This window comes from Lemur catta, chromosome 4, assembly GCF_020740605.2.
Source record: "Lemur catta isolate mLemCat1 chromosome 4, mLemCat1.pri, whole genome shotgun sequence".
Taxonomy (NCBI): Eukaryota; Metazoa; Chordata; class Mammalia; order Primates; family Lemuridae; genus Lemur; species Lemur catta.
In genome coordinates this window covers 23626482-23853479 of record NC_059131.1, presented here as the reverse complement: position 1 = coordinate 23853479, position 226998 = coordinate 23626482, and the positions used below count along the sequence as shown (strand labels likewise).

The 226998-nt window shown below is 35.0% G+C and overlaps 1 protein-coding gene across 4 annotated transcripts; it reads right to left on the bottom strand.

Annotated features, from left to right (window-relative positions):
• Window positions 1–4701: 4701 nt before the first annotated feature.
• Window positions 4702–212206, bottom strand: BIRC6 (baculoviral IAP repeat containing 6). 4 transcript variants are annotated; one of them, XM_045549348.1, is made up of 74 exons: window positions 211858–212206; window positions 197824–198005; window positions 195855–195992; window positions 189260–189453; window positions 185706–185817; window positions 182768–182850; window positions 179950–180172; window positions 179711–179871; window positions 175768–175826; window positions 169219–170613; window positions 157954–158103; window positions 154900–155125; window positions 153839–153999; window positions 152360–152491; window positions 151751–151882; window positions 148964–149142; window positions 147824–147957; window positions 147065–147226; window positions 146836–146967; window positions 145400–145497; window positions 142935–143082; window positions 141948–142081; window positions 136930–137064; window positions 134535–134722; window positions 133465–133779; window positions 133125–133224; window positions 130531–130745; window positions 130163–130371; window positions 129495–129841; window positions 128682–128901; window positions 128016–128149; window positions 127198–127335; window positions 125722–125849; window positions 121792–121923; window positions 119855–120070; window positions 119085–119268; window positions 117624–117779; window positions 116062–116195; window positions 115243–115396; window positions 113099–113215; window positions 111249–111403; window positions 110637–110763; window positions 108282–108392; window positions 107141–107274; window positions 105192–105319; window positions 97421–97983; window positions 96279–96454; window positions 95295–95391; window positions 94950–95144; window positions 94185–94385; window positions 91367–91646; window positions 89923–90179; window positions 89558–89666; window positions 86890–87111; window positions 84984–85764; window positions 83468–83611; window positions 82892–83021; window positions 77844–77975; window positions 76402–76569; window positions 74938–75111; window positions 72952–73148; window positions 66029–66329; window positions 63098–63315; window positions 59575–59739; window positions 58195–58363; window positions 46068–46278; window positions 29493–29638; window positions 28772–28882; window positions 23071–23288; window positions 21524–21685; window positions 17776–17853; window positions 10009–10197; window positions 7232–7366; window positions 4702–5857 (listed from the first exon to the last, which is right to left on the bottom strand). In XM_045549348.1, exons 1-74 carry the CDS (start codon window positions 212183–212185, stop codon window positions 5678–5680), a joined length of 14649 nt encoding a protein of 4882 aa, XP_045405304.1. In that variant the 5' UTR covers window positions 212186–212206; the 3' UTR covers window positions 4702–5677. The 4 variants fall into 4 exon arrangements, 3 of the variants coding, with proteins under 3 accessions (XP_045405304.1, XP_045405306.1, XP_045405305.1); XM_045549350.1 differs by lacking the exon at window positions 94185–94385; XM_045549349.1 differs by lacking the exon at window positions 152360–152491.
• Window positions 212207–226998: the final 14792 nt, after the last annotated feature.

The following is a 226998-nucleotide window of genomic DNA, read 5'->3' as shown; positions in this document are numbered from 1 at the left end:
ACAATGCTAAGACCCGGGACAATCCTTGACAGCCTCTCCTGCAGGTATGGGCTGAATGAAGACCAGGGTGGAGGACTGAAATGTAAAAAGTTCCTGCAAACTTGGGGAAAGACTGACTGTCCTGTAGCCATCGTAACAAGCAGCCACCAGAAATAGCTTTAGACCTGGTCAATCAACAATTTGCCAAAGTGAACACATTTTTGCAAGTCAACCAGTCACTGCCAGCCCCTTGCCTCTGAAAGTCAGTCAGGAACAGACTCACGCAGGTAAACATGGGTCTCAATGCCAGCCAGTGAACAGCAGCCTCATCACACAGGTAACCACATTTTACAAATGTCAAATGCTTATGCCTCTAAGTCTACCAATTCTTGAACTTCATGCTATCCCCAAACCTTATATAAGAGTAGCACCCACTGATAGAAGAGACTGACTGACGAACGTAATTTTCCCTTACTACAGTAAGCAATAAATTTCAGATTGTTTTTTCCTTTCACTGCAACCTCAAACTCTTGGGCTCAAAGGATCCTCCTGTCTCAGCCTCCTGAGTAGCTGAGACTACAGGCATGTGCCACTGTACCCGGCTAATCTTTCTATTTTTTGTAGAGAAGGGGTCTTGCTATGTTGCTTAGCCTGGTCTGAAACTCCTGGCCACAGGTGATCCTCCTGCCTTGGCCTCCCAAAGTGCTAGGATTACAGGTGAGAGTCATCACGCCTGGCCAAGAAATACATTCTTAGTGGTGGCTTGCTCCACCCAAGAAAGTTATGAAGTAGTTTCCTCTGAATGTGCCAGAGGATGCCTCTTCTGTCCAGGACATGGATCGGTTCAGAGGGCCCAAGTCAGCCTGGTAGCTTGAAGCATAAGGACACTAGAAGCTAAGAGAAAGGCCAGCTGCTAGAAACTGGGCAGATTTTGAAGAGGAAAGAGTAGGCAGGTCAGAGCTTCCTTTCAACGCGGCTTGCACCTTCTGTCCACGTGTGGCATCTGCCTTCCCAACACCATGCTGGGCTCTGGGGGTGGGAGCCAGGAAGTGGTTCAAGCCTGTTCCAGTTCAGCTCCAGTCAGGCTTACACCAATACCAAAATCAAACCCAGTTAGAAAATATGCATGATTCCTTTGTCTTTGCGTAGGGAAGCTCTTGAAAAAAATAAAAAAGCTATTAAAATCACAAAGGAAAACATCAATAGATGATTTCATAATTTAAAACTCCTATGAGAAAAACTAAAACTTAAAGGCCATCTGGACACATACATAAAAGTATGACAAAAATTAATATTCTGCTACACAAGTAGCTTATCCATATCAAAAGACTCTAAGACAATACACAAAATAGAGAAAAGGTATAAACTAATAATTGACAGAAGTAGAAATTCAGATGGGTAATAAACAATGTTGAAGAAATGTAGATCAAAATAATAAAAATTTCAGATTAAAAAATTATAATCCCAACGCTGGCCAGGGCATGGCAACAGCATGTGATATTGGAAGTGTGAGTACAACCTCTGTGGAAAGCAATAGTCATTATATATCAAAACCTTTGACCTAGGAATTCTGCTTCTAGGATTTATCATAAGGAAATACTCAAAGATATAGATCATGTTCATCACAGCATTATTTATAATCAGAAACACAGAAACAACCTAAACGTCCAGCAGTAAGGGACTGGTTAAGTACATCCATATTATGTAGCCATTAATTTTCTTTAATGATAAAAATGTGCATGATAGTTTTAAAAGCTGATAAAATCTTCTACATACCAATTATATAGTAAATAGATTTAAAGGAAAGATACCAGCAAATTGTATTTTGTTTTTCAGTATTTTCCAATTTTCTGTAGTGAGCTATAAACTATCCCAATTTTAAAAATTCAGTATTATTGAAACCAGATGAGCCCGAGGCCCTGCCATGCTCTGACCATCTTCCTGGAGACGGAAGCAGCAGTCCAGTAGCTTGGGGTGGCTCCTCCTTCCAGTCCTCTCTCGCCCTGGCTGCCTGCTCCCAACTCCGCGTCTATCCAGCTCCCCCAAGGTCTGCAATGGGTCTGTTCCCATGTCGGGGTTGATCCAGTGGGCATGTTTTCCATCTTGGAATCTTCTGGTCTAACCAGTCTCATTGCCACCCCCAAGATTTGTACTCTGTGATTAAAAAAATTGATAGTATTCCAGCATCACCTATATCTATATAAGTACTTACCACAGTATTAACATTTAATTTTGGAAAAGTATATAGTACGGTGAAACAATGCAACTGTAGACATTGATCTGTAATACTAAATAGCATTAAGGAATAAACCACCAGCGACTAATACCTGGCTGGGGCCCAAACCACACTTAGTTGTTAGCACAGTGCTACTCAATTCACAGCGCACAGACTGCTGCCAGTCTGCAATGAGCTACGTACAGAAAGGTGACATTGCTGCAACATTTTTACTGCACTTTACAAAGTATCAGTCTCTAATGGAAGGGGGTGGCTAACCAAAAACTTTGGCCCTTCACCACAAACAGTGTGAGACACACTAACTAGGGTATCTCACCTCGGACCATCTTATCCCACACAGACCAACTTACAGGACATCATAAGACAAAAAATGTTTACAGTACTTTCTATATTTGTCTGACTTTGGAGATTCTGGTCTTAATGCTGGGAGAGTATTTAAGCAGTTTTTAAACTTTTCTTTTTTTTTTTTTTTTTTGAGACAGAGTCTCGCTCTGTTGCCCAGGCTAGAGTGAGTGCCATGGCGTCAGCCTAGCTCACAGCAACCTCAAACTCCTGGGCTTAAGCGATGCTCCTGCCTCAGCCTCCCGAGTAGCTGGGACTACAGGCATGCGCCACCATGCCCGGCTAATTTTTTTCTATATATATTTTTAGTTGGCCAGATAATTAGTTTCTATTTTTAGTACAGACGGGGTCTCGCTCTTGCTCAGGCTGGTCTCGAACTCCTGACCTCGAGCGATCCTCCCGCCTCGGCCTCCCAGAGTGCTAGGATTACAGGCGTGAGTCACCGCGCCAGGCCTAAACTTTTCTTTAAGATAACAACTTTATAGTTAATAGTTTCATGAACAGACCAATTTGCTTTACTGGTTCGCACATTTCCTTGAGTCCTCTGCACGTGCTCTTGGACCCAGGCCATCCTCCGTCTGTTGGGCTTTGTTCCATCCATCTGCAAGGCCTCCACACTCACTCACCCTTCTCCCCTGGCTTCTCAGCCTGTAACATGCTGAAGTTATTCTCACACCAAAATATGTATTTCCTCAGTTCTGTCAACTGTCCCTCTCCACCCTTTGATTGCCCTAGCTTATGACCTACCGCCTGCATTCTAGAGTGGGCTTTTAACTCATCTCCTTGCCTCCCAACAGCTTGCAGAACGATCTCCCTCAAATAGTCTGACCAGGTTGCTTCCCTAATTATAGCTACTTGAGAGCTCTCCATCGCCTACAGGATGTCAAAGCTTAACAGGGCAAGCAAAGGCCCAGGATAACCCAACCCCTCCTATCTTTCCAACCCCACAACTGCCATCCCATTCCACTTGGCCTATTAAGATCCAGTAACTTGAGCTCCCCTTTTGCTCTCGTGTCTGGAATAACTTTTTTCTGCCTGGCTAACTTCTTTATCCTTATCCTTCAAGACTCGGGATATCTCCATATAGGAAGCCTTTCCGGACCATATCACTTCAGTGCCCATCAGCATTTTGCCCCTCCTCTGTGCTCCCAATAGTACCCTATAAATAACTCTACCACAGAACTTACCAGAGTGCGCTGACATGTTTTCGTGTCTGTCATTCACTCCTGAAGCACCGGAACCGGTACCTAGTACAAAGTGAGTGTTCAAATGTCTGTTGACATAAGGTCTGGATCTCAGATAGAACTGGTTTAATGTAATTGGTTCCAAATTTAGATGTTTAAATCTTGGTTTTTAAAAAAACATAAACTGGACCCTATATTACTGGTATATTACTGGTATTGTTAAGCTTTCTGAGGCCTAATCTAATGGGGGCAGGGGGGCAGGGGTGCAGGGAGGGGGAGTGGAGAAAATGACCCAATGATATTTTAATGATTTTTAAAAACCCAAAACTGGGGGCAGATGATATACTCGATAGCAGCTTTTATGATCTAGTCCTGATGGGAACCTGACAGTAAACCAACGAACAAACTACAACAAAAAATGGCCTGAAGGATTGGTGACTGTCCTTTTATTTCTCACTGCTGATACTTTTATACTTAGAGTTGAGCTAGCATGCCTGTGGGTGCCATATTAATTGAGGAGTTTTTTCCTTCTTATAAATTGACTCTGTCACTATTTTGTCATTCTCATTGTAGCTCACTACTCACTAGACCTGATGCTATGTGTTTTAGAACCTTTGATTTCCTATTCACATACTACTGTTTGTTCTTCCTTTATCTGTGCTTGAAGGAGCTCTGTACATTGTACATGAAAGAGTTTCCCCTGAATCCCCTTTTTCTTTAGGGAGCAACTCACTGTTTAGAGTACAGTTTCTCCTGGTCAGCACTAGATTTCAGGGTTCCCACACACCACTTTATTTTATATAAATACTGGCAAGGATCACCTTAGCCTTTTCTTTGCGGTAATTAGTCTTGGGGAAAACATCCTTTGTTCTCCCATGCTTAGGTCTTGAAAGTGTCCAGTTCTTTGTAAAGATAGCATTTCACGCCATGGCAAAGTGTTTTAGAAACAAGACATACTAATTCACCTAAGTCTTTATTTATTTGGCTCTAGGAAGAATTTGCATGAAAATGAGACTGTATGGCAAGTACAGAATGTACTGTAACAGCACCAGAGAGGTACATCCTCTCTCCTCTACAGAGCCTCAATGTTTAATACATACATGTGACTTTAGTAATAAAACCAGGTAATCCAGAAAAAAAGGAGCCCTTTAGGGAAAAAAAAAAATCAGTTTAGAGTGACTTTTCAAATTGACCATTCCTTTTCATATACTTAAATTCAAATAACAGATACATTCAGAGGCCCAAATGTTGGCATAGAATAAAATCATGTTCATTTATTTTTTTCTGTGTCTTAGAATTAGAAGGCATAAAATTAAATATGTTGAATGTAATAAATTCATCCATACAAGTGCAAGTCTCCAGCTATAATGCATTTTATGGCAGATTTATTATTTTAAAAATGTACCAGTAAATCAAAAAAGAGGGAGGATGTCCATTTAACTTTTATTGAAGTGTATGTAGGAGGTCTTCAGAAATCAAATATGAGCATGAAGATATGGCCAAACATAAAATCTATCAAATTCAGTGAAAAGTTGCTGACTTTAAATAGTAGTTGTAAGAATGACCAATATATATTCTTTGTTAACAACCCCTCACTCTACAGTAAAAAAAAAAAATAAACATTCAGTAAACATTCTTTCCTAAGGTAGTTTCCCTTATATATCAGTGATTTATCCATTTCTTTGTATACACAAATTTGTTGAACATACCAATCAGTGGTTCTCACAATTGAAAAATAAAAGCACAAAAAAGTTTACACTCTTGTACAGGTAAATAAAAGATCACCTTGAATTAAACTGGATCTCCTTAAGGGCATAGTATAGTTTCAGTTTCATTATCTATTACATAATTAGTTTCTTACATACAAATATTGACATATTTGGCTTGTGCTTCGAAGCCTTTGTGTCTATGAAGTCCACATCCACGTCAACGCAGCTCATAATTGGAAGTCACTGGGGAGTTCTTTGCTGCTGCTGGGTTTGACCTGATCGTGCATTAGAGTCTCCTCAGCACCTGCTGTGGCCCTGCACACCTCTGAGGCATCCTCAGCGTCAGGGTCCAAGCCTTCGGGGCAAGGAAGTTTCAGCAGCTCTTCACGGAGCTGAGCAGTGTGACGCTATGGAGGAGAAAATAACTGGTATGATGAACTGTAAACCATGGGATTCTAGCACAACATCATTTGAGGGAGGTGTTGGGCTTTATCAACATCTGAAGCATTAAGCCTAAAAATATTTACTGAGCACCTCCTTGTGCAAGCCACTGTTGGACAGTTAATATAGGGGGCAGTAAGCAAAACTTGCAAGAACCTCTAACCTCAAAGTAATTGATGTTGCTGTAAAGCCCTGAGTAATACACCCACAGACCCTACCCATCCCCCAATCCGTTCCAGAAACAGTATTACTGATCACTTAAAGACATCATTAATTTGATATATATACTCTTTTAAATGAAAGACAATAACCCTTGTCATATATACTGTCTCTGACTAAATGTTTTTGAGAGAAAGACAAGTCCCTAAGTCAAAATAAATCCACAGCTATTTTAGTGAATGAAAACAAGTAATTATCAGGCCTTATTGTAAAATGTTTGCAAAGTGTTTCACACTAATTTTCTCACTTAATGTTCAGAATAAACCTTAAAAATAATTTTACTATTAGAATTAAAAAATTTTTAAAACAAATAAAAAAGATCTAGAGAGATTAAAGAAGTTTTACTCCATACTACAACTGACAGAAGCATGTACTAATGTTAATAGAGAGTGGCTGGTTGTCTGTGAATGTAAAGTTTTGGTTTATAATTTTCTGGTGGGAAATGACCTTATATATCATTTCAAGGACTTTCATTGTATCGATAACTGACTCTGAAAATTAACTAACCAATATTTACAGAACAATTTTTACTTACGAGGCACTGTGTTAAATACTGACAATATAAAGGCAATGAGTAGAGTAAGGAAGATAAACCTCTGAGCTCATGGAGCCTAAATTCTGGCTGGAGGAATAAGACATATAAACAGGATAAACAGGATAAAACAGATACACCCTTGCAGCCACCTGTAAGGTTTCAGAGTATATTTACATGCTGGTAACTCAAAATTCCTCTAGCCCTGATTTTCCTTCCACTGTGGTCAACAGGTGAAAACACTGCCCAGCAAAGAAAAGTTTTGAGGGCCCAGTGAAGTGGTAGATACTATTGTGGAATCAAGCTGAACAACTGCATGCTTTTCTAGACTATGGTAGAAAAGCAAAGGTATAGTTGAAATGATATAAATTTGGATTCATCCAGAGATTGAGATTTTCAGGTCAGGGTGACATAGAAAAATGTCTACAGACTTTTGGGTAATAATTTAGTCCCCAGAACTTAAAAATAAATTTTATGTTTCTTTGATTCCCTCTCTCCCTTTACCTTCTGGTGAACTGGTTCTGTCAATGAATACCTAATTCTTCTTTTAAAGCTATCAACAGGGCTAATGTTAGCAAGGCTTACTCACCTTGAGAGCTGCTGCATGGTGAGACATAGTCCTGCCTACCCGTTTATCACTGCTGTACTGCTGGATATCTGCAATCCACTCCTCACACTGGGCCATGATCTCAACTCTTTTCAAGTAAAAATGTTTATGTATAACCTTGAGAAAAAACAAGCAGTGGAATAAGCAGTGTTTATGGTCAGAATTTAAAACATACAGAATGTAGCATTACAAAGAGATGAAATTTAAATGACACTGCAATGTTTCTCTGTCCATAAAACTCAATTTAGTGAACTCAACATCATTAGCAGGGAAGAATCAGGCTCATGATTATCAGACGTGTGTTGAAATACCCAGTTCCATAGCAGAAAAGAATGTCCAATCTCTCTGAGACACTCAAACAATTAATCCTATTCAGGGAGCATAAGACATATATAATGCAATATATTCAGAAGGTGAATATAAATAAACATGTAACCAAGAGAAAAGAATTCAAAAAGTATTAACAACAGAAACATTTCTGTCTTTAAAAAAGAACTCAAAGAAAACCTAGATAAGTATATTCTAAATGTCAAAGGCATTCACACAGATATTAGAATGGAGCCCTAAAAAAGGACTCATTCTTGCTCTTTTAATTTTATCTTCTGGTTAATTTATGGGTAGCATTTTATTTTATAAAGTTAAATTTTCTTGTAATAACTGTGGCTTATATTTGGGACGTTTCAAAATTCTATCTTTGAAAAACTGAGTAAATTTCTTGCTGTGTAATAGTAAGACTCTATTTCTGATAAATTTATATTAGAAAATAGACATTAATTTGTAAATATTATTTTGTATTCTGGTTGAGCTACTGCATTGCTCAATGAGCTTATCTGACCTAAAGAAAAGAAGGTAACACCTACACAAAGAAAAAATCATTAGGAAGACCTGGGAATGAATGTAAAACACCATTAAGATCCTATTACATTTAACAGTGTGTTTGATGCCAGTGAGGAGTAAGTACGACACAGCTTCACATGAAGAAGCCAGATAACCACAGGAACCAGATGGGAGGTAAGCACACAAGGAAAAGATACTTTAGAAAAACAACAACAAACAAACAAAAAACCCAGGGAGTTTAAGAAGGAGTGAGTCACTTCTGATTAGGAAAATCAGGAAAGCATTCATGGACAAGTGCCCTCTTTAATGTAAGCTAGGTTTTAAAGGATGAGAAGAATTATTGTTTCAAATTATATTTATTTGCTTTTTTGTAAAAGGCATTCCCCCACTCTTGAGTCCCATGTATTTATCACTTTAGAAAAAAATTTTATGCTTAAACCAGCCAATTATAATTGAGTATTTTTAATGCATTTTTAGACTGAAGTTTAACATATACAGAAAGATACAGAAATCATATGTGTACAATCGAATGTATTTTCCCACAGTGAACACACCAATGTAACCTCCACTCAGATAATAAACAGAACATCACCATATATGCCAGAAGTCCCTCGTGTTTCCTTTCATCACTAACCTCACCCAAAGGCATATACGATCCTGACTTCTTTAAGCATAAGTTAGTTTTGGTCATTTTTCAACATTATATAAATGGAATCATTTACAGGGAGGGAACGAAGGAAAAATTAAGAGTTCAGTTTTTCAGTGTTAAGTTTGAGGTGACTGTTATTCATCCAAGTGGAACTGTCAAATAGTTTAAATATCTAAAGACAATATTTGAGTATTAAGGGTACTAAATAATTAATGTATGATTCCAACAGGAGAAATAGAGGTTTTTCAAGGGCAGGAACTAAGTTTTATTCACCTTTGAGTTTGCACACCTTAGCACAGTGCCTAAAAACAGTTGATATTCAATACGGTTGCAAAATGAATTACTTAATATAAGTAAGCCAGGCTTAAATACAGATAGAATGTTATGCTTCAGAGCACAAAAAAAATGCTTATATTTCCTGTATTAGGAAAAGCGACTTCCCACACAGCATTTCAAGGTAAAAGTCAAGCCTCTGCAAAAATAAAATATCCAAATTTATCATCCAAAGGACCCTGGCAGATAAATACACTTAGTAATAACAAAATCAAGATATGAAATGTTCTTTTTACATTCCTTCAGTGCACATTCATCAATGCTATCTGATGAAGAAGGGGACTTCAGTTACAGTACTACATAGTATTCATGCATAATATCTGCTTAAAGATCAATTTTCTGTCAAATAATATGCTAATATTTCCTCTGAAATATTTCAGGACAGTTAAAACGAGATGCCATGCGTAAGTAATTTGATATGACAGGTGCAAAGTACCTGGAGAGACAACTAAGCACAGGAGAAGAGCCACAATTCAGGATATGGTTTAAAAAAGCACATGAGAGTAATAAGGACAGTCTTAGAAACTCAGTATCATCCCACTTTTTCATAAAGAAAAGAACTGTATTTTCCTTAGCATTCACATATATACATTAGTATAGGGGCAAAAATATCTATTTGCAAGACCAACTTAGAAAGTATCTTGACCTTTAACAAAAAATATTTCTATGAGGAATATTTTAGTAACATATTTAGATAGTTTGCTAGTAGAATGCTAACTAATGAAAATAAGGAATAAAAATATTCCAAAATATAGTCTGATATCTTTTAGGATATAGGTAATTTTAAACCTGATCTGTACTGTATTATTACTAAGTTTTTAGGATTAACTCTAAAAACTAAAGTTTAGTATATCAGATACTCTAAAGGCAAGTATAATGCTAACAAACAATATTCTATAATGTTTTTAATAAAGTATTTCACTAATTTGATTGAACATACCTCTTTAAAACATGGTGAAGGGTTTCTGATTTGTTCTAGCATTGCCCACTTAACCGTTGCTTGTCGAATGTTTCCATCATATTCTCGAGAACTCTGTGTGCCACTGGGAGTGCCTCTAGACCGTTCATATCCTGGTTCATTAAAATAAGGCTCAGCTACTAATATAAGGGACTGGACAGACACCAACACCTGAGGAACAAAAAAAATAAAGAATAATTGTAATGGGACATTTTTACTACCAGTAAACTGATATCCTGCTTATCCACAAGGAGGCTCTTTTAGTATGTGTTTCCATGTGTTTCTGTCACCATAAAATGGATGTTCATGATTATGACATTGAAATATTTTATTAAAGCAAAATTAAAATAGGTACAATAAAGTCTTATATAATGTTTACATATCCATTTTATATTCCTGAATGCTTGAATAAAAATAGACATGAAGATCCCATTTCCTGAAAATGCTAAAAAAATTTTGTTTATAAACAACTGATACCAATTTAAACACTGTGCTTAAATTGTCCTCTTACTCTTAAAGAACAGACAAGTAGCCATTCACTATTAACAATACTCACTTAAGGCATGAGGCAGTTTTAAATTTTTATTCCAAGAAAACGTAACTGCCACAGCATCACAAAAACCTTATTATTGAAAGTTCTCATTAGGCTGGGCACAGTGGCTCACGCCTGTAATCCTAGCACTCTGGGAGGCCGAGGCAGACAAATCGTTTGAGCTCAGGAGTTCGAGACCAGCCTGAGCAAGAGCGAGACCCTGTCTCTACTAAAAAAAAAAAAATAGAAGAAATGATCTGGACAACTAAAAATATACAGACAAAATTAGCCGGGCATGGTGGCGCATGCCTGTAGTCCCAGCTACTCGGGAGGCTGAGGCAGTAGGACTGCTTGAGCCCAGGAGTTTGAGGTTGCTGTGAGCTAGGCTGACGCCACGGCACTCTAGCCTGGACAACAGAGTAAGACCCTTCCTCAAAAAAAAAAAAAAAAGAAAGTTCTCATTGGCAAGATGATCTTACAGTTCTAAGACCACTTCTAACCTCCCACTCATGTACTAGAAGGCTTATTTCTCCTGATATAACTAACACATATTGAGAGAGCTCATGTCTACCTAATGTTAATATTCCTAGTTAATATACCTATACAACATCATTAAAGGCAGGAAAACATCAGATGCCATTGACCTACTTCATAAAGGCAAGAGGATTAAATGTTTTGAGATTAGCCTGGGCAACACAGCAAGACCCAGTCTCTAAAAAAAATTGAAAAACATAAAAAATAAGATTAAATCATATCATGGATAGGTATTTTAGAAATCAAGGCATATAATCCCTTAGAAAACTTTAAAAATGAGTACTAGAAACTGAAATATTTGCCTTATATGGTTAAACACGACCTGGAGTGACGATGTCAATGAGGTCAAGGTCAACTATAGAAAAAAGTATAATCTGTATAATTCTGAGACAGATTAAAAGAAACTAGATATATCATTGAAAAAAAGGGGTTTTCCTCTGGCAGTATACTATCTCCTAATTCAAATTTGATACATATAAAATAATCTTCCAGGGCATAGTTATTAGTTTCTGTCCTCTCCCTTTTAAATACTTTTCCTCTTTTATTAATATGAGTAGTGTATAATCTGCATTTTCCTACAAAAGCAGAGAAAATATTAAATCAAATATTCACCACAAATTTATAAAAAAATGACCCAGTTATTTATTTATTTAGTTTCATCTCCTCTGAAACAAAATACAGTTTTATAAATCTCAGTCAGTTATAGATTCAAATAATAAATTTTTTTTTTTTTGAGACAGGGAATTGCTCTGTCACCCAAGCCAGAGTGCAGTGGCATGATTATAGCTCACTGCAACCTCCTAAGCTCAAGTGATTCTCCTGCTTTAGCCTGCCCAGCTAGCCACCAAGCTCAGCTACTTTTTCTATTTTTGGTAGACACAAAGGTGTGAACCATTATGCCAGGCCAATTCAAATAATAATTTAAAAATTACTTTAGATTCATACACCAATTTGGTTAAAAAAAAATCCACTAAAGGAAGCATAAAGAATGGATACTTTGTGTACCAGAAAAAAGAAATAAATTTGGATATAACTTACTGTTTGCTAAGAGAAAAAAGAAATACACTGGATTATAAAGTTTCTTTGTCCTTGATAGCAAGGACAAAGAAAGATTACCAGAGACCCATTTTTACTAGAATTAAATTAAAAGACTACTTTTATGGCATGAATTCTCTTATTCCTGGATGACACAGTGGTCATTATCATTCATTCATTCACTCATTCATTCAGAGACAGGGTCTCAATTTCTTGCCGGGTCTAGAGTGTGGTGGTGTCATCATCGCTCACTGCAACCTTGAACTCCTGGACTCAAGTGATACTACTACTTCAGCCTCCCAAGTAGCTGGGACCACAAGCACACACCATTACACCCGGCTAACACTTAATTTTGTAAAATTTACCTTTCTGAAAGTATATAAATGACACTTTGTACTGCTACACTGAACTCAGCTGTTTTAAGAGTTATAATATTCAGCTAGGTGTGATGGCTCATGCTTGTGATCCCAGAACTTTGGGAGGCCAAGGTGGGAGGATCACTTGAGGCCAAGAGTTTAAGACCAGCCTGGGCAACACAGTGAGACTCTGTCTCTACAAAAAATTAAAACTTAATTAGCCAGGCACGCTGGAGTGTGCCTATAGTCTTAGCTACTTGGGAGGGTGACACGGGAAGATCACTTGAGCCCAGGAGTTCAAGTTTACAGTGAGCTATGATTGGGCCACTGCACTCCAGCCTGGATGACAGAGCAAGGCCTTGTCTCAAAAAAAAAAGTTTTAATACTCATTGTACACAATTTCTGGACACTTGGATTGTCTGAACTGGATAGAGTCATTTTATTTTGCAGCAAACTGTATTGTAGCACATAAAACACTGGGCATAAAATAAACAGTAAAACAGTAAATCCTTGGGATGAAGGATTTCCTTTTTTTAAAAGAATTTGATTTTCAGTATTCTCAAAAAAAAAAAATTATCCAGCCCTGACAAACAGTGTATAATATCTGAAGTCAGAGAAATCGCAAGAGAAAAAGTAATCTGTCCCTTAGAATCTATTTTTTCAGCATCTATAAAATGGGATAACACCTGCTTGTGTTACAGGATGACTGTGAGAATAAGCCTTTTAAAAAAAAAGTTAGTAGTGTTCATAAGTGTTTAATACACAGCAGTTATTCTTGTTATTTCAGAGACAGGGCAGGTCTTGCTCTATTGCCCAGGTTGAAGTGCAGTCCTGCCATCATAGCTCATAGCAGCCTGGAACTCCTGGGCTCAAGCAATCCTCCCACCTCAGACATAGTAGACATCTGAAGTGCCTATTAATTTCTTGTGAATAGTTTGTTCCAACTACACATTAATACAGATACTTGTCTATGTATGCAAGAAAAGTTAAACATATTTAGTGGTCCCTATAATCAACCATCCATAAATGGCCATAAATGTAAACATGTGCTACCAGTTTTCTTAAAATGAAATGAAATCAGCTTGTGATTACAGTGCTACTCAGTAGCATAGTTTTCCACTGAAGTAGGTCACTACCACTTTGAAATGGTGAAAAGCATTTTACCAGTTAAACTTCTCTTCCTTACTCCAAAGATGTTATTATTCCATATAAAATAGTTTCTTATTGCAAATTAACATTTTGGATTGTATACTCTGTACTTTCTTATGTTTGAAATGTTTATAATAAAATGTTTTATTTTATTTTTTTTTTTGAGACAGAGTCTTGCTCTGTTGCCCGGGCTAGAGTGAGTGCCGTGGCGTCAGCCCAGCTCACAGCAACCTCAAACTCCTGGGCTCAAGCAATCCTCCTGCCTCAGCCTCCCAAGTAGCTGGGACTACAGGCATGCGCCACCATGCCCGGCTAATTTTTTCTATATATATAGTTTTAGTTGGCCAGATAATTTCTTTCTATTTTTAGTAGAGACGGGTCTCACTCTTGCTCAGGCTGGTCTCGAACTCTGACCTCGAGCGATCCACCCGCCTCGGCCTCCCAGAGTGCTAGGACTACAGGCGTGAGCCACCACGCCCAGCCTAAAATGTTTTTTAATGGCCAGGCATGGTGGCTCACACCTACAATCCCAGCACTTTGGGAAGCTTAGGTAGGAGGACTGCTTTAGGCCAGGAGTTGGAGATCAGCCTGAGCAACACAGAGAAGACTTTGTCTCTACAAAAAAACAGAAATTAGCTGGACATGGTAGTCTGCGCCTGTAGGCCCAGCTTGGGAGGCTGAAGCAGGAAGATGATTTCAGCCGAAGAGTCTGAAGTTGCAGTGAGTTATGATGCCACTGCACTCTAACCTGGGCAACAGAACAAGACACTGTCTCAAAAATAAATAAATAAATGTTACATAAACAATACTAAACTTGGTGTTATTGATAAAATATAATCATTCGTGATCAGAATTCTAATGAATAATATGATTTTTGAGTTTAAATTATGCAAACAGTCAAGACTATTATTAGCTTGGTGCTAGTATGAGAACTATGGTATAAGATTAAAAAATATTATTTTTATACAAATAAATACTTTTAGGAATCTCACTGAAAAAAGCTAAGCAATTATTATAATAATGCTGGTAACTGTCTAAAATTTTTTGAAGATCTTTTAAATTGTACATAACCTTAAAAAAAATTTGGAAGAGTCTCAATGTGGCAAAAGAATCTTTCCCCTTTGTATATATATCATAAATAAAAGTATCGAGTACAATGTTGGGTACCAAAGTCTAATTATAAAGAAATTAAATAAGTTATTCTGAGGCTTTTGAGTCTGGCTGTAGAGAAAAAGTTTCAAATAAAATAAAACAAAACAATGTGTTCTTGCTTACTGGCATTTCTTTCTGGTATAATGTTAATAAAATACAACAGGAAAACTACAGACCAATTTATCTTATGGGTATGGATGTAAAAATCCTCAAAATACTAGGAAACTCAATCTAGTACCAAATACAAAGAATTAATATGCCATGACAAAACAGAATGTACCCTAGGAATGCAAGGTTGGTTTAACATCTGAAAATCAATTATTATACAGTCATGCATCACTTAACAATGGGGATATGTTCTGAGAAATACATTGAGAGGCACTTTCATCATTATGCAAACATCATACAGTGTACATACACAAATCTAGACTTAGGATATACGGTCTAGCCTATTGCTCCTAGGCTACAAACCTGTATACCCTGTTACTGGGCTGAATACTGTAGACAACTGTAACACAACTGTAAGTGTGTCTAAACATAGAAAAGGTACAGTAAAAATATGGTATTATAGTCTTACGGGACCACTGTCATATATGCAGTCTATCATTGACCAAAGCAACTTGATGTAGTATATGACTATAATATATCATGTTAACAGAATTTTTTTTTAAAAGTCACCTGATCATTCCAAGCATTGGACAAAAAGTAAACAAACTTTTATGATAAAAAAACACTCAACAAACTAGGGGTAGAAGGGAACTTCCTCAACACGCGGAAGGGAATGACAAAAAACCCACACCTAACATCATACTCAATGGGGAAAGACTGAAAAGTTTTCCCCCTAAGATCTGGAAGATGACAAAGATATCCACTCTTGCCACTGAAAACATATACGCTCCCCTGCCCAAGTCAATTTCATCACAGATTTGGAAATATAGATTCAGGAAACTATTTGAAATACAGCAAAAGTCATATAAATAATAAGTAGTATTATAAAACAAAAAAAATTTAGAAGTGAAATACTTAGTCAATAGTTGGGAAATAGTTGAATTATACCATATATACAAAAGATTATATAGCAATTAGAAATTATAAGAATGTAATTTAGAAAAATGGATATGCTCTAATGTTAAGTAAACAGAGAAGCATATAAATAATTTACCTACTATGTTGATTATGACTATGTGAACTATGCATATAACAAAAAACTCTAAAGGGAATATACAGAAAACATCATTTTTAAATGCACGGGTTGTTAAGTTTCCAAACTTTAAACCCTTGAGGATAAGTTTATTTTTTGATATATAGTGTATTGAATACACAGGCAATATGAAAGCTGAAAAGCAAATCAAATCTTATAAGCTTGAAAATTAATTGTAAATTTATTTAAAAACTATATAAATTCAGCATAAAATTCAAAAATTGAATTCAATTCTCAGGTAAGTAATTAACTTCATTAAAAGCAGAACAGGCTGGGCGCGGTGGCTCACGCCTGTAATCCTAGCCCTCCGGGAGGCCGAGGCAGGTGGATCGCTCGAGGTCAGGAGTTCGAGACCAGCCTGAGCGAGACCCCGTCTCTACTAAAAATAGAAATAAATTATCTGGACAACTAAAAAATATATATAGAAAAAAATTAGCTGGGCATGGTGGCGCATGCCTGTAGTCCCAGCTACTCGGGAGGCTGAGGCAGTAGGATCGCTTGAGCCCAGGAGTTTGAGGTTGCTGTGAGCTAGGCTGACGCCACGGCACTCACTCTAGCCTGGGTAACAGAGTGAGACTCGGTGTCAAAAAAAAAAAAAAAGCAGAACATTTCTGAATTTCCTTTCATAGTTAAATTCATCATACACTTAGTTTATATTGACAGGAGTAACACACATGCAGAAAAATATTTTAAAGTTTTTGGACTGGAACTGACTTATTCATTTTTAAAGTGAAGAATAGCTTAGAGGAATATTCTAGTAACTTCCTAAGTTACTTTGCATAAATCATGTAACCTCTTTTTTTCTTGGTCTCCATGTTAGCAAAAAGGAAAATATTGTATTGTAAGACTACTTATTTAATTTGTGAAGACAACAGAAGGTCTTTTCAGACAGTCAAAAAAGGTAACATCTTAAAGTATTATTTTTCACATCTTATTTCACCTAATGCAAAATAAGAATGTAGGAAAAGAATCTTTTCAGGGTAGGTCAACTTTAGTAGGCTTAACTGGGGATAATTTATGATGTTTTTTCTTAAAAACTAAACTGTAAATGTGTATACACATTACATGTAAGAAAAATATTATGTAGCAACAATGATTGTTTCTGCTTCCTAAATAAATAAGCAGTAAGTTAATTCATATTATCAATATGTGTACCTGTCCATCAGTTTGCTGGGATTCTGAATTATTAAGATAAGATAAAGTACCAGCAAAAAATGTTTGATGAGATATTATGTAACATATATGTTCAAGTGATTTGTGGAAATAACTTATAAAATTCAAGATAATGAAATCTGTATATCAAACGCTGTGCAAAATAAGAACTACAAATCCCAAGTTTTATGTATTTCAGGACAGTACTTTTGAGCCTCAGATGGGTTAAATTATTAAATATTATAGAAGAACCATATCATATCTAAAGAAATATGACAGAGTAATTAACTTCTATTCACATAAGTTTAAGCTCTATAGTTTGAACTGAGAGATAGGAGAGACCTATCTGTCTTACCTGGCTGCATCATAGTGTATTTTAAGAGCGACTCAGTAATTTTTTTGAGGGAATTTTGACAAAACTCAATTTTTGTCTTATACCCTAACTTGAGATTTTAAACTCTAGGTAACATTAGACGCCACTATACTGATGTCTCACTTATAAGCTATTTAATATGTATTTCCAACCAATCTACCTTTTTCTGTGTTTACTATATTTATTCTTGGTCACTAAATAATCTTTTTAAAAAATCCATAGTTCTTTATTCTCTAAGCGAAACTGTCAGAGAATTTTTGTTTACTTGCAAAAAGCTTGAGGTCTGGGGATTCCACTTCTCTTCTGGTCTTCCGTGCCATGTATTTAAGATGCTTAAACAAACCTGAAAAAGAAAGGGAAAAAGTGTAAACAGAATTGCAAGAAGAGTGCTAAAAAGCAAATTGTCACAACTGGAAGTAAAAATGAAATGCTATCATGTCCAAGTATCTCAGTTTTATGTCCCAAGACAAAACCCTAAGGATCACTTTGCTAACAAATTGGCATCTTCACCTGTGATCCAAATCTGTGTGACATTATAATTTCTTCATATGAACCAGCACCTATTACATGTCACATAAATCATATTTTTAACGAAAAATAACTCTTAAAATACATACATATATATTTTTAATTTATACATAATTGTACATATTCATGGGATAGTGTGATATTTCAATACATATGTACAATGTGTAATGATCAAATCAGGGTAATCACTGTATCCATCACCTCAAACCTTTATCATTTCTTTGTGCTGGTAACATTCAAAGTCCTCTCTTCTAGCTATTTAAAAAAAATACAATAAATTGTTATTTACTATAGTCATAGTACTGTGTTATAGAACACTAGAAGCTATTCTATCTAACTGTAGTTTTTTTATTCATTAACCAACCTCTCTCTATCCTTTCCTCCTCCCTTCTCTTCCCAGACTCCAGTAACCACTATTCTATTCTCCGCCTCTATGGGATCAACTTTTTAAGCTTCCACATATGAATGAGAGCATGTTGTATTTATCTTTCTGTGCCTGATTTATTTAATGTAACATAATGTCTTCTCCAGTTCCATCCATGCTGACACAAATGACAAGATTTCATGTTTTATTAAATGGCTGAATAGTATTCAGTTGTGTATGTTGACCACATTTTCTTTATCCATTTACCTGCTGATGTGCACTTAGGTTGATTCCGTATCTTGGCTACTGTGAACAGTGCTGCAATAAACGTAGGAGTACAGATATCCCTTTGACATACTGATTTTCTTTCCTTTGGATATATATCCAATAGTGGGACTGCTGGATCACATGGTGGTTCTATTTTTAGAAAAATAACTCTTGGCCGGGTGTGGTGGCTCACGCCTGTAATCCTAGCACTCTGGGAGGCCAAGGCGGGTGGATCGCTCGAGATCAGGAGTTCGAGACCAGCCTGAGCAAGAGTGAGACCCCGTCTCTACTAAAAATAGAAAGAAATTATCTGGCCAACTAAAATATATATAGAAAAAAAAAAAATTAGCTGGGCATGGTGGCGCATGCCTGTAGTCCCAGCTACTCGGGAGGCTGAAGCAGTAGGATTGCTTAAGCCCAGGAGTGTGACATTGCTGTGAGCTAGGCTGACACCACGGCACTCACTCTAGCCAGGGCAACAAAGCGACACTCTGTCTCAAATAACTAACTAACTAACTAACTAACTAACTAACTAAATAAATAAATAAATAACTCTTTTCCAAAAAAGCAAAATTTTTAGTGAGGAAAAGTGGTACTATTTTAGATTTTGTAAATCTCTTCCTAAATTTTGACAATGGAACATGGCTTAACAGAAGAGAGCTTGGTTTCATATCTGCCTCTTTATTCAACTTCTTGTAAAATATTGTTTTTGTTGAAGTATATGGAATCTGGCTTCACACAAACATGAAGTTGGAAATGGGAGGACAGCACAGACCCCCCTCAAAGGGTCTTGAGGATTCCCAGGGTTTCTTGAAATATGCTTTAAGACATATTAGATACTCGTTCACTTAGACAATGGGAAAAAGAGAACTGAGGACATTTTGTCTGTGTTTATAAACTACTCTTGTGATAAAAATAAAACTGAAGGTTGGGAGTGGCAGCTCATGCCTGTAATCCTAGCACTTTGAGAGGCCACAGCAGGAAGATCACTTGAGGCCTAGAGTTGAGACAAGCCTGAATAAGTGTGTGACCCCCGTCTCTACAAAAAAATAGAAAAATTAGCTGGGTGTGGTGACGCGTGCCTGTAGTCTCAGCTACTCAGAAGGCTGAGGCAGTAGGATCACTTGAGCCCAGGAGTTTGAAGTTGCTGTGAGCTAGGCTGATGCCACGGCACTCACTCTAGCTTGAGCAACAGAGCAAGACCCTGTCTCAAAAAACAAAAACAAAAAACTCATTAGGTACCCCCATAATAAGCTGAAATAAAAAAAAAAAGGAAAAGAAAAAAAAACTCATTAGATTTTCTGAATTTTTAATGGTAAATTTACAATTTCTTATAATGGGCAATAGATTTGGAAAATAAGCAGGTTCTCAGAAAAGCACAGAGGTCCTTCTCTTTTACTCTTTCAATGCTCTGTGAAAGCAGTAATGCAAAATACATGAATTCACTTAGGTTGTTTCACTAATAATTCAGAAAGATTTGTACCTGTGTAGCCTCGTATATTATTCAAAGTACTGTCAGACATATCCCATTTGATTTTTAGAACATTCCTGTGACTAGCAATGGCAAGTATGTATTCTTACCCCTACCTAGATATGTTAAATGTTACCAATGTGTAAACTTTAAGTTTATAATGATGTGTATCATGGGACACATAAGGAGTTATGATGGTAAAAGACGATATAATTTAGGACACTGGACTCCCAAGCCCTTACGTTCTTCCCTATACCATGAAGCCTTAAGGAATTAATTTCTTAAATAAATTTTAATATTTTATACTTAAACTATATTCAGGTTCCAGTGTCTCTTTTGTAAACACTGCTGTTTCATCTTCTCTAATTGGTTATATAAAACCTGTTCTTTGCTCTTCCATAGAAAGTAAGGTCTACCTCTGATTAAATCTTCTACACAAACACAGAAAACTAATTCCAGCTAATGATGAAGACAAAATAACTTGCAGCCATAGATATGAAGCAGGCTGTACATTTTGAAACAAATAAGGCAAAACCAATGGAAAACTTGGGGATATCTTTGATAAAACAATTAATTTCAAGTACTTCCTATTCTCACATATCAAAGAACTGGCTGCTTATGAAGTCTATACATTTCTTCTCACCTTCTAGTAGTTTTTAAACATTAAATACTCAGCATAGAATTTACCACTGAAATTCCATCAAACTGCCCAAAATTACTTCGAAAAGTGATGATTGTTCTTTTTAAATCCAATTTTTAAAAATTTACTGTCATATGGGATGATTTTTATTATACCTCTGTCAGCATTTTTTTATAGCAATGCATCTTCCTCTTTTTAATATAAGAAAATGTAAAAACAATTTAATATAAATTACACTTTAAAAATAAGTTCACGAGAGTGTGTATCATGGAACATAAAGGAACTTAAGATAGCAAAAAAAAAAGTTATGATATGCTAAAAAGGAAGTCAGAGTACATGGTATCATGCTTTTGCCATTCATCTTCTTTCAGGCACTTGTGAAAAGATGACCGGAACCAGAGATGTGGTAAGTAAAGAAAGTTAAGGGGCAAAGACACACACTGGCCCTGATATACCCTGAGCAGGGATAGCTCTCAGGAGTTGGCCATGGATATGCTCAGTAAGTGAGTCCCTCAGTAACCTAAGACCGTAAGTACCTCTTAACACTGTAGTGTCACTGCCCTTTTCAGCTCCTTTTCTTTACCCCTCAAGCTAATCTGTGCACATAAGGGAATAGTAGCAAGAAACTCATGTTCTCTTAATATTAATAAGAAGATGACTAAAACAGTATTTTTGTTCAATTTACAAAAATCCTTTGTATACAATACATTGGCATTAGAAACAAAATACTGCCATTACTTTACCTTGCCATCATTATAAAGGTTTGGATTGAATCGTACGCTATGACCACCCGTTGTCTCTAGATTCACAAGAGGGGGTGAACTGGGATAATCTTGAGGAAAATATACATCAAACTCAAAGCAGCCATTTGCATAAGGGGTGTCTGCTGGACCAGTTATCAGAACCTAGAACGCATACACAAACACACAAAAATCAATGTTACTATTCCTAAACCCTAATATTTACAAAAATATAATCCAACATCAAATAAGAACAACCTTCTGACAGTTGCATTATATACAACTCTACAAGATTGCATTAAAAACAAAATTAAAAGTTAAAAATAATATTGCGGTGGGAGGATTCACTTGAGATCAGGAGTTCGAAACCAGGCTGAGCAAGAGTGAGATTCTGTCTCCACAAAAAAATAGAAAAATTAGCCGAGTGCAGTGGTGCATGCCGGGAAACAAAGTTCTCGTGTAACATCTTATGACAAAAAAGATTTTGAGAAAACAGTAGGTATTTCCTTAGGGGTTACTGGTAGTCCAAGAAACAGCATGGAACCTTACAGTGAGTGCTAGAATTATTTAATGAATTTTGTTTGAGTACATCAAAAGATATTTATTATGCAACACATGAACAACAAAACCCTTCATCCTGAGGAGCTGTGGGTGGAGGCAAAAGGGCACTAGAGTCTCAACTTGTTACAGCTGTGATTTATGCCTTGGTGCTCTACGGGGGATCTTTCAGGTATACCACAATGCTTAACAGAGACAAACTCAAGTTTTTACTTGTATGGTTTGTACTTTCTTAGGCGACGATCCTATAAAGGGTTACATTGCTTATAAAAAGCAACAGGTACGTGTGGCCAAATAAGCAAGGTCCATGAGATTTCTTCAGAAAAATTATCCCCAAAAGCAAAACAAGCAAGCAAATAAAAACCTTCCCACAAGTCAATGGGTCAAAAGTTTGCTGTGTATCTAAAGACGACAGAATATTTAACCCATCAATTAAATCATAAAAATAAAGAAAATTTTTTTTCAGGTGTCAAATCTTTGGGATTTAATTGATGGAGCAGTCTCCTGGAATTTAAGGCCAGTGTTAAAACAAAATGTACAGATTATGTATCATTGCATTACTTAATTTATAGACCTTATAGATTTATAAATACATAAATTTCCTAGAGAAGAAAAAAAAGATTTATTTCTGGAGAGTAAAATTTTAAAACATATGTACAAACTACCTTGGATGACAAGGTAGAAACCCTTTAACTTTTTTCCTACTGATCAGCATTAAATCTTTTGATACGATGCTCTGAAATAGTGACTGGCCGCATACAGCCTTTGCTCCAAGATGGCTCCTTTTGTATTTTCTTCTAAATTTTTATTTTGACAGTAGTCTGATCCAACACTCTGAACTAACATGAGAAAAGGACTTCTTTCACTGAAGTCCATGGTCACCAAAATTTTTGTTGAATTTATTAAAATGAATATTATTTCTAGTATTTTGTATAAATATTTGAGTAATTAGATTTGCCAGGGAGATATAGAAAAAAAGTTCTTGTTTCTACCTTCATGATGTCAAGTCGCTCCTCATCACAGCGTACAAACACGCTAGAGGATGACGACAGAGGCAGTGAGGTTGACAGGGTCACAGCTTCCTGGGCAAGGCGGCGGGCTCTGGCAGCACTGTTTGCATCATTTGCGTTTTTCACCTGAGATATGTAGTGGTAATTTACTTTAAAACCCAATTTCCCATCTTCATCTTCAGAAACCATTTCAAATGTATCTAAAACAAGAAGGGGGGGAAAAAACCCACTGAACAAAAAAAGGAACCACAATGGGAGACAGCTGTTGTAATCACAAAAACCACAAATAATCACTAGTCCTTCTTCCACCCAAAATGGAGAGGACTACAATGTGAAAGAACAGCAAACTATAAATGTTTATGCAATACCTACATATGTGTGCTAACACTGTTAGATGGATGGTCTATGAATTGGAAGCAAAATCAAGAAATAATTTTTAATCTACAATGTGGATATACTAGGTAGATTATATCAAGTAGCTAAACAACAGTACAAAGTGGTAGGTGAATAATCTATTATTAAAAGAGTAGTACATATTTTGAGCTTGTTAAAAAAAAGTTTTAAAAAGTATTATACTTTGCCAAAATAATTCAGAATATAAAATTATGAAAAGTATTCTCACTATATTTCAATTTTTAAAAGTAGAATAAGTCTTTATGTACTTGTGTTGATTTGGAATTAGAGAACAGAAATGACAAGATGGAATTTATTTTTACATTACTTCAGAAATTTATGGTAAAAGAATAAAAGATTACAAGGGTAATGTTTAACTGACTCAGGAGAAAAAAACTGTCTTCTAAGTACTTTGACATATATAATTAATGGTTTAATTCTAAATCAGAATAAACCATTTATTTAGGCAGATTTGGGAGGACACAGTTATTCTTTACTTCGTAAGTTATATAGACAATAGAAAGAAAAAAGTGAATTCAAACTATCACTAATTCAGATTAATCCCATCCTTCACAAATGTATAAAATAAAGCTATTTACATAAACTGTAACACTAAATTAAAACCACCAGTTAGGGCAAATACTGTCATTACAGGCAATGAAAACTTTTGATCTTATGCTCCATACAATTCTAAATACATGGAAAAATATTCATCTATGTTATAATTAGCATTAATTCAGTAAATTTTACCAAAAGCATACTAAGTGCAAAGTCCTGAGCTAGGCTCTTTGGGTCAAATGACACAGATGAAACTATATCTGCCTTCAAGGAGTTTATAATCTAGAAAAAGGGAAAGACCTACAAAGGTCTGTGCACTGCCATGTTTAAATAGAAGTACAATAATCTTTAACAAATCTTTCAGAGAGAAAAAATAATTTGGTTCATTTTGTGTAGAAACTATCATCAATTATATATATGTAGAGCCTAATTTAATAAGCAATGTTGAAAGCTTATTTTATCACCTGGTACATGTAACTGTTACTCATCAAATGCACTATGTCTCAGCAAGAATACTGACTAATTCCTATCAGTAGACTTGTAAACTGGGGTTATTTCATTTGTCAAACACTACTATCTTTCACATACTACAGGGATAAATTTCCTCTGAATTTTATAAACAGCAAGCTGGACCCAGTGACTCACACCCAGCACTTTGGGAAGCTGAGGTGGGAGGAGCACTTGAGGATAGGAGTTCAAGACCAGTCTGGAAAACATAGTGAGATCTTGTCTCTACAAAAAATTAAAAAATTAGTCAGGCATGGTGGCATACCACCTGTGGTCCCAGCTACTTGGGAGGGTGAGCCAAGACAACTGCTTGAGCCCAGGAGTTTCAGGTTGCAGTGAGCTACTATAATGCCACTGTACTCTTACCCCAGCAACAGAGACTGTCTTAAAAATAAAGAAAAGAAAGAATTTTATAAACAGCAATCTACCAAACACAAAAACAGGCCCATTACCATACCCAGAGGAAAATTTTTATATCATATGTCCACAGAAAATAGGGTCTATTGATACCAAATTTTTATTAAGTGATTCAATCAAAGATACTGACTAATTGCTAAAAACATACATCCTGTCTGAGTCAGTAATTCCTATTCTATTAATTTGTCCTAAGGAATTAACCTGATGTACACATTTATATGCAATAATGGCCACTGAAATGTTACACATGTTACTGAACAACTGGAAACAACCTAAAGGGCTAGTTACTGGTTAAGCAAATGACAGTATATCATACTATGGAATATTAGGCAGTTATTAAGTATCAAGCTGCAGAAGAATCATGGTACTGAAAAATGTAAGGTAGAAAATGCAGTTTATTATTTAAAAAAAAATCAACAAAAATTTTATATTTTTTTCTGAATTATTCTGAAAGTCAACGTGTAGCAAAACTTGATTATGTTTAAAGTCAAGTTCAACTTAGAGAGTTTATGATTTTCTGTAGTATGAGAGAACCCTCTTAGCTGGCTAACATTAATGAAGGGCCCTGGACATATGATTCTGAATTTCTTAGAGGTAATGATTTTAAATCAGAATTTTTCATGCACAGGGATGCATAAACACACTCACACTGGCGAAATGAAAGTTACTAGATTGAAACAACGAACTAAAAATTTGTAGAGATGGAATGTGGCTAAACAACTTTCAACTACAAAGAACATTGCAGTACATTTTGAAAGACATTAACAGATTTTTCTGATGTCCCAGTAAGTGGAACAAAACCTAAAGTTCAATAAAATATTTACTTCCAACATGAACACATATACACAAACACATTTCACGAAAATTCTTTTTTTTTTTTTTTTTTTGAGACAGAGTCTCGCTCTGTTGCCCGGCCAGAGTGAGTGCCGTGGCGTCAGCCTAGCTCACAGCAACCTCAAACTCCTGGGCTTAAGCGATCCTACTGCCTCAGCCTCCCCAGTAGCTGGGACTACAGGCATGCGCCACCATGCCTGGCTAATTTTTTCTATATATATTTTTAGTTGGCCAGATAATTTCTTTCTATTTTTAGTAGAGACGGGGTCTCGCTCTTGCTGAGGCTGGTCTCGAACTCCTGACCTCAAGCGATCCACCCACCTCGGCCTTCCAAAGTGCTAGGATTACAGGCGTGAGCCACCCCGCCCGGCCACTCTCTTTTATTTTTTTTTAGAGGCAGGGTCTCACTCTATTTTGTCCAGGCTGGAGTGCAGTGGCATGATCATAGCTCACTATCACCTTGAACTTTTGGTCTCAAGTGATCCTCTCGTCTCAGCCTCCTGAGTGGCTAGGACTTCAGGCATGTGCCACCACGCTTGGCTAATTAAAAAAATATTTTTTTTATATACATGGGCTTGAACTCCTGGCCTTAAACAATCCTTCCACCTCGGCTTCCCAGAGTGCTGGGATTACAGGTGTGAGCCACTGTGCCTGACCTCTCTTTTAAAAAGGTAGAAATTAATTCTTCTCTCTTTGAGCATGGGCCAGACTTAGTGATGGTCTATGCTTTCCAAGACTAGGTCATAAAAGGCACTGTTGCTTCCTATTTACTCTCTTGGGAGAGCCAGCTTTGATGTGTGCAGACACTGAAGAAGCCCTACAGAGAGGCCTACATGGGAAGTAGCGGAGGCTTCCTATCAGTGGCCACAAGAGTGAGCAGCCCCAGCCAAGCCTTCATGTGACCAGAGTTCCAGCCGACATTGTGACTGCAACTGTATAAGAGACCCTAAGCCAAACAGTGAGCTAAACCATTCCTAAATGCCTAACCCATGGAAACAGTGAGCTGATAAAGGTTAGCTGTTTTAAGCATCTAAGTTTTGGGGACAATATATATGATAATAAATAATACAGAACTATTTGATAAAATATGGAAAACTGGAGTCCAAACAAGCCATAAACAACCTTGGTAATGCTTAATCAAATTCACATAAACCAAATAGAGTACTTGGCTTTAATACTTAAACAAAAAAGCTTTCAAAAAAATGATTCTTCAGAAATACAGTTTAAAAAACAAATTAACAGACTTAGAGTGAAAGGAACAGCCTAGATTGCCAAACTGAATCAGGTAAAAAGGTGGAATATCATTAGAACCTATGCTAACCAAACCTCAAACAAATGTGTAAATCACTTTCATATATATTATCTCTTGTGATCTTTATGGCAAACCTAAGAGGTAAACAGAACAAAAGCTAAATTATATCTACTGCAGTTTCAAAGACAGTATGACAAAACTCTATGTTTGCTAAATCGCACTTTAGGCCGGGGGCAGTGCCTCACACCTGTAATCCCAGCACTTTGGAAGGCCAAGATTGGAAGATCACTTGAGGCCTGCCGTTGGAGACCTGGCTGGGCAACATAGTGAGACCCCATCTCCACAAAAAAATTACAAATTAGTTGGGCGTGGTGGTGCGTGTCTGTAGTCCTAGCTACTCAGGAGGCTGAGGTGGGAAGATGGCCTGAGCCCAGGAGTTTGAGGTTGCAGTGAGCTATGATTTTGACACTGCACTCCACCCTGGGCAACAGAGTGAGACCTTGTCTCAAAAAAAAAAAAAAAAAGAAAAGAAAAGAAAAGAAAAGAAAAGAAAAGAAAAGAAAAGAAAAGAAAAGAAAAGAAAAGAAAAGAAAAGAAAAGAAAAGAAAAGAAAAGAAAAGAAAAGAAAAGAAAAGAAAAGAAAAGAAAAGAAAAGAAAAGAAAAGAAAAGAAAAGAAAAGAAAAGAAAAGAAAAGAAAAGAAAAGAAAAGAAAAGAAAAGAAAAGGAAAGAGAGAGAGAGAGAGAGAGAGAAAGAGAGAGAGAGAGAAAGAGAGAGAGAGAGAGAAAGAGAGAGAGAGAGAGAGAGAGAGAGAGAGAGAGAGAGAGAGAAGAGAGAGAGAGAAAGAGAGAGAGAAAGAGAGAGAGAAAGAAGAGAGAGAGAAAGAGAGAGAAGAGAGAGAGAGAGAGAAAGAGAGAAAGAGAGAGAGAAAGAGAGAAAGAGAGAAGAGAGAGAGAGAAAGAGAGAAAGAGAGAAAGAGAGAAAGAGAGAAAGAGAGAAAGAGAGAAAGAAAGAAAGAAAGAAAGAAAGAAAGAAAGAAAGAAAGAAAGAAAGAAAGAAAGAAAGAAAGAAAGAAAGAAAGAAAGAAAGAAAGAAAGAAAGAAAATTCGCACTTCAGTAGTCTTTTAATATAGTCAAGGTCCTTTGGGCTGGTTCTCAGGGATAGAAAAGAGGCAAAGACAGACAATAAAAGTTAGTAACAGTCATTGAAATTGGGAATTTAAGTGGTTATCTATAGATCAGCACCTTATAAGTAGTATTGCTATGATCCTTTCATTAGTTTTTATTTCTCTAGAGTTCTGGAACGGGAAAGGCTAGAATTGAGCTATGTGTACCTGTATTTTCTAAAGGTGAATCTCACAGAATTCTGAAGTGGTAAGAGTAACAGACTTAGCTCAAAGTTCCAGGTCTTGGCTTCCTTTAGACCAGGGTATACAGAAATGGAGAGGTAAATAAAGAAAAATACTTTCTGCCTATTTTGTAGACATTTAGCTTACTTTATATTTTTTCTATGTTCCCACTGTCCTTCTACTGAAGCCTCAATTTCCAAATATAATTGTAGATATAAATTCAAGAGATAAAGATGATAAAAAATTTTTCACACATACACATAAGTATAATTCATGTTACAAGCAATTCTTAAAATCTTTAATTTCCTAGAACACATTTCAATAGCACTGCTAAAAAATGGAAGTGAAATCTTAAACGAAAAATTTCATCTTACCAAACTGTAATTTCTTCATAACAGCCACATATTTTTCTTCAAGTGATTTTAATACTGACAAAGGTTTGGGTTTCATGGCCACCTTCTTTGAGTATTCGCCTAGTTTTTTTTCTGTTATTTAATATTTCAAGATAAATAACATAAGTATACATTTTAGAAGATTAAAATTAAAAGCAATTCACTTATAGAGTTCAAATTTTAAATTCCAAAAAACTGCCAAACTTCACAATTATCAATAGACTATTCTGAGAATAGATTTCTATTTCATAAACATAATAGGGCAAAAAAACCCATCAACTTTAAAATTAGAAGTGAAACAATAGATAATGCAGAATCACTCTCTTCTGTTGCTAATATATGAAAATATTAATTTAAACTAAATTCCCACACATTCTTAATGTACTATTTTTTTCTCTAACACAAAGGCTTTTTAATTTCATGACTTTCAGTGGGAAGAAAAGAGAAATTTATGATACATGCTCTCAGCCTACTAAATTTAGTCTTAGCAATCATACATGGTAAAGATAAACATTTTAAAATTAGATACTATTCATAACTGAAACCTGAAAAAGAACAAAACCTGAAGACAACAAAATTTTTAGGTAAACAAACTCACTTGAAAACCATTAACATAAAGCAAGAAGAGAAAAGCAGTTTTCAGTAGGTAAAAGAAAAATCTTTCCATCAAAAGAAAGGTAGCATAAGAGAAATAATCTTGTACCTTGATTTGCTTGCCGTAAACTGGTGGTGGCTGCATAAACTATCTCTGCAGTCTTTTGGATGTCTGGTACCAAAAGAGTAAGTCCTTCTGGTTCTTGATCAGATGAATCTGGTTTTACTCCTGCTTTAACATTTTCCCTTTTAGATCTGAATTTTTTTAAATATAGAAAGAAATGTAAGGAAAATTAAGACTTTAGGACTGAGAAATAAATATAAAAATGAGAGTGTGCATTTCATTTGTCATATACATGACAGGAGTAGTTTAAGTTGCTTTTGAAGCCATAAGCTAATAAAACAAAGTTATGGGTAGGTTTTCCCTCTAATGTAAAAATAGACAAGAGGTTGACAACATTATACAAGTGTTATACTACAAAAGACCCAGATATTTGATTATATCCTTAGATCCACACTTTTAAAAACACACTTAATTATAAATACCTAGAAAGAGAAATTACTTCTATACCTAAAAGTGACAGATGTCTATACTCTCTTTGAAAACTTGGGAATCAAAGAACCTCATGTACTTTTAAATTTTAATACTATTTGTATTTCCCTCAGAGCTAATAAATTTCCAAGAAGAAAATAAATATAATATTTCAGAATAAAATGTAGGTTCACTGCTGAGTATCTTAATACAGTGTGTACAATACACACTGAAACTTTCAATTAATTAAACACTAAGTTTTAGGGCATAATCATTTTAAAGATATTCTGTTATTTCTTATCAGGATCTAAAATGTACCCAACCTCTTATCAAATTGTTATCATAAAAGGATGTATTACAGCAAGGATTCAGTGTATAGGACAACAGGACATCAAAATGTTTCTATAGATTTTTGAGATAAATGTAGTAGTAGTTTAATACAAGACTCAATGAAAAATCACAACTAAACATTATTTCCTTTTCTTCTATTTCAACTCTCAGCAAGTTATTCACATAATAAACATCTTTACATTATTGCTTAGATTTTTTTAAAAATCTGGATCTTAATTCCTTAAATAGATAATTTCAAAGAAACTGAAATCGCATGTAAATAAAAGTGCTTAAAATATCTATGCTAAGGTATGATCTACACTACACATCACTTATTTTTTTAGTTGTATACCTACCAACAAAAGGTGGCCATTATATTAAAACAATATTTCACGAAGTGGGCATGGAACCTTAGAGAACTATAAAAAGAATAACAGAAGGCAGAAGAATCCTTAACAAATAATATCATGTTATCTATATACAAGTGAACCTCTCCTTAGCACAAAAACAAAAATCTCCTCAGAAGCAATTCAATGCTTAAGCAGTAAACTAAGAAGCCACTTAGGTGGGTAGCAAGGGTACATGAAAACAGTATTGTGAATGTGTTTTGAATAGTGGTTCCTATAGTGTGTAAAAAAAACTAATATCCACAGACATTTTTAAGTATAATAAGATATAAACTAACTCATCTGGCAAGATGACTTAACTGAAGAGGCATAACATGTCACTGGATTATTGCCTTTTCTCCTATGTTCTCTCATCTTCCCTGAGCTATAAGAAGTCACAGAGAACAGGCGGCCGCTTTGCCTTGCCACTCAGGGAAACACTTGGCAGATGTTATACTATACTCCATTTCAGTCATCAACTTCTGCGTACGTGTATTTGAACACATGTGTTTGCATGTACACGTGAACAGAGTAAAGTGTAATGTTTTAAGATAGAAATACCAGATACTTTTATTGCTAGAGTCAACTAAGATACTGTGTCTTATAGCTATGAAATAAAAGTGAGACTATAGTTTAATAATGAGTCTGGCCATTTCTTAGTAAAGATACGATTCTGCTAGAGGAGTTCAAACAGATTGTCAACTTAGGCATTTGTCAATAGCTATTAACAATCTATGTCAAACACTGAGCATCAAGAAAAGTGCATTAAGCTGCTTGATAGTACTCACTTTGAATTTACAAGCATACTCCCTGTCCAATTGTAAAAGATTCTCTATTACCAGGGCTTGAAAAAAATTCTTAAGCAATAGGGCCACTGAATTATAGTAAAAAAACAACAGTAAGTTGTTTGAGAAAATAGATATGGTTATAGCTATAATAAAATATAGATGGTTTTGTAAGTCTATCATCAATCAGTTAATCCACTGTACTCTGAATAAAGATTTCACTTGAAGAAACATATCTTGTAGAAAAGGAAGATATGAAAGTGAAGCTCATTTTTCCAGAAAGGGTATTTTCTCCTTGAAGAAATAAGAACCTCTAGCATGGAGAGTGAACTGCATTCATCCAGTTTAGGGCTTCATTGTATACACCAACCCAATGTATCGGTTACCCTTGGAAAACTACTGATTCTAAATTTCAAGCCCTATTCATGAATACTAATTTCCTAATTCCAGTTTTTAGAAGAAGATTAGTAGGAGACTATTAAAATAGTTCAAACAGTTAGGATGGTAAATTTTATGTTTTTTTGACCACAACTAAGAAAATGTAAAAGGAAAAAAAATAGTGCAAGAATCCACAGAAGTTTTAAAAAATTATTTTTTACACCAAATGCGTGAAAGGAATGATTATATATATCTCATATTGAAGACAATGGTTGAATCATAAAGCAGATATGTTACCTTTACAGTAGGTTCTAATGAGAAATTTTTACTTGGACAGTCTCTTTGACAAAAACAGGGATAATCTCTAAAAGGTGAGAGTACTTCAAATATATGAAGAATACATACTACCTACCTATCAATGATTGCAACTAGTAATTTTCTGCCATTAAACTACAGCCAGTAGTCTCTTTTCTATAAAAGTTGCAGGTTACTGTCAACCCATATGTAGGCCCAGCTCATGAAAAAAGGCCATACCTTAGCTCACATCCTGAAGTCTGTGTGAAAAGCTATTTGAGTTCAAGGCACCTAGCTGGAAGTAGGTCTCTGAGACTGACAATGGATCCAACATGGTAAAAGCAATCAGCGACGGCCGCTACCATGGTATCCGCTGCTTTGTGCATACGTTGAATCTGGTTGTGATCACTGCCCTGAAGAAATACGAGGAAGCAACTGAAGTTTCTACTATTGCACAGAATTATCTGCAAACATTTCCACTATGCTGTGAATTCCAACTAAATAGCTAATAAATTAAGCGAATTTTGGCTCTGTGACATACGCTCTGAAGTAGGATGTGAGCAAAATGGGCAAATCTTTCTTCCGAAAATAGAACAAAACAAAAAGACAAACAAACCCACACCTCAACATTCAGTTATATTGAACTGCCTCTACTAATACTGGTCCCCAAATTAAGTTGGATCTTAAAAAGACTAAACGCACCACATGAGAATTATGTTCTTTTATAATCCAAAAACTGAAAACAGCTTAATAGAGCTATTTTCTCAATAGGACATTATGAAAGATCTCTTTAATCCCTTGCACTCCTAATTCTACAGCCAAAAGTACCACACGGTTGGAATAAACGTTTAAAAAGCAGAGTCACTTTGAAGAAGTTATCTGGAGACTACATGCTGAAGTATCCACATTCAGGACTATTAAGAATAAAGACCTTAGAAGAAGATTCTAAAACTATAAAAGAATGAAACTTTTACATTTACCTATAAAACAATTATTACATCGTGATCCTCAGTTCTAAAGCTCTTTGCCAGGGAATTGTAGTTTAAAACAAATTAAGATTAAAGGTAAACTGAAAGTTTTTTTTTTTAAAAACTATTACTGTGGAGAAATGTTTCCTTCTAATGTCTCCAGAAAGCACAAAAATAATTCTTGGAATGAACCAGTAAATGGGGCAAAGATCTCCATGTGATGAATGTTTTTCATGATTAATTTAAAGCTTAGTTTTTAACTTCATGACTCCCTTTTGTTTTTATTTATACTCTTTCTAAATGAAAGTACTGGCTTAATTTTTAATGATTTAAATGAAAGTTGAAAAAGCTAGGTAAGCATCAATGAGTAGTATGACAGAAGGAAATACTTAAAACGGAGGTATAAGAAGCCTTTAAAAACAAAACCTTTACTTCTGTATTAGATAAAAATAAAACAAATTTTAGGCCAGATTAAACATCATCAGACATAAGCAAGGTACTGCCTGCTACTGTGGAATGGAGCTACCACAAATAATATGCTTCACCAGTTTACCAATTACAACTGAACTGAGCCAAAGAGCAGATATTAAAATAAATGTTGGCATTTCTGTCTCTATGATCACGGAAAAGATTGATGAACAACTGAAATAGAAACTTTTAAAGAAACTTATGAGTACAACAAATGCTACCTGGCTAAGAAACCAAGACTTTTTCATTTCACATATACGAGACGCAGAGGTAAAAGAGGAGAAACTAGGAAATGTTCTCCCAACAGAAACCAAAGTAGTAGGTCTGGAGCTGCAAATTCTTTTCTAACTGACTGAAACTCTAGAAGATCCAGCTTAAGAGGAGTCAAAATAAGACAGTCTGATAAAAAATATATATATACATTATAAGAAGTAGGTCAACCAATCTTTCATCACTTAGGAGATAAAAAGGAAGTCAGGGTATTTCTACAAGAGAATTCAGTTACTTAAAAATATGATGAACAACTTTCCACCAGGAAGAAACTTTGAGATGGCAACAAAGGATACTTGCTTCAATGCTGTTCAAAGAGAAGTTCAATATTCAGAACAGCTTACACTGAACATAGAATCATTTGTATTATGTCCCCAAGCAATTCAGACTATTGTTATCAGCAAGTCTCTCAAATTTCTAATGAAAGCATCAAATACCAAAATATACTAAAATATGATGATTTGCCTATTAGAATACAGCAGGAAAAGTCTCCACAGATGATCAGATATAAAATAATTGACTTTATTTCTGCTTCAAGGAAGCTATAAAGTGTCACATTTATTCGTAAGTATAACCGAACTGCTATAGCTAAATTTTGACTTCAGGCTAGGCACAGTGGCTTATGCCTATAACTCCCGCACTTTGGAAGGTAAAGGCAGAACGATCACTTGAGGCCAGAGTTTGAGACCAGCCTAGGCAACATAGTGAGACTTTGTTTCTACAAAAAAAATTTAAAAAGAAAAAATCAGCCAGGCAACGTAGCACATGGCTATAGTCCTAGATAATTGGGAGGCTGGGGCTGGACAAAAGTTACTTCACCCAGGAGTTCAAGGTTACAGTGAACTATGATTAGCCACTGGACTACAGCCTGTGAGACAGAGCAGGGCCCTGTCTATAAAAATTGTTTTAAAAAATAAGGCTGGGTACAGAGGCCCATGCCTATAATCCTAGCACTCTGGAAGGCTGAGGCAGGAGGATCTCTTGAGCTCAGGAGTTGAAAACTAGCCCAAGCTCTGAGCCCTAGCCCTGAGCAAGAGCGAGACCCCATCTCTACTAAATATAGAAAACACTAGCCAGGTGTGGTGTTGGATGCCTGTAGTCCCAGCTACTCAAATGGCTGAGGCAGGAGGATTGCCTGAGCCCAGAAGTTTGAGGTTGCTGTGAGCTAGGCTGACACCATGGCATTCTAGCCCAGGTGCCACAAAAAATAAAAAATAATAAAAATAAAATAAATAAACTTTGACTTCATTTTGAGATAATGCAGGCTGAAATGACCAGCAGGAGATGAATTCCACCAGGAACAGCATGTAAAAGATGAAGGGGTCACATCTTTACAGGATGACTATTTTGTGGGCAACAGAATGAGTTTTTACACTAGAAGAAAATATTTAATTTCAAGTGAAAGCAATATATATGTACAAGTTAAAAGTATTATGTTATCCATGCCACAAATGCCTTTATTATCGGAGGTAACTGAGAACTGCTTTCAAGTTCTATCTTAATAGTCTAAAATAAATGCTGAACAATTACCGGTCATAAACAAGGGGAGTGATTTGCTCACTCTTTGAATATCAAGTACTGCTGTAAAAACCCTTTAATAATTTCTGCCTGACAGAGGAGTTAAAGATATTAGAAATATGGTATACTAAGTTAGCAATAAAATTCAGGAAATGGAAAATCACTGTTTCTTGGGGGTGGGGGGGGAAGGTGAGACTCTTTTAGCAACATAGAGAAAGCAATTTTACCACCAACACACCACCCTAAACCATGCCAGTGGATATAAAATCAGCTTGAAAAGACAGCAGAGGAAAAAATACATGCATCAATAACTAAGTTTTTAAAAAATGGTTATTATAATTCAATTAAATTAGCCAATAATTGAGCAGAAATTCCATCAAATTGGTAAAGCTCACATAATCCTCATAAAGTTGCTGCCTGCTCACGTACTAGATAGACAACAAAGCACAATGAAGCTAGTTTACTTTGGTAACTTAGGCATAACTAGAATGCTACACAAACCTAGTGAAATATGCTGCCTTTTAATATCCTATCCTAAGATATGACAAATTATTCCAGGGAATGAAAAGATGAGTAAAAGTAAAATATCATAAAAATGCTATAAAATCCACATTATTGTATGTACTTTTAAAATTATCAAAAGCAGATTTGTTTTTTCTAATAAAAATATTTTATTCCATTGTCACCATTTAAAAAGAATTTTTATATATCCTAAATACTAAAGCCAGCTCAGAAACAAGTCTACCTTCCCATTTTGAATTAATCATAGATGTACAAACCTAATTATTCTTTGGAAGTTTAATTTGGTAGATAAATATATTTGATTGAGACATTAGGAAATATGAATTTTTACCACAGTTTACCACTAAGCATCAGAGAACCTAGAACAATTCACAATCTCTATGGACTTTGTTTTCCTCATTTATAAAAATAGAGGATCTGAACTACCTGAATCCCAAAAAGAGTCCTTTATAGCTCTAAAAATTTATAGATAATAAGGACAAGTTACTAATTGTAATGTGCTCAGAAAGATTTGTTATAAACTAAATCTTACTTAGTAACAGACTTCAAATTCAGCGTGAAGACTGCTTTAGATTTTGTCTAAGAAAAGAAAATAAAGTAGTAGAGATTGTCCTGAAACATTAAGCTCATACAATGCAATTTGATAAATAAAATGATCAATTTATACAAGTATGTTATGTTACTCAGGTAGAAATACTAAGTCAATTTATAATTTTTTAAGAGTAATTTTTTATTTTTATTTTTTAGAGACAGGGTCTTACTCTGTTGCCTGGGCTACAGTACAGTGGCATCATCACTGCAATCTCAAATTCCTGGGCTCAAGTGATCCTACTACCTCAGCCTCCAACAATGCCTGGCTAATTTTTCTATTTTTAGTAGAGATGGGGTCTCACTCTTGCTCAAGCTGGTCTCGAACTCCTGGCATCAGGCAATCCTTCTGCCTCAGCCTCCCAGACTGCTAGAATTACAAGAGTGTTTTTTTAATTATGTAAGTAATAAAATACTTTGTATTGTGGCATTTGATCAAAGTGTTTTTCAGGAACCAGTTAAGGCCTAAGTTTAGCCATTATACAACTGTGAAATCTAAGTGATTAATGAACTATTTGGGTAGGAGGCAGTAGTGGCGAATGAAAATAGAAATGTCTAGACTATGGGTCAGTCTTTCTTCATAAATACTGTTTTCCATAATGAACATGATAGGCATCAGGAGACTTAAATGACAAATCACAGCTTTATTACCTATTAGTAAGTTTTTAATGTTAAACTCTAAGCAACCGTTTCATTCTCTGTCAAATAGAGGTAACAAATCCTTTCTTGCCTACTACCTAGAACAAGAAAAACAAATAACACACAAATAAGCAATTCTAACACTGTAAATCTTACACAAAAGTTAAGGGTACATTATTACCTCTTTATATATTTTACATAACTATAGGCAACTATATATTTATTATAACTTACCCACAATTTAAGGTAGATTGGCTTATTCTCAAGAAACAAGAAGGGAAATCAATAAAAGCACAGAGGCTGGAACAGAAATATTATACTAATCAAAATTAAATTGGCAGAACAAAAAGAATGCAGGAAATACTTTTGTTTTCTAAGTCACCAATCTCAACATTATGAAAATTCATTTTCACCAGATTTTGAACCCTCATAATTGGCATGAAATCAGATGTAGTGGCACTGAATTTGTGCACCAATAAACACCTTATCACAGTGTGTCTTTGGCATGTGCGTAACAGTACTCACACCTGACATACATCCTTTGCCTGTCACTTCTGATCTCTCTTTTTCTCTTTTGTCCTTGAGGGAACTATTTCATCCCTCTGTTTATAGGTCTAAGCATCAAAAGTACTACATACAAAAATCAGTAAGTCATTAAACTAAAGAAGTACGCCAAAAACTAAGACTCTGGGGATAAAATAAATGAGAAACTGGTACATTTTTTCTGCATTAGGCAAGAAAGAAAAGGGTTTCAATCACAAAGTGATTGAATACGGCCACCCTCAGGGCATTGAAAAAAATGAAACATTTATAGTAATAAAAGTTTTCAACCACTACTAGCCAAGGGAATGAATTCACCTAGAGTGTAAGTCCTTGGTGGATGAATACTAAAAGTTTTTGTTCTGCTTAAGCACCTAATATAGTAGCAGGCAGGCAGAGGAAATAAGAAGAGCTTTTTATTAATTTGGAAGCCGCTTTGATCTTTCTATCGAAGTGACTACTGAGGTGATTCTTAATCTCTCTGAAATAAAGTAAATAAAGAATTACTTAATATTATTCAGGCAAATAAAATTAAGCAGAATGAATATTTACGGTTTAATCTACCATTTCTCCATTTTTGTTCAAACTACTATTTTAAAATTTCCATTGAACAAGAAAAAAAAATCACAAAATTTCCTGATGACAGCATCCTGAAATGCTCCACTTTTTATTGTTTAGGTTTTAAGTGACAGATGTCGGTAGAAAAATGGCCTAAGTACAAAATTACATTGCATTTAACCTTACAGGTGCAATTAAGGTACAGTTTCAAAATGCTATGAAGCTAATATATGAAACATGCCATATATATTCTTAAAAACTTTAAATTTCTGAAGGAAATCCTGATGGGGGATGGATACACTTGAAGCTCTGACTGAGGAGGGGCAAAGGCAATATACATAACCTAAACACTTGTACCCCTGTAATATGCTGAAATAAAAAAAAAATTTAAAGAGAGCCATAAATAAAAAGTTTAAAAAAAAACAAAAAGAAAAAAAAAGAAAATCCTGAGAATTATTGATCTTTAACTTAGTTGAAAAAGGCAAAGTGTTGAAAGTAAAATTCTCTATTTTGAAGTAATGCACTTGTCTAACTTTGTGTCTCCAGAAAGAGTATTATCGCTGAATCGTTTGAATTCAAATGCTTACTAATAACCAGCCAACAGCAGTATTAATCAGTTTGTCTATGTTAACTTTTACACTTAACACTATGTAGTTATTACAAATTGTGAATCGTTTTTTTTAAAAAGAGACAGGGTCTCGCTCTGTTGCCCAAGCTAGAGTATAGTGGTATGATCATAGCTCACAGCAACCTCTAACTCCTGGGCTCAAGCAATCTTCCCACCTCCGCCTCCTCAGTAGCTTGGACTACAGATGTATGCCACCATGCCCAGCTAATTTTTTTCATATACATATAATTCCTGTATATAATTCATATATATATGTGTGTGTCTGTGTGTATATATATACATATATATGTGTGTGTGTGTATATATATATATGTGTGTGTGTGTGTGTGTATATATATATATATATATATATATATATATATAGAGAGAGAGAGAGAGAGAGAGAGAGAGAGAGAGAGAGAGGGGCAAGGTCTCACTATGTTGCCCCAAAGTCCTGCCCTCTAATAATCCTCTCTTCTTGGCCTGCTAAAGTGCTGGGATTATAGGTGTGAGCCACCTCACCAGGCCTACAAATTGAGAATCATGAAAGGAGGTGTTAGGACAGGTAGAAGATTGTAGAAACACAGATTCATGAATCAAAGAATATTAAATTATTATCTTTGAAAAGCTCTTAATACAATTTGTACAGTAAATATTCAACAACCGCCTAAGGAATTGTCAACTTTCAAAAGACAGACTAAATCACAATGATCTCTCCCAGCTGCCACCTTGCAGTATCAACAGGTTAAATTACCAGGTAAGTCAGGAAACATGAAATATATAAACTAAAAGTATACGAATTCTTCAAGTAGTGCTCCGGTTTACATGAAATATTAATACCATCAGAGTACTATAATTATTAGTCACCAAACCGTAAGGGATAATCATTTTATTAAGGTATGAGGGAAATTTGAAATATGCCTTAAAGTCCATTATTTTAAAAGTGAAAATTCAAAGGATATTTTTCAGATACATGTGTGTACATTTATAGATATACATAATTATGTATCTCACATATTACTGTCTTTAACAGTAACTGTAAATTCTGTAATTAGAGAACTACAGGGCATAAAAAGAATTCCCATGGTGTTGTGCCAACTCAAATTCAGTCATTCTTACTAAAGTGTTTGGATGTATAGGGAAGTTCAGTAAAATGGCTGCAATATTAATTCTATCTAGTATACTCCCCAGCAGATCACTTAAAAGGAAGCATGATGTAGAAGACAACCCAATAATACATCTCCTCATGCAAGATATTCCTTCATCTAAGAATTACTTGGGTTACCTTTTATTGAGATACAAGTGCCCCCTTGAAAGGTTGGAGGGTCATTTCCTTCTTTATGTACATGATAATAAAATAATTATGTACATTATTATAATAAGAGATTTATCTTAAAGGAAAAGGGCAAAATCCTAGAGCAGCAGCACAGACCTGGATTAGAAGGTATGTCAGCTAGACAGAGGGCCAAATGAGGACAATGGGCATCATTGTGAGCAGGAAAGCAAAAAATAAAGACGAAGAAAAGCATGTTAAGTTAAAAATCAAGCTACTTTGTATAACTCTAAAGGTGATGATGAGAAACACACCACCACTCTAAACTGTAGCCATATTTAAAAACAAAATCAAGGCTAGTTTGGCTCTCTGCTAACTTCAGTTTCTCCCAATCAAGCACAGAAAAAAATGGAAGAAAGGACTAAGATAGCAAAGGTAATGAACATCTTTCCCTTTCTTCTTTTTCCATTTTGTTAGTTTATATCTGCAAATGCCTTTACTTTTAGGGATTTGAGGATATATCTTACAATATATAGTGTTTCCTAAAGTGAAGTAAAATGTTAAGTGGTAGTTAGATATGGTATTAAATAACTGGATCACACAGTGAGAAAGCTCTATGAAAGGAAAGGTCTCAGTAAGCCTTTGTTAATTCTTTAGCATTTGCTAAATCTTCCTTTTTAAAATAGAGAGCATGTCTTGTATCAGAGACTATTTCTATTTTAGTTTTTTGCTTTTTTTTTTTTTACATTATCAGAAAAGTCAAAACTATAGTGATGGAAAATGTATTAGTGATTGTCAGGTAGCATAGGGGAGATTTTTTTTAGAGTGATAAAACTGTGATATGTCCTGTTGTCACTGTGATTACATGAATATAAACATGTATTAAAATTCATAGAAGTTTACACCAAAAGGAAAAAGGTCAGATTTACTCTATAATAATTAAATTATAAAAAAAAGGTAAATAATTGCATCATACTGTGCTTATCAGCCTCCTTTTCAAAATTCAATGATATATCCAAGAACTCTCCTTTATTCTTTTCCATTGCTACATAATTTTAAATATACAAACATACTATGGGTTAAACAATCCCCTACAGATGGACATGCATTTTATTTTTACAATTTTTTATTTTACAAACAAAATGGGAATGATTACTCCTGATTATGCTTCTTTGTGTACATGGGCTATATATTCCTAGGATAAATAAGTAAACACAATAAATAGTTAATACAATTTTATAATTTCTTCTATTATGGCAAATGATACTGGCTTTTCTGATACAGTGGTAATTTGTAGTTTCCTCTTTAAATAAAAGCTTGAGAAATCCTAGTTTAAAAAAAAGTTAGTTGATCTAAAGAAAAACTCTAAACAACAGCCCAGGTGGTATAAGATTTAGCAGTTCTTCCTCACAAATGTAGAGGGGATCTACCAAGAAAAATTTCCTTCAGTTTTCAATCATGAAAAGTATTTGACTTATTCGGTCAGATTACAAAAATTGCTTTATCATATGAGCTTTCTTTTAGATTACAATAGATAAGTGATAAGGATGCTTGTGATTAAGCAGCCAAGATTGGTCAACAGAGACAGGCCAATCCTTTCGCAAGACAATGCTTGACCACATGTTGCTCTCAAACTATAGAAGCTGGACTTGGAAACCCTGTCATTCACCGTATTCACCAGACCCCGCACCAACTGACTACCACTTCTTCCAGGCTTTGGACCACTTCTTACAAAGAAAAATACTGAATTCTCAACAAGCCGTGGAAAACGCCTTTTGCAATTTCCTCACTACTCATTCTCCAGGCCTGTTTGCTGCTGGCATAAACAAGCTACTGTTAAGATGCCAAAACTGTGCCCACAGTTTGATGAATTGTATGTACTGCTTCTTGTTTGAGATATAATAAACGACAGTTTTGATTCAAAATCGGACATTTCATGTTTAATGACCTAATGTTTCTCCCATTTATATGTCAGCCCCTTAGAAAGAGGATCCAATTTTCCTGTTATGCACCCATTAACATTCAATAAACATCTGTTAATGAATGAATCAGTGATGCTCTTATGACCAGGCCAGATCTCACCTATCTCAATATGATCACGAATTTCTTACTCACAAATAAGATAAATGTTAAGGTAAAGGATCTGCTTTCCAATTTCTTAATGATATCTTTCTATCTCCTCTTATAAAAGGCTTCAGGCTTGGGGACACACTAAACTGCAGAATCTCCTGCAGACTTTGAATCATCACATCAAAAAGCAAGATCAACTTTGAGATAGAATAATCTCAATTAGGTTATTCCCGCTAGTAATAGTAAATTTCCTCTCTGTATTTGGCCAAAAACATTTTCTTTTATTTCTCTCATCCCCCTAAAGGAAGATAAAAATTCTAAATATAACATACAAAAACAAATAATTCCAATGCAAATCATATGTAACCACAATCATTACCTAGAAATCTGCAGAGTGTACATACAGTCAATAGGTGATTTCTTTATATAAGATAACCAAAAAGTTAAATACAATAAAATTTCATTTGAAGAAAATGCCTTTTGTATATGCTTGGTTAAAAAAAATGACAAAAGAGAAATAAGTTAACAAAGAAAAAAGGCAATAAGTTATATATAAATAATCAGCTAACTATTACTTGCTCTGTCTTACTTAAAAAAAAACCAAAATGTTTACCAAATACATGCACATTATTCATCCTTAGATTTGTTACAGAGCAAAAACAAAAATAATTGTGAAAATTTTCCTAGTGTGTGGTACACATTATTTTAAAAGTCATAAATCCAAATCCTCATAATGCTCTAAAATATATCCTAAAAGTGCTACGTAAACAACATATTTTCCTTGATGACTGTCTTAGAATATTCTAGGATATTTGTGAAATACAGTTGAGGATGAGGCAGACTAGGGTGAGGAGAGAAGGAAGCTTTGATTTTTGTTTGAGACAGTGTTAAAATTGAACTAAGGCTAATTTCTGTGGGTATAAGCTCTCTAAGAAGCTGTACGATTTTGTTCACTTTATTAGAGTTCTATTATAATGAAAAGAAATACATCCTAAGTCTTGACAGGCTGGAAAAGAAAAGATTTTACTTTCCCTGTGAAGCTGAAAATTAAATTTCAATGTGCCAAACCTTGAAAGGAAAGTAGGGATGTAATAACATGTCCTCACTGGTTTCCTTTTCTAACAGTGGATGCAGAGTATAACAGATATCACAAGAGGTCTCAACTAAGAAACATATTCAAGTTGTAATGAAAAACACCGACCCCTTCCTGTTCCTCTTCTTCCTCAGCCCACTCAACATGAAGATGACAAGTATGAACACAGTAGGGTTTCTTTATCAGTAAAATGAAGTTACTAAAAATAGTTACAGGGTCACTTGTAAAGATAAAACCACCTAAATGAAATGAGCTTTGTGAACAGTCATTATGATCTTGACAAGCGTGTTTTGTTGGTACATAATTTGTAAGTCTGAAGTACTGTTTTTAATTGATGTAAGAAGGAAAGAATTTGAAGAGTAATTTTTTCTAGGTAATCAAACAGAAAAATAAAGAGCTCCAATTGATTGAAAGTTAGTTATCCTCTATCTGAAATTAAATTTTCATAGTGAAATTAATATATTTTGTGTAAAAATCAAGATTTCTTTTTCAAAAAATTATACAGTGAATAAGAAATATAGTTTAAGAAAAGCAAATGCATCAAAGAGGTACTACAGTGCCCAAATTCCATTCAATGCAAAAAGCAATTATCAGCTATACTTAACTCAGAATTCAATACTCTATAACTCTATTTTTATAGGATCCAATACAGGGTGTCCCACAGTTACCATACACAGGGAAAACGGGAAATTGTAGGTAAATGTACCTTTATTTACAAAATATTCATTACACAACTTTATAATATTTTTCCTTTGTATGGAGACTTTGGGACACCCTGTAGAAATTATAGCAAAAGGATATATACAGTTTAAAGAAACATTTTCTTATTTTACATTTTTTTCTTCTGAGACAGAGTCTCGTTCTGTTGCCCGGGCTAGAGTGCTGTGACGTCAGCCTAGCTCAAAGCAACCTCAAACTCCTGGGCTCAAGCCATCCTCCTGCCTCAGCCTCCCTAGTAGCTGGGACTAAAGGCACATGCCACCACGCCCAGCTAATTTTTTCTATTTTTAGTAGAGACAGGGTCTCACTCTTGCTCAGGCTAGTCTCCAACTCCTGAGCTCAAGGGATCCTCCTGCCTCGGCCTCCCAGAGTGCCAGAATTACAAGCGTGAGCCACTGCACCCAGCCTGATTTTAATTTATAACACTAAAAATATGGAGTGTTTTTAATCAAGGATGTAATTATAACATTCCAAATCATTACAGAATTTTTCCTCTAAAAAAGAAAATAAATACTCCTGAGTAAAAAAATCATTCAAGGTTTTATAAATTTTCAGTGTTTAGTTATAACCTAACAGTCATCTTAAAACACAGAAATACAATATAAGGCACAGAAATGCAGGGCAAGATTCCCCCTAAAAAGACACACGGGCAATTTCAAAGCTTGGTATATATTATAGTAATTGATTTTTCAAAAACTACATGTTTAGTGTAAGGGAGTAGATGGCCAGAGCAGGGAATATAGGACATTCTGTTAGATGTTTCTCAAGGAGATGCTCGCTCAGTTAGACAATGAGATGTTCAGTTCAATTATGATACTGCACTATTCTTACATAATTACACTGGCTTCCTAGGTTATCAGTCTTAAAGATTTTGAGGGGCCACAAGGGATGAGACCAAATACAAATTATTTCGTTCTCTGCAACAGAAAAAATGTCATACTATCAAAGAAAATATACCGTTACATTTTCCTTCCCTAGTAACAGAGTAGTATGAACCTACAGCTTTTTTTTTATCTCTACCAACTGGATTTTTTAAAAATCTCTTCCCTAATCTATGATTCTCACTGCTTGGCAGTGATCTATTAGTTTTTAAAATAATAATGACAATATATTAAGCCAACAAAGTCAAGATTATCTGATAAATTGATTTTTCCCTCTAGTAAAGATTGACAAAAACTAATCTTTCAGTAACCAATTCTCTGCCATCCTTTGACCTATACTGTTTCTTAAGTTATAGGTTCTTAAAAAATAAGTGAGAACAAGCAAAGCAAATATAGCACAAAGATGGTAAAAAACATTGACTCAAAAGGCTATTGACAAAGGAATAAACCTCCACTGGCCTTAAAAATCAGAATTAGATCATCTTTAAGGAAAGTGGCAACCACTGAAGAGATTCTGCTAAGAGAAAGGAAAGGTTTTCTAGGCTATTTTTTAAAAGTTTTTGATAACAGCGCTCATCTTCTGAATCTACTAAGTTATTAAAAAACTAAAAATAATTTTAAAGCATTCAACTTTATTACAATTCCAACAAATCAATTACTGAATCCTTTGACTTCTAAGAAAGGCTATAGCATGAATCATATATTAAAATGAAACAGGAGTAATCCATAAACCCAGCAATTCCGCTTCTAACATTCTACCCTCCAGAGATTTCTATAAGCCCCAAAAGATGTATAGATAAGGTTATGAGAAACTGAAAATTACCTAAAATCTACTAATAAGTGGCTAAAATATAGCATCTATACATAACAAGGAATTACAAATATTAAGAACAATGTCAGTGATATGTCTTTATCAATACTGAAAGATGCCTCTGACATCAGTATTGAGTGAAACTAGCATTCATTTATCTAATAGATACAAGGTGACAGCATTTAAGAAAAACTTAATACCTAAAGCTATAAGATCACATAGGGAGTTGTCTGATAAGTCATTGCGAATCAATGTTTCTAAGCATAGGATTTGGGTAGATACTTTTCCTTTGTATGTTTATATATTGCTTGTGTGGTGTGTGTGTGTGTGTGTGTGTGTGTGTGAGAGTGTGTACGTGTGTGTTTAAATGGCATGCATGATTAAAAACAAAAACCACAGAGCTATTTAAAAAACAATTTGGGCAACTCAACAGAAATGAACGTAGTATCGTACCTTAAACGGTTGGTGTAGGTATCAACACAGGTCTTCATTTTGGCTAATAATGTACCAACAGAAGTTTGGCACTCTGATTGTTCTTCTTCCTCTTCACCATTCTCTGTAGAAAGAGGCAACAACAGGGGCACCATGGATGTACAAGAAGCAATGGCCCGGAGCAATTCCAGCAGAGCCCGATAGAGTGGCACATGTCTTGCCATGTCCAGAACTATAAGGAGGAGGGGAAAAAGCACAAAATGAGAATACACGCAACATAAAAGTAAGTCCACAGCAATGTAGCTTTTACCTGGATCCTAAGATTACAGTTGACCCTTAACCTGGGTTTTAACTGCATGGGTCCACTTATAAGCAGATTTTCTTCCACCTCTGCTACCTCTGAGACAGCAAGACTGACCCCCTCCTGTTCCTCTTCCTCCTCAGCCTACTCAACATGAAGATGACAAGGATGAAGACCTTTATGATGATCCACTTCCACTCAAAGAACAGTAAATATATTTTGTCTTTCTTATGATTTTCTTAATAACATTTTCTTTTCTCTAGCTTACTTTATTGTAAGAATATAGTATAAAATACGTATAATATATAAAATATGTGTTAATTGACTGTTTATGTTATTGGTAAGGCTCACATGTAAGTGTGTGGGCATAGAGAAAATAAAGCAGTTGTTCTAAATTAAACGAAACATGGAATTTCCTTTTATTTTATTGGTATCTATGTTATTCTGCTGAGTTGGCAGTGGAAGGGATCAACTGGGAATCTTACATTATAGAAACAGCAGAAGACACTCTTTTCATATGAGGATGGAGACAAAGTCATGGAAATAGGGTAATAAGCACTAGTCAAGGAGACTAGGAATAGTCCACATAGTGTGAGAAATAAAATAGTGTGTTTGTTTCACAAAGAACTGTGCCACTTCTTAAAATATTTCAAAATATCAAGTTTCTGCATTTTAAGCTAAAAATACCAAGTTTTTGTATGTCTGCATTTTTTTTTTAGAATTACACAAAGTGTGCTCATCTTTAAGTCAAATTCTACAAGATATGAATGCACCTAGCAAAACTATGCTATGTCTGAAACCTGGAACACAGTTATTTATGTTTAATTATAGATCATTAGTGTTGTTGTTTTTAAAAGATTCTGAATAACCCCAAAGAGAGAAATCTGTAAAACTAAGGAATAGCTAATTTATGCTCTGCCTTAGATATGCACTTTTAATTAACGTGTATAGTGCTCAGTGGACAGCAGTAGAAAACGTAATAAATCCTTAATGAAAGCCTGCCTGTTACAGTACAAAACAACATACCAACCATTTCAGTCTTGAATTCTTTAATCCTATTTTTGCCATGAAGAGCTTCATCACAAAACACTTTAGTTGTTATTACAAGATTAAATGTGCCTGCCTGTCAGAGTAGAGGCACAACATGCTATTACGCAACGCTACGTCTGCAAGTGGAGCTTGCAAGCTCCTTGACCCAGCAAGTGCCAAGTGCATACTTAATCAGCGTTACAATTTACTACTACACAAGTAAAGTCACTATCCTTCCAACCCTCAGATGTGCCTTGTTGCTGAATTACTGAAGGCTTGAAGAATACCCTGTAATTATCAGCAGCAGCTACAGATGCAGATATGTGACATTACTATATTATGCCAATAAACAAAATTTTCTCATTTTTAAAGCAGTAACTAGTACTAGATAAAATTCTCATTTTCTGCATTTGGAACTACCACATTTTAAAGGGGAAAAGATTCTTCAAATGGCGGGAAAGAAACAGTGTAAAATTTCATCAGATAGGAAATTCATGAGAAATAACCATAAACATTAGCATTTTTGTGAGACGTAATTCAGCAATATATAAAAGGCTGAAAGTATTCTAAGACAAAAATAGAACCTATTTGTAGTGTGACTCATTACTCACAGAGGCTATCAACTTATAACCAAATGGTTATAGTGAAATTTACCATGGATTACCCAGCCCTTCAGGAGCTACTGAAAACATCTGCTATCTTCAACATGAAGCTTGCCCGGGTTTTGTTATCTTTTTTTTCTGAATGTGAACAGAAGCTCTCCATGAAGAGAAAAGTTTCATTCATCAATATTATGGACTAAAGCAGCATATCTGATAACACTTTATTCCTGATAACGATGTGAGGTAACAAATATTTCCTTTTTAATCATTTTAAAACCAATAATCAGTAACTCCATTATTTTAAACTAAAGTACACAGTAGTATTTAATCTGAGGAAATAAATATTTTATCAAGAAGAGATAAACAACTATTATTTTAATGTTTTTTCAAAATATTGGCAAAACAATTAATTTCAATGTTGGAATATTCTAAAACTAATGATGCAATTATCACAAATCATCAAAGGAAAAGAATTTGTTAAATCCTCATCCTGCCCAACCCCCTCAAAAAAGGCTGCTTTAAAAAGAAGTCTATGCTACAAACTCATCAAACTGTATACATTAAATATGTGCAGTTTTTTTGGTATACCAATCATACCTCAATACAGCTGTTAAAAAAAAAAGGAAATCCTATGTTTATGTGTAAATGATAATCAAACATAAAAAGCAGTTCACATTAAACATGTATGCCTAGCTAGATGCATATGGAAAAAAATTTAAATATATTTATTTGTAGCTACTAAATATAGAATATAATATATAAATGGCAGAGTCCAACATGTACTGTTTCATTATATTTTCTATTATTTTGTCTAACTGTTAAAATGGCAATAGTTTTTTTTTTCTTTTTTTGGTTTTTTGAGACAGAGTCTAGCTCTGTTGCCCAGGATACAGTGCCGTGGCGTCAGCCCAGCTCATGGCAACCTCAAACTCCTGGGCTCAAGCAATCCTTCTGCCTCAAATTCCCGAGTACCAGGGAGTACAGGCATGTGCCACCATGCCCAGCTAATTTTTTCTATATAGATTTTTAGTCGTCCAGCTAATTTCTTTCTATTTTTAGTAGAGACAGCCTCTCGCTCTTGCTCAGGCTGGTCTCGAACTCCTGACCTCGAGCAATCCTCCCTCCTCAGCCTCCCAGAGTGCTAGGATTACAGGCGTGAGCCACCGCACCCAGCCTAGATTTTAAATTCTATTAAAATTCACTCATTTCTATCATCTTCCAGCATGTTAACAGACTAAAGCAGAACTGTACACTGAAAAATTAAGCAAGAAACGCAGAAAGTGTAATAAACGTAATTATTAGCTCTCTATATAGTTCAAAGCTTCTTCTCCTAGGGATTTGTTTCATAATCACTTTCTTTTTTCTCTAGATGAAGACATTTTTCTGGGAAAATGGGTACATCATTATAGACAAGAAGAGAAAGAAGAATCTATCTTGAACACGTTAGGTGTAATTGGAACAGTACCTCAACCTCTTGGTGACTGTTTTCTTGTATATCTACACCACACTCTGAAGGTCGCTTTCAGGGGATGGCATATGAGGCAAATCCCGCTCTAGTGAGAATGATTTCTAAGACTACCCTTTAAAGGCACATTTGCAGAAGATTATGACACACATTCCCGGGTGACTATAAAATGCTTCCAGCTTAACAAATCAAATTATAACAAGGAAAGTAGGCTAAATTTAACTTTTCATAGGAAAAAAAACAAGGAGAACAAAGCAATGAATATAGACAATAAAGATTTACTGCCCCCTAAACATATAAGATCTGGTAAAATATATAAGACACAAAAGCAACAATGCCACAGACATTTTTCTAAGAGTACACATTAAATATACATTAATTACAATCAAACTGCATTTAGATTTAAGTTTTCCTTAGCCCCTAATAATCTACTTAAATATAGACAAGGGAAATTTAGTTAGTGGAAGAAAGAAGACTAAGAAAATCTTTAGGAAAATAAATTTTTACAGCATTAATAAACACTGAATATTTTCAAAATTGTCCTTCTTTCTAATTATATTTAATATCTCAGAAGAAATACAGGCTTTATCATGATTTTTTGATAGTTAAGCAATTATAAGACTACATAGGAAAGTTAACTTTCTTGTTTCAAGTGTTGACTATTTCTCTGATAAACTTCAGTAATATAAAATAAGAGGAGAGGCTCATCTAAGTACAAAGACCTCAACTCAATCTAATAAAATAATACTATTTGTTTAGGGCATATTAATTTCAAGGATTCATAAACTAATGTGAAAATTCAATAAATTCATTATTCAAATATTTAATTTTCAATTCAAGAATCTATCCATTCTTACTCTGCACCATAACTTGAAATATACATACTAATCACCCTATTGAAATGAAGTATTCAGAGATCCTTGTATCATGCTTCTGTAAATTATAACCCTTTAAAATAACTGAATACTAAAACTAAATTCAAATTTATTTGCAATCAGTGTCCCTACAAGTAACATCGTTAATGTGTGTATCACTAATAAGATAATCATGTAACAAATGTATTTGCCCAGTCAACTTATTCAAAGGGTAATTCAATTTTTAGTACTGATAAAGGTAATTATAGCTATAATTCTCCCTACTCCAAAATTCTAACTTTCTCCTCTGGCAGATCAACAATTATAGAAATTCTACTTGAACAAAATACACTTTTTAGAAAAAAAGCCTGAAATAAACACTGAGTATAGTAAAGTAATAGAGACAGAATTTTTCCAACTAGAATAATCTTAAGTACTCACTTAAATGCAACTCAATAAACAAACCAAAATGTTCTCTGATACTACACATCTAAAAAACAAAACACTGGAAATTAAGATCCTTGTAAATGAGCCTACTGGAAGGATATTTTAAGTGAGCTAAAGTCATCAATAATATTTGTTCATTACATAGCTGTTTTACTGCAGAACTACGTTAATAATTTCATAATATGTAGATGCTGTAGGGGAAACATCAATGAGTAGTTTTATACAAACACTTTGATACTGACCATTTTTGTATTTAATGATTTATACACAATTTCTCATTTCCCTTTTGATTTTTCCATTACTGAATTTATTGAATTTATATACCTCTCAAACCATTAGCCAAAAGTCTGCTTCAGGGATTCATGTCAACCCTAGATATGGCCCAGGAGAATTATATACAAGGAAACCCACATCAAAGAGTCAAAGAGTTCTGGCAGAAGTTCAAAGTATGAATATTTTTTATACAAGTCAGAGCCAACTTGCTCTATCCAGCTGGAAGGGTATTCTACTGAACAAAAAAAAGAAAGGAAAGAAAAGAAAAAAGAGGCAACCTTTTATAGTTTCTCAGGTAAACCTAATTGTTTTTGTCACTGTCCTTTTTATAGGGTCTTTTTCTTTAAAAAAGTATTCTATGATTGACCATAAAAACATCTAGTTTGCATAATATTTACTTACATAATAGAAAAACAACTGCCATAAATAAATTTGGAAACACAACTAACTCTTAAGAGGGTACAAGTTGTTACGGTCAATCTGGTAGGTAGGAAGAATCTGATTAAGAAAGTTTATACTGCAACTGGACTACAATGTGAGGTGACAATTAAAGCATTAGGCACACTGCCAACTAATAGTAAAGAAAGGATTACTCTACTTTGGGTAATCAAGGACCGTATCACTGACATGTCTGAGATGGTAAGTAATAATTTATCCTTACAAATCTGTACAAATCAAAGCAACTGAAAACCTATCTAAATTTTAATTTCAGCAATTTCTCCTACCCTTATAAAATTTACCAGTCATAATTATTTAACAGATAGAGTGATCTATACTAAAGATAAGTCCACGTAGGATGCTCTTGACAAATATGAAAATTCTAAATAAAAAGAACTAACATTTGTTGCTGAGCACTTACATTCTAGACACTCTGAATGGCCATTAACATGCTCAAAATTTTGGCACTCTGCACTCTCTTACTAAGAATGAAATAGCATATAGGCCCTGACAGCATCTTGTTAGCAAACCATATACAGAAACAAATACATTAAATATAAGCAAGTGTTTCAAATTTTATTTGAAATGCCCAGCTAATACTAAAAAAAAAAACAACAAAAAACCTAGAGCCATATCATAACACAGTTTGGGACAAAAGTAAAGTGGTATGTTACTCTACTTAATAGAAGAATCTTTTATAATTTCCACCCATTTCTGACAGACTTTTTATTTTAAAAAGTACAAAGAAATGGTATGTCATAATTCTACAGTTTCAAATGAACTATTACTATGAAAACTATAAATAAGGATAAGCAGTTAAGTACTGTGTGCTACGACAGCTCAATAATTTTTAATTATTTGTTTCTGAGGCAACGTGTACCAACAAAATAAGAAAAATAACTATTTTAATAAATAACAAAATTACATATTTTCTATTGGTATCAAACCTTATCTTCTCATGTAATAGCACTAATATAATTTCTGAACCCTCAAACAATAGGTCCTCCTTAATTTGGTGCTCTGAAACCTAGCAAGATGACCAGGCTTCCAACTGCACACTTACTCTGAAGCACATTAAGTAATAACTTTTGGATTTAACAAATGTGGTCATAAGACATTTGTCATAACAACATTGATTTTACTCCCAAATAGTCAACTCACAAAATTAAACTTAAATACTGACTTTTTAAGGAATGTATCTGAAGGTAACATGTAATAATAATAGCTTCGAACACACAAAATACAGCGTGAAGAAAATAAGATTGTATATCAAAGCTTGCACTAATGGGTTTTTGTGCACTATGGCTGGTTATGGAACTGCCAAATCAATATTAGGAAAATGAAAAAAATTTAATCCTAGAAAATAAATTATCATTTAGTGAAGACAAGCCACCAAATTAGTAGATACTTTATAATTTTCCCAATAAAAAAGTCCCGTGCTTGCTTTCTCATTTTTACCTTCCTCTAACATATGGATAAATGTGAATTTATTTATTTTTCCTTTTCACACTGACAGAATCCACTTATATCTTGATTTTCAATTTGAAAATAAGTTTAATAAGTACCATGACTAATAATTACCATGTTACTGCTAAACAATTAAACTCGGGAAACTAAATAAATTTCTCTAGATTTCATTTTTTCATTTGTTCTGTCCTAATCTGTAAATTGCCAGGGATTAACTAGGATAACTCTAATTTCCCTTTCTACTGTGAAAGTGTATTCATCTCCTCACTATGAAACCACCACTAAAAAGGTAAAAATTTGTAACAGTTTATGGATTTTTATTATACCCCATTAAGTTAATGGTAAGTAATTTACTGTGGGATGAGACCTAGTGTGCTGTTTTCTGAAAAAAGAAATATGCCATCTTTCAAAATGGGAGTGAGATGAGGTGAGGGGCTCTAAAGTAACATTCTGCCTCTTAACTTTAATATTCAAATATTATTACTAAATATTTCCAAGAATGAGACAGGAGCACCTTCTAGTGGCCAGTGAGGTAACTGCAGGCTTACTAAACAGTATAATGATCCTTGGCCTACAAATCCAGCTTCTGAAATACTATGGATATGACAAGTGGAAGTCAAAATGTTGAGAGAGGAATTAAAATGAATACATACTTTATATGAAGATTGCCCTATCTACCTAAGAAATCCCTCATGAAAATAACTACTTTCTCTCTTTATGGGATTTTTATCACTTTTTAAGAATGATACTGGAGATAAAATATTCTAATAGAAATTTATAATTCACTCATTTATTTCAGCTACCTACCTTGAAGCTGTGGCTTCAAATTTATGATCTGATTGTTTTTCTCTACACTATTTTTTATACCAACATTTTTTCCTTTTTTGAGACAGGATCATGCTCTGTCACCCCAGCCTGAGTGCACCAACATCATCATAGCTCACTGCAACTTTAAACTCCTGGGCTCAAGCAATCCTCCTGCCTCAGCCTCCCAAGCAGCTGGGACTAGGATGTGTGCACCACCATACCTGGCTAATTTTTCTATTTTTTTGCAGAGATGGGAGTCTCGCTCTTGCTTAGTCTGGTCTTGAACTCCTGACCTCAAGCAATCCTCCTGCCTTGGCCTCCCAAAGTGCTAGGATTACAGGCATGAACCACTGCACCAGGCCCAACTTAATTACTGACTTACCTTACTCAATGAAGTCCCTTGAAGAAAAGTCCAAAAAAATTATATTTTAAAAATTACTAGTTTGTTACATGTATTTGGACAACAGAGTCACATTACTGATTTCACATTTTTTTTTTTTGGTTTTTGTTTTGATTTCACATTTATCCAAAGTGCAAAACCCATCAAGAGTACTAACAGATTGTTTTAATTAGTTTTTTAAAAAAACTATTATTAAAAAGCATCAAACTTACTAATGTATTAATATTTTAAGTAACTGGGACCATGCTGCTAATCTTTGATAATCTGATTAATTTACCTTAAGTACAAAGATTCATATTGCTGCTCTGATGCCAAACACTTTTAAAAAGCCTCCTTTGATTTACATATAACAGGCTTCTAAATTTTCCTTTGCACCCATTTTCAGGCCTACAAAAAGAAGCTAACGTAGGAAAAGGTTATAGTATCTAAGCTACTAGTAAGTCATTAAAATTTCTGCTAGAAACAGTGAATTCACAAATGATGAAATATCAGGAATTTGTCCTAACAATATCAAATCTGTATAAAGCTCTAGATATACAAATGTTCTTAAAAGCATTTAATTATTTGAAGTTTTACAAATAAAAGCAATAATCTAAAAATAAACTGGTTAAATAATGGCATAGCCATTATTATATAAGTAAAAAGGTTGTTAGAGAATTATGTAGTGACTAAATATACTCAATGATTAAATCACTAAATGTAATCAATGCCTATCTCTGGAAAATAGGACCCGTGTTTCAGGTACAGAACCTTTCCCCTAAGGAACTTGTATGTTCCCTCTATTATGGTAATATTTTTGCAACTGAAAATATTCTCTTTTTACCTCTGATGCAAGAATGTTCAGAGCTAAATGTGAAGACTAATTTTATGTGAAATTATTATTGATCCCTAAAGCCAGTATAGAATTATCATTTAAAATGTTTAGGCCAATTTTTAAACTTCTGTCAAAATAAAATTGATTTCACCAAGCTACATAGTCAGCTCTCTAATATGAGAACTTGAAGGTTTTATTCAAATAAGGAGTAGACTCTTGTGTTCCTACCATTCCTTTAACAGTCATTAAGAAGAAAAGTTTAAAGATTACAAAGCTGGCCACACACAGTGGCTCCTGTCTGTAACCCCAGCACTTTGGGAGGCCAAGGCGAGAGGATTACTTGAGCCCAGGAGTTCGAGACCAGCCTGGCAATAGCAAGATCCTGGCTCCAAAAAAAATAAAAATAAAAAAATTTGCCAGGCATAGTGGTGCCTGCCTGTAGTCCTGACTACTGAGGAAGCTGAGGCAGGAGGATTACTTGAGCCTAGGAGTTGAAGGCTGCACTGAGCTACAATAATGCCACTGCACTCTACCCCAGGCAACAGAGCAAGATCTTGTCTCAAAAAAACACTTCAAAGCTTCAAGCATCTAACCTATACTTGGATGGAGCTATGGAGCTAGAAAAGAAGGGCAAAAGGAGGGTGGGGTGATGGTAGGAAAGCACATTTGAAAGTTAAAGGTTAATGGTAGACCAATCTTTGAACTGAAAGAAAGGCACAAAATATAAATAGTTTCTATATTTTCTTATCTTCCTTACCAATCATTTAAAAATATGTAATGGAAAGGGAATGTGTATTATTTTACCATGGATCTCAAAAGAGTCTAATACACTAGGTTTGTGTTTTTGTATAACACCTGTTAGAAATGTGGGCAAACCATCCTTTGAATATAATGCCTCAAGTAAAATTACTGGCTCTGTTCTCACACTTAAAAACCAACTTGTAGAATATTCTAAAAAAATAGATGGTTTGTATTCTGTTAAAACATCATTATGAAAGACAAAGAAGGACTGGAATTGTTCCAGATTACAGGAGAATAAATAGACTTGACAACTAAATAAAGTCAAAAAGATTCTGGAATGGATCCTGTAATCTACCCCAACCCCCAAATTGCCAAAAATAGTATTAGATAAATGACAAATTTGGAAAATGGAGTTTTAATTCTCCAAAATAGTAATTTTACCAAGTTTAAAGAAGACTCTGGCTAGATAATTTGGATTTTAAAATGCCACTTAAAAAACAAGGTACCAGATTAAAGCACATCTAAAGTTTGGGCAAAGAAATTCCTTTTTTCCAGCAAAATAGTGAGTCAAAAAGGAAAGATCAAACTCTGATCTGTCACATTAAATTTCTAAAATAGTTCTAAAGAGACTACAAAGCCTGAGAAAAAGACATGCATCTGAGTACAATCATATTTACCCATCTAGGTTTTACTGTATTTAACTGCTTTGCAACAGTTTTGAGATCCTCAGTCTAACAGTCCAAGGGACTGTCCTCCTCTCCAAAAAGCTGTTTGCAAATAGAGAGTTACAATATTCCATGATGAAAGATAGCATAGTTCCGAAAAGGGGGGGAGGCATTTACTTAATTTACAGATTGCAGCCATGTGGTCAGGCATTGGTTCCCAGTCTTCTCAAGTATGAGGTCCTTTTTATAGCTTTGTAAAAAATCTTGGGAAACCTCATATGCTAATAGCTGTACTTCTAATATCCACTGGTTGATTAAATATAACTAACAAAAGCTGTGGGATACACTAAGTTGTACTTCTTGTATTTATTGGTTGACTGAATATATAACCACTAAAAATAAATAAACCAGTTGCAAGAAATAATATCTAAGTCTCTGCAATTCCATCAGGTTACCAAAAATCACAGCTTATTTATTAACATATACACCTTCCCAGAAAGTGCATTTGCATGAATGGGGATTATTTTAAATATTACATAAATAATAATACTGGATTCCCCTTTTAACCCTGAACCATAAAGATAAAAGTTCAGTGTTATACAATGGTGAATTTCAGAACAAAAGAGAAATTTAAAATTTGGGGGTAGGTCGTAGGTGGAAGTATTTTAATGATGAGGAAATGAGAAAAAGAGAAACCTATCTCACCCTATTCTATTGTTCTATATAATCTAAATTTCACACAGTCTTAAATATTTTACTTAATCAAAAAGTACATTTTGCATTTGACATATGCTTTTTTTAAAAGACCAATCTGATGTATACCTAACAGGTCAATCCAAATAAAAAAAAAATCAACTTAAAAATTAATCACCCCAATACTTTGATGAAGGAGTTTGAGAAAGACTGGGAGATGGTGTGTCTCTGAAGCACAGTAATATCCATAATAGTGGGGAATATGGGCAATAATTGCTTTTCAAATATGAAGACGTTTTCCAACCATCCAACTGTGCAACTTAGCTGCTACTAACCACCAGCCTACTTCAAGATTCATTCTGACTAATTTCTTTACCTATTCTTAACAAATTAATGAAATGCATAACTAATTATTTTCATGAGTAAGAATATAAATAAAGGCAGAGATAAGGATAAGAGTAACAGCCAGATGAAATAATAAAAAATAAACCTAAAGTTCCTGGCAAAAAGAAGTAGATGATAACTGCTTGTTTTTCTTGGCAATACTTATATATTTCAGAGTCTCTAAAGAAAACATGTAACTTTCTATTGGGAAAAGAACATATTTTCTGGGTGATAACTTTACAACCAATGAAATAATAAACTAGTTTCAATCAATAAGTTGCATATTGGCAAAGTAAGTATCCACAGTACTTTCATCATGCAATTTTTAAATATTAATCCTTTTATTATCAAGTACATTTGGACCTGAATGATTTATTACCTGCCTTTCCTCAAAAATTATAATTGTCTGCAATTTTATAGTGTTTGACAAAAACATTAAAAACATATAGAAGTCCAACCATATACAGATCAGAATATTGTCATCACGATGCTGTTAGCTTTTGTCCTATAATTTTCATTTATAGGATATTAAAAATATACATATACATTTTCACAGAATACAAAAGAATGATGAAAACTTTTATTCTGTGTTCTAAAACAAATGATGATATTGAATCAAGGGCACCAAAATAACTAAATATTTTCAGAATAATTTTAAAGAAATCCATGGAGTAGTTTAGTTAAACCTTATTATTTAAACTAATAATGATAAAGTAAGTCAACAAAAATATTCATCCACAAAGATACTTCAAAGGACTAATTATTTACCTGAATCATTTCGTAGGTAAGATGACATAGCTGGGATGAGGCAGGACTGACTAAGGAGCTCTAAAAGTACTGAAGGAAGGGCATTACTGTTCTGTCCTCTACTCTCATGAGATGACTGCGCATCTCCATTTACCACACCACTCATAGGATTTATGTAACTGGCAAGAACCTAAAAATAAAAATAGTTGAAGTTAAATTAGATTCTAGTTTCACATACTTTAAGAGCCTATATTTTATGTTAGACATTCAATCTGAATATTAAGAGTATATATTTACTATTAAATATTTAATCAATGTCTCACACTATGTTTTGAAAATAAGACTTTGCTTAAATTTTCAAAAGACAAGGATCAGTTTTGCCCAAGAGTGTTGCTTACAAAGGATGGTGCACTGTGTATGACTAGACATACAAAAACAATCCATCTAAGGACATGAACTTAAAAACTCAGTAGCAACTCTAATATTATTTACAATAATATTTTATTGTATAAATTTGATTCATAGCTTGAGGGTAATAGAACCTTAGAACTTTTTTTTCTCTGTTTTTGAGACAGGGTCACCCAGGCTGGAACATAGTGCAGCAATCACAGCTCACTGCAACCTCAAACTCCTGGTTTCAAGCAATCCTTCTGTCTCAGTCTCCCAAATAGCTGGGAATACAGGCACATGCCAACACCCCTGGTCATTTTTTAATTTTTTTGTAGACATGAGGTCTTGCTATGTTGTTCAGACTGGTTTCGAACTCCTGACCTCAAGTGGTGACCCCCCAGCCTCAGCCTCCCAAAGTGCTGAGATTACAGGCATGAGCCACCACGTCCAGCCAAGATTAGAACTTCATACCAGAATGAGCATTATCATGCTAGAATTACAGAAGATAACGCTCAAGGACTTGTCCAACTTCAATTGGTTGATGCAGGAACTAAAGGTAAACTTTCTGTTAAGCATCTCTCCTCACTTCTGTGGTATACAGAGTTTTTATATTAGTGCCATTTGTCTCATTCTAGAAACTTCACAAAACAACCTGAGAAACAAAAATGTTTATAAATAGATAATCATTTTTTAAATAAAAGAGTCCAGATACAATATGTTGAGATGACTGGAAGAAGGTATATATGGTATATCTTCCAGTGATTGGACAATTTCATCCTTGCCATTTCCTCTCAGTGAAGAAGCTAATCGAGAGGGAAGAAATACAGAGTTACAAGCAGCGAAGAGCAATCTTTGTCCAGTGGTATCTTACAATGTATTGAGAACAGGGAGCACAAGTGGGCATAAGAGTAGCTGAGGATGAGTTGGATCAGTCATTAATATTTAAAAATCACTATTTATACAAAACATAATTTACTATTACCACTGACAATATCAACTTTACAAATATACCTGCAGAAGACAGGTAACATGTTCCTCTTCCAGCCTTTGTTTAGTTAAGGCTTGTTCCACATCCCACCCAGAAGCTGTAGAGCCTGTTCCAAAGCCAGTCCCTTTGGCCCAATATAGCTGTTGTTCTTCTGTTGATGTAGGGTTATGAGAGCTTGATACTTGTGGCTTATAAAAACAAAAGATAAAAATTTATTACTATTTAGTTTTATTTACCTTCAAAAACATTTATATCACTAGGAATATAAAATGGTTCAGCTACTATGAAAAACAATTTGCTGGTTCCTCAAAAAATTGAGCATAGATTTACAATGTGATCCAGTAATATTTTGGGTATATATATATACATATATATACCCAAAAGAAATAAAAACTGGTACTAAAACAAATACACAGGCATGTTCATAGTAGCTCTATTCAAAACGGCTGAAAGGTGGAAATAGCCCATATGCTTACCACCAATGGATTCATGGATAAACAAATACAATGGAATATTATTCAGCGGTAAGAAGAAATGAAGTACTGATACATGCTACCAGGATAAACCTTGAAAACATTATGCTAAATAAAAGATGACAAACACAAAACGTATTATATTGTACAATTCTATTCATATGAAATATCCAGAATAGAGATAGAATGCAGATTGGTAGTTGCCAGGGGCTGAAGGAAGGGGTAAATGGAGAGCAACTGCTTATATTTAAGAATAATTAATTAATTAAAAATATTTATCAGGAAAAGAAGGGGTAAACCACCTTAAAGCCTAAAGAGTCAACGATTCAAAATTAAATAGAGAAAACAGTGAAAGGAACAGGGATATAAGCCAGATCCTTCTAGGAGGAATCTAGTAAAAGGATATCTCAGGAGAATTCCATCAAAGTGTCATATACTTTTTTCAATCATAATAAAACAGATTCTATTTCTAGAAGGAGTAATACTCAATTTCTTTCTTATTCAGAATGTGAGGTGTACAAATATCTCTTGGGAATAGAAGAAATATTAAAAATGAAAATGGTGTGGAAACAGAAAAAATAACTGTGAGCCACTGGTTTAGTAATATAACCTTAACTCCTGTAAAGGTCAAGTCTTAATTATTACTTATGTGGAGGACTGTAAAATTCTAGAACAAGAATCTTTCTTTCAAGAATTTTCATTAAATTTAACATAATATGTACATACTCTCAAAATATTTGTAATTAAATGTCAGTTTTAAAGGTAACTCATAAGCAACACCAATGCTTTTTGTTTCTTTTAAGGGAAATATTTTCTAAGGAAAAATATTATGTAGAAATAGTACTTTTATAAATTGACATATATAGTATTATATATCTATTACTGGTGAAATTCCAACTTTCACATTTTAGAAGATAAGCTGTTAAATCATCAAAATTTCATTACCATATAAACATTTACTACTAGCATAATCAGTTATTAATTTTAAAAAACTATTTATTTCAAAAACATGTCTTAACGTGAAGTATAATACACATACAAAAAGAGCACAAAACAAATATGTAATGTTTAATGAATCAACGCAAGTGTCCATTTAACAATGCAAATATCTACTTAACCACTCAGGTCAAGAATTAGAACACTGCACCGGAGAAATTTCCCTTATTCTATACTCTATTCGTCACACTCTTATTACTCTGCAAAGCTAAGTATAATCCTGATTTTTATAATCATTACTTCCTTAATTTTCTTTATAATTTTATCACCTAAGCATGAAACCCCAGTCACTATAGTTTAGCTTTATCTAATTTTTCAACATTACCTCAATGGAATCATTCTGTATGTATTCCTTTATGTCTGGCATTTTAGCTGTGCTTGTGAGACTCATCAATGCTGTCATGTGCAGTTGGCTATAGTTGTTCACTTTCATTACTTTACAGTAATATACCATTACATAGAACATTTTATTTATCCATTCTACTGCTTTTCTCCATTATTTCTTTTATCCATTCTATTGTTTTTACATTATTACAAATTTTGATAGGCCCAACATTTGGTACTGCTGCTTTTTGAAATTTTAGACATTCTGACGGTATGTACTCCTACTGTGTTAAAGTTTGGTTGGTACTTTTCTGACAACTAATGGAGAATACCTTTTCACATTTTATTGTATATTTAGATTGCTTTTTGTAAAGTGCCCATTCAAGCTTTTCACCCATTTTTTTTACTGTGTTGTCGGCCTTTGCCTTTTTGAAGCTGTTTATATGGTCTGGATATAAGTTCTTTACCTGATCTATCTATCTATCAATCTATCTATTAATATCTCACAAATAGTCTCCCGTTCTGTGGCTTGCCTTTTTTATTTTTTTTTGAGATGGAGTCGCGCTCTGTCACCTGGGCTACAGTGCCGCGGCTTCAGCCTAGCTCATAGCAACCCCCAACACCTGGGCTCAAGCGATTCTCCTGCCTCAGCCTCCTGAATAGCTGCAGCTACAGGTGAATGCCACCATGCCCGGCTAATTTTTCTATTTTTAGTAGAGACAGGGTCTTGCTCTTGCTCAGGCTGGTCCGGAACTCCTGACCTCAAGAGATCCTCCCGTCTTGGTCTCCCTGAGTGCTAGGATTACAGGTTTGAGCCACCACACCTGGCCTTGTGGCTTGCCTTTTCACTCTAATAGTATTTTTGATGAAAAGAAGTTCTTAATTTTAATGTAACTGCTTTTTTTCCCAATTTTTTCCTTATGGGTCGATGCTTTATTTATTTTTGGTATCCTGTTCAAGATATCTTCATCTACTTACAAAAAAAAATTTTACAAATGGGTATTGTATATATTTTTATACATTGTATACATTTCGGTCTATCATTCACTTAGAAGTAATTTTGCATGTAGAGCACAGTAAGTTTAAAGATTCATTTCTGTTCCACACAGATACCAAATTGACCTATCACTATTTATTGATAAGACCATACTTAATTCATAACATTGCATTGTCACGTCATATATCAAGTAATCAGATATATGTGGGTTTGATTCTCTATTGTTTGTTAGACTTCTATCTATCCTTCGACTACTAGCACTGTAGCTAAACAATAAATAAATTTAAAACCATCAAGGTTTAAATATTTTGGAAACATCAGGTTAAAAAACAGCTTATTAAAATAAAGTTATTTTTATAAACACAATCAAATCATATAGAAATAATGAGAAGTATTTTCCGTTTTTATTTTCCCTGTGTTACTGTACTGGCTAGGATCTCCCATTCCAAAGTATTATTCTGTCAAGTGCAATAAAGGAAAGGAAGAAGGATACAGCATAAAGTCAGCATGTCTTGGTAAATGGGAAAGTTTATAATACTCTTAAATCTTTTCTGCTTTTCAAGTAGATGACTTAATCTGTGGTTTTATGCCTAGAGAAACAATTAATTTATCGTTTCTCTTTCAAATATCCTTTTAGGTATAAAAAAGGGAACATATCAGTCCCTGAAATACTAATTACTTCAGAAAAAAACTTTATTCTGCACTCTATGAATTAAATTTAGTTTTCATAACCAAAAGAATTATAATTGAACCTACCTCTGTTTGATTGAGGTTAGTGTTTGGAACTCGTGGGGCATGGTGGCTCAGAGCAGAGAGACAGACAAGAATGAGGTGTAGGGCTCCAATTTCCAATGCCATCCGCCTTAGAAGCACACCATCGTCAGTTGTCAAAGGTGTACTGCTAAACAAGCTACGAAGGACATGGAAAGGAAGGGTTGGAAGCACGTTGGCTGATGGAGATTGCAGAATATGACCTAGAGTGAAAAGAGAAGAGGACTCAAAATTTAAAAAAATATTTAAAAACACAATAAGGAGCTACACACAGGGTTACAAATTAATAACAGTGTAACATAAAATTATATCACTAAATTTATCATAAAACAACCCAAACATCACAAATACAACAGTAATATCTTAAAATCTAATCACATATAATGCCAGGAAAATGCTCTGTAAGACACAGTATACAGAACTCCAAAACAAGGTTGAAATATAAACATAATAGCTATAAGGTTATATCAGTTCTCTCTATAAATGTTATTACAAACTAGTATTTAAAATAAAACCTAAACACTAAGAAAGAAGCATTAAAAGTTTATTAACTTTTAAGAAAGTAACTGCTTGCCCTGGGAGTAGTTTTAACCAACAACAGATACTGAATGAAACTATTTTTCCACCATACAGTTTTCGACTATGTTCTAGCCAGAAATGAGTATTAAATGCAAAGGGAACAACACTACACGAATGGTGGATGAGACAACTATTACAGCAAGAGATAGCATAATTATACTTTTTAATAAATATTCATTGTATACTCACTAACAACAATTTGAAATGGCATAAAGGCAATTCTTTTTCCTTTTCTGCTTAGGGTTAGACCTATTATCTCTCTGGTAACAGACTGTTAAAATACAACGATTCTCAATACCACTACATGTTTGTATCAAAATATTACATGTACCCCATAAATATGAACTATTATGTAAATTTTTAAAATGCAATGGTTCTTACTGCTCAATCTACTTAAATTTAAAAAATCCGATCAAGTAATTATAAACTGCTGATCTACTAAAACAAATACAATTAGCCCTTGAACAACAGGTTTCAACTGTGTGGCTCCTCTTGTACACAGATTTTTTTCCCAAACAAATGTCATGGAAAACACAGTACTTGGGGGATACAAAACCCACATACATGGAGGGCCGACTGTCCATATACACAAGTTCCTCGGGGTCAACTGTGGGACTTTAATATGCATGGATTGTGGCATATGCGGGTGGATCTAAAACCAATCCCCCATGTATACTAAGGGACAACCGTAAATACAATTTATACATGAACCAAACAACCGACACTATTTAGTAAGGAGAACCTGGAAGTTAATAAAAATTATTGCAAAAGCATATAAAAAACGTCAACATTTATGAAGGATTCTATCATTATGAAAATACAAAAGAAAAAATATGTGCTTCGAGCATTTGATAGCTTTAGACTTTCAAGATCCACAAATAAATTTATACAGTTTTATTAGATTAAATATACTTTGTGGTACAGGGTTTAACAGTTTATTCTTTCTAAATGGCATGTGAAAGAAATCAATTCTAATCAAAACTATGGGATTTTAAAATAACATAAGAAAATGGTAATTTTCTTATTCATATTCATGGCATGGTCATTGAGTGAACAAGAAGAAGCCAAATGAAAATCTGATTGCTAGGCTACTCCAATTATAATTTTTCCTTCTTTCTTTCCTTCTATTAAATAACAATAATTAAATGGAAATAATCACCATACTTTCTATTATTCTTTGATATTATTACATACATATCATTACTTTCTAATTCTGTTTTCTTTAATCTAAAGATTCACTTTCGGCCGGGCGCGGTGGCTCAAGCCTGTAATCCTAGCACTTGGGAGGCCGAGGCGGGCGGATTGTGTGAGCTCAGGAGTTCGAGACCAGCCTGAGCAAGAACGAGACCCCGTCTCTACTAAAAAATAGAAAGAAACTATATGGACAGCTAAAAATATATATATAGAAAAAAAATTAGCCGGGCATGGTGGCACATGCCTGTAGTCCCAGCAACTCGGGAGGCTGAGGCAGTAGGATCGCTTAAGCCCAGGAGTTTGAGGTTGCTGTGAGCTAGGCTGACGCCACGGCACTCACTCTAGCCCGGGCAACAGAGTGACACTCTGTCTCAAAAAAAAAAAAAAAAAAAAAAAAAAATAAAGATTCACTTTCTTAAAAAACTATTCTCATCACATCACTACTTTGCTTAACACATTTTAAAAAAATCTTCATTATTTTCAAAATAAAATCTAACATTTTTAATAAACCTTTCTTTCCATGATCTGTTACTAATTTCAGCTTTTAAAATGAGCTCTTAATGCTTCTTTTTATGCAAATTTTCACCAGCTAACTTATCCCTTCTCATATATTCTGAACCTCCAAACACTGCTCACATCATTCCTTCTTTATGAAATAACTCATCCCAACCTAAGTCTAATCTATCTTACAAGGCCATACTAAAAAACTACTATGCCACTGATTTCACATCGCTGGGTAATAAAGAAATAATCTCACACTTGTGAGCCTCTGTAACACTGCACTGAAGTGTGTGCAAGGCTTTTTATAATTTGCTAAGTCAATATGTTAGTATACATTCCTCATTATTATTGGAGCACATTAATTGAGGGCAGATCTAAATACTTGCTTCAAGTTTAAATCCCTTCATTGATACCCAGTAGTTTTGTACGCACTCAGTAAATACTTTCGGAATGAATACAGAAATAAAAATGAAGATTCTTTAGGTTCTATTATGTGTAGTACTGGAAATGAGCTACCAACAAATCATCTAATAGCTTAACTATGAAAGAAATAAATGATGAATAATAGGCAATGATCTGGACTTTACACAGCCTACTTACATTGTGTGTTAAAAAACTTAATTAATAACACTAAACACTTACTTCCTTCTCCATCATCTGTCACTCCCAATACCAATCGAAGAAGGCACTGGGCATGTTTTCTCTCTTTCAGTAGTACTTCAGCATATCCCGGAAGACGAAGAAATAGTCCAAAAGCAGCCAAAGAATGGGCAGGTATGGGAGACATGGTCTGTACCGCTGACTTGATAGGTGGAGGTTCAGCTGCAATTGTTTCTGGTGCTTCATAAACTAATTCCCCTGACTGTTCAATTGTCACCCATTCAAACTGATCACTATCCTTTGGCTTCTCCTGGGTGGTAGATGTTACAACTGGAGCACTCACCTAAAAAAAAAAAAAAAACAAAAAAAAACAACAAGTGTCTGCTTGGCTATCTGCACGTTCCACTATCAGGTTCAAATTAAAAGACTTGACTTCACTGATCTCTTTGAAACATAGAAAAATAAGGATTAACAAAAATGCTTGCTTTAAAAAACAAGCTTCCAAACATCAGGAAGCACGTGATGTCATGAGTATGGCAGTGCCTGCCATCTATCTTTATGTTAAAGTTATTATTTTTCCCTTTGTAATTAATTATCTGTAGATAGATTCTTTGAGATTATTTAAATAGTTTCTCACCAAACTTTGACTCATTAGTATTGTATTTTTACTTGTTTTTTATTTTATTTATTTTGAGACAGGTTCTTGCTCTATTGCATAAGCTGGAGTGCAGTGGTGCAATCATAGCTCACTGTAAGCTCCAACTCCTAGGCTCAAGTGATCCTCTTGCCTCAGCCTCTCCAGTATCTGGGACTACACGTGCATGCCACCACACCCAGCTAATTTTTTAATTTTTTTGTAGAGACAAAATTTCACTATGCTACCCAGGCTGGTCTCAAACTCCCGGCCTCACAAGCAATTCTCCCACCTCTGTCTCCCAAAGTGCTGGGATTACAGGCATGAGCCACCATGCCCGTTCAATACTGCAGTTTTATAATTCTTACCTGAAATAATAATTGCTATGGGAGTTACCAAAAGGTGATTTCATAACTCTATCATTCCTTCTATATTTTTACTTGATACAGAACCATAAGGAAAAACATTTCCTTCTTCCCCATCTATTTATATATCCATTTATTAATTTTTTCTGTATGGCTTCTAATTTTATTCTATAAGTTATATTCTGTTATTATTATTTATTTTCATGTCCAAATGGAACTAGATTTGGTCACTGGAATCCCCTTAATGTAGTATCCTGCATCCTTTTAACATGTCTCCATCATTCTGAGCCTTTCTTTGCTTTCTAGAACAGCAAGACATTCTAGGCTTATTTTGTACATTCCCAGCTCCAACCCTAGAATTTCTCCAAGGAGCCCTCATTTCTTTTAGTGAAAAATTGTATTTCAAAATAAAGATATGGGAGATGGGGATGCACATGTCACTAGGGGAAGACTGCTTCCAGGCACTACCAGCAAACTAATATAGGAAATGCATGTATATACCTATGTATATATGTATGAGTACACATATAGACATAATTTCCCTGTATTTTCAAAAATGTCAAGCCATGAAAGACAAAGATAGCAGAATTGTTACAAATTAAAGGAGACTGCAGACAAAAGAAAACAAAAGTGCAGTAAGTGATCCTGAATTGGATCCTGAACCACCACCACCACCACCACCCTCAAAACCATGTAAAAGAAAATTGTTTTTTTTTCTTTTGGCCCTAAAGAACATTAGTGGGACAACTGGCAAAATTTGAATAAGATGTACACCTCACAGTACTGTGTCAACATGCAATTCTGATTTGGGTAACTGTACTGTGGTTATTTAAGAGAAGGTCTTTGCACTTAGGAATAAAGGTCCATCAGTCTAAAATTTAATAATTCAACAAAAAACTCCAATTCTAAACATGGATGCCATAGGAATTTTTTGTTTTGTTTAGAAATCTTCTATTTTTCTTGTTTGGCCATAAATAATACATATCACTAATTTAAAGTTCCCCACTCAAATATATAACTAAATGAATAGTAAGCTAATCACAGAGTTAGCTCACCATTCATTTAAAAATCACCCCACAGAGTCAAACAGCATACATTTGAGTCATCCATTTAAGGATCATTCCCAGGTAAGAATATATATTAATATGCATATGTGTAAAAGACATACTTAAACAGATCTATATCTACACTAGATGCATCTGTATACTGAATAAAACAGTTGCAATTTTGATGCTAGCCAGATTTTGATTACAGAGGTTTAGGCAAGAGTCAGAGGATCTGAAATAGCCTAACTGTAAGAGCACGGGAATTCAAGGCACTGTTCACTTTCAATCCATTCCCATAACATTTTTGGGTTCATTTTTAAAGTGGTTTTACATTCATTATTTTATGCTGCACAAAAAGACAGTTTAGCACTAAAGTACCTATATGATAATGAATGGTACTTTGTTACAGAGAAGAAACCTTATCTTCTTGTCATCATTCAATTTTCTTAAAGATTATTTCTTAAATGATATCACAAAACAAATACATTAAAAGCAAAAAGTAAAAACAAAAATCTCTTGATTTATAATATGCAAACTCTTTAATAAGAAATGTGAAAGACCACTGACCTCGGGAAAATCAGAAAATAACAAATTAAAACCACTATTATATATCAATTCCCACTTAACTATCACACTGGCAAAAATTTCTAAGTCTTTTTTTTTTTTTGAGACACAGTCTCACTTTGTTGCCCAGGCTAGAGTGAGTGCCGTGGCGTCAGCCTAGCTCACAGCAACCTCAAACTCCTGGGCTTAAGCGATCCTACTGCCTCAGCCTCCCGAGTAGCTGGGACTACAGGCATGCACCACCATGCCCGGCTAATTTTTTCTATATGTATATTTTAGTTGGCCAGATAATTTGTTTCTATTTTTAGTAGAGACGGGGTCTCACTCAGGCTGGTCTCAAACTCCTGACCTCCAGCGATCCACCCGCCTCGGCCTCCCAGAGGGCTGGGATTACAGGCGTGAGCCACCGCGCCGGGCCTGTAAGTCTTATACTATGATATACATACAATTCTTCAAAAGAACTTTTTTCACTGTAGCCAATAATTTGAAACAATGAAAATTCTAGTGAACATTAAAACTGATACATATACTATGATATAGTTATACAATATAGTATATTAGAGCGGTAAAAATGAGAGTATTACAGGTTCAGGCATCCATAAGATTAATTTCAGGACAGAGGTTCAGCAAAAGAAGCAAAATATAAAGAATATAAACTAGTATCTACATAAATGTCAAAAGTATGATTATTCAAATTGTACTGTTTTAGGATGTGTGTATTAAGATGGATTTAATATTTTAAACCATACATTTACACGTACATTATATACATTTATTGATTTTATTTCACAATAAAAAGTCAAAATTGCAAAGGTATAGAAAACCACTTTTTTTCAATTAACAACAAAGATTTAAATTTCTGATATGTTCAGATAAAACAGCTCCATTTCCCAAAGAAAGGATTCTATTAAGAATGTGCTCACTTTGAATAATGTTTAAAACACAAATAAGAGAAGTAAATTATTTTAAAGTCAATGAACAGGATGTGATTTTATCAGAGGTTCTTAGGAATTATCATATTGCAACCATTTGATGTCTTCTCTTTAATTCTATGTGACAACAAACTTCCTGCTATTACTTATGACCGAAGACATGATATTTTTTCAAACTGTCAAATGTTCTGGTTTAATAAAAAATGAGCTTTAGTTTGAACAGCAAAAACATGGGATTAATGTGATTTCAAAAATCATAGCCTTGGCAGTTAAAAATTAAAAGACTAAAAAAATCATAGCTATGGTATTTAAAATGAAAACAGACTAATAAAAGTTGACGTTTGATTACAATTTTGTACGAATGTGTAGATACAATCATACATGTCCACTTCTTGTGTAGGTTTTTGATAAGTTGTGTTTTTCAAAGAATTTATCCATTACATGTAAGTTGTCAAATTTGCTGGCAGAAAGTTGGTTATAATAGTCCCTTATTATTTTATTCTCTAGAAACTATTATAATGTGCTTGCTATCATCTGTGATATTGCCAATTTGTGTGGATTTCCTTTTTTCTTTAAGTTTTGACAGATTATCAGTTTTATCAAAAGTTTGAAAGAATAAAATGTTTGGCCTTCTTGTTTCTTTTCTTATTTTACATTTAAGTGATTCTGGCTCTTACTTTTAATTGGTCCTTGCTGCTTCTTTTGGGTTCGTTTACTCTTCAGTTTTTTTAAATGGAAGTACACATCATTGATCTTAAATATCTTCTTTTAATTGTAAGCATTTAAAGCTATAAAATTTCTCTCTACACACTGCTATAGCTATATCCCATGTCATGTTTGCATATCATTTTAAAATATATTGTAATATATATGGTGATACCTTCTTTCATCCAAGTATTACTCAGATCTGCACTGCTTTCTTATTGCTACTGATTCCTAATTTAATTCTGATGTGGTCAAGGAACAGATTTGGTTTGACTTCAATGCTTTAAAATTAACTGAGGCTTGTCTTTCTTGGTGAAGTTCTGCATACATTTGAATAGACGTTCATTCTGTAGTTGGTAAACACTGTGTTCTATAAAGGTTGATTTGATCTGTATAAAAGTTGTGGCTTTTTACCCCCAAATTTTCTATATCCTTACTTATTTTATTTTCAATTACTGAGAGATAAATGTTATAATCTATAACTGATTGTACATCTGCCTAATTCTCTCCTTCAATTCTATCAATTTCTGCTTCATGTACTTTTGGGCTATGTTATTAGATGCACAAATATTTAGGATTGTTACGACTTCTAAATTAATCCTTTCACAGTGATTTAATAACCCTCTTTATTTCTTATATGGCTTTTCTATAATTTGACTCTGCCAATTATTAAAATAGGCACACTAGCTTTCTAAGGCTTTCAAGTCCATCTCTTGTAAACAGCGTATAGTAGAGCTTTGCTTTTTTCTTTAGTCTGATATATTTTTGCTTTTTGAGTGTTTAGTGTACTTATATTTAATATAATTATACATATTGCTGGATTTAAGTAGAGTCTTCATAGATACCGCACAATTATTTTAAAGTACTTGTCTGAAAATTCTAACACATTAGCTTCACTGACTGATTTTACTGAAGACTATGGGTCACATTTTCTTATTTCTCTGCTTGGTTTGTGATTTTTTTTATTATGTACTCCACATTGTTGATGAGATGTGTCAACTCTTGATTCTAAAATCTTCCCTGGAGTGTGTCTTGTTTTGTTTTAGCATACAGTTAAATTACTTGTGGATCACTCAGAACTTACAGAGGCTTTTGTAATTTATGAGGAGAGTCTATTTTGGTTGTGCTCTTATTTCTAAGGTAAATCCTTCATTAGGGAGATGTAGTCTTTACTCTTAATGTTTGGCCCATTTGGGATTCCAATGGAAAAGCTAAGATTTTTACTTCTAACTTGGCAGGACTAACTCTTCAAATTCCATCTTCTCCATAAGAGACAGTGGGCTAAATCACTGCACAACTCCATCAGGATTCCAGCTCATGCCTGCCCTTATCACTCTTATGTGAATGTGATCTTATTTAGAAATAGGGTCTTTGGAAACATAATCAAGTTAAGATGAGGAAATGTTGGCTTAGGGAACCCTAAATGACTGGTGTTTGTATAAAGAGAGGTATACAGAGACATACAGTACACACAGGGAAGATGGCCATGTGAGTGTAGGCAGAAACTGGAGTGATGCAGCTACAAACCAATCAATGTCAAGAACTACTGGCAAACAACAGAAGCCACTAAGAGGCTAGGAAAGATTCTTTCCTAGACCTTTCAGAGGGAGCATGGCCCTGGTGACAACTTGATTTCAGACTTACAGCTTCCTGAACTGCTGAGAAGAAATTTCTGTTGTTTTAAAACACCGAGCTTGTGGTTTTGTGTTACAGTAGCTCTAGAAAACGAATACAAGCACACAAACACAGAGTATACAAAATCAATGAGAATAATTCCTCTACTTCATTCACCAAACATAAAAGGGTTTGTATTTACAACTCTCCATGCACCACACCCCCCCCATTAATAAAAGTAGAAAAGAGCACAGGAAGCACACACATCAATGACAGCAACATCAAGGGATATGTGAATGGTTTAAATTAATACGGTTTTTAAACTACCTAAAATGGAAATGACACCTAAAACAGGAATAAAAATTAAACAAAAAGACATATTTGGGTAGTAATATACACTATACTACTATTTTACTCTCCTATTTCCAATAATATCCACAGTAAATATCACACCTAAAGATGCATAGAAATGAGAATGCTTAGGCTGGGCGCGGTGGCTCACGCCTGTAATCCTAGCACTCTGGGAGTCTGAGGCGGGTGGATGGCTCAAGGTCAGGAGTTCGAGACCAGCCTGAGCAAGAGCGAGACCCTGTTGGCGAGAAATTATCTGGCCAATTAAAAATATATAGAAAAAATTAGCCGGGCATGGTGGCGCATGCCTGTATTCCCAGCTACTCGGGAGGCTGAGGCAGAAGGATCGTTTAAGCCCAGGAGTTTGAGGTTGCTCTGAGCTAGGCTGACACCACGGCACTCACTCTAGCCCAGGCAACAAAGCGAGGCTTTGTCTCAACAAAAAAAAAAAAAAGAAAAGAAAAAAAAGAATGAGAATGCTAGTGTGTGCAACAACCATGAATTCAAGACAAATGCTACAGTTTGTCTTGAATTTGGCTAATGTGCTTCATCTACAACATTTCCTCAGTACCACATAATTCTCATGAAGCTCTGTACAGGCTGACCTTTGAAAGATTTATACAATGCTAAAAGATTATAAACAAAAGGGTACTTCCATCCACAATGTTAATGCAAGTAAGTTAAAAAGCAAAAAAAAAAAAGAACAAGAAAGGCTTTCTTTAATGGTATATTAAATTAGGAAATATTATCTTACCTGTTGAATTACTTCTGGATATAGCATGGGTAGTCTCTCTGCAATAAGAGCCAGTCCACCCATTCCTGCAAAAACTTGTAATGGTGACTGAATGGGACAGGTTTCCAGTAAAGATTCATCTAATATCCCATCCATGCACTCATCACTTGGAGTGAGAGCCTCATCTTCTGGACAGCTACCAAGTAAGTCTCCATGATCTAGACAGTAAATTACAAATAAATGAATAGGTAAGAAAGTATCTATTTTTAAAATACTCTTTCATTTACAAAAGTAGATATTGTTGCCTTCTCTCTGTTCAATAAAAGAGTACAAAAATATCATCGGTTATTCAAATATAATTGTATTAAGGCTAGATACTATGATGACCTTAAAATGACTTCTGATACTGCCTTCTATATACTCTTGTTGCTCAAAATACGGTTTACTGACCAGTAGCATGGGCACTGCCTGAGAGCTTATCTGAAATTATAGAATCTCAGGTCTCACTACAGATCCATATAAGAATCTGCATTTTAACATGATTCTGTAAATAATTTATAAGCTTAATGAAGTTTGAAAAGCATTGTCCTTTGGGGCATAATTCTAAGTTAGATTCTATGTTAAAATACGTAAGTCCTCAAAAGATACTCATAGCGAATAATATATATACTTACGCTCTGAAGTATACAATTAAGAAAAATAGAATAATTTCCTGACAGAAAACTAAATATTATACCATATCGGTTTAACTTTGAATTACTCACTGAGGGAAACCAAAGGTTAGTATGCTTAACACATAACCAGACCTTATAAACATATCTGGCCAACTAAAAATATATACAGAAAAAATTAGCCAGGCATGGTGGCGCATGCCTGTAGTCCCAGCTACATGGGAGGCTGAGGCAGTAGGATCGCTTAAGCCCAGGAGTTTGAGGTTGCTGTGAGCTAGGCTGATGCCACGGCACTCACTCTAGCCTGGGCAACAGAGCGAGACTCTGTCTCAAAAAAAAAAAAAGATAATCCTGCTGAAAAACTGGGCAAAGAAGATGTATTAAAATTTGCAAATACAAAGGCCAGTAACTAAAAACTGAACTTTAATCATGAGAAAGATCAAAAGTTTAATTAGGTTGATATCAGATTCATACTATGAAAATTCATTAAATAGCATTTATAATAGCAGAAAATTAGGACAACCAGTAAGTTTCAATGATTGGGCAAAAGATAAATTTTGTTATACCCATATAAAAATACAACCAATAAAAATGCTCACTTAAAAATATTTAACAGAATATATTATATAAATGAAAAATAAAAAGATAGGTTGGTTGTCGGAGCTCACGCCTGTAATCCCAGCCAAGGGGGGAGGATCACTTGAGGCCAGAAATTCGAGACTAGCCTGAGCAACACAGCAAGACTCCATCTCTACAAAGTATTAAAAAATTTAGCCAGGCATGGTGGCATGCACCTGTAGTCCTAGACGGTCTGGAGGCTGAGGCAGGAGGATCACTTGAGTCCGGGAACTTGAGGTTGCAGTTCAGCTATGACACACCACTACACTCTAAGCCTGGGTGACAGAGCAAGACCCTGTCTTTAAAAAAACTAAAAATGAAAAGCAAAAAGATAAAAAATATATGATCCTAATTCTGTATAAGGAAACAATGTTTTTGAGTATGATGTGCCACTCAATATAAATTATGACTACATTGTAAATTGGGGTTCTCGTTTTGAGTACAGAATGAGACTTCACACAGCTCTCAAAGAAATAATATTAGAAATTTAAAGCAGTTGTGCTCATAAAGTAAGTGATGGTATAAGAGGAATTAACACAACTTAATATCTGAAGGAAACAATGGCAATTTCCTATATTTATAAATAACTCGATCACTAAGAAAAATGACATCTTGTTAAGTTATAATAAAAATATAGGTCAATTAGGTCATTCACTACAGAAATCCCTGTCTCCCTGTATGACAAACTATAATTATTAAAGTAGTATCACACACATACCTTTTTCAGGGTGTAGTCTTTTAAAAGAATCTGTTTTTGACAGACTTGGGTCTGTAATAACTCTTGATCCCAATTTGACAGTTAGATCTATTGAGCGGTAACCTTGAGGAAGTTTTCGGTCATATAGGAGAGTTAAAAGCTGGGCAAGTGTCATTTCAGCTGGCAATGGCTGGCCTAAAAATAACATAACTAAATTAAATCTGGAATCCAAGAAAGAGAAATTTACTTTGTTCAATTTACTCAATTATTTACTGTTTTTACTAAATTACAGGAGTTTGATTCTGACACCAATTACTAAACAATTTAAAAATAACCAATGAAAAGTTTACAAAAATTGAATTTATTTATCTGACACATGTGAATAATATCTGTAGAAATTGTTAATTAAAGTATAAAGTCATGGGTAAAATAGAAACAAAGAAACAAACATTCCCATAAATCTGAGGCTGGCATAATTTTTTCCACTTTCAGCACAGAACTTTAACGGTTTACCCTTCTGTTTCTTCAGGTCATATATGGTGGTCATTCCAACAGCATACTTTTCTGTAAAATGTTTCACACTGTGCAGTTTCTCTAACAGCTCGACTTTCTGTGCCACCGATAACTGAAAATCCTTCCTCTTTCTCATAGCACTGTTACCTATAGGGGTATCTGCAGGCCGTTGTGACATTTTTAATAATATCTTTAAATCACAGAGCAGAGAATAAGCCAAAAGGCACAGTGAGTAATGCACGTAGGTCTTGGAACCACGTGGGCATCTGCTGTTGGTGCATCCAGCCTGCACACATGCAATTACACTACCTTTTGTGGGAGTGTTTGGGGAGGGGGGGGTGGTAATGGGCATGTGTGGAAAAGATGTATCACCTTAAGGGGGCTGGGAGAGTCATTTTTCCCTTGTGGATGCAGAATAAACTGTATGTTGTGCACCTGCACTTTGACTGCAACCCATCACATGAGGTGAGGTGTAGAATTTTCCACTTGTGGCGTAATATTGGTGCTCAAAAAGTTTTGGATTTTGGATTTTCAGATCAGGATGCTCAACTTGTATCACCTTCGCTAATGACAGTATATTGGTCAATGAATTGGTATTAGCTGGGAAGAACATATTGCTCAACTACCACGGGTCTAAGAATTCCACTGCTAAAACTAGTTCTACAAAATGTGACTCACGTTGCTTCCTATATAAATTGTCATAAACTCTCTAAACATTTGCTTTATCAATTGTCTGATGGCACACCGACAGAAAAATTTAGAAAGCCAGTAAAGTAAAAATATGTAAGTTGACAATGCTAAAAAGGATATGTAATAGGCTATTACCTTTTTATCCTCACTTGGAGGGAACTATACGGAGAAAGTCTCTAACCCATTTATTCCATCAATACCACCTGATAAAATGGTGATTACACACCTGATTTATATAGTTGAAAGAGTATTTCTTTGATATTTATTCATTGTGAATATTACCTGACAAAAGTTTGTGAAATAGGTGAAACACTGGGACAGTAATTATTTTGTTGGCAGCCTCTGCTCCTGAGGAAGTACTTCCTATTTTATCAGGTATAGCCCTCCCCCTCCTGGATGGTGGGCGAGGTGGTGCAGCTGACACAGCACGTTTAGATTGAGATTTCAACCCTACAAGAAAAGAAGCAGTAAGATTCTATATAGCCAACACATTAATGTGAAGTAAAAGAGTGTTTATAAAATATATTAATAAAACATGCATTCCTAGCTAACACCAAAAGACAGAAATGTTTCTTCTAGGCTGGGCGTGGTTGCTCACATCTGTAATCCTAGCAATTTGGGAGGCTGAGGTAGGAGGACTGTTTGGGCCCAGGAGGTCAAGACCAGCCTGGGCAACATATCAAGACCCCATCTCTACCCAAAAAAAATGTAATTACATAGGCATGACGGCATGTGCCTGTAGTCCTAGCAACTTGGGAGCCTGAGGCAAGAGGAGAATGCTTAAGCCCAGAAATTGAAAGCTGCAGTGAACTGTGACTGTGACACTGTACTCCAGGTTAGGCAACATAACAAGATACCGCCTCTAAAAAAGTAAATAAGAAAATTGTTTTAAAAAGTTAAAAAAAAAATTTCTTCTATCCAATATCTAATCTCCCAATTCTATTTGTCCTTCATGACATACCAATTCTGACTTTGTATCTGTAACTACTTTCCAATAAAGTAAAAAATACAGCTACAATCTCCGAAATACAGGTGACTATCCACTTAGTAGAAAGCAGTTTCATGCAAATATATAAAACCTTCTGTTCTTAATTTTTCTCCAAGATAGGATTGATTATACCAATACAGAGGTCTCCTAATTGAGGAGTAAGGCAACCTATGCTGAGACTTCTCTTTTGAACTAAAATCACCTTACCTATGTTAAGGAAATACCCCTCCAAAATTACCAGTTATCCTTGCTAATTTTTCTTCTGTAGCCTAATACTAAAAACTCATTTTTCAATCAAGTTTAAAATTATTTTTATTTACTAATTTTATGTAATAAACACATTATAAATGAAAACTAGTGAATCCATTTTCATTTTTTTTAAACAAGGAGGTTATGCAAAAATTCCTTAACACTCAGCAGATTTGTAAGGGTATGGGTCACCCAAAGGTACACTATCAGGCTTAAATGAAATTGTCTAAATTACTGATACATTATCTGGTAAAATATAGTAAGCTGTGGACATAGAATAATATTTTAAATATATGTAAGTGTAATAATAATTCCAGTGCCAAAGAATAATGGATTTCTGTTACAATATTTTTAAATTCAGTATTAAAACATCATCACAAATCAGATTTTTACATTAACTTATTAAATCAAGTTCCTATAATTAAAATGGTTATATTTTTTATAGAAACCCAAACAAAATCAAGGTTACAAAAATTAGAAAGCATACCAGAGGCAACAACAACACTGTAATTGTCCTGAAATCCATTTTCTGCCTTAACTTTTTCTTTCTCTTCATGGTTTTTCTTTTCTTTGTCATCTTTTTGTTCACTAATTAGTTTAGCTGTGATGCTCGGAGTATCTGTAAGAAAATATTATCTAAAATACATTGCTTTTCCAAATCATTAAAAGGGGGAGGCACTAAGTATTTCAGGAGATTATATAAGATAACATTATCTCTAATACTGAGGAAATATAAAGGAATTTAGAAAAAATGTTATACAGTAAAAACTGACATTCAATCCTTCCTGATATTGATAAGAGACTTGTCACTGTTCTTAAGCCAGGATATTTAAGTTCCAATCTCTAGAAATTATTACATACAGTATTTTAATAGTACTACCTCTAGAGACAATGAAAAACCATTAGCATGAAAACTTGCTTTATTTTAGGTATAAGTCAATATGATTGACAACTACATCTATTTCAGTCCTCACAACATGGATATCAAGAAAAAATATTATTTTTGAAATGAGGAAACAGCCTTAGAAATGCTAATGTTAAAACCTGTAAGTGGGAAATACAAGACTCAAGCTCAGGACTCACTCTAAAGCATTCACTAGACTTCTATTTGTACTACAAATGGGAGCATAAAGGAATAAATTTCTGTAACAGCTCCTGTTCTGTTATTTTTATTTAGGAATAAAATAGGAATCTTAGATGACAAAGTAATATGTTTTACTACTATTTTAAAAATGAATACTGAAAGATTTCATAGACAGTTATTATTCTCTGAAAGTAATATTTTTTTCATTACTTTGGTACATAGCATGCAATTAAAAGTCACAAAATAAATGGGAGATAATGTAATGATATGATTTAGCCCTTAAATAATCCAAAGGCTGAGTGAACTATTTTGATATTAGAAATTTTTTTCAATATATAGATATGACTCATAAGGATTCTTTCTGCTTTTCTAATTTAACAGTTATGATCCGAAGTGTTTTATAATGTTGAAAAGATTGAGATAATAAAACAATAAATAGCATCTTTTGTAGTAATTCCTATTTTATAGTTTTCTTTGAGTATAGGAAAATGTCCAAGTGATCTGCCTTTAGATAGTTTCTCTTTATCTGAAATTTAAAAATTCCATAAGCAATATAAATGCATAGTAAAAATAAATTTTACTTTCTAACAAAAATAAGCAACCCCAAATGGCAAAAATATTGACATGGGTCAGAGTGAAATAATTAATAAAGAAATTTACAAAATTAATTCAGCATAATTAAATAAAAAAACATGGAAAGAGCATTAAGGGATAAGAATTTAGTTGGTACAATCAGAAGTTCAACTGATTTTCATTTATTTACTCTTATTTCAAAAATAAAATCTAAAAAATAAATAGCATTCAAACATTAAAAGGCATCACTAAGACAAATTTTTCTCAACTTCCCTGTTTAAAACTGCTCTAGTTTGGAATTGTACTTCCGGCCAACACAGAAAAATAAGGACCAAGTTCACTCTCCCACCTAACTCATAACTAGTAATTAGGAAATACATGCAACAATAGTTTTCAGACATTGGGCAAGCAAGACAGGGCAGGACAGTGATGCCTCGGTGAGTGAAAACAAAAGAGATGAGCCCTAGGATTGAGCCAGTTTACTGTCTGGAGAATTTCAGCTCATCACAACCCAGGTGTCACCCTAGGTTAAGGATACAAAACTGGGAATCCAGAAGACAAAGGCAGTTGGTGGTTGTTCATAGGGCACATTTCCAAGGGCGAGAGATTTGTATAGAGCTCTAGAGATAGATCTTAAAGAGAGTCTTCGATGAGTCTTTGGAGTACACTGACAAGTATATACATGTGAGGAAATCACTGAAGGCCAGGAAAAGGACTACCCAAAAGTAGCAAGAGAAACAATCCCAAGGTCTCAAATGGGGAAGAAATGCTTGGGCTCCTAATGACCAGTGAATTCCTAACTGAGTACACAGAAGGGTATTGCCTCAGCAAACTCAGAGCCTCATGTCAAATCTAGTAGCCTATTTGTATTCTAATACAGTACCTATTTAAAGTTAAGTTCGTTAAAATTAAAAATTTAAATTAAAATTTCAGTTCCTTAGTCTCATTTCATGTACTCAACAGTTACTGAACTAGACAATATAGGTTTATAAAAATTTCCCTCATCACAGTAAATTCTGACTTAGATTAAAAGCTGCTTTGATCCTACTTAATAAAGCTTAAAAGCAACAAACTGTTTTTAAATAACTACATATCTGAAAAAAATTAAAAACATTTATTAGAATACAAAATTATCCAGTACCTGAAACAGTAAAATTCACATTGCATGGCATCCAATAAAATTTTCCAAGCAAAGAAGCAAGAACATACAATCCACAAGGAGAATAAAAATAACACAAACAGACTAGTATGTTCAAGGAAGCAGAAGAAAGCTTGTATACTTTAAGGACAAGGAAATATTTTTTTAAAAAATCAAACTTCTAACACATTAGACATTGAAGAGGAACAGATCATGTGGATGACATACCAAGAGAAATTATCCAACATTTAAAAATAGAGAAAAAAATTACTGGGGGGGAAAAAAAGGAACAGAGCTTTTTGGTGAGCTGAGAAGCACCTTCAAGTGGCATAATATATGAGTAATTGTAATCACAAGAGAGGGTGGTCAGACAAAATATTTAAAGAAATAATTGCCAAAAAAATCTCCAAACCTGATGAAATCTATAAACTCACAGATTCAAGAAAACAAACCTCAATCATAAGAAATGTGAAGAAAAAACTACAAGGTACATAATAATCAAAATGCTTAAAACCGGTGACAGAAATGTACAAAAGCAAAAATATTGACACATAAACTTGATTATTTAAAAGCTATCAGAAGTGGGTAAAATTACCAATTATATACTTTTAAATTACTTGTTTTTATAGATGTTATTATATAAACATACATGTAAATATATCATAAAATACAGCTAAAAATCATAAAGCTACTTTAAAGTACCAAAGCTTTGTTAAATAGAGTTAAATTTAACACATAAATTTTGATGTAGTACTTCAAAGCATTTTTTACATAATCAAGAAAATTAATTTGAAAAATATTTTAAATAATTAAATGTTTTAGGATAGAATTCTTTCATACTATATGGATGAATAAAAATCTTAAACTTTGTTATTTTGTAGTAGAATGTCTATACTTTTTCAGGTTAAATGCATGAAGTATCAGTAACTCAATCAGTATCCTTTCTCTACCTCCTTCATCTACCCAATTAATTTTTACTTCTCATTTTTCTTCATCATGTAGAATGGACAATCTCAGGGCTGTGATATGACAGAAAAAAGCTTCTAACATCAAATTTACAGAAAAGTTTAGCTGTAACAGATAAAGTGGCCATTTTCAAGTCAGAAAAAATGTTTTTAAATATATAATTTATAATAGTATGCTAACTATTTATTATATAACTTGAAAAAAGATAGGACAGAATTATTGATTTTCTGTATATACTTCTGTTAGATACGATGACTGTAAACTGGAAAAGAATCTTTCCTATCTATAGTGATCACACTCATTCACATGGTTTAACTTACCATCTCTCTATGGTAACAACTGCTAAATCTCTTCAACCCCATCTTTTATTCTGAGCTTTAGATTTGTATTTTAAACTGAGAAATGGATATCTCCAGTTTTTTTCTCAGATACTCCTACTCTTCCTTCAGTTCACAGCTCCCCTTAAAAACTTAGGTTCCCCTCTTATGTATACAGATAAAATTTACTTTTCTTATATTTATGGTATAATGCAAACATTTACATTTCCAGTTTATTTTAAAACCTGACAACATACATAAGAACATAACTACCTTGAGGGGAAGAAAATGTGTCTTGCTCACTTTTACGTCCTTAGGACAAATTATAGTACCTTGCACATTACAGATGCTCAATGAATTCATTAATTAAGTAGGATTTCTGAGAGATAATAAACTCTTCCTAAAGTTGATATGCATCTGCCATCAAAAATTGTTTTTTCTTTAATAACCTGTATGTTGTTTACAGTCATCATCCTAGTTAGGCACGGTAGCTCACACTTCAGTTCCAGCTATTTGGAAAACCAAGGCAGGAGGCTCGCTTAAGCCCAGATCTCGAGGCAGCAGTGAACTATAACAACGCCACTGCGCTCCAGCCTGGGCAGCAGTGAGATCCCGCCTCAAAAATAAATACTGGCCGGGTGCAGTGGCTCACGCCTGTAATCCTAGCACTCTGGGAGGCCGAGGCGGGTGGATCGCTCGAGGTCAGGAGTTCGAGACCAGCCTGAGCGAGACGCCGTCTCTACTAAAAATAAAAATAAAAATTATCTGAACAACTAAAAATATATATAGAGAGAAAAAATTAGCCGGGCATGGTGGCGCATGCCTGTAGTCCCAGCTACCCGGGAGGCTGAGGCAGTAGGATAGCTTGAGCCCAGGAGTTTGAGGTTGCTGTGAGCTAGGCTGAAGCCACGGAACTCACTCTAGCTGACTCTGTCTCTAAAAAAAAAATTAAAAAAAAAAAAAAAATACAGTCAGGAAACCTAGGGGAAAATGTTCTCTGTTTTCTTCACTGACCATGTAACCAGTCGATTCTACCTATTCCCTTTTCATCTCTTGACCACTGGTTTTTTTGCTCTAATTTAGTAAATGTCCATTAATTAGAATCCTGCCATCCAAACAAATACCCTGCAATTCAACTACTATAAAATGACCAGAGAGTTTATTATGGGAAAATCCCATCAATGGCTTCCAAAGGCTTGTCTACATTTCTAGCTGCCCATTTTGTAATTACCACACACTAACACATACTAAACCAAAAAAATTATAAGTGCTTGAATGTATTGTACATTTTGCCCACTTGACTGAAGCTTCTTACACTTCAAACTATGCCCATGTAATGACCTTTTCTAGTTAATAAATGGTTGCTAAGTAAGTGGATGCAGTAAATGTAAAAAAATAAAAGTCCATATATTTCTAATATAAAGTTAAAGAAAAATTTATACTTAAATATGACTTGCCTGACACTCTGTCAAGAACATCTGATAATGTTGTCGAGACTGGCAAATGAAGAGTACGGAACTTGTGGCCTGCTCCATACATCGGATGCTGGATGACATGGCTAGTAGCATTAATTCTACCTTTGTACAGCTGAAAATCAAGAAATCAAAGAAATCAAGGAGTGACTTTTTGGAATACATATCATTATGAAACAACTGCAAAAGGCTACCAGAATAAAAAAATTCAATAAAACATACAAAATGCAGTTTATTTTATGTATTTCTTTAAATGTTGCATGTTTGCCACATGATTTGTTGGTCAAGTTTTGTATTAGCAGTATTGTACCTAAAATGTTCTTTCATTTTTTTCCCAAATCAAATTACACTACTCAGGGCAAGGTATAATTATGTTATTCTAAGTGTGCGGGTGAGTATTATCCTAAAGAGATTTTCAAGTCCTGTCATTAAGTATAAAGGTTGCTCTAGTTTCAGCTTGCTATATCAGAAGTTAGAAGAACACAGAGATAGGAAATTATCAGATAGGAAGTTATAAACTATATTTACACACAGCTAATCAGTAAGATGTTAAAAACTCACTGGACAGGGAGACTGAAGAAACATTGTCACTTTCTCATCTTCCAGCATCAACTGTAAAAACAATCTTCGTATAAATCCTGAAATGTTCCCAGATGTTGGAAGGTTCCCTCTTTGAGGAGATGTCTGAAATAGTTCACAGAGAACCTGGCAAGGCAATAGATACAAAAAGTTAAATGCACAATTCATTTGCAGCTTTTTATTTTGAAGAATAAACAGGAAGTTTAAAAAGTAGATTAACAAGGATATTTTAACACATCAATCAAATCAGCAAATAAAGAACAAATTATTTCATCTTAAAATATATGAATACAGAAGCAGATAAAAAGTTAAAAAGCTTAGCAAACATTTCTGTGGGTAAGAGAAATTACTATTAAAGAGTTTCACATAATGAATACCGGCACAACCAACTTATTTTTAACTTTAGTCAATATCAAGGTGGTTATGATACAACAAAAATTATGAAGAAGGTACATTAAAAATATAAAACAAAGCCTTAATAAGAAACTGAGGGATAATTAGGCCAGAAAGCAATGGAACACAAATTTTCAAATATCTATAATCATGCCCTTGGTCCAAGTTGTTCATTCAAGCATTTCCTTTTAATTAGGCACATTTTGCAGAGAAATGTTTTCCCAATAAGTAATTACTATAGGGAGTAAAATACCTTGCTTTTGTTCTTAAAAGTTAAATCAGTCAATATTTTATAAAAATTGTGATGGCTATCCTTTCATATATTAATAAAGTTTGATCTGAATGAGCACTATTAAATAAGGGGAGGTAAAAAGAAGTTGATTACAATTTATTGGCATCTACCATATCTCAGATAGGCTCCCATGCTAGGTACTTTATATACATTAAAATATTTAATCCTCTCAAAAAGTCTGTGAAGCAGGTATTGCTAGCCCCACTGTATTGGTTAAACAACTTGCCAAAGGTCACAAGACTTAGAAAGCAGCAAAATTTGGCAAAATGCAACTAGAATTACTCTTCAAATAATTCTGGCTTTCAAGGTTTTTGGCCACATAAATCTAATACAATATACTATCTTCCACATTTTTAATGTGATTTATCTGTAGCCTCCTATCTAAAACCTACTATAATTCTAAAGTTTATATAATGAAAAGCAAATTATCATTTATGGCAATCTGGTTACACCAAAATGCAATGCCTCAATGCACATGGCACTCAATGACCACTGTTGAGTGGTCAATCCTGTTTCAGCAGCTGAAATGTTCTTATGGGCTTGTTTTTTTTATTTTGGGGAGTTTTATAAAAGGAGGGGTGTATCATCTATAGCTGGAATACCCATGAATCTGCCAATCATAAAGAATGACTTATTTATGTGATAGCATATTTTGAGGGGATGAGATTACTTTAATTTTGGTTTAAATTCAGATCCTTAAACACAACTGCCCTAAATTTTACCATTATCTGGCCTTTACACATGGCCCCTCTTACCTAATTCCACCAACTATATGACAGCATATTAAGACAATAAGAGTTTTTTTTCTCTTACCTGTGCCATCAGCTTTTGATTATTAGGGTGGCATGAAATGCACTGCAGAAAGAATGCAACAGTTGCATTCTCAATCGCTGTGCGCTGTTGAGTAGTCAATCCTGTTGTAGCAGCTGAAGAAAGAGAAGCTGATCTTGCACTAGTCTGTTGTGCACCTAAATTATGTCCTCCAGAAGTGGACCCAGAGTGACACAATAAAAACAGAAGTGCTGTCCATAGTGGGTTGACTTCAGAACCACCAAGCCAATCTTTCATGATGTGGCTATTGCCAACTTCTGTCAAAAACCTAAGAATAGGAGCAACCAGGTCTGCTGTGATAGGCATCTTATTACATTGTTGTGCAACATGATGCCGCCTGAGTTTGTCCTGGGAAGTATCTACTGGCTGAGCAATGCTTTCTGAATAAGAAATGTGGCTAAAGCAAAAACTAGCCAGACTCCTCACAAGAAGAGAAGGCAAACCTGAGTCTAATAACTGTTTAATAGCTTCTGGAGATTGAGAAGAGGAAGCAAGGGTTGCCAAATGGGATTCAGTTAGTGCGAGAGGTGCTTGTGCATTTTTAGAGTCATCTGTTAAAGATGAACTAAGATCCTGCTTTTTGCTATCATCTGTCATGGACAGTCTGTGGTGACACTGCACTGGAGGAGGGGTAATTCCCATCCAGCCCATGAGCAAAGAAAAATAATTTGGGTGTATGTGACACATTGAGCAAAGTAGACTGTCAACAGCTTTCTTCAAAACCATATTGCAGGGAAGAGACATGGACCAATTAAAAAGTAACCTAGAAAAATAAAAAACACCATGTTAATAATACTGTTTTTTAAAGAAAGGACTCATTTCAAATATTTTTATTAGAGATCAATCTATACTGACAAAATTATTTGACATTACATAATAACTTATTATTGTAATAATATAATATTATTATTTTGTAATTTAAGATTTCAGAAAGACTTACATATATATATATTATTCGAGAATTTAGGTAGATTGGGAGTTAGGTTGGACTTGCAAATTAGCACAAAAAATCAAGCAACCAATATTAAAATGGTTCTACCCAGTTCTACCATTCTCTGCGTGGCCTCAAAAAAGTCATGTAAAGAAACAATGGAACCTGCAGCCTCAAGGCCACATGTGGCCCTCCAGATCCCCGAGTATGACTCCTCGACCGAATCTAAACTTCACAAATCCTTAAGGGATTTGTTCTGTGACGTTTGGATTCGGTCAAAAGGCCGCACTCAAGGATCCAGAAGGCCACACAACCTTGGGGGTTCCCCACCCCTGATTGGACATGAATAATGGCCTAAAATCATGTTTCAAATCAAAAATTATTAGAGAGGTTCACTAATAAGTCATGGATCATGTCAACCGGCACGGCCAAATATGAAGATGACAGACTAGAGAACAAAAGGCCTACCTTTTATAAATCATGGAACTGTTCAGAAATAAAGTATTCTGCTACAGACTTAACAGTGGCCAAGCAATAAGTTCACCAAAGCCTTAGCTGAATATGATGAAGAAATGTGAGTAAATGGAAACTACTTGTCAAAAGGACAATCTAAAGATAATCTTTCAAAGTTTCTAGCTGCACTTTTCCTCCACAGTTTTATTATACATTAAAGATGCATTTAAATTTACAACTGAGAGCAATGAACGGTAGGAACATCTACCTTGAGCATTTCGATTTTAGATAAGAAATGCAGGCAGTACTGCTAATACATCTTCTTAAAACACGAAGATAAATTACATTTGTGCGACATCTCATTTCAATAGTACATCTGACTAAATTTATTACATTCAAAATATTTTTATCTAAATAAATGTATAAAATATTGTTTTATCAAATGAATACCTAAAGTGATCTAGTACTAGGAAAAAAAGAAAAGATTTCACAGATCATACTTACTCAAAGAGGTCTCGGTCCAGCAGTGCTGGTAAATCATATTCTACAAGCAGTTCATAACTATGCCACAGAATTGCTGCTACACAGTGCAAATGAGAAGGAGATGGCATTAGAAGACCATACTCTATTGCTGAAGAGTTAGGGCACACGTAGTTTATCCTGCCACTTCTTTTCATAGCAGCCACTCTTGCAGAATCACTGACCCACTTTAACAAGGCCTGAATTCTTAAAAGAAGAAAATGAATTCAAATAACCAACTATGGCAAAACTGGCATTTGATATAAATGCCATCTTTGCATATAAAGCAGGATATTTTTATGAGAACAATATACTCATTGTTCTTGATCATTTTAGTCTAAATAGGAAGTAAAGAGAATTTACAACCAACAAAGACATAGCAGTTTCAGTTCCAGTTTTCCAATACCCTTACCAATTTTAACCAATCAAAAGGTTTGTGATAACACAATTATGATCAGCAAATAAGCATGGACTGCTTCTTACCTTATTTATAACAAAACATGTAAATTTTTAGAATTATGGGGCACACATATTAACAAACACATACTCTTCTTCTATATTTTCTCTTGCCTTATAGTAAATCTACAAAATCTAGAGCAGTGATCTGGGGTTAATTCCTTATTTACAAAGTCTCACCAAATATAGCATGTTTCATATCCCTGGACCCCTAACAGTAAATACTAATAGCAGCCACACATCCCCATTCATTCTGACCAACAGAATATAGCCTCCACACATACAAATACTTTAAGTACCACAACTACTCCCAAACCACTGGAGCAGGAGACTCGTAAAGCACACCCAATTTTGAACCATTAGCTGAGAGCAAAAAAATTTTTAAAGCAATGATGCTTTAGAGTTAGTATAAAAAATCAAAAAAGGGATCAGATTTAATAGCAAATTCTTAAAACATTGTGTTTATATTTGGTTTATTTCCTTTGAAATTTCTAGATTAGGCCATAAGATTCTTTGCTTCAGGGTAAAAAAAAAAAAAAATGGTGGTAGGAAGGTATATAATACTAATTAATCTAACTCTTTAACCTGAAAGACTGAAAGGTAAAACTCTTAAACTTTCAATTTCATATAATAGGAAATAAAGACAATTCAGAGAAAGAGAAGAAAGATAAGGCATAAAGGAAAAGTAAAATTTTCTCATCCATGGCAGCAAATAATCTGTCATCAATGTGAGTTCTAAACGATAAACATTCATGTTTTGAAAAGTATTATGCAGAGAAAATTAATTAAGCTTTATTTCTTTCTTATAAAGAAAAACCCTATCAAAATATTTAAAAATTAAATAATCTTAAGAGATTTTAAGCAATCTGTTATGGAAAAATATTTAACATTGATTTTTTAAAAATATTTTAACTTCTAACCATTATGACTCAAATTTGACACATATTGTTACACTGTCAAAAAGTAGTTCAATGTATTTTTAAATGTAATATAGTTATCATATAATTTATATAAATCTAAAAAGCTCAATGGAAAAGAACCAGCCTATATAATACTGTGAAGATATGCTGAAAATAAATTTACACTGCTAATAATATGACGTAAACATTTTTAATCAAGAGAAGATTAAAGTAGTTTTAAAAGAGCAAAAGTTATTACATTATTTATAATTAAATAATTTTTTCCCCAGAATGCCTTCACTGAAAGGCAGTCCATTCTGTATTCACGATCCTGACATCCTCCTTATTGGGTGACACGCTGTCTCCCCAACCCTGGAGCAGAACTCAACTAACTTTTCCTCTAGTATCTAGCAGCACGCCAGCCATATAGCAGCTATTAAGGAAATACCTATAAATACCGAGACATTAATAATTCAACAATTTACAAAATAAGAAGGAAATAAGCTCTAGCATAGAAATTATTAATATAGTCACAAATACTATAAAAATGTTGTGCTAATACGGATGCTATACATACAACCAGAAAATTTCCGAGCAAAGATGTGCTCAAAAATTTATCAACAAAAATGTGTTTCAAAAATACTTGGAGTTCTTATCATTTTTGAAGTAAAAGTCATCAAAGTAAAACTATATTAGGACAACTCATCAAAATTACCTCAATGTCAACATCAACAAACATTTAGATGAAGTGTTCAGATATCATTTACTTGGTATAATATTGTTTCATTTTGTGGTAGGAATCATGATAAACAGGGTATAGAGTTTAATTTAAAGATGTCAGTGAATATTATAAATAATTAATAAGTAATCATTAAGAGAAAATATTGTCATTATCAAAATAATCCAAGTACCAACTATGGATACAATATTCCTATATTCGTATACATTTAGTAAGTGTTACCTAACATAGTATGATCATGATACCATCACCTTGTAAGGATGCTATCACAATATGGTTAACTTAAAAATACATGTTTTATTCCTTTCCCTTCCTCAAAAGCAATATTAAGAAATCTAAGTTCAAATTGGCTTAAAATATGTCCAAATATGAAAATTTATTTGATGTTCATGAAAATCTGCAAAGGTTGCATCATGTGAGGAATATGTTTAAACATACAATATATGACAGTATTGTCTTAACTTTTATAAGATCATCCAAGGAGAAAGTATTATAAGTAACATTCACTACAGGATGTTGTGTGCATATGCGTGTGTAAATTAAAAACGAGATCATATACCTGTCTTTTGTTCCGGGATCCTGAGTTGTTCCAAGCTGGTAAAGAATATCTATCGTAGAGTCAGAAGAAAGTCCATTCAGTCTTCCAAAAAGTAAAGGGCTATTTAAATCTTGCAACAAAGAATCAAAGAAAAAGGTTGCTAAATAGGCAAATTGGGGATGGGAAGATTTGTTTTAATTTAATTATTCATTAGAATAAGTCTACTATAAATTCTACCAACAAGAAAAAACAAACTCCAAAAATAATAAAGTCATAAGGGAAATTAATTTCTGAAACAGAGTTCATTACAAAGATCACAGAATTCAACTGCTGTTACTTTGCAGACATGTAAAAATTAAAGTATCAAAGTTAATTAACTTTGTCACCTGTAGGATCACTGCCTGATGCTGCACAATTCCTCAGGAGAATGTCTATAAGCTTCAGGCCAATTCTAGTGGACTGCAGTCCTATCTTTACAAGCACAACCTCAATGTTGGGTGAATGCATTCCACAGTACGGAGACATCAATAAGGCAGCACAAGTCTGTAGCAGATTAGCAGTAGGTGCAGCTGCACTTGCCATCATTCCTTCCAGATCACTTATGTGCGTAAGGCAATGATGTAATAACCGTAACCATCCAATACTGAAATACACAAGACAAAATGACTTGTATGGTAAATATAAGTAGCTCAAATTATCTCAGGGGCAGAACAGAACTTTTTAAACATCAGCAAATTGTGTTTCATAAGTAGCCTTAATCAATCTAAAAAAACATGCTTTAGAATGCTGCAAAATCAATCACTGAACACAAAGTAAAGTTTCCCCTATAATACAACAGTAAGACTTAAGTGTTTATAGCATTTAGAAACTATATGCTTGCTTTTTAAAAAGACATTAGCCAGGAATCTGGTTTTAAACATATATATATATTTATATATAATACAAATTGATTACTATAATAAACATGTAAACTGTAAACTGTAAAGTCTTAGTACTTTCAGAATAAAAAAGAAATCTTGATTTTTTTTTTTTTTTTAAGAGATAGGGTCTTGCCATATTGCCCAGGCACAAACTTCTGACCTCAAGCTATCCTCTCACCTCAGCCTATTCATTAGCTAGGACTACAGCTGTGAGCCACCACACCTGGCTAGTTTTTAAAAATGTTTTTAGAGATAGGGACTCACTATGTGACCCAGGCTGGCCTCAAACTCCTGGCCTCAAGTGATTCTCTGCCTCAGCCTCCCAAGTAACTGTAACTACACGTGCAAGCAATAAAACCCATCTATAAAATTATCAACTATCAAAATTTATCACAAAAATGTTGATTAAAGGATATATTAAGGTTCTGGTTTGTTTGGTTCAGATATAATCTTCCTGTTAACTGACACTTAGGAATTACCACATACAAGTAGGTGGTCCCTGTTTCTAAGATCAGTTGGTATGGTTCAGACGAACTGGTTATAGGTATTTGGGAATCCTTAAAATCCAAATAATCCCTATAATCATTGATTATATAATCCCTATAATCATTGATTATATAATCCCTGTAGTCCCTATATTCATTGACTATGATCCAAAAAATTAGTACCTACATACACTCCCATACAGTGTGGATCATCTGACAGATAAAACATACATAAATCTCAATTTTAATCAGCCTCAAGGTTGTGGTTCCAGAAAAGTGTCTCTTTTACACCTAATAAAATTATGTTACATTGATACCTATGGAACAAAGAACTTCCTAAGACCTAAAAAAGAAAAACATCCACAGAATGAATAATTTCAAAAAAAGCATAGAAAGCTTTTTTAAGAATGAGAAATAAAACATACCTTGTTTTGGATACCTGATCTTCAGATGGAAGAAAGGGATTATTCACTGTTGCTGAAGAAGTGGTACCAAATGCGGTGAGGCCCAATAATTTAATCTGTGAAAGGCCTAATGTGCTGGCATCTCGTGGACGATGTAGTCTAAGGCAGACAGCAGAAGCCACTTCGGCTTTCACAAGCTGAATTTTTATATAGGTGAGACCACTTGTGACAACAGGAGTGGACAAGGGTAGCATATTTACTCCATCTGCACTTACTTCAACAGACACTGAGGATGGACAGGCTATAGGAAGAGAAAATTGAACAATCACAAAAGAAAAAGTGAACTCTACAGAGTTCTCTATAGATAAAAATCCCAGTAAAACAGTTGCTTTCAGTTATATTCATTATGAACTTGTAAAAAGGAAATTTATATACCAAATCATATTTTGCCAATGACTTTTATCACAATTTCAGAGACACTTTCTATTAAATAAAATATTTAATCCACAATACAAATTGTACTTTAACATTCTAACATTCACCTAAAAAAAGAATAACTGAAGACATGCAATCCACATGTACTTGATGTTCCCCAAGAAAAAAACAGCCAATTAGACAGTTACTTTATCATTTCTACTTTACTCAAAATTATCATAGACAATATGGAATTATCATTAATATGTTATAATATGCTTTCAAAATAATTTGAGCAACACAGTTGTAATAAAAAATGGTGTTCCAGCTGGCGAGCTGGCTCACACCTGTAATCCTAACGCTCTGGAAGGCTGAGGTGGGAGAATTGTTTGAGGCCAGGAGTTTGGGACCAGCCTGAGCAAGAGTCAGACCCTGTCTCCACAAAAAACAGAAAAATTAGCTGGGCATGGTGGTGCATGCCTATAGTTCCAGCTACCCGGGAGGCTGAGGCAGGCAAATCACTTAAGGCCAGGAGTTTGAGGTTGCTGTGAGCTGTGATGCCACTGCACTCTAGCCCTGGTGACAGAGCAAGGCTCTGTCTCAAAAAAATATACATAGATAGACAGACAGACAAACGTTTTTACACCAACTGATTATTTCACTACTACCATACTGCAATGTTGTTAAACATTGAGTTTAAACTCACAAATTAGTTTAAAAATTGTTTTCACCTTTAATTTCCTATTTCCCTTTCAAATTGACCCAAACATCCACAAGAAATTTTCCGAAAATCAATTCTTGCTAAAATTTAAGGAGTAATCAATTAAGTAACAACTGGCAGCTACTACAGGAAAATTATTTCTTCTTAGCATAATATGGTAGCCCATATAATAAATGTATCCATCAACTTAAACAACTTTTGAAATTTGGTCTTAATTTTAACTTTAATGGTAAAATTAGGAAGTAACCTTGACTATATGCCAACTACATGGCAGGTTTATACTGATAACTAGACAAGTCACATCAATTTTTAAATTTAATCTTCAAAACCCTTTGAGGAAAGTATTATCACATTTTATATGAGCAGACACAGGAAAAGTGATTAAGCAATCCACATTCGCACAAGAACAAAGGAGACACTTCATATGCAAGCCTATGTTTGACTCTAAAGACTGTTATTTTTATTATAGCAGAATGTATCTTCAATTTCTCCTCAAATCCAATAATAAAACCAAACTTTTAAATCATGTACACTTAAGGAAGGACTGTTTAAACCATAACAGAGTTTCCCTTTGTAATATGCTTCCTATCTCAATCCCCATGTGCAAAATCTAGCAATTTTCAAAAGCCTCTATGTACACGAACCACTCTCCTTTGCTTTCCAAATAAAAGAAATCTCTTCAACATTTTAGATTCTTCCCTAAGTCTAAATGTTGACTTATATTTTGTATTTTAATATAGTTATTTTTTAACCTATTATAAAACACTTTTCTTTCTACCTTTACATTAATTATATCTGTTTTTTATCTCAGTAGTGTGAATTCCACAACTAATTAAGATACAAGATACAACTTGCAAGACTACTCTTGAAAGTTAAGTACAAAAAAATTTCTTCCAAATACGGCAGAAACCTACAAAATTACACATAACTCTTCATCCAATTATTGGGTGATATCTGATAGCAGTGAGAATCAATGAACATAAATGTAACAATTGCAACAATTCTGTAAAAACTGTAATTACACTGAACTGAGACCATAAAATATAAAATACTTCATAGTATTTAAGAATACTTGAAATAGTTCCTGCTCTTAATCTATAACTTATTTCCTAAAAATTATTTTTAATTATTTACCTTATAAATTTTAATAAAATATATTCAATGAACATGCACCAAATGAATGACACAATATTACAATAAAATTATTTAATAAATAAAAATATTACAAATTTTAAAATCACATATAGTCAAAGTATTATAATAAAAAAAAAGTTCACAGAGGGAGTTATCTTCCGGAGGAGTAGAGGGTAAGACACACAAATAAATCAACGCTTACTTCCCCTTTACAGGGCTAGGACTGAGGAACAGGCTGAAAAACTAATCTAGCTAACCATGAGTGTATAAATGAACTAATTTCAGTTTAATACTATAGCTTAATAAATTTGGGAGAAAAAGAAAGACAAAGTAATATATAACTGGGATAGATATCCAAACAAATCTATTTATTTGATGATAACAGCTACGTCATTTCATTTTGTGGGAAATGACTTGGTGGTAGCATTAAATATTCCACTAAAAACTATTCCAAAATTACACAATCTGGTAATCATAACTAAGTATATCACTGCTTGCTAAATATTTTTCTCATTTTCAAATATTTCTAAATTATATTCTTATGATGGTTCTTTATAAAATACTACTCACTTGCAAGAGATGCAAGGTGAGGTTGGATATGTATCTCTTTAAGAAGCACTGCTGCAGGAAGGTGAATGGTAAGGTCGCACCAAGCCTCCTCTGGTAGAAAGATATAGGACCATGCAGCAGAGCGAGCTCTTCTATGTGGAGGTGTAGCCTGCAAAAGCACCTCAGCCGGTTGGGCAGTAGGACTGCTAGATGTGATTGTACCTAGAGATGGTATTTCAAATCAAATAAGAACTTGAAAAAAAAATGCAATAAACCATTAAGTCAAATCATACTAATTAAACTAGGAAAATTAACTGAAAACATAAACATCTGATGCTATTAAAATAATCATCTTTATTCTAAGATGTTAATGTCTAAGATGTTTATGAATTAGAAATAAGAAAAATATAAAAAGAAACTCTGTAGGCTGGAAAAAGGAGTAAATATCTAAATTCAAAACATTTTCTAAAGAAAGTATCAGTTAAGAAGGAACAAACCATTTCAATACGATTAATATTTAAAAGGAAAACTGACATAAGAATCTCTAGTTTCATAAATTGTGTTTAAACTTAAAAATAAAAGGAAACCTTATTGCTAAAGAACCATTAAAACATTCTTTCTATTTAGTAGCATGTTTTGACATTCACTATCTTTAAATTCAACAGTTTGTAATTAAAACATTAACAGTATGTCATGATCAACTTACTTCAACAACTAATTTGGCTTCACAGCAGTGAAGAAACAAAACAAATTCATACCACTAAGAGTTAATAACACTTTTCTTACCCAGCGGTGCAAAGTTATGGATCCCTTCTGCATTGTCAGGCTCAGAAGCTAGTATTCTTGTTTTCAAAGTGCTGTCAACAGCTTTATTCGGACCAGAATCAAGAAATTTCATGATAGTAGATACCATACTTCTTGCAGTGTTCACAATAGCCCTTGTACTAGTAACCATATTGTTGCATATGAGCTGAACACCACCTAAATTTATAAAGAATATGAAATGAAAATTACCTTAGGATACATGGTTCAACATCAAGAGTCAACCTTCACAAAAGAATACGAAAATGAGAATATAATGTACTATCACATGATTATACTTAAATAATAGTTTTTGGAATTTTATCTTACCCATATCATGAAATGCTTTCAAGGCATCACTAGTATCCAACACTCTCAAAATGAACCACAGTAACGGCTCAGATAACTGGCAAGTAGCAAGAGAGCCCTAAAAAATTAAATATGCATATTGTTATACCTTCCTATGAATAAGGACTACTAAAATTCTTAGTGCATGTAATATTCCTTTATAGTTAATTTTTATAAATTCAGTCTGCCAAAATACATGAATCAGAAAGAAAGAGAAGTATCTCCTCTCTGATACTCAAAGCAGTTTTTAAAGCATTTGTCTTCACCTATTATCATTTTTTACATTAATGTGCATTTATGCTGCTTTCCACTAGATGCTAATTTTATTTAAAACTTGAACATTCTCAAATGTCTTTATATTTTCCAATAGAGAAATAAATATATTCAACAAATATTTAAGAAAATAACTATATACTGACATTAAAAAGATTAATAAATTGTTTTAAAATCTGCATTTCAAAACAGTATTGGACTATAAAGTAATATAATCAAACTGGCTCCTAAAATTTCAGTTTTAAAAAGGAAATACAAAAAGCAAAAATTCTCTTATTTTTCTTTCTAAATTATACTAATCCCTTCTAACTGAAAGAAAGCTAAATATGCAACACAATTTTGAAAAAAATACTCATATTAAATTTTCTTATAGAACATCTTGGTATTCCACTATGCTATTTTTAGGGAAAAGGAAAGATCTACTTCTTGCGATTATAAAAAGAAATCTCTAATTTAAGAACACATTAAGATGCTTTATTCTTATATTACTGTGGTCATCTTTGAAAACACCACTTCAAGGAAACTTTACTGTGCAACTTTTATTAATAATCCATAGCCCTTACCTACTGATGCTTTTCACTGTCCAATATATAATATGAATACACTTATTTATCTCTGTCCTATATATAATTCTCTATTTGTGCTGCCAGAAATCTATTTAAATTACCGCAACTGTTGCTGGCTTGAACTTACTTGTCTGCCCATATACCCACAGGCCATGTAGGTTAAAATCGGCTGCAGCATCATGTGGACTGTAGAAGCTTTTTTACTAAGGGTTGTCAATATAGTAAATAATCCATCCCCAACAGATATGGCATCTAACCCACCATGAAAGTTTTCATGTTTAGTGAGATGCAACCCACTTGCTCCTAATAAAAATAAAAGATTATACATTTTAAAAAAGTGTATCCTTAAAGAACAATAATAATTAAAATAGACTTTAAAGAGTCATTTTTTTTTCCAAAACCACTTAAGGATGAGTACATAATAGCTGTAAACAAGCAATACATAGACACACCCCTCCACCTGGTCACACCACCCCCTAGAGATTAAAACATCTATAACATTCAGTACAGCATGTTTTTTGGATATCTTCTTACATGAGATGATTGATAACAATAAAAACGATGTTCTCTATGACTGAGGGAACATCACTCTACATACTAGCTATATATAAAGAAAAAAGAAAATGAAGAGGAAAAAAGTGATTTGCTATGTCACTATACTGCAAAACATCCAATCAAAAAGAAAACATGGTTGTTTCCCATACACTGACAAAGACAGAAATACCAGCAGATAAAAACAGATCAGAAATGGATTTTGTCACAGTTTACCTAAGTTCAATTATTTTAAAAATTTAATGTAATGTATTAGCTTTCAAATAGGTAGAAAAGTTAAGCAATAATATATAAACAATATACAAACTTCACTGATATATGTGTCATAGAAAGTTTGAATAAAATTTTATATTTCATTATTAAAATGTTAACAAACAAATCTTACTGGTCTCTATTACAAAATTTGACAAGAAATTCTTCATATTGAAACATTAGAGATGCTTGGGTATAAATTATAATACCTGACTCATGAGATTGATCTTTCTATTAATTGACTAAAAGTTACTTTGTTAGTACTTTCCAATACTTTTTATTGAAATTGACACAAATTTTTCAATATTTCACTTTCATTTATTAACTGAAGCTATTCTATCAATCACAATAAGAACTTTACGATAAAGTAGTTTTGTACTACAAAGGAAAATGAATCCATATATTGCTAAAGAAAACAGGTATAGTACTAGAAACAAGTGTAAGATTAATATTCTCAATACATACCAATTATCATTGCCATGGCACTGCTATTACACAGGCCCAAAGCAGATAAAATCTGGCTCATAATCTGTTGATTGGCTAAGACTAAGTCGGCAACATATGCGGGTGATCCTTGAATGCTGGTACTGCTTCCATTGCCATCTTTGCCTCCTGAGACTTTTTCTTCATCTGAAACACTATCTGTCGTATTGGTGGTCACAGACACTCTTGCACTGTATTCCCTATTGCCTGAAAGAGGCAGCTGTACTAAAATATTAACAAGTTTTAACAAATCAAACATAAGTTGATCTCTTGTCATTTCGCCACAAACTGCTTTCGCATCACCTGGACGAATGAGGTTGGCAAATAGTCCCCCAAAGCATGCTCGAGCACCCACGGAGCTATCTGATCCACTTCTAGACACTACTTTGTCTGAGCAAGTGATATAGTGGTGCACTAAAAATGTGACAGATTCGATCACAGCAGAAATGGTACTAACTGAAACAACTTCAAAATTCTGCTCCAGAGTGAATTCTAAGAGCTTCACTTGGGCATCAAGAGGTCCTTGGCCTGTCTGGAAAGCACCCCTGCAAAAGGGAGAGATTAAAAATTAAACCATTTTAAGTAGTTGTCAAAGGAGTAACCATCACAATATAAGACATCTAAATAATAATTAAACTCTTGATATTCTCTATTTCCTTTGGTAGCTATCCGTTTCCATCTCTTCGGGAGCTCTTATTCTTTCCTCCACCATTTTATACAAATTCAAAAACAACTTCTCTTCCAAATAGAAAACTAAGGGACAAATGAAAAGCAAAGAAGTAATTTTGAAGATACAGGCTAAAATAAACCAAAGTCACAAGGCACTCATTGTGATGGAATGAGCTCTAATTTGTTACATTCTCAAACGATGCTATCATAAACATTCCCTACTGACTTGATTTTCAAAAATTAAGATTCAGTCAAATCTTTCTTATGTATTGAAATTGAATGTTCTCAAATTCTGCTTATGCCTAAGATACAGAAAGACGGAAAGAGGATCACCCCCAACTGAAAAATTAGAAAAGGCTACATTAACTTAAAAGTTGAAACTTTTCTTGAACCCATTAGACAGCTAAAGTCACAGGATAACCAAAAAAGCTTGAAAAAGGCACCCGCGAGGAGGTAGAACATGAGCACTGGCTTTATTGTGGCAGAAAATGGGAAGAGACACTGGCAATATATAAATGGGCAAGGAGAATTCACCTAACATTTTTTATATTGCTTCTTGCTTCTCTCGGTTTTTCTTAAAAAAAAAAAAAAATTGCTGAAGGCTGATAGGGTGATAATATACTCCTTACACACTCACAGGAGCCCTCCCCAGCCCCTGAACATCATAGTTTATGCATCTATTCCATTTGGCTGTTCCTGAGTTGTGTATTTTTTATAATAAACTAGAAAATGTAAGTAAAGTGTTTTTCCTGAGTTCTGTGAGTCATTCTAATGAATTATTGAACCTGAGGAGGGAGTTGTGAGAACACCCAAACTCACAGCCAACTTGGACGGAAGTATGGGTAACTTGGAGACCCAACACTTCCCCAAGTAGTGAGGGCAGTCTTGTGGGACTGACCCCTTAAACCTGTGGAGTCTGATGCTCAGGTAGTGTCAGAATAGTATCACAAGGATACCTAGTTGGTACTGAAAAACCAAACAGCTGGTGTTGGCAAAGATACCACATATTTGGCATCATGGAAAAAAACCCTCAAATACCATTAGCAGTTTCCCACCAATGTAGAACAGGAAATGCTGTCCTGCACAGAAATGGCCAAAGATACAAGGCAGAGCTTGGCAGAGACAAACTTTTTGCTTTTGTTTTCAAAAAGAATCATTGAGAAAGTCTCACCTCTGAGGCCAATCACAGAGAGCCTGTCAAAAAATGAGGCAGCACCAGAATATCAGGGAACACCTGCCACCACTAAGAGCCCAGCAAACACTGAGAAACAAGCAATAGCAGTTGACTGCTGGAGGTGGTACCACAGAGAGAGATTCTCTCTGTAGTACAGATGTATAAAGGAGGAACAAAAGCTGAGGATGGAACAAGAACATTGGAAATAACCCTGCTGCATCCTAGCCCCTACTGAAGCAGAGGGTAAACTGGGTAAAAATTGAAGTCAATGTCATACCAAAGGTAACCACAGCAACAACAAAACTTGAACCTAGCTCAACTTCTTTTTTTTTTTTTTTTGAGACAGAGTGTCACTTTGTTGCCCGGGCTAGAGTGAGTGCCGTGGCATCAGCCTCACTCACAGCAACCTCAAACTCCTGGGCTTAAGCGATCCTACTGCCTCAGCCTCCCGAGTAGCTGGGACTACAGGCATGTGCCACCATGCCCGGCTAATTTTTTTCTATATATATTTTTAGTTGTCCAGATAGTTTTTATTTCTATTTTTAGTAGAGACGGGGTCTCGCTCAGGCTGGTCTCGAACTCCTGACCTCGAGCGATCCAACCAGAAGCGGCAGGACTATTTCCAAGTATAATACTATTTTCTTCCATTGTCTAATAGAAATCTGACTATCTAAAGTAAAAAATGGTTGCAATGCATTATATGTTTACAAAATATGAAAATATAACAGCAACTATGTCACAGAAGATGGGAGAAAGAAATTGGAACTACCCTGTCTTAAGTTCTCACATTATACATAAGTGGAATAATATTATTTGAAAATAGGGCCGGGCGCGGTGTCTCACGCCTGTAATCCTAGCACTCTGGGAAGCCGAGGAGGGCGGATGGCTCGAGGTCAGGAGTTAGAGACCAACCTGAGTGAGACCCCGTCTCTACTAAAAAAAACAGAAATAAATTATCTGGACAACTAAAAATATATAGAGAAAAAATAAGCACGGTATGGTGGGGCATGCCTGTAGTCCCAGCTACTCAGGAGGCTGAGACAGGAGGATCGCTTAAGCCCAGGAGTTTGAGGTTGCTGTGAGCTAGGCTGATGCCACGGCACTCACTCTAGCCCGGGCAACAGAGTGAGACTCTGTCTCAAAAAAAAAAGAAAAAAAGAAAAAAGAAAATAGATTATGATGAAATGAAGATGTATATTATAAAGCTAGGGCAACCACTATTTTAAAAATTTTAGTTACAAATAATAAGTCAATAGTGGAAATAACATTATCAAAAATTTAATTAAAAAGTCAGCCCCCAAAAGAGATTTTTTAAAAGTAACAAACAGATAAAATAAATAGAAAACTGGCAAAATGTCAATTTTAATCCATCATATCAATAATCACATTAAATGTTAGTAGTCTAAAGAGACCAATTCTACAGATATTGTCAAATTCTTATGCTAGAAAATAAAGAAAAGTCTAAAAATCAATGACCTAAGCTAGAAAATATGATCAAATTAAATCCAAAGAAAGTGAAATGAAGGAAATAGAGCAGAAAGCAATGAAACTGGAAATAAAAAAATTTTTTTAAAGCAATGAAACTATAAGCTGGTTTTTTGAAAATGCCAATACTGATAAACTTCCAGTCAGAAAGACCAACAAAAGAGAAAAATTACCAATATCAGAAATAGAAGAAGCAATCTCACTATATTGATACCATAAAAAACTAAAATGACAATAAGAAAATATTACAAATAATAAATCCAACAACGCACATGAAATAACCAACTTCCTTCAATATATAACCTACCAAGGCTCACCCAAGAAAAAAGAAAAACCTGAATAATCCTGCATCTGTAAAATACCTTAAATATTTTTTGTGCACAAGCCAGGTGTGGTGCCCCACACCTGTAATCCTAGCACTTTGTGAGGCCAAGGTGGGTGGATCATTTAAGACCAGGAGTTCTAGACCAGCCTGGGCAACATGGCAAAACGCCATCTCTACAAAAAACAGAAAAATTAGCTGGGCTTTGTGGCACATGCCTCTAAGTCCCAGCTGCTGGGGAGGCTGAGGCAGAATGATCACTTCTGCCCAGGAGTTTGAGGTTGCAGTGAGCTAGGATGATGCCACTACACTCTAGCCCAGGCAACAGAGCGAGACATTGTCTCAAAAAAGCAAATAAAAAAAACATGCAAAGAAAACTCTAGGCCCAGGATACTTCAATGGCCTATACTATAATACCAAATATTTGAATAAGTGATAATACAAATTTTAAACAACCTCTTCCAGAGAATAAAACAAATATACTCATTTTATGAGGCTAGCATTACCTAGATACAAAAGCCAGAGACATTATAGGAAAAATGCAAATATGCCTTGCAAACACAGATTTGAAAATCATCAACAAAATATTAACTAATTAAATTCAGCAAGTATATTTAAATGATAGGAAAAAGAAAGATCTGTGGAATCAATCTTTAGCACTTTCAATACTTCCAAAGTTCTGTGATGTTGGCGTGCTTAAATATTGGTATGTTAATAAGTCTTCGTTCATCAGCATTTAATAAATTTACAGGCAAATATAGGTAATTTCTATGTACTTTTGTTTTCATAATAAACTGGGGTGTTACAAAAATACAACTGAGATATAAAAAAAAAAAATTCAGCAAGATATGAAAGGGATTAATACATAATGACCAAGTGTAACTATCCTGGGATCACACACTTATCAACACTTAAGAAAAAAAATCAAACAGGGCATGGTGGTATGCACGTATACTCCCAATAACTAAGGGCCTGAGACAGAAAGAATGCTTGAGCTCAGGAGTTTGAGGCCAGCCTGGGCAACATAGTGAAACCCCATCTCTACAAAAAAAAAAAAAATTTTTTTAAATCAATGTAATTCACAATATGAACAGACCAAAAAAGAAACAACATATGATCATTTCAATAGATGCAGGGAAACATTTGACAAAAATCTAAGAGACATTCACGATTTTTTTTTTCAAGTCTTTGTAAGTTAGGAACAAATTGGAACCTCCTCAACTTATTATCAGGAATCTAAAAAAGAATCTATAGCTAATAACATATCTAATTGTGAAAGATTGAATGTTTCAGAAGATTAGAAAGAAAATAAATTTAGAAATATGCATTGGAAAGGAAGAAAAGAAATAGTCTTTATTCTCTGGCAACATGGCTGTATAGAAAGAAAATCCTGTATAAGCTGTAACTCTGACCAAATTGATCTATGGATTGACACAATCTTGATCAAAATCCAGCAGGAATTATTTTGGGAGGAAATCTATAAGCTGATTCTAAAATTTATATGGCTAAGCAAAGGAATTAAAATAGTCAAAACCATTCCGAAAATAAAAAACAAAGATGAAGAACCTACACTACTAGATTTCAAGAAGTACATTAAGGGCACCAAGACAGTGTGGTGCTGGATAAAGAACAGATACAAACATCAATTCTATATAATAAGAGCACACAAACAGACCAAAACAAATATGGTTGATTGATATTTGAAAAAATTACAAAGGGAATTCAATGAAAAAAGGATAGTATTTTCACAAAATGATATAGGACCAACTGAAAACCCATAAGCCAAAAAAACAAACAAACAAATAAATGCACACAAAATTACAACCCAAAAGCAAAAAATAACAAACCTGAATGTAAAACACAAAATTGTCAAATTTCTACAAGAAAACAGAAGGGATAATCTGTGTGGCCTTGGGTGAAGAAAAGATTTCTTTATGAAGCAAAAATAATTATACACAAAAGAAAAAACTGACAATTTAGATTTCATCTCCAATTTTTAAATTTCTGCTTTTTGAAAGATACTATTGAGAAAATGATAATATCTGCAAAACATTCAACTGATAAAACGGAATGCCTTCTTTATATTAAGAGTGGGTATTTCATTTCAGTGCATATAATGATATCATTAATCTATGGCCGGGCACGGTGGCTCACGCCTGTAATCCTAGCACTCTGGGAGGCCGAGGCGGGTGGATCGCTCGAGGTCAGGAGTTCGAGACCAGCCTGAGTGAGACCCCGTCTCTACTAAAAATAGAAAGAAATTATATGGACAACTAAAATATATATAGCAAAAAATTAGCCGGGCATGGTAGTGCATGCCTGTAGTCCCAGCTACTCGGGAGGCTGAGGCAGCAGGATCGCTTAAGCCCAGGAGTTTGAGGTTGCTGTGAGCTAGGCTGACGCCACGGCACTCACTCTAGCCCGGGCAACAAAGTGAGACTCTGTCTCAAAACAAAAACAAAAAAAATAATAATAATATCATTAATCTAACTGAAGAGCTGCTGGTTCTTTAACAGGATGCCAGACACTTTCTTAAAAATATCTCCATTTTAAAAGATTGGATGTAACTAAACTAAAAATAAGACTAATATTCCTTCAGAAAATGTTACAGTAAATGTATTGAAGTTTCATATGAAAACCTTACTATTGGATAATTCTTCATGGACAGGACTATGTTAAAGCCTACACCTAATAAATATGTTTACAGTTAAAATAAAAAAGTCTAGTTAAAAGAAAAATGATATAAATGGTGACTGATATTTACTTGTTAGCTGGTTTTATTTATGTCATTCAAAATCTCACAAAATCCTCCCTAATGAAGTATGGATAAATAGTGTTTATTTTAATATCGATTTTTTCCAAATGTATTTGTATAAAAACCATAACAGAATGTCCCTGATATCATGAATCTATTCCTTCTTGACACTTCTCTTATTTCTGTGTATATTCTCATATACTGTAAATAAATTAAACCACAACCACACTAGTGTTTTAAAATAGTTATAGAGGAGGAAGAAACCATTAGGTGTTGGGCATTTTACTACCATTTTTTTAAATATTATATACATATTATAAATTTTTATGTTAAATTTTTTTTTTTCAAAGAGACAGGGTCTCACTTTGTTGCCCAAGCTGGAGTGTAGTGTCTATTCACAGGCATGACCATGTCTCAGTACTTTGAACTCCTGGGCTCAAGGGATCCTTTTGCCTCAGGCCCCCAGTTACCTGGGACTACAGGTACACAACAGCACACCTATCTTACGTTACATTTTATAAACTACACATTGTCCTTTGATTTCTAGTAAGTTAATTTTTTAAAAGTTATATAATATAAAAATGATTTTACTCATTTTTGAATATGTATTTTTGAAATAATTTCAAATGCATTGGCATTTCCACAATGAAATTACATGATAAAGGTAGCAATAGCACCTTTGACTTATTTCTGATATTACTGGGAATTTTTTAAATACTCAAAACATGACATATGTTTTGTTCATCATGTAATCTATCATGTAGTTTTTTAGTTGTTACTTTAAATAAGACTGTTTATATTCCATTAAATGTTTTCATCAGTATGGTGGATTGTATAAAATGTCTTACAGAAGATAAAAATGACTATAATATTGACGATACTGAAGCACTAATGCATTATAAGAATCAATCCATCATGGTCACAATTTATTCCTTTAATATACTGCCTGATTTGACTAACAAATTTATTTAAGATTTCTATATGAGATTAGTACATAATTTCCTTTTCTAAGCTATATTTTTCAGGTTTTTTCCACAATAATTTAACAGCTCCAAAATCAACTTCACCTATTAAGTTTATAATAACTACTCCATGAAATCATTAAAAAGCAAGCCAAGTTTTGACACTGTATTCCTTTCATATTAAAGGGAGTTGAGGGAACTGAGAGAACCATAAACAAATGAAAATAATCAGTAAACACATCAATAAATCCTTCCGCTTTAATCCCTACTGTCCTCCTGCTTATCTGTTCCTAGATAAATCCCCAAGCAACGTGTTAAGGAAAAGTATATTTGGAAGCTTACATGTTACTTCTATATCAGGAACATATGAGTACATCAAAATTTACCTTTCAGTTGAAAGTATGTGAATCAGCTTGAGCAAAAATTCACTGAATATCTGAGGACATGTTGAAGAAAGATGCACTTGTAATCGTGTAAGAAACTCTTGCATAGCTTGTGTAGCTGTTGGACCAACCTGAAGAGAAATGTATATCCACTGAAAACTGTTACGTGATAGCATTTACATGATCATTCATTTACAAAGTATCAAGTATAATGTCAAGAGTTTACAAAAAACTTCTGAATTGATTTTCACAAATAATCGTATTAATTATCCCATTTCAAAACAAAAGAACTCAGGTGTAGAGAGGTAAAGTCATCTGTAAGAGGCCATGCTTCTAACAACTAGCAGAAAAAGTACTAAAGTTAGTGAAAAACAAAACTAAAAGCTATAAACAAACAATATCAAGACACAAAAACCTTCTATCTCAACAATAAAAGAAATGGTAATGAACACTACACTAAGTAACCTGAGGTATGTTTTGGAATGTATTGTTAACACTTCCATATATCATTTTATGTGATCCTAATTTGTTATGAAGGACAAGTCACAAAACCATGGAAGATTATTGGGGAAAAAACACAATATAAACCCCCAATTATATTGGAGTTAAGTAAAGTTAATTTCTACTACTGAGCACATAAATCCCAGCACTCTTAACTGAACTTCCTATATAAAACCAAGATTTCAGTAGGAAAGCTTGATTCCTCAATAACTTTTTAAAAGTCTTTCAAAGTTATTTCCTCCTGCCTTAAAAAAAAGGAGGAAAATATATTATTTTTACATAATGCCTTGCTTCCTGACACCTAGCTTTATCATTAACTAGTTGCACAATTATGGACAATGTAGCTGATGCAAGTTTTCTCACACATAAAATGATGTAATTGGAATTCGTGATCCCAGGATTCCTCTTGTTTCAAACTCAATATAAGTACAGTAACCACTTGATAACACATCTCTGACCCCACCAAAACCCTGTCCCAATCTAACTACAAGTAGTTTCTTCTCCCTCCCTTTTTTCCTTTTCTCACTTATTTTATTATGAACTACAAAATTAGGGTATATTCAATATCAGAGTATTGACTAAATACATCTATCAGAATGTAAGCTCTATGAAGGCAGAGACTCAGTCTTGGTAAATACTGGATGTCTAGTACCTAAAACTGTACTTAAACTAGCACATAGAAGCCTCTTAAATACTGAATAAATGAAACAGAAGGAAACTCTTTAGGAGTAAACAACTACCTTAAAACATATCTAATGGAAACTCTAGATAAGAATTCTAAAATGATAAATTTGCAAGATAATCTTGAATAACCTCTGTTAAAAGGATGTTATAAATACTAAATATATTTATATGAAAAGAAATACAATGAAGTAAAAATATTTACATAGAAGCACTACAATGTAGCAAGAAATTAAACTGATAAAAAAAAAAACTATAGTGAGATGAAAAATGCTTTCAAGTCCTGAGTAATAATTTGTTAAATAAAATTGATCTCATAAAAGGATTATGTAAGGTAAATTGTCAATCTCAATAGTAGAGGGCATCAAAATGATACATTATTAAATTTTTTCAATTCCAAAATTTTTGAAACACTTCCCTGACTTTGCAATAAGTATTTATTCAAAATATTTCTTAAATTATCCAAAATTAATGTCAATATACTGACAAAACCTAGTATTGTTCTAAGACAGCTTACTGGTATTATTCAGTGTCAGCATAGCTATTACTAACAATGCAAAATATTTTATTACCTTGATACACAAAAGGCTATTAATACTTTAGCAAAAAATTTACATAGTTTTACTTTACAAATATTGTCCATTGGATAGTCTGGGCATATCCCAGTTTAAAAGTCATATTATTGGGGGCAAGAGCAATATACGTGACCTAAACTTTTGTACCCCCATAATATGCTGAAATAAAAAAATAAAAATAAAAAGTCATATTACCTGTGGACTGTGTTGATTTGTTCCATGTGGACTGGTGCCAGAAAGAAATTTCACTAACACATGAATAAGGTTTGGATCCGAAACCAACAAATGAGCAGTACTCTCCTGAGTTCCAATGGCACTGCTGGAACCAGCTACAAAACATTTTTTTAAAAAGCTCTTAATAAAGGGACCATGAGACAATGGAAATGTAATATTGTAAAACATCTTGTAGTTCCAAGTAAAACACATTTCCAATATTTATAGTTTATTAAAACAGGTTCAATATCTACTATATTGACTAAGCTATACTTCACTTTATTTTCATCTACCACATATCTCCTCCTTTCTCACTTCTGATTGTGAAAATATGTTCTGTTTAATGGGCTTCTTATTCAGTACACAGTCAAGTGGGACAAAACTTAGATCCTTACCATCTTATTTGGTGAACCTATTCTTAGTAACTATCTCTCCCTTCTAGAAACAGCAAGATACTTTTCAGGTAAATTTCAACCTAGTATTTAACAATAAAATGAGGCAAAAACTATTCCTTTTTGCATGGCAGTTTATACAGGTTATCTGTCAACTAATATACAGGTAACATACCAGTTTTGAGCTGAATTAAAAAAACCACTCTCTGTTAAATATATCATGAGTACCAGATAGTGATGTTTTGATTCCATTTTTGGAAAATATATTCCAAATAAGAAAATGGAATACCATTTTGATGCTAAGCAATGATTTAAATTATAAACAAAACCCAGGAATCTAGTCATACGTGTTTATATTATAATGAATAAATCATTTTTAAGTGCAAAGGTACCTTTAAAGAATAACCAACATAAAAACTTAAGACTACAAGTGAAAATTTCACTTTGTTCTCTAAAAGCAATCAATTTTCTTTTAATAACCAGTAAGTTTTAAAAAGATAAAAATATGATTTGAACTTCTGATGAGAGATATTTCAGAATATTTACATTACCAAAGTAAACAAGTACAACGGATAACATATATAAGAACAAATTCAGAAGTGACATTTAAATAAGGGATTCAATCATTTTCACAACTATATCACTTCTTTGAAAAACCTATGTTACGAATCTGATAACAAGAATACTCAAGTGTATGCCAAAGATTTACATAACTAAATTACTGAACTTACAATTAAGCTGCATGTTTGTCATGAGTGTTAGGCTATGAAGCACAAGGCACCAGGTCCGGAGCAAAGTATTGGGATACCAAGCTAACACTGTGAGAAAGCTGGTTATTGATGCTATATAGGAAAGAGAAAGACAAAAAGTTTTTACTCAGAGAAAATAAATGTTTGGTAAAGAACTAAAAAACAAAAGAATGAATTCAAAAATAAGACATCACTTGTATAAACCAGCCCATTAATCAGTATCCCCAAAACATAACAATAAAAAGAACTCCCCATTGAACACAACTAAAGCATTAAAAGTCAGTAACATTTTATGACAAGGCTTAAACTTCAGCCGACTACACATAAAATGATATCATTACAATTTGTTGTCGTTTCCAAACTACAGGCATTTCTACTTCAACATCATTTGTGTTACTAAAAATCCTCACATTCTACAAAACCAAAAGCTGAAAATAAGGTATACTGGAAAAGTTGGGATTAAATAGATTGAAATCAATGAAATTTAACAACAAAAGCACAAGTTCACACAGTAACTATGTAATTTGGAAGGCCCAGATAGGAAGCACACAGGGCAGCTGGAGAAGCCAAAGTTATTCAAAATGCACATAGTTCAGTGTATAGTGCATAGCATAGAGCCTAGACTGTGCCCTTTAGAAATGGTTGATTCCAGATCTAGGGCAAGAAATAAAAAGAGTTTGGAACATCTGCCATACCTCATATCAAAAGTTAACAAAAACATAATCATGCATTTTAAAAACCAAAAATAACAGAAAAAGGAACATCTTACTGGCCACAAATAGCACAATTTCAGTATCAAGTATAATAATTGTAAAAGAACCATAAAAAACATTTTTAAATCCAAGAACTTACACAAATACATATTAAAGAAACTAAACTGGTCATGAGTGTAGATTGCTTGCGAACCAATTCATTTTAAAAACTAATTTTAAAATATTAAAAAGTTCCAGCACTTTTTTCTGCATTTCTTACACAAAGTGTACCACAGGGTTGACTACATAGCATTTTAAAAGCAAGTTTCTCTTTATGGAAATATTTCAGCTAAGAAATGAAACAGGAATGAAATTAGATTATGATCATTTGGAAACCTCTAATGACTTGTTAATATGTCTAGGCACTGAGCATCAGTGTCTGCTAATATCATGAAATAAAGAGACAACCCGTGAAATTGCCTTTAAAAAAACTAAACAAATGAATTTAAAAACCTGGATCAGATTAAGCTCTGGGTCTAACCATCAATTTACAGGAAATTCAGAGGATAACATGTAGATACAAACACCAAATATCTGAACCTTGGGAACCCTGGAAAACAACCAACCAAATATCTTCTACAAATGGACTTTACAAAGGGAATTAAAAAGAAAAAGAAAAAAAAAAAAAAGACATGGAGGGAAATTATACAGATTAAGAGGGTCTTACGAAACATAATTAAATCAAGTGTGGATCTTAAATGGATTCTATTTCAAATAAACAAAAAAAATTATAGTATTTGACACAACTGAAAAGTAGAATACTGTCCAGATTTATAGCAAGGAATATTTTTTATTCTTTTAAAAATATATTTAATATTTTGCATAATAAAATTGAGAAGAGAAAATTTTATAATAGCAATAACTATATATAATTCAGTGGAAAAGATGAAAATCTGTTGATTAAAGCAGGGGGTGGCTGGTACAAGGACAATGCAGATACAAGTGGAATCATGAGCCAGTGCAGCTGTCACTAAGGTTGGAAGACAGATCATTTAAGAACTGAAAAGGATATGGGATGCAGCACTTTTAGGGAGAAAGCACCAGGAATAGATGCTCATTTTTACTTTTCTTAAAATATAACTAAAATAGCTTCCTCTCCAGCACTGAAGGTTAGCTCTTTTCTTATTGAAGGATATTTTACTCCCACCATTCCTATGATCTTGTATTTGCCAAGGAGGAAAAAAAAAAAAAAAAAAAAAACTAAAATAACTTCTCCAGCTGACCAATTCACACAGGGGCTAATTCATCTTTAAAAAAAAAAAAAAAAAACATAAAACACCAAACACCTGTTGCAACAGAGCAGACTACAAATAAGACAAAACTTTAAGAAAATATGATGTAAACATTAACAAAACACTGTGAATTTTAGTTGCACACAGGCATCAAATAATAAAGACCAGAGAACAAAGAGTTTTCTGTTCTCTTTTCTGCTACATAGTAACGTCAGTGCGTTAAAAACAGGATTTTTTCCCACTGAAACATTTTAACCCTAATGGCAAAAATTAGGTATATTTAATCTAATCATTACCTTTTAAGCTTGTTATTTATACTATATTATAATGATTTTCCTTCTAATAAATCTTACCTTGATTTAATGAAATGACAGGTATTCTATTAGCATTATATAAAAATATGTCTGCTCCATTTTCTTTGCTTCCAGATGAACTAGAATTCAGGCTCAATGTGAGCCACAATTGGAGAAGTGACTCCAACTGAAAAAGAATGAAAATTGACAGTAAAAAAAAATAAGCCTATTATGAAACACCATTTAATCAAAAATCTTATGTTTAAATCCTTGTCATGAGGAAAGAATTTCTATTAAACACTGAGTTACCTCAATTCAGTTGCCAAGCAAAGCTACCTTAAAATTCTTGATGAAACAAAATTTAACTAAATTAAAATTTATAATTTGCCCCATAAAAATGTTTTTCTAAATCAAAACAGGTGATTCAAGTCTTTAATCACAGATTTAGGTATGATAGTAGGAACTGAAGTACTAAAGGCTAAAGCTTTAAATCATAGAAATTATAGCACTGGGGAAACTATGATTACTTTGATAATCAAAGTACTTCTAATATTTTTCCACCTGAGTATAAAAGAAACCTATCAGGTTGAGAATGAGCCTCCCAGTTAGTTTTCACTTTTTACTAAGCTAGCAACAATATGTAAAAATACACCCTTTCTCCTGCAGTCATACCTGAACATGATGGACTTGAAGCATGGAAAAAAGTTTGTTGAAACAAACATTTAACATTGGGACAGATGATAACTGTATGATAAGCTGGTTGGTTTGGTTTGCAGCTTGTAAACCCCCTAGGAGTGAATCATCTGTTCCAGTGGGAGACTGCGATACTGAAAATTAAACACAAGTAAGATTTTAAGTATAAGGAGATGTGGTAACTGGCAGAAAATCTTTTGTAAAAAAAAAAAACAAACTTGAAGTTGCATTCTTTAGAATGGTTTGAAGCTATATTATTTGAAAAAAATTGTTTTTATAATACTTTTTGAAAGTTAAAAAGACAATCACCATAGAGAGCAGCTCCAAACTTTTCAGAACTCATCCAACAAAAGCAAAGAATCTGTTCTCTAGGAATTTCTAATTGTATTTTTCTAAAGAATTAATAAAGAAGGAAAAATAAAGGAAAAGAAAGAAGCATCTTAATTACTAAGAAAGCAGGTTTAGAGTAATCTAGATTCTAGTTCTTTGATTCTTAATCTTGACTGTACATTGGAATCACCTGAGAAGCTTTCAAAAGTTCTGATGCCTAGGCTACACACCAAACTAATTAAATGAAAATATATACATGGGGAGCAGAGAAATGTAGTCATACTAAAGTTTTTCATATACTTAGAACATACTAAAAAGGGACACAGTTGTGAGCAACAAAATCAAAAGACTATTAAGAAAAGGGCATACCAATTTCAAAAAGATTTTCTAATTAACTGCTTGAAACAAGAAATGTCTAACAAAGAAAAAGGCTACTTTAGGCAACGTTTAAGTTATCTGTAATCACGCAGAGGCTGGACCCTACATAAGGGATTCCTCTATTACCTGGGAGATAAGATAAAATATTAGTGTGCCAATATTAAGATGACAGAACACTGGATCATCCCTTCAGTTTTTCTTTTTCCTTTTTCTATAGTCAAAGGCAAGAAATAAATGAAAATTGCAAACCGAGAGAATTCCACATAACAAAAGGAAGATCTAAAAACCCAAATTTCTAAGAAAAATAAAACTATCACCCTCTCTCCTCACACAGATACTCAATCTGCCCTTCAGAAATAGGGTGCTATCCGAACTGTATACCCGTGACATGAGGAGATCTACACAAGTCTAGCATTGTACATCGAGGTTAGCAAGCCATGACCTGACGGTCAAATCTGGAAGTCCACCTATTTCTGTAACACAGCCATGCCCAGTCATTTATATATTGTCTATGACTGCATTCCTGCCACCAAATCAGAGTTGAATAGTTTCAACACATACTATACGGCAAGCAAAGCCTAAAATATTTACTATTAGCTATTTACTAAAAAGTCTGCCTTCCTTTTCTGTAGATAATTAGGTAATAAATCCTCTCAATTCTGGGATTCAGGTAGCAGACCCAATTGGCTGCCATCCGAACCTATGTCTTCCCTCCTAGTCTTTAAGGATGATAAAGATGTTACTTAAAAAAATCCACTTCATCATAAATTTGGATATAGAACCATGAATTCACAAGCAGCTATGCAGGCTTTCCTAGTAATTTCATTGACCTCAAAATAACACAACAACAAATACACAATAACAAAAACAAGATTCAGGCTTTTGGAGTGAACTGAGAGCACTACATGGAGGTATTTTGCACACTCCTCCCCCCATTTGTTAATCCTTTGTCTTAGTTCTTCTTAACTTGCTACTTAAAGGTGGAGAAGTGCTATATACTAAGTCCTCTCAGACTCACACCAGACACAGAACTTTAAAATCTGTCCTTGTTCAATGTACCTGAAAACAATCAGTTGAGAAATCACTCACTACAATACTCTAAAGACAGTAATTTTACTTACACATAGGAGAGGTATTTGTTAATGCCTGTAAAATGGAATCTGCTTCCAGGGTAGACATCATTTTCAACATAAGTTCTGCTTGCTGTTCAAGTCCAACTTCTAGACAAGCATCTAGGGCTACAAAAAACAATTGAAAGAAAAAAGGCATATTTGACAATTATTACTCATGTCCTCCTTTCTACAATAAAATATCAACATCTGAACCCAAGAGAGGTTGATGAGAAGTGTGTCCATACAGAAGAACAATCTGACATGTGGCATCAGAGCTAGAGGAGGGGGAGATGATCTGCGGAAAGGAGGTTAGAAACAAGAGACTAGTTATACAGAAACAGGTGGATCACATCCGTGAAGTAATGGTAGCAAATACATTAAGGATGAGAGCCAGGTTTCTCACTGCTAAAAAAAAAAAAAAAAAAAAAAGGAGAGTATAAATATGGAAGGGAGAAAACTAAAATGAACCCTATTAGACTGTCAGATATACTGATGTGAACACATCACAGTCAATACATATAGATACTGAAATAAATACAGATGAAACATGTGTGCTCACTCATGTGCGTGCACGCACACTCTTTCTCTCAGTCCACCAGGAGGGTATGGAAGCAGCCACCAAAATAGCAACAAGTACACCTAGCACCCAAATCTTGATTTAAGCACATCTCTGCTTTAAAAGGTTTTGAACTACTCTACTCCTTGCAGAAGTGGCTAATTCACAGATTGGGGCAGGTAAAGTAAATGATGAGCCTGGGGTATCATGTTTTGCCAGAGCAAGGAAGTGGCTGAAGAATGATAAGGACATGTCAAAAAGCCATAGATCAAATTAACAGTGATCCTACTGGTCAAACTGGGGACAAATTGAACATCAATTAAAAAAGTAGTGACAATACTGTTAGTGTACTTAATGACAGTGAACTAACTATACACGAAAATTGGTTAAAATGATATTTTATGTTATTTACATGTCACCAAAATAAAAATTAATACAATGTTATACCCCACTGAATAAAAAAAGAAATCATGAGTCCATTCAAAACTAAATGAACAAATCAGTAAATTTTTAACAAGAAATTTGGTGAGGAACAAGGTATTTGTACAGTTTTCAAGGACTACTCTGCTTCCCCAACCCCCAAAAACTTTTTGCAAAGGGGAAAAGAGTAACTTTACAATGGAGAAGCCTGACAGACTCCTCCTTAATCAAATGATTAAACTTAACACACTCAGTAGTGGACAGATGAAAATCATGGGTCACTTAATAGTAATAGGATGAAAGGAAATAAAATGAGCACTATATCTGTCATATTCTTGCCAAGATACATGATCTCAATCTAATCATGAGGAAATAGCACACAAAACAAAACTGAGGGAGATTCTATAAAATAACTGGCCTATAATCGTCAAAAGCATCAAGGTCATAAAAGTCAACTCTGAGGAACTGTTGCAGACTGAACAAGACTAAAGAGATGTAACAACTAAATGCAGTGCACGATTTTTCATTGGGTTCTTGTACATAAAGAAGATTATTTGGACAACTGCTAAAATTTGAATAAGCTCTCAGTTTTGAGAGTAGTGCTAATTTCCCAATTTTGAGAGAATATAATTCTTAATGTACTTATGTAGAAGAATGTACTTTGTAAAACAAACAAAACAAAAATAACATCAAATTACCAACTTATTTTCAAATGGTTCTGGGATAACAAACATTCTCTGCATTGTACTTGAAACAATTCAGTAATTGTATAATTGTTTCTAAAGTTTAAAAAATATTTTATAAAAAATTAAATATGTCTGATATATTTTACATGACTATAAAAGTACAAAAATAATATTTAATGTGGTTTCATTCTATTTATAAATAAACGTTTACTTTTAAAGATAAGAAATTAAAACAAAGGAGAATTAATTAAAATCACTGTTAATACCATCCTACAAAAGGCTAGATGTTATTTTGAGACAGAAACACAAAGACCATAAATGGAAGCTCTCCCAAATTGACAAACAGTGTAAATGACACTTGTGACACAGGTGATACTAAACCCTCCTGGCATACACATACCCAGTCTCAATTTCTCCAGGTATAAAGTACACATAAATTTGGGACTTGTTTTAAGAATACCAGATGCCTTAAAATACAAACATACACTTACCTTGAGACACTGAAACACTAACTGTCTGTGATCCATTCTTCTCTGTATTTGCTGGTGGCTTTGCTACAGGAATTCCCAGACCTCCAATGTAAGGGTTGTAATTGTAGGTGCCATAATCAGCACCCCAATAATCATACCATGTACTGCTTATTGGCTTAAAAGAATGGGGAAAAAAATGTGATTTATTTTTGTCTTTTCATTGATTGTCACATTATTTACATTATCTAAAGCCAAATAGGATTACAAAATAAACATTCTCCCCACCCTTTAAATTTCTAAAATCCACTTCTAACTTTAACGATATGTAAGAATGGTACAGTAAGATTCTCTTCATTTTCTGCCAAAAATCTAGAAGTACCTAATCATGTTTAGAAACTCAGAGATAACTAGCATCCTTAATAAATCTCTTATACACCAAAAAACAGCACCTTTATAACGTACTACGGGTGTATCTCCCTTAGAAAAAGTGGAGGCTAACACAGAATGGGAAGCTGTAATGAACTCAGCGTGAATGAGGTTTAAACGACTGCCTGAAATGTTGGTGACCCATAACTATACTTCTGCACACTTAACAGTAGTTCTTACTGCTATAAGGCAGTAATGGCTATATTAATAAAATTGTGTAAGTCTTCTTTATTATTCCATTGGTATATTTTTTAAAACTACTATAGTACCTACAGCAATTTAATGCATTTTGAACATGCTGAATAATGGACTGCATTTAGTGATAAACATATGTTTTCCTCTTTTAAGTAATTACTAAACCAAGAGTATAAGATGAAAGACTTAAACTGCAAAGAATATTCTAACGTATCATACCTTAAAAACCTTGGCTGCAAGAGGATCCTTTTCCAAATCAATATCTAAAGGATCAATGTCAACTTCCATGAGATCTTGAAGTAGTTCAAGGTCAATTTCTTTATCTTTTTCCAAAGAGGAGAGAGGAGGTGCACCTTCAAATAATTAAAACTGCTTTTATTGGGAGTGTACTACATAAGATTTAGCTGATATGTTGCTTTTATTTACAGGGAAAATTATTTTGCTTGTATGTAACATACATATGCCTATTTATTTTAAAAACCACAAACTTTTCACTCAACAATTAAGCAATAATGGGTATGCAAATGTATCACTCCCTAACATACAATGAAAACATGAATGCAATGATATTTGCTTTCCTAGGGAAAGGACCACAGTATTAGTTCTTATTGAATCAAGTTTCATAAACTTTGTTATTAAAAATAATCATTAACATTTCAAGAATAAATATTATTCTAATATATCCAAAATATAATTCATTATGTTGCATCCATTATTATTGGTAATGTTATCGAGTAATGAAGAGAAAAGCAAAGAGGATTTAAGTTATAAGACTTCTATTTATCTTATTTTTCTATTATGAATTAGAAATTATTTTGCTCTTAGGTGTCTCTAAATTTTTAAGTAGCTTCCTATCACTTACAAACCTTACTTTCCCATCATTCCCATTCTCTTATTCAACATATAGTAAGAGAAAGCCTACTAAATGCCAGCCTGTACTAGGGTTTGAATATATGTACATAAAGATTAATGAAAGAAATCTCCCCTAATTAATAGAGGTTCAGAGGTGAGGTGTATCTATAACTAAACTAACTCCAACATCATATGCTAGCAGAGATATTCGAGAGTACAAGAGGAGTATAGACGGCACAGTCCCCAACTCTGCTGGCAGTGGTAGAAAAAGCCTCTTGGAGGAAGGCATGCTTTATGTAAACCTTAGATAAGGAGGAATTGATTATCCAAATAAGAGAAGGAAGTCTATACCAGATAAAGAGAATATCATATAAAAAAAAAAAAGATCAGATCATGAGACAATGTAAGATTAAGGAATGACAAATGTTTGAAAATAACCACAGCATCTGACATATATAAGGTAGGAATCAAAACAGAGTTTCCACACCACAAAGGATTATACACGGTAATTTACAAATATAGTTTTTAAAAAGGAAGGAAAAAAACAAAGGAAAAACTACACCAAAAAAAAAAAAAAACTCCACAAAAAAGCTGGATCTAAAGAACAAAAATCAATAAACCTTGCTATCTTCACTACAGCATATCTTTAAAATGTTTTCTATCTTGCATTTTCTTTAATACAGGCAAATGGGACTATGTCAAAATAATCAGGACATTATAAAATGCAACCACTTTGTTGTAATGAGCATTCATTCAGACAACCAAGACAAAATGTATTTATCAGGAAAATAAATCATGTAGTTTATAAGGCCAAATACCTAGTAGAAAAATATAAAATCAACTTTGTACTTCTCTAACATTTTAAAACATGTTTTTATTTGATAGAAAAAACTAAAACATCCTAAATAAAACACAATTTAAAAATGTACCTGTTATATCATGTGTCAAAGGTTCATCTATCGTTTCCAGCAACTGAACTGAGGACTGCTGCAGGGAGTCATCAGAGTCACCAGCTGTTGCACCTACGTCATCACCCACTGTTCCTTCCTCCATGGCTTCTGCAGCTACTGGCGCCAACAGTTCTCCTGTACGTAAGGAAACATTCACAACTGCTTTAAAAATTTATACAGAGATTTCTGAAACATACTAAACCAGATTTTTTCCTCCAGTTTAGAGAATGACAAAATACATGCTGTACCAACTACGAAAGAATTTAAAGCAAATGAGTCCCCAACCACCTAAGGAATTCTAGGACTCACTACATTACCTTCAAATGCCAAAGTCAAATAACTAATAGCAGAAAACACAAAATGCATATGTATAAAGAGTTACTATAATTATCTTACATACATTGACAACTCATTTATTTATCAAAACAATCTTGTAAGAAACGGATTTTTATTATCCTATGTTACACATGAAGAAACTGAGGCACCGTGATTTCCTCAAGGTTACATAAAGAACCAGTAAGGGCCGGGCGCGGTGGCTCACATCTGTAATCCTAGCACTCTAGGAGGCCAAGGCAGGCAGATCATTTGAGCTCAGGAGTTCGAGATCAGCCTGAGCAAGAACGAGACCCCATCTCTACTAAAAATAGAAAGAAATTAGCTGGACAACTAAAAATATACATATATTAAAAAAAAATTAGCCGGGCATGGTGGCACAGGCCTGTAGTCCCAGCTACTCGGGAGGCTGAGGCAGTTAGGATCGCTTGAGCCCAGGAGTTTGAGGTTGCTGAGAGCTAGGCTGACGCCATGGCACTCTAGCCCAGGCAACAGAGTGAAACTCTGTCTCAAAAAAAAAAAAAAAAAAAACCAGTAATCAGCATTCCACTGGTAATAATAAAGCAGACTAGCTCCAATACCCACGCACTTTAACAAACTAACTCTTTTCTAAAGATGTATATTTATCACATCTGTCAACATAATTAAATACAAAGTAATTCTAAAGAGCTACTACTAATGTAACATTAAAGAGACCTTTTTTTTATTTTTTGAAAGACTCCCTATATTGCCCAGGCTGGAGTGCCGTGGCTAGTCACAGGTACAATCCCACTACTACTGATTAGAACAAGAGTACTGACCTGCACTGTTTCCAACCTGGGCTAGTTCACCCCTCCTTAGGAAACCTGGTGGTTCCCTGCTCGCAGGAGGCCACCATATTGATGCCGAATTTAGTGCAGACACCCAACTGGCATAGAGCACTACAGCCCAAACTTCCTGGGCTCAAGTGATCCTCCTGCCTCAGCCTCTCGAGCACCTGAGACTACCATGTTTGGCTAAAGAAACCTTTTACCCTTTTAGGGGGTTACAATTCCCTTTAAACATTACTTAGTTGAGCAATAACAAGCTAATTCTGACATACCCTATAAAAAATAAAGCCTGACAAACCTGCTAAAATATCCTGTAGCATGCAAGTTAAGGAATACTGAGCCCAAGCACCACCCCAAGATATATCTCCTCTATTGAAGTCAGTTCCAACCAAAAGCAATAGCAGTCTTTCCAGCTGGGGTTCATTCACAATCTCACACAGATGAATAGTTGGCCTTGTGGCATTCGCAATGCGTGCAAGAACCTGTAATATATTTCATAAAATCATAATCTTAAATAGCAATTACATATGTTTTTTCAAAAACTAACAGAAATCTATCAATATGTTAGCACTGGAATAATAGTTTTCAATACTCATGTATGATTCTTCTGTCAGAATAATCACTTAAGAGGGAATGCAAAAGAATGTAATTTCATGAAACAAATATTAAAATCTGATTTAAAATCTAGTTGAAATAGTTAAAAATGATTTCAACAAACTGAATATACTACATTAAAAGTCTTTCATTAACTTAATGACATTTATTTGCATATTTCCTATTTTAAATAATATAAGAAAGGTAGGTTGGAGATAGACAAAACCGCATTATCTACATTTGAAACTCTCAAGTTTTAACTAAAGTAAAATATTAATCAGGTTTTCTTTGAAATAAGTGGGGAAAAAATTAAATCTTTCCAGATATAATAAAAAACTAATTAACTGCACATAAAGGAAATCCCAAAAAAGTACTATTATTTCTTTTAATCAAAATCAATTAAAAACTGTGTCCTAGTTCTTTTTCTTACCCTGTAAATTTATACTTATAAATAATGCCTAATAGTTTACTTACCTTACAAACAAATAATAAGAGATCTGCATGACATGTAAAATCCATGGAGAGGAGAAACAAAACAAGTTTCTGGACAACTGAGATACAACGTTCATGGGCCAGAGTAAATGGAAGTGGTTCTATCTCTGGACTTTCTTTTGTTGTTGTAACTTCTGTATCTAAATTAGAACGGGACCATTCTGCTGTCCGACGTAATCTAATTAAATCCTTAAAGTGCTGCGTGCAAAAATTTACAGTATTTGAATCAATGCTTAATAAATCTTTTAAAGTACAAATTTATATAATGAATTTATTAATGTATTCACTCAGAAAACTTACAACTTCTAAAGAACAAAATTTTTTGATTACACATGAGATTCAAAAGGTAAGATTATTAAAAGCTATACTGACCAATATACCTTAACTCCTAGTTAGCTTTAAGATACAGAATATATAACAGAATTTGAAAAAAGGGAATTTCTACAGATATGTAGTATAGGTAATTTCTTAAGTTGTTAGGTCAAATCTAACAACTTAAATAAATATTAACAAAACATCCTAAAATAATTCACAGAAGGTTGAAGATACAGAAAACCTTAATTTTTAAGTACAAAGTATTAATTCAAGTTATTTCCAAATCTGGTAGAGTAAGTATAATTGCACATTTATAGAAAGAATACACAAACTTGGTTGCTATATATAAATGTCATTCCCCCAAATTAAAAAAAATTTCATATCAAATTTTTTAAAAGTTTTATTTACAAAACACTTGAACTTCATTTTTCTTTTGTTTTTTTTTTTTGAGACAGAGTCTCACTTTGTTGCCCAGGCTAGAGTGCCATGGAGTCAGCCTAGCTCACAGCAACCTCAAACTCCTGGGCTCAAGCAATCCTTCTGCCTCAGCCTCCCAAGTAGCTGGGACTACAGGCATGCCCCACCATGCCCGGCTAATTTTTTATATATATGTTTTTAGCTGTCCATATAATTTCTTTCTATTTTTTAGGAGAGATGGAGTCTCACTCTTGCTCAGGCTGGTCTCAAACTCCTGAGCTCAAACGATCCACCTGCCTGGGCCTCCCAGAATACTAGGATTACAGGCATGAGCCAACATGCCCAGCCTTGAACTTCATTTTCATTTAGGAAGGACATGCTATGGCCCGGCACCATGGCTCACACCTGTAATCCTAGTACTCTAGGAGGCCAAGGCAGGAGGTGTGCCAGAGGCCAGGAGTTTGAGACCAGCCTAAGCAAGAGCGAGACCCCACTTCTACAAAAAATAGAAAAGTTAGTTGGGCTAGGCAGCATGCACCTATAGGCCCAACTACTCAGGAGGCTGAGGCAGGAGAATGGCTTTGCCCAGGATTTTGATGTTGCAATGAGCTATGACGACACCACTGCACTCTAACCCGGGCTAAAAAAAAAGACATCTATACTGGAGACTTTTAGCACTACTAGATCCAAAAGAAGTTTCACTTCTAAGCTCAGCCCCCAAAATTTTCCAATAACAAAACTAAAAGGAAAGGGAATGCCAAAATTTTCACTTTACATATTAATTTTATTTAATTTTATTTTTATGGCTGACACAATGGTATTTACAATCATGTTATATATTTTTGTATTATAATATGGAAAGAATAAACAGCACTGTCAATGCCACATTATTAAAACTGTACATTCCATTGTCTTTTATCTTCAATTTAATTCAATCCATTTTGAAAGTAATACACCAGAATAATACCTGAAGTCCACTTTATCATATATTTCCTTGAGTTAAAATGTACTTCACAAAAAAAAAAAAAAAAAAAAAAAGCCCAGGGTAGATTGATTTTTGTCTTGATAAACAGAATAACATATATTTTAATTTCCTGGTAGTTACTAAAGATATTTCACTGCTCGAATAATTTAAAATACTAAATGAAAAAGTGATCTTTCTGAGGCAGTTAAAGTCTAGATAATACCTTTGAAGTAGCCTGCTTCAGTTTTGCTTGCTCCACCAGGAGTTTATAGGATGATCCTTTGTTACTTTGTATTTTTTCTTTTTCCATCTGTTCCACCAGAGCCTTCTGTTTTGCTTTTAATAGGTTAAGTTGCTTTAAAAAATAAACAAACAACTTAAAATTTAAAATGTTAAAAACAAAAAAAAGTAAGTTATTATACTCCTCACAGAATTCATACATCAAATTAATGGAATAAGTAAATCCTTGAAAGATCTAGTAATACAATTTTAACTGTGCTGATTTTAAAAAAACAATCATTTCAAAATCCTGACTTCAAGATCTCTCCATGTTATCATTAAGATCTCCCTTAACCCCATTCGAGAAAGGAAGTAACTAGATGGCTTTCTTACATAAGCTACTAAAGAAATTGAATGATAGGTATTTTTTAATAGAGGAAAAGACATATTTTGCTTTAAATAAACATATAGGAAAAAAATTTTTAATCCTTAATATTTCTTAGCTTTGCTTTTTTTTTTTTGTTGTTTGTTTGTTTTTTGTTTTTGAGACAGTCTTACTCTGTTGCCCAGGCTAGAATGCCGTGGCATCAGCCTAGCTCACAGCAACCTCAAACTTTGCTTTTATGGAAATCTCCCTCAGGAATAATCCATATTTTTAATATGTCTATGGTTTTAATTAAAGTTTTTGAGATCACTGTAAATTCACATGTAACTTAAGAAATAATAAAGGTGTGCCAGAATAAATTAAGAAATAATACAAAGATTTCTTGTACGCTTTACCCAATTTTCCCTAATGATGACATGTTGCAAAACTATAGCATATCACACCAAAGTATTGACGTTGATACAATTCACCAGTCTTACTCAGATTTCTCCAGTTTCACTTTTACTCATTTGTATTTCTGTGTATTTAATTGTGTACACCCCTACACATCAGCTAATGTATCCACAGTAACGTTCAACGTTGAAGAGTTCCATCACAATATTCCCTTATGTTGTCGTTTAACTATACCTAGCCTGCCAATCCCATCTCTCCCATCCCTAAATCCAGGCAATCAATAATATGTAGCAATGAACAAATAGACCAAAGGGGGAAAAAACTCTCTGTCATAAAGACCTTACAATCTTCAATTGTTGAATCTTAAGAACTGTTGAATGACTTTCCCATGTACTCATATACACCGAAAGTTACTTTAAATAAAATATTACTACAAAGGTTTATTTATAACCAAAGTTATAAATGAATAATATTTTAGCTAAAAACTTAATAAATCTACCTATTCAAAGAACACTTCCTAAATTTCTACTATTGACACATATTTTTTATATAGGGAAAAAATACTAACTAATGTTATAAAGAAAAATCCACTTGGCTGTTATCTTCACAGATGAAAAAAAATGTATCCCGGATTAAAACAAGCTTGCACATATTTTAATAATAAAAATCAATTGAGAAGTTAATTACTCTAAAAATCAGTAGTGTCAGAAAGTAGTTTCAAAAGTTCTACAATTAACAAATACAATTATAATCAAGATTAAAATTTTTAATTTATTTTCAAACTAGTTTTATTTATTGTACAAATATGTTTTCCCTAAACTATTTGATAGTAAGTTGGCAACCTGATGTCCAATCACCCTGAATACTTCAGTGTATAATTCCTAGAAACAAGAATGTTCTACAAGGCCGGGCATGGTGGCTAACGCCTGTAATCCTAGCCAGGCGGGCGAATCATTTGAGCTCAGGAGTTCAAGATCAGCCTGAGCAAGAGCAAGACCCCATCTCTACTAAAAAAAAAACAGAAAGAAATTAGCTGGACAACTAAAAATATACATATATAAAAAAAAAAATTAGCCAGGCATGGTGGTGTATGCCTGTATCCCTAGCTACCTGGGAGGCCGAGGCAGGAGGATCACTTGAGCCCAGGAGTTTGAGGTTGCTGTGAGCTAGGCTGACGCCACAGCACTTACTCTAGCCTGGGCAATAGAGTGAGACTCTGTCTCAAAAAAAAAAGAATGTTCTACAAATCACAACACAACCATCACAGTGAAAGAAGTTAACAGTGATGCTCAAATACCATTTATTCCACAGATCCCCGTCTTAAGTTTTGCCAACTATCCCAACATAGTGCCCTTCATAATAAAGAATCAAAACGGTAATATTTTACAAAGAAATATCTACTTTTTTATGTGCTAGGTTTTGTTTTCCTTCTTTATATCCTAAAGTAAACACAGCAAGCATAAACATTAAGTGCTCAATAAATTTTAGCCATATTTGAAAAGATATTAATTAGTACTGCCTAAAATTGGTTAAGAGTCTCAAAAACAAAAAAGGAATTGAAGAAGCTTTACATCATTTTTCTTGCAAAACTCATAGTTGAAAAATTCAGCAGTGAAAAATAAACAGCTTTGTGCCAAGCCTACCTTTAAAAAAAGGCCCAAAGCTTTCATAAATATGCCAGATCTAAAGACTTTCATGTAGAATCTCATTTCATCTTAAAGCAATTATATTTTTAAACTACTACATATAACACACTGGGGTCTATATCGGGAATCAAGGATATAGTTTATATCCTTTGAGAACTGTCCTTCTCTAGGAGAAAGAAAAAGACACTTTTTAAAAAGGAACTGTACTAAAGTACTGGCTCATGTGAATCTGACATCAGCTATAAACTCACTTCCACACATAGAAATGCACATCAAATAAATTTTACGTGTAAATTTAGAAGAGATCATGTAACTAACGTAGCCCATTTATAGAAACCACAAAGATTCAATTATCCTGAAATAAAACCACATTCTAAAATATGACATTCTGTTAAGGAGAGAAAAAGTAAGAAAGAGAGAGAATGTATAGGTGTGCACTAAAAAAGTAAAAAAACGAATATAAATACTATATAAATATCCATATTTGTTTATATTTCAAAAAGAAACAATAGAGAAAATGAGTCAAATACTGATGGGTTAATCAACAAAAAATGGATAAACAGATTTTCAAAGAATGTAACAGTGGTCATAAATAAAAAAGAATAACTGATATACTACTCAACATAGATAAATCTCAAAACACCATTGTGAGCAAAGAAATCACATACAAAACAGCATATACAGCACAATTTCCTAACAATACTTTAAGAAATCATTGACTCAAAGTGAAATGAACAAATCTCAAGTTAACAAAAGAATATCTACAAAAAGATGAATATAATAAAAGGAAGAAGACAGGACACACAGGGAACATACTGCATGAGGATACTATTCTAATTCAGAAACCAGGGACAACCTCTTTAAGGAAGTGAATATAAACTAATAACTGAAACATAGGTTAGGTTATCCAAGCAAAGAAGTAAAGCATACATAGTTGGAATGAGAACAACTATTAGCACACACAAAAATTCCTGAATAAGAACACTGGTGTGAGTGGTCCTTGGAACTCAAACTCGATATGGCTCAAGCATTCAGAAAGCAAAATTGAAACCTGCAAATTAGATAGAGGAGGAGATGATGGATACCCTAAAACCATGTGAAGGAGATTTGACCTTCATACAAAGGTCAATTGAAAGCCACTAAGAATTTAAGGAAGGAATGATATGATCAGGTTTGTATCTAAAAACAAAGGACAGCATGGAAAATGGATTAGATTAAGGAAGAACAAAGACAGGGAGGCCTTTTGACTAGGCAATAGATAATGGTGACCTCACTTAGAATAGTAGTAATAAAGATGGAAAAAAGTAAAGTTTACAGAACATTACCAAAACTCTATAAACTACCTATTACTGTCATTTTACAATTAAGGAACCTCAGTCCCCAAAGTATTAAATAATTTTCCTTAGCTAAGTAGCTCTTCAAATACCTAGGATCTCATGGCACATCTATCTCATGCAACCTCTAAAACAATAATTTCAAACACTGAAGTATAAAATCTAGTGGTAAATACCTGTTTATGATGAACAAGCTGCTTTCTGATTTTTCTGGAATATAATCTATCAAGGCTACTGCTACCTTTGGAAGATCTATTTAAGCTCTGAGTGTGCAGATTGTTGTTAATAAAACTCCACTGATTACCTACAGGGGAAGGAAAAGTTTTATTAATAATTCTGGTTAAATGTGATTTTAAAGTACCTTTGATATCCAGAAAACACAAAACAAAATTATACATGTGTCAATCATGACAATGCAGTTTTAAAGAAAATTAAGGAAACCATTGTAAAGAAGTTGCTAGAAGATCTCATTCTAGAGAGGTTACATAACTATCATTGCTCCAATCTAGACCCCAAATGATTTTAAGACCAGAGTTCTGTCTCCAGTCTTTCCTTCAGGATAACAGCCATCTTCCTCCACAATTGTTTAAGATTAATCTTAAACAGAGTTTTGATGATGTCATTCAGTTCTAACAACAAATACTCACTATTGCCTATTTCAAACACAAGCTTTCATGCAATGCAGGGACCAAAAAATGGTACTCAACAAACTGACTAATCATTGCCAAAATAAGGTTGAATAGTTCAAAAACCAGTGTGTATAGCTACATTTATTGTCTTTTTTTTAATATGTCCAGACTATTCTGTGTCATTCTTTTTGTCAATTTAAGCCCAATAAAACACTTTATCCATCTCCAAACCTAGAACATCTTTTCCTTAACCTAAAAAATCTTTTCCTCTTCTCTACTATCCATTTAAGACTTAGTTCAAATTCTTCAACCTCTAAAAAAACTCTTCCTCCACTGTATTCATAGTATTTAAGCAATATAAATAAAAACTAATACTTGTAACACTGTTACATTCCAAGTTTATGTCATAGTTTTAATTGTGTATCTTACCTCTATATCCTATAACTACAGTAAACTGACCCATAGATATACATTATTTGTTTTTAAAAAGTCAGTATCAAGAAAATTCTCCGTACATGACAATTTCCCATCATCTTCGAAAATATGTAAGTAATTTATTCAGCTATAAAACATGTCAAGGGAGCTTTTTAACACCACTAGGATCCTGACAATGTATAAAATTCCAAATTTTATGGACCTCAATGGCTGTGTTTACAAATTAGATTTAGCTATCTCAAATCCTTATACCAAGAAAAAAACTATGAGAACTCTTCACAAATTTCCCTTTCATAACTCACTTATATGCATGTTACTTTAAAATGTTTAAATTAGCATACAGGAAAAAACACTGTGAAAGACATAGTTGTATTTAGAAACTAAAAGTCATGTCCAGACAATTGAGCTTGTCTATAAAGTCCATCAAGTATAAATTCTATCTTTAAATATTATAGATTCTTACTAAGGTTAATTCATATTTTCCATAAATTACATACAGGTGGAATTCTCCAGGCCAATAGCCAGTTCTGGAATAACAGCGTAGTCACTCAAAATCCCCACCAACATATTATTATAAACTTCTGATACCTGTCAGAAACCTCTCCCTGTCTTTACCATTCAAAGGTTTCTTTGCAGCTGCTGCTTCATCTTCAACAGTTGCCACATAATCCAGCAATCTGGACACCAGCATAACCACCCAACTGATCATGGGAATATCTAGTACTCCTATACAGAGATGAGAGGAAAAAAAAATTCCAGGTGACTTTGAGTTCTAATGAGTTCTGATAAAATAACTGATAAAATATGATAAACATATCATATCACTACTAACACTAATATTTACATATAATGAGCTTCAAAATTAGGTACCTACAACCACAAATTGAGTAGAACGTCAAATCTAATGAAACAAAAATGCTTCGTGGTACAAAACCAGATTAAGTGTAGGATGAATCCAAAAAATAATTTATGAGCTAGAAAGGTACAAGGTGCTATTCTTAGACTCACAGGTGACTAAAGTAAGATCTGTAACTCTAAACTTACAATTCATATAGTACTAAATTATGTTCTAAAGTTTTTATTCCTGTAATAATTTCCTTGCTCAAATGAAACTCATTATCATTGACCAGAAAAGCCACTGTCCCTTAGAGCTTAAATTTATATAGGGAAGTTAGATTTCAGTTATGATAGTATAGGAAAAACATACTAAGTTCAAACAATGAAAAGGTATTAGATTTAAAAAGTAATAACTATATTATCACATGAAGGTTGCTCACTCTAAAAGGCCTAAAACATAAAAATATTAACAAAATGTGCTGCAATGAATACTAAAAATAGAATTTCAGAAATTTTATAAAAGCAATATTTATAAGAATCTTATAAAGAATACTGTTTTATATTAATACCTTCTGTCCTCCTATGCATGGGTAACTCTGGCTGAAGAGGTGACAATAAATTATCCAAGAGGTTAAGCAAGCTTTCTAACACTCCGCTATTACTAAGTGATCGCTGACCAATGCAGGAAAGTAACATGAAGACCCTAAAAATATATATATAAAGAAAATACCCATTAAGATTCAATTTAACTGCTCAATTTTTTAAAATAATTTACACTGAAATTTAACAAAGTAATGATAAAATGTTTTGTTTCCTAAACATCATCATATTTCACATGGGGTAAGCAAGATTTATATCTGAATGTATGATGTTAAAATTAGGATTTTTTTTCTAACTATTGGTTATATTAATGTTATCAACAAGAAAATGAGGCACAGTGAAGAAAGAGAACTTTATTTTAGCCTCAAAAAAGTAAGAATCTGATAGGCAATATTTATAAACATAGATCTCTAAACTCTAATGTTTTTTTCAATTACATGAAAACTAAAGAATATAGACTAGTTGTATCATGAATAATCTCAGTGCCTTTTGATGGGCATTTCCAAAATGCTCAGAAAAACTGCTTCATTTTTGCCACACTTAGTATCCACATAAATGGGATTTCAAAATCTGACCAATGACTATGAGAAGCACAAATCACTAATAACAAATACCTCCGATATTTTCTGACCTACCTATCCTGTGGAAAGATGAGAAGCTGCTCTGAATTGTACAATTCCTGAAGAACATTAGAGAGAAACTGACCCCACCATCTTTCACCACCACATAGTTGAACAAGCAGAAGACCAGTATGTAATCGTATCTTTGGGGTTCCACTGATACACAAGTGTTTAAAGAGCTCTTCACAGGCCTGGGCATGAAATGTGCTCTGCAAAACTGCAGGAACAGAGTGTCCTATTATAAGAAAGAAAATAGTAAAATATCCTATTTAAGTGTATGATGTAATATGAAAATCAGCATGCTTGGATAACACTTTCTGCTTTACTAGCAATCAGTGGACAATTATATTGTTTTAGTATGCTATTTATTTACTTCTCATACGTAGAAATTTAATTGTTAAATACTTAAAGAGGAATAAATTATGTTTCTTGTCTATGGAGTTGGGTGTATCAGGGTTGAGAGAGAGAGAGAGAGAGAGACTGATGATCAAAAATAGCTACTGGCTAGAAAATGATAGTTCTATATTAGGTTAGCAATTATGAAGTTTTCACTGTTGAACTTTTAAACAATACTTACTATTTTGCCAGTAGCATAATGGCGTGCACACCAATAGCACAAAATCAAAAGAACTCCATCAAAAATTTATTTAAGAAATATTAAAAATAAGTGGAAAAATATACGTGATCTTACACATTTCATATATACTCATATTAGAAAGGATATCAAAATTAACAATACCCAGAAAATATTAACATGGAACCTAAAACATGCAAAAAATCATATCACATGTATTCCCAGCCTCTGAAGTACATAAGCCAAATACAAACCATTAGAAGAGTGAAGAAGGCTGAGCAAAGTGTCCAATAAATATCTGATGATAGTACGTAACTGCTCAGTTGAAGATGTCTGAATTAAATCTTCTGGATCTGATGTTTCACTCAACATCTTCCGACTTGTACCTAGAGCTACTTTGAGTCTCTGCACGGCATTATGAGCCAAATTTAATTGAAGCTGTAGCTGAATACAATCTTGATAAGCAGAAAAAACTCTACTGTCTTCCTCGACTGCCTTGTCTGGTTTTCGTAAAAAGTATTGTGCATTGTTAGCACTGTTGAGAGGAGGAAGATCGATACTTTGCAAAAGAGTTTCCAGACGATGACAAGCCAAATTGTATCTATAAGTAAAAAATGAATAAACAAAATACTTCCTGCAATATTCTCTTGATATACATGTACAAATACTAAGAATTAAATCTCTAAAACATAACACACAACCATTTTAAAAGAATTACTTAATTGCTAATTACAGTACTAATAAATGGAGCCAATTATTTAGTCAGTATTTTCAATCCAGTATTATTGTGATGTACTGGTGTCCCATTTCCTTTTGCTGTTTTCTGTACATCTACAAAATGACATTTTCTTGACAGAAATATAAGCAAGATATATACAAAATACAGTTTCAATAAGATTGTAATTTACAATTTTATATTAACCTGCACTGTATATCCTCCTGCAGAGCAACCATCATTGCTAAATGCTGGTCAATTTCTGGTTGGTTTGCAGATTCCCCTTCTCCCCTTAGAGGATCATGCATTAATTTCAGTTCACTTTCCCAAGGCAAGATATAGGTATGACCATAGTAAAATCCTAATGGGATTTTCGCTCTGGCATTTGTACTTCCATAACGTCCAATGACGGTGATCTGAAATGAAAAATTATATGTATACACATATCTGCTACAATAAAACTCTGAGCGACGTATTTAAAAAAAGTTATACTTTTTAATCATATATTAAGGCATTTTTCATAACTTGTCAGAAACATGGAAAGTGTGTCAAAGTACTTTCTTGAAGTTCTTTACCTTCATGAACCTGCACACAGGTGGTGGTATTAAGTCATGAAGAATTAGTGAATGGGTGCTTATATCAGTTGCCACTACCAATCGCCTTCCATCCACTTCTTCTCCTAACGTCCAAATGTCAATTGATAAAGAGGCCAAGTCTCCACACGTGGGAATTAATACATCTGTCAACAATATAGGTCTGCCAAAATCCAAGGTCACAAATCTCCTTGCCCCTGTGAAAGAGAGAGAAACAGATGACAAAAAAATATATCAATTAACCAAACAATACACCCAAAAACACTTTGGATCACTCATCTTAAAAAATGATACCAACTCACTATAAACAAGTAAAAATGGCTTGTCAATTCTCATTCAAAAATTGTCTGAAATCTCACATTATGATAGCTTTGGCTTTTTTATATTTATCTTTTGTCTTTTCAAATGTATACCTACAGACAGTCTATGTTAGTTTTGAACTCCAAGACTTAAGTGAAAAATTACAAGAGTAGCTAGGTGTGGTGGTGCACACCTGTAGTTCCAGCTACTTGAAAGGCTAAGGCAGGAGGACTGCTTGAGCCTGGAGTTCAAGGTTGTGAATAGCCACTGCACTCCAGCTGGGCAACAGAGCAAGACCCCCCAAATCTTTAAAAAACAAACAAACAAACAAACAAACAAAAAAGAAAACCAAAAAAAGAGAGTTAAGATGGTTACAATGAAGGTAATCAACTAGCTGTACCTATAAGCTTCTTTAAAACATTAGAGTTAAAAAATTAAATCAGCAAAAGTGGTATGTAAGTTAATTCTGTGAAGTGCCAATCTGATCTTCTTTCAGACATTGGCCTTTTTTTTTTTAAATTATCCAACCAGATGCGTTAAAAATATCAAATTTTATTATTTGATTTTAGTATTCTTTTTAGCCTTGCTTAACATCTTTCAGAGTTGCATACAGCACTGGGGTTAGATGCAAAGTGAGGCCAGGCGCGGTGGCTCATGCCTGTAATCCTAGCACTCTGGGAGGCCGAGGCAGGAGGATCGCTCGAGGTCAGGAGTTCAAAACCAGCCTGAGCAAGAGCGAGACCCCCATCTCCACTAAAAATAGAAAGACATTATCTGGACAGCTAAAAATATATATAGAAAAAAAATTAGCAGGGCATGGTGGCTCATGCCTGTAGTCCCAGCTACTCGGGAGGCTGAGGCAGGAGGATTGCTTGAGCCCAGGAGTTTGAGGTTGCTGTGAGCTAGGCTAACGCCATGGCACTCTAGTCCAGGCAACAGAGCGAGACTCTGTCTCAAAAAAAAAAAAAAAAAAAAAGATGCAAAGTGTTAACTGAAATCATCTGTAATTAAACCACCACTGAAAAATTCCTTGGAAGGTCCTCCAATGGAGACAAACATAGCTTATTTCAAAACATGTTTTTCCCCTGGTATGGACACATCACTATCTCTTTAGCTCAGTAACAGATGAAATAGATGAAGATAAAGCAGATTCACCTCCCTTATTACACACATTACAAGGATAAGTTCAACCAGTGAAACAGAAGGCCGATCGTTAATAATATCATACTTCTGTTTCTTCTTCATTGCGTTGGGGTGAGGGGCAGCTAGTAACCTTACCAGCAACATTTTACAGTGAAGGAAAACAACTACTAAATTAAACCTCTAGGAATAGTGCTATTCTCGATTACACCAGCTTAAAAGAAAACAAGGCAGTTACCAATATTTTCCTAAAGACAAAATTAACAAACAGCAAACAACATAGTTCTCCTCAGGAGGTTTATGTGCTGCAGTCATTTCCATGGATAAAAATCCAGACTGCAGTGTAAACAACTGCTCACGTCCGACAAGACTGCAGAATAACAAATTTTCACTCTAAACATTATAAACAGTAATGGTGTTACCAATAAATGATTATTTGGGCAGAAAATACAATAAGACGTCTGTTTTATCTTTCAAACTCCCTCTTCCAAAAAGGAAACACCCCAATGCAATAAAGCAAATACGGTTTAATTGTTCGTATAATGAAAAGTGCTACAGTGTGCACTATATCCATGTTACTTCCCTAAGGATTTTTTTGACTTCTGCTGCAATTCAAGCACAGAACAGCTGGTAGAATTATAAGGTAAAATTGGCTATAGTTTCTTTGTAAATATGCACTAACTGAAAGAATCTATTCCAATCTCAGTTATCCAGCAGAGAAGCACAAGACAAACTTAGGTAAGATTTAAATTATTCAGAGACCAGTAAGTGCTAATCTTAGTTATTACAACAAACAGTAGTTCTGTCTGCTATTCTCAGGAAACAGTTCCACTATAAGAATGCTAGTTTTAGGAATATTTCCTTGAGTGTAATTTCTAGTGTGACAGTAATTTCAACAACTACGATGAAGGCAGATATTCACATACAGATCAAATCCACTACACAACAGCACTTTTCACACAATTTGGTGAGCACACACAACTTGAACTTTATATAGTGCTTATTCTTGGTAAAAATATACTTACCCAAGAGCAAATGTGATTTATCTGCAAAGGAAAATCAAACTGAAGAATAATGAGTCTTAAAAGGGACAGCAGACTAGGAAAGAAAAATATTTTAAGAAAGTCAAAGATTACCTGAATGCATTCGCTCTATAATAATGGACTGGTGGGGTGGAGGTTGAAGAAAATGTGAAGCATGAGAAATTGCAAGGGCTAGACCAGAACCAAGTGGATTCTAGAAAAGAAAAAAGTATAACTCTATATTGATATTATTCTTGCTCTGTAAAAACCACTAACCATAATATCAAATTAATAAGTCTCTTTTCCTGAGTATTTTCTGTAATATTTTATAAAATAGAATAATCTAATTTGATATATTGAGTTGGTGCAATAAAATTTTGCCTTGTAAAGTTAAAGTATACTTCAAAATATTTTTAAATATTTTAAGCCGACATCTATTTAAAACATAATTTACCATTCTGGACTTGTTGGAATTTTTGTTATGTGCAGCAAGATTGACTGCTGGAGGATCAATGACTGAGCCTGGGAAAAGCTGTGCAAGTTCGGCATTAATCACAACGGAAACTGCTTCGTTGGGTGGAGTGAGTGGTGGAGTCATAAAAAGAGGTGTTGTTTTTGGAGTGGGTGGAATCACATCAGATGGATGAATGAAGAATCCAGGGGCAGCCACTGGGTTGGAAGGCACAGAGTTGTGAACAGGACCAACTGCTGATGCTGCTGCAGCTGCTGCAGCTGTTGTCTGATGTAACTTGGCTTCCAACTTTGCTTTCTGCAAAAGAAGTAAAAGCAACAAATATAGACAGATCCTGTCTACCTGAGTTGTTGGAAACACTACATGGGTATATATTATGAACATAAACAAAAATAACTAGATTTTTATTAAATAAAAATGAAATTAAATCAAAACTGGACTCTACAAATGGAACATTAATTTGCTACATATACTTCACAAATATTTAATATAAAATTTCCTGTGTATTTTAGAACTGGGACTTTCTCAAAACAAAAGTGAAAAGGAAGTAGAACAATTAAATGTAAACAAGGAAACAAAGTTCTGCTCAAAACACTATCAAGAGGTGGATTATCATATTGACTAATCTGATACAATTTCTCACCAGGAATTGCCACAGGTTTCACCACAATGAAATCTATAAAACATTTCTCATTATTTCTAAATTTTAAGTCACTTTAATTTAATTGGTCTTTAAAATTTTTTTTACGTTCTGCACTTCATGGGAATAGTAACTGGTAACTGTAATGATCAAGGGTGTTTAAACAGAGAATGGATTTTTCACAAAAAGTGTCAATCATATTCCCTCAAATATGCACCAAATAAAATGCATTCACAGAATGTTAATGGAGTTAAATATATCACAAAAACTTTACCTTAATTTTTGTTGAAAATGATTAGCTCAGATCGGTCAACCTACTTTCCTTTACGAAAATAATGATCATTTTTACAGTATTTTTTTCAGCTTTTGAAGTTTAGAGACAGCATGAACAAAGAGCCAAATAGTCTCCAACCTGTTGCTGAAGCTTCAAAAGCTGCTGCTGTTTCTCTTGCAGCACCTGTAGCTGTTGCTCGGCTGAAGCCATTGCATGAGAGAGAGACTGCAAAGCTACCTGGGCTGCTGAAGTCAGGGCTGTCGAGGCTTCCCCAACTGTCCCAGATGATAGTCCACCTACTGCAGGAGTAACCCCGAAGGAACTCACTGGCATGAGGCAAGAGGGAAAAAAAAAACAACAAAAAACACCAGGATGAAGAAAAAGTCCACAGAGAAAACATATTCAAATATTTTCACACTATTTTAATATTAAAACTATAGCTAATTTTCATTTTAAAAAAGGAATCTGGAAAGTATAAATAAAGAAATCTTCATGGTTAGAGTATATTGACAATTCTAGTATTCAAAATCTAGGAAATACAGCAAGGACTCCTAAAGCAAAGAAAAATTATAATCAAGTTTACAAATATTTTCGGTATACAAGAAATTTCATTTAATTTTATGAAAATCATCATGAAAAATGAGAATAATCTCATTATACAATTTTTCAATTTCAGAATATTATGGGGGTACAAATGTTTTGGTTACATGAATTACTTTTGTACAGTTTGAGTCAAAGTTATATGTGTGTCCATCCCCCAGATAGTATGCATTGTACCTGTTAGTTATTATACAATTTCAGCATAAGACATAAATTTCCTTTACTAAGTTTTCCTACAGCAACAACATGCCCCTCTCCACTCCCAAAAAAGCTCAAAAAACTTTCAATTATAAGAACATCATTTAAGAAGAGAGATGACACTTATTTCCTCATTTTAAAGCACAGCCTAGACACAGGTAAGGCCTGCACAGAATATGTAAAGCAATGTTTCCTACTATATGCTCTCCGAACACTGAACTGGAGAGAAGCACGTCCCACACACAGTCAAATCTAACACACACCGCTTTCCATGAACATTATCATCAATAAAGGCCCTATGAAATCATGCAAGTTAAGAAATTTCATTGACTTTCTTTTTCAATGTTATTCAAGTATACATTATAAAAGAACCCTTTTTCCATTAAATATTTAGCAGCATTCATGACAAATATTTTGGGAAAAGCTGGGATAAAAACTTAATCCAACATGTCAGCACAAAACAAAAGGTAGAGGCCAACTCTACAGCATAAATATTTATATGATAACAGGACTTCACTAGGAAGGTACATTAGGGAAAAGATATCTGCTATAATAGCATATATTTAGTATTATACGTGCATTAAGTGTTATAATGAATCACTGCATTCAACATACGAACAACCCTATGGGGTAGATATGATAATTCCCTTTCTTAGTTAAGTAAAGAACGGCTCAGAGATATTATCCTGTAAACTCACAGTGGGAGAACTGGGATTAGGACCAAGGGCTATGTGAAGTCAAAGCTAATGCCAGGCACAGGGTTAAGCATGGAACTTACTATCAACTCATCTAATCTTGGAAAGAGCAAAGTATTAGGTATTAATTAGGCAAAGTATTAGTTATTATATTATTATATGCATTAGGTACTATTATAATACCATTTTGTAGATAATAAAACTAAAGCTAAGGGAAGTAATTTGCTGATAAATAATGGAAAAGGGGAAAAATCCAAGCAATCTGACAGCTTATCTTTTTAACGTCTAACAAAGGCTATATTGTGCCAGAATTCTAACAAACTATTTAAAAATCAAGCTATTAATTTCCTTCTATTTTTAGTAGAGACAGGGTCTCACTCTTGCTCAGGTTGGTCTCGAACTCCTGACCTCGAGCGATCCACCCACCTCGGCCTTCCAGAGTGCTAAGATTATAGGCATGAGCCACCGCACCCGGCCATAAGTACAGGTATTTATTTAAAATAATGCCACCACATATTCAACACCCTCAAATAGTGTTTCAGATATTCAAATTTGCTTTATACTAGTTGCAAAAATAGTATTCCCTTGTTATTCATCTCGGATTTCTCAAAGACATCACCAAATATACTGTTCACATTAGATGCAAGAAATAATATGATGCCAAAACTACACACAATATAGACAAAACAAGACTGGTCACCAGTTGATGATTGTTGAAGCTGAGTAGTGGAAAAATGGAGTCTATTTTACTCTTCCATTTCCACTATGTTTGATATTTTCCAAATTAAAAAGTTTCTAAAAGTACACACACATAAAAACATAAGGATTTAAGACTGTTCTGGTGGGGGGGAACTCTATGAATGAAGTTAGAAAAGAATATAAAACTATTTATATTTCTCTAAAATATCCCTCCCACAAACAAATTTCCATGAAACATGATAGCAATGAAACTTATATATAACTGATATTTAAATATTTACACATCACTTTATTACTGCATAAAATATATAATAAAAGAAGGTATATACCAGTAAACGTACTTGCATCATCCCTTTCTATTCTGGTTCCATCACTAGTTGAGACACAAGTAAAGTGCAGGGGTTCAACTTCTAGAAGTCCAGTGAGAGATGTGAAACTACCCTCAGCAGCTGTGCAACTACTGACCTTCCCATTTCCTAATACAGAGAAAAGACAAGTCTTACAATATGTAAAGATTATCTTAAAAGGCAATAGTCATATTGATAATTATAGCTGCTACTCCAATTCTAATTAGAACATACATAAACATACAACTCTTACATAGCACCTCAACAACAGACATGGTATTAAGAAAACAAAACAGTAGATACCAGTTTCCTTGATACAAAAGCAGATTTGCATAAAAGCAACTTAGAAAGTCTTCACATTAATAAGAAACATGAGTAATAGTTTTCTATAACACAAAATTTACATTCAGTAACAAGTGACTTAGATTTTCATTGGGGAAAAAATAATATTAATAAACTAGATACTGTCATTAGCTATCACCCAATCTAATGAGTATGCATAAAATCAGAATCCATTGTATGATGTTAATTACATAAGACACTAAAAAAGACCAAAGAAACATTTTAAAATATTAATAAGAATTATCTATACCTATTTGTATTTTGTATATATATTATCAATTTTCTAGAATGAAGCACACTACTTTATAATCATAAAAATAGTTTAAGCTAGCACAAGTAGTTTTAAAAAGAAGAAAACCACATGGCCACAACATGACCAATAAAACCACAGCAAGACAACTGGAAAGAGGAATATAAAAGAATTCACACGGCCAGGCGTGATGGCTCACGCCTATAGTCCCAGCACTTTGGGAGGCCAAGGAAGGAGGATCACTTGAGCCCAGGAGTTTTGAGACGAGCAGGCAACATAAGGAGACCCCATCTCTACAAAAAATAAAACAAAAAATTAACCAGGCATGATGGGGTGTGCCTGTAGTCCTAGTTACTCAAAAAGCTGAGAGAGGGGGATCACTCGAGCCCAGGAAAACAAAAGGATTCACAGTAACTATGTATATAGTTTGGGAGAACAGGATCATATTCAATACTTTCCAAATTTTCTAGAATTGGCACTCCTTTATACAGAATTCTTTAAAAGACAAAGTGAAACAAAATCCAAAGATGAAACAAATACAGACATATAAAAAGTGTCATCAACAGCTGAAGAACTATTGAATGCCAGACTAAACTGTCATAATCTTGTTTTCCACTGTGCTACTGGTAGCCAGCATAGGGCCTGACATGCTCAAAAAACATTTATTGGGCACTTAATCAATACAAGACTTGGGAGAGAAAGGATAGGCCCCAGTCTTCATGAAGTTTATATTCTGTGTTAGTGGTTATTAGGCATTAAACAAGTATATAACTGATCTTTAAAAAAAAAAGTACAAGGTTTTACTTAAGAGAAACTTAAAGGACTGATAAGTCAAGGGGGCGATCAGACCTAAGTCAAGAGGTAATAAAATGCTTCCCTGATGAAATGACGAGATTCTCAGGAAGAACAGATTTCTATGTATTTATATCTTTGAAGTGGGAAGGCAAAGGGAATAGGAGTGAAATCCCTGCAGTAGGAAGGAACACTGTACATTTGAGGATCTGAAAGAACAATATTACCAAAGAAATAGTCCTCAATCTTAAGATCCCTCTACACAGCTTTAAAATATTAAGAACCCCAAAGAGCTTTTGCTTATGTTGACTGTACTGATATTTACCAAAGTAGAAATTTTAAGATATGGAATTTTAAGTATTTATTTAATAATAAAAAACCCATTAAATGTCAAGAGAAATAGCGTAATTTAATGAAAAATAATTGTTTTCCAAAAGAAAAATAATTTAATGAGAAGAGTGGCATTTCACCTATTTAAAAATCTCTTTAAAATCTGGATTATCAGAGGATACCTGGTCTTCTACCTTTGTGCCTCTGTATTCAATGTGCTGCAATATGTTGTTGTGGCAAAAGTAAGTGAAAACAATCTGATTCAACACAAATATGTAGTTGAAAAGAAAATTTTTAAGAGCCTTGCATATTCAAAAACTTGATAAGTGGTAATTTCTAAAAGATAAGTTACAGTTCAGATTGGTATATGAAATCTTAACGATGAACTTCTCAAACTCTGTCATATTAAGATCATATCTTGTACTTTTGAGGAATCTTTTATCCATGCACAACTGGTGAAACATCACGCACTGATCATTTAGAAAATACTGGCTCACCACTATATACAAATCTTCCAAGTGTTAACACATTTCACTATACAATATCAGAAAATGACACTCACTGATATCATCACATGCCAGAGTCTTTATGTACTGGGAGGCTATCAAGCTCACTGTGGCGGATACATGAATTCCAAAATTCTAATTTTTGCTTGAAAGCTCTACTTTTAATATTGACAACAAATACTATCAATCTCTCCCAAAGTGACAGGCTATTTTCATTCATTTTTCAGAATATATCTGCAAAATACGCAAGTCTGAATGAGCATAGTATAGTTTGCCTTTGCTGTCAGTTGTTATCGTTATTGCAAATAAAAATGGTGTTGCATGAAATAAGCAACTAGTTCAGCTTTTAACTCAGACAACTGTACAAATGTATTTCTCTGAAATAACCATGGTACTTCAGCATGCAGCAGAAGTGCTTTATGCAGATTTCCCATTTAATCACAAACTACTTAAAAGATGTGTACTCACAGGTTCAAAATTTAATGAAATTAGTAATTTTTACTACATCATCAAGGACAATCATAAATGAAACTAACATTTTATTTCAAGTGCACAGTGAAGAACACCATGCTTTTGAACAAACAGTACAAATGTGAATGAAGTGAAAAAGGCAAATAACTTCATTCTATTATAAAAACAGTTCTTATCCTCTGGATCCTCTTAAGTGATCTCAGGAACCTTGAGGAGGTCTATTGAGAATTACTGGGCCAAAGATGAAAAAAGGGGGCAATGGCAAAAGATAAGGTGGCAAGGGAAAAGAAAGCCAAATCATATAAGATTTTACATGCTGTATTAAGGACTTTGAACTTTAGAGTAATGGGAAGACCTGAAAAGTATCTTAAGGAGAGAAGTGATTGTTTGCATTCAGAAAAGATCACGGTCACTACAATATGGAGAATATATTGAAGTGAAGCAAAAAAACATGAAGAAAGACCAGTCTGAAACTATTAATGTAGTCTAGGTTCGAGATGACTGTGGCTTGGACTGTAATCATGTGATCATGGGAGGTGACAGAATGAGCAGATCTGAAATACAGTTGGCTCTCTGCGTCCATGGGTTCAGCATTCATGGATTCAACCAACTACAGATCAAAAATATTAAGGGGAAAAAAAGGTTGGTTTTATGTGTACTGAACATGTACAGACTTTTTTCCTTGTCATTCCCTAAATAACAGAGTGTAACAAGTATTCACATAGCATTTACATTGTATTATGTATTTTAAGTAATCTAGAGATGATTTAAAGTATATGGGAGGATATATGCAAATACTACACCATACCATTTTACATAAGGGACTTGAGCATCCACAGATTTTGGTATCCTCAGGGGTTCTGGGAATCAACCCCCCACAGATATTGAGCAACACCTGTATACAGTGGTAGAAAAATAGGCGGGATCTGGTGATAGCCTCAATGTGGAAGATAAGATACAGGTATCAAAGAGGACATTCAAATTTCTATCTTGTGCCACTGATGTCATTAACTGAAGAAAGGAATGCTGCAGGACTAACGAGTGACAAGATGATGAGACATATCACAATTTCTAAGTTCTTTCTTCTGAGACTTTTTTTACTGAGCATTCGCAAACTTGACTACCTCAGTGCTTGGCCTGAAACTTGTGGTCTTTTTCTCATAAATTCACTAAGCGGTCTCATTCTGTCTTACTGTATATTGAAGGTATCTTTATCTCTAGTTCTAGCCTCTTCTCTGAGTTCTAATCATAAATTGCAATGGTCTAATTGACTTGTCACTTGAACAGAGAACACAGAAGATGGTGAGATGGTCATAGAGCAATCACAGCCCAAGTCATCAAATAGAGTGGTAACACATATATTCAAGGCAGGATAAGTCATTAAAAAGCAGACCAGTATGTGTAATATGATCTCTCATTAAAAATATTAAATAATATGTGTCGCAAACAAGTCTAAATAGCTAAAACATCTAGTTAACAATGGTAATATAAGAGTAGAAAAGTTGGAGTTCAGGCATTTTATATTTTATTTACATTTCTACACTTGATTTTTCTATTTTGCTTTCTTCACAATTCATAATTTACATTAAACAAAACTGAGCTTAACTCCCCAAATTTACTTATATTTAATGTAGTAATTATCTTAATGTGTTTACAAATAAATTTGCTAACATTTTGGCTTACTAGCAATACTTCCAAGAAGTGCAATTACATGGAAGAAAATAAATAAAAGGGTCATTGTTTTATCTACTAAAAATAAACATCAAATTCTAGCACTTGAAAAGATTATATAAGTAATTTTATACATGTAATCCTAAAAGCACATTCTTCAGAAGATATAGGATACACATAACGTGCAAAAGCTCACCTCAGGAGGAAATTACTTTTTCTTTCTACATCTTTATTTATTACAGTAAGTATATATCAATTTTATATTTTTGAAATATGAAATAATGTTCTTTAACTTTATAGAGATAGCAAAGCTACAGCAAATAAAACTGAAAAGGCTACAACAAATAAATCAATTTTAAATAGTCTCTTGTGAGCATTAAAATTGCACTGACATACAATGAAAAACAAAAACAATAAAACAAATTCACAACCATTTCAAAGATAACTAATATACTGGAGTCTTTTTGAGGGTGAAAGGGTAAGTTAAGGCATTAAAACAAACGATTTAATGATTCATAGATGTTAAGGTTAAGTTCTAAAGAATTTTAGTTCTCTAAAGACAAATACAGTAACTACAATCTATTAAGTCAATGGTAATTTAAAGCCAAAATGTAACATTCAGAAATTCCTTTAATAAAAGAAGCCACTACCTGAAAGGACTTCTGATAAATCAATTTCATCTGACTGGACACCAATGCTGCTGTTATATACATTTTTACAAGAAGAGCCACTCATCTCCAAATCAAAGAGGACTGGATCAAATGGTGAGCTATACAATCCATATCTGAAAAATAAAATAACGTACTAGCAATTTTCCTGACCGCCACCTAATTAACAACTTACCTACTTACTTAGTTTCAAAAGCAATTTGACTAACAGGGCAGAGGGAGACACTAACCAGATTTAAAACATCAAATTCAGTCAATTTCAACTCTGTTCCCTGCAAGCTATACTCCAAAAGACACTGTCCAGAAACTCAACAAATGTTGAGTTGAATAAGCTGGTAGCTGATGAACCTGCATACTGAAGCAAGTAAGAGATTATTAGGCATCCTCTCTCTCCTCAGTCACTAAAATGACACAGTAGCTTGCTTGAAGTAAATTTCATCAAAATAAAAATTTCTAATCTAAAAAGGTTAGAAAAATCACTGCTCTAAATAAAGGAATAGCTTACTTCAAACACTGACCATCACTAAGATCTCAAATCTAAACTTTTGTTATTCCTTAATTCATCATGTTAAAGTTTGAGAAACATAACCAGCAGATGGAAGAAACACTAGTTAAGGGATGTAAGTAATTTACATAATTCCACCTATAAAGCTATAACAAAAAATAAAAAAAACCACATTAAATTCTTCTTCCCTTAGCAAAGAACACCACTTGTAAGTAGTAAATATAATTAGCCCTCTCAATAACCAGCTTCAGGACTTCTCAAACTGTTAAAGGGAATAATTTTAGAGAAAATTGGGGAAAAGAAAACCTCAGGCTAATATCATTTGGTAAAAGGTAAAGCATAAAGTAAACATCTTTTTGCAAGAAAAATAGCAGTATCAACATATATATTAAATAACAGGTTTGTACAAAGGTGGTAACATACTCAGAAAGCCCCATTATTAGTCATTACATATACTAAAATACCTTGTTTGAAGTAAAGCCTCCAGTGGTGTTAGCCTGTGCTGTAATTGTCTGGACACAGCAGTAAGCAAAGACGCACAAGCTGTACTGCACCCAGCTAAATCTTCATCTTTAACGTAATTCAGTAAGACAAAATACCAATAGACAGAACCTGGAAACAACAAAAATAAATGTTTTTTTTTTCCTTTTCTCTAACAAGGAAAATTTAAGATTACATATTTATCAGTGTAACTCCTTTTGCTAGAAAAAGACCTTTTTCTGGAAAAATCTTTAAGGGCAGCTTACAAAGAAGAACCAAGTTTCTGTAGGGATCAAAGAGGACATTGACAATATAAACCACACCCCAAGGCATAATCTTTAAGAATTTCAAACATATCTTTTCAGAGGCTTATCAAGTCAACATAGGCATTAACATGTAAAATAATTTGAGATGACTCTGAGGGACATTTTAGAATAGCTGAAAAAGTAAACAGATTACAGGTCGTTCAGGCTATCCTTCCTGAAATGCTGTTTCACTGCAATAAAATTTTCAAAAACACTGGATGGCACTGAGCTTCAAAAAAGCACACCGAATGTAATATATGAATAGAAAGTAAATGAAATGTACAGGGTGTCCCAAAAAATAAAGGTACATTTAACTACAATTTCCCATTTTCCCTATGTATGGCGACTTTGGGAACACCCTGTAGTTATTCTATACTGCCAGTTGGATACAAACCAATATGGCTTAAAAGATGGTCATTTGCATTTCATACGGTTCAGTGAAAAAAATAAAATAAATAAAATTATTGCATCTCACATGGTCCAGTGAAAGCATAAACTTTTTAAAAAGATGATCATTATGGTATATTTTAATTTTATAAAACTTTTGATGTCTAACAACTACGTACACCCCATAAGTTAAGCATCCTATCTTTAAAGCTATCAAGAAATTGTTTTAAACGTCAGAGACTATTACAGTGAGCAAGAGTCTAAAACATTCTACTATATATAAAAGTCAATAGTGTTATATGTTCAAATAAAAATAAAGACTCTTTATCTAAATTAAGATAATGATACACCAATCATTTAACAAGTAACTTTGAGCAAGCATTTTTTCTAGCTTACCACAAAGATCAAATCCTTATAAAATATATACCTCACTGAGGTAACTTACAGAAGACTATGAGAAATGTCTACAAAAAACATTAAGTTTAAAAGGCCAAATAAGTAGCTCTTCATAGTAACAGTAAAAAATAGTGGAAAGCGTAAAATTTGTTTTAAATGTTCATTATCTTATACATGTGCTACTTTGGGGAATTGCTTTGCCTTGTAAATTCCTGCTTGATAACTACATTCTTTGACTGACACATAATGATTACACATACTTATGGGATACACGTGACATTTTGATACATGCATACAACGTGTATTGATCAAATCAGGATTTTTAGGAGATCCATCACCTCAAACATTTATCATTTCATTGTGTTAGGAACATTTCAAATCTTTTCCTCTAGCTTTTTTTTGAGATGGGGTTTCGTTCTGTTGCCCAGGCTGGAGTACAGTGATGCCATCAAAGTTGAGTGAGGCTTCAAAGTCCTAGGATCAAGCAATCCTCCTGCCTCGGCCTCCCAAGTAGGTGGGACTACAGTTGTGCACCATCATCCCAGCTAATTTTTATTTTTTTTTTGTAGAGATGGGGTCTCACTATGTTGCCCAGACTCATCTTGAACTCCTGGCCTCAAGCGATCCTCCCACTTCAGCCTCCCAAAGTGCTGGGATTACAAGCACGAGCTACTATGTCTAGCCTCTTCTAGTTATTTTTAAATATACAATAAATTACTATTAGCTATAGTCGCCCTGTGGTGCTACTGAACACTAGAACTTATTACTTTTATCTAAGCGTATGTATGTCCTTATTAATCTACCTCTTTTCATTCCCCTCGCCATCCCCCTTCCCAGCCTCTCTGGTAACTATCATTCTACTCTCTGCCTTCAACTACATTCATTCTTGAAAGGCATTTCTACAGAGTTTTTAACGGGTGAAAAAACCATTGGTCATTTTTAGGAAACTCCAGTTTTCCATGGTCCCTACCAATCATGTATAATATATACATGTGCAATGATACCCCGACCATCTTATTTATTATGTCATACTCCTTGGCACTTGCTGGCATTTTAGTTTGTGACATCTGATCTATCATCAATAAACAACCGAACAACTGAGTTTAATGAAACACAGAAAAATGTTATGAACTGAAATGACCTGATATTTATTTATCTGTCCCACTAACTTTTTCCCAGGAATATTATTGAACAGAGTGTATGCCCACCCAACCAATATTTATCAATCTCTCTAAAAAAATACAGATAAGGTACAGGAACAAAAAGGGAATAACAGAGAAAAATTATGTTATAATCCTAAGTACACATGTGAGATATTCCCTATTATTACAGCTATTTATGATTAAACTAATTTTACATACCACCAGTTGCCGCTGCAGGTAAAAATGACATATTATCAAGTAACGCCTTCAACAAAACAGATCCAAATCCTGGTTGACATGGGTCACACTTGCCATTACTGAAAAAATGTTAAAAAGAAAAATTTTAAAGACATTTCTCAAGGTCTAAATTCAACCATAAACCTGCTGTAGTACTTAAAAATCTTTACAATGTATTCATACTGATTATAAGAAAAATCTCCCTTGAAGTACTATGGACATACCAAAAGAGAGAAGGAACTGATTAGACTAAGCATCTTTGTAACTATCTTCTTATGTGGTCAACCATTATCTTTACTAAAAAGGGCTAACAAGCAGGTACGGTCAATATTGACCATTAGCTCTTTTTTTTTTGAGACAGAGTCTCACTTTGTTGCCGGGCTAGAGTGAGTGCCGTGACATCAAGCCTAGCTCACAGCAACCTCAAACTCCTGAGCTTAAGCGATCCTACTGCCTCAGCCTCCCGAGTAGCTGGGACTACAGGCATGCACCACCATGCCCAGCTAATTTTTTCCATATATATTTTTTTAGTTGGCCAGATAATTTCTTTCTATTTTTAGTAGAGACAGGGTCTCACTCAGGCTGGTCTTGAACTCCTGACCTCGAGCGATCCACCCGCCTCGGCCTCCCAGAGTGCTAGGATTACAGGCATGAGCCACTGCGCCTGGCCGACCATTAGCTCTTAAAGATTTCCTAAATACAGTAGAAAGTAGGGACCCTTATCTGCAGTTTCAAATTCCAGTTTTAGTTACCTAAGGTCAGATGTGGGCTGAAAACAGGTTAAGGACAGTAAAATAAGATTATTTTCACAGGGATACAACATTTGCATAACTTTTTATTATAGTATATTGTTACAGGTGCTCTATTGTTAGTTACCATTAATCTTTTACTGTGCATAATTTATAAATTAAACTTCACCATGACTGTGTATATACAGGAAAAAAAACATAGTATGTATAGGGTTTGGTATTATCCATGGTTTCAGGCATCCACTAGGGGGTCTTGGAACATATGCCCTGCGGATAAGGAGGGACTATTGAGTTCAAGTTTCAGGGTTTAGAGAAAATGACCTGTGCAATGTTACTAAAAGACCAGTCAGATTTGTGTACAACAGGGAACATAGCTTCAGGGGAAGAAAAGGATAACCAGGGACAACAGGAGTAAAAGTGAGGGAAGAGTTCCCTTTACCACAGTGCTACTAATAGAAAAGCTTAGTAGGTTTATTTTATTAATAGGCTTATTTAACATGACATTTTGCCCTAAGAACCCAAAACTCTTACTTAGAATTTCAATAAACTTCATCAACTTTTGTAATTCTCTTAAATTACACATATTATAATTACACTACAGACAAGGTATCACCCACTAAACTGCAGGTGCACCTACAAAGTATGCTTTCAACTTAAAAACACACCAACCTAATGCACAAGGCTAGAAATCGGGCACACTTATGGGCTATACTTCGTCCTGCCTCAAAGAAGCAAACACGTACGATGTCTGAAAGACATTTTCGTGTTTTTGAAAGCAGACTCTCATTTCCTTCCTTTGAGCTGCAAAACAATGGCAGACATTTAGATTCATCTTGAAGTTTTAATCATAACATCCAAAAGGCAATCATCAACGATAAGCAAAATCTTAATTATTAACCTTCCAGGTCCATTTGAATGCACTCCAGCTAACCAACAGAGAGTATCCAACACAAGGCTCTGGGCATGTTCTGTGATTTGGCCATCGTCTACTTTTCTACAAAGAGTGTTAAGAAGCTTCTCATGAAATTCTGAAAACTGTAACATGGCACATCGTTGCACTCTACAGAAAAGGAAAATATAGATACAATACCAATCAAAACAGAACAATTAAACTAAAGCTATCACAACCTGGTTGATCACATAGTGTTTCATTTTAAATCATAAATATCACAATTACATTTTTTTAAGTTTTTAAATAATATATATGGAGTACTTTGTAGACCATTTTAAAAGAAATGGAGTTTACAATAATGCGTTATAATCTGACAAAGAATGAGTATAACTTCACTTTTTTTTAAGAGATGGAGTCTCACTATGTTGTCCAGGCTGGACTCAAACTCCTGGGACAAGCAATCCTCACACCTCAGCCTCAGCCTGGGACTGCAGCCTATACCACCACATCAAGCTGAGTTTACCTTAAAATCATAGTTATTTCTTTCCTCATCTATTCCTGGTATATAACAAGCACTGTACAGACACCAAGAATAAACCAATGAGGTAGAAAGACAATTCATACCCTCACTGAGATTGTCATTTCTTAAGAGAAATGGAAAGCAAACAAAAATTTTCAGGTAAAAGTCAGATTCTTAATTTGTGTGTCTGTTGGTATGTTTTGTAGTTTTATAACTGTAATAGCAAGAAAATGAAATGAGATTACCTTTCCTTAGAAATTGAAGTTTTCTTAAACCTTCGAATGGTGACTGAGACCTCTTGAAGTAAGTCACAGCCCCGGAGGTTTTCAGATTTACGGGTGCCACTTGTATTTTCATTCTTAATATTAGATGATTTTTCCTAAACATACAAAAATAAATAACTGAATAAACAAACAAACAAAACTAAATTACTATTAAAGTTGCAAAATAAAGGAAAATAATGGATACGACTATCAAAACATAAATCTCAAATTAAATGATAGCTGTTACCCTCATATTCAGTAAATGATTTTTCCCCAGAATTATAATAGAGGAAACATAAAAGAAAGACATAGTCACTATTTTAAAGGCAATAACCCAATGATAAAAGATTATAAATCCGAAGTCCTGAGTCTAATTCCCAGCTATAGCACTTATAAACTATGAGATATGCCAGCTCCCCAATTGCTAAGGTTCACTCACTTTCAATATAAAAACATGGAGATAACAGCACCTGCTCTGCCTACCTCAGAGTTATTTTGGGGATTAAATCAGATAAAGTACACAGAAGTCCTTGAAAAATTGGAAGACCTATACAAATATAAGATGATTGGTGTTACTGATATTGCTGCTATTGCTGCTTATGCATAATGACAGAGAAACAAAACCTCCAGAGTTCAGGAAAATCCAAGATCGGAAAATTACGAAGAGCTGCACGGTACACAGCTAGTTGTAGGAAATCAACCATGCAGATTAGGACGTATCTCTAAAATTACCTCCCAAGTTCTCTTTCTGCATCCTCCCAAATTTATCTCCACCACCACCCCCCACCAAAAAAAAGTTGTGAGTGACTAGTAGAGGGCATAGGAAAAAATTCTCATACCTAAGGAAATAAGTATTATGGTCTAAAATAATTATAAAGGGAAGTACCTGCTAACAATTACTCCCTACTGAGTACACATTATAAGAGCTAGGTAATTTGCCTAAAGTTAATTCAAAACATTTTCTTCTTAATTATATTTTTCCTAAGTCATTGCAAGGAAAAAATACAAACCAAGTGCCAAGTAAAACATCAATGAAGGGTCACAGTACTTCCAATAGTATGTCAAACCTGATCTACAATGTTTAAAACAGCACTGTTATTGTTTAAAATGACGGTTTCATACCTTGCCTGCTGCAACTTTGGCCAAGAGTGAAGCAAGTGAGTAACCCTTGTTACCATGGTGTTTTAGGGATGGAAGTCTTACTACAGGACGTATACCACCATTACAAATTTCATCTGTTCCTCTTTCATTCACTGCCTTGACATGGATTAAAAACGAACGATATTTTCCTCCCGCCATACCTACAGAAGTAGCATAGAATAGGACAAATTGAATCACCAAAAAAGTCAGCTGTTTTTCATCATCATAGAGCAAGCTAAATAATCACCTCCACACCAGAACTTTCAAGTTATACTGTTTGAGTATGATGTGGTTTGACAACCTTCATATGTTGGTAGCAAAAAAACAAAGAGCACAGAAGTTATATTGATGGTATAAGTTAGAAATTTTTTACTAATTTTTATAAACATTTGGCATGTTTTTCCCCAATGGCATTACTCATTTTAACAGTAGAAATTTTGTGAACTACCAAAAAAAATTACAAAAAAGAATATACAATTGCATCAAGGGGTCGGGCACAGTGGCTCACGCCTGTAATCCTAGAACTCTGGGAGTCCAAGGGAGGAGGATCGCTTGAGGTCAGGAGTTCGAGACCAGCCTCAGCAAGAACGAGACCCCATCTCTACTAAAAAAATATAGAAAAAATTAGCCAGGCAACTAAAAACAGAAAAAATTAGCCAGGCGTGGTGGCACGCACCTGTTGTCCCAGCTACTTGGGAGGCTGAGGCAGGAGGCTTGAGCCCAGGAGTTTGAGGTTGCCATTAGCTATGCTAGTTGCCATGCTATGCTAGAGTGCCACAGCACTCTAGCCTGGGTGAAAGAGCAAGATTCTATCCCCCAAAAAAAAAAAAAAACAAAATTGTCACTAAAGTACCACCCACAGATAATTATGGTATCATTATGTGTATCCACCTAGACTTCTTGTGAAAATATACATGTGCACACACACATAGCATTACAGGATTAACAGTGAAAAAAGCACAGGCTTTGGCATCACTACCTGGGTTTCAATAATGGCTCTGCCATTTATTAGGCATGTGACAAATTATCCTCTCTGAGGTTCAGCTTCTTCTAATGTAAAATGAGAATAATAGTACCTACCTCTGAGTTACTAAAACACTTCGTGCTTAGCACAAAGAAAGTACTCAGATAATTATTATTGCTAGAATGTGTTTTCTCTTGTTTTAACTACATGGAGATCATACTATACAATCTACGTGTAAAATATATTGTAAAAATTCCCTCAAATTAATACACCTGCCAGCAAAACACCAATCTGTTGCTGCTTTAGCAGGTATCAAATCTTTTCACAATTGTAAGTCCTACCGTTGTTGTTTTCCAATTATCTACCTGCCTACTGTGTTAGCACTACACGGTTACACTCTTCTTTTTGCTGTACTATTCTGTGATATAGTATCTGAGTAGACTCTCCCTCTCAATCTTCCATTTCAAAATTTCTTTGGCATATCTCACCCCGTTTTACTCTTCCATAAAAATTTACCCATTTTTGAGGGAATCTGATGAGAAAAAAACTAAATCTTAGTAAATTCTAAGAAAATTAACACTTACATTATTAAGGTTTCCAGTCACATGCTGTATAATTCTATCCCTCATTTTATCAAAACCAACATTTTTATTTTCATATAAAAATTTAAATTTCACACTCATTAAACTAAAATACCCTAAACAATATGAGAAGACATTTGCAAGTTTTTGCTCACCACTGTATCCCAGTATGAAGCTTAACACATCATAAGTTCTCAAAAACTTAATGAATTAATAAGATATAGCCAGGAAAGCACAATAAAACTTGCATATATACAGGCTGAGTACCCCTCATCTGAAAATCCAGAATGCCAAGAATCTGAAACTCTTTGGGTCCCAACATGATGCTCAAAGGAAATGTTCACTGGAGCATTCTAGACTTTGGGTTTTTTGCATTAGGGATGCTGAACCGGTTAAGTATATTGCAAATATTCCAAAATCTGAAAAAAAATATGAAATCTAAAACACTTCTGGTCACAAGCATTTCAGTTAAAGAATATTTGACCTGCATTATGCCTGCAACTAAATGTAAATGTGTGAATGTGAACAAATATTATAAAGGGAATGTACACAAATTAGAATAGTTGTTTTCACAGTCAGTTTTACCTTGGTTTGGGAAAGGATTTCTATACCCCATCCCACCTCCAAAGTTCTTGAACAACTGAGCTAGGCATTTTGTTTGTTGGTTTCCTTAATTCACCCACAGGATGAAAAAGCTAAAAAAGTCCTACTACTGATATTTCTATTTATTATCCATATAATAGCCCATCATTTTTAAATATATATTTCTTATAATTTGCATTTATTTATGATACTCAAATAACTGTATCTGACACTATCAAAGCTCTTCTATAAAACCTCTCTTTTAAGGTAAGATATATATATATATAAAACAATATACAACAAAACTCTGAAGACATGGGACTCAAGTGATGGGAAAGGTAAAAATGATAAAACATAACGTCTGCGTACTTCGAAGAGCTCTGTTATGTCACACTAAGTCACCCTATAGTCATTTCTTTATGCTTTTTCAAAAAACACTGAGACCTCTGACACAAAAAGTAGGATAGATAACTATACAGTTACTATGAGTAGAAATGTCCTCAACTAATAGGAAATTGATGGGATTTCTAATGAAAGTCCCAAACAAAACAGTATCTTTTTTTTTTTAGATCAGTTTTCTTAAAGACCTCTTTTGTAACTGTGGAATTATTTATTCTAGTTTTGTAAAATATATTACGTCACCTTTAACAAGTTTGGGGCTTGTCAGCGTCAGCATCCCAGCATGCCCTGATAGATCAAGGCCACTAGCAAGCCACACTGGCCCACACAGAATGTCTTCTTTATGATCTTCTAAAAATGGACATAATCTAAGACCTGGAAAGAAAAATACACATTTTTCTTTTAAATGTTTGTTTTTTTAAGTGTAATATATAGTAAGTAAATATCCATCCTATTTACATATAACACCACCATACAAAATACCATACTTAGAATATGCTCAAATAAGAATTCATTGCCATGCTAAGGAACTATTATCAATTATCTATGATCTTGCTTTCTATTCCCATATTATTTTACATTTCACCATGATTTTCAAAAAATTTATAAAAACCACGATTTGATTTCAAATTCCAAGGAATTAAAAAACAAGAATGCAAGTATTAGCGCAGCTGTGTTCACAAAGATGAGCTGAAAGTTAAAGCATATTGCCAAAGCAGAATTAGGTTATTTTTTAATCATGTTCTTAAAACCAAGGTTTTGCAAGCCATAAGGAAATCTCTGCCCAACATGATGCATTTGGATCACTACTCCTTTTACTGTCATGGACAACAGCTCTGTAATTTAACTCACACTGTGATTCCTCTACATCCATGTGCTGCATTTCTTCATTCAAATCAATCAGGGACGGTTTCCCATTTTGTTCCACTTCAATGTTAAGAGCTGGAGACAAAGGAAAGGTGATCTGCCTATCTACTGCTGTTTCTAGAGGATAAAAATATTAGTAAACTTAATTTTGCTTAGTATCAATGATTTATGTGCCTAAAACTCTATAATTTTCTGTTAACTTGGGGAACTACTGTGATTTTCATCACAGATGCTCTAAAATGGTGATCAGGGAGAGGGAAAAAAATTTGATTCAATTTCAAGAGTTTGATGCACTCTTGAAGTTTGATACACTTCTCTCTTTTAATGGTAATAAGATAGTCATGTGAAAAACTAATTTGCTGGCAAATAAACTAAAAGTTCTTACCCCAGGCCATACAGTACAAGCACCTGCAGAGTTTTAAATATACCAAAGGCTAAGTCCTAGACTCAATTCAAAATCTGTCACAATTCAAAAGAATATATGCATACAAACACACACACACACACACACACACATACACACAGTCATCCCTTGCTATCTGTGGGAAATTAGTTTTAAGACCCCCAAGGATATTGAAATCCATGGATGCTCAAGTCCCTTATATAAAATGGCCTAGTAGTTGCACAGAACATACCCACATTCTCCCACATACTTTAAATCATCTCTGGATTACTCATAATATCTAGTACAATGTAAATGCTACATAAATAGTTGTTATATTATATTGTTTATTTGCATTTTTTTATTGTCATATTGTAATTTTTTTATTGGGTTTTCCCCCAAGCATTTTCAATCTGTGGCTGGTTGAATCTTCAGATGCAGAACCCACAGACACAGATGGTCAAATGTGTATGTAATTTTTGACACAAGAAATTTTTCAGATTTCAATGCTTGAGACCCTGGTGTTAATTTGCCATTTTACCCTGGTATTATTACCAGCCTTTTAAACTAACCTATTAAAAAGAAAACACTCAAAAGTAACACCTAGTTCCAAACATGCTAAATGTGTACAATCTATTTTAATAACTCAGTATATAAAATTCTGAACTTATAAGAACGATAAATAAAAATGGGCATATTTCTGCACTACATGAAATGCTGGTTTCACTAATAACCTTAACAGAATATGTAACTTCCACAACAGTTCTTTTCACAATCAAGTCTCCTCTTAGGAAAAGAAACGCATGAAGCTAGTAATACTAAAAGTGAAACTAATTGAAAAAGGAACTAATCCCATTTCCCAAAAAGCATGATTATATTATTCAAATTTTAAACGTTACTGGGTTACTGAAAAGCTCTGAAATGTTCTCTGAGTTACTTTTCTAAATAAAATCACAAAACAAAGAGCAGGCAAATAGCGATGGGGGTAGGATGGTATATCAAACCTAGACAGCCAAGTTGAAAATTAGTATTTTTAAGAAACAAGATAAAATCTTCAAACATAAATTTTGACCCGTTCTTACCATTGACTTTCCCTAAGCCGGGAGCTTTATTTTTCAGCAGTGTCACTTGTATCTGTGGAATATTGGTGATGTTTGAGTTCAAAACAAATTTGAAGTCCACATGTCCAACCATACAGGCTTTAGGTAGTACCAATTCAAATACATGTTCATCCCAGCTGTTGCTGTCAAATAAAAGGAAAAATGCTAAATAAAGCAAAAATCTTTCTTTAGCCATAATCATATTATCATTAATATCATCTTTACTGCTTTTTGACTCGTAGCTTACAATAAAACTTAATGTTTCTCAATGGGATCAAGAGAGAAGATAAGCAGCTCCCAATGAAGCAGGTTAAATGTAGGGTAATGAATGATTTTACTTTAGGAATCTACACCTGTGTTGAGACTTGTACATACCAATAAACCTTGTTCTTCAAAGTGTGGACTATCATACCTCAGAATTACCTGCAGATTCCTGGGCCCCACTCTAAACCTATGAGTGGGGCCCCAGAAACTTCATTTTAAAACAAAAACTTCTTGCATTTCTTATATATATTCATTCTTGGGTTTTAAATTCTACCTATATGTTTGAAAATGAAAATCCCCAAACCAAACTCCTCCACTAAATTTAAGGTTCATATCCAAATGTCTACCAGACATCTCAAAACTCATCATGAAAAAAACCAAACTTCTTGGCCGGGCACGGTGGTTCACACCTGTAATCCTAGCACTCTGGGAGGCCAAGGCAAGGCAGGTAGATCGTTTGAGCTCAGGAGTTTGAGACCAGCCTGAGCAAGAGTGAGACCAAGTCTTTACTAAAAAATAAAAAATAAAAAAAAAAAATAGAAAGCAATTAGCTGGACAACTAAAAAATATATATACAGAAAACATTAGCCGGGCATGGTGGCGCATGCCTGCAGTCCCAGCTGCTCGGGAGGCTGAGGCAGGAGGATTGCTTGAGCCCAGGAGTTTGAGGTTGCTGTGAGCTAGGCTGACGCCACAGCACTCTAGCCCAGGCAACAGAGTGAGATTCAGTCTCAAAAAAAAAAAAAAAACAACTAAATATCTAGGGGAAATGTTTTTACCTGTCAGTCTGTAGTTTCCAAGTTCTAGTATGTTGAGCAGCATCTCCATGGTGTTGCTGATGCAAATGTTGAGGATGCCTCCTTTGCTGCTGTTCTTGCTGAACTTCTACCCAGCATGGAGGAACAGTTGCTGAAAACCGTGGAGTCAAAGTCTCAAAGCGGGTTAGCTCCACTAGAGATGTCAAGATTTCGAGGGTGAATGGCTGGTCCACCAATAACTCAACTCCTTAACATCAGTGGATGTAGTATTTGAAACGGGTTTAAAAAAAGGAGAAGATGATGATGAAGTTTTAATTCATATTTTTTGTCATTGAAATGGCAACACTTGCCAAATATCCTGAAAGTTAACAAAGTGGGCTCAGGTATCTATATACAATTAAAGTAACCAGCACTGACTAATATCACAGAAAAAAACTCCACATTGAATATTTTAAATTATAGCTAGTGTAGCACACTATTGGAGAAACCCAAACACAACCTGTAAGAAGAGGTATTACTGAGCTTTAGCTCTAAGTTAATGAGGGCAAGAAAAGCAGTGGTGATAACACGCAAGCCAATTTACATCGGATCAATAATTAACTTTTAGGGCCCAGCGGGTTGGCTCGTGTCTATAAATGTAGCACACTGGGAGGACACGGCAGAAGGATCAGTAGAGCTCAGGAGTTCGAGACCAGCCTGAGCAAGAGTGAGACCCTGTCTCTACTAACAAAATAGAAAGAAATTGGATGGACAACTAAAACTATATAGAAAAAATTAGCCAGGCATGGTGGCGCATGCCTGTAGTCCCAGCTACTTGGGAGGCTGAGGCAGTAGGGTTGCTTGAGCCCAGGAGTTTGAGGTGGTTATGAGCTAGGCTAACGGCACTCTAGCCCGGGCAACAGAGTTAGACTCTGTCTCAAAAAAAAAAAAAATTAGTGGGACCGCCTGTTCCTGTAGGCCCAGCTACTCAGGAGGATGAGGTAAGAGGATCACTTGAGCTCAGGAGTTTGAGGTTGCAGCGTGCTATGATGATGCCACTGCACTCTAGCCAGGGTGACAAAGTAAGACTCTATCTCAAAAAAAAAAAAAAAAAAAAAATTTAACTTTTAGAGCTAGTTATTTAGAAAACAAAATGCCAGACCATCAGCAAATACATGTCATATGCCCTTTCAGAATTAATAAAAAACTAATTTTAAAAAATAATCAAAAGCTATATTCATGGCAAATAATTACAAATAGAAAGATTAAAGTTATTTTTTTTCTACTTCTGTAGTATTTAAGAATATCTTGTATACATATCAGTATTATAAAAGTAACAACCTGCTTCAGACAGAATAGGTTTCTTTTACAAATCCTATATCTATATTCACATCTATGAGATGTCTTAACATTTGACAAAGCTGAGAAGCTGTCGTTCTTATTTCAATTTAAAATATGAGTTTTTTAAAAAAGGCTAAAATATGAAATTTTAAATCTGGTAGGTTTAGAATATTTTCACACAGAAAAATGACACCAGGTTCTATAAAATTATTACAAGTTTACTTCAAACTACATCTTTTTCTGGCCGTTTTAAATCTGATTAAGAGTATTAAACATTGTTCATAAACATAACAGCATGGTATCAGTATCCTTTCTTTACATTATTCAGTTCTTTATAACCTAATTCATCTTTTCTCTACTAAAAAGTATTCTTATGTACTTTATATGAAAATTCTTCTGTATTCTACCAATAACCTGCACAATATGAAAATATTCAGTATGTGAGCTTTTTGTACCAAGTTGTATAGTTAGCCAAGACACTGAAGTCTTGATTAATTACAACAAATCATTACATCTCGGGGGGGGGGGGGGGACACGATGATTCTACCTCCAACCAGTTATTTGGAAATATTTCATTGTCACGATGGGGACAGTTGTGTATACTACTAGAATCTAGTGGGTAGAAGCCAGAGATGCTGCTTATACAACAGAGGACAGTCCTCCCACAACAAAAACTATCTGGTCCAAAATAGCGTTGAGGTTGAGAAAGCTTGACATATGAAGTAATGAAGACTGCCATACATTATGATAGTAATCCCTAAAAATCACTAAAGTTAACATGTATTAGTGATCACTAAAAGTTTGCTTTTAGTGCAAAGAAAAATGATCAAATGGCCAAATACAAGTGTCCATAAGAACAAATAACAACTTTCAGAATTATTTATATTTGAAATTTGTTTGAGTTTAAACATACTTTTCATTAAAGATTTGTTAAACTTTTAAATGCTAGCTTCAGGGGATAAAGTATGATAAGTGCTAAGAGTAAAACATAATAGAACTGTGGAAGCAAAAAGATTTAAATGCAGGTGTAAAGAGTCGGGGTAAGAAAGCCTAGTATAATACATGAAGAGCATGGAACTGAATTACATACTGGAGATTAAGAAGCAATCTAGAGTTATTACATAAAAGTCTACAAAGCAAATAATGATTTTTCAGCAGGGAGTAACATGCTTCATTACTCCTTCTGAAAACAGCTCTGGAGGGCAACGTGGAACTTGGATAGGGAAAAAAGGCAAAAACAACAAACAAAAACAAACATCTGGAGATTCAGGATAGGGCAATGTGGATGTGAATGTACCACCTCAATACACTCAAGTGAGAGTATATTTTTTTCAGCTTTTCAATTCCAGTGGTAATATTAATAATATTAGCCAGTCCACTGATTTTATACTTACTCAATGAATTCTATTCTCTTTCATATGTTGTTTTCCTCCCTAACTAGACTAAAAAAGCTCCTTAATGGCTGAAATAGTTTTTATCTCTTAGGTGACTTCACCAATATTGCTTAATCTACCACACGTTGAGAATCATTTCTTATTTTAATATGGTTGCAACATCTTCCAATTACTAGAAAAATAATACACAGTAACAAGCCCAGTAAAAGAACCTCAACAAGGAAACAAACTCCCTCAACAAAGCAATCAAAAGTTGATTATAAAAAATGAAATGTTTAAGATTATATAAAACACGCTCAGAAAACTTAACATGACAAGAATTCACATTTTTAAAAAATCATTTAAAAATTTAATATCATACCTGAAATGCCAGGACTTGAAGGATTTGATAAAGGTTTGGAACCTTCTGAAGATGGTTCTATTCCTTTAGAAAGAGATCCATCCACTAGTATATCAGCTTCATCAATATCATCACAGGTTCCTCCAATTTGGAGAAAATGAAGCTCACCACCTACAGTGTAGTAAATTTCACAGATATATGTAAAATGAGTAAAAACTAAATGTTCAAATACAATACTACTTAGTTAAGAAACAATTTATTTTTATATCACTTCAAAGGCAGATAAGAAAGGCAACATAAGTGAGATAGCTCCAAGAGTTCACAAATTTAATTGCCAAGGAATTGCAAACTGAAAACCAATTTTAATGAACAAAATGACAAATTCACAAACATATGTGAAAATAGGTATTTCTGCAGTACTATGTATATAGGATACTATTTTAAGCACTTTAATTAATTCATTTAATCTTCACTAAAAACTCTTTGAGGTAGGAACTACTACTGTGGCCATTTTACAAAGGAGAAAACCGGTGCACTAAGCTATACTGGGATCCATAGCTCAATCTCTTAATCTCAGCAGGAGCAAAACTGAACAAATACTCCTAAATTTTTTGAAGAACTCACAATGAAATGAAAGCAACTCAAATTTCTAGTTTTCATATCTCTGTCAGAGGAAAAAATTGACAGCAAACTTAGCAAATAATTAAGACCCAAAAAAGCAATGATTAATAGTATATTCCAACAAGAGTATTTGGAGATTCATTTTTAGCATGATAGAATAAGGAAGATGATAAATCCCCTTTCTGAAAGCCACTATAAAGCTGCACAAAAGTGTCATTCGACCAGAACAGGGCCAGCAGTGTAAACAAGCAGATTTGCTACCACTTCCTGAGAGGGCTCATTTGATTTGGAGAGCTTTTAGTTTAAAGCAGTGATTTCAATGAGCAATGAACGGTCTGGGGCAAGCAAAGCACTAGAAATGCTAGGAATTTAACACAGAATTACAATAAGTGAGAGAAGTACAGGAGGCTTGGTAAACTCTCCACATAACTCACTTTGATCAGAGGTTGTGCACATGTGCAGCAAAAACCAGAGCAGGCCCAAGCCATCAACACATTCCCAGCCAACTAACCTCTATGCCTACCCGGAAGAGACTTGAAAGAGTGCAATGGAAAATAAAAGCCAGGGCACACTTGAACATGGCCTTACTGGCTAAAGGTATTTGGGCACACGTTATTGATCTTTGGCTAAATACTAAGCCACAAAAGCAACGAAATAAGAAACAAGGCCTAAAAATGAAAGCCGGGGGCTAAAAAATGAGGAGAGAAATCAGCAACCGCACGTGGCAACAAATAAAACAAATGGGGCAGGGGTGCAGGTAAGGGATCTCAATCCAGAGTTTCTATGTTATGTCTAATAATGCACAAAACATCACAAGACATGCAAAGAGTGACGTGTGCTCCAGATTTAAAAAAAAAAAAAAAAAAAAAAAAAGAACAGAAAATGGCTGAGTGTCCCAGATGTCAGAATTAGCAGACAAAAACTTCAATGTTATCGTCAATATTTTTACAGAACGAGAGGAAACCAAGTATAGAGAATTACAGGAAAGAATGGTGCACAAATGACTCAACAAAGAAATAGAAATTATTTTTAAAAAGAACAAAAGGGAAATTTTGGAGATGAAAAGTAAAATAACAGAAGTTCACTAAAGAGGGTCAAAGCAGATCTAAGCAGCAGAAGGAATCAGTGAAATAACAATAGATTAAGAGAAATTAACCAATCTGAATAACAGAAGGAAACCATTTTTTTTTAAAAAGAACCGCAGAGACCCAAGGGACAGATCAAATATAAGAATATACAGGTAATGGGAATTCCATTAAGAGAGAAGTAGAAAAAAAAAAAACCGAAGAAATAACAGGCAAAAACTTAACAAATTTGACAGAAAACATTACACTACAAATCCAGTCAACTTCAATGAACCTCAAACAGGATAAACACAAAGAGATAACACACAGACATACAAACTGTTAAGAATCAAAGGCGAAGAGAACACCATGAAAACAGCAAGATAAAAATTACTCACAAAAACAATACACAAAAACAATACAAATTAACAGATGATTTATCAGAAACAATGGAAGCCAGATGCAATGGAATGACATTCATAGAACAAAACTTTCCATTAATAATTCTATATACAGCATTTTTCTTCAGAAATGAACATGAAATGAAGACTGAGAGAATATACATTAGCAGACCAGCCTTACAGTAATTACCAAGGAAAGTCAAAAAGAAAGCAAGCAACACCAAATTCACAAGGCAAAAATAAGGAACACCTAGAAATGGTAAGTAGGTAAATACAATAACTTTTTTTCATTTCTTTGTCAACTTCTTTAAAAGATAAGGGCTGTAGGGCCTGATGCAGTAGCTCATGCCTATAATCCTGGCACTCTGGGAGGCTGAGGCAGGAGGACTGCTTGAGCTCAGGAGTTCAAGACCAGCAGGAGCAACATAGTGAGACTCTATCACTACTAAAAATAGAAAAATTAGCTGGGCATGGTGACGTGCATCTGTAGTCCCAGGTACCTGGGAAGGTAAGGCAGGAGGATCACTTGAGCCAAGGAGTTTGAGGTTGCAGTGAGCTATGATGATGCCACTGCACTCTACCAGGGGCCACACAGAGAGATTCTGTCTTAAAAAAAAGAAAGAAAGAAAGAAGAAAGAAGGAAAAGGAAAAGGAAAAGGAAAAGGAAAAGGAAAAGGAAAAGGAAAAGGAAGGAAAGGAAAGGAAAGGAAAGGAAAAGAAAAGAGGAAGAGAGGAAGAAGGAAGGAAGGAAGGAAGGAAGGAAGGAAGGAAGGAAGGAAGGAAGGAAGGAAGGAAGGAAGGAAAGAAAGGAAAGGAAAGGAAAGGAAAGGAAAGGAAAGGAAAGGAAAGGAAAGGAAAGGAAAGGAAAGGAAAGGAAAGGAAAGGAAAGGAAAGGAAAGGAAAGGAAAAGAAAAGAGGAAGAGAGGAAGAAGGAAGGAAGGAAGGAAAAAAGGTTGTATAAAATGATTACAACATGTTTTTGCTGGGTTTATAGCCTATCTAAATGTAATATATGGGGGCAAAGATTAGAGCAAAGTTTCTATATATTTTACCAGAATTAAGTTATTATTATTCTGAAGCAGATTGTGTTACAAATTAAACCACTGAAAATATAACTCAAAAAAAAGTAGTGTAAAAAAAAAAAAAAATCAACACAGGGACCAGTGATTTCATGTCAAATGGCAGAGTAGGAAGCTCTAGGAGTGGGTCCCTCCACCAAAACCACCAGTGAACTAGAAAGTGTGACTGGAATCAACTATTTCAGAACTCTGGAACCTAACAGGACACTTACAACAAACAGAGGAGTGCCTGCTGAAGCGGGAGGCTGATCTCTGATAAGAGAGTAGCCTACATGCACCAGCTATGCATTTAGTTGGTCCGGTAGTTCCTTGAGGAACCAGAGCAGACACTTGCCTCCTTTTCAGTCTTCTCAGGCTGCAGCCACTTCGCCAAGCAGCATCCATAGGAAGATTTAAAGTGACAGAACCTTCTTTTGGGGAAACTGGAAGGGACAAGGGGTTCTATGGCCTTTGTAAAAAAATAGTTTGGAAAAGTCAAAAATGTGTGACTGCAGGTGGCAACAGGCAAAAATCTCCCTGGGTGGGAGAATCAGATTTCTAGAGGTGCCAAATTATAATACTAATGTCCTAAACTCAACAAAAAATTACAAAGCACTCAAACAGGTAAGAATGGCCCATTCACAGGAAAAAAAATAATTTAACAGAAACCATCCCTGAGAAAATCCAGACATTGTAATTAATAGTCAAAGATGTTAAGTCAACTGTTTTTATATGGTCAATTAGCCAAAGGGAACAATGGATTAAAAAAACTGAAGGAAAACAAGAAAAGTAACATATTGAACTCAAGCAGATTATCACCAAAAAATAAATCAGATTTTTTCAAGATTAAAATGCTTTGTGTATGAAAGACACTATCAAGAAAGTCAAAAGACAGCCCAGAGAATGGGAGAAAACATTTGCAAATCATAATTAATAAGGGTTTACTATCCTGAATTTTTTTAAAAACTCCTACAATTTTTTTACTTCCAACAAAAATTCCTTCCAACAAAAAAAAATAAACAATTCAAAAGTGGGCAAAGGACATGAATAGTCATTTCTAACAAAGAAGAAATACAAATGACTAATAAACACATGGAAAAATGCTCAACATCACTTATCAGGAAAATGCAAATCAAAACCACATTAAGATACCATTTCACAACCACCAAGTTGGCCATTATCAAAAAAATGAAAAATAACAAAAGTTGGTCAGGACGTAGAGAAACTGGGACCCTTCTAGATTGCTCATGGAAAAGTAAAATTATGCAGCCTCTGTAGAAAATCATTTGACGATTCTTAAAAAAGTTGAACACAAAATTACCATATGACTCAGCAATTCCATTCCTAGGTATATAACCAAAAGAATTGAAAACAGGTACTCCAAATACCACACACCAATGTATACAGGAGCATTATTTACAATAGCCGAAAGGTAGAAACAGCCCAAGTGTCCATCTACAGGTGAATGGATAAACAAAATGTGTTACAGTAGTCGCCCTTTACCCTTGGGGAATAAGTTCCAAGACCTGTAGTGGATGCCTGAAACCATGGATAAGTACCGTACCCTATATATATTTTTCCTATACATACATACATACCTAGCATAAAGTTTAATTCATAAATTAGGCACAGTAAAAGATTAACAATAACTAATACGAAATGATTTCACTTGTATGCCTGTCTACAACAGGCAAATTCAGAGACAGAAAATAGAATACATCAGGGATACCCAACCTACGGAGAGTTGTATAATTATTTCATTAAATATTACAATGTAATAATAGGAATAAAGTGCACAATAAATGTAAGGCACTTGAATCATCCCAAAACCATCTCCCCTGCCACCCATAGAAAAACTGTGTTCCATGAAAACAGTCCTGGTGCCAAAAAGGTTGGGGACCGCTGGAGAACTTACCAGGCTGAGGGTACAGTGAATGAGGAGTTACTGCTTAATGGATACAGAGTTTCTGTTTAAGGTGATAGAAAAATTCTAGAAATAGTGGTGGTTATACAAGATGATGAATATACTTAATGCCACTATATTGTTGCTGTAAAATGATTAAAATAGTACTTTGTTATATGTATGTACCACAATTAAAGAAAATAATTATATTCCGTGATCCAACAGTTGTACTCTTAAGAATATACCCTAGGGAGCCTCTTACATATGTGCAGCAGGGAACTTACATGAATGTTTATAGCAGCTAAGTTCCTAATTGCAAAAAGACTGGAAACAACCCAGATGTCCACTCACAGGAAAATGGATAAACTATTTGTGGAATTATGGCACAATGGAGTACTATGCAGAAGTGAAAATTAAATGATCTAAAGGATAGGCAACAATATGGGTAATTTTAAAACACAGTTTGAGAGGGGAAAAGCAAGTTCTCCAAAACTAAAGTTTGATACCATTTTTATAAAGTGCAAAAACAAATGAAACTCAACATGTTGTTCTAACAGTTACATGTGAAGTATAAAACCAGTTTTCTTATTAAAAGGAAAGATATAAAAATTATTCTGAGTAACAATTATCTCTAGGAGAAGGGCAGAGTTTGGGAGAGGGGAGGAGGGACACATCCGTAGATGCAAGATTTCTTGGTTTGCCAGTAGGGCCCTGGATGGTCCTAATAAATTATTCTTTACTAATGTTATACAAATGTTTTTAAAAAGCAACAGAGGAATTAAAATGGTACACTAAAAATATTTATTCAGCACAAAAGAATGCATTGAAGGAATAAGAAAGGGATGTTAAAAAGTATTTAAAACATCAAAATGGCAGACATAAATGCAACCATAGCAACAATTACATTAAATGTGAACTGATACAAATGAAAAGGGCAGGTTATCCAACTGCATAAAAAAGCAACATCTAACTCTACTCATCTATAAGTGACTGATGCAAACTCTAACCATAAGACAGCAAAAGTGATTTTATTCATGACATTATTTCATAATGACAAAAGAGTCAATACAACAGGAAGATATAACAATTATGAAAGACTCTCTCTAACAAAAGAGCCTCAGAGTAAGTGAAGCAAAAACAGTTAAAAAGAAAAGCAAACAATTCAACAAAAAATAGCTGGAGATTTCAATACTTGCTCACAAAAATGACAGAACTCCATATAAAATCAGGAAGACTAACAACTCTAACAACATACATTCATACAAGCGAAATTTATAGAACACTACCCAATAAGTTCATAGTACACATTTTTTCAAGAGCATATTGAACACTTTCCAGGACAGACCATATGCTGGGCCATAAAACACTAACAACATACAAATTATGTTCTCTCACCACAATGGGATTAAATTAGAGAGCACGAACAGAAAGAAATCTAGAGAAATCTCAAATACTTAGGGGCTAAACAAAACACTTCTAAATGAAGGGAAGGGAAATTAGAACATATTTTGAACTAAATGAAAAGAAAAATGGAAGGTATCAAAATTTAGGGGGATACAGGTAAAGCAGTGCTTCCAAAAAAACGCATAGCTTTAAAATTCCTGTATCAAAGATCTCAAACCAATAACCCAAGCTTCCACCATAAGAAATTAGAGCTAGTTCTCCATGGGATCTATTTTTTAAAAAGTAAAGAAAAGAAACTAGAGAATAAAGAACAAAATAAACCCAAAGCAAGGAGGAAGGAAATAACAACATTAGAGTAGAAATCAGTGAGAAGGAAAACAGAAAAACAACAAAGAATAAACCAGAAGCTGATTGTTTAAAAAAAAAAAATCAATAAAACTGATAAATCTCTAGCTAGACTGATCAGGAAAAAAGAAAGACGCAAATCATCAGTGTCATGAGTAAGAGCAGTGTTATCAGTAAAAAGTCTACAGGTATTAAAAGGATTGTAGGGAATATTATGGGTTTTTTTCTTTTCTTTTGAGACAAGGTCTCACTCTGTCACCCAGGCTAGACTGCAGCAGTGAGATCATAGCTCACTGCAGCCTCAAACTCCTAGGCTCAAGTGATCCTCCTGCCTCAGTCTCTAGAGTAGCTAGGACTACAGGCACACACCACCATAGCTGGCTAATATTATGAAACTATTTATGCTAAAATTTGCTAACTTAAACTTAAAAATGACAAAGAAATTACCAGAGCTCACTAAAGAATAAGTGAGCTTAGATAACCTCAATAATTCTCTATAAAACAAACAATTTGCATAGCCACAAATCTTTTCACACAAAAAAAAAAATCTCCAAGGCCAAAGGGCTTCACTGGTAAATTCTATCAAACACTTAAGGAAAAAATAAGACCAATTCTACACAAACTTTACCACAAAATTGGAGAAAGAATACTTTACAACTCATTCTTTTCCCCCTCTTTTTGCCAGGCTCTCTTGTTAGATTGCAAACTTTCCAACTCATTCTATCAGGCAAGCATTACTCTGATACCGAAACCAGACAAAGATTACAAGAAACAAAAATAAAATAAAAAGATTACAAAGGCCATATAATATGCCTCATGAACAAGATACAAAAATTATGAACAAAATTTTAGCAAAGTGAATCCAATGATATATAGAATAATAAACCATCACCAAGTGGGTTTTATCCCAGAAATGCAAAGTTGATTTAATATTCAAAAATCAATCAATGTGCCTAGGCACATTGGCTCACGCCTATAAATCTCAGCATTTGGAAGGCCAAGGCAGGAGGATGGCTTGAGGCCAGGAGGTTTTTTTTGATTTGTTTTTTTTTTCTGAGACAGAGTCTCACTCTGTTGCCTGGGCTAGAGTGCCGTGGCATCAGCCCAGCTCACAGCAACCTCAAACTCCTGGGCTCAGGCGATCCTCCTGCCTCAGCCTCCCAAGTTGCTGAGACTACAGGCATGTGCCACCATGCCCGGCTAACTTTATATATATGTATTTTTAGTTGTACATATAATTTCTTTCTATTTTTAGTAAATGGGGTCTTGCTCTTGCTCAGGCTGGTCTGGAACTCCTGACCTTGAGCGATCCGCCTGCCTCAGCCTCCCGGAGTGTGCTAGGATTATAGGCATGAGCCACCACACCTGGCCAAGGCCAGGAGTTTGAGACCAGTCTGGGCAAAATAGCAAGAGCCTATCTCTACAAATAATTAAAACCAAAAAAATAGCTGGGCATGGTGGTGGGCACCTGTAATCTTAGCTACTGGGGAGGCTGAGGTGGGAGAATCACTTGAGCCCAAGAGTTCGAGGTTATGGTGAGCTATCATTACACCACTGCACTCTAGTCTAGGCAAAAGAGGGAGACTCTGTCTCTGTAAATAAGTAACTTTTTAAAATCAATGTAATTCACCATATTAAACTAAAAAACAAAAACCATATGGTGATCCCAATGGAGGCAAACAAGTATTTGACAAAAAATAATATCCCTTCCTATTGGAAATCTCAGCAAAGCAAGAATAGAAGACGAAAAAATGCTTTCCTCCTAAATTCAGAAACAAAAGAAGGATGTGACCATATAGACCAATAATCCCAGATAGTGCGAATACTAAGGACTTTCAAAGCAATTATGGCTCAACTTCTCCTTATTATTCTCCCTCTGAATATCATTACAGGTATACAGGCTTTATGTTGTTGGGGTCATATTTATATTCAGTAAGATGGTATGTTCCCTTTTAATTGCAACCTCATAAAAAACTTCATTTCGTAGGCATTAACATATTTGTTAAGGTACCATAATTGTTTCCTTCGCCTTATATTTCACCGATACATCTTAGTCCTGTCTTCTCATTTTTTTCCTATTTTAAAAGTATCTGCACCAAGCAAAATACCAATTTATCTTTCATTATAAACTCTAGATATTTTATAAAGAAATTCATGATTTTTTACTTCTTGCCTTTTATAAAATTTCATATATGTACGTGTATTTTCTATTTCTGAATTTTAATCAAAGATAGCTTTATCAAATTTACATTTAGTACATCTTTAATCCTACTTAAAATTAACTCAAGAAGTACATGCCAGAATGCCCGGCTAATTTTTCTATTTTTAGTAGAGACGGGTCTCACTCTTGCTCTGGCTGGTCTCAAACTCCTGACCTGAGATCTTCCCGGCTCGGCGTCCCAGAGTGCTAGGATTACAGGCGTGAGCCACCGCGCCCGACCAGGAGATAACTTTTTTAAGTGTTTAATTTCTCAGACTTTTTCTTATCTTTCAACTCACCTGGATAAATTTCCTATCACATGAGATCACTTTCTAAAACTTCTTACTGTCCAAACTCCAAGAAAACAACCATTTACTTTAAATGCTATTATTTAAATACTTAATACTTAAATATTTAAGCTTAAATACTATCTCTCCTCTGAGTTGCCTAAAGCATATCTCATCAAATAATTTAAAGCATTAAACTCTTTTTTTTTTTTTTTTGAGACAGAGTCTCACTTTGTTGGTCGGGCTAGAGTGAGTGCCGTGGCGTCAGCCTAGCTCACAGCAACCTCAAACTCCTGGGCTTAAGCGATCCTACTGCCTCAGCCTCCCGAGTAGCTGGGACTACAGGCATGCCCCACCATGCCCGGCTAATTTTTTCTATATATATATTTTAGTTGGCCAGATAATTTTTTTGTATTTTTAGTAGAGACGGAGTCTCGTTCTTGCTCAGGCTGGTCTCGAACTCCTGACCTCGAGCAATCCACCCACCTCGGCCTCCCAGAGTGCTAGGATTACAGGCGTGAGCCACCGCGCCCGGCTAAAGCATTAAACTCTTATTGGATTTCTGGAAAATACTAATGTCTTATAAAGATGTACCCTGGGGCCAGGTCACTCAGGTTCCAAACCCAGCTCCATTTTGGATGACCTTTGGCAAATTAATTGTCTTCAATTTTTAAATATTTCAGATTAAAAGACTGCAAAGAATTCAATTATGATTCTATGGCTTTTCTTACATTATGGCAGTATAATGTCATTTAAAGCGCTCTGATGAAAGACCGCCCAGGTTTGACTGCTGGCTCTGCCATTTATTAGCTCTGTGACTAAAGGAAGTTACTTAACCTCTCTTTCGTTCAGTTTCTTTATCTGCAAAATGGAGACGATAATAGTACATACCTCATAAAGTTGGTAAGATGATTAAAGGAATCAAAAGAGGTAAAGTTCTTACAACAATGAACTGACACATATATATCTGTGATCAATAAAATTCAAATTAAGTTTGCTATCACATAGTATTTTAATGGTTGCTCTGAACTTTTCAACTCTAAAGTTTTATTAATCTAAAGTTGTTCTACACTGCTCATTTTTTAAATTAATTGGATTTTGATGTTATTTGAAGATTCTTTTTCCTTGTTACTTCACTTAGATGTAGTACAAAGAAGGCAATCTGAATACTACATTAAAAATTACCCTCCCTGGCTGAACTCTTGAGATCTCTTTAAAGACAGAGAAAACTCAGGTTAATTCCTACTAGAACCACAGATGAGAAATACGTGTAACTCTTCTAAAATTCCGATTCCTCTACCATGCCTTGGTTACAGTTGACTATGCTTCAAATAGCTCCTGGTCCTAAATTGCTACTAAACTATCAATAAGAGTATTCATTTTGCCTGATATTGTTAGTAATCCTTTACAAAAATTGCTTTATATCCCCAACTTAAGATATATATGAAAAATAGGGGAAAAAATTGCACACTATGCTATTTTATATGGGACCTCAGATGCTGCAAAACTGATTCACCGTCAGCCAAAGGTTAGGAATAAATCAGACAAGTTTTATTTGGCAAAATAATTATTTGCTAAGTGTTTTTATTTCGCAAGGAAATAACCAATATCTGTGCCAGAAACTTTACATACATTATTTCATTTAATTATAACAAGCCTAGGAAATAGGCTTTATCCTAGCATATAAATAAAAAAAACAGGTTTACTGAGTTTAAAGTAACTTGCCCAAGGTCACAAATTTGAACAGATGCAAAGTCACAATTCACAGAAATAACGACGGGCTATTTTCTTGAGTCTAAAGCAAAGAAGATACTTTCTGAATTATTAACTTATTTACAGGGCAGTAGAAAAAGAACAGTTTAAACAGAAGGCTTTACCATTTCATTATAAAAAAATAAATTCTTCTCCATCTATATCAATCTAAAATTCATGTTAGGTATGCACACAAATGTCATATACATGGATTTTTTAAGATTTGCAGAAGAATCAAACAAACAGCTTACCTTTGGTGCATGCACATAGCCTGTCTGTGCCAGAGCAGTAAATGACAGAAACAAATGTGTCCTGTTCCTCAGTGCCCTCCTTTTTGGGAGGCTCCACTTTGGCCAAAATTTCAAAGTTTGAAAGATCTAATATTTTTACAAATCCTCCCTGAGTGGTTATTACCAGGTGTCCAAGAGTAGAAATGTCAGACGTTTTTTCTCTCTCAATGCCATTCTTTGAGGTTAACTGCATTTCCTCAACAGGTTCCTCACAGTCATCCTCCCGATTATCCAATATATCTGGTGGAAGCAAAATGAGTGAGGTAATTGTGTCCTGGGGATCTTTGATATGTTGGATTTTTATTGGCTCCTCTTCTAAAGTCACTATCCGAGTGGCATAATTCATTTTATAAAGAACTAGATATCCACCACTAACACTCCTCTGCTCAGGCTGAATTATCAAAGGAGTCTGTACATCTGCTGGTGATTCATGTTGGATTACACTAATATTTGCACCATTCACTACAGCAAGATTTGATTCTAGGTCACCTTTCCGTCGATTACATAGTGCAGAGTTTAATTTATTTAAATTATTCAAGGCCTCTACTTGATTTATTGCACTCAAGGATTCAACAGGGCATGTCCGCAGTCCTACCAACAAATGAATTCCATCAGCACAAGGAGTTATTGAGTCTATACAAAGATTCTCCTCCTCTGCAAACTTTGGCAGCCTCAAGCACTGAACCAAAGTCCCAGGCTTGGGAAACACAGAGTTCCACTTCTCAGAATCTGGAGAGGTAAGGTTGGCTGCTGCATCTGCAAATTGCTGAATGTAAGTCACAGGAGGATCCTGCAACAACAACTGCTCCTGACTATCCAGCTCCATTTCAATAATCTGTGGAACGGTAAAACCATCATCATGCAAACTTTTACTCATAATATTGTTCATCTGTGAAAAGATTTTTCCTGCTTTCTCATCAGATTCCTTGATGCTATAAAGAAGTAAAACGGGTAAAGTCCTCCTTACCAGAGGAGAATTTAGTTCTGAATTAGTGCAGGATTCATTGTCAGTTGACCCTTGTTCTGATATACTTTCACCCTGAGTTCTGCTTAAACCATCCAGTGACCTGTGAGAATTACTACTAATGGGTGAGGTAGCAGGAGATTTATATGTCAATAAACCTCCAGCTAATAAACATGGAAAGGGAATGTTGTGTTGTTCCTGGTGCTTTTCCTTTGTCTTTTCACTCTTTGAGTTTGTTAAGCAAGGATTTGCCCCAAGTTCTTCAAGATCTTTAACAGTATCTTCAAGCACATTTGCAACAATCTCCCATTGGAGTTTTTCTGGCTGTTGGAGAATGCTGAGGGCTGTTATATCAAGGCTTATTTCCATGGCTTCCTTCTGTGATGTATGCCCTTTGAAAAGGAAGAGTATTCATTAGATATGCCCTTTAAAGAAAGTTAAAATCTGCAGTTTAACATTTTCATTATTTTTTCATGCTCATCCAGACAGTGCATTATAATTATATAAGCAAAAGAATTTAATGTAAAGTCAGCCCTCCATATTCATGGGTTCCATATCCATGGATGTAACCAATCTTGGATTGAAAATATTTTGAAAAAGCTGGGCATGGTGGCTCATGCAGGTAATCCCAGAACTTTTTAGAGTCCAATGCAGGAGGATCATTTGAGCGCAGAAATTCGAGACCAGCCTAGGCAACATAGCAAGACTTCATCTGTACAAAAAAAATTACTTAAATTAGCCAGGTATGGTGGTGCAAGCCTGTAGTCCCAGGTACTCAGGCGACTGAGACAAGAGGATCACTTGAGCCCAGGAGTTGGAGCAATGAGCTGTGATCGTACCACTGCACTCCAGCTTGGGTAACAGAGCAAGATGGCCTGTCTCTTTTTAAAAAAAATTTTTTTTAATTACTTAATTAAAAAGAAAATATTTGGGGGAAAAAATGACTGGCTGTGTCTATACTGAATAGGTACAGACTTTTTTCTTGTCATTATTCCCTAAACAATACAGAATAACAACGATTTAGATAGCATTTACATTGATTAGGTATTGTAAGTCATCTAGAGAGATGATAAAGTATACAGGAGGATGTGCATAGGTTATATGCAAACACTATACCATTTTATATAAAGCATTTGAACATCTGCGGATTTTGGCATCCACGGGGGGTCCTGGCACCAACCCCTCGTGGATATATGTATTTTAAAATAAATTTAATCAAATCTGAGATGAACCTACTCAGAAAAACCAAAGGACTCAAAATTATTTTCAATTCAGAATATATTTGGATAACTTGTGAGTAAAGCCCCCTTTTAAAAAAAACTTGGGGGATTAAAAAGTTAAAGAATAAAGACATTTATTCATCACTTTAAATTAGTATCAAAATAATAGGATTTTGCACTTCAACTCTAAACCAAGATACTGAATATTTATACATCTGTCATTTATGCACTTTGTAGAATATCCATAAAAAGTGACTATAATCTCAATTCCCTTTATCATTTTGAAGGAATTATAGCATTTCTTCTCTCTCATCCCATGCTGATTATCAGTGAATTGTCAGAGTATGCAATTTAATTCTAACCTCAGCTTAGAAAAAAATAACTAGGAAGAAAATGTTCCCAAAGTTTGTCATTTTAAAGTGAAATGTATCTTCTATAATACCTGCTGCTGATTTATAGATAACTTAAATCACACATCTACATTATATTATCTCTTACTGGTTTTCTTTCTATTGTGTCCTCTTTAAGGTGTCCTCTCACAAATAGTACAAAAGTCATTTCTCTGTCTCAGCCTTTTTTAAAACATATGATCTCCGTTTACACAAAACCTTAGAACAGATGTCAGTCAACCCCCAAATCAAGTATAATCTCTTGATACTAAACTGAAAATGTTTCAACCAATCTGGTTTTTTCTCAACACCACAAACTACTATCAGTCAGGCAGCAACATTATTAGAAACAATAACATAAAGATCACTCTAGGTTGATTTTTAGAAATTCAAAAATTTAAAATTGCCTTTACAATTTAGATAGGAAGAACAAAGCAGAGTAAAAGAAATACATATAAACAACTTAAGGTGATTGCATGAAGGCTTGACAGCTGCCCACATAAAGGAATGAACAACAGAGACTAGTTTATGCCATTTTTGTTAACTATTTCATTCATGATCTCTTCAACATGTTCACTGACTGCTTTATCTAGAATGCCCCATAATCTGGGGATGATGTCACTTCACATAATGTTACCACTATCTTCTAATACCGAAACCTTTTCTATCTAAAGCAGAAAAAAAACTTTAGTTATAAAAACTAATTGTACTAATGAAACTGTTCATTTACTTAAATACTCATTTGACTATACTCACATGCAACCTTTTTACTACCATGCAATATTTATGTATGTTTTCTCTACTAATTGAGATTGGAAATTGAAGGTTGACAGTGAGATATTTTTATAACATTACAGTATACATAACAAATCCTGAGGATGCTCAACTGTTTATTGGACTAAACTGACAACTTACTTAAATGATTTTTTTTAGTAAGTTATGGTAGGAAATTGCCAAGAAAAAAACAATTTTAGTCTACGAATGTATTAAGACAAAATAAATAAACCATAAACTACTATATTAACATACATTTAGGACAATATTTCAAGTAAATGGCATGTGAGGGGACTGTTCATTAAAAACAAAAATATATAACAAGTGGCATTATTGCTCTGCTTCTCAAATATTTAATCAATGTCTAGGAAACAGGATAAACTATATATTCTACTTCAGAAAACTGACAAAGAGCAATGATAACTGACAAATCCTGCAGTAAGGAAACCGGTCATCTCCACTTATCTCAAACTCTAAAATCTACTACTAGGCCACAAAGTAAATTTTTACACAAATGGCTACAAACATCCTGCAGTGTAACATTCTTCAGACTGTTAGTTGGGGAAACCCTATTCTGCTTACCCACGTAGTGTCAGACCCACAGCTTCTGCAAGAATACTTCCTAAAGTCAGCAATTAGATTTTACCTAGGCTCTTTTCTAAAACCATTACATTTCAATTTGAACCATTCTTTAATCTCTTGCCAAACATTTTTCTCACTCTTCACAATAAGCCATGTACTCTTTATTCTCACATGTGGTCCAAAAACCAAACTTTTCTCTCTGTTACCAATTGAATATTTTCAAAAGTTACAACCTTCAACTGAAAGACTGATGTCTCTCAGTCTGCACTCACATTTTTGAAATTAAGAAATATATTCTATAATTCTTCAGACCATGTCATTCAATTAGATGGGAAATAGAGCTGTAAATGTAGGTATTTGAGGAAGAGAACACATCAACCATTAATATCAAGTATATATATGGCTACTGCATGAGCCTCCATAAAGTCACCAGTAGTCTTTCAATATAATGAAATTAGTTTAGAAATTATATACTTTATTATGAATGAATGAGCTACTTACCAATCCTCAAATGAGGCAATTAAAAATTGTGAATGGGAAGGGGTTTTTTTCTTACCATAGCTACCTTCTAACACTACATAAAGACAACATTCCCACCTCTAAGAAAGGTGTCACACGTAATCAACAAAAATATGTGGTAATTTTCTAGATTACCATCGGAAGCAACGTAAAAAGACTTATACTATCTAAAGGAAGGGTGAAAAATAAAACAGGCATAGATGGAAAAGATGAAGATAGAAAGGAGCTAAGAAAATAGACCAAATACGAGTATTATAATTACAAAAACACATACTGAGACCTTTAGACCCAGGGAGAAGAACAAAGCTATAATAACGTACAAAGGAACTGTTATCATTAGAATCAAAAAATTCAAAACAGAAAAAGAAATATGGAAGAACATTTGGTGCAAACACTTTACAAAGGAAAAACTGTAAAAACCCCGTGGAGCTCAAGTGACTTGACAAGACCAAAGAGTTATTTTATGAAAAAGTTCAAGCTCTAACCAGTCTCCAAGTGACCAGTGACCAGTAGAGTCTTCTTTATCAGATTAAGAAAATGAAACAGTAACTCTGTTTTTGCAAAAGGACAACAAAGTAGGAAAACAGCATTATCTTTATCAGTCTTTATTTTTTTAATGCACTCAATCCTTTATTCTTTTAGGACTAATTACATATTTGTATATTATTAAGGATACTATCTTGCTTTTTTTTTTTTTTATTCCTAAAACCTGATTCCAAAGACAGCTGAGGATTAACCCCAAAGCAGTCCAGTGTTCTGTTTGGTAGCTTTCAGAAAGATTTCATAACAAATTAGAATTTAGAGAACATTTACTATTCTACACTAACTATAACCTTTGAGAACTGTACTATACAAAACCATGCCTCTTCTAAAAAGATTTATTAAATTATATACTCCTTACTACACAACATTTGACATTAAAGATTAGCCACAATGTAATAGCGGTCACTGTTTAAAAAATATTGGCTACTTCCCAGGCACTATGTTTGATGCTTTATATGTATTTACCTTATATAATCCCTAAAGCTCTAAATAATAGATGTTAATATCACTATTTTATATATTAGATAATATAATCAGACTATAATAATTAGCAGAGTTAGGATTTTAATTCTGACATAGCAAAAGTATTTTGAGATGTACTATTAGTCTTTCCTATAGATACATTTTAATCTTTTTTTTTTTTTTTTGAGACAGAGTCTCAGTCTGTTGCCCGGGCTAGAGTGAGTGCCGTGGCATCATCCTAGCTCACGGCAACCTCAAACTCCTGGATCCTTCTGCCTCAGCCTCCCCAGTAGCTGGGACTACAGTCATGTGCCACCATGCCCGGCTAATTTTTTCTGTATATATTTTTAGCTGTCTATATAATTTCTTTCTATTTTTTTTTTAGTAGAGATGGGGTCTCGCTCTTGCTCAGGCTGGTCTCGAACTCCTGAGCTCAAACAATCTGCTCGCCTCGGCCTCCCAGAGTGCTAGGATTACAGCCGTGAGCCACCTCGCCCGGCCTATTTTAATCTTTATAACATTTAAACATTCATATTTAAATATTATTTTTTCTCCCTCCTGCCCTCATCCTTAAATGTTATTTTAGAATAACATTAAAATATGAAGTATATTTCTTTGCCTTAATATTTCATGAGCTAGTAGGGTAGCATTTATTTGATGTCACAATGTCTATAATCTTATACATAAAATTTATTCTCTATTCATTTGTTTTCTTTTGGGAATAAAGAGCTTTAAACATTACTTTTAGTTAGTAGAATACATTATACAAATAAACATGTTGAGTTCCCTGATATATGTGACAAAAATGTAACATAATTATCACTTTAATTCCTTTGGCTCAAATAGGTACCATTTAAATTTTAATTATGGGACAGTATATACCTAATACTAACTCATGAGCTCTAATATACAATATTTCTATTTTCTGTGTGTATTAGTGAAAATTTAGAGCTTGCATTAACTAAGAAATTTAGAATTAAGTGATATTTAGCTTTACCTAGAACTGCATATAAATGCAAGGATTTACAAAATTTATCACCTAATACTTTTTACATACCTGTCACAGAATCTGATCTGGAATGCTCTTCACTGTCTGAATCCTCCAGTAAATCATCACTTAAATCAAAAGACAAAATAAAAGCAATGTGAATTTCAAAAAAAAGTACACATCATATGAGAAAGCAAAGAAAAAAAGTACACTGTTAAACCACCACTTACATGTCTCAAACATAAACATACAAACTATTAAAACTAGCTTAAATGAGATATAAAGAATAGTCTGAGGTCATAACTGATTAACAACACTGATAATGAATCATCTTAAATTATTAAATAAATATCCACCTGAAATAGAGTGTGGAAACCTCTAAGAATCTATGAAAACATTTATGGGGATTTGAAGGCTGTTACATGACTGGGGATATTTTGGGCAAATAAAAAGATAAAAGATTGCAACAGCTAATAAAATCAAGCACAAGCTTACAGTAGTAAAATTTTAAGAACTATTCTATTACTGAATTCAGGAGTTACCCTAAAACCAAACATAGTTGGAATAGCTGTACAAATGCATGTGTATGTATGTGTACTCACACACATACACATTTTATTTTTGTTTTGGAGGGGCTATTAAGAACTCCTTTGCATGTAGAAAACTATTACAACTTAGAAGATAAGCATCAAGGTAAAACAATAGTCCCTCCTTTGCTCTTTACTTAGGAGGCCAAGAAATTGTCAGACTTCCTCTTTGCATCCACTTTTATCCTCCCTCTCTCCACTGTTAGCAGGCCAAAAGAAAAGATTTAAGTACAGAGCACTATGACACAGTTATTAGGCTCTGTCTGTACCCTAGGTTAGGGTTAGGGTAGAGGTTTGGGTTAGGGTTAGGGTTTAGTGTTAGGGTTAGGGTTAGGGTTGGGGTTAGGGTTAGGGGGTTAGGGTTAAGGTAGTGTTAGTGTTAGGGTTAGGGTTAGGGGTTGGGGTTAGGATTAGGGTTAGGGGTTAGGGTTAGGGTTTAGTGTTAGGGCGATTCTGTCTTTTTTAAAACAACATATCGCACTTACATCTGAAATACGTGGGCATTTACAAGGTTATTTAAATACTGGTATTCTCCATTAAAAATACTTAAGCACACCACACTCCAAGGCAATGTTTGAAATTTCTTGGGGGGAAACTCGATCGCTTAGATATTTTTGATAAAGTTTCTGTGTTTTAGTTTTTCTCAAGTGATAACTTTCCACAAATCAATGTAGTGCTGTAGTTTAAACCACAAAAAGAATGCAAAAAAGTTTAAGACCAGCTACTAATTAATTGGCCTCAGTATTTGAAAGTTAATTGACTGATTTCAGAGAATTAATGAGATGCCTGAAAAAATAAATCCCAACAAATATTAATGATTGGGAATTCTCCAGAATGAAGAAGTACAAACCAAGAGGACACACTAGGTTCAAGGCTAGAAGGGCTTTTCCATTAAGAAAAACAGCCAAGTATTACCAACTGTACTGAAATAAACAGCAAAATAAAGTAGTATATTTTAAAGAAGGTTGCCACATAAAATCCTGAAATTGGAAAGGAAGGTCTTCAAAAATATAATCATCTTTTCCTAAAGTATTTTGTGACAGAAAAATTCTCAAACTATAACATGATAAAATCACATGGGTGAAATCATGGAATAGTACACTTAAAAGGGTAAGTTTTGTGGTATGAAAAGTACACATCAATAAAACCTTTTAAAAATCAAGAGTAAAAAAAACCTAAAATACACATTAATATAACTTCATGGTGTGATTATGGCTACCCTATGACTCTTCAATTTCCATCCCTGTATTTTCTAATTTTTCTACAATAGCACGCATTAATTATATAATAGGCACTAAATTTACTAAAGCCTGTTAGATGATACAAAACCCTCTACAAAGTAATAAACATGCAAAATAAATATTATGGGTAAGTTAAAAATGTTAATGTGTTTCTGAAAACTAGACATACTAGTATCACAGGGATACCTTGGTTTATACCAATATCATAAACAACTTCAAAGTTAAATCCAGGAAATTCTTGTAAATTTCAAAAGCTATAATATATAAATGACAAATGAAACATTTATACAAAATGTTAATTCATTACAATTAAGTGTTCCCAAATCTTCCTTGAATAAATTCAAAACAAAGACATATGTTGTCTTCTAAGTAAAAATGGTCAAAAACAATTCCTAAGCAAGCTATACTGCTAATTACTTTCAATTTCCTGAATAAGCTTTAATTTCTCCAGTTAATGTATTATTCTTCAAGCTAATGAAACCTACATAGTCTATTTTAAAACCAATTATATTGTATTTTGTGCCACATAAAGTCAGAAGTAGTTTGGCTCACTACATTCATTACCAACGCAACAGGACTTCTTCTACCTCTGGGGGAAGGGAAGAGCAGAGAGGGGGCTTAAAGTTAGGGATGAAGTTTCACATCTTCAGCTTCCTTCTACCATACCAGCTTAGGGTAATCTTTTTGTATGATTCATTTGACATTTTCTTCAGAGAAAACAGTCTTTCTACCCTAGACAGATTGTTTCTTAAAAGCAGAGAGATTTGTATCTCAACTCCAGCACACTATCCCATATAATATTGTGGGGTATTTCCATTAGAAATACTACACACATGCTTACCTAAAAAGGTACATTTTAACTAGGGAGTTGTGGGTATGTGTGTGGGGGGGGGTATAATCCTAGAAGTATATTTTGATTCAATTTTTAATCCTGAAATTACAAAATTCCAAGACAAAGTTCTAATTAAAATCAGTGTCTAAAGGATATATAAATTTCATTATCGTCTATTAATTTTCCACTAACTGCTAGGATATCACAAATCAAGTATGCTTAGTTTCCAGTCCTATTGGCAAATACAGTCAAAAACTCAGAGGACAATGTGCAAGCTGCTTTCTAATCAAGCCTTCACAGGGATTTATAAAGACTAAGAACCACCATGAAGCTTTAATTAACATGTTATTGCCAAGTAACAAGACAAAGGTAACATATGTTATGAATTTTTCATTAACTCTATTAGTGAAATAATTTAATAAAATTTCACATTACTTCTTAACAAAAGTGCATGTCACCAAAGGCGATGTGAAATGATAAATCACTGACTGTAGTGTAACACCAGTCACACATCAGAAACATAAGAAGCCCCAGCAAGTGAAATGGTAAATATTCTAGTATATCAGGACATCGGATCAAAGTTAAATAGGCTCCATTTCACATTGCTACCTACTGAATCTTAAAAGTGGTAGCTCCTACTGCTTATCACAAGCTGAGTGTTTAACGGAACCCATCATTGTGCCTACTTGGCAATAATGCAAATGTTGCTGTGTGATGTTAGCCCAGTTCAGCGTCACAATTGCAGAGCTTCTTAACAAACAAGTGGGTAAAGTAGGATTATACTTTGACTCTCCTGCCCCACATAAACCAGATGCAGCTACAAAAATTAGGAATCTGTCAGAAAAGTTGAGTGGAGGAGAATCCCAAGCAGCAATAATTATGGTACCTCAACTCACTATGATTTCTGGTATACTGTTTAAAATACATAGATCCTCTTGCCTTACTTCAGGTCATTTCACTGTCTGAAAGCACTTCTATAATTTGAGGTGCTAATGAAAAAAGAGAAACTAAAAAGTCATTTGGTCCAACTGATCTAGGAAGAGTAGAAGGTAAAATTACAAATCTAATTCAAGAATTTCATTCCGTTATTTAGAATTTATTTTTCACTGTGGCAATTATTTCCAACTGACACAGATTAAGATAGAAAATAAAGTATATTTTATAGACCATGGCATTTCTGAATGAAAATTTCTTCAAAAATCAGTTTTCAGATTTCTAAACAAACATTTATTCCTGATCATGTCTTAACCTGGTAATTGTTTCTTACTCCTTAATTAGAACTATGAGAATATAAAATTTAGGAAAAGAAAACATGTAACATTGATAAATTCTACTAAAACAAATTCACATACCTATCTCCTTCCAATTTGGGTATATCTGAGCAACTAGAGGAGTCCTCCAGCCATGCCAAAGTTGGTCTCCTTGAATCAACTCCTGAGCTGGGTTCTCCTGATAGAATAAGCTGTTGTACAATTGCCGGATCATAGGCATTAATTTCAAACTTTAAGTGCACCTAAAGCAATGAAAAGCGTAAGTTTACAACCGATTTTTTTTTCAATGAATCATCTGTTATCTTAAAATTAAAACATACCTTCATAAGTTTAGAAACATCCCATATGCAGATCTTTCCTCGTTTAGTTGCAGCAGCTAGAAAATGAGGGCAGCTCCCCGACCCAAAGCAAGATATTCTGTCAGTTCCATCTGTGCAAGGAAACTGTGCAGGACTTGTTGCAAGAGTGACTGACAACGGCACATTCTGTGTGTGCTCACCTTTCACAAATGGGCAGTTTGGGGAATGTCTCTCGTGTTCAGACCTTTACACAGATTAAGAAAGGGAAAGTTTACTAACAACCAATAAGTTAAACTTGCACATTAAAACAGAATGCCAGGATTACCATCTCCTTTTTTTAAACAGCTGAACTTAAAGTATTCATCATTAATAATAGACTTAATCTTACCAAATCATTAAATTTTATCAAGATCATTCTATTGTTCAACCATTCACAATATTCACACATTCAATATTCACAAAATTCAACAATAGGAATTGTTACTTTAATTACAAATAAAGTCAATCTCAGAAAAAACGGAGAAATCAATGCTACAGTATAATTAATGCCATGTTACATACTAATAAAATTGTTTAAACTCCTAGCATTTCCTCCTCATACTGGTATCCTACTACTTTAAATGAATAACTACTTCATTTCAGTTTAAAATTCTCCATATCTATCAGTAGCTACAACTATAAATGACATATAGTAGAAACTCAATAAATGCCATTCAAATAACAAAGGGTCTTTAGTAAAGATCTGAAAGCAAAGAGATATCTAGTATGGATAGAATGTCATTTATTAAGAATACAGAAATATCCTTACATATTCACTATACGATCCAATCAGACAATTTTTAAACAGAATTTCTTTTCAAAGAAAGGTAAAGTTCATAAATTATACACTACTTATTTCAAATCAGTGCTTACTGAGCAAAAAACATACTAGTTTACTAAAAAACAAGTTTAAGAAAAATGAAATACTAGGATCTCAAATCAAGACTGGCATAATGACTTTAAGAATTTTTTTCAAATTGAAAACAGAATTAACTTTAACACTTAAAAATTATTTGCCCAACTTGTGATTCCTTTGTATTTCTTTCTGGTTTTTTCACTTTCACTGGCTGTAACTACAAGGCATTAGAAATGTCAGGATCCTGCTACCAAAAAAAGAACCCTTGAGCTTGGGATCACTTGTGCCCAGGAGTTCAAGGCTGCCATGTGCTATGCATGTGCCTGTGAATAGTCACTGCACTCCAGCCTGAGCAACATAATGAGACCCCATCTCAAAATAATAAAATAAATTTTAAAATTTTTAAAAAGACTTTTCAAATTCAAGTCACAGCACACACACACACAAAAATTTAAAAATAACCCTCTTTTTAACCCATTGTTATATTTCCATGGCAAAGAAAAGAAAACTTTACTCATGAGACATGCTACTCCTTAGAATATACATATTTCTTTTTACAGTGTACCTACAACTTACCTAAATCTACATGTAAATCCTAGGCTATCTGTAATACCCAGATGTCTTCCATAAATCCTTTTACACTGCATCCCAAGCACAAGATATCTGAATGGAATTCCTTCCCAGCTAAATTCTAGCATATTTTACCCTCTTCCATCTATCTTTCTTACCAGATTTTTAGCTTTACAATTAAAATTATATTTACACAAGTTACACATGACTACATAAAATAAAGCTTAAGACCCACTTCATTTATAATATTCAATCTCAGATGACCACTGTTATGAATTTAAGTGGTAAACTTTTAAAATATTTTTATAAGTTTATATACATAAATGTACATATAGGAAAAAAACAAGGTTTTTTTTTTAAACAACCAGTATCACTGTATGAATCATTCTATAAAAGCCTTCTTGATACAATAACAATCTGAAAGTTATTGACGGTGATTAGTAAAGATCTAACTGCTCATTCCTTTTAACTGCTGAATCATAGTCCATTACACAAATATACCATATTTTATTTAGCTATTTCCCTTCTGATGGGCATTTAAAATGTTTCCAGTTTTTCACTGTAGTAACCATCCACTATATGTCTCCATACATACAAAGCAGTTAACTCCCTAGGGTAGATAAGTACAAGTGGAATTGCTAGGTAACAGGATGTATCCATTTTTATTTTCTTTTAACTATTCGGTCTCCCTCCAAAGTAACATTATCAACTCCCACCATCAAAATATGAGAATCCCATTTCCCTCCTTTTCTCCCTTACAATTGAGAACGTACCTAGGCTCCCTAGCCTCCATCAATTCCCTTCCCTCCTATCTATTTGGAGCACTGGTCCCAGTGCTTCAGTGGCCCCACTAACTCAAGAGTTTGAAGAATCCCAAATCCTGGAGCAAAGAGGTAGAATCCCTGAATAGTTGACCATATCAAGAAAAGATGAGTTTTGAGCAGCCCAAGTTGGAAATCTGAACCAAATTTCCAAAGAAACTATGTATAAATAAGATTATGTTCTATTATATCATGGTTCAATTTTTCAGGTATGTGTTAAATAACTGTATGAGGATTGGCCTAGGAAACTAAAAATTATATATTAAAATGGTTTCTGTACATATAAAGATGGCTTCTATATGGAAAGACTGCATTTTGGTCAGAGCCTGGTGTATTCTTTCTCTTATGTACAAATTTTAGAAAGTCATGAACCTTAGAGACATTGGATGCCAAGTGGTGTAACAGAGACAGGGCTATCTCGTTGTCTCAGGACAACAGCAAAAATATAGATGGCAAAAAGGCAAGCAATTATATCAAGATCAGAAAAGTAAAGTTTGCAAGCACATTTACAGGACTAACTTAGCCTATAATGCCCCAAAATATCAAGACTCACCAAGGTTCATCAGTAGGTTCCCAACAAACGAGACATACACTACAAGTAAAACACATGGCTCTATCATCTCCAGATGAGGCAGGCTGCAAAATTATTTAAAAAAAAAAAAAAAGGCAAACCATTAAGAAAATAGCTTTATAAAAAACTCTTTTAAAAAGTTCATAATTTTAAGTAAAATTCTATGCTGAAGAAAATTAGCCTATACTATTAGGTCCCAACAACACAAGGCAACTTTCAAATGTTTATGAATTAGCTATGTTATTTGAAAAGTAGTGTTTCATCAGATAACAGCCACTAAATCAAATACAGAGGCACACAAATACTCAAACCAAAAGAGTCTTAACAGGTTTATTATTAAATATTGAATCGCATACAACCATACAAGAAAGGCAAGTAAGAAGGAGAAGCAAACTCATCAATCTAATTCATGTATTTTTTTTTTTAAGAGAGAGGGTCACTGTCACCCAGGCTCGCGTGCAGTAGCCCAATCTAGCTCCCTGCAACCTCAAACTCCTGTGCTCAAGTGATCCTCTCACACAGCTGAGACCACAGCCACACTACCACATCCTGCTAATTTTTTAATTTTTTGTAGAGATGAAAAAACGGTCTCACTATGTTACCCAGTGAGACCTGGGCTCGAGCAATCCTCCTGCTTCAGCCTTCCAAAGTGTTGGGATTACAGGTATGAACCACCGCAACCACTCAAATTTCTGTAATATTCTTTAGGACACATCAACTAAATGCTACATATATTTCAGTTCAAGTTTTGACACATATTACTCATACATACGAATATTATATATTTTTATAATATTTTAAATATCTTATACAATTATAAAAAATCAATCAGTATTATAATTTAAATACTTTAATATAGTTTTTAAAGCATTATATATAAAACATATATTTTAGTTCACGTTTTGAATATGTGTATCAAAGTCTGAACTGATATATACCTGAAAACTAATATTAATATTTGTAAATACTTATATTCCATAGGCGCAAATTTATTACACATTTTAGAAAATTAAGAATAAACAGCCCCTAACACAGGCAGGATATTTATGATTTAATCTCTTTGCAAAGACAGAATACAATGAATAATAACTCAACAGAAAAAAATATCAAGGTATCACTTAACAGAGACTCCTTTAGAAAATGACACCAAATTAAAAGGAAAAAGATAAACTGTTAGGAAGAATGGTCCACATTCAATTCTTAATTTAGGGAAATAATTTCTGTGATTCTAACAGTAGCCAGTCTCCAAATTTATCTATCTTTAACTGAAAATTTGACAAACTTTGAATAAAACATTCAAATATCCATGGTTTTCTGGTTTAACTTTAGTTAAGATAATCAGAATACTTCAAGATAACTAAAGAATAATCACTCTTCAGATTCTTAATGACAGTAACTGTAATGTACTTCAAAGTATACTTGAATTCTAAAGTTAAGCATGCTTTATGTAAACTGACAGGGTAAGTATTTAATTTCTTAGATTATTTAGTAGGGGTAAAAAAGTGGTAAGCCTGTCTATACTACTCAATTAAAGTTTACTACTAACTAATATATTGCACCTAGCTCAAATCATTTTTTTTAACTTCTTTCTACTTTAGTTCATTAAAGCTTTCTATAATGTCCCATTCTCATGCCTTTTTATCATGTTAATCCATATACTGTATGCCCTCTTCTTTTACTACATATAACTATGACTATTTTTATCCACTAATTCTTTCTCTGTCTACAGAACTTCTGTTTTTAATTTTTAATTATGGATACATAATAGTTATATATATTTATAGGGTACGTGTGATATTTTGATACAGGGATATAATGTAAATTAATCAGGGTAAGTGGAATATCCATCACCTCAGGCATTTATCATTTCTTTGTTTTACACATTTACTTAATCAGTACTCCAGTACATATGTATTAGGGTTGCACTGCACTACCTATAATGCTGCTTCTATAGTTGTCCACTTCATGGACAATTTGTATCCCAAATAAAATCAGAATCTCAGGACAACTATAAACTGTTTTTATTGCATTACCCTAAGCATCTACTACTGTGTTAAAAATGCATAAGTCAAAAATAAAACAAACACACATTCAAAGAGAACATTTTTCAAAAACCAAATCTGGAGAATACTGCCTATTTGGTGATTTAAAAAAAAAAAAACCCGGCCAGGCACAGTGGTTCACGCCTGTAATCCTAGCACTCCGGGAGGCCAAGGTGGGTGGACCTTTTGAGCTCAGGAGTTCGAGACAAGCCTGAACAAGAGTGAGACACAGTTTCTACTAAAAATAGAAGGAAATTAGCTGGACAACTAAAAATATATAGAAAAAATTAGCCGGGCATGGTGGCGCAGGCCTGTACTCCCAGCTACTCGGGAGGCTGAGGCAGTAGGATTGCTTGAGCCCAGGAGTTTGAGGTTGCTGTGAGCTAGGCTGATCCCATGGCACTCTAATACCCCAGGCAACAGAGCGAGACTCTGTCTCCAAAAAAGGACCCATATCTAATCTGAAAGAAAATACTTTGTTATTAAGTATTAGGTAACTTGGTTGTTATTATAGTTCTTTTAACAATATTTTCCTTTTCTTATACAATACACAACACAGGAAATAGCCACTCAGTATCATAATCAAAGGTATACAGCATGCCCCTATACACCTATACTCCCACCTATTTGGGAGGCTGAGGTAGGAGGATTGCTTGAGGCCAGGAGTTTGAGTCCAGTCTGGGCAACATGGCAAGACCCCATATCTTTAAAAAAAAAAAAAAAAACCTAACAAAACTCACATAAATGCATACACACAAGCACAAAAACAAGTTGCATAAAATAAGTTCTAGAAAATATACTAAAATGCTAATAATTTTACTCATGATTCTAAAAAACCATACTAAAAATATATATATATTTTTGATAGCCATTTTTACCTGATGATAAAATCCAGCTTGAGCCATGGGATCTGGCTGTGCCCACCGATAGCCTACATGAGGCCATGAGGTAAATGTCTCCCGTCTGTTAGCTTCACTATACATCAACGATCTAAAAGTAAACATCAAATTGAAGTTAGGCATCAAATTACAGTTGATACTCCTACTTAACACTGCAGAAAACAATTTTATTGGGTTATCAACAAAAACTGATAATGGTCTAATGATCAATTTTGAATTTTTATTTTAAACTAAAAATGATAATTTTTAGAAACTTCCCTTAAACAGGGGAAGGAAAAAGAAAACCTGATTGGTGGCTACAGTTGATAAACAATTCCAGGAGTTGTTTAATTAACCAATATTGCATAGTTATGCCAAGCATAAAATAGAAAATCTGAAAATGCAGTGGCAGAGAGCCCTATGGTTTCATCACATGCCAAGTTTTGCATAATTAGTTGAACTACAACCAAAGTAACAGTGGTTTTATCTGTTAAGAAAGTATTAAGAAATTATTTTCAAGTTTCATTTCTTTTTTCTTAAATAGAAAGCAGATTTATGTTCTTCTTCCAGAGAAATCTTTTTCCAAGAAAGCTGTACTCTCCAGGGATTTATCAAAAAATTGAAATCTTCACATACATTTTCATACTAAAATATATCAGCTCACTGAAAATCAAACCATAACGGAAAATACAAAAGGAATTTTTTAAAGGACCATAGCAAACTTAGGAAAAGGCCCAAAGGTTTCAAGTAAGAAAGGAATGATAAGCACACCTTACTCTTCCTAACACAAAACCGCAACTGATAACAGGAAGGGGGAAAAAAAGAGAAAAAGCAGTAAGGGTCATCACAAACCAGAAAAATGTTTTTCTTAAATTACATGATTCCTTTAATATTGCTAGTAAGCTTAGGTTTACTCACAGTTGTATTTGGGTTTTTAAAAAAACAAAGTTGTTGGGTTAGGAAAGCATTCTCATTTATAGGTTATGTACGTATTTAGGATCTTAGAACAGAAAATCTATCCCATTTAGTTATATTACCAAACAAACAGCAGTAGCATGCAAAAGACCCTAACTCAAAACTTCAACAAACCTAAGTTCATCAAAGACCTCATAAGGCTTCTAGATTCTTTTTTTTTTTTTTTGAGACAGAGTCTTGCTCTGTTGCCTGGGCTAGAGTGCCATCGCATCAGCCTAGCTCACATAACCTCAAATTCCTGGGCTCAAGCAATCCTTCTGCCTCAGCCTCCCAAGTAGCTGGGACTACAGGCATGTGCCACCATGCCCGGCTAATTTTTTACATATATATTTTTATTGTCCATTTCATTTCTTTCTATCTTTACTAGAGACGGGGTCTCACTCTTGCTCATGCTGGTCTCGAACTCCTGACCTTGAGCGATCCTCCCACCTCGGCCTCCCAGAGTGCTAGAATTATAGGCGTGAGCCACCACACCCGGCCTACATTCATTTTTAATGAAACAAATACCACAAACTACATCAAAATTAATATTTTGGGACATCTGAACACCTCCAGAAATATTAAATATCCTAGATGAATGCATTTCCTAAAATACAGATTTATCACAGCTATACAGATTTCCTTAGAAACCTTGCAAATGTCTGCAAAGAAAATAGCTCTGCAGCGCTGTTTTATAATCTCAAGATCTCACAGAAGCAGCCTTTGTTCTAATCATATATTTTTCTTTTTTTCCCCTCATTAGACATATTCCAGAGAATATTTTAATGATAGCCATAGCACATATCACCTGATAGTCTGATTAGAAATGACAGTCTCTTGATTTTGTCCAAATGAGATAGTAATATTACTACAGAAAATAAAAATATTCCAATTGCTAAAACAACTAGTAAGTTATTGGTATCATAACAAAAATAACTTAACCAACAAAAACAGGGCAACTGATTAAGCAAAGTCACAGTTTATCAAAAGATAAATAAACATTGCAACTGAATAAAAGAACCATGCTTAAAATAGCAGATTTAGAAATTGAATTCGTTTAGTAGTGCTTTGTCTAACATCAGCATATACTATTTATAAATGCATTTCAGAAAGATACTTAAGAAGTCACAATTCACATCCAGTGAAAATATGAAGGCCAAGCACGGTGGCTCACTGGAGGCCGAGGCGGGCGGATCGTTGGAGCTCAGGAGTTCGAGACCAGCCTGAGCAAGAGCAAGACCCCGTCTCTACTAAAAATAGAAAGAAATTATATGGACAGCTAAAAATATATATAGAAAAAATTAGCCGGGCATGGTGGTGCATGCCTGTAGTCCCAGCTACTCGGGAGGCTGAGGCAGTAGGATTGCTTAAGCCCAGGAGTTTGAGGTTGCTGTGAGCTAGGCTGACGCCATGGCACTCTAGCCTGGGCAACAGAGCGAGACTCTGTCTCAAAAAAAAAAAAAAAAAAATCTGATTAACCTCATTTAAAACAGCAAATCATTTACATTTTTAAATGAATGCATTACTGGCTTTTTAATTAGTTTTACACAAAACAAGCAGTCAAAAAATCTCTACTGAAGAAAATGATGGTTGAAGTATGATTTTTGTAACACTGTTTAAATCCGGGGTAGGCAGCATAAAAATCTTAATTCAAAATTGTCCAATTAATTTTTTAACTTTTCGTGTTTTTATTATAAAACAATAGATTGCTCTTGCCTTATACTCACATTTAGGCATGGGTTTGTTTTCTTTTTTTTGAGAAAGGGTCTCGCTCTGTAACCAGGGTTAGAGTGCAATGGCATCATTATAGCTCACTGTAAAATCAAACTCCTAGGTTCAAGTGATCCTCCTGCCTCAGCCTTCCAAGCAGCTGGGACTATTTTCTATATTTTTTTGTTTGTTTGTTTGTTTGTTTGTTTTTGAGACAGAGTCTCACTCTGTTGCCCAGGCTAGAGTACCATGGCGTCAGTCTAGCTAACAGCAACCTCAAACTCCTGGGCTCAAGCGACCCTCCTGCCTCAGCCTCCCGAGTAGCTGGGACTACAGGCATGTGCCACCATGCCCAGCTAATTTTTTCTACATATATTTTTAGCTGTCCATATAATTTCTTTCTATTTTTCGTAGAGACGGGGTCTCGCTCTTGCTCAGGCTGGTCTTGAACTCCTGAGCTCAAACAATCCGCCCGTCGAGGCCTCCCAGAGTGCTAGGATTACAGGCGTGAGCCCCTGCACCCAGCCAAGCATGGTTTTTAAGTTTGTCAAAATTTATATCAAAGGTCACAAAATAATTCTTTTATATTGATTAATTCTAATAATTTAAGTTGGCTCAAATATTTACTAGGCAAATACTAAACTGAAATTTTTAAAATATGGGTTTAAAATCCCTTCAAATATCTATAGGTTACTAAAAGATATTTTTTAATAATAGCAATTCAAGTAGTAGTTTACTTCAATTCAGTATTTTGATAAAAATTGGAATTTGGTCTTCAAAATATTTTGAAATCTTTTAATCATAATCAGATTTTATAGCTATTCTTGGTTAATACAAAAACTAATCAATTCAATCTCACTGCCACCTCTCTTTATAAGCAGGGTTCATACCTGTCTACCGAACGGCCTGGCCCCACTCCAAGTTCTGGACGTGCACTAGGTAAGAGGTAAGACAATCTGTCCATCACTGAGGACGCCACAGGTAAGGCAGCAACATTTTGATTTATTTTCTTGAGTTCATTTACAATGGCACTGGCAATGGACTTCAACACATGATGAGGAAGATGAAATGTAACTGTGGCCCACTGAAAGAAAATGAAAGTATAAGCAAAGGAAACATACTCCAAAGATGTAACCCAAATTACAACTTAACATTATCAAATAAAGAACAATTTATCAGTCTCAGTCAGTTTACTTCATTGGTTTATCATTTAAAGTAGGAAGTTGCTGCCTGTGGACTCTAAGACGAGGAAAAAAAAAAATTAAGCAGGAACTTGCAGTTATATAAAAAAATGAAACCTCTGATTCACGGAAGCCCAGATATGGAAACAATCTAAGTATCCATCAATGGATGAATGGATAAATAAAATGTGGTATGTATACACAATGGAATACTATACAGCCTTAAAAAAGGAAATTCTGTCATTTGCAAGTGAGTCGAGAGAAATGTTGTATTTATCTATTTTAGTTTTAGTGATCTATTGCACAGCACTCCGACCACAGTTAATAATAATACATAGTATATTTCAAAATTGCTATAAAAGTAGATTATAAACATTCTCACCACAAAGAAATGATACGGTGAGGTGACAGATTGTTAATTAGTTTGATTTAATCTTGCCACAATGTATAAACAAATCTCACAACACCACCTTGTACCCCATAAATACATAATTGTCAATTTAAATTTTTTAATTTTTTAAAATGAAACCTCAACTACCCTGAAAAAGGCAGTTTAGAACCAGATGGTGACACATCTTCTTACATAGCTAACCACAACTAAAATCATGTCATTGTTCATAATCACCCAGTATACACAATGTTAAACACAAAGTAGAACTCAAATATCTCCATCTCTAAGAACATATTTGGACAATTATCATTACTGGAGTATATGAGGATTTAATTAAGCTTAGCAAATGTATATATTTTTATTACTGTTGTCACCATAATCCAGCAATGGTAACTAAAAACACAGGCCTGCCTTGTAGTCACACAGACCCAGATTCTGAAACCAGTTTCAGGATCAACAGTATTCAATAAATGTTAATCACACTTATTTAATATTAAGAAGTTATACTGTAAAAATGCTAAGAATTATTATCCCACAGAAATAAGTCTATAGAGTAATTTCATCTTTATATCCTGTCCCCAGTTCGCCTATGAATGGCTTCCACTCTGTCTAGTACACTCTAGGCAGCCTTGCAAGTTATTATTTATCTATATAACTTGAAAAACTCATGGCCAAAACTACAAATTGAACTGCTAAAAAAAAAAGGAGAGAATGAAAACTTCTCATCTAATCTGTTCATAGTTGCAGAACATTTTCATTGAAAGGGAGGCTGACTTCCCTTGAGAAAGGATCCACAATACGCCATCTATGTACAGTACTGTACATCATACTAAAAAGCTTTTCCCAAAGGGACCTGTGAGCATTCAGTATAGTCACTGTGCACAGAAGAAAAGATCTTTCAGACATTTCCAAATTGGCATTGAACTGACCTAAAATACCTTTTGTGGTCCACCAAAGTGGGGCCTTAGGATGGTCAAGTAATCAAGGGAGTTTTGGCACAAATGTTGTCTCAGTGAGCTGTGTGTGTCCACAAACCCAAAATGTAGTTATTTCCCTAGTTCCTAAATGCATAATTGAAAGACATCTAGAATAGGCAACTGGAAAAATCCCCAGTTGCCTCTCCAAGGATGACTAAGATAGGAAAGACCAAATAGAAGCCCCCCTTCCCAAGAACTTTCCTTCTCTACAAAGATATTAAACCAAAGCAATACCACATCCCTGAGCAAATTTCTCAAATTAATGCCACTATAAGAGACATGGAAGAATACAGAAGTAAACAAATGGTCTCATCCCCATTTAAATGGCCTGTATCATCTACACAGAATGTACAGAGACCTTGAGGAATGACTGTGGATAGTAAACTATCAGGTGGTGACTTCAACTGCCATTCCAGATAAGGTATGTTTATTGAAGCAAATCAACAAATCCCCTGTTATCTGGTAGACAGTTACAGTTCTGTCAAGTCTTTTTCTATACTAATTCCTAAGGACTATCCAAAAAGTCCACTTTCACCTGGCAGGGAACAATAAATCTTAACAATCTTACCAACTCTAGGATTATATCTCATATTCTTTACCATAATCTAGTATGCAGAAATCCTGATCATCCTAACATCATATATTTCACCATATTGGTCCACTACATCAATAACATCATGCTGACTGGTCCAGATGAGGAGGAAGTAGCAAGGAACTTAAATGCCTTAGTAAGATGCAAGCGAGAGAAAATCAACAGTCCCCAGAAACACCCAAGATCCTACAACCTCAGTGAAGTTTCTGGAGGTCCAGTGATCTGGTCACGTCAGGATATTACCTCCAAGGTGAAAAACAAGTTGCTACAACTTGTAACATCAAACATTGAAAAAAAGTACAATGCTTGGTAGGCCTATTTAGATTTTGGAGCCAATATTTAGCATATTTCAACACGCTGCTCTAACCCAATTATCAAGAAATTCATAAGGCTGCCAATTTTAAGTAAGGTATAGAACAAGAAGAAACTCTGCAACAGGTCCAGACTGTACTGCAAGATGCTCTGCCACTTTTACCTTAACAGCACATTCAGTGACACTGACACTGTAAGTGTGCATGGCAAATAATAATGCTATAGGAGCCTGTAGCAACCTGGGACAATCACACAGCAGAATGCTAGGGTCCTAGAGCAGAGGCAAGCCCTTTCATGCAAATAACTGTTCTTTTGAAAAACAGCTCGTGGCTTCTTACTGGTCCCAGACAAGAGATTAATACCTATCCATGAGACTAATGTCTATGTAATCAAAGCTGTCCATCACAAAGGAGGTGTTATGTGACACACCAAACCATAATATGCACAAGCAACAAGCATCCTTCATATCAAGCGTTTTATAGGGATCAGTCTTGACAAAGTCCAAAAGGCACAAGTTGAATAAGCAAGTGGCTCAGACCTATACAATACCCACTCTCCTTACAATACCTTCTCCTCATTCCGTATCAAAAGCTTCATAGGGAACTCCTTGTAATGAGATAATTTGAGGGGAAAATACTCTTGGCCCTGATTTACAGATGGTTCTGCATGATATGCTGGTACCATTTCAAAGTGGATGGCTACAGAATTACAGGCCCAATCAGAAGTACAGTGGCAAAGGAAAATCTCAGTGGGCAGAATTTTAATCAGTGTTATTTGACTATTCTCTTTGTCTGGATTGAGAGTTAGCCAAAAATAAAGGTCCTCACTGATAAATGGACAGTTCTAATTTGTTTGCTGGATAGTCAAGCATTTGGAAAAATCAGGATTGGAAGGCTGTTAACAAGGTCAAGGGTAAAGGTCTATAGACAGATCTCTCAAAATAAATAGTGTATAAAAATATTTGTGAAATATATGAACTGTCACCAAAAGGCCTCCATTCCAGAGGAGATGGACAAATTATACACATTGTATACATGTCAGTCAGCCTCTCTCCATAGCCACTCTAGTGTGTGCTCAATGGGCCTGTATGGAAAATGCCATGCCAAAAGAGAGGGAGGCTACGCATGAGTCCAACAACATAAACTTCCCCTCCCCAGACTAACCAAGCTACAGCCATTGCTGACTGCCTAACTGGCCAATAGCAGTTACCAAAGGTGGGCCACCAATATGACACCATTTCCCATGAGAATAAGCCACCTACCTAATGGTAAGTTGATCATATCAATTACTTCAGTCCTGGACTGGGCAGCAATTTGTCTTCACTATAACAGACATGTTTTCTGGGTATGCATTTACCTGTTCTGCCCACAGGCTTCTGCCATAATATTTTATCACTGCTTGTGGACTAACAAAATGTCTTATGCGCCATCATAGCATTCCAGACAACTCTGCTTCTGAGCAAGGAAAGCATTCAAAGCAAAACAGGATGTGGCAATGAGCTCTTGCCCATGAAATTCACTGGTCTTAGTGTGTATCATCTAGAGGAAGCCGGCCTGACAAGAGTTCAGTGGCCTACTAAAGACTCATTTTCAACACTAATTGGGAGAGACACCTGAAAGGTTAGAATTCTGCCTTACAGAATAAAGTTCATGCTTTGGATCAACAAAAAATGCATATTAGGGTTTCTCCCAGTATGGTCGCTATTATACTTTAAAAACCCATTCACAAATTTTTTTTTTTAAGCTTTAAGTTCTACATGTCTTACTTCCCAAGGGAAGAATGTTCCAGCAGAAGTACAAAAATGCTTCCATTGAATTGGGTGTTGAGACTGCTACCCAGCAATTCTGGGCTCCTCTTGCCACTGAATAAACAGGCAAAAAGTAGGTTATTCTACTGGTTGGTCTGATTAAAACTGACAAACTGGATTGATGCTGTATAGTAGGGGCAAGGAGAGCTTTTGTAGAGCCCAGGAGATTTCTACAGGGTGCCTCTTAGTAATTCCATATCCAATAATAAAAGTGAATGGACAATTATTAATACAACAATTTTAAAAACATAGTACTACTGAGGATTCAGATACTTCAAGAATGAAGTCTTGGGTCACTCCACCACGTAAAGAATCCTGACCAGTTGAGGTACCAATTGAGGACAAAAGGAATATGCAATAGGTAGTAGAAAAAAGACATTATAAATATCAAATATATCCTCTTGACCATACAGAATTGACGATTTCAGCAGCTATGCATAATTTCTTCACTTCTTATCGCATAAACAATAAACAGGTAGACAGATGGATAGATGTAGATTTAGATGGACATAGACATATAGACATTATTTTATGTAAGAATTTCTGATTGTTGTTAATTTAGTCTTTAAGTAGCACAGCTCTGTTATCTAAACAGTGGGACTATGACTAAATTTTAGTAGTATCCACCTAGGGATAGATTTTTAAAAAATTGTTTAAACTTTGTGTCTCCCTTTTCTGGGGAAGGGGACAGAAAAATCTTCATTTGTAAAAAGGAGCAATGCATCTTATTAAGTATAATGTTTCTGTCGCATGAAAGTTCAAATACATATATGCAGAAAGTGTGTATGGCGATGTTGAGCAGCCAAAGGGGTAGAGTGTGCCAGTGATTGAACTATTGTCTCTCAGCTCCAAACCTGTCCTTTAATTCTCTGCTGTGCCATGTTGGGGTTGGGACTTGCATACTCTATTTCCTCTTTGTCATCCAGTTTCCTGGTTATTAGATTCTGCCAATAGGAGCACAGGAGGGAAAACGGAAAGCATGCTAAGGGGAGAAAGACTTGCTCCCTCCTACTAGTCCACTGCTGTCAGCATTGTTTCAGCAAAGAACCTGGTGGCAGCAATTGATACTTCCAGTATTCAGCATTCTGTTTTGGTTTTTCAGCCTTCTCAGATCCAGTTTCACGGCACTCCCTCAGACTTAAGAGCAGCCAAGTAGCACCTCTCTTCAGAGATCTGAGTCCCAGTTCCACAAGGCCCTTCTCCAAGCTCCTGAAGTACCAGCAGGGCAACAATTCCTCCTCAAAAGTCTGAGTCCCAGATCCACGGGGTCTATTCTCTAAGCATCTAGGTTCCAATAACCCTAACCTCTTCTGTTTGTTCCTCTAGACTTAGGTGAGAGCTGCTTCCTGTAGTCACCATTCTGTGTTACCTAAGCATTTCCTTTTCACTTGTTCAGTTCTCAAACTCCTGGTTAAATTAACTTCTTAAAATAAATTCTTCCTGTTGAAATTCATAATATGGTTTCTGTTTTCCTAAATAAAATGTCCCATCAACAGAGTAAGGACTAGTAAAATCATGGTAAATCTACAAAATAAAATTCAATGAAAATAAAAAGAAGAATGCAAATGATCTGAGGATTGGTATGAGTAGATAACCAAGATAAATTCTTAAGTGAAAAAAAGCATGGTATATAAAAATATTTTAATATAATTACAACTGTGCTTAAGAAAAAAGATCTGCATAAATGCACAAGTTACTTTTAGGAAAATGGCTTTTACCTTTTACTTTATATCCTTTAGTATGAAAGTTTTATATGTATTACATTTATAACTTAGAAAAGCTCTTAAAAGAAAAATACAGAAGAAATTAATGAAACACATGAAAAGTTTTCATTCAAAGCATCTTCTCCCAGACATCCCAGTCATGCCAAAAAAGTAATTTCAAAGAAAGCACAAAATGGTCCCATTTCCAAAGACATATTCTATTCTCATCCAAGCTCATAACCTAACAAGGAAGCTTCTTTCATCAGCCTCAAGACCAATACAGGGCCATCAGGCACTAAGGAAGATTCACAGAGAAGTAATGATCAAAATAGTTCCCACAAACTGAATTTAAACTTCAATAGAAGTTTCAACTTTTAAATGACTTATAAGTACATCTTGTTTTTCAGAAGAGAGAAAAATCTAGAATTAGAACATTTCCAAGGGGAAAGAGAGGGAAAAACAAAAAGGACAAAGGTGTTCATTCTGCTATAACCCCAAACAAGGTAATCTTTAACTTCTTACCTTAGCAACTTTGTGGTTTGCAGCAGTCTCGTGAGATGTATTTTTTAAACCATCTTTGAGCTGTGTGATGAACAAATCGTAACCCTCCATACTAGAAATATCTACCTTTTCTAAACATGCTGATAAGAGTTGCTGTGCCTAAATAAAAAAGATGATCACAGAAAATTAAACATACAAACACCAAAAAATTCAGATCCTCATTTAGATATTTTATATGCAATGATTTTGACAGGTACTATACTAAACTTACCTACTTTTACTTTTTTTTAACAAACCTAATTAATCAAATAATGATTTAAAGGGCTGTTATAAAATTAAATGAAATAAAGCAATGTATTCAGTGTAGTGCTACACAGTAAAGTTTCAAGACACAGTAGTTACTGTAAACCAAATCAAGATAGAAAAATGGGGGCCAGGCACAGTGGCTCATGCCTGTAATCCTGGCACTGGGAGGCCCAGGTGGGAGGATCACTTGGGCTCAGGAGTTTGAGACCAGCCTGAGCAAGAGCCAGACCCAGTCTCTACTAAAAATAGAAAAATCAGCTGGGCATGGTGGCACATGCCTGCAGTCCCAGCTACTCAGGAGGCTGAGGCAGGAAGATCACTTAAGCCCAGGAGTTCAAAGTTACATTGAGTTATGATCGGGCCACTGCACTCCAGCCTGGGTGACAGAGCAAGATTCTGTCTTTAAAAACAAAAAATCCACCAAATGCAAAACAATAATCAACAACTTAGTATGAAGACAAAAATAATATCTCACTTGATTAGCAAAAACAGCATTATAATTGTTTATAATCTATTTAAGATGATTCAAAATCCAACAACTTTGAAAAATATACTTTAAAATTACATGATATTGGCAGGGCCCTCTGGGAGGCCGAGGCGGGTGGATCGCTCGAGGTCAGGAGTTCGAGACCAGCCTGAGCAAGACCCCATCTCTACTAAAAATAGAAATAAAAATTATCTGGACAACTAAAAATATATATAGAAAAAGTAGCCGGGCATGGTGGCGCATGCCTATAGTCCCAGCTACCTGGGAGGCTGAGGCAACAGGATCGCTTAAGCCCAGGAGTTTGAGGTTGCTGTGAGCTAGGCTGACGCCACGGCACTCACTCTAGCCCGGGCAACAAAGTGAGACTCTGTCTCAAAAAAAAAAAAAAATTACACAACATGAATATTAACCCACATAAAAAATATTTTAAGCTGGGCTAGACATAAAAAGTAATGAAAATTTAACACTACAGAAAAATACATATGGCTAAAATTTAAAACTGGGATTATTGAGACACATGATACACTGCAAAAATTACTGATTGTTTACTAACAGAATATGTCTTTCTCCCTTCTTTTTTTAATATTAAAAAAAAGATACCTCTTTCCTAGTCTCCCTCTCAGCTTGGTGTGGCCATGTGACTAAATTCAGTCCAATGGGGTGAATGTGAAAGGGTATATGGGAGACTGTGTGAAAGACAGGAAAAGAACAAGAACAAATGAGAGAGAGAAAGGGAAAGAGAGACAGGGAAAGGAAAGGGAGGAAGAGAGATGGCAGTGTGCTCCCCTGACCTTTTGCCCTGCCTTTCTCTGCAAACGAGAAATAATGAGACCTGAAGCACCTGTATTAAGCTCACAAGCTAACCTAAGTGTTGAGGTTAGCAATGCTGGTCCTATACTTAGCCTGGACTGCTACTGGAAAGAACCTATCTTGTTGAAGCCATTGTATTTCAGGGTCTATGTAACAGCTGTTCAATCTGTGCTGATGCACAATTTACACCTAAAATACCACTTCAACAAGAACCAATTTATTATGCAGAGGAAAGACATTTAAATAAAGTTGTGATTGATAAGTCAATTCTTTTTTTTATAAGGGTACATATATAATATCCTTACAGGACAGCTTAATTTCATTTAACATCTAAATGTCCGCGATTACATTAAGTAGAAGACCACACTGATGCTTATTTCAACTTACCTCTGTAACAGGTAGTTCAAGTTGAACCACATCATCCTGCTTTGAAACTGGAGTTTGCAGAGCAGTGTCTAACAACAAGATTCCATTAAGGTCCTTCCTACATCCTACTGCATAATCATCCACAAATATAACTTTATCCACAGCAGAGATATACTGACATTTCACCTGTCCACCTGGTTTAGCTGTTAAAAGAACAAAAATTCAACATGTAAGATTTTAAGACCAATAGTCCATGCAAACTAAATGTTTACATGGCAACTCAACACCATATATAATCCTGGACCAGAAAAAACTGTTCTAAAGAACATGATTGGGACAACTGATTAAATTGGAATATGTACTACAGATTAAAGTATCAATGCAAAATTATCAAAATTTGACAAGTGAATTGCTGTTACAAAAGAGAGTATCTGGCCAGGTGCAGTGGCTCATGCCTGTAATCCCAGATTTGGAAGGCCAGGGCAGGAGGATGGTCAGAGGCCAGGAGTTCAAAATCTGCCTGGACAACATAGTGAAACCCCAAAAAATAAAAAATAAATTTGTCAGGCATGGTGGCACACATGTGTAGTCCTCACTAACTCAGGACGCTGAAGCAAGATGACTTTTTGAGTCCAGGAGTTTGGGGTTACAATGAGCTATGATTGTATCAGTGCACTCTAGCCTGGGTGACAGAGTGAGATCCTGTCTTTTAAAAAAAAAAAAAAAATGGTGGAACAAAACTTTTAAAAATGAAATTGAAATATGTCATTTTTTTTGCAAAATTCAATAAGCAAAAAGTCAGGAAGGATAGTTACTAGAACAGTAGTTTCCCCCTTATCTGCAGTTTCACTTTCAGCAGTTTCAGTTACCCACAGTTAATCAAGGTCCAAAACTAAGTAAGTACCATACAATAAGATATTTTCAGTCAAGGTCCAAAAATAGTAAGTATGGTAAGATATTTTGAGAAAGAAAGACCACGTTCACATAACTTTTATTATAATACATTGTTATATTGTTCTATTTTATTATTAGGTATTGTTGATAATCTCTTATCGTGTTTAATTTATAAATTCAAGGGTATGTATGTACAGGAAAAAATACACAGTTGGCCCATGAACAACACAGGTTTGAACTGCACGGGTCCACTCATACATGAACTTTATTTCAATAAATATATCGGGGCCGGGCGCGGTGGCTCACGGCTGTAATCCTAGCACTCTGGGAGGCCGAGGCGGGTGGATTGCTCGAGGTCAGGAGTTCAAGACCAGCCTGAGCAAGAGCGAGACCCCGTCTCTACTAAAAATAGAAAGAAATTATCTGGCCAACTAAAAATCTACATAGAAAAAATTAGCCGGGCATGGTGGCGCATGCCTGTAGTCCCAGCTACTCGGGAGGCTGAGCAGTAGGATCGCTTAAGCCGAGGAGTCTGAGGTTGCTGTGAGCTAGGCTGATGCCACGGCACTCATTCTAGCCTGGGCAACAAAGCAAGACTCTGTCTCAAAAAAAATAAAAAATAAATAAATAAATAAATAAATAAATATATTGGAAAAATTTTTGGAGATTTTATACAATTTTAAAAAACCTGCAGACAAGACACATGGCCCAGAAATATCAAAAAAATTAAGAAAAAGGTATGTCAAGAATACATATGTACATAAGTCTATTTCATCATTTTCTACCATACAATATGAACAAATTTATTATGACAAGTTAAAATTTATCAAAACTTATACAATACACACTTATAAACCATACATGGCACCATTCAGTCAAGAGAAATGTAAACAGACATACAGATGCAGTATCAAACTATAACTGCACAAATTTACAACTCACTGTACTACTGTAATTTCACTGGTACTGCAGTGAGCTCATGTTGCAAGTATCTGCTTAAAACGCCATGTGATGCTAACCATCTCCACCTGAGCAGGTCATCGCTTCTGGAAACTGAAAATTGCAGTACAAAGTGAGATCTCACGGCTCTCACATATTTAGTGTGGTTAGTGCAGTATCGTAAACCTTGAATAACACTGTGGGACCCATACAGAGTGCCACTAGTGATGTTGAAAGTGCTCCCAAGAAGCAAAGTCATGACATAAGAGAAAGCTGAATTGCTTGATATGTACCATAGACTGAGGTCCCCAGCTGCAGTTGTCTGCCATTTCAGACAGATGATTCATCTTGTAAACGGACAATGTAAACTTATGGTATTTATACAGTACAGCACTACAAAAATTGTTAAGATAGTTTTAAAATTTCAACTATAAATTTTTCAACTATAATTTATAACCATACATTTTTTTAAACTACAAATCCTGCATTATTGTTTTAGAGATATGTAATTAAGGAACAAACTATAAAACTCACAATTTGGTTAAAACTTTCCCAGATATGTGTAAAGGTAAGAATGGGTTTCCACACAACCCTAGGATTCCATATGATGTCACTAGAGATTCCTCAAGAGAACAGGACCGAAAAAAGTCAACAATTTTCTTTGTAACTTCTTGCACTATGCAATACTGGCACTCAAAATAATAGACAGCGGCCGGGCGCGGTGGCTCACGCCTATAATCCTAGCCCTCTGGGAGGCCGAGGCGGGTGGATCGCTCGAGGTCAGGAGTTCGAGACCAGCCTGAGCGAGACCCCGTCTCTACCAAAAATAGAAAGAAATTAGCTGGCCAACTAAAAATATATAGAAAAAATTAGCCGGGCATGGTGGCGCATGCCTGTACTCCCAGCTACCCGGGAGGCTGAGGCAGGAGGATCGCTTAAGCCCAGGAGTTTGAGGTTACCGTGAGCTAGGCTGACGCCAGGGCACTCACTCTAGCCCGGGCAACAAAGCGAGACTCTGTCTCAAAAAAAAAAAAATGAAAGCAAGTACTTTAACACTCTCCTCATGTTATAGTGGCATTTTGATGAAAAAGTATCAGAGCACTTAGTTGATTCAAAAATCAACTAAACTTTAATTAATGGCAGAAAAGGACAAAATAGAAAGCAACAGAAGTTTGGCCCTTGATATATCCCTGCTGCTTACAGGCATACTTCATTATATATTCACTAAATACAACTTTAAATACAATGGGATGGGTTATATTAGCAGACAAACTAATTTGGGAGGTTTTTCTTAAAATGAAAAAATAATATTCAAAGCTAAACATTATTCAATTCAAAGGAAAACTGTCTCTCATTTATCCCAGACATACCAAATAAACTTGTCTAAAGACCTAGGCAAAGTTTGAACCCCTAAACCTAGCTGCATATTAGAACCAGCTGGCATATGTTTAAAGAAAAAATAAAAAAGTATGCCTGGGCTCCACTCCAGACCATTTAAGTTGGAATACCAGAGCCCAAGGACGGTATTTTTTAAAAAGCTCCCCTGATGATTCTAATGAGCAACCAACGCTAAGAAGCACTGCCCTGTGCCATCTCCCCAGTCTTACTTCTCTCTCCTACTTCATAAATCCAAGCAAAAGTACAGAAATAAATCACTAAGATTAAAATTCCTGGTGCCCACAATAAATCTCAGAGAAGACATTCCCATCTTCACCAATCTAAAATTTATATCATTTCCTCTAAATAGCATATTTACCTCCTCTAAAATACATCCCTGACTTAAGACACTCAAATTATATCATACATACTTCTTTTTAGGAGCACTGTTCCAGTCACAGAGTGTTTTTTACATATTGTAGCAATTGCTTTATTCTTATTTGTAACTCCATTATCTTTTCTCTGTATTTCCTTCTTTTTGCAATTTGTCCCTCTATTATCTCCTCTTCTATATTCAGTTTAACTTTTTTGTATCCCTTACATTTGAAGTGCTACAGGATACAAAGAATCTCTACATCCATCATCTTATCAAATGATAAAGTAGTTTAGGCAAGAGTTACAAGTCCATTTTAAAGATGGTAATTCAGAGAAGTGTTTTGCCAAAGGCACTCTTTCCTGAGGCCATGAGCAGGACAATGCACATATCGGAGAGGTGCCCCTCCTTTTCACCTCCCCACTGTTCTTACACACTACATTACAGAAATCTATCATTGTTTGTGTTCTGTAGTTACAGCCAACAGTCCCAACATTCCTAAGGACAGAGTACCAAGTGATCAACCTAAGAATAGTTACAGTATACAACCCAAGAATAGAGATTTCCAGTTTATTTATTTTTTATTTTTCTTTTTATTCTGTACTTCAATGGATGCAAAGAGATTCCCAGTTTAAAAAGGACATAATACATCCACATTTACCTCTGCTCCCTCCCAAGCTCCTACTGGAAAGACAGGAAAGAAATAAAGAGGACATTAAGCAAATCTATAAAGACAAAAAGAACAAGTGAGGAGATGGCAGAAACAAAATTTTTGAAGTTGGAGGTCAGATAGAAGAGTATTAACTAACTTAATCCTTCTCTTCCTCCAAAATCTCAAAGCTAAGCTAGCAGAGAGGAAAGCCCAAAGCATGTATGTTATGACATTTTTTAAATACATAGATAAAAGAGGTCTGAAGTTAAAATTTCTTAAAAGCAGTAGCTTTTTGCAATTAGCTAATACTACAACAGAGCTCATATCACAATAGGGCCCTAATTCTTTGCCTTTAACTGAGAATTCTTGTACTTAAAAATATGGGAACCAGAGCCTAGGAGGGCCAAGTCCAAGATTCTCAGGCTATCTCATCACTCCCTTCCTCACACTGTACATGCACTCTAACACCAAACTGCTTGTAACAAATATTATTATACCTGCTTCATTTCATGAATCTTGCTCATGCTGTTCCCTTGGGCAACACCTCTTTCTTTTTTTCAGAGATAGGATCTTGTTCTGCTGCCCAGGCTGGAGTGCAGTGATGGCAAAATCATAGCTCACTGCAGCCTCCAACTCCTGGCCTCAAGCTATCCTCCCACCTTGGCCTCCCAAGTGCTGGGATTACAGGCGTGAGCCATCACACCTGTCCCAGCATCACCTCTTTTAGGAAGCTTTCCAAATTGGAGTAGGACATGGGGGAGGGGGTTCAAAGTCATCCTATCATCTGCATTTGGCAGACAAACACTGGTTGAGTTAAACTATATAACTTAAAACACCAATACAAAAAGTAACATTTATTGAGTGATTATGATGCATCAAGCAGTGTTCAACAGGTATCAGTTTATTTAATCTTTCCAATAACCCAATGAGTTAGGTACTAATTGTGAAGCACAGAAAGAAACTAAGCATTTTGCCTAAGGTCACAGCTCACAAATGGTGAAACAGACTGGAACTCAAACCGTCTAGCTCCAGAGCCAGGATCTTTAACCACTAAAATGGGCTTTCTCCATAAATGCAATGCCTTCCAAATTTGTACTCCCAAATCTTCAAGCTTCAAACCTGAATTTCCAAATGGCTTCTGTACATCTCTATGTAGATATCTTTCAAAAGCCTCAAAAGTAACACAACTGAAATCACTATCTTCCTCTCGCTTCGCAGCCTTCTCCAACAAAAAGCTAGTCACCACATCTTTTCGTATTGTCTATTTAGGTTAATAAACACCATTCATCCAGTTACCCAAAGCAGGAATCTAAGGGTAATTTCACCTTGTCCATTTCTGTCATCCCTGGCATTCACCAAATTTTATACTGCTCTCATCTCTCCAACTAACTTACATGAGGCTCTCACCATTTCTCACATCGGGGCATCAGCTTCAAATCTTTCTAAAAATCAACTTTCATCATGTCATAACCTACAATTGCTCCTTACCATTGACATCAAATCCAAACGTTTTAAAAGAACATATCATGCTTTTGTTCTTGCCTATCTCTCAACTTCAACTCTAAGCATCCACACAGGCATGCTAAATGCTGGGAGCCCCTCACCACCAAATAAAACATTTCTTTCTGTTCCTTGAATTCCTGTTTTTGAAGACCAATTTGTCTCTGCACAAGCAAGTACCTTGACTTATGATGATCATCCCTATAAGAATTCCTTCCCACTATCACTCTTTCAAAACTGATCATAAAGGCTACTTTTTTGAGAAGCTTCTCAATTTCCCTGAGTTTGAAGAAATTCCTTCCTCTGTATTCATACAGCATTATGCACTTCTATAATACAGTACAGTACTTGTGACATTATGCTAAAATGGCTTCCCTAAAAACGTCACCTAGCATACATTCAAAGGCAAAAGTGTTACCTTTTTTTGCTCTCTATGACTAGCATGTGTTCCATAAATTCCTGAATGAATACCAATCAACCAGCTCTTCATATCACCTTAATCTTTTAACAATTTCATGTCCAAAATCAATTAACATATAGTTTATAACTCCCTTGTAATACAAAAATTACTGCTCTTATTCACATTTATTAGAGTTCACCCTGCCACATTTCCACATGGACGACTAGAGGATATTACCACAATTTCAATAGAATACCTGTAGCAAAAACAACTACTGCATTCAGTAACCTTTCAAGTAGCCATCGTTACCACAAGAATCTAAAAAAAAAAAAAAAACTTATAGAGTAGGTACCGTTCTAGATGTTTTATATATATTAACTCATTTTAATTCTCACAATCACCCTACAAAGTAGATACTATTATTATCTTCATTTTATAAATGACCTTCCAAGGTCAAAAAGAACCAAGACTTAAGCCCAGGCTGTTTGGCTCCAGAGTCTGAGCTGTTATACTGCCTCTCATTAGTAAGTCTAAAATCACTAAAACAAAGACTAGGATAAATTCTCTGCTGAAACAAAACTATCTTTGAGCCTTTAAAAAAGTGAGGAAAACCTGAGAGGTAAATGTAAAGATTTGGAAAATATATAGGATGCTAAAAAACAGAGCAAAACATTAAAAAAACAGATCTGAATATAAATTTATTAGACTTCTAGAAGTGTTTTGCTAACAACAAACCTTTGATATAACCTAGGTCATCATTTAATACCACTAAAGTCAGTCAACTGAAACAGAGCCAAAGTAGGCACTCATAGCCCAAAAAGAGATTCTGCTAAATTAAGTTTTTTATAAAGAATTCAGATGCATCCAGAAGACAACTACTGCACTTGTATAAAGAATTCAGATGCATTCAGTAGTCTTTTGGGGCTACTGAAATCCCAATTCTAGATCATGTTTATTATCTCTCATAGAATAATTGAGAGTAGGAATGCTGTATGTACCAAAGTTAGGAATTAGGAACTGGTTTAAATCATTTATCATTTCCATCACTGGAAGACTGTGCATTTTATCAAAAAAAAATTTACTTCTTAAGGACTACGCAGGCTCCAAGACTTCTTGGGGCAGACAGCTCTGGGCTTTAAGTTTGACCAAGAAGCTGTTATATCAGGAAAAATAAATATATACCCAATGTAAACAGCACTAAAGCTGAAGTTGAGTACAAAGGTCTTTTTCTTATTTATGACCACTGTATAAATTTCTCAAATCAAAGCCAACATCTATATGGGAAAAGAAAAAGGGAGATATTCATAAAGAAATATAAAACTGGAGCATTTGTCTAAAAACACTGAGCACTTTTTTCTTCTTTTTCATTGCAACATAGATCTGGAACTCATTTCAGAAACTGAAGAGATATGACTTCCTCCCACACATATACTACAATATCCATTAATACCCACACACATATATCTTCATTTACTTATGTACATATATTACATGAACAATCCATATACACACAGAACTAGTAATAAACTTAACTTTGAAAGATATTTATCCAAATACAGATTACTATATATTTGTTACCAATATTTATATTTCCATCTCCATCTGAATGACAGCTATCTATCATCTGTGTACAAACATTAAGTCAATGAACATTTTTTAAAGTGATTGTGGAGCATGGCAATACGAAACACCCAAAAGACTCAAGAGAATTAGCATTCACTGAGTGCCTACTACAGATCTGTCATGCACTGTTAGACACTTTCAGTGTGTCTAACCACTTAATCCTCACAACCATGCCATTAAACATTAATCTTAATTTACAGATGAGGAAACTGAGGTTCAGGAAGTTTAAGTAGTGAGTTCATAAATGAGCTAACATTAAAAATTCAGGACTACCCAACACATAAAGCCTATATTCTCCCCCAAAATACTTTCAGAAAAGCTTATTAAAAATATATACATATATAATGTACTACACTGGGGAGAGGCACTGTTTCAGGAAGCAAGAGAAAACATCACTACCAGTAATTACATAAATAAGACAATATCTTAATAATACCTTAGTCTTACAACAAAGCAAAAACTAGATGGGTTCCACAGGATAGTGGAAAATGGTAAAGCAGAAAAAAGTCTTAGGACATTCAAAGGTCAGGTTAAGTTCAAAAGACTTAACAGAGAATATGAAAAAGCTTTAAGTAAAAAAGAAAAAAAAGACAAGGTATTTTACAAGGAATTACAAGTAGATTGGAACTAGTTTTGAGCACTTGTCTGGTTAGTACACTGTTCTAAACACTTTACGGGCATCAACACTTAATCTTCACAATTAGTACAATTATCATCCCCATTTTGCAAAAAGGGAAACTGGAACATAAATGTTAAGTAATTAAGTCAAGGTTACACAGTTGTTTAAAAAAAAAAAAAACAGAAACTGAGATCTTAACCCAAACCATCTGTCTCCAGAATGAAGAAACAATAGCTACAGAGAGGGACATATCTAGTAATATGAACAGTATGGTCAAGTGGTATGTAGCTTTTTAGATTTTTAAGACCCAAAGTGAGAAATAAACATAAAAAAAGGCAAATGAGGATATGAAAAAATGCTCAACATCCTATGTCATTAGGAAATCGCAAATTAAAACAAGGAGATACCACTACACACCTAGTAGAATGGTCAAAATCCAAAACACTGACATCAACAAATACTCATGAGGATGTGGAGCCCAACGCTCATTCACTGCTGGTGAGAATGCAAAACAGTACAGACACAATGGAAGATAGTTTGGCAGTTTCTTACAGAAGTAAACACTCTTGCCACACAATCCAGCTCCTTAGTATTTACCCAAATGAACTGAAAACATAGGTCCACACAAAAATCTGCACACAGATCTTTACAGCAGCTTTATTTATAATTGCCAAAACTTGGAAGCCAGCAAGATGTCCCTCGTTGTGTGAATGGACAAATAAACTGTAGTACATCCAGACAGTGGACTATTATTTAGCACTAAAAAGAAATAAGCTATCAAGCCATAAGAAGATATGGAAGGAGTTCAAGACTAGCCTGGGCAACATAGCGAGACCCTATCTCTACAAAAAAACTTTTTTAATTATCCAGGAGTGGCGACATGTGCCTGCAGTCCTAGCTACTCAGGAGGCTAAGGCAGGTGGATTGCTTGAGCCCAAGTTCGAGGTTCTAGTGAGCTATTACCACACCACTGCACTCCAGCCTGGGTGACAGAGCAAGACCCTGCCCCCCCCAAAAAAAAACAGATATGGAAGAACTTTAAATGAATATTAATAGATGAAAGATGTCAATCTGAAAGTCTACATATTGTATGATTCCAACTATGACATTCTGAAAAAGGCAAAACAATGAAGACGTAAAAGGGTCAGTGTTTGCCAGGGAGGTGGCAAAGATTGAAAGGGTGGGGGTAGGAGGGAGGGGAAAAGCAGGAGAGGGAGGGAGGGATGACTAGGCAGAGCAGAGGCTTTTTAGGGCGGTGAAACTATTCTGTATGATACTACATGTCATTATACATTTGTCCAAACTCACAGAACACACAAAATGAAGAGTGAACCCTAATGTAAACTATGAACTTTGGGTGATAATGATTATTAATGTAGGTTCACCAGTGGTAACAAACATACCACTCTAGTGCAGGATATTGACAGTGGGGGAATGCGTGTGGGTGCAAAAGCAGATGATATATAGGAACTCTGTACTTTCTGCTCATTTTTGCTGTGAATCTAAAACTATTCTAAAATACAAAGTCTAGGCCGGGCACGGGTGGCTCATGCCTGTAATTCTAGCACTCTGGGAGGCCGAGGAGGGTGGATCACTCAAGAGCGAGACCCCGTCTCTACTAAAAATAGAAAGAAATTAACTGGACAACTAAAAATATGTAGAAAAAATTAGCCGGGCATGGTGGCGCATGCCTGTAGTCCCAGCTACTCGGGAGGCTGAGGCAGGAGGATTGCTTGAGCCCAGGAGTTTGAGGTTGCTGTGAGCTAGGCTGATGCCACGGCACTCTAGCCTGGGCAACAGAGCAAGACTGTCTCAAAAAACTAAACTAAAATATAAAGTCTATTTTTTTCAAGTCAAGGAATGTGTTTATTTAGCAATTAGTATATAAGGAAGGATTCATTTAACATAGTCATTGGTATATATGCATCAAATCAAAATATTAATATCTAAGGCTAGGCAGTGACTCATGCCTGTAATCCTAGCGCTTTGAGAGACCAAGGTGGGAGGATCAGTTAAGCCCACAAGTTTGAGACCAGCCTGGGCAACACAGTGAGATCTCCATCTCTACAAAAAAATTTAAAAATTATCGGGCATGGTGGTACAGGTCTGTGGTCCCAGCTACTCCGGAGGCTGAGCCAGGAGGATCACTTGAACCCAGAAGTGATCTATGATCATGCCATTGCATTCTAGCCTGGACTACAGGGCAAGACCCTGTCTCAAAAAAAAAAAAAAAAAATCTGAGTTAATATTTTGTACTAGGTATCCTGGGGAGGGGATGTAAACAAGTAGACAAAATACCTCCCCACAAAAAGTCTGAAATATAACAAAACAAACCTCATATATATTTACAAAAAGGTAAATAAAATGGAATTTAAGTAGTTTTAAGATAGCGGAAAACACACTAGAAAAAAAGTAAGCTGCCAAATTACTAAAATGGATATTAATGACAGTATGTGCTTAGTGGTTCAGTAATTTCTGGCTAAAGGGATAAGGAAATTAAGATGTGCTCTAGGTCTTGAAAAATGGATAAGATTTGTCTAACTGACTGGAGGGAACTGGTGCATTCCAAGAAAGAGCAAAACAATTGTACTTGGGAAAGAAAATTAAATGGACCAGTTTCACAAAACAAATTAGGGAGACAAGACTAGAGAGATTGGTAGAGGCCAAATCATGAAGGTCACTGAATGCCAAGCAAACAGCTTAGAGCCTCAGAAATCTTAACTCTCACTGACAGGGAGCAAATACTTGCCTTACCAATGTATGTACTATTAATAATAGCTCTCAGTCTAGTGAAAATGTATTTATAAACATTTTACATAAGACACAGATAATTTGAAGACATATACTAGTAGACATAGTTAAAAAAATCACCGCCTCTGCCACCGAATTGAATACATGTGTATGTAAGTCCTGTTCCCATCCTTCAATTTCCAGTCTACACTATAGGCAACCCATAACCCTATAAACTGAACCTCATGCATCCATAAGACATACTACTCTACCACCCAATAAAACTCAATATGGTTACCCCGCTCTTTATCCCCTCAGACAACGATGTCTTTCCTCTAGGACCGAAAGGAAGATGGCTCAGTGCCCATGAATTGGAAAGAGGAATTATGTTAAGACTGTGATCACTACTGGCACTTTCTCCCTACTCTATTTATAGGACTGTCACCCTCTATCAACCATTAAAAGTGAAACCTATTAAATACCTACATATTCCAAATAAAACACAAAATGCAGCCTTCCCTCCTCCAGTCATCTTAATAGATTACATACACAGGACCCTACACAACCTCTGGTAATTATAATTAATAATAAACTTCAGCTCTCATACATTAAAATATTTTGGAATTTAGCCACTGTTATTTTCAAATTTTTTCTATAATCCTTTATTCTATTTGCCATTAACTGTTCTACATATTTTTATTCACATACTCAACCTTCCTGCATGGGCACTTGCAATTGCATCCAATCCCATACTTTTCTAATAAACAAATGCCCAGGCATACCTCAACTAAGTTATCCCAAATCAGTGCTATTTTATGCATCTACCTGCACATTCATACTATGCACCTAAAACCCTCCTCATTAGTAATCTACCACTAAAGTGAATATTTTCTTCCCTTCCATGTACAAGCACAGAAATATACGTCCAATTTCTCCAACCATTTTAACAAACCCTGATACACATAACTGTTCTCTTTTTTTTTTATATTTTTTTATTTATTATTTTGATTTCCCAGACTTTGATTTTAGGGTATACATAACTGTTCTCAAACATGGCTCTGACATAAACAGCACCCCATGAAACTCCCCTCTATATCCAAAACACTTGAATGCTTTTGTTAATATGACTTCCCATAGATATCTTAGTACATATACTATGATACCACTTATTACAAGTTAAAAATCAGAAAAAGTAATATTAGGTATTGAAGATACAAACATATACTAAAAAGCATAGACATGTATGAAAATGATAAAATCAAATTAAGGATAATGCTTATGAAGGAGAGAGGGTTGGAGGGATGCAATCTAGGAGGGACACATAGTAGGTTTCAACTCAGTTTATAATGTTTTATTTCTTAAGCTGAGTCAGGGATACATGGCTGTTCACTGTAATTATTCTTTATGCTTTTTCATATTTGAGATACTTTTAAATGAGTTTTAAAAAGAAAGATATCCAATTACTAATGAGCATCTCCCTCTTATACAGAGTGACAAACTGTTATGTCCAAGTCATAGTAATTGATCACTGATACATCTGGGCCACCCTTCCTGTCATTTATCTAGCCAAGAAAAGAAAAAAATTACAAATCTACCTCCCAAAACTTTCTCTTATACATAGCTCTTAGATATATCCCAGGTTTATATTCCATAGCTACACACCATCTAGTTCTTTCACAACTCTCACATCAACAATAATTAACATCTCTAATTTTATCTTTGTATCCCTAAATTGCCCTTTACGTTTACAAATATCTTCTTACACAGTAAACTCTTCCTTGTCTATGTTAAAATACAAGTAAAATGGCAGATCACATACGATCTCCACTGGCTAGATGCACAAAGTTGCATACATTGTATTTCTCTGCATGAGTTTAACTCACTCATAAACCAACTTTTCAATTTTAACCTATAATATCCAAATTAAGCCACTCATCATTTAACCACAAATGAAATGTCATGTCAGCCAAATGTATTATAACTTAGCCAGGTCAGTTCCAAAACACCAGCCCATCCACTGAGCGTCCGCCTCATACATTCTAAAAGTCCCATACCTGGACCAAAGTTTACACCACCCACAAGCTCTTCCCTCCAGTGGTGAGGCTCAGATGTTCCTCCAAATCCCAATTTTCGGCTCCCTTTCGTAAAACAAGTGAAGAGAACCTGAAGTTTCACCTAAATACAAACCCAAAGGAATCTCTATTTCATACACCGTAGGTCCTGCGTGTCTCATCACTGGGAGGGGAGAAGTTGGAAGCCCCGAGCTAGGGAACCAGGTCTCTCGTCTTCTCTGGCGTCTGCAGTCCTACAGCCGTCGACCGAACCGTTCAGGCAGCTGGCCCGCCTGCTTCCCTCCCCTCCCCACCCCCACCCCCACCCCCACCCCCGGCGCGAAGCCCGCGGTCCGTCCCCGCACCTGCGGGACTCACGAACAGCCGACCCGCCACTTCTCTCCGAGGGAGGGCCTGGATGCCGGCTCGGACGCTTCCCGCCCTCGCCCCCGGCCACCGGCCTTTCCCGCTGGGGCCAACCCTTCAAGCCTTTCGCCCTCGAATCTGGCGGGCCGCAGGAACAACACCTTCTTCTCGACCTACCCGGGGTCTCGCCTCCCCCGGTGCCAAGCTCCGAGGCCTCCTCACCTATTCCGGAGGACTAAGCCAGAGCGGACGCTCAAGGCCCGACAGGCGACTCCCACCACTCCCTGACTCGCCTGTCTTTCCTTCCCAGCTGCAGCCACTGAAAAGGCCAAGTCCTTAGGTCCTCCTCCATCAGCTTCCGGGCCTCCCTTCACCGCCAGGCCTGAGCCCCCAGCCCTGCGCTCCCGCTGCCCCGCTGCCCCTCCTCCGGAGACGGAGCCCCGGGGCCGGGCGGCTTCCTTCCTCGGCATCCCGCCGGCCCGACTCCTCCCGCGGCTGGCCCGGCCCCCGCCCGGCGTGCGGCACACTCACCGCTGAGCGCCGAGGCCTGTAGGGTGGCCCCCGAGGTGCCGTCGATGACTTTGATGGTCCCGCGGCCGGTGACGGCCAGGATGGCGTTGAGCGCTGGGTGGTAGGAGAGGCTGTGCAGCCCGTCGGCGTCGCAGCGCATGCAGCCGTCCCGCAGCACCCGCCACTCCGAGCCCCCGGCCGCCCCCGCCCCCGCCCCCGCCGACGAGCAGCCCGGGCCCGAGGCCGCCGCAGCCGCAGCCGCCATCTTCCGGCCTGCGCTCAGCACAATCACACTGGGAAGCAGCTCAGTGACAGTCCCGGGAGGTGCTGCACCACCGCCAGTCACCATCCGGGGCCAGGGGGCAAGCGGAGCGCGTTAGCCGGAAGTGAAGTCAGGCGCCCGCACGCACGCGGCACGTCGGCCGCCGGGCCGGAGGGGCCAAGCTCGGAGGAGGCTGGCGGGGGAGGGGGAGAGGAGCGACAGAGGCGGGACCCGGGGCAGGGGCGGGAGGAGCATGCGCGGGAGGGCTAGCGCCTGCCACGCGCGCTCCGCGTTCGCAACGGCCCGTTTCTTCCCGCGAGTTTGGGGAGTGGCGGCTGCCTGAGTGCGCCCGGCTCCCAGTTCCTCGCGGTGGGAGGAGGGGATTGGCCTCCGTGCAGTTCCGCTGGGCTGTGGCCGCGGCCCTGGACCTGGCTGGTACACCCCGAGGCCCTTTGCAGCGGTTCCAGCTGCGCCCCGACCGCTGCCTGTACGCGCGGGGCATCTGTTGGGCCGGGGCCCTGGTCCGAAAATGAACAGTGAGAGACGCCTTAACTTTGGATCTGAAGGAGCCAGACGACCTTCCCAAACCCGTGCCTTTTTCAATGCCTGCTCTCCCCATCCCCAAATCTTTTTGTTGCACAGAAGTACCAGATAAGAGGTGCTGGAGACATATAGTTAAGCTTAGTTTCCCTAACCACACATTTCAAACAACTTGAGTTAATGTGAATTGTTAATGGCAGGAGAGGGGTGGAGTCTGTGTTGGAGGGCTAGAAAAGACACTAGTTAGTTTACTAATCATCCCCCTTTGGAAAATATCTTTTTCTGCTTTTTATTTTGAAATAATTATTATAGATAGTTGAAAATACAGATCTCTGTGGTCTTCCTCTCCAAAATCCATAACACCTATCTATGAGAAAAACATTGGACAAACCCAAATTGAAAGACATTTTATAAGATACCTGACCGCTACTCCTTAAAGATAGTACAGAGAGGTCCAATTTACCCTTCACCCAGTTTCCCTCAACAGATACACATAATTTTAGTACACTATCAAAAGCAGGCATTTGACATTTGTATGATGTGTGTATAGTTAAATGTCATTTTTACCATGCGTAGGTTCGTACACCATAATTAGGATGCAGAACTGTAATTTTTGTATGTTTTAGAATCATTACATTATCCTGGAAAGGCCTAGTTTCCTCTTCCTTTAAACGTAATCATCAAAGAGCTGTTGTGAGGATTAAGAATCATTTGTAAAATGTGTAGAATAGCATCTGACATGTACTAGGTGCTCAATAAAAATGAAACTGAATTGCTTTCTCAAATTCCTTCTCAGACTTCCTTTGGGAAATCTTCATGGATTATGCCAACTACATGTTAAACTATTGCAATGAGGTCTTGTAGTAGGGGAGAGAGACTGGGCTCAACTCTGAATACAGACATCTTGGGCAAATGGGAATTTATAGCCAAGCAGCAGTGTGGGGGTCAGTGGATGGAAAATTATGAAAAGGAAACATCATGGGTAAAGTGGATTCTGGCTAAATCAAGTTAACAGGATTCTTGCTGAAGACAGGCCAGGGTGATGAGACATCCCCTGAGAGATGGTGGAGGATAAGGAACCTGATCCAACATGGAGGATGATCAGATATTGAGGATGAGGGGGTTATTGCTAAACTGACTCAGCAGATTCTTTGTTAAAACTGAATTTAACAAGGAAGTGCACAGACGGGGCTAGCAGGAGATTCAGAAAAACCTGACTAAAGTTTGGCCAAGCAAAGAATCCTTATGTGTCCCCCCTGATAAAGTGACATTCTTCTTTCCTTTGAACAGCATAAGTCCGTTTTCTTGTTCATATCATTAAGGACCAGCTGAGTCACCTGTTGGGACTTGGTAATAGAGGACATCTCCTGGATGGTGTGAGCCATCAAGTTTTTAATGAGGGGAGTTTAGTTTCCATGAAAATAAAATAAAAACAAAGATTAATACTTAGAACAAACTAGAAACTCAGATTCTGAGTCCAGAGGACAGCTAGTCAAGATTCCTAGATCCTGGCCCTAAGTATCTTCAGTTGGAGTGAGGACAGTCAGTGGCAGTCTGACAGATGTTCCTGGTTTGCAGTTTCGATATCACAAAGGTTGTCTACACGTAAGCTGTTGTGGTTTCTCTGAAGTTTATATCAAGTTGTCCAGCTTCAGCTTGCAGGGGTTCAGGAGAAGAGCAGTGATTCCGAGCCATAAGGATGGAAGAAAATCAGAAATATTAGTTTGGAGAGTCATAACCAGATACTAGAGGAAACTAGAAGAATTCAGGATCCAGTCCAGATTATAGGTAGGTAATAAAACCTCAAAGAAAACAAACAGGGCTAGAATCTAATATTGGGTACACCATAGTTTTCTTCAGAAATATAATTTTTCTCCCTATAGTCACCCCCCATTTCTACCAAAGATAATCAATGAAAGACTGATTTGTCCACAAAATAAGTTTAGTCTCATTAAACTTGGACTTACAATTTACATAAGTGCAGCAAGAACCAGATAGCCTCTTTTTAAGCTTACTTTGCTTGAACTTTTAATAAAGAATATGAGATTAGACTTATAAAAGACTCTCAAGGCTGGGAAGTCAAACCAAGGACTTGCCATCATGCTGTATCTGAAACACTTATAGGTTTAGATAAATTCCTCTCTTCTTGAGGTTCCCAAAGTATCCTGAGGTTCCTGAGCCTCCCAGGAAGTGACATTCCTTACTCACCTGTAAGGCTGGGAACCCTCAGGCCAGTTTTTCCAAGGAAGAATTTACTGGCTCAATAAAGTCAACCTTAGTTCCTTAAAGCCATCTGGTCATATCTGAAAACATGACATTCCAGTGAAAGCTTTGGTAATATAAGCAGTGCTTCCAATTGTGTCTTATTATAAGAAAGAGATTCTTATTGAACTTATACAAATAACTATATTCCCATAAAGATAAGAATACTCACAAATAGTTTCTGAATTCTGGAGGGATCAGGTAGGGCGAATAAACGTTTTCATTTTTCACAAAAGTATACTTTATTGAATTGCTGTAAGCTACAGTTAGCTCGTAAGAAAAATTAACTCTGAGAAACAAAACATTTAAAGAACCAGCAATGTTTCAAACAAAAAAATCATTAAAAATTATCTTCATCAGTTTATTTAATACCATGTAATTACTTCTTTCTTTTTTTGTAAAGCTAGTCAAGCGTGGTTGTGGGGGGAAACAATGGTAAATCAGCTTAACAATAACCCACAACCCTTGGACCAACTCAATTAATTCTTGTTCTGCTTGATCTTGGTTAGCAGTTACATGAACCCATCAGTTTCACCAGAGGTCTGGAAATTCTTACAGAGTCCAATGGTTTTCCTTTTTGTTTTTTGTTTTTTTGTTTTGTTTTGTTTTGTTTTTGAGACAGGGTCCTGCTCTATCGCCTGGGCTAGAGTACAGTGGTGTCATCATAGCTCACTGCAACCTCAAACTCCTGGGTCTAGAAATCCTCCTGCCTCAGCCATCTGCCAAGTAGCTGGAACTACAGGCATTCACCACCACATCTGGCTAATTTTTCTATTTTTTGTAGAGACGAGGTCTCACTCTTGCTCAGGCTGGTCTCAAACTCCTGAGTTCAAACAATCCGCCCACCTTGGCCTCCCGAAATGCTAGGGTTACAGGCATGAGCCACCATGCCCAGCCCAATGGTATGATCTTAAAGTTATCAATAACCTGTATTCTAGGGTACTTGTTCAAGTCTTTTTAATTAATGTTCTTGAAGAAGAACAATTTTGGACTATAACTGATTGCAAATACTTTTACAGAAGAATTAAAGTAAAACAGTAACTGTCTATGGATTACAAATACTTAAAATGGTCTGATGGGTTCAATATAATGATGCAATTGACAAGGAAATTTGGTTACTTGTGTGGCATATAACATTTTAACATAATACTCAAAATTATGCCTGATAATATATTAGATTTCTAGAAATGTCATATAATTTTTGAATCACTGATTAATAAAAAATAACATATCCATAAATATAACTTAAAGGAGGGTTAGCATCACTTATTTGACAATGCTTCCCATATAATTTAACATATCAAATTAGCCTAATCAGTTTAATATCTCTCTTTTACAAAGTGAGAAATAATTCTTTGAGCTTTTCAGGGGCTCAACTGGAAAATCTCAAAGTTAATTTGAGGTCAAAAAGGCTTAATTTAGAATTTGATTTGGGGAAGTTTGTCAAAAATGTCAAAAAGTTTAAAACACTTGATTAAATATGATCTTGGTTATCTAGTTAATCAAAGTGACAATAAAAGATTTTAAAGGCAAATACAGAAGGTTACATGGTTGTGAACAAAAACTTAGCTCCTTTAATATTAAGACTCACTTTTCTTATGTAATCAGTCACCTAATAAAAGACAATGTGAAGCACAAGAAATGATATTGACAAGACACAAATTTTTGTTTCCTAGTCCAATTACTTAAAAGATAAGGAAAACTGTTCTCATTCTTAGACCAATACTCTAAGAAAACTTTGTCATTTTAACAGAGAAGTCTAAATTCTACTTTTGCATCAATGTATGGTATCCATGGGGGATTAGTTCCAGGACCCCCTGCAGATATGAAGATCTGTGAATGTTCAAGTCCCTTATATAAAATGGCATAGTATTTGCATATAACCTATGCACATCCTCCTGTATACTTTAAATCATCTCTACATTACGTATAATACCTAATACAATGCCCACACATCACTTCATTTGTGTGGATTCAACATAGTACTTGGGGCCAGGCGTGGTGGCTCATGCCTGTAATCCTAGCACTCTGGGAGGCCAAGGTGGATGGATTGCTTGAGCTCAGGAGTTCAAGACCAGCCTGAGCAAGAGTGAGACCCCGCCTCCACTAAAAATAGAAAGAAATTAGCCAAACAACTAAAAATAGAAAACATTAGCTGGGCATGGTGGTGCATGCCTGTAGTCCCAGCTACCCGGGAGGCTGAGGCAGGAAGATTGTTTGAGCCCAGAAGTTGGAGGTTGCTGTGAGCTAGGCTGACGCCATGGCACTCTAGCCCAGGCAACAAAGTGAGACACTGTCTCAAAAAAAAACAAACAAAAAAACATAGTACTTGGCATATGGCAAATTTAAGTTTTGCTTTTTGGAAATTTGTGCAATTTTTTCCCCAAATACTTTTGATACTTGGTTGAATCCATGGATACAAGGGCCAACTATCTTACTAAAACTAATTTCTGATAAAAATCTAATAAATGAATCTATCCAATCTCAGTCAGCTTTGACCACACAAGAAAAAATTTCCACCCTTTTACAAACTCTTTTATTTTTCACTTCCATGACTTAAATGCATCAAGCCATTAAACAATTCATTTTTACTGTGCATTCTGCTCTTAGGCTGGATTTATAGTTTTATGGCCTTAAATATCTAGCAGAGACAACACAAACTTGTCTGACCAACAAACCCAGGTAAAAATGTATGTCTATATTATATTTAATGCTGACAATTCTGAAGACATGCCTATTTTTCAACAATTTTAAAACTAGCTTTTATTTACCAAAGATTATACCAGCTCACAAGAACTTAAAAAAAACATTTGGGTCAGTTTCTATTTTTCTGAGAGTTTTATGAATAGTTACGTTATTTGAGTACTCATTTATCCCTGAGCCAATTTTGGTATTTTAGTTTGCTAGTACCATCACAGGTAGAAAAATATCATGTATGCATAACATAAAAACATAGATACACACATATATATATACACATATATAAACACACAGACAGATGCAACCAGATATTATGGCCTTATGACTTTTCTCTTTCTTTCTTTCATTTTTTTAAAGACAGAGTCTCGCTATGTTGCCCAGGCTGAATTCAAACTCCTAGATTCAAGCACTTTTCCTGCCTCAACCTCCTGAGGAGCTGGGAGTACAGGTGTGTGCCACCACACTTGGCTGGGTTTTCATTTTAAAAATCTAGTCATAAGGCAGTAAAATAGAGTAATATAAACTCATTGGTTTATCTCCACTTTATATTTTTATCCAAATTGTGTTTCTTATGAAAATGGGACAAGTTGAATTTACTTACTCAATAAAGGTTAAATCTTTTTTTACCAGTATTTATGGGAAAATCTTTTAAGATTTTTTAAATTGTCCAGTTTCCAAATCATTCCTTCTTTTTTTTCTTTTCAGCCTTAGGTGCTTGCTTTTGAAGAGCCCCAAGTTCCTCGAGAGCTCCTAGTGGAGGCTGGGGGGCCCTAGTGGTAACTAAGGGGTTGGAATGGGAAGGAAAGGGTTTGGCAGAGGTAAACAGAGTTGGTTGAGCATATAGTTAACAGGGGTTTCAGGTGACAGAGAAGTTCCCATCAGAGAAACAGGATCCAATAGAGAATAGAGAAGACTCACAGAGAGCGAGGAAAAAGAGACTTTCAGCCCAGGGAGTCAGGGAATAATCCCCACTCAGAATAAGGAACCAGGAAGATCTTCCGGCCCGGGAGGTACCTTTCAAAAGAAGCCTGGAACTCTAACACAGTGTCAGAACTCATACCTTAGGAGTCAAAATCTTTTATTACCAGCTTTAATATACATTTGTCTGAAGCAGTTGTTCAGGAGTCTGATTCACCAAGGAGCAGTGCAGGACCAGTAGTTGGAAAATTACTAAGAGGAAATCTCAGGGCTAAGTGAGATTCTGGCTAAACCAACATAATAGGATTCTTGCTGAAAACAGGCCAGAGTGACAAGACATCACCTGGGGGATGGTAAAAGATGAGGAACCTGATCAGATATTAAGGAAGAGAGGTTCTTGCTAAACTGACTTAGCAGGGTTTTTTGCTAAAACTGGATTTTATAAGGAAGTGCCCAGACACACCTAGCAGCAGATTCAGAAGGCTGACCAAAGTTTGGCCAAGCAAAGAATCTTTATCACAGTAAAGTGTGAATGAATATCTGATTTTGAGTCTCTGTGGCATTGGTGATGACCTCTATCTATGAACATGGGCAAGTCACTTACACATTCTGAGAATGTTTCATCAAGTGTCAAATGGAGATAAGAGTTTTTGTCCTAGTTACTTAGGTTTATTATAGGTACTTGGGAAAGTACTTGTAAAGTATAAAAGCTGGAATACAGAGAGGTTAAATGGCATGCCCATTGCCTCACAACTTGTGGGATAGGGGTATCAGTAACCTAGATTTTAACTCGCACAGCATGACTCCAGAACTCAGAACCACTAATTTAACCCTCCTGTTCAAAACTTCAGTGCCTTGAGATAAAGGAGTACAAATAACCAAACCTAAATATAACCGGAGTGTCCTTCGAAAACAGTTTCTTAAAATTTTTAGGACACAAGTAGAAACTGTAAGAACTGCCATTTTAAAGTTTTTCTCTCTCAAGATCCCTTTTGGCCAAACATTTCCTTTAATCTGAAAGATTTCCCTGAATAGTCCTCCAATGCAAATGAAGCCCACATCTTATTGATAGGGAAAACAAACTAGTAACTTTAACTAAATGTACTTTAATGTTACACTATCTTGAGTAGAACTGAGCAAGAGTTTTATATTAGCCTGTGTTACTTTTTTTGATCAGGAAAAATTTCTTTTCTCTCATGAATTTAGACTGCTTTCACCTGCATTCTCCAAAGCTAATTACCCAAGAGATGTTCTGAAACAGAACACCTCCATAATCAAATTTGGGAAACAACTCCCTCTATATTTCTCCTCTTGGGAGATTTATAATACACATTAGCATATATCAAAAGCTCTGAGACATCCTCTGATAAAAAATCCTATTTAAGGCCAGGCGCTGTGGCTCACACCTGTAATCCTAGCACTCTGGGAGGCCAGAGGCGGGAGGATTGCCTGAGGTCAGGAGTTAGAGACCAGCCTGAGCAAGAGCGAGACCCCTTCTCTACTAAAAATAGAAAAAATTAGCTGGGTGTGGTGGTGCACGCCTGTAGTCCCAGCTACTCAGGAGGCTGAGGCAGAAGGATTGCTTGAGCCCAGGAGTTTGAGGTTGCTGTGAGCTAGGAGGGGAGACTGTCTCAAAAAAAAATAAATCCTATTTAACCTCCTTTCACCAACATTTCAAAAACTAATTAACCATAGAATCCTGCAAAGCAAGTGTCTCAAAGAGCACTCTTTAGCATAACTTGTTGCTTCTTTTTGTGAATATGAGCGCTGTCCAGAAAGTATCCAGCCATGTAATATGAAAATTACGTATTAACAATGGCTGGATACTTTCTGGACAGCCTCATATGTATTTTTGTTTGAAAACTTGCTGATACCTCAAAGACTACAATTAAGAGGTTCATGGCTGGTCCAATGACAGTGGGTTATCAGCACTTATTAACATTAGTGTCACTAAAGTTGATATACACCCACCCCCTGCTAAATTTGACTGGCTTAAAAAAAAAAGTTTCCTTCAATTGGAGTGACTATAAAAGTGGAATTGGGCAAGACTGGGTAAAATTCAACATCAGCTGTGTTGCTGATGTCTTTCTGCATATGATGTCAAGAGAAAATACCCTCAACACTGAAAAATGTACTGATATTCAAGGCTGGTCCATTTTGACATGAGGGCCTCCAGCCAAACCATTTTAGGCAGAAGTGGTGAAAGGAAGTAGAAATTCCTTCCTGTTGACAATCATTCTGTAAAGCAGAATTGGCTGGAATCAGAAATGTGGACTCAGAATCAGACCTAATTGATGCAGAAAAGCATTTGACATAATCCAACACCCATTCATGGGGGAAGAAAACCCCAACTCTCAGCAAACTAAAAATAGAGGGAAATTTCCTCAACTTGATAAAAAACATCTACAAAAAAACCTACAGCTAGCATCATACCTGACAGTGAAAGACTGTATGCTTTTCCTCTAAAATCAGGGAAAAGTCAACGACATCTGCCCTTACCACTCTTTTGTTCAACATAGTACTGAAAATTCTGAAACTTTTTAGAAGTCACTACAACAAGGCAAGAAAAAGAAATAAAAAGCATAAGGAGTAGAGCTTCTCACCTCCCACTCTCTACCCCTTTTACTGGTGGGGTCAGATAGGAGGAGGAGTAGAGGCTGAACCCTAAGAGAGACAAGCTCCGCTAGAACTACTGCTGCTGATTGGCAGAGGGGTAAGCAGGGGCTCTAGCTGAATGGAGACCTGTGTCTGGAGCTATGGAGCAGCAGAGAGACAGAGGGGCATAACTAATTCAGGAGTTTACAGAGAAAACACCACCAAGGGAAACTCTGAATGCATGGCTGAGGATAGACCACATGAGATAGAATTTGGGATCATTGATACCACACTGGTAAAACCCACAACACACATACAAACACACACACACACACACACACACACACACACACACACACTATTGGGCCATATACAAACATTGCACTAAACAAATGCTTGACGTTAATAAAGGAATCCCTAAATTTAAATAAAGGATAATTTAAAAATTTCTAAACTAAAAAGAAATTATACATCATCACCCTAATGCCCAAATTAATTAACTTCTCTGCTGAAGTTTACAGACAGATTTGCTGTAAACAAAATATGATAAAATTCTAATGATTTCTAAAGGAAAGCTCTTCTTAGGAATTCCTTCTACCTAGAGTAATATTGACAGACAGTACATGTATCATTAAAATTCACCCTAAGGATAAAGCCACAATGAGATACTACCTCACACTCAATAGGATGGCTATTAACAAAAACACGAGATAGTGTTAGTGAAAATGTGGAAAAATTAGAACCTTTGTGCACTATTGGAGAAAATGTAAAATGGTACAGCTGCTGTGGAAAACAGTGTGACAGTTCTTCAAAATATTTAAAACAGAATTACTATTTGATCTAACAATTCCACTTCTGAGTATATATTCAAAAGAATTGAAAGTAGGAACTTGAAGAGATATCTGTACGCAAATATTCATGGGAGCATTATTCACAATAGCCAATATGTGAAAGCAACTCGAGTGTCCATCTATGGATGATGGAGGAGCAAAATGTGATATATCCATACAACAGAATATTATTCAACCTTAGAAGGGAAGGACATTCTGACACATGCTACAACATGTATACCTTATGCTAAGTGAAATAAGCCAGGCACAAAAGGACAAATACTATATGGATCAACTTATATGAGGTACCCAGAGTAGTCAAATTAACAGAGACACAAAATAGAATGGTGGTTGCCAGAGACTAGGGGCAGAGAAAAATGGGGAATTATTGTTTAATAGGTACACAGTGTCAGTTTTGCAAAATGAAGAGTTCTGTGGGTGGATGATGGTGATAGTAGCAAAATAATGTGAATGTACTTAATACCACTGAACTGCACACTTAAAAATGGTTAAGATATACCACTACTCACCTGTTAGAATGGCTGAAGTCCAAAAAACTGATACTACCAAACTCTGGCAAGGATGTGGAACAACAAGAACTCTCATTCATTGCTAATAAGAATGCAAGATGGTAAAACCACTTTGGAAGACAGTTTGGCAGTTTCTTATAAAGCTAAACATAGTCTTACCAAATGATTCAGCAATCACACTCCTAGGTATTTACTCAGTTGAGTTATAAACTAATGTCCACACGAAACCCACACATGAATATTGATAGCAGCTTTATTCATAATTGTCCCACCTGGAAGCAACTAAGATGCCCTTTAATAGATAAATGATAAACAAACTGTGGTACATCTAATGGAATATTGTTCAGTAATGAAAAGATAATGGGCTATCAAACTACAGAAGACACGGAGGAACTTTAAAAGCATATTGCTTACTGAAAGAAGCCAGTCTGAAAAGGCTATATACTACATGATTCCAACTGTATGACATTCAATAAAAGACAAAACTATAGAGATAGTAAAAAGATCAGTGGTCACCACGGGTTTGCCGGGAGGCGGGGAAGGATAAATAGATGGAGCACAGGGGATTTTTAGGGCTGAAACTATTCTGTGTGGTTCTGTAGTGGTGGATACATGACATTTACACATTTGGCAAACCAGTAGAACACAGAGAGGGAAGTTTAATGTAAACTATGGGCTTTAGTAATAATTTGTGTCAGTATTGGTTTATTTATTGCAACAAATATACCACACTCATGCAAAACGTTAATAATAGGAGAAACAATGCAGGGGAAAGGGGCTAGGGGAATTCTCTGTACTATCTGATTTTCTGTAAATCTCAAACTGTTCTAAAAATTAAAGTCTATTCATTTTGAAAAAAAGGTTAAGATAGTAAATTTTATGTTCTATGTTTTTCACCCTAGTTAAAAAAAAAAAAAGATTTAAAAAAATTCACCCTCAGGAGAAAACAAGCACATAGTCCAGATTCGTTTCTCATTACTGGAAAGGGAATAGAGTTCCCCAGATTTTTCCAGATATAGTTTCATTTCACATCAGCGGGATCCTAGTGTCCTGGAAAGAGTCCAGAGCTAGGGCTGTCACAGGATGTATGTGTGGGGGATGTGAATATCATGATTTATAGAAGGGAAATGCTGCCAGGGAAACAATAACATGTTAGCTCTAAAATTACATCTAGTGCAAAAAATCAGACTTCATGAAGTTAATATAGATCTAAGAGGTACTGTTTTTTTAAAAAAAATTACCCTCTGTAGTAATTTGCATAAATTTACTAGGTTTGTATGAGGTTTTTTGAGACTTCAGAAAGTTGTTAATCATCTTTAAATATGCCAATATTTCTTGCTTTTCCTTCTTTTACATGTTTTTACTATATTTTCTCATTTCTCTTAATCTTGATGGTTTTCTTGCCCTTCCTATGGAAAGTCTGTGATACAACGTAAAGATGAGAAGTCAAAACAAATTATCTCATGTGCACGATGCAGTGTTTTGTGTTTTTCCCTAGAGCCAGAGTCTCACTCTGTCACCCAGGCTGGATTGCACTGGCAGGATCATAGCTCACTGCAGGCTCCAACTCCTGGGCTCCAGTGATTCTCCTGCCTCAGCCTCCCTTGTAGCTGGGACTACAGACATGCAACACCACACCCACTTGGCTAATTTTTCTTATTTTTTTGTAGAGATGGGGTCTCACCATGTTGCTCAGGCTGGTCTTGAAGCTCCTGGCCTCAAGCAATCTCCCACCTCAGCCTCCCAAAGTGTTGGGATTACAAGTGTGAGCCACTGTGTCCAGCTTGATGCAGTGTTTTGAAGAACGTGCTGATGTGTGCATTTACTTTGAAATGCATCAAGGAACAGAGAGATCTATGATGAATAGATGGATGAATAGAAATGGATAGATATATGATAAATCAAGTATAGTAAAATGTTTATGGTGGAATCTAAGTCATAGAAATACAGTTATTTACTATAAAAATCTCTCAACTTTTCTGTGCTTGAAATTTTTCATAATAAAATGTTTTAAAAATAAATACCACAATGGAAAAGTAAAATTAAACACTGTAATCTTTCCCCTACGCCCTCCAAAGAATTCTTTTCCAGTGCAGTTTTGTCACTATCTAGTGAGAATGAGGAAGCTGCTAAAGCTTCCTAAGTCAATTGCTCCTGTGCTAAATTATAAAACTGAACAAAATCAACAGTTTCCAAATGTCACTTTATGTGTTGGCAGAGTCATTCTGGAGCTCCACCCTAGACCTATAAAATTAGAATTTCTTGGAGGTGTAACCCAAGGATTTATATTTTAACACAAGCATCTCACTGGGTTTTCAGACCAGCCAGGTTTGGAAATGCCTAGACTACAGTCTTTTTCCATTCTGCAGTGGGTACCTGTTTTTACTAAACCCTTACTAGAACACATGCTGTTAAACTTTTCTTGTTAAAATATGGATTCTGAGAGTGGGAGCCTCAGATTCTGCATTTGACAAGTTCCCAGCCATGAGGTTGATGCTGCTTATATCCAGACCATACTTTGAGATGCAAAGAGCTAGAAGATAGGAAGCAAAAGCAAGGGGACCCCACTATTCTTTCATAGGCTGAGTTCTTCCTGTCTGGCCAAACCACACTCTTATGAACTAAAGTATGTTGAATATCTTCCATTTTCTGAATTTGATATAGAATAATTATAGGAAAAACTCTAGTGCCTTTTTGGTGTGAGCAGCAATTATTTATGGATAGAAGTTTGATTTAATTGAAAGGCTTATTTGTATCCATTAAAGTATGAAAAAAAAAAAAGAAAGGCTTGGACATCTGATCCACTAACCTTTTTTTTTGCTTTTTCAGGCAGCAAGATCTTCTGTGAAAATGATCCACTTACCTTTGACACTTTCAGGCAATCAGAAAAAAATCACCAGGCTAATTTGGATTAAGGATAAACACCCTCAGAAGCTACAGCTGTGATAAGGGTAATCATAGGATTGCAGTCTGAGATTAAAGAAAAAATAATAGACTGAACAAACAAAAAACCAGTGGAAACAAATTGGAAGTTCAATAAAACAGCTGGAAAGTTCATTTTCTTGTTTTCTTTTTCTTTTTTTTTTCTTGTAGAGATGGGTCTCGCTATGTTGCCCAGGCTGGTCTTGAACTCCTGGTCTCGAGCAATCCTCCTGCCTTGGCCTCCCAAAGTGCTGGAATTATAGGAATGAGCCATCACACATGGCCACCTTCCTTGCATTAATATGCTACCTGATTTGCCTTTCTAATAAAAATTTTACAAACATTTATTGAGAATTTTGTATGACTGTGTTACATATTTATTAAGCACCTACAATATAGTAGGCACTGGGGACAGAGCAAAGGTGACAGAAACAATAGAACAAAGAAATAGAGATAATCTCCTGCCCCTTGCGGTTTACAATCAAGTGGACAGACAGTTGTTAATCAAATAATCACAAAATAAATATGTGATTGCAAATGTGATAACTGTATGAGGAAAAACTGGTAGTGCTAAGAAAAAGTGACAAGGACACTGCTTTAGACTGGAGAGCCAAATCAGGTTTTTCAACATAAGTGGATGTCAAGCCAACATCTAAAACTTAAAAAGGAAATACCAGTTGAAGAGGAAAGCACTGGGGATATCTTGGAAAGGAGAATAGTCTGGATAGAAAATATTCCATATGAAAGTCCTGGGGCATTTATTTGGCTTATTCCAGCCAGTGTAGCTGGAATTCAGCAAGCAATGGGAAAGATGGCACAAAATGATGTTCAAGAGGAGGGCAGGAGCCAACTCCCATAGGAAATGGTTGGTGTGGGCCACGCCAAGAATTTTGGAGTTAATAATACAGAGGAAAGCCTTTTAATAATGGAGTGACATGGTCTGATTTGCGTTTAAAGAGCCCACTCTGCCTGCTGTGTGAACAGTAAATTTAAAAGCAACAAGTACAGAGAGGCAAGTAAAGTACTCACCTCAGGTACACAATTTAAAGGGTCATCAAAATACTCAGTAATCCAGATAAATTATATTTTAATGCAATATTTTCAAAAGTCAAATATGTAAACTATGGCCTACAGGCCAGCTCCCTATTTCTGTAAATAAAATTCTACTGGAAGCCAGGCACAGTGGCTTGTGCCTGTGAGGCTGCAGTGACCTATGATCACGCCACCTCACTCCAGCCTGGGTGACAGAGTGAGACCCTGTCTCTAAAGTTCTGTTGGAACCAGGGCTGGGTCCAGCATGAAAAAAACTACAATAGGATCATGCAAATACAGATCCTATCTTTACTTAAAATGTTGATATTCTTTCACCGTGGGCTTTTTTGTATTTGTTTTGATTTTTTAGAGTATAGCATCAAAATATGATTTATCATGATTACTGAGGTTTTTGACACCCCCTCAAATTTTACACCTAAGGCAAGTGTACCTCACTTGCCTCATCCCACAAGAGCAGAAATAGGAAGACCAATTAGGAGATCATTCGCCTATTCATTCAACAATGCCAGACACTATTCTACATTGTGGGGGTGCAGAGTGAAAAAGACAG

Coding starts and splice junctions, on each gene's coding strand:
- BIRC6 (XM_045549348.1), bottom strand. CDS start 212,185: ATGGTGACTGGCGGTGGTGCAGCACCTCCCGGGACTGTCACTGAGCTG. Junction 189,454..195,854: donor CAAACCACAAAGTTGCTAAG/GTAAGAAGTTAA, acceptor ATTTTCTTTCAG/TGGGCCACAGTTACATTTCA. Junction 58,364..59,574: donor ATGTTACCTGTCTTCTGCAG/GTATATTTGTAA, acceptor TTTTATTTTTAG/GTTCTTGCCAGTTACATAAA.